Below are 268,376 nucleotides of genomic sequence, written 5' to 3' on the forward strand. Positions count from 1 at the left end.
GTTTCACTCTTCAACCAGACTTCAAGTTTCTTGAGGTAGAGAGAGTTGAATTAGTTTGTATTAGATGAAAATATAATTTGAGTAGGGTTTTTATATAAAGTATCATGATGTGAAACAACATTGTATTTTAGAAAATTCTACTTCGTTAATATGATTTAGTGAATTCAGTCCTTTCTAATGATCATTATATTGATTCATATTATTGTTAGCAAGAACAAAATTGTGAAAACAAGGAGCAGCTTCAAAAGGTTACAAGAAAAGTTGGGTATGATAACTGCCCCTGAAGAGAAAAGAAGTTCAAGCTATCATAGATATCCAAATAGCCAAGAACATAAAAGGAAAATAACACAAAGAGTGTACGATCAAGTGAAGGAAAAGGCCAGTTGACAAAGCCACTTGTATGCATGCTTTTGAGGTGGCTAAGCAAGGGATAATAGTTCCAAAATCTTTGTTACATGTCCATGAGTTTTAGACTAGGAACATTTTTATCTACATGGAGAGATTGCTTTAGGAGTACCCAACCCTTCCTTACATGTTGCTAGCTTCTATTTGCTCAGTTTTACATGTAGACTTTCTACTTTGTTATGTTACTTCGGTTTTGTTTGTGTTGTTTCAGGTGCTCGAGTTGGAGGTTATTCCTTTGACCTTTTGGTCTGCCTGGATGGAATGTCTTCTTTTTTGAACCCTTCTCATTAAGAATAATACAATGCAAGCATGGACAAGGAGTGGCAGTCCTGGAGCCCCATTATCAGTAGCAGTTAGTAGAATTAGCAAAAGTTAGTATACTTAGAAAATAAAGTATACTTAGCCTCTATTATTGAATTCTCTTCCCTATCACACTATTCATTTCCTTTGCTATTCATGCTTCACACGAGAGTATTTTTATATGATGATTTATTGTCAATCATGTCCATTCGCTACGAAACAATTCTTATTCTACAAATTCGAGATGCTGGAACTTTTGTGGATGTGCAGGCCATCAGAACATAATGTAGAGAGGATGACGAACTTAATCTCAAGTATTAGACTCAGGCAAGTGATGTTTTATTGTAGAATCTTAACATATGGATGTTCAAATATTGTATCTCCTAAATGATTTCCTTTTAGCGTATAAGTTGTTGTGCATAGTTGCCAAGTTTGGTTATTGTATCGGGCATATTAATGAAGAAGCATATTAGTTACTGTCGATGATTACGACAATTTGATTAGTTATTGTCGATATTTTTCAGGCATTTTATAAAACAGTTCGCATGCTTTCCCTATGATATGACATTTTGCATGCATCCTGCAGTGTCTCATCCGGCTGATGATGGATTACGGAGAGTGATATGAAACGATGACGCTAAAAAACATCACAATCAAATCCAAAATGAACTTGCATTACAAATGGATTGTGGAAATCTAATATTGTTGATTTTGCATGCATGTAAGGAGTTGAAGAAGCAAGTTCTGTTTCAGTGTAAATTCCATTATCACAAGGCTCATTCCCTTGCAGTTTGTGCCATCTAGTTAATTGATTCATCTGAGGAATACTAAGATAATCCATTATCCTATCACTGATATCATGCTCCACAATTCCTTCCTTAGGCAGCTCAATTAGTGCATGTGAGCTCAAGTTTGTAGATATTGCTGATAAAACCAAATGAAGAAGATTCCCAATGCTGCAACTGCTTTAGGTAAGAAAAGAGTCCAAATCCACAATAAGCCAAGTAACCCTTCAAAGTCTTTTCAATCTTTTCTAGATAACCCATACTCATCATTTCTGATCTCATTCACTTCCTCTATACTATAAAATTTTGGATACATCTTGAACTTGGCATAGGCCTCATAAGTACAGTGCCTGTAAAAAAAAATCTTTGGGCCTTCAAATGAATGAGGGTGTTCAAATGCAAGATCTCAAACCCCCTCAAAGTTACAACAGTGACTTCTTCATTCAATGCCACAGTAGCCTGTGATTTTGAAAGAAAGTTTTCATCAGACGCTTCTTCAAGAATTGTCTTAGTTTCATTTCCTACTTCTCCTCCAAGCTAGTTGGCTTGATGGAAGTCCTTCCCTGCGACCTCTCTTACACTAAGTTTGCAGATTGGACAACATTATTGAAAAATGAAACTGTTTCTTCTGATTATGATTCTGTAATCTTGCATGGCGATAATTTCTTAGATGACTGCTCGTACTACCCAACAATGATTGCCTCATATGTTATGGTGATTTCTCAGTAGGTACAAATGCAATCAATCAAATCACAAGAAAGATATTAATCAAGAGCTCCGGTTGATTTGATGCAAAGTTTATTACTTTATATCTCTCCTGGCAACCACCCAATCTACTCCAAATGATCAGTTGAGTCACATAGGTAGCATTCATATCGTGGCTGAGCTATCTATACCAAGCCACCATGAATCTTTATCTTCAATCTAGAGAAGTCAATTATTGCAGAGCTTTGTCATAGCATTGCACATCCACCCAACAAGCCCAATCCCCCAATAGCATATAGATCCATCAAACCCAACGATACATCTCCAGCTCAGCACTATCGTGTCATCCCTAAAGTCCATTCAACAAGTGCTTGGAAATATGAGTATTTCTCTTAAATTTGCATCATCTGCAAGCATCTACCGTGTTCATTGCAAATCCTCATCTTTAAATAGGGAGTGCTCAGTATATTCTACTGCGCCTTGAAAGAAATCATCTCAATGTTGATTGTACTAGACATTTGATGTGCAAAATGTTCCCAGAACATTGTATCAGCAGATTAAGCACATCATGTGACATTTCCTTGAAGCAACCATATTCAAGCATCATGTGATCCAAACTTTGATTAATCTGCAATGCCAGAACAAACATCAAACATCGACAGTGCCCACATTGGGTGCTGACTTGAGCACACCATTGGCATTCTAACATTCCCAAGTCGTGGTGCCCATGAGCATTGACATCGAACACTCTCCAATATCTCTTCTTGGCATTGTCCATCTTATCTCCCTCCGACGTTCAGCAACATTGAAGTGCAAACAAGAATGTTGAACATGTTTTGCATCTATCACAACATTGGTAATTGATTGCCTAACTCGCCTGAGTTTTGTAGTGTTCAACAACCTGAACATGGATTGGGAGCTACAAGTGGTCCCAAAATGTGCCACAGATGCTAAGACATCCATGCAAAGAGTGAAGAAGCATTGTATATACATTCATGAGTGACATAGACTTCTAATTCATCATTGAAGCTTTCCATCCTATACTATGACCTACACAAGTACACGTCCAAACATTGATCTCACAACACTGTGCAGGAGATCTGAAACTTGGGACATGTGCTCTCACTTCCTTGTCTCACCACCTGTGCTCCAAATATTCATAATAAGTTCAAGTTTATCAGCAATCCATTTTTTATTCAACTTTAGTCCTTCGAAAGACCCCTAAGATCGAGTGGCTCTAATATTGCAATTTTAAGAAGGTGTTGAAATACTTCCTCTAATGTTAACGCCCTTCTTCCATTATCGCTTCATGAAGTTATTTTCATATAGGACAACTAGAATCCTTTTCACCTACCAATTGACTATCCTATTGTAACTTTTATGTCTCCCAAATTTTGCTCTGATACTAGCTAAAATGAGATAGTTGATTAAGATGATAAGTATTGTTCTGCAAATATGATGATCTTCGAACTGTAGGAAGTATGTCACATTTATTGATTTCAATGTGTATCTTCCCATCAGGAAAGCATATATATATTATATTCAATAGCAACTTTAGGATCGGTCATGGCTCTTAATTGTGAAAGGTCACGATTAGTTGGTGTTCAGTAACTCACTGAATCCAATATAATTGATCCATATACAAGATATTGAATATATATATTATGCACATGATTCAACTTACTTAGAAATGAAGCTGGTATAGTTTCAGACTTGTTATGAAGATAATCTGACCGAAGCTGTCATATATCAACAGATATGAATATCACAACTAGCATAGATGTCACTTTCAACTTAATGTTCATAATTCTTCCTACATAAATGTCATTACAGTTTTTGTACTCACCCATTATGTTTCTTTATGAAATCAGTTTATTTGCATGCTTCTCAAGTCACCAATGCTGCTCATCAATAATTTATCGTGTAAGGCCAAATCCTATGAAATTTTACCCTTTGCCAAACTATATGATTGAAGATCAATGCTGGAGACAGCAACTTTTTAATAATTTCGTAGTATCAAAAGATTTCTACGCATCTACATGATTGTCAATTACACACTCCACTTCTTTATCAATGGTATAGTTAGTTGATTAGTTGCTTCATCATTAATTTCTCTAAAGTCTATATACATGGTGTAGGGAAAGGGCTCTGACGATATAGGATAAGTCAATGTTTTTGTTTAATATTGATGCTTGTCCAGTTTGAAAATCTCCTGCTTTGAATGGCATGGCTAATGATCATTGAATCGCCTTCCGCCTTTACATTGCATACACCAAGTTTTTAATATGCATTAAGACTGAGAAGGGGACATGTCCCTTTTTTGAGCTAAAAATATTATTATATTAGCAATTTAGTTAAGTTGATCAAAAGGTAACTATAATTGGAAAAACTATATTAAACCAGGTTGGCTTTCCTGCTTATCGGACTTACAAAGTAATGAAATGTGAAATTATGTCATATTTCTTGGCTTAAGTCTGATTGGGTTATATGTTCATTATACAATTTAATCTTTCATATTATTATTTTGTGTGCTTTATTGATTATTACAATAGCATTTGGGCGCTTTTCCAATATTTCTATTAGAAAAGTTGAGCACATAACAATTTGCTTGATGCATTGATGTCGTCTTTTCTTATTTTAGGAAGTTCAACCATCAACATCAGGAATTGGGCCATTTTTCAGTAGTGCCCTTAACTTTGCAAGTACAAAAAAAATTCCAGGCTATACACTTCCTTCAGTCAATGTAAAAGAAAAATCATTTGCAAAGCCTCTGATAGGTCAAGTCAATAGTCCACGCACAAGCTTTAGTTGGTATAAAAGTAACAAAGCTGGAACAATCAACTTGGTGACATGACTTGGTGGGCTTGGCGAGCCGACCTGGCGTGCGTACTTGAACAGTAGACTTGGTGAGTTGACTTAAAGAGTCAACTCGTTGAGGTGACTCGGTGGGGGTGACTTGGTGGGCTGACCTGGAGAGTTGACCTAGGGCGGACTTGGTGAGCAAACTTAAAGAGTTGACTTGGTGAGCATACTTGAATTGTCAGCTTGGCGAGCTGACTATGAGAGTCGGCTTGGCAAGCTGATATGGTGAGTCAACTTAAAGTGGCAACTTGGTGGTGCAAGTTGGTGAGCTGACTTATCGAGGCCACTTGGTGAGGCGACTTCGCGAAGCAACTTGGTGAGCTGACCTACTAAGTGTACTTAAAGACTAACCTTGATGAGGTGCTTTGGTGCGGTGACTTGATGACAAAATTTGGCGTGCCGACCAAGTGAGTTTACATGGTGAGCGAGCTTAGAGAAGCAACTGTATGGGGCAACTTCGTAAGCACACTAAGTGAGCCCACTTGGTGGGGCAAGGTGGTAAAACCATTGGGTGAGTCGACTTCGTGAGCTGACTTAATGAGTCAACTCGTTGAGGTGACTGGGTGGGGGTGACTTGGTGAGCTGACCTGGAGAGTTGGCCTAGGGGGCGGACTTGGTGAGCGAACTTAGAGAGTCGACTTGGTGAGCGTACTTCAATTGTCAGCTTGGTGAGCTGACTTGGCTGGGAGTCGGCCTGGCGATCTAACATGGTGAGTGGGCTTAAAGTGGCAACTTGGTGGGGCAAGTTGGCGAGCCGACTTAGCGAGGCCACTTAGAGATGTGACATGGCGAGCTGACTTGGTGAGTAAGCTCGATGAGCAGACCTAAAGATTGACCTTGTTGAGGCACTTTGGTGGGGTGACTTGATGACCAAACTCAAAGAGTCAACTTGGCTAGCATACTAGTGCATTTGGGTTCATTTTTCGACCTTCATTGATCAAATTTTCGACCAAATTTGACCAACCCATTGGTCAAAATTTATTTGGTCGAAATTTTGACCAACTCACTGGTAAATTTTTTTCAGGCATTCTATAAAACAGTCACATGTCTTGCGTATGATATGACATTTTGCATGTATCCTGCACTCTCTCTCATCCGGCTAATGATGGATTACGTAGAGTGATCTGAAACCATGATGCTAAAAAACACACAATCAAATCCAAAATGAACATGCACTACAAATGGATTGTGGAAATCTGATATTGGTAAAATTGCATGCATGTCTACCAGGACAATCACAACTTGAACATATATTTGTCCTGGTAGACATGCATGCAAAATTAACAATATCAGATTTCCACAATCCATTTGTAATGCAAGTTCATTTTGGATTTGATTGTGTGTGTTTTTTAGCATCATGATTTCAAATCACTCTCCGTAATCCATCATCAACTGGATGAGAGAGTGCAGGATGCATGCAAAATGTCATATCATACGCAAGACATGTGACTGTTTTATAGAATGCCTGAAAAAAAATTTACACCTTTCTGTTGGTAGAAATTTCTACCTTCGTTGGTCGAAATTTTTGACCTTTATTGGTCGAAATTTCTACCTTTTTTGGTTAAACTTTTTTGACCTTCGTTGGTCGAAATTTCTACCTTCATTGGTCGAAATTTTCGACCTTCACTGGTCAAAATTTTTGACCTTCATTGGTCGAAATTTCTACCATAATCCACGAAATTTTTAACCCTCGTTGGTCGAAATTTCTACCTTGCTTGGTTGAAAATTTCGACCTTCATTGGTGGAAATTTCTACCTTTATTGGTTGAAATTTCGACCAATTCCTGTTAGAACCTGCAAATGGCAATTGAGGTTTTTCGACCAAAGTATTGGTCGAAATTTCGACCAACATAAGGTTGGTCGAAATTTCGACCGGAAAAATTCCGACCAATGGGTTGGTTGAAGTTGGTCGAAGTTTGGTCGAAAATTGCGTCGAAATTTCGACCATTAATGGTCGAAAAATGGTCTCAAATGTATTAGTGAATGGACTTTGGATCATTGTGATAATCATCATTGGAAGCACTATGTAATCTCTTCAGCATATATGCAAGTAATAAAAGGAGTACTGTTGTGTTACATGTTCTCGTCTATTGATTGTATGCATTAAACTATTTACCCCATACGGTAAACATTTGGTGTTGTTGCCTATAAGGACTAGGTGCTATGAATGAAGATAGAAATAGGAATCCAAAAGATGATGGCATAAGAGTGGCACGAGAAGTATTAAACTACACAGTAAAGTGATCAGAGGCACAGACTCCAACAACTCGCTGAAGGGTATGGCAGTGGTGGCACAGGAGGTGAATACGGTACCATGGGAGCATTAAGGGAGTGTAGTTGCCAAGTCGATCAAGGGGAAGATTGATAAAATAAGCCCGAGAAAGGCGAAGGGTGATCGAAGGAACAAAGGAAGAATTGGCAAACTGGGATACGCCAAGGGGTAATCCAGACAGAAGGTAAAGGACCAGCGTGGCTCGAAGTGTCAAAGGAACTCGAGTGTGGGGTGAACTCTTCATCTTTGATACACCTGATGAACAAATACAATTTAGTCAAAACAACCAAGTGCTTGAGGAAGCCTTCATGCTTCTTGAGAACATAGGTGTCCATAACGCGGGTGTTCAGAACAGCGCGGGTGTGCAGAACAGCGCAGGTGTGCAGAACAACACGAGTGCAGAACAGTGCAAGCACACAATAAGTACCTCAAACTCGAATAGTAATGGCTAGACCAAAGAAAAAATTGCCAAAGTTTGATGGTGATGGAACGACCGATCCAATCAAACACTGTAAGATATGTGAAACAATTTGGATGGCGAATGGCGTAACCGACACAGATGAATGGGTCCGACAATTTCTAGCAACACTAAGGGGTGTAGCAATTGATTGGTTTGCCAATGCCGATCACCAAAAATTAACTTCTTGGGCAGCAGTTCAAAAGGAGTTTATCACCAAATTTCAATTGCTACGAGACAAAAATAAGATCGTAGCAGAAATATACACCACAAAGCAAAGGAAAAAAGAAATAGTTTGTGTATATGCTAGAAAACTAAAAGAATTAATAAATAAAATGGAAAGTAAGCCGACAAATGGGCTGAAAAAGAGATGGTTCATTAAAGGACTACGCCCCGAGTTAAGGAAGAAAATGAAGATTGTGCCACCATCATAATACACCGAAGCATACAATTGGGCGATGGACATAGAGTTAACAAAAAATGAAAAAGAAGAAGAATAGTAGCTCATCCGACTAAGATGACTCGTCTTCGGAAGAAGATAACAATGGTGGAGAAAAGCAAAGTAAGAACATCCGACCTCTCTAGAAGGATATGATCAGAATGATAAAGAAATTTTAGAATATGTAGAAAGAGACGAAGGAAAACGAGCTACAATGCACAGAATGCAAGACAAAAGGTCACACGAAAGGGTCTTGTCTAAAAAACCAATTTTGTGATATCTGTCAAACTATGGGACATTCCATAAAAGAATGCTCCTTTAATACGAAAACAAGAGGGCATCAACAAGTGCTTCTGACATAGGAGGCTTTCGCATTAGGAGGGAACAGAAACACAAGCAATAATGGTGCCACTTCGGGTGGGTACAGAAATAACAGAAGAGGATAAAACAACAATACCAACAATAATAATGGGGGCCACAGTCAAATTCAGTACAATGCGAACGGCCGCCCAATGGTTCAATATTGAGCATGCAATTTGTGGGGCCACTTTTCATGAAACTATACATCAACAAACACACCAAAGTTGTTATGCGAATGGTGCGGTCCTGGAGATAATGAAGATGTCAAATGCCTAAAATCAGGAGTCAATTTGATCAGCATTGGCACGGACGAAGAAATCTTGGTAATCACCTATAAACAAGCAAAATTGTACCCCGACCTAACGGAAGAAAAGAAGAGATTGGACGAAGTGTGGGCAAAAATTGAAAAAGCAACGCAAACAAAAAAATCACAATTGAAGGACACTACCGATACCTCAACAAAGAATTGCATAGAACAAAACATCATAAGGCAGATATTACAAACTAAAATACCAATCAAGTTAAATAATCTAATCCTCACAATGCCTCAACTACGAACAACACTCACGAACATAGCCTTGACCGCTAAACTACCAGGAGAACATGGAAGGGAAGAGGAAAGCGGAGCAGACCCAATGCTGCTAGCGCTCACATCCAGACAGCATCTAACGGTCGTAGAGATGGGTATATTAGGAACGATCCTCTCAGACACAATTGTGGACGAAGGTTCCGAGGTAAACATCCTACCAGAAGATACCTGAAGGAAGTTGGGACAGCCGACGTTGTGGCCACCTACGTTCCAATTACTAACAGCGGACCAATACAACATTAAACCTTTTGGGGTCCTAATGGCACAACTAGTGACTATTGGAACACAGTCATTCTTACTCGACTTCATCATCATCCTACTGAAGAGGAGAGGATATGACGCCATTCTGAGTTGAGGCTGGCTTGTACAAGCAAGGGTTAAGCATGACTGGAAGAAGAATACCCTATCAATGGAGCACGAAGGTAGAAGATTCATAATTGACCTGCACACACAAATGGTAGGTGAGGAGGTAGCGTCGTTAGATTTTGAAAGCGAAGGTGGGGGGGATGACGAGGGGAATAAGAAAATGGAACCTGATGAAGAGGGAGTATTGAGATTGGAAGAAGCGTCGAATGAGGATGATCTAGATTCAGTGAACAGACTATTTCATTGGCAGATAGAGGATTACGCACTCTTCTCAAGCTGCAACATGCTGGGCGTTGAAGAAGAAAAATGAAAAAATGAGTTCCCAGAGGAATATAGTTAACTAAATGAAGGAGAAGCACAGGTAGATGAAACACTAGCCCATATGTTCAATGAAGATAAGTCGATAAAATATGAAGAGGCCACAGTACAAACCATGAACCTCAGAGATGATATTGAACCAAAAAACATACTAGTAGGAAAAGAGAGAGCTTTGATCGATGCGGAGAAGAGAATAATACACCGTACGGCTGAAAATTTGCAAGAAGAGGCTTGGAGGTGCACCATACGACAAGCACGGGGCAAGAAAAAAATACCGTACAAATTGGAGGCTCCGTATGGACAAGTAGCTACCACCGTATGACCTTCTAGAAGCAGGCAAGGAAGTATTGTACGATGGCCTAGACAAAGCAACCGTACAGATTCAGGAAAGGATCGTACGAACTAGCTAGGGTACCATATAGTACCGTATGAACAAGAGTAGTACATCACCATATGGTACATGAACAAAACTGTACAGCCATAAAGGGGGATACACATTGCTAGACAACACCATATTGTCAAACAACGTAACTGTATAGTCGACCAAAAGAGGCTACCGTACGAACACACATGCACTGTCCGTGAAGGAGAAAGCACCATACGACCTCCTGTACGACAGAAGATAAACATAGGGTCGTACGAACATATAAGAGCATTATTGCGAGGAAAAAAGTACTTTACGTCGTACGAAGGAGCAATTAAAAAAACAAAAAGATATGAAAGCAGCCATATGAAGATATTTTGTACAACCGTACAACTCACGGAAAGAAAACATCAAGTACCATACATTATCAACATACATGAAAGTGAAAAGTGCAAAAGTCATACAACCAAGAAAGAGAAGTTTGGATCATATGTCTAGGAGTTGAAAGAAGTGGTTGTAAGGTCCTTGCAGGATTGGTGGGAGAATGAAGGAGGCATTGTCATACGATCACTCAAAGTTTTGCAAAAGATAGAATGACTAGTATTATAACAGGGGTATAGGTGACTGATAGAAAGGGACATGAAGTGTTCCCAAAAAAAAAATTATAGAAACAGTGTGGAATCAGAAGAAAATCACAAAACTGGTGTGTTCCATGGAGTTTTGTGTGGGTTTGAGAGTGCTAATTTGGTCTTGGCGGTGAAGGCGCTGCCTCTCGACCCCGCTGGGGGCGTTACCCCCTAGACCCCCAGTCACTTCAGTTATCAGTCGTGGGAAGTATGACCGGTTGATGAGACCTAGAGCTGTTGCAGGCATAGAGTGTCTATGTACCAGAGGTGGAAGGAACAATAGAGCAAGCCTTTCGAGAGGGGTGATACACTTTGAGGCACTTGGAGTAGGTGTTGGACATGAGGCTGTCTTGGTGGATGCATAGAGAGCTTGGAAGGAGTTGATCATCCAATTGAAGGCAGTACAATGACACTTGACTCAGTGTACCCAGAAGCAGAGAATGTGGCACGGGTGGATATTTTGTAATTGTCGTCTGGAGACAACTTTTCTTTTGGGGGGGATGATGTTGTCAGTAAAGTTATAAAATAGCCGACAGGTAGATTAGCATGTTGTCAGTAAAGTTATAAAATAGCTGACGGTTAGATTAGCATCCAAAAGGACGCGTGACGGTTGAGTCACCCCTTCGAAATAGTATATGTACATCGTTCAAAATGAACTTTGGATCATTGTGGTAATCATCATTGGAAGCACTATGTAATCTCTTCGGCATATATGCGAATAATAAAAGGAGTACTGCTGTGTTACATGTTCTTGTCTATTGTCTGTATGCATTAAATTATTTACCCCATACGGTAAACAGTTGAACTCTAAATTCAGAAGCTAGCAAGATTACCACATTTGGTACCACTTTAATGTACTCACCAGAATGCAATACAATTCTAATTTTAAACTTCCCACAAACAAATTATGCAAATAACAGCACTATAGACTCTAACATGCTGATATATTAGACAAACTAAAATTATTGCTTATGCTCACTAATATCATTACATTACATACAATGACAGAAATACCTCTCAATCTTCATATTATAATGAACAAACAAATGATAGTTGTGGTTCCAAATACTTTTCTTATTACAATAGAATCTGAAAATGAATGTAAAATAGAGTGCATCTTCAATAGATAAAACTGCACTGAAATACAATGGGCATATACCCATCATAAGCAACAATAACACCATTATAATGCACCTGGATATGTGAACAATGAAGCTTCAATGCACCATTTGAGTAAGATCATCCTTTGAGCACACTCTAACCTTCGAAATACCAAGTTTCATCCTCTTCTCTCAGACAAGAATTTTGCCGTGTTTGGCTTTTGCCACACGTACGTTTGTTATAATGTTTGGACAATGTTTCCTCTGATCTCAAATAAATACATGTGGAAAAAGTGAAACATGTGGAAAGGTAACTAGCTTCTAAAACAACTCACATGAAAAGGCCTATGAGGAAGAAATAAGACAATTTTCATAAAAGCAAGCACTGCTGGTAAACATTTATACTTTAGTTTGTCATGTCAGTCCTGATCTCAAGTAATGCTACAATGACTACAAAACGTTGTAGATTTGACAGACATTAGTTCAAGACACATCATTGTACTAGTGACCATAATTCATTAATACATGTGATTTTGTTTTTTCTCCCATTGATGTCATAATCCATGAGCTTTGTGCACCAAAAACCCTCGAGAATATTTATCCATTTGAAAACAGTGTTTCCTTAATTTAAAATCAATTTTTGAACTCATCTGAACAATGTATTCTTGTTTATGTAGTCAAAGTAACTTCTAATCGATTATTTTATTATGTTTCTAAAATTGATTTAGTGAAGAACGTATAAGAACACTTTGAATTCTAAAATAAAAACTTTTTCTCTTTTTCTCTTTGAGTTTAAATTCAAGTCAAAAATCTCGTGTGAGTCCAAGTCTTGAAACTGTTTAAAATGGGACAATCCAATATGTTGAGATATTCTCCAAATCAGACAATTATTTCTAGCCTATCTTGATTAAGAACCCAATGGAAAATTTACCACACGTGTGACAGAAATGATGCCTAGAAATCTAAGGGTCCGAGACAGTAATGAAAGAAACCCCGATCTAAGAGAATATCTTGAAGTTAGAAAGAGGAAGAAGGAAACAAAACGTTGTGGAATTGCTAGAATATGGCCAGCCTTAGAAAGACTTGTAGGTAGCCAGCCTCAGATCTATTCTCTGCAGCTAAGGAAAATAGTGAACCTAGCGATTATGTTATTCCTATAGCTTGTTAACTTTTGTAAATTCCCTGGTATGGCAGAAATAACTTCATATTTTGGTAAGTATGAGGTTATTTGACAGACTGATTATTATGAACTTCAAATGTTTTGTCATATTTTCTATATTATATAATTTCATATCATGATGTTTCCTCCCTTTGGCATAAACATTTGATTCCTCTCATGCAGCATATTTTCATTTGTAAGTAATTACATGTAATGAACATTATACTCTATGTTTAACATTGCTTATATGCAAAACATGGATGTCTTTCAAATTCAAGGGTTATCTATTATAGTATTAACAATAGCTGGCTAAAAGATGATGGTGTAGCTCCCTCAGTCTTGGTTGTTTCTTTAGGCAGCCCAAGTTGTAAATTCAACTTTTTCTTGCAGCAGTAACCTATGATATGTGGTGATTGCTGATGGGGTTCCTGCACACTACCTGAGAGGTTATTGAGAGGGTTCACCTTTGAGCTAACCTACCAATTCCTTCCAGTCAACAATAATAATAATATTAACTAGATATAAGATGAGGCAACAAAAAGCTTCCTATCCATGGACCACCACAACAAAATCTGCAAAGTCACCATTTTCTTGAGGTGAATATATGTATTTAGTAAAAAGGACATGAACACACTGACATAAGTCAACCTTTCATATAGATCAGCAATAATAACTCAAATTGTCACAGGGAGATACCCAACCAGATAAGAGAATTTTGCAACTGAAAGTCACTTTGCTAAAGCAATTTCTTACCATCTATTCTTTCCTTGGCCAATTTCTACAAGCAAGACAAACAAAGCTTCACACATTTGAGGTGCATGTGGGCCAGAAACATCAAATGTTGAGGAAGGAATTGAAATCCAAGCATGATCCAACTTCCTATTTAGCTTCACTACCAGAGAGCCAGGAACCTCAGCATCCTTCCTGATAACCATGCCATCACTTTTCTCTCCATATCTTAAGTCGAGGTATGACGCACATGCAGCCATGACTGTTGCAAGAGGAGCCATGATCGGTACCTTCACAGTTTGATTTGACACCAATGATGAAAATGGAGCAGAAAATGATGGAAATTCAATATGACTAATGTGGGATAATGTAGCCAAGGCTCGAGCATCAGTATTTGCTTCTGTATGGAATGAAATTACAGGAAGGTCTGCAGGTAAAGCATATTGGGAAAGGAACTGTTTTCTTTTGGAATAAGTCAAATCCTCCAATGCACTCATGTCACCCTGCCCAAAACGAAATTGAAATATAATTTAAGAAGCCAAGCAAATACAACTGTCAACTGTAATTAGAATATATTTATTTTTAATAGAATTGAATTCAAACTTATGATATAATTTATATGTAAATTGACATCAATATTGATCCCCGTGTTTTTCTCCTACATTGTTTAAATAAAAGAATGATGCTAACAAGTGACAAGATCAAGCACATGCAGAAGCTTAACATAAAGTATCCCAGTAACATGACTGAATTTGATTGAATCAGATTCAGATGATTCATGTGTTTCACCACAACTGTTAATCTGAGCTTAAATTCTTAGAAAGCGATCTGAAAAATTACTATTAAGAATTCAATAAATTATAATTTTTGTTCACTGCTAGTTAACATGCAAGTGAATTGTCATTTGTTTTGGGCATGTATTGAATTTAAAATAAGAACAATTAAAGGTGATGTACCATCACAATTCTTTAAAAAAATATCAGAGGCAAAGATGGAACATTTAAAACAGATTAAGAGACTCAGAAAAGATACAATTACTTTTTATTTATTTCAAAACTGAAACCAATTCTTTAGTATTTTACCACAGAATAGAAAACAACTTTTCCTTTTAAAAATCTTCTCGTTGAAGCATAAACTTGTGGAATCATTCTTTGTATGACTAGTGAAAGGTATAAAAAAGGAAGGCAAGAAAATAAATTTAGCCTTCAGATCAGAGGGCTTCCAAAGACCATTATCGTCTGGTTTTAATCCATAATCTATGCACCAAGAAGGCTAAGAAGTAGTTATTATCCTTTCCTAAAGAAGCCAGCAGTCTTGCCGAGAAATAAACATTTTAACTAAATAATTATTAGTTGGCACAGCAATGACATTTGCTTCCGAGTAGTTGGTAGTTATCAATGGTTTATATTACCAACCACAAGGTACTATATATGTACTTCATTGTTGTCTTGGAAGATAGCATTGATTGATTGTAAACATTGCATTATGGAATAGAAGGATACATTTTTCTGGCCATATTATGTTTTGTGTTTACTATGCTGCATTGTTATCTGCTATAATTAAGTTATTATTCTGTGTAATCAAAATAGTTCCCTTGGGAAGTAAACATTTTGGTGTCGTTTCCCTAGGAAGCCTGGAGATTAAAACCACACAGGAGTTTAGCAGTAGGCAATGTAATGGGCTGACCATACAAACAACCATAAGTTTCTGATTCCAAGGAAAAAATCACAGTAGAGGACGAGTTGATACTATATCATATATATTTGAGGGAATGCTTTCAAAGGGAAGCTCCCCATCAAGAGGTCCCTGAAAGTGACACCTGAGAGCAGTTGAGAGTGGATGATAAAGTCAGAAGTTTCTTGCTAAGGCTTCCAGGATTGTCCACACATAACCTAATAATCCTTTTTGACTTTCGGGAAAACAAAGACCAAAACCAACATTGGCAACAAATACAACAGTATGACAAAGGAACCAAAGGGTGGGGGAAGAGCATGACAGAAGAAGCTGCCATACTTTCGGCAATTAATGCCCCTTCTACCAAACAAAGACAGAAAAAGACATACTGTACACATTTGGGAAGTGAGAAAATCTCTTCGACTCAGGGAACAAAGTGAAAGACAGATAGCCCATTACAATGAATCTCAAAATCCATTACAAAGTTAAAGTGTTAGCTGAAGCCAAAGTCGAGAGAGAGAGAGAGAGAGAATTATTCGACAAAGAAGGCACATGTCATATGTGGCATGAGTGGAGTAAATTGCCAGAACCCTACCACTCCACAATGACGTAGTAGAAAATCTGGATAACAGACAAACAATCCTGTACAAGTAGTGTTGGATAAGAAAGACTCAGACACCCACTCCACGGAGAGTAGTCCATTAGTGCACTCTACAAATGACGAAGGCGACGAAGAGAGGACCTCAAGAACAAGGTTGCCTAGATATTTAAGAACAACCTGTAACGCATTGAGAACCATAATAGAAGAACCAAGAATAGGGGACCTAGGTTAAAGACCCCGAAAAGGAGAGAATTCAGGAATAAGGTAACCAGGGTATAAGCGAGGCTGACAATGGTTAGAGGGTTGACACGTGGCCGAGAGTGCGAAAGGAGAAAAGCAATCTAGTTAAGTTCTTAGTACATCGTACAAACCGTTTGAAAACAATGGTAACCCCCCAACAAGTCTTGGTCTTAATTGGTAGAAACTCCCTAAGTTCAATGAGAATGGATTGGAAGATCTTGTGCAAAATTGTAAGACATGTGAAACCATGTGGTTGGCAAGTAGTCAGATGAACAAGGATTATTGGTTGAGGACATTCATTGTCACATTATGAGGAATAGCCATTGATAAATTTACAGGGTTAGATGAGGAACACATAGAATCTTAGATTCCAAGAAGAATTTTAACTCCTAAGGATGAAAACGAAATTATGGCTGAGATTTATAACACCAAACAAGGGAGAAATGTATGATCTTACAGACTTAACCTAAAAGAGTTATTGGGCAAGATGGAGAACCAACCTGTTGATGTATTAAGAAAAGTTGGTTCATCAAAGCTTTGATTCCTTCATCAAGAAAAAGCATGCACCCATGTCCCCGTACATTGATCCTTACAATTAAGCGATGGACATTAAAAGTGAAAATAAAACATGAGGATTAAAAAAATGAGTGATGATGATAGTATGGAAGACAATGGCGATGATTGTGAATAAAAAACAGTACAAAACCTCAACAAGATATATGCATGATGGAACTGAAAGCACAAAACAAAAGATCAAACAAGTGAGGTGCATTCACTATAAAATAGGTTGCACAAAAACCACCAGTCTGAAGAAACTATTTAGTGACATTTGTCAAGTACCAGGACATTACATCAAGGAACACTTGTACAACCTTAAAACAAGTACACAAGTGCTCTTTACAAAAGGGGAACAAGCAACACCATTGTCCACATGACCAAAATTACCTGCCAACCCTAATGCATTGCTTAGCGGATACTATAGCAACAGGTAGAAAATGATCACATTAGTGGCACATGGAGCAGAATCCAATACAATGCAGAATGGAGAACAATTATCCAGTGGAAAAAGTGCAACAAATGGGTCAAATTGCCCATGAGTGCCAAAGCAACCAAAATAGCTTGCTATGAAAGTGCTATGGACCAAGTTACCATGAAGATGCCAATTGCCAAAAGAAAAAGGGGGTGAACATGCTGGTTGTGACTGGCAATCACCAAGATGCAAACAAAGAAAACACTATACTGAGATCACCATACAAAAGAAAGGCTTCTAGAAGCCAAGGCCAATGTGGAATAAACAATGGTGAATGAAAGAAAAGCCTCAAATGATGCTGCTAATACTCCATTATGGGAGGAGTCTAAAAAGAATAGAGTAATAGGTGTTGCAAACGACCAATCTTGTCAAGGTGACAAACTTTCTACAGACCATGACACGATAAAAAATACAAGTCACAAATATAGTCATTGATGACACACCAACCGAGAGCAACATATGCCAGAAAAAATGACAAAGAAACCACCATATGAGAGGAATGTGGCCAATGACCTAATGCTGCTGACAGTGAATATTATGAGGAAGCCAGCTGCCTATCAAGATGGAAATCATGGGGAAGGAAATTAAATAAAACCATTGTCAATGAAGGCTTGGAAGTCAACATGCTACTAGAAGAAACATGGAAATATCTTGGGAAGCCAACATGCTACTAGAAGAAACATGGAAATATCTTGGGAAGCCAACACTCTAGCTATTAACCTTCCACTTGTTGGGTGTTGATCAACATGCCATCAAGCCACTGGGGACATTAATGGCATAGAAAGTGACAATCAACACATAACACTTCTTTCCAGATTTCATAGTCATCTCACTATAAAAGAAGGCATGCAATGCTCTCCTTGACAGGGGTTGGTTGATAACCACCAAGGAAAATCAAGATTGGAAAAGAAACACATTATCCATTTAAAGTAACACGTGAAAGCATGTCATTGTTCTAAGTAGTCAAGCAATGAGTGAGAAGTCAACACCTCTGACTCAGAATCTAATGAGGGAGATTTTGAGATAGATGAATGAAAGCAAGCAATGGCATCAAATGCAAAAGGGGTGCTCAAATTGGAAGACTTCTCCAAGGATAAAACATGCTCTCTAAATGGGTTGTTCCATAGAAAAATGGAGGATAATGAAGTTCTTTAACATGTAGATCAGGGAGATAGAGGAAGTTGGCGAAGCGAGTTTCTATAATATTTCGTTCCTATACACGCACCAAAATAAAACCTTTCTCTAGCCACGTTTGGCAACCCAATGGACTTAGTACATATTTAGAAACTAGTAAGAATCTTGTGATGGCGCACGGAATGAATAGCAATCCTCTGGACCAAGGGAAGGCCGTACAAGACAGTCCGTATGGTATTGCAGGAGGGAAAAGAGTGTGTCATACGATCGCACAGAAGGGGCCGTACGGGAGTTGGCTGGTGTAAGGAGGGTGCTAAGTGGTGTGTGTCGTCAGCAGATTTTGTATTCTGTAGCCGACTGGGTTATGCCGTTGGAGATTGTGTATTTGGTAGCCGAAAGGTAGATTAGGATTGTTTTGTAGCCGACGGACCCCTTTGGGAAGGTTCGGCGGAAAGTATTTATACCCCGTCTGGGTACATTGTAAATCACCTTATCTTATCTTATGAAACATTATGTAATCTTTTGGCATATGCGAATAAAGGAATACTGTTGCTGCTGTTCTGTTCATTATCTGTGTGCATTACTTAATTAACATATGTGGTAAACATTTGGCGATGTTGCCCTACGAACCTAGAAGGAGGGAGGAATGAAGCTTAATGCCAAATCACCTTAACAAGGATCGAAAAAAGATAAAGGGGCAAGATGGCATACGTACTGCGCAAGAAAATTTAATATTGGCACAGCAAGCCGAACGGAGGAGGTTCCAGAAGATTGCCGACGAACACAGAAGTGCAGAAGAATTGTTGGAGGAGACTCAACAGCGGGTGGAATTGGTGGAGGAAGCAAGGGAGGAGTTTTTGAATTTGTATTCACCGAGGGAAGAGAGTCCAGATGAAAGAGAATCGACTCGCACTGCTCAGAGTGCCAAGGGAGGAAGAGCGTGGAGTGAACTCTTCGTCCAAGATACACTTCCGAAAGGGACAACTTTAGAAGATCCTTCTTCACCAAAGTTCGCAGCTGTTGAGGTCGTCGGTGTGAGAGAGCAGACCATCAGTGTGGGAGTGTAGACCGCCGATGTAGGAGTACAAATCGCCGGTGTGGGAGTGAATAGTGCTAGTGTTGCAAGATCAAGCAATGCCCATTCACAAAATCTAGTAGTGATGGCAGGACCGAAAGAAAAGCTGTCAAAGTTTGATAGCGATGGTACGGCCGACCCCATCCAACATTGCAAGACATGCGAGACAATTTGGAGGGCAAATGGCATAACCGATACAAACGAATGGGTTCGGCAGTTTCCAACCACCCTATGGGGTGTTGCAATCGACTGGTTTGCTGATGCAGATCCCTAGAACCTAACCACTTGGGATGACCTTAAGAAGGACTTTACGGTAGAATTTCAACAATTTCGCGACGACAACAAAATTGTAGCAAAAATATACAATACAAGACAAGGAAAAAATGAAACAGTCCGAATCTATGCCAGGAAGTTGAAGGATTTGATCAACAAAATGGAGAAAAAGCCAGCTGATGGATTACAAAAAAGGTGGTTCATTGAAGGCCTACACCCGAAATTGTGAAAGAAAATGAAGATCATGCCACTGTCATCACACTGAAGCATACAACCGAGCACTGAACCTGGAGAGTGAGCAAAAGACGAAAAAGAAGAAGAGTAGCTCCTCTGAGTCAGACGAGGATGCATCCTCGGAAGAAGAAAGTAGAAATGAAAAAAATAGCAGCAAAAAACTCCAAGCCCTCCAGAAGGATATGATCCGAATGATGAAGGAATTCAAGAACATGCAAAAAGAAACAAAGGGAAGCGAATTATGGTGCACGGAATGTAAGGCAGAAGGTCACACAAAGGGCTCCTGTCCAAAAAACCAGTTCTGCAATATTTGTCAGATCATGGGACATTCCACAAAGGAATGCCCCTTCAACATGAAAACCAGAGGCCCTCAACAGGTGTTCTTGGCACAGGAGGCTTCCGCGTCTGGAGGGAGTGGGAATACAAGCATGGAGGGCGCCACGTCTGGAGGATATAGGAATAATAGACGCAAGCAAAATAACAACAATGAGAACAATAAAAATAATAATTGCGGGAGGAGTCAAATTCAGTATGATATGAATGGACGTTCGATTGTTCAATGCCGAGCCTGTAATTTGTGGGGTCACTTTTCCCGGGAGTGCACAACAGCAACCATGCCAAAATTGTTATGTAGATGGTGCGGACCCGATGACCATGAAGATGCCAAGTGCCCAAAATCCGGAGTAAACTTGATCACTGTCGGGACGGATGAAGAAGAGGTTTTGGCAATTACGTGAAGGCAAGCAAAAGAGTACCCGGACCTGATGAAAGAAAAGAGAAAATTTGGGGAAGTGCGGGCGGAGATTGAAAAAGCATCGCAGGCGGAGACCTCTCAACTAAAAGACACCACCAGCACCTCGGCAAGGAATGCCGCGGAACAAAACATTCTACAGTAGATTTTACAAACGGAGGTACGAGTCAAGATAAATGATTTGCTTCTTACAATGCCTCAGTTTAGATCAACAGTCACAAATATTGCTCCAGCGACAAGAGAACTAGGAAGAGCGCAGGAAATTACCGAGAAGACCCAATGTTGTTGGCACTTGCATCCGAACGGCATCCAACAATCGTCGAGATGGGGATTCTCGGAAGTGTGCTGACGAACACAATTGTCGACAGTGGGTCCGGCCTAAACATCTTACTCGAGGATACCTGGAGGAAGTTGGGACAATTAACGCTGTGGCCACCTACATTTCAGTTGCTGACAGTAGACCAACATGGCATAAAACCTCTCGGCGTTCTAATGGCGCAACTGGTAACAACTGGCACACAGCCTTTCCTGCTTAACTTTGTCGTCATCCCGCTAGAGAGAAAAGGATATGATGCCATTCTGGGCCACAGATGGCTTATTCAAGCCAGCATTAAACACGACTGGAAGAGAAACACTTTATCACTAGAAAGAAAAGAGAGAAAGTTCGTCATTGATTTGCACACTCAGATGGTGGGAGAAGAAGCTTTGTCATCAGATTCTGAAGAGGAAGATGAAGGGAGGCAGCGTATGGAACCGGATCAAGAGGGAGTCCTGCGGTTGGAAGGTGGATCAACAGATGACGATTTGGATTAGATCAACGATCTCTACCATTGGCAAATAGAGGACTACGAACTATTCCAGAGCTACAATGTATTGACAATTGAGGAAGGTCTGAGGGGAGATGAATTTCCAAAAGAATTCACCGAGATAAAGGAGGGGGATGTCCCCCTAGATGTCACACCTGCCCATACATTCAATGAGGGGGAGACAATCAAGTATAATGAAGCCACACTGCAAACTATGAATTTGGGAGACGAAGTTGAACCAAGAAACATATTGGTGGCAGATAATTGGGATCCAGTATTGAAAGCAGCAACATTCAAGATATTCCTGGAATATAAGGATGTATTTGCATGGACATACAAGGATTTAAAGGGAATACCTCCGGAGTTGTGTGTGCACCGCATCCCACTAGTCGAAGGAGCAGTGTCGGTACGGAAGCGACCCTACAGAATGAATAAGAACTATGCGGCACGAGTTACAGAGGAAATCAATTGGATGCTAGAAGCCAGAATTATTTTCAAGGTACAGACAAGTGAATGAGTATCACTTATAGTTATCTCATTGAAGGACACCACCCAGATCCAAATTTGTGTAGACTTCAAATGTCTTAATGCAGTTACGATTAAGGATCCCTTTCCAATTCCATTTACAGACAACATCCTGGAGGTCGCCGGACATGAAATTTACTCTTTTATGGACAGGTTCTCCGGATACAATCAGATCTCTATAGCGGAGGAGGACAAGTTGAAGACAACGTTTGTCGTCGAAGATGGGGTGTATGCATACAATCAGATGCCATTTGGCTTGTGCAACGCGCCGGCCCCCTTTGAGCGGATTATACTGCACATCTTTGACAAGATGTCTGTGGGAAACTTCAAAGTGTTCCTCGATGATTGGTCTGTATTCAGTGCGGAGGACAAGCATCTGACGACACTCGGTGAATGTATGGAAAGATGTCGCAGGGTACGGCTAGCGTTGAACCCCAAGAAGTGTAGATTCATGGTTCTGCAGGAAAGACTGCTCGGACACATTGTTTGTAAGGAAGGTTTGAAGACTGACCCGGACAAAGTGAGAGTCATCTTGAAAATGCAGCTGTCCACTAATGTGACAGAGGTGAAGTCTTTCCTCGGACATATAGGCTATTACAGAAGATTTATCAAAAATTTTGCCAAGGTGTCATACTCGCTAGACAAGTTAACCTGTAAAGGAGAATCATTCAGATGGGACAAAGAGCATGATGAGGCGTTTGACAGGTTGAAGGTATGACTGGCTACGGCACCCATCTTGGCATATCCGGATTGGAATAAGGAGTTTCATGTTCATGTCGATGCCTCCAATTATGCGATCGGAGCAACCCTGGTGCAGATAGGTAGCCACGGGTTCGATCACCCGCTATACTTTACCAGCCGGTTGTTATCAAAAGCAGAGCAGAACTATAGTACAACCGAACGAGAAGCATTGAGAATGGTCTACGCCGTGCAAAAATTCCATCATTACTTGCTCGCCACACCATTTGTGTTCTATGTCGATCACCAGGCTCTATTGTACATGATCAACAAACCTGTCATTCAAGGAAGGATCAGCAGATGGCTACTTCTGTTGCAGGAGTTTACCTTCAAAATCATTGTACGACCGGGGAAGAAACATGTCAGCGTGGACCACCTGTCGTGGATCAAAACAAGGGAACCGGCGGAAGGTGTAAATGATGACTTTCCTGACGCACAACTGTTTCAAATTGAAGTACTGCCAGAATGGTACAAGAGTATTGGAGAATACCTGTCAACAGGACAGTTTCCCAATGAAATGCTAGCAAATGAAAGACGCAAGTTGATAATTAGGAGCCGTACCTTCCAGTTGATCAACGGATTGCTCTACAGGATGGGGCCAAATCACATCCTACGTTAGTGTGTGTTAGAGGAAGAGATACCACGGGTGTTAAAAGAAGCATATGAGGGTCCAGCCAGAGGACACATGAGACCTGAAACCATTGCGCAGAAGATATTGCTTGCAGGACTCTAGTGACCGACAATGTACAACAATGCACGAGAATGGGTCGTCAGGTGTGACACTTGCCAACGGGTCGAGAAGTTGTTGAAGAGAGACTTCATGCCACTTAACCCCTCCCACACGCAGGAACTCTTTGAACGGTGGGGATTGGATTTTATTGGACCCCTGAAGGTGAGCAAGACTAGATGGTGCCGGTACATTATTGTCGCAACGGAGTACCTCACCAAGTGGGCGGAGGCATGCACACTACCAGATAACTCAGCCGTCAGCACAGCAAGGTTCATTTATGAACAAATCATTACCAGGTATGGAATTCCATTACAGTTAACAAGTGAAAGGGGTGGACATTTTGTTAATCATGTCATCCGACTGCTCACCACCAAATTCAAGATTTGTCATTCATTGTCGAGTTCGTACTACACGAGAGCAAACGGGCAGCCCAAGGCTACAAATAAAATTTTGGTATCAATCATTTACAAATCTTGCGCGGTTGAAGGAGAAGATTGGGAGGACCACCTACCCTCAGCTCTTTGGGCTTACCACACAGCGTACAAGGTGACGACAGGGCACACACCATTCCAATTAATGTTCGGACAGGAGGCAGTTGTACCAGCGGAATTCATGATTCCGAGCCTGCGAATAGCACTAGAAAATAAGCTAGGTGACATGGAGAGCTTAAAGGAGCGGCTGCATAATTTGAATAAGCTAGAGAAGCGATTGTTGGCGCAGTAGGCCACAGAGGTGACTCAGAACAGACGAAAAGCGTGGCATGATAAGCATCTCAAGCTCAATAGGTTTCAAACGGGGTAGTTGATACTCAAGTACGACGGTCGAAATGAAATTAAACTAGGGAAGTTTAAGGTCAGATGGGTTGGACCATACCAGATCCGGGAGGTCGGTGACAATGGAGCAATCAAATTGTTAACCTTGGATGGGCAAGAGGTACCTCAGGCAGTCAATGGATCCAAATTGAAAATATATTGTGCCAAGAAGACTTTATCGTCATCGCCGACACAAAATGGCCAGATGACTTCGTCGTTGCACAACGGCAACACCTGGACGCAAAACTGAAGTGCTATAATTTCATGCTAAATTTTTTATTTTAAAAATAAATAAATAAAAATTATTAAGTGTGCCTGCGGGAAACAGGCTATCCGTGGACACCTGTCCCGCGGACCCTGCTCTTCCCGCAAATGGTTCTTGTAGACTCCATTTCTTTCCCACGCGTGAAGTTTTTTCTTGCCGCAGACTCCCTCACAACCTCGATTCCATCGCTCACTGATTCAAGTTCGGCCAAGAGAGAAACCTGCACATTTAGCATGACGTCCTCAAGGTAGAGCACAATTTTCACCTTGAAAGGTAAGTCTGCACATGTAGCATGACGACTTGAAGATCATTGTGAATGAATTGTTAATAGACTTGTCTAGCTTCTTGATTCTTTTTTTCTGCTCACGGACTTTGTCTCTTCTGCGGAGGTTTCCGCAACTTTTCCATTCGGTGTTCTTAATTCCGCAAGTTCCTGTGTTGATATCCAAACCCCACGCCAATTGACAGGTCATGAATAGGCTGGAATAGGCTAGAATTGCTTATCAGTTAATTGGAGTAGAAGACATGATTTACTCACCCCCTGTATCCCCAATGATGATGTACTTGAAAAGGTAGGCGTAAGACATTTTCAAGATCTGTTAAAAGTATTGGATAGGGCGCTGCTGCAGATTGATATTAGTTTTGCCGTCGTGCATAAAGATTCCGGCACCTGGTATCCCCACGGACTATTCTAATTTCCATGGCCTTTTGTTGCCCGCCATGGACCTCTCTATCTTCCCGCGTGTAGCTTCACCTTCCACGAAGTTGTTTTTTCTATTCTTCCGTGTCTTCAATACTCCTGTTGCATTGATGCCGTGATAGCTCCACAGTCTATTCCCACGGCTTTACCTTCATCTCCAAGAAAGCTTTCTATTTCCCTCTGATTGAAGCTCTCCTGCAGCTAGTTGTTTTTCTCTCCAACGGAAGGTATTGTGCAGAGTATTTTTAATTCTTTTGCGGATTGCTATGTAGCTCGCAGTTCATTTGTTTGGCCTCCATACATAGGGGGGAAACATATATTATATGAGGAAAGAAGCCGTTATGGAATTGGCACGGAAACGGAAGTGGAAGAACCAACTGAAGACTAGTATGGAGAAAAATGCTAGCGTTCTAGCTTCCAAAATCCGGGTAGCAGGGCCACCCTCTTCTAGTAAGAAGTAGAAAGTCAGGGAAGAACTCACTCATCTCACTGTCCAGTTTGAGGGACTCAATGGCAGCGAATGTCGGAAGTCGTGGCAGGAACCTCTCGACACCGACCTGGTCAAGCAAATTTTGATACGGGCACAAGTGCATCGGGCCATACAGCTTCCAGTTTTTTCTATCTGATTATTTGAATCAATTTTGCAGACCATGATAGAAGCATATAATTGACACAATAGAACAAGCACATTTTTGTACAAAAAGCATCGGATGACAGTTTCTTTTAAGCCTAGGGATTTCACGAGGGTTTTGGCATTCCTGGTCTTAGAGGTAAGAAGGTGGAAATCAAGAATCATAAGCTCTCTCAAGAACGGAAGGAGAACTGGATTCGATTAGCAGGCCGCGATCTTACACCCAACGAGATGGAGTCAGTTATCAAGGGGTCAAAATGCAGAGGACTTCGGCAAGATCTCATTCGGGAAGGCCATTGGAGGTGTATTATGGACATTATCAAGAGCAAGCTGACAAGGGCAACTCGAGCTTCAGATATAGCATTTCCGCAGATAGTATTCATGAATGGCATCATGAACGGCACGGTGTATGATTGGGCTACAATTCTGGCTAACAGGATGGAGTTCATGACACTCCAGCACCGCACATTCTTTATGCCACATCATGCAATTGGCCTATTTTTGGAAGCAGCCGTTAATCAAATACCCATGGATGATTTTGAGGTGCCACCTTGAGGGAAGTTGGCACAGGGAGAGCCTCCGATATTTTATTGGAGACATCTAGACATGGGTGGGACAGCAGCGGGACAAAAGAAGGTACTTTGGGGATTGTAGACAGCTCACAGGGACACTGACAGCGGACGGGAGGAGACTTCGGAGAGCAGCGGGGAGTACGAGGAAGAGAGTACTTTTGCGGAGGTTGGCAGCGAACCAGCAATTAGTGAGCCCACATTTTTCACCCCGCCACAGTTGTCAACTTCGGTGCACTTGTCCGCTCCCATGTCACACATTCCTCCTTTTGGTCAGCGTCATACACCGGTCGTGATGACCACATCAGTAGTAGCAGATGTCCCTCGGGCAGTAGCAGAGGGTGTTCCACCGGCGACAGCTATTGTTACACCAGTGATGGCCATAGTAGATGTTCCAGTTGCACCAGTGGAGCCAATATCGCAAAGGGTAGAGTTGCCAACACTGGAGCCTGAGCCCCAAGTTCGCTTGGATGTGATTGACTATGATGCAATCGTCACCGTTTCATCTTCCTTGTTAGCAACCACCGAGCCAGTACAGACAGTCCAGTCAACCCAGCCAGCACACCAGGAGGAGAGCATGGAGCCCGCACATTCAGAGCAGCCGGAGGTGATGGATAGAGCTAGTGCTTTCTTGAGACAACAGTTCCAACTCATCCCTACTAAGGTTGGTCCTTCCATTCAGTCCCCTAGGCACCTAGAAGTATCAGCTACGGTACCAAAGCCTCTGGAGGTGGGGGTGCCACAGGCCGAAGTTGCGCCAAGAGCAGAGGAGGCTGCACTGGATGTGGGCATGGTCCCCACAGATGAGGAAGAGAATAGTGATGCCAAGTGGACGATGCAGAGTGTTGCAAAGCAGGATTATGGATCGGATGAGGACAGGTGCAGGGAGTACCTCAGGGCTATGAAGGTTGTGCTCAAGAAGGGACACGATGTGGCATTGCAAGCTATGACTCGGTGAAGGGAGTGGCATTTGGTTCGAGCTTACATCAGGGGAATTTGTCCGCAGCGGTTCTATTCATGTTTTGAGAGGGGTTGGCGAGCACTTGAGACACCAGAGATGTTGGCAGATTGGGCCACTGAGCCAAAGTTGGGGCCCTACAACACTCCGCTAGAGAAGCTGGGAGGTTTATTATGCTCGCAGGCACGCGGAGGCGGACAGGGCAGTAGACAGGATTGTAGCGGAGAGATCTATGGCAGTTGAGAGGGAGGCTAGGGAGAAGTTAGCAGTAGACTTGGCCAGCCAATAGGCAACATGGGCAGTTGAGCGGGCAGCACTGTTGAGGGATAGGGAGGCAGTCGTGCGAGATAAGGAAGCAGCCGTGTGAGATAAGGAAGCAGCTGAACAAGAATTACAGTTGGCAAAGACACAAGCTATGGATGCAGCGCTTCTTCTGAAGGAGGCCATAGAGGTTAACACACAGATTCAGAAGGATTTGAGCATCTGGACAGAGCAGGTCTATGAGTTGTGTCGACAGCAGCATTCTTCAGGGGCACCACCTTCTCTTTAGTATTTTTTGTTTTGTTGTATTTGGGTTGTCTCCTATTTTGTTAGTCGTCAGGAGACGACTTTTCTTTTTGGGGGGATGATGTCGTCGGTAGATTTTGTATTCTGTAGCCGACTGGGTTATGCCGTCAGAGGTTGTGTATTTGGTAGCCGAAGGGTAGATTAGGATTGTTTTGTAGCCAACGGACCCCTTCGGGAAGGTTTGGCAGAAAGTATTTATACCCCCTTTGGGTACATTGTAAATCACCTTAATCTTATGAAGCATTATGTAATCTTTTGGCTTATGCGAATAAAGGAATACTGTTGCTGCTATTCTGTTCATTATCTGTGTGCATTACTTAATTAACCTATGTGGTAAACAGTGTGGTCGTATGGTGAGGCCGTACGAGAAGTGATGACAGGAGGGCCGTACGGTGGAGGGGCTAGCTTGGCCGTATAGTGTATGTGACGTACGCTAAATGCAAAGTGGTCGTACACAAGGATGATGGCATTTGGGCAAGCGGTACGGTGAGTGGGTGAAGGAAAAATAAGAGGGTACGGAATGTGGTGGAAATTGTGTGGGAGGGTGAAGGCGTTGCCAGAATGGGAGGCGGTACAGTGTACGGACTGGAGATGGATAGTCGGAATTCGTATGGTGATACGTAGAAATTTTGCAGACTAACAAATAGTTCGAGCAAGATTTAATACAGATAAACAAAAATTGGAAATAAATAGAACAAAAGAGTAGATCGAACCAACACTAGATATTCACAATGTAATGATGCTCCGATTTGCCAGATTCGAGCAAAGTGTTACAGGTGACGGAATAGGGTGAGGGTTGAATCCCACCGAAATCGGACAAGTCAAATAGGGAAGGTCTTTCACTTCCAAAATGGCGAACAACAAAGAACTCCAACAGGAATTCGCAGTACATAGAAATAATCAAAATTGCATACCTAAAGACAACCTACATGCCATGCTTAAATACTCATCGGGAATAACTTTTCGAGGGTGTACAAAGATAACCGACGGCAACACAACTATGGAAACAAAAAAAAAAATGGATCCAAGATACATTAAATCAATTGGCCCATTACAATAGTTTGATTTATGATTTATTTTACAACAGGAACATTACAGTCCTCCTGTCCCAAATTTTTCTTGTCCTCGAGCAAATGCAATGCGGAGTGCTAGAGAATGTGCTCGCCGTCCCAAGTCACATCATCCAATGGCAAGTGTTTCCAACGCACCAAAATATTCCTTCACAATGCGGTTCCACAGAGTCTTCTCACGAACTTCAATGATCTCGACCGAGTCCAATATGAGCTTGCCTTATTCATTGAGTGGTAGGAGGTCTGTGGCTACCGTGACATTCTGCCCGACGACCCTCTTCAAGAATGAAACATGAAAGATGTTATGAATATGAATTCCCTCTGGAAGTTCCAGCTCGTAAGCGACTTCACCAATGCGACGGATGATGCGATATGGACCATAAAAATGTGGCTTCAATTTTTCTTTTCCGTTCTCCTTCAATGAAGATTGTCAATATGGCTAGAGCCTGAGATAAACCAAGTCTCCTACTTCGAAACTCCTCTCCATTTGGTGTCTGTCAGTGTAAATCTTTTGTTAATTCTATGCCCATTGCAGGTTTTCCTTCAGGTGTTGTAGGATATCCTGTCCCTCCTAAAGCCAATTCCTTCGCCCTCGGTGCACAGCTGTCTCCCAGTACCGTGTCGATGAAGGATAGGGGTTCGTACCCGTATAGAGCTTTGAATGGTGCCATCCCGATGGACATGTGATACCTGGTATTGTAGTAATATTCTCCCAAGTGTATCCACTTGAACCATGCCCGTTGTCGTGCCGAGACATAATTTTGAAGGTAACCTTTGAGCCATTTGTTCACAATCTCCATTTGTCCGTTTGTTTGAGGGTGGTAACTAGTACTTGGTGACAATTCTGTCCCTGCCAATCAAAACAGTTTTGTCTAGAAGATACTGATGAACCGCCTGTCCCGATCATTGACAATGCTTCAAGGTAACCCATGCAGATGACAGACTTCTCTAAAGAACAATTCAGCAACTTGTGCGGCCTGAAAATCTGAAGGGATGGCGAAGAAATGTGTGTACTTTGTCAATCTGTCAACCACCACAAAAATACAATCCTTTCCATTCACCTTGTGAAGCCCTGTTATGAAATCCATCGAGATACTTTCCCACTTATGAATTGGCAGAGGTTGCAGTAACCCGACAAGTAGAGTATGTTCGGATTTGTTCTACTGGCAGACCACACACTCCCTTACATACTACAACACGTCCCCTTTATGTCTGTTCCATGAAAACCTCTCCCCGAGACTTTTGTAAGTTTTGAGGAAACCCAGATGTCCTGCCAAGGGTGAGTCGTGTACTTTCTTCAAGATTTTCTGCTTTAATTTGGATTCCGACACCAAAATTATCCAATTCTTATAGTAGATGATGTCATCCACCACCCTGTATCGATCATCCTGGGTGTTGTCATCCTTTAGCTCACAGGAAAATGTGTTTTTGGAGTATTCTACCAACAGATGTGCCTTCCAATCAGCTGAAATCTAGTTTAGTGAGCAGATGGCAAGTTTCCCTTGCTTCTTCCACCAAATCCAACCGCTATTGAGTTCAATCGGCAATCTACTGAAACCTTCGTCTGCATTCGGCTTATTGTTCAGCATTAGTCTTCATTCCTCTAACTTCGTTCCAGGTCCATTGGGGAACGACGCCAAATTTTTATTATATGGGGTAAATAGATTAATACACACAGACAATAGACAAGAACAACAGTACTCCTTTTATTATTCGCATATGCCAAAGAGATTACATAATGCTTATGATGACGATTACAATGATCTCGGATGGTGTATATATACTTTTTGAAGAACCTTCCTGAAGGGGTCCGTCGACTACATAACAATTATCAAAGGCCCCATTGGCTACTTAACAAGAACCTTTAGGAAGGGGCCCGTCGGCTGTTTTCTAATTTTACCGACAACACTTGGCCGCAATTTTTGCAAAGATGTAGGAGGAGAACTCAATATGGATGACTGAAGCTAGAATACTAGTTAAAGCTTTTATGCAGAAATTGTACTCTGAAAGAAAAACAAAGTATGTAAGTCTAATGACCAACATGCTCAAATTCTCTTTTAGTTAGCCGGAATGGATAACTATCACGTACATGCTGATGAAGTATCCGAATTTGCCAAAGGTTAGACTGATTCAGAAAGTTCTTCATTACTATCAGACATTGAAGGATTTGTTGATGCTGTTGAAACCATAGAAGATGTTATTCCTAAGGAAGGAATTATTCTTGAAGATGATCCTTTGGATTGTTTTAAGGAAGAAGAATTTTTTTCCGAAAGTGATTCCACTAATTCTCTTGAAGGGAAAATCATTCTTAATGATTATGGAGCAAGTTTTAGTAGTTCTACTACCATTTGGGTTATGGAATTTGATGGAAGTTGTGCTTCTATGGGATCCGGTGTTGGAGCTGTGCTTATTTCACTTGAAGGTGAATTTTTCCCTTTTTCTTACAAATTGCAATTTCCTAATAACAATAACACGATTGAATATGAAGCCTTGATATTGGGGTTGAACATGGCACAAGCTAAAGGAATTCAAAATTTGCATGTAAAGGGAGATGTTGAGTTGGTAGTATGTCAAGTCAAAGGTCAATATCAAGCAAGAAATGATCGACTTCAACATTAGATTTAGCTTGGGATTACATCAAGTCGTTTAATGCTTTAAATATTTCAGTAATTCCTAGTGAACTGAATGGCAGGGCTGATTCACTGGCTGTTTCAGCAACCTTTTTACTTCCTCACCAAGACTTCGAAGATAACATATATGAAATACAATTGGTTTATCGACCAAGTATTCCAGATAATTGTGAATATTGGAAAGTGTTCAACGATGATACTAAGATCATCAATTTTTTTGAAACAGAGGAGGGTTTTGATGAGATGTAATTTGAAGGAAGTGAAAATGCCTCGAATGATGTAAAACCTAAGATAGATTCTAAAACTGGTCATGAAGTTAATCAACTTAAAAGAAATAAGATTCTCAAGGGTTTGATTTCTTTGGAAAATCTTTTTGACAAGCACGATAGATATGTTGAGAAGCAAAAAAAGACAAGGACAAGATCTTTGGAACAGTATGAGAAATATAACATTGGACTGAAGATGACCCAAATCTGGTTAACATTGGCAATTGGTGCACGAAGGAGGAGAAGGAAAATTTCATCACCTTGCTTTGTGAATACAAAGATGTTTTAGCTTATTCTTATGAAGATCACATGTCTTTTCGCCTGAAAGAAGCACAACATGATATTCCTCTTTAAGTTTGGCACAGTTCCTTTCCACCAAAAGCAAAGGCAATACAATCCCAAGATTTCAAGTACCATTTTGGTTGAAATTCAAAAGATGCTTGAAGCAAGTATTATTTTTGCTATTCATCATTCATCCTGGGTTGCTAATATAGTTCCTATTAGAAAGAAGAATGGAGACATTAACATGTGTGGATTTTCATAATCTCAATTAGGCATCTCTTAAGGATAATTATCCACTACCAGTCATGGATGATGCGGGAGCATCCTGGGTTGCCTTGTTATCCTGCTCATTTTGTTCACTCTTCATTAACCTAGTTACCCAGTGTTTGCCAAGTGACTCTTCATTAACCTATTTACCCAGTGTTCACCAAGTAACTCTTCATTAACCTAGCTACCCAGTGTTCACCAAGTAACTCTTCATTAACCGAGTTACCCAGTGTTCGCCAAGTGACTCTTCATTAACCGAGTTACCCAATGTTCGCCAAGTGACTCTTCATTAACCGAGTTACCCAGTGTTCGCCAAGTGACTCTTCATTAACCGAGTTACCCAGTGTTCGCCAAGTGACTTCATTAACCAAGTTACCCAATGTTCGCCAAATGACTCTTCATTAACCGAGTTACCCAGTGTACGCCAAGTGATTCTTCATTCGCCAAGTTACCTAGTGTATGCCAAGTGACTCTTCATTAACCGAGTTACCCAGTGTACGCCAAGCGACTCTTCATTCGCCGAGTTACCCAGTGTACACCGAGCATCAACATTTGAACGTGATTTCTGCGAGCCAACTTGCGGGATTTATTTTGTTCGCGACATTTATGTTAAGATATTTTCTTGAGATGCATCCAGACCGTTGTTGGGTCAGCCTTCCTCTTATGTAATGTTCTAGAATAATTTGTAAGCCATTTTGGCAAGTATATATAGAGTGTTTAGGCTTAGAGTTAGGTAAGCTTTTGGGAAGAATATTAGAGAGCAAAACTAAAAGTGCGAATTTGCAGTTGGATCTTTGAATGTGAATGTATTTGTAATTGGCCGTAACCCAGAAGGCCTTACAGCTAGGCATGTATGAAGATATTTTGATGAATCAATAGAAGTAATTCACTCTTCTTCCTCCTTTGGTTGCTTTTCTTTGTGTTCGTTTCCGTTGTGTTAACTCTTGCAGGGTGGTTTGGATAGCTGGGTGAGCCTTTGGCCCTAGTTATTCACCCTCTTGCCTGCTTCAGTTGGTATTAGAGCTTGAGGTTCGTCCTTGTGGAGATTGGATAGTGTAGAACCTTGATTTGGATTTGGTTGTAGGGTGGTAGATCTGCGGATTTGACCTATAACTTGCAGAGGGTTGCGATCTTACAGGAACCAGATTTGTAAAGATGGTTCGTGGTAGAGGAAATAATGTTGATAATGCTATATTTGATCAGTTGAGACAAGTTACAGCCATATTAGATGCTGTGGAGACAGCCCAAAGGAGAGGAGCACATCTTGATGATGTAAGTGATGATGAAGCAGTAGCACCAAACCATAATCCAAAACCTAAAGAAGATCAAGATGAGGAAAGATTGTTGCAAATATTGTCTAGGGCAAATTCAAACCCTGCTGTAGAAGTTGATCCTTATGATGGAAAATTGGACACCAATGCTGTGTTGGATTGGATCTCTGATATGAAGAAGTTCTTTGAGTATGAAAACACTCTTGATAATAGAAAGGTGAAGATTGCAATCACTAGGTTGAAAGGTCATGCATCACTATGGTGGGAGCACTTGCAAACTGATAGACAAAGGAGAGGAAAGGAGAAGATCAGAACTTGGCCAAAGATGGTGAACAAGGTAAAGAACAAACTCCTTCTTGCTGATTACCAAGTTAGCTTGTTGAGAAAGATGCTCTAGAATAATTTGTAAGTCATTTTGGCAAGTATATATAGAGTGTTTAGGCTTAGAGTTAGGTAAGCTTTTGGGAAGAAGATTAGAGAGCAGAACTGAAAGTGCGAATTTGCAGTTGGATCTTTGCATGTGAATGTATTTGTAATTGGTCGTAACCCAAAAGGCCTTAGAGCTGGGCATGTATGAAGATATTTTGATGAATCAATAAAAGTAATTCACTCTTCTTCCTCCTTTGGTTGTTCTTTGTGTTCGTTTCCGTTGTGTTAACTCTTGCAGGATGGTTTGGATAGCTGGGTGAGCCTTTGGCCCTAGTTATTCATCCTCTTGCCTGTGTCAATGGACCAAGTATTACAAGTTCTTACTGGTTCTAAAATGTTATTTATGTTAGATGGCTTTTCAAGTTATAAACAGATTGAGGTTCATCAAGATGATCAGTATAAGACTGCATTTACTACCCGATAGGGAACTTTTGCATATAGGTGGATGCCTTTTGGTCTTATCAATGCTGGAGCAACTTTTCAAAAAGCAATGGATATTGCTTTTGATGGTTTGATCAATGATAGCATTGTTGTATACTTAGATGATTTGATTGTTTTCCAAAAAAAATCAAGATCATTTCTTTCATCTCCGACAAATCCCAGAAAGATGTAGACAACATGGCGTATCTTTGATTACCAAAAAATGAGTTTTTGGTCTGATGGAGGGTAAACTTCTAGGATATATTGTGTCGAAAGAAGGTATTAAGATTGATCCAGAAAGGGTACAAGCAATATAAAGTTTATCTTTGCCATCAAGTAAAACCGCAGTTCATTCTTTGGATGGATGGAGCTCTACCAAAAGGGTATTTTCCTAAGCCAAGAGAAATTATTTGCTCCTGAAGATTGAATTTCTTGTTTGAAAACCTCCAGTTGGGTTGTCGCAAGATGTTTCCGCTGAAAAATATGGGCAAAAGAGTCTTCAATCCATCAACAGATCTTCGATTTCACAAAGATAACTCCTTGGCTCATTTGAACATGCCAAACCCATCAAATTGACTTGTCACCTGTTAGAGTATGTAGATTGGTAGCATGAGGATTATTTGCATATGTTGCATTATTTAATCATGCACATGCTCAAGAATATTCTCATGCATATTATTTAAGCATAATTTAGTACATGTATGCAAATTCATGCTCTAGCTTAAGTTTACTTTGTTGAGCCTAAATTTAAAATAGTCGGGACTAGTTGGGCTTAACTTTGCATATTGTGCATATGATGCACTTCTAGTTTGCATATATGACTCTAGTTTACTATTTTTAGTTTGAGCTAGGTTTTGCATATTTTTAGGGTTATTGCTTTCGATGTAATCAATTAATATCTTCATTGTAATAGTGCAGTCTTGCAATTTTCTGATCTTTGCGTCTTGAATGTAAAAATTGTTTTGTTTTTTTCTCCTTGTGGAAGGTGTTTTCATTTGTTGTTTGATCCTAGGTGCTTGTGTTGCAAACTTCAAAACCACCAATCTTGGAATGTTGATTTCAGATTTAAGTAAAGACTCCACATTTTTTCAAATAAAAGGTCCTTGTCAAGTCAAGAAAAATAAGGACCCTATAAAGTCAAGAAAATAAGGACCTCGTCAAGTCTCACCTAAATAAGCACATCCCCTCCTCTCCTATTTGACCAAATGTATTTAGCTCCTCCAAGATCTAGATCAATATGTGCTTGATCATCAATAAAATCTATATATTCCATTTTTCTATGTAGGTCAAGTTAAGAATCTATATTTTATCATTAACCCTAAGACGGGCATTGAAATCTCCCATAACTAGCCCCATAGAGTTGGGATAAAAAATTATGAACAACTTGAGGTCTCTAGAAACAGGATTGATACCTGAGATGATCTAGCTTATCATCCAACTACGAAAACTTTGCAACCACATGGTTAGGACCTTACAGAAAAGCTTCCCCTATGATCAATCTCGAATTCTATAAGGTAGCTATAATGTCCCCTTTTTGGTTAACTTGAAAACTGGGACAATTACTTAACTTATCCTTCTTACTCTATCTAAATAAATGCAATTAAACCAAGTATGCATAATCAGCCTATATTTCTGATTTAAATGTATACAGTATGAATATACGCAAGATTGATATTGAACTAATAGCAATGTCTGATATACGACATGCTTATGAAATTGATATATAATGCTTTCAAAATGGACTGCTATGTCTGGTATGCCAATTTGATTATGCAATGTATAGAAGTCACCAACAGCAATATGTTGTTGCTTCAGATTTATTTATATACTTGCAACTCAATAATGGATGCTATTTCCAATTTACAACTTCAATATCTGCAATCCTTTGGTGTTGTGTAATAACCCCTACTGGTTGATGCTTAATCAAACATCAATTTCCCTCATAATTCAATAGTTTGACATTTCGTGAAACATTTTGCAAGCAAGCTTCAGTAGCACTGAATTGAATCAGACCAAACTCTATAGTAGATTGGAAATGCATATGCCTTCCCTTTGTTTATGTTCAACACTTGAGTTTGATACTTTTGAATATTTTGAATAATACTAATAATGATAATAAAAATGCAATGCTGAAGAAATGATTTGCAAGGAATAAAAATAATTTTATTTACTTAATTCTGTTTTTGCACAATTGCTAATACTGTAGAAGGAATTGCATAGAATAAAGATTGCTAACTTTGGAAACTGAATAGTAATGCAATAACCACCCAGCTGTGCTCCTTATGTGTCCACAACAATCATCCCAAACACCCATGTGAAGTTGCTACAATGCAAAGCATCCCTATCCTGACCAAACCGCAGGCCAATACCATAAAACACAGGGCCCCAATGAAGTTGTAGAGCTTGAACAATAATTCACAGGGCCTGAATATTGAAACGCAGGGCCAGAATGATGAACCACAGACCTGATAAGTAAATCACTGGGCCAGGATAGTGAATCACAGGGCCTGATAATTAATTTGCAGGGCCCAAATGAAGATTGCAGGCCTGTGGAAATCAACTCAGGTCCCAATTTGATACAATCTCTTCCACAGAAAGGACAGCAGCCTCCTGGAGCATGCACAGGCACCTTCAACCTAAAACGCAGACCTCAAGAAAAACACAAATTGCTGACCAGAATTTGCAGACCCGAACTCCAAAGATATGCACCCAGAATTGCAGTAACTTAGGCATTTGAAATCAGATACAGAAGAAGCCAAATGTGCAGGCTGTAATAACCCCCAGCCGGTTATCGTTTTATCAATCATCAATTTCCTTTACTATCAAGCAGTTTAGCATTTGGCAAACCGTTGGCAGGCTTTACTGTCACCACTGCAAACTTGATATTCTAAAATTCCTAACACCAAACTAGATAATTTAATTAAATGCCTATGATATTCAGATCAATTTGGTTGTAAGGAATTTGCAAAGATGAATGCCCAACATTGATTCACAATTATGTCCTATAAACTATGCAAATAACAAATTTTGGTATGACCAATTCTCTATTAGACCAGCTTGATTACATTTATTAATGCTGCAATTGAAATTGCATTTATTTAAATTGGAATCTGAATGTAGCAGTAAACCGATTTGCTCAAAATGCTCAAATTTCAGCTTGGAGTGAACAACCTCCCTCTTCTTATCAAAGCCCAACTCCCTTCATCATACAAGTTGATTAGTATATGAAACAATGATTGGAAATCCAGTTTGCAATCCTCCAAATATGCAAAGATCCCTTCAAAACGTCAAACGCAGGTGCCCAAGAATTAGCTGCAGGCCTCTACATTCAAAATGCAGGTCCTGCTGGTAATTAACGCAGGTCACAGATGAATAAATACTGGCCCCTGAATGTGTTTTCTGCTGCCTGAACAGTGATCGCAGGTCCTTGGGAATGAATCACAGGCTGTACAGTAAATTGCACCCTCAGTATGAAATCGCCTAGCCTCCCATAGGTGAAGTCTCAACCTCCAAAATTGCAAACGCAGATTGATGTGAAGGTCCCAATAAATTTCTTTAAAAATCCAAAACACAATCTCCAGCAGTAAGCTCCTCCTTATTGTCAGTAAAATTGTAAAACAGCCAATGGGCCCCTTCAGGAAGGTTCTTGTTATGTAGCCGACGGGCTCTTCAGTAATTGTTATGTAACCGACAGACCCCTTCGGGAAGCATATATAAACCATCCGAGATCATTGTAATTATCATCATAAGCATTATGTAATCTCTTTGGCATATGCAAATAATAAAAGGAGTACTGTTGTTCTTGTCTATTGTCTATGTACATTAATCTATTTACCCCATACGATAAACATTTGGCGCCATTGCCCAATGGACCTAGAACGCAGGCAACGAAATGAAGACTAATGCCGAATCAGCTTAACAAAAATAAGAATAAGCTAAAAGAAAAAGATGAAATACTCAACGCACAAGGGAATTTAAATTTGACACAACAAGCCGAATGCAGACGAAGGTTTCAGCAGATTGCCAATAGACACCGAAGCACCGAGGAATTGTTGAAAGAGACTCAATAGTGGTTGGATTTGGTGGAAGAAACAAGGGAGGAATTTCTTAACCTATATATGCCGAGGGGAGAGAAGCCAAACGAAAAGGAATCAACTCACATGGCTCGAAGTGTCGAGGGAGCACAAGCATGGAGTGAACCCTTCGTCCATGATACACTTCCGGAAGGAACAACTTTGCTTGACGAAAACCCTTCTTCACCAAATAGAACAGCTGTAAGAAATAAAAGAACTATGCGAAACAGCGCGGCTATTCAAAACAACACGGATGTTCAGAACAGCGCGGGTATGCAAAACAAAGCGGGTGTTCAAAACAATGTGGATGTGCAAAATAGCGCAAACAGCACAAGCACGCAAGAATTACCTTCAACTCGAATAGTAATGGTTGGACCAAAGGAAAAATTGCCCAAGTTTGATGGTAATGGAATGGTCGATCCAATCTGACAATCTAAAACATGCGAAACAATTTGGACGGCAAATGACATAACTGACATAGATGAATGGGTCTAACAATTTTCGGCAACCCTAAGAGGTGTAGCAATTGATTGGTTTGCCGACGCGGATCCCCTAAAGTTAACTAATTGGGTGGGAGTTAAAAAAGAGTTTATCACCGAATTTCAATTGCTGTGCGACGACAATGAGATTGTAGCAGAAATATACAATACAAAGCAAGGAAAGATGAAACAGCCTGTGTGTATGCCAAGAAACTAAAAGAGTTAACAAATAAAATGGAAAGTAAGCTGGCAGATGGGCTGCAAAAGAGATGGTTCATTGAAGGACTATGCCGGAAGATAAGAAAAAAAATGAAGATCATGCCGCCATCATCATACACCGAAGCATACAATCGGGCGATGAACTTAGAAAGTGAGCAGAAAACAAAAAAGAAGAAAAGTAGCTCATCCGACTCAGATGACGCGTCCTCGGAAGAAGATAGCAGTAATGACGGAAAGGGTAGCAAGAAGGTCCAAGCTCTGCAGAAGGATATGCTTCGAATGATGAAGGAATTTAAGAATATGCAGAAAGAGACGAAGGGAAACGAGCTATGTCATGTCCCCTTTTCAAATAATTAAAAATAATAATCTTTGCTAAGGCAGGCAGGCCCAAAAAGGTGAAGTTTTGGAAAAAGGGGATAATCTTTGGAAGCTAATGGAATAATAAATGAAGATTATTATTAAAATATGTTTTATTAACCCCTCTTGGACGTGAGTTAGGGTTATGCCCTCTTTTAAGGGGTTTGGAGGCATTTTGGGCTCATTCCAAAACTTGATTTTTGCTCATTTCTTTGTTATTCTTCAGAGGCTGCCAAACCTATGGAGAAGGAGACCCAAGAACAGGAGTTTGCAGGTTTCCAAGAAGGCTAAGGACGGGAGTTTAAAGCCATTCCATGTGCATGCTCATGCAGAGTTTGCCTTTGTGCTGAACAGTGCAAATTTGTGATTTTTCGAGTGTGTTTTTTGTAAGAGTTTGGTGTTTCCGGTTGAGTATTTCATATCAGTTTGGGTTGCTGCTATATTTCAAACTTTTAGATATTAAAATAGAGCTGAATATATGTATTTGGTCGTGATTATACTTCTGTGATAGATTATTAGTGTTTTTGTGATGTTTTCGGGCTATTCTATGTTGTTTTCGGGAGCTCGATGAGCATTGTTTTTATCCTCTGTTTGGGAGCTGTTGTATAAATGTTATACAGATCTGGAAATGTCATTTTGTAGGCTATTATGCTGCTGAAATTTCTTTAAAAAATGTCCACTTTCAGATTTATTAATAATATGTGAAGCCGTGAAGTTTTTGGCACTATTTCCGGCATACCTGATTTGGGGTTTATTGAGAAATTTGGTGGATCTTTGTGATATTGGTTGTTTGATTTTGAAAATCTGATTAGAGGCTTGAAATATCATGTAAAATCAGAAAAGGGACATCTCAGTGGTATCAGAGCTATGATCTTGCCAGCCTGAGGGTTTGTAGAAGTTTGCATGTCAGTTTTGACAACTACCCAAATCTTGCATGTCAAAATTTATGGTTGCATGCTACTTCTAATCATTTGCATGTTAGTTCTTGGTGAATTTGGTGGTTGCATGTTGCTTCTAATCAGCTGCATGTCAAAATCTATGGTTGCATGCTACTTCTAATCATTTGCATGTTAGTTCTTGATGAATTTGGTGGTTGCATGTTGCTTCTAATCAGTTGCATGTCAAAATCTATGGTTGCATGCTACTTCTAATCAATTGCATGTTAGTTCTTGGTGTTTGAAGAAGTTATAACCTATTGGGGTTGCACTCTACTTTATCCAGAATGGACAGGTATAGTACAGAGTCTCAGAGGACACGATCTTGGACAATTGATATCCAGAGTCAGAATAGTAGAAAGGATGGTTATTTAGGCATTCGAGATAAACTTAGGAAAATAAGCCATGACATGTCTGAACAGTTGGTTGAGCACCACCATATAATGAATGACATGTTGTCCGACCCAGCTAAGGTGGATAAGTTGACTGGATTTCTATTTGGCAGATTTTCTCATAGGGCAGATGACACAATTACCAAGAACTTGCATGAGGAATTTGAGAAACTAGCTTATAGCCAGGCTGAGGTCTCAGATTCTACTCCACCACAGGAGATAGTGAGAAAGGATATTACGCAGATTGATAGTAATGGTCAACTTGATAGTCAAATTGAAACAATTGTATACAGGTCGTCAAAGGGTGATGTCACAGGTATTCAGGATGGTATAGTTACAACAGGTAGTGACTACAACGTAATGGGTTCAGATGATGATTATGAGGATGTTGTTGTGCATGATGGTGAGATACCTAGTAGAGATGAGCAGACATTGAGCATTCATGACATTGCTGAGAAAGAGTACCAGGCACAGTTAGATGCTTCGACACATGAGGTTGAGGCTAGTAGTACTTCACATGATTTGTCCAGCCAGCTGAAAGTGAACAAAGAAAGTATTGTGACTTCATTATCTCATCATGACAGGTATGTGGAGTTAGTTGGTATTGGTCATATTACTCAGGTGAGGAGTTTTCTTGAGTTACCAGCTGATTCTAGTTTACAGATATGGACTTGAGATTGTTATATTGGCGTTTGGGATTCAGTTGACTGGAGATCTTTAACACTTTTTGGTAGCAGTGTTTGTTTGGGTGCTATCATGGATTTGATTAGCAGATTGATGGTGTTGTCTTTTCTTGTGCCAACAGCTTGTCCGATGTTGGTATTAGTTTTTATACACCGGTGTTGGGCTTTGTTCATATATCCAGTCGACCATACTTGCTGGAATGTGTTGATGATCTTTCATATTTGGCAATGTGTACAGATGAGTCCCAGGATCATATTGGCATTGATGACATACAAGAGGATGCAGTGGGTAGTTTTGAAGACTTAGTTTCCTTGGCAGTTTCTTTTGGTACAGAGGAGTTAGACATCAGTGCTACAGTTTTTGATAATCCATATGTTGATATGAGCTTTGGAGTTGATTCACAGGATATGGATGGTAATACTCTAGAGACTAGTAACTTTGAGGATACTCCTTTAGACAGTGCATCAGAGGAGGTTTGTAGGAGACAGTCTAGCCAGTGCCATCATGTGTCTAATCAGTTGAGAGTTAGTGAGCGAGACATTGCTATTGCTAGACAGCATTTTGATGCTGCTCGTCAGTTGTTAGCAGTTTATGGATGGAGTTCTCCTACTAGTGATGAGCAGGGAGGCAGTTATCTTTCCTTGACAGAGTACCACTCTTTATGGGAGGCTATCCAGATTCTGAGACAAGATTATATGCAGTTGGTAGCCGATAGAGATTATCTTATGGAGTGGGGCAGTACAGCATACGATGCATTGTTGGCCAAGGAAGATGAGGTGAGTGAGCTTACTGAGCAGCTTGAGGTGACTTCTAAGATTCTTGAGAGTACACAGTTGGCTTTCAAGGAGTCACAGTTTCATTTGGCTAAGGTGACCATGGAGTTAGAGCAACTACAGTCTTTACTAGATTCTGTACAGTCACAAGCTATGGTGTTTGATGATCCGAGGATGTCCATGGTCGAGATTGTCAAAGATAGTGGAGATGGGGATGCATCCATCCTTGATACTAACATTGGCATATCGGGTTCATCCCCACTAGAGTCAAGTTCAGTTGAGTTGGGTGCTGCAGCAAATTGTTGTGGTATGCTTGACATGGTGATGACCTCTAGCACTAATGGCACGAAGACTAGAGATGGTGTATCAAAGACCAAGTGTGATGTTGGTGAGCCGATAGTTGGCATGGTTCCTGCTAGTAATACTACTCCCTTGGCGATGTCTTTAGAGGTAGTAGTCAGTTCCAACTTGGTTAGTGATCAATTGCAGTTAGTTACATCTGGATTGCAGTCTGAGCCACTGACTGAGATTGGCGCATTCTATCAGCATTACATTGTGAGGTATGCTCATCAATTTACCTTTGATGACCATGTTGATAAGATGATGATACAGAGATGTACTTTGGTTCCTAGTGCTTATCATCAGTTATGGGATAGTTTGACGCCTCAGGATGAGAGTTGTGATGGGCACGACATGGCGATAGGTTTTGCAGTTGACAGCTTGATAACACATGACTTAGAGCAGGAGTTTCAAAGTGATGCTTCAGCGGGTGTTGTTATTGATTCTACTCCTTTGGCTATGACATCTCCCGACTTAGCTGGTGATCAGTCACAGTGGGTTGTATCACTTGTTCATGGTGAGCTGTTGACTGAGGTTGGTTTTTTTTATCAACATTATATTGCAAGGTATGTACATCAGTTAGCATTTGATCCTTGTGTTGAGGAGTTGATGGCAGGCAAATTTGGTTTGGGTTCCAATTCTTGCTGTTTATCTTGTGATGGCTTTTCACCATCAGGGGTGCATGGGAGTTATGGTTATGAGATAGTGGTCGGTGATCTATAGAGTTGTGTTGACTGCAGGAGTTGTATAGTGTGTGGATTCTCCATACTTGGTACAGTTTCATTCAGGAGCATTCACCATTGTTGCAGAGTTGGATTGTACATTCCGTATAGGCCAGTGGAATGCGTTGATGGTATTTACTGTGTTGGTAGTTTGATTTGTCCACTTTACTTGAGTTTTGATGTTCTAAGAGTTTGTGTCTCGTGGGTTTCTGACTGTGGCAGTGGTGATTTTGGAGTTTCGTTGAGCTGTAATTGTCAGTTTGATTATGGATTCCTCTTGGTCATATTGCAGAGGATATTGCAGGAGCCTGTGTTAATTGGCAGTAGTATAGTTCATGACTACATTTGGGATCCACGTGGATTGATTGGTTTATTGTTCAGCCATTGGTTGAGGACAAGCAATATTTGGGAGGGGAGGACTTGTCATGTCCCCTTTTCAAATAATTAAAAATAATAATCTTTGCTAAGGCAGGCAGGCCCAAAAAGGTGAAGTTTTGGAAAAAGGGGATAATCTTTGGAAACTAATGGAATAATTAATGAAGATTATTATTAAAATATGTTTTATTAACCCCTCTTGGACGTGAGTTAGGGTTATGCCCTCTTTTAAGGGGTTTGGAGGCATTTTGGGCTCATTCCAGAACTTGATTTTTGTTTATTTCTTTGTTATTCTTCAGAGGCTGTCAAACTTGTGAAGGAGACCCAAGAACGAGAGTTTGCAGGTTTCCAGGAAGGCTAAGGACGAGAGTTTGAAGCCATTCCATGTGCATGCTCATGCAGAGTTTGCCTTTGTGCTGAACAGTGCAGATTTGTAATTTTTCGGGTGTGTTTTTTGTAAGAGTTTGGTGTTTCCGGTTGAGTATTTCATATCAATTTGGGTTGCTGCTGTATTTCAGACTTTTAGATGTTAAAATAGAGCTGAATATATGTATTTGGTCGTGATTATACTTCTGTGATAGATTATTAGTGTTTTTTGTGGTGTTTTCGGGCTATTCTATGTTGTTTTCGGGAGCCCGATGAGCATTGTTTTTATCCTCTGTTTGGGAGTTGTTGTGTAAATGTTATACAGATCTGGAAATGTCATTTTGTAGGCTGTTATGCTGCTGAAATTTTTTTTTTAAATGTCCACTTTCAGATTTATTAATAATATGTGAAGCCGTGAAGTTTTTGGCACTATTTCCACCATACCCGATTTGGGGTTTATTAAGAAATTTGGTGGATCTTTGTAATATTGGTTGTTTGATTTTGAAAATCTGATTAGAGGCTTGAAATATCATGTCAAATCAGAAAAGGGACATTTCAAGCTATGGTGCATAGAATGTAAGACAGAAGGTCACACAAAGGGATCCTGTCCGAAGAACCAGTTCTGTGAGATCTGCCAAATTATAAGACATTCCTTAAAAGAATGCCCCTTCAATATTAAAACAAGAGGGCCTCAACAGGTGTTCCTGACACAAGAGGCTTCCGCGTCAAGAGCGAGCAGAAACATTAGCAATGATGGTGCCACTTCGGGTGGGTATAGAAATAATAGAAGAGGGCAAAACACCAATACCAACAACAATACCAATAATAATAATGGGAGCCACAACCAAATTTAGTATGATGCGAACGGCCACCTAATGGTTCAATACCGAGCATGCAATTTGTGAGACCACTTTGCCCGAAACTGTACATCGGCAAACGCACCAAAGTTGTTATGTAGATGGTGCGGTCTGGGAGATCATGAAGATGCCAAGTGCCTGAAATCATAATTGAATTTGATCACCATCGGGACGGACGAAGAGGAGGTTTTGGCAATCCACGGAAATAAGCAAAACTATAACCCGACCTAACGAAAGAAAAGAAGAGATTGGAAGAAGCGCGGGCGAAATTTGAGAAAGCAACGCAGGTGGAGAAAGCACACTTGAAGGACACTATTGGCACCTCAACAAGGAACTGCACGGAACAAAACATCATACGGTAGATATTACAAACTAAAGTACCGGTCAAAATAAACAATCTACCACTCACAATGCCGCAACTCCGATTGGTACTCACAAACATCGCTCCAATTGCCAAAGCACCGAGAGAACATGGAAGGGAGAAGGAAAGTGGAGCAAGTGCAAAGGACCCAATGCTACTAGCCCTAACATCTGGCAGTCATTGAGATGGGAATTCTAGGAACTGTTCTGACAAACACAATTGTGGACGGAGGGTCAGGCATGAATGTGTTACCAGAGGATACCTAGAAGAGGTTGGGACAGCTGATGTTGTGGCCACCTACATTCCAATTACTAACGGCGGATCAACACAGCATTAAACCTCTCGGCGTCTTGATGGCACAACCAGTGACTATCGGAACACAACATTTCTACTTGACTTCGTCGTCATCCCGCTGAAGAGGAGGGGATACGATGCCATTCTGGGCCGAGGATGGCTCATACAAGCAAAGGTTAAGCATGACTAGAAGAACACACTATCACTGGAAAGTAAAGGACGAAAATTCATCATTGATTTACACATGCAAATGGTGGGTGAAGTGTTTACCGTACTGAGGTAAATGAATCAACGCATACAGACAATAGATAAGAATAGCAGAACTCCTTGTATTATTCGCATATGACAAAGACATTACATTATGCTTACGATGATGATTACAATGATCCCGGAGTGTGTATAAATACTTCCCGAAGGGGTCCGTCATCCACATACAACATGTCGGCTACATAACAAGAACCTTCTCGAAGGGGCCTATACCGACGACATACATCCTGACACACCCTGTCGGCTACACAATATTTACCGACGACATCATTCCCCCCCCCAGAAAGAAAAGTCGTCTCCGGACAGCACAACAAAACTCAAAACAACTAATCACATTTATTCATAACATAGACATCATGAACCAAAAGGCTGTGTCTCAGACTGTGAAGACCGGTTGCGTCAAAGCTAATACGCTTGATCCGTCCGGACCTTCAAATCAGCTCTGATCTGAGATTTCTCCTCTACTACTTTCAGCATCAATGTGACTTCCTGGCACTCAGCTTCTTTCAGATCATGAGCCTGCTTCGCTGAGTCCTTCTCCTATAGTGTTGCTGCCAAATGTTGTTCCACTGCTGCTAGTTATTGTTCTGCCTGCTGCTTCTCTCGTGCACTTTCCTCAACTTGCGCTAACAGGGCAGTCCGCTCTGCTTCCCATGCAATCTGCTGGGTGGCAAGTCGGTCGGCCATCTCCTCCCAAGCCTTCTCCGCCGTCTCCTGAGCTTCCTGCCCAGCCTCTACCCGTCTTCTCTCTGTGAGCACTAACTCTACCAGGGACTTGCTTCACTCTATGATATCAACAAGGCATGAACGAACATCCTTATCCTTCTCCTCGGCTAGTGGTAGAGGCCTGTCACCTGCACCCCTCCATCTACTGTCTCTACTGCTGCTGCTGCACTCTGATCCTCTGCCCCCAGTGATGTTGGTACCTCGCTGTTTGACCAAATGGCCTCCAACTACAAGTCCTCTCATAGGAGACTGGATGGAAGGACCTCTAGCAATAGGGGCAAGTAGTCGTCGCCTCAGGTACTCACTCGCCTGACTTGCTAAGCTCATTGGTTCCACTATTGGCACCTGGGGTTCTGCTTCTGGTATGCTCAAATTAGCATCCTGATCCGTCACCTCATCTAACAGAGCTGGCTATCGTGACTATTGCATCTGTCCCAATCAACTCTAGATGGACCTCCTCCTGTGCACCTCCCTGACTGACTCGTCTCTCTGTGGTTATCAGCTTTGCTACAGGAGATGGCTGTGGTAAACTTACTGCTACTGACTGAAGTGATCCCTACTCCGAAGGTACAGGGGTCGGTTCCTGAACCGTTGGCTGAGGTTGTGTTCTCGCAAGTTGCGTACCCATAGGCGTGTCTACTGGTGATGTCCTCCGGCTTACTAAAGGTTGGACAGGCGTTGAAAGTGGGAGTGATCCTGCTACTGTTGTCTGTGATCTAGGATTTAGAGTGACTGGGGTCATCACCACTAGATGTCGAAACTGTCCGAAACCTAGGATGTGAACATCTGCCATAGTGTGCATATGCGGAGCTGAAAATGATGGAACTGATAGCGTAGCACTCACTAGCGCAGCCAGCAACTCCTACGGAAAGCAAAGTGGGGTCGCTGAAATCACCCCAACTTCCTCATCATCTTCCTCCTCATCCTGCTCCACCTCCTCCATATCCTCTGAGTCGTCCTCCTCACAAGATGTATCTTGGCATCCACTATCTGTGTTTCCTGATTCCTCCATCTCTTGCCGTACCCTCTTCTGGACAACGCCCTTCTGCCCTCCAAGTGAGTCTAAATGCCTCCATTGCATTATTGAAGGCTCACCAGGTACTGCTAGACTTGGCTGTATCTCCAACTTTTCTTGGGGTATCGTCCTCGTAGTTGCCTCCAAAAAGAGTCCGATGGCATAGTGCAGCATGTTAAATGTTTAATGCTGCAATGTCATGAACTCATCCATGCACGTGGCCAAAAGAGAAGCCCAGTCGTACACCTTCCCATTCATGAGTCTGTTTATCATATTGACCAACGGAAAGGAAATGGCTAACACTCTACTTGATCCTATAAGTCTACTCTTTACCACGTCCATGAGGCACTTCCAATGGCCTTCTCTGATGTCAAATTTTCACAACCCTCTTCCCCTCGAAGTGCCGACAAGGGCATCTTTCTGCTGCTGTACCTGGTCGTTGCACACTAACTCTACCAACTGCAACTTCCTCTCCTTGTCCACCTTTTGTGGCTTACTGTCAATTTTCTTGCCTCCTTGCATCGTTCCTAGTATGCCGAATACCCTGGTAAAGTCAGCTGGTCGGAATGAAATCACCACATTGTACCCCAAATATGGAACTGAACTCTTCCAGGAGTGCCCGTCATATGCCTCAATCATGGGACACAATACACCTTCGAAGTCTCAAATACAGAAAATTGGCATCCGGATTGCCCACTCCACCTGTGCCTTTCGGATGCTTGCTTTGACGAGGTGGGTATCCAGGTTTTCATTCCACCATTTCCTGCAGTCCAACCCATTCAACCCTTTGAATGCTACATTCAGCGGTGTTGTCTGCACATCCGACTAGTTCTGAACTTTGGTTCGATCCTCGGCAACAGGGCCAAATGTTTACCGTACTGGGGTAAATGAATCAACGCATACAGACAACAGATAAGAATAGCAGAACTCCTTGTATTATTTGCATATGCCAAAGACATTACATTATGCTTACAATGATGATTACAATGATCCCAGAGGGTGTATAAATATTTCCCGAAGGGGTCCGTCGGCCACATACATGTCGGCTACATAACAAGAACCTTCCCGAAGGGGAATATACCGACGACATACATCCTGACACACACCCTGTCGGCTACACAATATTTACTGACGACACGAAAAAGTTCTATCATCTGATTCTGAAAACGAGGATGAAGGGAAGCAGCGAATGGAACCAAATCAGAAGGTAGTCCTATGGTTGGAAGGTCGATCGACGGACGATGATTTAGACTCGGTGAACAGATTATTTCACTGGCAAATGGAGGATTTATAGCTATTCCCGAGCTGCAACATACTAACGATAGAGGAAGGGCACAGTGGAGATGAATTTCCAAAGGAGTTCAGGGAAATAAAATAAGGGGACGTACCGCTGGATGGAACACCCGCCCATGTATTCGGTGAGGGGAAGCCAATCAAATATAACGAAGCCATAGTGCAAACCATGAATTTGAGAGATGAGGCTGAACCAAAAGCATACTGGTGGGGGATAACTAGGATCTAGTACTGAAAGCAGCGACATTTAAAATATTTTTCGAATACAAAGATGTATTCGCGTGGACATATAAAGATTTGAAGGGAGTTTCGCCAGAGCTGTGTGTTCACCGCATTCCACTGGTCGAAGGTGCGGTGCCTGTACGAAAGAGGCCTTACAAGATGAATAGGAACTACGCAGCGCGGTTTACAAAAAAAATTAACCAAATGCTGGAGGCTAGTATTATTTTTAAGGTTCAAACCAGTGAATGGGTGTCATCCATAGTCATATCCATGAAGAAGGATACCGCCCAAATCAGGGTATGTGTCGATTTCAAATGCCTCAATGCGGTAACAATCAAGGACCCCTTCTCGATACCATTCACGGACAACATATTGGAGAAGGTAGCTGGACATGAGATTTATTCATTTATGGATGGGTTTTCGGGATACAATCAGATTTGCATAACTGAAGAAGACAAACTGAAAATGACATTTGAGGTAAAAGGCGCGGTGTACGCATACAACCAAATGCCATTCAGCTTGTGCAATGCGCCGACGACGTTCCAAAGAATCATACTGCACATATTCGACAAAATGTTCTTCAAGAATTTCAAAGCATACCTAGACGATTGGTCCGTATTCAACACCGAAGACAAACATCTAGCGGCGTTGGGCAAATGCATGGAAAGACGTCAAAGGGCGCGCCTCACTTTAAATCCAAAGATATGCAAATTCATGGTCCTGCAGGGAAAATTACTCGAACATATAATCTGCAAGGAGGGGTTGAAAACAGATCCAGACAAAGTCAAAGTGATAATGGAAATGCAATCGTCTACAAACGTAACAGAAGTAAAGTCATTCCTAGGACATATAGGCTATTATAGAAGATTCATCAAAAACTTTGCCAAAGTATCATACCCACTGGAGAGGTTAACATGCAAAGGGGAACTATTCAAATGGGAGAAACAACAAGATGAGTCATTCGAAGGGTTGCAGGTACGGTCGGCCACAGCACCTATATTGGCATACCCAGATTGGAACAAGGAATTTCATGTTCATGTGGACGCATCCAACTATGCAATTGGAGCAACTTTGGCGCAAACAGACAACCATGGACTAGATCACCCAATATATTTTGCCAGCCGACTACTATCAAAAGCATAATCGAACTATAGCACAACAAAACGAGAAGCCTTAGGAATGGTCTATGCAGTGCAAAAGTTCTAACTTTACTTGCTAGCGACACTGTTCGTGTTTTATGTCGACCATCAAGCTCTATTGTACTTGGTGAATAAACCTATCATCCAAGGAAGAATCAACCGGTGACTACTTTTGTTGCAAGAATTCACCTTCAAGATCATTGTACGGCCCGAGAAGCATCTTGTCAATGCAAACCATCTGTCATGAATTAAAACAAGTTAACCAGCGGAAGAAGTGAACAATGATTTCCCTATTGCACAGTTATTCCAACTTGCAGTACTGCCAAAATAGTACACGAGTATTGGGGAATATCTTTCCATGGGACAGCAACTAAAGGAGATGCCACAAAATGAAAGGCGAAAGTTAGTAATCAGGAGCCTTACATTTCAATTGATTAATGGATTACTGCACAAAATGGGGCCTGATCACATCCTGCAACGGTGTGTGTTAAGAGGAGGAAATACTGAGAGTATTGAAGGAAGCACATGAGGGTCCAGCAGGAGGGCATATGGGACTTGATACCACAGCGTGGAAAATATTGCTAGCAAAACTGTGGTGGCCGACAGTGTACAACGACGCACGCAAATGGGTCGTTGGGTGTGACACTTGCCAAAAGGCCGGAAAACCACTGAGGAGACTTTATGCCACTTCACCCCTCACACGCGCAGGAATTATTCGAACTATGGGGATTGGATTTCGTGGAACCCCTACGAGCAAGCTGAAGGCACCAATGCCAATATATAGTGGTAGAAACAAAATACTTAACAGAGTGGGTGGAAGCACGGACCCTACCTGATAACTCAACAGTCAATACAGCAAAATTCATATATGAACAAATAATCACTCGGTATGTGATTCCACTTCAGATAACGAGTGATCAAGGAGGGCATTTTGTCAATCACATCATTAAACTGTTAATGACAGAATTCAAAATATATCATTCTCTATCAAGCTCGTACTACCCACAAGCAAACGAACAGGTTGAGGCTACAAACAAGATCCTGGTAGCAATCATCTACAAGTCATGTGTGGTCAAAGGTGAGACTGGGAGGAAAAACTACTCTCTGCCCTATGGGCATACTGCACAACATACAAGGTGACAACGGGGCACACACCATTCTAATTGATGTTTGGACAGGAGGCAATGGTACCAGCAAAATTTATGATACTGAGTTTGAGGATCACACTGGAGAATAAGTTAGGCGATATGGAAAGCCTGAGGGAAAGGTTGCATAACCTGAACAAACTCGAGGAAAAGCTGCTATTGGCACAATGGGCCACAGAGGTGACGCAAAATAGGCACAAAGCATGGCATGATAAACACCTGAAACTAAATAAGTTCCAACCAGGACAGCTGGTGTTGAGGTATGACGGCCGGAACGAAATCAAACTGGGCAAGTTTAAAGTCAAATGGGTCGGGCCATACCAATTCCAAGAAGTAGGCGATAACAAAGCGATAGTTATGGACATTAGACGGGCAGGAAATTCCAAAAGTGGTGAATGGTTCGAAGTTGAAAATGTATCATGCGCGACTTGTTCCATCGTCGACGAATATTGAAGACTAGTAAATTTCGGCGAAGAACAAAAAAAAAAGAAAAAAAGACAAAAAAGAGGAAGATAGTCACCGTACGGTAACTTAAGTGGGTTGGAAGGCACCGTACGAGAGTTTCAAATCGCTGTACGGCCTTTTTAAAGAACCTCATACTCATACAGAAAAGCTGCGGAGGTTGTATTTTTTGCCGTACGGACTTGTAAAAAAAAAAAAAGAAACAGTGCTTAATTTATGCACCATACGGATGTTGCCTTGGAGAGTTTTTCAATTGTCCACACAATATTTTCTCAGGTAGACACCGCATGAAACTTTAACATAGACACCGTACGGCCTCAGTTCAGAAGCAGAGAAGCCACTGTACGGTTTTTGACCCATGTCCACCGTACGGATTTTAATTTCACTACATTTTTTCCTAGTCCTTAATGACCATATGGCGGCAAGATAAATGCACACAAGGTGTATGGTGATAGAAGCCCGTACGGCTTTTGAAGCAGGGATCTCGTTTCTGGTTGAATAGTGTGTGCAATTTTTGTGAAAAGCAACCAAGTCGGGCTGTTGTCTTTAGGCTTCATCTTATTTGTCAACAAGAGAATGGGATTTTGATTTTGCAAAGGCGGCTTTGTAAGGCCCTATTTCTCTATGAATGCTCTAGTTAGGAGAAGTTTCATGGTGTATAAGTTAACAACAATAATTGCTTTAAAATCCTTGTGAAGAGTGGAAACAACGGTTTAGTGCGCCCTGGGAAAAGATCTCACTATTTATCACATCCGTGGTGCTATATCGTGGGTGTAATAGCCTAAGTGTTAAATCTTTATTTACTTCTTTGCATGTTCTAATCCATACCATAGCTAGTTAATCTATCATATCTCGTGGTGTGCATTTGAGACGTATGTTGGGGTGATAATAGTGAGGTGTGTTTGGCCACAACTTGATTGTACGGAAGTCCTCCAAGCAAGAGTTTGATGGGCCGAAGATCTGGTTGGCAAGACAGGAGGAAATTGTTTTTTTTCCACACAACATACTTCTTTCTCTTAACCGTACAGCCATATAGTGTATGGGAGTAGTTCAAAAATAAATATAAGAAGCCGAACCAACCATGCCTTTGGTATCCAGAAATATTCACAAATTCGCAAGGCTTTGAAGGAAAGGGCCATATGGATCAATACGGACCCCAGGGAAGGAAAAGAATTTGTGTCGAGAACTGACCAAAGAATAAATGGAGTCTGCAGGCAAGAGAAAGTGGAAAAGCGAGTTGGAAGAATCGACAGCAGGGAAGGGCATGAAAATGTCAACAACTAACCAAAGTGAAGGCACCAATAGCAACACCAAGCAGAAGCATAAGGCACAGGCACCTGCAACCACTGAGATCACACCTCAGAATATAGCATTTGAAGGATTGAGCGATATGGACTGTAGAAAGTGGTGGTAGGAAACTCAGGACAGTCATCTAATAAAAGCCAGCATCAAAAGGGCACAAGTGGAATGAGTGATTTGGATGCCTTTTTTTGTATCCGAGAATACGAGGGTTTCCTACGCATTATGATTGAGACTTATGGCAGGGGCTCTCAAAAGAGCACATTTCAGTACTTGGGAAGAGACCTGGTAGTTTCATTCAAAGCAATGAATTTCACGTGGGTGTTTGGCATACTAGGGCCACAGGGCAAGAAGGTATAGCCTAAAAAGATTTCCAAGGAGGTAAAAATGTTTTTGATCAAACTGGTATGCAGAGACATGGCTGAAGCAGAACAGGAAGCGTTGGCTGAGACATCAAAAGGTAGGGGATTAAAGAAAACAAACATCCAGGAGGGACCATGGTGATGCCTGATGGGTTTAGTCAAGAGTAGACTTACGGGGTCAAGTAGGGCATCCGATATCTCCTTTCCACAGGCATCCATGATGAACGGCATAATGAATGGGAAGGTGTATGATTGGGCATCTGTACTGGCTGAACGTATGCATGAATTTATGACACTTCAACATAAGACATTTTATATGCCACATTTTGCCATAGGTCTCTTCCTCAATGCTACAACGTAGATGATTCCAGAAGATAGGTTGGAGGCAAGACCTATGTAATGTCCCCATTATAAAATAAATTAAACTTTGTAATGGGCCAATTGATTTAATTTATCTCAAACCCATTTTTATTTGTGTTTGAAGTTTGTGTCGCCGTCGGCTATCTTTGTACACCCTCGTAATGGTTTCCCGACGGGTATTTAAGCACGGCTTGTAGGAAATCTTAGGTATGCTTTTAGATTATTTTCTCTATATTGCAAATTCCTATTGGAGTTCTGAATTGTTCTCCATTTCAGAAGTGAAAGATCTTCCCTATTTGGCTCGTGCAGTTTTGGTGGGATTCAACCCTTACCTATTTCGTCTGTGTATCTTGGCCCGATTTTGGCAAATATTATCATATCTATTGTGGAGTGATTTTATGGGGCAATTATTATTCACATCTAAGTCTCTGTTATTGTGGATTTTATCAAGTTCTATTGTGTTTTGTAGGAACCACGATTATATTCTGTGTTAGATTTGGATTTCTACCCCTTCTTACTATTCCTTCCTCACGGCTTCACCCTCCATACACCACGCCATACCCATCATTCCGTACTAAGTCACATCATTTGCACCTCTGTACAGCCCTGCTAAAGTCACCGTACAGTCTATTTCAAGACACTATACAACCTACTCTAATCCACCGTATGGCCTTCCTTACATGTCGTACGGCCTTCTAAATACCCATACAGTTCTCTAGCATCCGTACAAACTGGCTAGTCTTGTGTACAACCACCTCTTTTGGCACCCCATACGGAGCACTATCTCTAACATGCGGCCAACAATTATCAGTCGTACAACTCTGTTTCACTCCTCCAATTCAGTCTGTACCTCCTGTACTCTTGGCCACATCCGTACGGCTATTCAACTTGCTCAGGTGAAGTCGTCGGGATCATTACAATGGTATCAGAGCGCTTCAATCCAGCTAGCCTATGGACAATGAATGAGAGTTTATAGCCGGAAGAGGACACATTTTGTTGATCGAATGGCTGACGAATAGGAACGCTGCCAAACTTGTGGCTCTTTTGAGGGAACTTGCTAGGAATCAGGCACAGATCACCGATACGCAGCGACTTATGGAAGAAACTCTCAAGAAGTTGGTAGAGAACAAAATATTTGGAGAACAAAATGGTCACAACGCAGACTCGGTGTTGAGGAAATCAAGCCCTCAGCCAACATGCTCCTGACCTTCCATGCCGACTTTTCCACCACGGATGAAAGCACAATACAGAGGGAGACAACCAACTTTCGAAGAGATGAGAGAAGACTGGAAGAATGCAAACCTTGAAGAAGATATATCCTAGAAAGATTACGCAAATCTGAGAATGAGATATTCGGAAGGTGGAAACAGAGGATACTTTAACAATGATCTCAGGAGAAAGTTGAGTAAGGTAAATCTGTCTCCATTTGATGGATCGGGTTCCCTATCAACGCAAGCGTAGGTTATGAAAGCCGATACCTACTTCCAGCTGAATCCTATGCCAGAAGAAGAAGCAATCAAATTTGTCGCATTACACTTGGAGGGAGTTGTGCACGATGGTGGCACCATGGCACCATCACATTAGGGCATGATCAAATAAAGACTTATGCGGAATTCACGGAGAGATTGATAGAACAATTTGATGGTAAAGATCCAAAGCTGAATTTCAAAGATTTGGCGCAACTAAGACAAACTGGATCAGTAGATCAGTTCATTGCAGAATTTCAGAAACTCTTTGTTTTGGTCACGGACATTTCCGAAAGAAGGCGAGTAGTGCTCTTCATGGATGAACTGACTAAACCTCTAAAAGGTTGGGTGAAGGGATTCAATCCGGCTACCCTGTGTGAAGCTTGTAGGAAATCTTAGGTATGCTTTTGGATTATTTTCTCTGTACTGCGAATTCCTGTTGGAGTTTTGGATTGTTCGCCATTTCGGAAGTGAAAGATCTTCCCTATTTGGCTCGTGCAGTTTTGGTGGGAATCAACCCTCACCCTATTTCGTCTGTGTATCTTGACTCGATTTTGGCAAATATTATCATATCTATTGTGGAGCAATTTTACGGGGCAATTATTATTCACATCTAAGTCTCTATTATTGTGGATTTTATCAAGTTCTATGGTGTTCTCTAGGAACCACGATTATATTTTGTGTTGGATTCGGATTTCTAACCCTTCTCCGTAATGTTCCTTCCTCACAGCTTCACCCTCCATACACCTCGCCATACCCATCATCCCGTACTAAGTCACATCATTTGCACCTTTGTACGGCCCTGCTGAAGTCATCGTGCAATCTGTTTCAAGACACCGTACGGCCTACTCTACTCCACCATACAGCCTTCCCTACATGTCATATGGCCTTCTAAATACCCATACGGTTCTCTAGCATCCATACGGACTGGCTAGTCTTGTGTATGGCCACCTCTTTTGGCACCCTATACGAAACACTATCTCTAACGTACGGCCAGCAATTATCAGTTGTACGGCTCTGTTTCACTCCTCCAATTCAGTATGTACTTGCTGCACTCTTGGCCACATCCGTACGACTATTCAACTTGCTCAAGTGAAGTCGTCGAGATCATTACAACCTAGACCATTAGCTCCCGAGGAACCTCCTATCATGCAGTGGAGACACTTAGACTCAACCACTGAGCAAAAGGGCTTTGCATGGCAAAAAAGACCTCGGCTTGATACAAGAGGTGATACGAATAGTGGCCGATAGGAGACATCTTCCGAGGAGAACAGCATGGGAGAGGAGGAAGGGGAAGACGATGACGAAGTGGTTGAGATTGTCACCACTCCCTTGTTATTTCCACGCCCTACACTATTCGCCACTTCCTGTCTGGTCCCAACGGGTCTGCACATGGCTCATATACCAGGGTTTGGACAGACACGGCAGCCGATAGTGATAACTGTAGCACCCCAACAGGAAGTTACAGTAGCAGCACCCTGGCAGCACGGGGTAAGACCTCCCCCAATCCGCCTAGTAGTTGGGTTTGCAGTGGGGTTTGCACGGGTGGATGCAGTAGTTATGGTGGATGCAACACTCTTAGCATCACCCAAGCGTGATAGGGAGAGTAGAGCGCAGAGGTTGAGTACTTACTTGAGTACGCGGTTTCACCGTACGCCAGTACCTCAGATGGCCTACATGCAGCACCTACGCGGGACAAAATTCCATAGGGAGACACTCAGCAAGAACAGGTAGCGTAGCCAGTATAGGATATGGGACTATCGCATAGCGCTGTGGAGTGTATGGCGGAAGCAGTAGAGAGGGCTATGGGTGTGCAGCAAGAACATCTACTAACACAAGGGATAGGGATGAGAGAGGCATTTCGTGCTGATGTAGCAATTCTAGCGACGCGGGCTCACCAGGTGTTAGCTTAGACAAAGACTCAATCGTTGGACTCAGTAGTGAAGGAGCTGGAGGGAGTCATATCTTTTATGAGATTAGGATGCCCAGCTGCATTTACAGTCTATTTTGAGAAGCAGGGATGGCCAGATGTGGAAACTGCAGAGATGCGCCAGGACTGGGCCACGACGAGAGATCTTGGGGCAGAGAGCCGAGTAGAGGCTTTGACTCACGAGATAGAAAAGTTATACAGGGAGGCATATTACACGCTTCGAAGAAGTCAAGTAGATCAAGTAGTAGATGAGAGGGCTTGGGAGGAGTTTACTGCAACGTTAGCATCAGAGAAGACCGCCTGGGAATCGAAGAGGACAGCCCTGTTAGACAGATAGAGTCAGCTACAAAAGTTGACAACGGAAAAGGAACAAGTGGCAGTAGGAAAGGAGAAAGAATTGGGAGAAATTGTGAAGATGATGCAGTCAGCTCTAGAGCTTCAGATGGAGGCAGAAGCAGAATTGAAGGTTAGGAAAGAGCAAGTCTACAAGGTACGGGCGGAGTTGAACGAGTTGAGAGCGCGGACGACCACTACACCAGGAACGCATCTCTCTGTTTATATTTATGTATTGATATACTTTGGTTATTTTGAGTTTTGTTGTATTGTCATTCGGAGACGACTTTTCTTTTTGGGGGGATGATGTTGTTGATAAAATTGTAAAACAGCCTACGAGCCCCTTCGAGAAGGTTCTTGTTATGTAGCCAACGGGCCCTTCGGTAATTGTTATGTAGCCGACGAACCCCTTCGGGAAGGTTCTTCAGGAAGTATATATATACCATCCGAGATCATTGTAATTATCATCATAAGCATTATGTAATCTCTTTGGCATATGCGAATGATAAAAGGAGTACTGTTGTTCTTGTCTATTGTCTATGTACATTAATCTATTTACCCCATATGGTAAATACTCCTCAGCCACATTAAATACAGTAGGAGAAACATATAATTCAAATTAGACGATTCACAAGACCTCAGCTGTGAATTGCCAGGCACTTCTCGGAATCTCAAGCTTAACCCTTTTACTTCAACAAGGGCATCAAATATCAGAACCTCAAGAATGTCGTGAAGACAATAAGCAAATAAATAATCAAATAATTGGATGACTTTCCTTTCACAATGAGCCCATATTTATAATCTCCAAAAACCACTTGTTTCCCAAACGAAACTCCACTCAAGAAATTTCACCAACACAACATTAATTAGAAGCTTCCATTTGATTTTTTTACTGAATAACAATTCCTTGCCCTTTTGTATTTAATATTTGGCTTATAACTAACTAAATAATTGGCCCCTTCCAATGATGACTCAACCCTCAACTTAAGTGAAATTATAAAGTTAAATTATAACTTTATAATTAGCCATTTAATGATTTAATAATAATTTTGCCACTAAAAATATAATAACTCCCAAAGTACTCATCATTTAAATATGTAGTTTGAAATAGGAATGACACCTATTATTTCTCTATGTAACCAAATGCACTTTACAAAAATAGAAAGGGTCCATCTCAATCAACACCCGACTTACAACAACTAGTAAGTACACAAAACTAATCCCAAACAAAGTCCAATCTGAGCCAAACAAAGACCAACCTGTAACTTACTGAATTGTGGAGAAGAAAAGACCCTCCCAAGCCAAGCCACTGCCTCAAAAGACCGTCTACCCACAATAATTAGCCTACGAGGATCAAAATAATAGGCTAATCCCTCAAACCTTCATGTTAGCAAAAAATGAGAACATTACACAAGTAATGATGACTCCAAAGTAGTGATACAAAGCGCCCAGGTATTTATTAAATTGCCCAACTATGAATACTTAATTGCAGCAATTAAAATCACACCACCCATAGGGATCATGTGAGCTTTCAATTTCCAAAATTATCCTCACACCAATACTCACCACAAACTCTTCCCAATTCACAACTTGAAATGTATTTAAGTCCCCACACAATAATGTCTTCCAGCTATAGTCGTTATAGAAGGAAGATCAAATGTAATAATCAAAATATAGTGGAATCATTTTACCTCAGAAGTGATCCAAAAACACTTCTCATCTTTTAAACCCTTATACTTCAAAAAGGACACAAAAATCAATAACCTTGGATAATCTCACCAAATCAACAAAACCAAATAATAATCGGATGTTTTTCCATCAAAATGAGCTCACATTTATAACCCCCAATGGCACAAAGTTTCCCTAATGCAACTTCACTTAAGAAGCTTCACCAACACCATCATTTTATAACATTATTATAATAAAGTGCTATTATAATAATGAAACTTTAACGATTAATTAATAAATAGGAGCCCATGCAATTAATAGCCCAACCCACTGTAGGGGATAAGCAACTGCCAGCGCCACCATCTGCACTGCCAAATATGGCAACTGCCTGAATTAGACTTACTAAAAATAGTAAGTCCATAAGTGAGACCTCCAACTCTCCCTATTAGCTCACGAGGATCACTATAATGAACTGACTCAATCATCTACAGAAGCTTGTCAAAAATGGGGACATTACATGTTGTCTCTGATCTGCATTACTATTGCTTGCAATCAATAATGCTGTAAGGGACTTTTCTTTTACAAATTAGATTCAAATCTGGATTAGATAAAAGAGGTAAATATCCAATGATCATCCAATTGAATGTGGAAGAGTGCCTTCTTATATCTTGTTGCTGAATTGAAAAGCCATGTTGTATAAGACATGCCCCATGTCTTGTAAATGATACAGCATAATCAGTCTGTTATGATATAGCATAATTCACAAACTCAGTCTAAGAGAATACTTGGCAAGCCCAAAATTTTGAACTTTTCAAATATTGAAAAAAAAATTGGCAACTTAGAAAGTCCTAAAAATTAAAATTTCTTTAAAGAAACATATTGTTTCTGTAAAATTCAATTACAAAATCATTAAATAAAAAATTGACATCTCGATAGAGAAAATGCAAGCTTTTTATAGAAAAAACACGTAAAAAATGCATTTGAGCCAGCGTTTTACACCCGTCAACATTTTTACTCATGCTCTTTTGTATCTAGAAAAATGCGAGAGCTAAACTTGACAAAACTTGCCCAGCGAAAAAATAGGGTGTTCGGCAACTCGCAGAGTTCGCAAACTGTGGATAATAGCATCTTTAACATGATAAGTATTGCACCTGTACATATTAATTAGTTATCCTTTGTAATTAATTGTTGTTAAACATACAACATTATAAATTGTTGTATGAATATCATGCCTTTTGGTTAATTGACTTGTCAAAAAAAAATTATTTGATTTAGTCAAGTCAATGCCACCATAAATCAAATCATAGTAGCTGTCTTGTAAATCATTATCGATGACTAATCATTACTCTTCCATCGATATTGATTATTATAATTGCTACTTTTATATCAAGTATCAACTGCTTCCTTCACCCGTACTCATGTATCTTCTTGTTTCCATTGTATAAGTCATTGTAGAGGTTGTCTAAACTTCGATGTCTTAAGAGTGATTGATTATATGTCATCGCAGTTTGAACACTATTAATCAATGGTCTTCACTCACGATAATCTCCATTTGTAGAGATACTATGACACTAAGAATTCACAGCATTCATCAAATATGATTATTTATTTCATCATGTTCCATGGTTGGCAATAGAGATGACACACAAATAAGATATTGTCTATGTTGTGGTATTCTTTAACTTGTTGGGACACCAATAAAAGGCTCGCTGAGTTTTTCTTCTTCAAAATGAGCTCTCTGTATATAAGATCAATCTATAGACTCCTTAAAGGTGTGGAGATGATTGTTGTCCTTTGATAATTATCGACTTCTTCCTATGGATCTTTGATAGTGGTTAGCTGCATAACAAAAACTTGTTTACTCCACAGCTCATGATGGTATTTTTGATATTTAATCTTTATCCACTGGGATATTTATTTCTTCTCATGTAGATCACATCAAAGACTTCTCCCATCACAAAAGTGTTTTTCTTTAGCCCATAAAATGACTTTGAGAAATTTATACATATTTAGTGGCGATGGGTACATAGTGAATATTTTTGCTCAAATCTTAGACAATATCAACTTAATATGTCAATACTTCTTTATAGTTGCGAAGAAAGAATATATTGTGGCATCCTTATGCTCATATAAGTTTTAATCTTTAATTAAACTTATAGAATCTTATATCGACTTGTAGGTCTTGAGTTGGAGACATTACAATAGCAACTCTGTTGGAAGCTCCATTAACACTAAAACCATGGAAACCATAATCTTTAGATAATGTACTCTTCAGAAGGCTTAATTTCTCAACCAACATCTTTGTTTCTTCGATAAGAATAATATATGGTTTATGTTCACTAGAAAAAGTGAGAGAAAGGATCATGCTTATGAGCATTTTTGAGTCCCCTAATATTCCAAGCTAATCTTCATTTAATGCAAGGGGTGTGATCTTTGAGCCCATACCCATGGTCTTTTGTACCCCTTTTGCTATATCTTTCTCTTTAGGACTTAATGGAATATATTCCTAGGGGTTTGGGTTCCACTCAATAGTCTGCAATCTTTTTGCATCAAGTATGGACCCTAGTTGGTAGGGAAGTAGAACAAAGATCCCCCTTATGCTCCTTATAGTTTAATTGGATATTCATTGTGTCAACTTTAGGTATAAGTGAAACATTGACGTGAATATCAAAAGGGACCTCATCTGAATTCAAAGAGGATTGACAAGGTTCTTGGGGAGAAGAGGCAACAAAGCCATGTTGGGCCTACATTTCCTTGTGTCAGACAAGCAAAGGGGACCCCATAGAAGTTGATGAGACAAGTTTTGTTTTCTAGGCACCCCCAATATCCTCCTTATTAAAAACAACATAAAGACGATGAGGGGGATTAACCTCCCTTTCAATTACATAGTCCCCTAAACCTCCAAAAGCTCCATTATCTTGGGAGGGCACTATTGAATCCTCCCTTTAATTGGTCACAAGGTTTTCCTTGGAGAATAGAAACCAAACAATCTTTCAATATGAGTAAGTCATCAAAAATAGGAGGTTCAAGTCCTTGACCAATTTCTTTCAAAGCTACGACATCAAAGAATAGAGGCTTGGCAAAAATAGAGGAAGGGACCTCACCTGCCTTTTATGAAAAAAACACATGTTTTGGAGAGGTCAAAAAAGAGTCCTCTAAAACATAAGGTGGGTACCCAAGAGCCTACTATTCAACTTGCTTCTCCAATTCATCTTCTTTCTCCTTCCACCCTCAGTGGTTTCGAGGCAAGGGAGGGAAATCATTTGGAACAGTGCCTAAGTTTTTTGCAATTGAAGAATGTATAGGTTATAGATTCACATTCCGACACTTGTTTTCAACCACCCAATCTGGAAAGGGCATTGACAAAGGAGGGAGTTCAGCTTCTTGTTCCACATAGAAACAAATATGAGCACTTCCTTAAAATAGTCATGGAATCAATGATGAGCAATAGGTCAAATACATTAGCTATCCTCTTAATAGCCTTTTGACAAAGAAGCTATTTCAAGGTGACCTTTAATATACCATTCCTTCGCCACCCAAGCCCTCACAAACTCAATGTTGGGTGTGGACCCCAAGAACTTGCCCGTCAAGTTCATCTCCCTTTTTGCCAAATTCTTGTCAACTATGCCACTTGGAATGGATAAAGAACATTCACCTAAGATAGGGTTTGCAGATACCTTAACTGGGGACTGAGAACTTTTTTACCTTTTGGTTTGGGCCCCAATAAAGAAGCGCCCACAACCTGGGAAAAGACTAGGAATTTGAAGTCAGGCAGCGACATAAAGATTCTTCGGAGCCCACTCAAAGGGAGCTCCCAAACTGGGGAATCATACATCCATGAACATGGCTCATGGGGGGGCCATCAGTAAGCTTGTCACCACTAACACAAGTAAGCTGAGAGATAGAAAAGTCAGGAGGCCTACCGAGAGAGCCATCAAACTTTCCATCCATAGAGCTATCTGTCCCATTAGTAGGCTATCATCCTCAACCAAACCAATAGAAAGCAACCATAGAGGAAGATGACATCTATCAACCAAAATTCCCTCCACCTACTGACTACCACCAAGAGCACCATAAGTATTGCCCAAATCACCAGGAGCAAATTCCATTTTCCTTATATAATTAAATGTGAATTCAAAAAACAAATATGTTGGTATGATCATTTTTATGTTTTTTGCATGTGCTCTTAGTGTTTAGGAACATATGTTCCTCCTTTTAATTACAGTCCCACTACATGACATAATCAATATATGGATGAAAAAATAGAATAAAAAATTCCAATGCATTGTAACTCATGATAAAGACAAACAACAAACAGGCATATATATTGTATTAATAGATCCCACCTAGTTAAGAGGTACTTCCAGATAGGCATAGACCCTTGATGGAGTAGAATTTCGTTAGCAATTTACTTGAAAAAAATCATCACAAAACTCATGATAACTAATGGATCCTATAGAGAAGTTACTTTAAATTGGGCAATTAATAAATGTATGTCTATCTCTTCTGTTTGAAATTACTGCAATAGACATACCTTAATGAATTTGCAGATTAGAAGCTCCAAAATTATCCGTTTCACACTTTCTGCAATTTGTCCTTCCCCTAGAATGTCTGAAGCAATTGGAGTTCCACCATATGGACATTGCACCAATGCCAATCCTGCAACTTTATCCTTCAGGTTAGTCCAATGCATAGCCATTGCTGCTGCTGCATCCACCCCTCCTTTGCTGTGACCAAGAACTAATACTTTTTTTCCATGGTACAAATACAGATTTTCAATTTGTTTTGTTAATTCCTGGGCATTGGTTTTCACTGAAACCTGTGCTATCAAAACTATATGTAACTATATTCTCTTTTCTTTTAACCAAAAAATATTTTTCAAATGAACTTGGAATGAATGGCTTGAATGAAAGCACTCACCTCACTATGAATCCGAGCAATATGGCATGTCAAACCCAACCTCGACAATAAATTTTTGGTATCAATAAGACAGAGAGGGAAATGGTTGCTAAAAAGACCTGTCATAACAAAGAAAGATGGAAAAAATATTCACCTGGCTCAGGGCACTTGAAAAACCAGGGCATTTATCATAATAGGTCACAAAGAACTTACCAGGAACCAAAAAATACACAAATTTGTCAGGCAATATGTGTGCACCATTTCTGAAGTGAAAATGAACAATAGTAATGGTCAAATAAGGTCATAGCTGAAGCAAGAAATATACACAGCCTGTTCAAGAATGGAAACAGGTTTATTACTTCTTGAATGTTATAACAAATGACCATGAGAGATGAAAGCTACCTTGTCACTGCAAGCAGCTCCATAAATCTATTTGTACCATCCTGAACAGGATTAGTAGGATAGGTGCTTTGCAGCCAACCTATGTCATGAGCAGAACCATGTAAAGTTGTTTCCATTCTCCCAACCAACCTGGTCAACAAAATTAACCCAAAAATTGAGAATGAAAGCATACATTTTGCATTCTAATGTCTTCTTTGCAAACTTTCATTATCTTAAGTGTAAGGAAATATATTCTTAAATTCTTTAAGCAAGTAATCCATCATTAATCTTCAGAATATTCACAGGCAATTCTGAATCTGAGTCAAAACTAAGTTTATGATGCAGAATTAGCTCAAAAATGAGCATGACTCCCCTCAAGCATACCCTAAATCTTTGAATAATTTGGGAAAATGCAAATCTTCCATAAAAAACTTCAAATTTGCAATGAAAAAATGAGGTTTTGAATAAAAATCCGAAAAATCCAAATATTTTATAGGCATATTAAAAATTGAAAAAAACATGTTTAATCTTGAATAAACTGCTCTTTTTTCTAAAATTGATGTAGGAGCATCCGGCGGTGTAAGGGAAATACCATATCACCCAGATTCTTAGTTATAGTTTTTGTTTGATGTGTTTGCATTTCCGGATACCTATTTGGGCAAAATAGAGATTCCAACTCTCATATTACCATTGTTAGTTTTCTGAGTTAGTATTTTTGCATATCTCGAGATGCATGCAAATGCAGAAAATGGGTTATTCTGTTATAGAGCCATAATAATTAAGAATTAGAGGGTGTAAGTTGGAGGAAAGGTTGTAATTGAAATTTCAGTGCTCCAGAGAAAGAATCAAGTCAAAAGGTTTCACAATTTGAGAGTTATTGCTGTTTTAAGTTGCCCAGAGACCTAGAAATGCTTTGGAGTCCAATTTGAGGCACTAAACAGCCTTGTACAGCCCCAAAAAATAAGGGTGTTTGTAGGCAACCCATAAGACTATAGAGCACTCAATGAGCTTCCCGAAATGTAAACAGTCCATCAATTGGAGCCCCGGATCAAAAGTTATACCTCTAGGAAGTTGGACTGCCTTTTCTGGAACTTCTTATTTTTGCACTGACTTCTAATTTGACTTCTAGAAGCTTTGTTTTGGCGTCATCCGCCAAATGTTAAAATGTAAAATGTATTCCTAACCCTAAACTTAAGGCAAGTTACTCAAGGCTCATTCTTGAGTTGTAAAGGCAGTTATCGGTGGAATTTGGGAGAAGGTACTATAAGAAAGGTTTTTCTCTAGAATCCGATAATATTGTAGCCCATACGGCATATAGTTGGGTTAGTTTTTGCTGTAATGTGTGTCGTAGCTTCTCATTTCAGATAATATAAGTTTTCTTCTCTATTGTGTTCATTTTGTCTCAAGTTGCACCCTCATCAAAAATTGTAGTTCTAACTGAAATATGTTCATAATTGAAGTAGCGTCTGGAATTATGCTGGTACCTAGGGAAAAATTGTAGTAGATATAATATAATAGAGACAATGTTATACTTTGTAAGAATGATGTAAATACCACATTAGTTATGCCCAAAGCATAACACAATCTACAAATTCCCTATATTTTTCTCGTTTGGTAATAGACACAAACCAGGTTCATTGAAGTGTCAGAGACGCCATCCATGATTTCTTCTTCTATTTTGTTTATGTAGTTTGGCTTTGAATGGATCTCATTGGAAATCATAAGGGAAATTGGAGACCATTCATTTTTTGACCAGATTAATTCTTGGTTAAAGAATCTAGAAGTAAGTGAAGGTGCCATTCGAGACATACCATTACAAATACACATGTTCAATGAAGTGTCAGAGGCACAAACCATGACTTTTTCATAGTTTCTAATTGTATTTTGTTTATGTATTTTTTCTTTGAACAAATCTCATGAAAAATCAAAAGGGAAATTAGGGACCATACCACTAGCACCACAACAAGCAAAGACGTGAGCAAAGTGGCTTTAACCACTAAGGAAACTCTGTAGTTAAATGCACTCAAGCTGGAGTAGTACTGGGATGAGTGACCTCCCGGGAAGTCCCGATGCTTCACTGCTGTCAGCATCACCTAGATCCAATGAGTACTAAGTGTTCCATTTATTCTCATGAGAGATGGGTTGGTGTGGACCACTACTCATGAAACATGAGTCAATGAGTTTGACTCAGGAACTACACAGTTAAATCCTAATAGCAATATCACAATTTGGCTTATCGTGGAAAATATCTCCTACTTATCAATTGATGAGCTTAAGGAGCTTTCTAATGAATGGTTCATAAGGCACAACATTTAGTGAAGGTTTCGCAAATGGGGTTGTAAGTAGAGTGGGTTTAACCATGGAGGAAACTTTGTAGCTAAGCGCGCTTGAGCTAGAGTAGTACTTGTAATGTTCCCGTTATAAAATAAATCATTAATCGAACTAGTGTTAATGGGCCGATTGATTTAATATATCTCGGACCCATTTTTGTTTTGTTTCCGTAGTTTGTGTTGCCGTCGGCTATCTTTGTACACCCTCAGAGAGTTTTCCCCGAAGGGTATTTAAGCACAGCATGTAAGTACTCATTAGGTATGCAATTTGGATTATTTTCTCTGTACTACGAATTCCTGTTAGAGTTCCCAGTTGTTCGCCGTTTCGGAAGTGAAAGACCTTCCCTATTTAGTTTATCTGATTTCGGTGGGATTTTCCCCTCACCCTATTCCGTCACCTGTAATACTTCGCTCGAAATCTAGCAAACTGGATCATCATCTTTCGGCTTATATCAATGGAAGGATTATTCGTATTCAAGTCTCTATTATTGTGTCTCGATTTCATCTAAACCTATCGTGTTTATGTATGAGCAAAATTGCATTCATAGTTGATGTTTTATCACTTCCGAATCAAGCACTTACTAAAAAATTTCCTTTTCAAACATATCCGTATTACACTTCCATGTACCGTACGGCCTACAAAATCCACCATACAGCCTGAAGACATACCTTGTCATGCGGCTATCTGGCCTACCGTACCATCATCCTTCAATTTGTCTCCACTATACGGAAGACACCCTAATACACCCACCATACGGCTCTTTTGTGTACTACCCTTTCACCATACGACCTTCCTATTGACACCGTACGGTCTTTCCTATGCCCTTGCTCTAGCACTATACGGCCTTCTTGGACAACAATCCATACTTCCCCTCCTTTCATCAACGTATGGACTCCCTCATTGCACTGTACGGTTGGTCTTTCTACACCATACAGGTTTCCTGATCTCATCTTCGTCCATTATTCAGCCCCTCCGTACTTAGGAACATTACAATGGTATTAGAGCGTCGATCCTACCAACCTATGGACAACGAATGAGAGTTTATAGCCGGAAAAGAAGAACCCATTCCATTGATATAATGGCTGCCCAACCGGAACCCACAGCTGCCGAACTTGTGGAACTACTAAGAGAACTTGCAAGGAATCAGGCACAGATCAATGATACTCAGCATCAAGAAGTTGGTAGAGAATAAAATATCCAAAGAACAAAACGGTCACAGCGCGGACTCGACGTCGAGTAAAGCAAACCCTCATCCAACATGCTCTTGACCTTCCATGCCATCTTTTCCCCCACAGACGGAGACACCACCTGGAGGGAAGCAACCGACCTTTGAGGAAATGCAAGAACAATTGAGAGAAGACTAGAAGAATGCAAATTTTGAGGAAGATATATCCTACAAAGATTATGCAGATCTGAGAACGAGATATTCGGGAGGCAAAAACAAAGGATATTTTAACGATGATCTCAGAAGGAAGTTGAGTAAAGTAAATTTGTCTCCATTTGAAGGATCCAGATCCATATCTGCGCAAGCGTGGGTAATAAAGGTCGATACTTACTTCCAACTTAATCCCACAGAAGAAGAAGCAATTAAATTTGCGGCATTAAACTTGGAGGGAGTAGCACATGAATGGTGGCATCACGGCACCATCACACTGGCACATGATCAAATAAATACTTATGCAGAATTCACTGAGAGACTAATAGATCGATTTGATGGTAAAGATCCAGAACTCAATTTCAAAGATTTGGCACAACTGAGGCAAATTGGATCGGTCAACCAATACATTGTATGACAGAAATATTGTACCTGAGGCATGTTGTCAGTAAATATGGCGTTCAAGTTCATCAGGAGAAGATTCAAGCTATCCTTGATTGGCCTCCCCAAAAATCACTCACGAAGTTGCGAAGATTATTTGGACTATGCAATTATTACCGAAGGTTTGTCAAGGGGTTCTCTCAGCTCAGCGCACCACTAACAAATCTGACAAGACAGGTGCCCTTCTAGTGGAATGAAAAAGAGCTACTCACTTTTGATAAGCTAAACGAGGCAATGAGCACTTGTCACGTGTTTGCTTTACCTGATTTCACTCGACCGTTCATTATGGAGTGTGATGCATCTGGAGAAGGCATTGGCGCAGTACTGGTGCAAGATAGACACCCCATAGCCAATGACAGCAGGAAGCTTGCGCAAACAGAACGCTTATATTCCACCTACGACAAAGAGATGTTGGCCATCATACATACACTAACCAAGTTCCGACACTATCTGGTGGGTGCCAAGTTTGTCGTTCGTACGGATCACAATAGTTTGAGATATTTTCTAGAGCAACAGGACTTGAACAAGAGGCAACAAAAACGGGCAAGCAAGGTTCAAGATTTTGATTTTGACATTGAATATGTGAAAGGAAAGAACAATGTGGTTGCAGATGCTTTATCCAAGAAACTTGCCATTTGCTTACTAACCCAAATTTCAGCTGACTGGAAAGCACATTTGTTGGTAGAATATTCCAAAATTACATTTGCCTATGAGCTAATGGATGGCAACACCCAAGATGATCAGTGCAAAGTGGTGGATGACATCATTTACTATAAAAATCAGATATTTTTAGTGTCGGAATCCAAATTGAAGCAGAAAATCTTGAAGGAGGTACACGACTCACCCTTGGCAAGACACCCGGGCTTCCTCAAAACTTAGACGTCTCAAGGAGACGTTTTCATGGAAGGTCTAAAAGGAGATGTATTACAGTATGTAAGAGAGTGTGCGGTCTGCCAGCGTAAAAAATCCGAACATATTCTACCTGCCAGGTTACTGCAACCTCTGCCAATTTCAAAACAGAAGTGGGAAAGTATCTCAATGGATTTCATTACGGGACTTCCCAAGGTGAACGAAAAGAATTGTATTTTCATGGTGATTGATAGACTGACAAAGTATGCACATTTCTTCACAATTCCCTCAGACTTTCAAGCCACACAGGTAGCCAATCTATTTTTCAGAGTAGTTTTTCGTCTACACAGGGTTACCTCAAAACATTGTCAATGATCGGGATGAATGTTTTATTAGTATCTTCTGTATAGAACTGTTTCAATTGAGAGAGACAGAATTGTCACCAAGTACTAGTTACCACCCTCAAACAGATGGACAAACGGAGATTGTGAATAAGTGGCTCGAAGGTTACCTTTGGCACTATGTTTCAGCACAACAACGGGCGTGGGTAAAATGGATACACCTAACGGAATATTGTTACAATACCACATACCACATGTTCATTGGGATGGCACCATTCAAAGCTCTATAGTGGTACAAACCACTTTCCTTCATCGACACAGTTCTAAGTGACAGTTGCGCACTAGGGGCAAGGGACTGGCTTCAACAGGAATAGGACATCCTAAGATGCCTGAAGGAAAACTTAGAACAAGCACAGAATCAATAGAAGATGTACGTCAACAGACACCGAATAGAGAGGAGTTTCGAAGTAGGCGACTTGGTCGATCTCAAGCTCCAGCCATATCGACCATCCTCATTGAAGCAAGAGGGAAAAGAAAAACTAAAGTCACAATTTTATGGCCCCTATTGTGTAGTTCATCAAATCGGTGAAGTCTCTTATGAGCTAGAACTTCCGGAGAGAAGCTGTATTCATAACATATTTCATGTTTCATGCTTGAAGAAAGCCGTGGGACCAAAAGCCTTGGTAGCTACAGACCTTCCACTGCTCATGTTGGAACCAGTAGAGATCATCAAAGTACGTGATAAGACCCTGAGAAACCACACAGTGAAAGAATATTTGGTACGTTGGAAACACTTGCCGTTGGATGGCGCGACGTGGGAGGGAAAACACATTCTTCAACATCCAACATTGCAATTGCTTAAGGACAAGCAAAATTTGGGACAGAAGGACTGTAATGTTCCTGTTATAAAATAAATCATTAATCGAACTAGTGTTAATGGGCCAATTGATTTAATATATCTCAGACCCATTTTTGTTTTGTTTCCGTAGTTTGTGTTGTCATGGGCTATCTTTGAACACCCTCGGAAAGTTTTCCCCGACAGCTATTTAAGCATGGCTTGTAAGTAGTCATTAGGTATGCAATTTGGATTATTTTCTCTGTATTGCAAATTCCTATTGGAGTTCCTAGTTGTTCGCCATTTTGGAAGTGAAAGACCTTTCCTATTTGGTTTATCCGGTTCCGGTGGGATTTAACCCTCACCCTATTCCGTTGCCTGTAATACTTCGCTCGGATCTCGCAAATTGGAGCATCATCTTTTGGGTTATATTAATTGAAGGATTATTCGCATTCAAGTCTATTATTGTGTCCAGATTTCATCTAAATCTATTGTCTTTATGTATGAGAGAGATTGCATTCATAGTTGATGTTTTATCACTTCCGACTCAAGCACTTACTAAACGATTTCCTTTTCAAATATATCCATACTACAGTTCCATGTACCGTACGGCCTACAAACTCCACCGTATGGCCTGAAGACATACCTTGTCATATGGCCATCTAGCCTACCGTACCATCATCCTTCCACTTATCTCTTCCGTACAGAAGACACCCTCATACACCCACCATATGTGATGTTCCCACAGTCTAATTAAGCCTCACTCAAATGTTTTGCACTAAATCACAATGGATGTACAAAATTACCTAGAGAAGGATGGTTGAGACAAGGGTAGTGTACGGAGTGATTGGGTCATACGGATGGATGTTTGGAGGTTGTACGGCAACTATATGAGGGTTGTACACTGTGAGAAGAGAAGCAATCCGTACAGTGAACTATAGATAGTTGTATGGTCACACAGATGCAGTTGTACAATGGAAGGAGGATGGTGTTCGGTGGTGGTGGAGTTATAGCCGTACAGAGAAGATGAGGTCGTACGATGGGAAGGACAAGCTAGGTCGTATGGTGCTGAGATGGTCGCATGCTATACTATGGTGGGTCGTACAGTGGAGGAGATCAAATGGGTTGTACAGTGAATGCGAAGGGTGTTGGAAGATGTGAATGAGGTTGTACGGTGGTAAAACACAAGCCGTACAATGGAGTATGGATGAAGGAGGATAGTACGGTCAAGGAATGAGCAAAATAGGAAATGATAGGAGGCCACACAATTAGATATCTGGGTCTAATACGGAATGCAATCTTGTTCATACACCAAACACAATAGATCTTGATAAAATCCACACAATAATAGAGACTTGAATGTGAATAATAATTGCCGAAAGATGGTGCTCCGATTTGCCAGGTCTGAGTGAAGAATTACATGCAACAACGGAATAGAGTGAGGGATGAATCCCACCAAAACCGCAAGGCCAAATAGGGAAGATGTTTCACTTCTGAAATGGCGAACAATCTAGAACTCCAACAGGAATTCACAGTACATAAAAAATAATCCAAAAGTATGATTAAAGACTACCTACAAGCCGTGCTTAAATACCCGTCGAGAAACTTTTCGAGGGTGTACAAAGATAGCCAACAACAATACAAACTACAGAAACAAAAATAAGAATGGGTCCGAGATACATTAAATCAATCGGCCCGTGACAATAGTTTGACAAATGATTTATTTTATTTTATAACAGGAACATTACAGTCCTCCTATCCCAAATTTTGCTTGTCTTCAAGCAAATGCAATGTTGGGTGCTGGAGAATGTGCTCGCCCTCCCATGTTGCGTCATCTAATGGGAAGTTTTTCCAATGCACCAAATATTCCTTCACAGTATAGTTTCGCAAAGTCTTCTCACGAACTTCGATGATCTCGATCAGTTCCAATATGAGCTTGCCTTCTTCATTGAGTGGTGGGAGGTTTGTGGCTACTGTGACATTCTGCCCTACGGCCTTCTTCAAGCATGAAACATGAAAGATGTTATGAATACAGCTTCCCTCCGAAAGTTCCAGAGCGTAAGTGACTTCTCCAATGCGGCCGATGATGTGATGGGGGCTATAAAAATGTGGCTTCAATTTTTCTTTTCCCTTCTCCTTCAATGAAGATTGTCAATACGGTTGGAGCCTAAGATGAACCAAGTCTCCTACTTCGAAATGCCTCTCCATTCGGCATCTATCGGCATACATCTTTTGTTGATTCTGTGCCCGTTGCACGTTTTCCTTCAGGTGACGTCAAATGTCCTGTCAGTCCTAAAGCCAATCCTTTGCCCTCGACAGCTATCTCCCAATACTGTGTCGATGAAGGATAAGGGTTCGTACCCATACAGAGTTTTGAATGGTGCCATCCCAATGGACAAGTGATACGTGGTATTGTAGAAATAATCTCTCAGGTGTATCAACTTGACCCATGTTCGTTGTTGTGCTGAGACATAGCTTCGAAGGTAACCTTCGAGCCACTTGTTCAAAATCTCCATTTGTCCATCTGTCTGAGGGTGGTAACTAGTACTTGGTGACAATTATGTCCCTGCCAATCGAAACAATTCTATCCAAAAGATATTGATGAACCGCCTAGCCCGATCACTAACAATGTTTCAAGGTAACGCATGCAGACAAAAGGCTTCTCTAAAGAACAGTTCGGCAACTTGTGCGGCCTGAAAAGCTGAGGGGATGGCAAAGAAATGTGCGTACTTTGTCAATCTGTCAACCACGACGAAAATACAATCCTTTCCGTTCACCTTGGGAAGTCCTATTATGAAATCCATCAAGATACTTTCCCACTTATGTTCTGGAATTAGCAGAGGTTGCAGTAACCCAATAGGTAGAGTATGTTCGGATTTGTTCTGCTGGCAGACCGCACACTCCCTTACATATTGCAACACACCCCTTTGAGTCCTTTCCATGAAAACCTCTCCCGGAGACTTCTGTAAGTTTTGAGGAAACCCAGATGTCCTACCAAGGGTGAGTCATGTACTTCCTTCAAGATTTTTTGCTTTAATTTGGATTCCAGCACCAAAAATATCCGATTCTTATAGTAGATGATGTCATCCACCACCCTGTATCGATCATCCTAGGTGTTGCCATCCATTAGTTCACAAGCAAATGTGTTTTTGGAGTATTCTACTGACAAATGTGTCTTTCATTCAACTGAAATCTGGTTTAGTGAGCAGATGGCAAGTTTCCCGGACAAGGCATTTGGAACCACATTGTTCTTCCCTTTCACATATTCAATGTCAAAATCAAAAGCCTAAACCTTGCTTACCCATTTTTGTTGCCTTTCATTCAAGTCTCATTGCTCCAGAAAATATCTTAAACTATTGTGATCTGTACAGACGACAAACATAGCACCCACTAGATACTATCAAAACTCGGTTAGTGCATGTACGATGGCCAACATTTCTTTGTTGCAAATGGAATATAAGCGTTCCGTTTGTGTAAGCTTCCTGCTCTCATAAGCTATGGGGTGTCTATCCTGCATCAGTAACGCGCCAATGCCTTCTCCAGACGCGTTGCACTCCAAAATGAACAGTCAAGTGAAATCAAGTAATGCAAGTACAGGACAAGTGCTCATTGCCTCTTTCAATTTATTGAAAGTGAGTTGTGCCTTTTTGTTCCACTGGAAAGACCCCTTCTTTGTCAGATTAAGGTTGTGTTGAGCTGAGAGAAACCCTTCACGAACCTCCAGTAATAACTGCACAATCTGAAAAATCCTCGCAAATCCGTGAGTGATTTTGGGGGAGGCCAATCAAGGATAGCTTGAATCTTCTCCTGGTGTACTTGAACTCCGTATTTATTGACAACATGCCCCAGGTACAATATTTCTATCATACCAAATTCACATTTGGACTGCTTAGCGAACAAGGACTGCTCCTCCATGATACTTAGGACTTCATTCAAATCCTTCAAGTGCTCTTCCCATGTCCTTCTATAAATAAGATCATTAAAAAATACCAATAAGTACTTACGCAATTGTTTGTTGAAGATGCGGTTCATGCACGACTAGAATGTAGCAGGTGCATTTGTCAATCCCAACGGCAAGACCAGAAACTCATAATGTCCATAGTGACAACGGAAGGCCATCTTTTCTACATCTTCCTCCCTCATGTGAATCTGATGGTATCTGGAACGGAGATCTATTTTCGAAAAATAGACTACGTCATGCAATTCATCCAACAACTCATCTATCCTTGGAATGGGATATCTATTCTTTATTGTTTTTTTGTTCAAGGCACGGTAGTCCACACACATGTGCATCATCCCGTCCTTTTTGTTCAACACCACAGATGATGCGAAAGGGCTAGAACTGGGACAAATCCAACCTTTCTCTAGCAATTCCTGAATCGTCTTTTCGATCTCATCTTTGAATTTCTAGGAATGGTATGGTGTGGTTATGACCGGCTTGGCTCCTGCTTCCAACTCGATAGTGTGTTCAAACCCTCGATGAGGCGGTATGCCAGGAGGAATGTCAATGAAAACTTTATCATGTTTACTCAAATATCCTAGAGTTCATCATCCTGTGGAGGTGTCTGTTGTCCTTTTATAGGTTCTGCCGAGATTAAACAATGTGCAGCCCATGCAACGTCATCATGCCAAAAAATTGCCTCCATCCGATGTACCGAAACTTCCTTCGGACCCTCATTTGCCATTTCGCAGAGAACAACCTTCTTTCTATCGACAACAAAAGTAAAATCCATCTGTTTGAAGCTTTGAGTGTATTCATCAAGTGTCTCCATCCACTGTATGCCCAAAATAACCTCCATGTCATTAAGGTCCACTATGAAGAAATCCTCGGTCACTGTGTGATTCGGCATTCTGATACTTAGCTAAGGAACAAGGTGTGTGCAGGGCAGAAGAGTTCCTCCAGCAACCTTGACCTAAAATCTTGTGTGTCTCCGTAGGTAGACCCCTTCGCTTCACCAGAGATGAGTTTATGAAATTTAGATTAGCTCTGCTATCCCGCATCATCGTAACCTGTTGTCCTTGGAGGGCTCCCTATACACGAAAAACTGTGCACCTTGGGCTACCGGCTAAGGCAATGGTTCCTTCGCACTATACCGAAGCTGCAATTCGTTCCATAAGGTTTAAACTGACCATGTTGGTGTCTTCGGCAGGCATTTCTTCCTGTTCGTCCTCATCATCAGACATGACCTCAATGTAATGCATCTTCCCTTTTCCGAGCCATCTGTGGCCAAGCTCCCAAGGTCCCTTGCAATTGAAACACAGTTTCTTCCTTCGAAGTTCCTATCTGGTAGCTTCATCCAAAGCCGGCTTCCTAGGCGAAGGTTTATTTTCCCTCGGAAACACCGATGGTTTGGCATGTGAGTAACTTCGAGAGGATGATGCAGATGATGATGCCATACTCTGTGCCTTAAAGATAGCCTTCGACAGGGTGGCAAGGTTGAACCCCTTTACCCAACCTTTCAGAGGTTCTGTCAGTTCATCCATGAAGAGTACTACCCGTCTTCTTTCGGAAATGTCCGTGACCAAAACAGAGTTTTTGAAATTCTGCAATGTACTGAATCACTGATCAACCGATCCAGTTTGCCTTAGCTGTGCCAAATCTTTGAAATTGAGTTTCAGACCTTTACCATAAAATCGATCTATCAATCTCTCAGTGAATTTTGCATAAGTATTTATCTGATCATGCCCCAGTGTGACAGTGTCATGATGCCACCATTCATGCATGACTCCCTCTAGGTGCAACACTGCAAATTTGATTGCTTCTTCTGGCATAGGATTCAACTGGAAGTATCGACCTTCATTACTCATACTTGCGCAAATATGGATCCGGATCCATCAAATGGAGATAGATTTACTTAACTTTCTTCAAAGATTATCGTTAAAATATCCTCTGTTTCCGCCTCCCGAATATCTCATTCTCAGATCCGCATAACCTTTGTAGGATACATCCTTCTCAAAATTTGCATTCTTTCAGTCTTCCCTCAGTTGTTCTTGCATCTCTTCAAAGGTTGGTTGTTTCCCTCTATGTTGTGCCTCTGTCCGTAAAGGAAAAGTCAGATTGGAAGGTCGAGAGCGTGTTGGATGAGGGTTTGATTTGCCCGACACCAAGTCCGCGCTGTGACCATTTTGTTCTCTGGATATTTTATTGTTCACCAACTTCTTGAGAGTCTCTTCCATGAGACGTTGCATACCTGTGATCTATGCTTGGTTCCTAGCAAATTCCCTCAGTAGTGCCACGAGTTCGGCAACTGTCAATTCCGATTCGGCAGCCATTCGATCAACGAAATGTGTCATTCTTCTCTTTCGGCTATAAACTCTCATTTACTGTCCACAGACTGGCAAGATCGAAGAGCTCTGATACCACTGTGATGTTCCCATAGTCTACCTAACCCCCACTCAAACGTTTTGCACTGAATCACAATGGATGTACAGAATTACCTGAAGAAGGATGGTTGAGACAAGGGTGGTGTACAAAGTGCTTGGGCCATACGGATCGATGTTTGGAGGTTGTACGGCAACTATATGAGGGTCATACGTGGTGAGAAGAGAAGCAGTCTGTACAGTGAACTGTAGATAGTTGTACAATCACATGGATGCAGTTGTACGATGGAAGGAGGATGGTGTACGATGGTGATGGAGTTATAGTTGTACGAAGAAGATGAGGCTGTATGGTGGGAAGGACTAGCTAGGTCATACAGTGTTGAGATGGTCGTATGGTGTATTATGGTGGGCTGTACGGTGGAGAAGATCAAATGGGTCGTACAGCAAGTTGTACGGTGAGTGCGGGGGGTGTTGGAAGATGTGAATGAGGCTATACAGTGGCAAAACACAAGCCGTACAATGGAGTATGGATGGACGGATGGAGGAGAGCTGTACGATCAAGGAATGAGCAGAACAGGAAACAACATGAGGCCACACAATTAGATATCTAGGTCTAATATGGAATGCAATCTTGTTCATACACCAAACACAATAGATCTTGATAGAATCCACACAATAATAGAGACTTGAATGCGAATAATAATTGCCGAAAGATGGTGCTCCGATTTCCTACGTCCGAGTGAAGAATTACATGCAACGAAATAGGGTGAGGGATGAATCCCACCGAAACCGCAAGGCCAAATAGGTAAAATGTTTCATTTCCGAAACGGCGAACAATCTAAAACTCCAACAGGAATTCACAGTACATAGAAAATAATCCAAAAGCATGATTAAAGACTACCTACAAGCCAGGCTTAAATACCCATCAGGAAACTTTCCGAGGGTGTACAAAGATAGCCAACAACAACACAAACTATGGAAACAAAAACAAAAATGGGTCCAAGATATATTAAATCAATCGGCCCACAATAGTTTGATAAATGATTTATTTTATAACGGGAACATTACACCGTACGGCCTTCCTGTTGACACCATATGGTCTTTCCTGTGCCCTTGCTCTAGCACTGTACGACCTTCTTGGACAGCAATCCATACTTCCCCTCCTTTCATCACCGTACGGACTCTGTCATTGCATTGTACGGCTGGTCTTTTCACACCGTACAAGTTTCCTGATCTCATCTCCGTCCATTATTCAGCCCCTTCGTACTTAGGAACATTACAGTACTGGGATGGGTGACCTCTCAAGAAGTCTTGGTGCTTCACCTCTATGAGCATCACCTAGATCCAATGAGTGGTAATTGTTGTTTACCGTATGGATTAATTAAGCAACGCACACAAACAAAGAATACGAACATGAACAGCAACCAGCAGAACTCTTATTATTATTCGCATATGCCAACAGTACATTATGCTTTTCTCATATGATATGATAATGATAAGATATGCCCCTTACAATGCTTCCCGAAGGGGTTATAAATACTTTCCGACGAACCTTCCCAAAGGTATCCGTCGGCCAGATACATCATGTCCGCTACAAACTATTTACCGTCGGCTACATAACAAGAACTTTCCCGAAGGAACCCGTCGGCCGATACACAATTTCCTTTCCGAAGGGACCCGTCGGCCGATACACAATTTCTACCGACAACAATTGTTTCATTTATTCTCATGAGAGATGGGTTTGTGTGAACCACTACTCATGAAACATGAGTCAATGAGTTTGACTCAAGAACTACACAATTAAATCCTGGTAGTAATGTCACAATTTTACTTGCTGTGGAAAATATCTCCTACTTATCAATTGATGAGCTTAAAGGGTTTTCTAATTAATGTTTCATAATACACAACACTTGGTGAATGTTTCGCAAATGGGGTTGCAAGAAGAGTGGGTTTAACCATGGAGGAAACTTCGTAGTTAAGCTCACTCAAGCTGGAGTAGTATTGGGATGGGTGACCACCCGGGAAGTCCTAGTGCTTCACCTCTGTGAGCATAACCTAGATCCAATGAGTGCTAAGTGTTCCATTTATTCTCATGAGAGATGGGTTTGTGTGAACCACTACTCATGAAACATACGTCAATGAGTTTGACTCGAGAATTACACGGTTAAATCCTAATAGCAATATCACAATTTGACTTGCTGTGGAAAATATCTCCTACTTATCAAGGAATTTTGTATTCTAGAAAAAAAAAATAGAAGTTTCACCCTCCATTTACAAACAAGGCTCTGAAGGAGCAAACTTAAATTATCACCCAAGGCTATTTTTCGAATCCCAGATGAATGTAATCAGACCAGAGGAGTCTATTTTACCAATTTCATCAAGGAATCAAATTGTAATTGTTCTAAATTGATCAGAGATTTTTGTATCAATAGTTATGTGTTTACAAAAGGAGCAAAGGCAATTTATAATTGTACCTTGCATTGTTCCTACACTAGGATAAAGAGCAATAAGTCAAAGAATTGGCTAGATCCATATTTTCCAACAAAAGAGCCCATTAAATTGTATGTTTCAATTTTCAGCTGAAGTTTTACTTTTTAAAATTAAGCAATCTTCAGCAATTTCACAACAATGCTGCAGATTGAAAGTGATTTGTGTAAAATGGAAATGGCAGTTGTTCTTGATCCCAAAAGGGAGTTTCTGCAAATCCAGGTTATTATTACCCTTCATCATACTAAAAATGTATAAAACTTGTACCGTCAACCTTATATATTTTCTTTTATGTTTGAAATGATGGTATTTTACAATATTGATGCCTCATAATACACTGCAAAGTATGATGCATTGCTGTGAATTACATTACATAATATGATATCCTTAAGAGAACAAGTTATGTTGTATGGTACCAACTTATAACAAACCCTGAACAGATTATCATTTGAGCCTATGATCAAGGAGACAGAGGATGCTATGCATGTATTTGTATGATAAATAATGCATAGAAGTTATTTGGCTCATGTCATTTGTACAATTCACCTTAACATGTAATTATGCAAAAATACATACCTTTGGTATAGATATCCCTTTTGACCTTTATGTTATTGGTGCCACATGGTTCAAGCTAGCCTCCATGTGTCTTTCCCTGCTATGTTAGAGAGCCACATCTACATGTCATCCTTCTAAGGTAGGTTCCTATTTGCCTCGTTAAGATTAAAGCATGATGGTGGTTCGTGAATAGTAGTTTTCTTCTCAATGATTAAGGCAAGTGGACATCACGCATCCAGTAAGGATGTAATGTCCCCTTTTTGGCTACGAGGGAATGCTGGCACAATTACTTCAATACCTTTTTCTTATGTTAACTGAATATGAATTAAGCAAGTAATGGAAGAAAAATTAACAATAAATGTGATCTCTGATATTTTCAATAGAAATATATGCAATGATGACAGTTACATGGCACTAGTAACATCTGATGTGCAAATGGATATATACAATGTGAAAGATGAGTTCTATCACTGATTGATTATGCAATTTCTGATTTACAATTGAAGTGTCCAATCAATATTTATTGCTTGTAGCAATGATGAAGTGTCTGATCTATCATCATAATTTTAAAGGAAATTGCTTGAATGCGATTTGTGCTGTATCTGGTTATCGATTTATGCTTGCCCTTATAATGGATGCTATCTTTGATACATGATCTAGATTGTGTTAAACCTTAGATGCTGTCTCTGATATCTGTTGTTCACACTTGCACCAGTGAAAGCTGATTATGTTATTGCTCTAAACTGAGCATATCCAATTGGATAAGTAAAAGAAAAATAACATGTATCTGATGCCTTTCAAAGTGCCTTTCAATTTGGGATAGAGATGCGTCCTGTCATAAGTGCAATCAATGTTTGTTGGCCTTAACTAATGCATCATTAGTCGGCTAAGTTGATATTAATTGACTCTGTCGATAACAACATGTATGCATATTATTCCAGCAGGGATTGCAAATATGAATTGTCTAATACGGATGTATACATGATGGCAGTGAATGAAAATGTGGCACAGTGCAATCACTGTTGAGAAAAACACAGATATACCACCAATACCACAGTATATCACACACCTTTAATCGCCATTCAACTTGGCACTGAGAATTTCTAATATCTTGCTGGGAAAAATACTATACATCTTGCAAGTAAATGCGAGTTTAATGAGATTATATCAGTGTACGAAAGCTAACGCATTTTTTAGGTTTAACGTCAGTGCGGTTTAAGTTGTTACGGCTTGGTCGACGGAGATTTTTAAGGCTTGGCTGACTTCTGCTGCCATTGTGTTCAACTTCTGCTGCCGCCAGGAGGCAGATCGACCATATTAGGAGCAGCCATACTCTGCAAATATTCCTATGTGTGTCTTCTACACATTGAACATTCCTACATGTAACTTCTGTACATTCCTACTTGTATCTTCCCTCTTTTAGAACATTCCTAAATACATAGCAAACATTGCTGGTTACTTGGAGCTCGGTCGACCACCAGGTATTTTTAATTTTTAATATATTTAATACTGTAGAATGAATATTTTGTTATTGTTATATATATATATATATATATATATATATATATATATATATATATATATATATATATATATATATATATATATAGTTTACCGCATAGATTAATTAAGAAACGCACACAGATAGTGAACACGAACACGAACAGCAGAACTCTTCTTATTATTATTCGCATATGCCAACCAGTAAATTATAGTATGCTTCAATGATAAGATCATTACAATGCTTCCCCAAGGGGGTATGAATACTTTCCGAGGAACCTTCCCGAAGGTATCTGTCGGCCACATACCATATGTCGGCTACATAACAAAAACCTTTCCGAAGGGACCCGTCAGCTACATAACAAGAACCTTTCCAAAAGGACCCGTCAGCTGATACACAATTTCCTTTCCAAAGGGACCCGTCCACTGATACACAATTTCTACCGCCAACATGTGTGTGTGTGTGTGTGTGTGTGTGTGTATGTATATGTGTGTGTATAGTTTTTTTTTTTTTTTTTTTTTTTTTTTTTATTGATTGTTATCTATATTCAACAATAAACATATAATATACATTATATGTATATTATTGATTATCCAGTTGAAGATATATTTTATTTAGAGTTTATCTATATATTATTTTTTTTTTTATACATATGTACAAAGAAAATATTTATACATACATACATTATCCAAATTCCAGTTGAATATAGATAAACTATAATTAGATAATTAGCCTATTTTTCACTAAACTGTTATCTGTATTCAGTAATAAATTTTATATTACAGTTTATTTAACAATTTATTATTTGGAATTTGTGTTTATTATTCAAAATTTCCAATTTATAAATATAATATATAATATATATACCAAATTTCAATAAACATAGATTCAATTCTTTAATTTTTTAAGGTTTTTAACTGTACTATAGTGTTAAATATTATATGTATTCTAATTATTAATTGTCTATTCTTTGCTAGCTACCTATTTCTTTACGAGATAGTTGGTGGGAGAAAGAGAGACCCTTTATGGAAACATGGGATCCAAGGACAAAATCAAGGAGATGTCGCATGTATCCATTGCCTTAAGCAAATGACTTCAAGCATAAGTAGGCTGATATATCATCTTGCAAAGATTCCATGCAATGATATTACATCATGGGATGAATGTCCGGAAGATGTTACAAGAGAGGCTTTGGCAAGCCTTGAAGCATGGTCACAAAAGAAGGCAGCTAAAAAGAGGATAGCAGAAGCCATGGCAGCTCCAATGGGAGGTTTTAGTTCTACAAGTCACAAACAAGTGCAGAGGCTTCTTCTTGCATTGAGCCACAGATACAAGGATTGAGAAATGTGGGTGAGTTTATATCAAACTTTTGGGTTTCACATAACACTCCTAGTGCTCAACCCAAATTTCTAGGCACTACATGGAATAAAGAGATGCATGCAAAGACAAGGTTGGCAATTGCAAGATTTTGGTACTGCACTCTTGGTTTATATCAATTGGTCACTTTGATTTCCATGTCTGGTAAGGGGTTCAAGCCCCTAACTTGTTATGAGGTGAGTGGACCGTTGTTACATGATGAGGTACAAAGCATTCATTAACGTATGGAAGAGAAAAGAAAAGTTTGGAAATAGAGAAGCTGCACTATTATATCAGATGGATGGACTGATGGAAGGAATAGGACATTTATCAACTTTCTAGTTGCTTTAGGGTGACAATATTTCTAAAATCAGTCGATGCCTCTGATCAAGAGAAAAATGCAAAGACTTTGTGCAACATGTTGGATGAGATGGTGGTGGAAGTGGGAGAGGATAATGTCATCCAGGTTGTGATTGATAATGCAACTACATATGTGGCAACTAGTGGATTTTTGATGGATAGGCATCCCACATTATTTTGGAGCCCTTGTTCTGTCCATTGTCTTGACTTGCTCCTTGAGGACCTAGGGAAACTGAGTTGGGTGGACAAGTTGGTTGAAGATGGAAGGAATATCACAAAGTACATCTATAATCACACATGGGGATGAGCCTTATGAGAGAGCAAACCAATGGTAAGGATCCTGTGAAAGTGGGGATAACATGCTTTGCTACTAATTTTCTTAACTTGCAAAACGTATTCACTATATTGAATGACCTAAGGTGTATGTTTGTGTGTGAAATGATGATGTAGATGCTCATGTGGACAATCCTTTATTGACTGATGAGAAGCAAACTAAGTTTGAGATGGAGATAGATGACTAGGATGTAGAAATGGCAACACGTGAGGAGGAGCATGACCTCGATAACCCATCTGAGGCTTTTGTTTCACTTGTTCAGGCACCCATTAAGGATGTTGCACCTGCAATTACTTCAACACCACCCACAAAGCAGCAGCGATCTCTTTTGAACTTTACTTGTAGATGCAATTTATGATTTTTACTTCTAGTTTTCATTGATACTTGAACTTAATATGTATTCACAAGTTGTAGTTTTATGGGTTTGACTTCTATATGAATTGAACTTATTTTTGTTTAGATAACATACTTGTTTTTTTGTATATGATTGATGATTCTATCACTATGTTAATCTATTTAGTTTTAATTGCTATGAATTACTATTTAACTCAAAACTTTGATTAATGTTTGGTGGATATCTCAAATCAGTATATGTTCTACAAATTTGGTGTATGTTTTTTTAGAATATTTTACAAAATTGCCTATTTTCAAATGTTCGATCAAAGTGCTGATTTATTGCCAAATTTTTTGCCGAGCTTTTCAAAAAAATTGGGCCGGCCAAGATATTGCCAAAACCGAGTTTTTCGACTTTGAGTGCAATCATGAGGTAATACCATATGATAGTGGATGGCTCAAAATATGAATTATGGATGTACAATGCAGAAAAGAAATATGAGATATTGCTATAGGATAAGATAAGATTAGATAATGATATTAATGTCCAACAAAAGGTCTATGGACTGAAGGATTAAACAATGAGGCTGATAGTAGTAGGAGAACACAAAGGTGTTTGAAATAAATACAAACAACAAGGGAAAGCAAACAAAGAGACAAAGAGGAGGCAAAGAGAGAGACTAGGAGTCCTTTCTAGGAGAAAAGAAATTAGTCACTGAATGATATGCTTGCCGATGAGTAGAGGCCCTACTCTATCTCTAGCCACTCTTAGAGGAGTGTTGCTGGTGCAAATAGATGGTACGGGATCTGACGCATCTAGAATATTTGGTAGATCTAGTGGAGCTAGAAAGCCTTTTCACACCACGCAGAGGAGATAATGGTATGAAGAAGGCAGTAATGAGTTGAGTAGACGAGTGTCGGTGCGGAAGCAGTGACTGGATCGTGCTATCATGAAGCATAGTGGCCTCTTGAAGATAAAGTGCAAGACAACATTGATCATAGTAGCTAAAAAAATCATAGAGAGAAAAGCACTCCCGGAATAGATAGAAAAATCTCCCTCTGATCTCATAATATATAAGGCTACGGAAAATGAAGTGAGTCTCAGTCTCCACCTCACCTAAAGTACAAAGCATACAGATTCGCTCTCCACTGACAATATGATGGTCAGTCTGAACCCGAAGACATTGAGAACCAACTCTGAAAGATCCCAAAGACATACGCGGGGCATGAGACCACTGCCGGGAAAGGTAGCTAGGATGAACAATAATACCATCAAACATCTTCGAAAAGTGTTTCGCGTAAAACGAAATCTGTGGACGTAACCCACCAAGAGGGTTAACCCAGGTAGTGGCAATGTACTGTCTATAAATGTCAAGTCTGACATGCTCATTCAACTCCTGCCGAGAGTGGAGAAGATGTGTCGAGGCATCCAACAAGAACTGAAAAGGGGGGAGGCAATCAATATCAATCCCAATCGAACCAAGTAGAGAAGAGGCCTGTGCATACCAACATTGTGCATGAGAACCAGACTCTACACTTGCAATAGAAGCAGACAAACAATAAGCCAAATATAAGTACTGATCACAATCACCAACACGATCTGCAAAACCACGAAGGCGATGGAGGAACCAAGCCAACTCAAAAATAGCCGCGAGATTGAAAGGATGAGTGCAAAACTCAGCAAGAATAACACTATGAGGAGTGAACCTATGACGTCTAATGATGCGCCTCAAAAATAAAGTCTAAACCCACTCGATCGAGGCCCAATCAGAACCAAGAAAAGATGGGCCCCAAACCACAAACCCAAAAAAGAATAGTTTGCCTCACAAAAGAGTCCAAGAGAGATAACTTGGACGAGGTATCCTGGAAGTGATGCCTGAAACACTGTTTCTCAAGAAAAGCAAGAGAACCCATACCCTTATTAAATCTAGGCTGAATAGTTGGTCTCATACTAAACCGTGGTCTGGAAAACTTAACCCCCAGATAAGTATAAGATGTAGCGATCTCAATCTCCTGACCTTGAAAAAGAAGTGAAGATGGGAAGTCTTTAAACAATTGAAGATCATGAGCCGAGTCTTACCCAAGTTAACCACAAGTTGTCATTGATTACAAAAGGAAGCCAAGCCATCTAGAAGCCCCTGGAGAGGAAGCTAGGAGAACCACATCATCAGCAAAAAGGATGGAGATCAGAACCTGGTGAAGACAGCAACCGTCTCCAGGGAGAGAAGACATCAGGAGGAAGTCCTCAAGCTCATCAATATATAACCAAACAACGTAGGGGAGCGCGGACATCCCTACTTAATCCCAATGGTGCTATGGATCGGATCCAAGAAGCCCTCAGGAGTCCTAAATCTGCCAACCACAGTCTCATATAGTCTCATAATAGCGGTATGTAACATCTCAGAGGTACTAATCTCCCTAAGCCTCTCAAACAGAGCCACCCTAGGGACAGAATCAAAAGATTTGCGAAAATCAACAAAGCAACAATAGACTTTCTCTGATTTGTGTCTAGCCTCCTCAATAACAGCCCGTAAAGTGAAGATGTGATCCATAGTCTGATAGTCTTCTCGAAAACTAGCCTGCCCTCTAGCCCTACAACCTTTCCTGTCCAGCTCACTAGATAACATAGCATTAAGGGTTTTCACATACAGTTTGGCAAACGTGTGCCTAGTCATGATGGTTTTGTAGTTCCCCAAATCGTAGACAGGGTCGGTCTTATGAATAGGATAAATTAGATGCCTAGGCCAAGAAGTCGAAAACCTAGTGTGAATCACTCTATTAAAAAGAATAAAGAGATAGGGGCTCAGAACCAAGGCACTGAACTTAAAAAGCTCAGCCTGAAAACCCTTCTCATCAGTAGCTCTACTACACTTCATGGATCTGATGGCCTCAAAAATGTGGGAAGGGGTGAACAAGCGGTCAAAAGGAGGCCAAATGGGATGGATAGAAGGCTGCCCTGGAATGTCATAAAGAGCCATGGTGTGCAAGGTAAGGGAGTGAAAGTCGAGGGTGGAGGGTAGAGGATAATCGCGAGGGAAAAGAGTGCGCCAGAAAAGCTGGGGATTGCGGATCAGCGTAGAGCAGAGGGATTTGCACTTGGAAGCAGCCAAGGAACATTTCTTACTACGAAGAAAATGAAGATAAGATGAGCGAAGGTGGACAAAGTTAGTGGAGTGAACCTTAAAAGCAGAACACATAGAACGATGGAAAGATTTGCAGTCTGTATCAAACCACTGGTTCATAGGACAAGTATTACAGCATTTGTTGCGAAGGGGCAAAGGAGGGCAATGAGGAATGGAAAGGATGGCAAACTTCTAGGTAGTCGTCGCAAGCAAGTCAAACATAGAGGCAGCCTTGCACAAGTTAGAAAAGCATGAAGGGTTGAGGAGTCTTGAAAGATGAGCGGAAAAGAGCTCACAATCACCTTCGAGAAAACGGACGCGAATGGGTGAACGAGCAGTGACAGATGAAAGATGAGGTGCTAAGAGAGGGGGTGAAAGAAGAGGGGAGAGGTGAAAGTGAATACTAAGGAGAGCATGGTCCGCAAGAGGAAGGTGCATGATGGTGAAACTATGAATGCAAGAAATGAATGAGGGACAAGCGAGGACATATTCAACGACACTAGCACCACCACAGGAAGGCCAACAAGTGAAGAACTCAGATCTAGGAAAGCAGGAAAGGTCGTTCAAGATCACCAAACCAGAAGACTCACAAAGCTGCAGCAAATGTCTACCATACATGGATAACGGCCCAAGAGCATCCTCAGAATGCCACTGAAGCCCAAAAGAAGTCGGATCAATCTCAATGGAGCAAATGGGATCTGAACTATGATCATAAAACGGAGTCTGAAGTTCTCTAGTTCTCGCATTGAAATCCGCGAGAATAATAATGTCCCCTAGAGCAGCAAACTAAGAAATAGTCTCACAAAGGTCAATAAATGGGTCTCCGTCCTTGGTACCATGAATAGCATAATGGGAGGAAGCTAGTGGAAATAGCAAGCACCAAATAGAGATCTCTCTGACGATGACACTTACAGTCAATGTGGACCCACATAAATCGAGCAAACGTATTTGAGTGTACAATAGAAGTGCCACTGAAAAATATCCTCCTTAATCAAACAAGCCACACCGCCCGAGCCACGTACCCCACTAGAAGCACGAACCTCCTCTCTACATATAGATAACCATTGATAACCAATAACACCTGGAAGAGGACGTACAAGGCTCTCATGAGTCTTAGTAATGACAAGAATATCTACAAATCCCATAGCATCACATAAAAGACTAGGCAATGACCATAAAGACCCATTACCATTCCAATAGTTAACAAGAAGAGAGCAAGTGGGGGTCTCCCTCTTGTCCGACTGCTGATGGGACCGTCATTTGGAGGATGCAAATATGAATTATGGCATATAGACACAGACATGAGACATTGCCACATGATGCAAATATGAAATATTTGTCCAGTGTTAAGAAGGATTTCTTATCAAAATTTCCTTATTGCTGTAAAATATTTTACGATAGCGTAGAAGTGTCTCATGCCGTGGTATCCATTACTGTTAATATGTATCATGTCTAACATTAATGTTGGATTAGGGGACATTATTGGAAGTGAAAATTCTTAGTTCTCCTTCAAGAATTGTATTTAACAATCCATGGATTAATCTCATAATAGAAAGGAGTTTTCGGCACTAAGCACATTTGCATGTGTAGTGTTGCAGTAGGTGGTGGAAGCAGAAGGTTAGATGTTCTCATGGAAGTGTAAACAATTATAAGATACCACAAGCCATAGGGATATTAGGGCTTTTGTGGAACATTTGTATCAAATTGAGGTAAGAGATATAAGGTAATTGGACATCAAACATTCACTAAGGAAGTGAGCATTCTTGATTCCCCTTCAAGAACTGTTCTTACCAATACACAAATTAATCTCATCCTATAAAGGAGGGTTTTTGGCACTAAGGACACTTGACTGTGCAGTGTTGTTGTAGGTGGTGGAAGGATAAAACCAGATCTTCCCTTAAATGTGTCAATGATCATAAAATACCACAAACCATGAGGATATTGGGGCTCTTGTGGAACAATTGAATTGACCATATCGACCTCCTTACATCTTCAATTGTATGCAAGGTCATTTATTTAATTGATCTTGGTCATTGCATACCATAAGTCCTTAGACGGGTTGCAAAACTTAGGTAATTGCCATTTAATATAGTTTTCTATATTTGTTTCTCTTGGGCTTGTATCTTCCAAGCACAAATCTAAGCATTATAATAAAACAAGTAAATCAATAGCATCCACAGAAGTAAAATTAAAAAATAAGTTTTTAAAAAATTTCATCAAATAGGTATTGTAAGTTTGCAAAAACACAGAAAAAAGAAAAATTATAAATTTATCTGAAAGAACATACCCTCCCAAAAAATCTAGTGGAGGGCTCAACAAACTCTCATGTGCTTTCTTCAAAGCTGAACTCGTTGAATTGAATACTGATGCCAAAGTTGAGGTATTCATTATTCTATTTCCTCTCACTAAGATTCTACTTTGTCTGCCATTTAATAATCCTGGTTGATATAAACTGACGTTCTGAGAACATAAAGTGCGGTGAGCACTAGCTTGATAAGAAAGCTTGGATGACATTGTCCCACTACTCAAATTTTGAATAGCAACTTCTTCTGCACAACCAACCATCAGATATGCTTAGACGATCATAATTATAGATTAAGCACTTATTGATGCCAGAGTGAACATCCCATGCTTACCAATACAACTGTACAACAATAAACATTTAGAAGTTTGAAATTCACAATGGTGAGAAATGTAATTACTCACCCAAAGATAAGTATTGCACTTATAGAAGTATAAAGTCCATTATCCAGTTTTCATAAAATTAAATTGCAACAAAGACAAAATGTGTAATTATCTCGGTCATGCTTATACTAATGAAATATCAAATATGTTAAGAATTCATATTCCCAAAATAGTGAAGCTCATAAAAGCCAACTCAAGGAAACACGAAATTCTTATACCAGTCAATCTCACATGTTTAGCATTTGTGTAAGGGATCAAAAGATGTGCCACAAAATTCTTCCACCTTAGGTAACATATCATGATTATTAATAATATGCAATTTTAAATGCTTTTTCTTTTATTTTTAAGTTCCAAAAGATGATGCATAATTGTTCTGCTGAAAATGTTAAACTCAAACTAGTAGCGTGTCAATGTTTTCAAATTTTGAAAATTTCAAACAATGATGAAATATGTGACACCAAAATTAAGAACTGCACTAGAACTTTAAAGGTATGACATTGGATTCAGTGTTTAAAACTTATTGTAGGATTCTTGAGATTCCCCTAAAATTAAACCACATGTCCTGTCTCAAGCTTGCTTACACCATTATCCTTAATGGAACATGTAAATTTGATCTTATAAATAGTTCTTCTCCAAAAAGGAAAGCACAGAATTATAACTTTATTAATATGCATCCATGAAAACTGGTAGAAACGACCAAAATGCTAAGGTCTATTACCAAGGAGCAGATTTATGCTCGATTTTCACCATTTATAGTGCCATTGATCTTTTTCTTGTAACTTGTAATCCTAAAAAGTGAATGCAATAATTAAGGGAACCACCAAATGAAATCAAAGTATAGGCTGGTTCTCTTTAAGAATGATAAGTAAAGAGTGCATTCTTTTCTATATTTTCTGTGCTGTCCATCAAAAGTAGCAGAGACATCCATACTGTTAGAGGTCCATAAAGTGATATTCTGCTCTTTTACTACTTTTGATTGTTGTAATGTCACCATTTTGGGGATCATTGGAAGTTTGAGCGATTAGCCTATTAATTGACCCTCGTAGGATAGCATGGTGGTTTAGAGGATCCAGTTTGGAAGTATTGGAGTTCATCAAATGAACGTGTTGTAAGGGTTTATCTCACCAGATGCTTCATCTGTTATGGGGAATTACATTCAGAGGTTTCTGGTAACATTTTGAGGGACGTACTATTTATAGGAAGCCTCTGGATGTTAGAGAGGTTCCCCTATTATTTTTACAAGGAAGATGGATCTTTAGTGCATGCAATGGTTGACTCCCTAGTTCAGACGGCTCGTCAAAATAATAAGTATTTAATGAGATATTAATATCTTAATGGCCTTAATGATGTTTGATTATTTAAGTTATATTATTAAGCTATAAATTGACTTTATAATGAAGTGGGGTTATGTTGAGGGTAATGAGTAATTTAAACTCATTGATAGATAAAAAGTACACTTTATTAATGATATATTATAATGTCAACAAATTCAAATGTTATATTCATTAAAGAGCCTTGCTAGTGAATATTCATGGTGAAATATATAAAAGGCTTTGAAAAGAAATCAAATTCATCCACATGTGCATTTGAGAATTTGGGGATTTTGTGTATTGAGTTTGGCACTAACGGTTTCAGAATTTAAGGACCTGAAGAATTGGTAATTCTCGGAGTTCCAACACTTTCAATTGGTTCGAAATAAACAGTGAATTGTGCAACTAAGGATGGCTTCAACATGGATTCATTATTGAGCTTTAAATTATTTGAATTTGGTGACAGATTGTTTGACTTTGCAAGGATCTGCATCTTGTAGCCACTGTTGGAAACAACATGGTTGGAGGAGTTGTATCGTGCATCATTATTACATGTCATGTCAAATTTATGCCAGTCAAGGTTCATATTTGTTCATTATTGCCTGCCATGTCATATTCATGCCAGCCAAGGTTCATATTTGTTCCTTAATACCTACTGTGTCATGTTATGCCAGCCGAGGTTCATATTTGTTCCCACATAAGTCATACTGGAGGTAGTGTCAGATATCTATATAATATCCCTTTCTAAGCTGCCCTTAACTTGCTGATTTAAGGCTCAAGGAATATTGTCAGACGTGTCATGAAACCTCAAATTTTCTATTAATTGTTTTTAGGTTTACTTTTGATAACTTCAAATGGTTCAAAATGGAGTTAAAATGCTTGCAAATTAACACTACAATGTCTCAACAAGAAACTAGATGCAAATGCAACTTCTTTTGGTGTTTTTAAATGCATTTATAAGAAATTCTACATGTAAAATGTGCATCTACAGCCAACTGTCATTTTCACAAACACTTAGAATGCAAGCTATGTACTTTCATTATGAGCATTGCAAAAACATGAGGCATGCAACTTATAAATTCATTAAATGAATGCATTCCTAAGAACATGGCAATGATGATATGCCAAGACTCTCGGCTTACATTATAGCTCTATATTAGGCCAAGTCTGATGGTGAAAGTTCTTCTACAGCAGCAACAAAACTAAGCCAACGCAACTACAAATGACTGAAAATTGCAGAGCTTCAAATGCTGATTTAGTGCCAAGCTAACTGAAATGTAATAACTGATATGAAAAACCTGGCAATGGAGGCTGCCTGGACAAATTGATTTGATTCCCTTGTGCATAATGAATTTACCCTCAAAGAGGTAGTGTGCAGCCTCATAGACCACTACCAATGCTTCCAGAAATTTCTTGGAATTTCTTTGGCCTTGAAACCACTGTCAATATGCCCAGAAATTCAAAGGCATTTATGCAGCAAGTAATCTGATATGGTGTGGAAATAAAGCCCTTGAAGAATCCTTAAGAAAATTCAAATAATAAGCAAGATACTGTAGCATTTATTGTTTACGCTATTGTAGCATCTCATACAAATGACTAATCTTTTAGTATTCTATCTGCAAATAGATATGCATCAAACCCTTGTGTTCATGGTAATTATTTTCCAGTTCAGCACAAATAGAACCTCTCTATGAAGCTCTCCTGGATGCCAAGTTCAATAGTTATTTCACTACCTCAAATGGCTGCAACCCTGAAGAACTAATGCTCTCTAATGGCTGAATGAAATCATAAACCCCTGGCTTTTTCCCCTAAATTCATAAAATAGATGCACCAAAGAATGAATCAATTTCCTCATGTAAAGGCGTTTCATAACTCACCAAATACGAATTGAGCCTGAAACTTCATGTTTACACCTCGTATAACTTAAAGCATATATGTGCTTTTGTTATGAAGTTTGAAATATAATAATTTATTATATTGCCCTCCATTTGATGCACAACAAAATAATATAAAGTATATCTTAATAAACACTTGTCTCCCTTTAAATTGTCACTTTTCGTTATTCCTCATGCACTTTATACTTTGACTTTATAATCATTAAATAATCCCTTTTTATAATAAAGTCAAATGACATTCATTTTAGTTCATATTTAATGTCAGTATCCATGCCAAGTGTTCGTAGAAATGCTTATTGTCTGTAGGGATCAGCTACATTTATTTTCTGTCTTCAAAATCCATCAGAAATACAAAAATGAAGTCTTGAATTGCACTTTCATTTCACATCAGACTTCTGCATACATTTATTTCAGCCCTTTGAATCCATATTTATTGAAAACGCCAAAAACATCAAATGGGAACTATAACAACAAGCATAGACTGTGCATGACAAGTGTTTGACAGAACCTGAGAATTCCTAAGAGCCCAAAACTAAAAATTCAAATCAGATTTAGTAAGGAAATTCAATAAAATTCATATAAAAATCGGATTCCAAGGCAAACATGTCATTTGCTTAGAAAATAAGTGGTTTGACAGAGTTAGAACCTATAGGGGTTCTTACAGTGGTATCAAAGGGGTTTCTTGTCATCCTGTTGGGGAAGCTTCTTACATTTAGGACAGGGGATTAGTGATGTGAACTTTTAATTTATTATTAATAAAGTATTACTTTATTAATAATTAAAATGTCATAACTCCAACATTACTCATTATTTTGACGAACCGTCTGAACCAGGGAGTCAACCACTACATCCTTCATTCGTATGAATTCCTTACTACAAATAGAAAGGGTCATTCTCGATCAACCTCAGACTTACTATAATTAGTAAGTATATGAAACTGAGCATTTGGGACTAACAATCCAATCAGATTTGAGCATTGGATGACAGCAGTATTGTGGAGTCAATTATTGATGCTTGTTGGTGTTTCTAATCTATTGTGTATGTTACTAGGTTTTCTATATTATGTATCTAGTAGTTTTCATATTTCAATATTTGCAAATAGTTCTGTAAGTAGTTTGTAATCAAATAAATTAGTTACAAGGTTGCACCCCAACTGTTTCTTGAAATGATTTTCCTATAGCTATTCATTTTACTTCATATTTAATGTCTAGTATGCATGCCAAGCATTGTGGCAATGCTTACTGTCTATACAAATCAGCTACATTTATTTTTCAATCTTCATAATCCTTTGGGAATACAACTAGCACTTGCACCTTTAAATGGTGCAAGGATTAAGCCGATAGTTATACATATATTAGCTGATGATTTGAAGAACTTGGAAACCCCAATATGCTTAACAAGAAAAAAGGGAAATTGCCTAATACAATATGCACCACTAAAACCAGCATTCTGTATTAGTGAAAATAGGCATTCCCATTACTCCTCTATATCATGCAGCCTGTTTGATATGAAATAGACGTTAAACATAGAAAACAAGGGTTTTGAATTTTTTTTGAAAAATTTATATTGTAAATGGGACATTCATCAAATTTATGAAACTTGATATTAAGTGATTAAATTACATGCATAAGGTACAAATCAGGATGCACAACAAGTTGAAATATGGAAGAGAATAACAGAACACACGGATGAGTGACAAACCAATGCCGCCTCCAAACATTCAAAGAAGCCAACCAAAATGAGCATCCACCCTGCAACCTCCAAGTAACCAATTTTTAGTCTGAAACAATGACATCAGGGAAGCTCCACGTGGTCCAAGAATGTTTTGCAGAGAGCTCTCTTTTCTGGTACTGCAAATCTTTTTATTGGCGTAAGACTGCCGGGAAATCCAAACAATCTGGCCAATGTTCTTCAAGGAGAGAAGCCTATCGGCTTATATATGAAGTCTTGCATTGCACTTTCATTTCACATCAGACATCTGCATATATTTGTTTCGGCCTTTGAATGCATATTTATTGACAACACCAAAAACATCAAAAGGGAACGACATCAAGCAGCATAGACATAGCATGACAAGAGTTTGAGTCGACAGAATTCCTAACAGCCCAAAACTAAAAACTCAAGTCAGATTTAATAAGAAAATTCATATAATTATTGTATTCCAAGGCAAACCTATCATTTGTTTAGAAAATAAGTGGTCTGACAGAGTTAGAACCTACAAGGGTTCTTACAAAGGTATCAAAGGGGTTTCCTTCCATCCTGTTGGGGAAGCTTCTTACATTTAGAACAGGGGATTAGTAGTGAATTATGGGTAAAACGGAGTCTATACAGGATCTCATGCCAAAGTTCATGCAAGCCTTTCAAAACTATGATAAGAATTTATCAAGATTTCTACAAACTCTGGAGATTTTGGATCCTTTGTTTGCAAAGAAAAAGGAGGCCCAGACTTACACAAATAATCCTATTAGTCACAATAAAACTTCTGATTTTTATGACAACAAACTTAGTATTGAGCCTATTAATGTGATAGCGATCATTTCATGGATGGAAGATGGTTGTATAGAGTCCTCTTGCACAGACGCTCAAGATTTGAGTGTTAGAGATTAGCTATGTGATGTTGATGCAAGGCACAATAAGTCTATTGGTAATACGTCCAAGGATCCTGACTTGCAGTTACATTGGAAGCGGAAGTGTGCAAAGAGATAGTGAAAAAATAACAACTTCCAATTTATCAATTAAGCCATTTTTTGAGGTTTAGAGCAACAGTACTGTGATTGCTGATGTGTGCACTGATGATAGCAAACATGATGTTACTGATCATGAGGTGAGCATTACAGATATAGCTTCGTATCACAGTGCAAATTATAGCCGATGGGATTAGTATTAGTGTCTGAAAGGTTGCATGACGGTTGAGTCACCCCTTCGAGAGATGTATGTACATCATTCGAATGGAATTATGAATCATCATTGTACTCTCGATTGCATATCTACTTTTATGAATAACGTATCTTGTTCTCAGCTACATTCTAGTCTCTTAATGCTATAACTATCTGTTTACCCTGTAAGGTAAACAAATATTTATCTTGATCAGGTATCAGCTATAATCATTAGATTCATGCCACAAAGTAAACAAATAAGATTGAAATATAAGATAATCATAAAATGAAGTATTATATATGATGCTCTAATGAATGCCTTAATTTGTGAAATTTTAAGGCTCCGTCACTAGCTATAGATATAGTAGACTTTTACAATGGTAGTTGGTGATGATTTTATATCCACGGTATGTAGTGAGGGTGTGGCTACATCCATCGCTGATATGGATGCACTAATTTCAAAGGTGATGAGTACTTTAGTTGATAGCAATAGTGAACCACTTGTTGCATCGAGTTCTCCCAAGGTCACTACTATGTTAGATGATGTGAAACCATAGTCCCCAAACTAGCCACAAGTCCGGTGAGTTGGTGAGTAGGGTTGACTCTGCTCGAATCGTCAACCTTTGACCCTTGACTGACCTAGCTTGACAAGTGGGCAAAACTCGCCCAACTCAACGAGTCCATGCTGAAAAACTCAACCAGTGGCAGTCAAGACTTTGTCACTCAAAAACAAAAACAAAACATTTTTTTAATAGTTTTTTTTTTTTAACATTTCCTTTTATTATATCCCTAATAGGTCTCCTAATTGCTTGGTATGGCAAGAAGAGAGGAAAAGCATGTGTGTGTGTGTGTGTGTGAGAGAGAGAGAGAGGATGAAAAAAGATAAGTCATAGGATTGCAACCAACAAGGAAGAAGAGCATCAAGGAGACCACTAATCACTTTGGGGGAGCTATAAAATTGCATTGGAAGCATTAAGGACTCAATAACAACACTTTTCAACTCATTTGCAAGAGTTAAGTCTTAAATTTTGTAGATTTTGTATGTTAATGTATTTTTCATTATTTGTTAAATTTTTTTAGTTTTAATTTCTAAATCTTGAATGCCTTTTATTAAATTGCATAAGAGTAGTATAATAGCAAAGTCCAAACCCTACAATTTTTTAGAAAAAATTTGCAAACATGTATCTACAATTTTTTCTCAAGAAAATGTATGGTTTGCTGGTTTTTTTTGTAATGTCCCCTTTTTCCGCTTATGTCCAAATGTTGTAACCTGCAACCATTGTCAGTACAATATCGAAAATTATATGTAAAATACATTAGCAATATTGGACTTAAGTAAATACTAATCTAAATGCTACCCAAGCTACCCTTCCTAATCCTTTGAGAGGAATCCTTTCTCCAATCACCTAACCCTCTGGTGAGAATTATATCTTGATTGGGTAATTGTCATAGAAAGAGCTTCTCCCTTAGGCTTCTTTTGGGATCTCTAGTAACACTACTTGGTAGAGATCCCACCTCTACCAAGTCTCTATCTCTGACATATGCATATGTTTGTCCACTACAATATATATTGCCTCTAAGAGATTCTCTAAAATCTCTCTGAATTCCAATTAGGAATCTCTACATTCACAAGGAATGCCCTCTAATCTTTGTGAGTTCTATTAAGAGAATCACGACATTCTTACCGAATGCCCTCTACCAAGAACTACTTGGTCTATATGGGAGTTATAAGGCTTTCTCTTATGCAATTATCAAGGATGTATACCTCTGATAAATCTGCAACTGTGTGTTCTTCTCAATATAATTACTTAATTCTCTATTTCCTCTTATATAAAATAATTGTGCAACAATAGTTTGTTTTGTGTTCGTCCCAACTACTAAACACTGCCTTGGGTGATTGATATCTTTATTATTTATTTTATTCTCTATTTGAGTTCTTTATATTCCCTTCACTATTTTCTTTTCTCTTATATTGTTATCTTCTAATGTATTTCTTTGTCTTCACTAATCCTCAATTCTATTTGTTGTCCACTTCCTTCTACACTCCTAACACTACTGGATTATCTTTTAATCAACATACAGACTTGATTGCTTCTGCATTTCACCCCTCCTTTGATATTAAAGATTTTAATTATATATGGAGTGTTGCCTTCCTTATCATTCCACTGTCACGTGGCTTTTAATAATACTGAATACTCTACCATAACTTCTTATTATTATTTTCTATGTTCTAGTTATTCTTCCTCTGGCTCTCCTCCCTCCAAATCCTTTTATGTTGTTTGCTATGTGGTTTGTGGCTCCCCTTTTCGAATACGATTCTTCTGTAGTATCCATTGGTATGCTCAAGTCCATTTCCTTTGAACATTGGTTGTGTAATGATTGCCACGTTAGTTTTGTGGACTCCCAGACATATATTATCCCTCTATTTTGCCCTACTATATGCCTCTATTTTGCCTTATTATATGTTGTTTGCCATGTGGTTTGTGCCTCCCCTTTTTGAATACGGTTCTTCTGTAGTATCCATTGGTATGCTCAAGTCCATTTCCTTTGATCATTGATTGTGTAGAGATTGCCACATTAGTTTTGTGGACTCCCAAACAAATATTATCTCTACACATTTCTAATGAACATGTTTATTGTTAAAATGTCGTGGGCTTCCTTCTTTCCAACATGAAAGACGGTCCTTGTAATCTATCTATATCCTTGTCACCACGTCTTACTTGTTTCTGACTGTGATTGTAGTGTCACTCTCTTCTACATTTATAGAGTTCATATAATAACCTCCGATGCTTATTCCTATCAGTATTGACTCTCCTTGTTTCGTTATTGCCTTCTTCTTATTGGTCTCTGTAGATGATGTTTGTATTTGCCGTCCTATGCATCGCTCTCACTAGTATGTGGTGATCTATCCACGTCCTCCAAACAACCTATTTTACTGATGCAATTAAATCCATTCCTTCCGTCAGAGGTAAACATAGTCTTGTTTGTCTTCTACTTGTCGCTGCCTTGTCTTCCAATTGTTGACACCTGTATGTAGTTTATCTTTGTATCGATATTAATATGTGAATGATGCCTTACTCTATGACTTTCCCCCTTTTTAGTTTCAATATGACTCCCTTCAAATACATACGTCAAGATCTAGTTGTGACTATTAGTCACACTCTTTCAATTTGCTTAATCACTATTACTAAATAATTAAATTGTAATGTATTATTTTATATTTCAATTATATGTATTATGATGATTTTATGTATAACAATTTTATATATATCTTACATGGATAATGTCTCTATCTCTAACTTTTAACATGTTATGTATGCATTAAAATAGATTTATTTGTATGTAATTTTTGGGTCATGACATTTTAATAAGTTTATAACTATGTAAAATTTTGAATTTTCTTATTTTTCACAATGCCTAAAAAGGATAAGGCTTGGAAATATACCAAGAAAATTTTTGGCAATAAAAACAGTCAAACAAAATGTTTTTTTGTAAAGAAATAAATTATGGTGGCATCAAACTTGCCATGAGTTGGGTGAGTCCGATGAGTTGGCGAGCAAAGTCAACTCTGTCAATTTTAAAAACTCGGCTCATCGGATTTTGACCCATCACTCGCCTGACTCAGTGAGTGAGCAAAACTCACCTAGCTCGCTGAGTTTGAGCATGCATAACTCAGTCAATGTGATGTCACCCTTTTGAGAGCAAAACTTAATACAAATTAAAACATAAGTTTAAATAATTAAATGATATAAAATTATAATTATAATTATAATCACATAAATAAAATTAAATAAATAATAATAAATAATTATCTAATAATATTACATAATATTATTAGTAATAATTGAATATAATGATAGCATAAATAAATAAAATATATAAAAATAATACATATAATAAAATACCATAATAAATATGTTTATCAATGTTAAAAATGAAAGATAACTAATGACATGTACTAAACCATAAGATTATAATCTTAGACATAGGATGCAGGAGCATCCTGGTTTGCATTGCTATCCTGCATGTTTACCTTGTTTCTTTGTTGTTGCCGAGTTCCATGTGTTTGTTGAGTTCATAATGGTTGCTGAGTTTGTAACGGTTGTCAAGTTCCTGGTGTTTACTGAGTTCGCAATGTTTGCCGAGTTCATGGTGTTTTCCGAGTTCACAATGTTTGCCGAGTTCGTGTATGAACCAAGCACTGTCGAGTGCCAATTTTGTTTTGGGTCTTATTTGACCGAGTTATCTGTGTCTAGTTCTAGTTTGGGCCGACCTTGCTTATTTAATTTCATGATGTGTATTTGTTGAGAGCCAGCTTGTGGCTTGGTTTGCATTTAATGTAAGGGTTTATTTAGATGGTAATTTGTAATAGGCTGACTTGTGGCCATGCAAGTATTTAAAGGGGTCTTGAGTAGAGTCTTAAGGGGTAGATCACGAAGAGCAGAAGAAAAGTTGGAATACGAAGTTTATCATTGAAGATTTAAGTCTGAATTGTAATGTTGGCCATAACCCGGAAGGCCTTATAGCTGAGCATGTATGTTGATGATTTGATGAATCTATAAAGCACTTTGACTCTTCTATCTCCTTTGGTTGTTGTTCTTTGTGTTGTTTTCCACTGTGTTTACTCTTGCAAGTGGCTTTGATAGCTGGGTGTACCTTTGGCCCTAGTTATCTCATGTCCTTCCCTACCTCAACATAAAAGATGCAACAGATAATAATATCATTAAAATAAATAACAAGGATGGGCAATAATAATATCTTAGTTTGTATACAGGAGATTGATACTGCTGCCTTTAAATTATTACACATTTCCTGTTATCATCATTGTGCTAGAGGACAGCAGATAGCAGTTATAGTCTCTATTTCGATTCAGATATATGCCCGGAATAAATTGATTAAATGAAAGCATATTACCAATTGACAAGGATGATTAACATTTCTCAGTACGGTGCGATATGCAGATCAAACAGTAAGATAGTAACATGAATTAGTTTAAAGAGTATCAGCTAAGGTAAAAACAAAATATGGGATTGAAATAACAACAATTAATCATAATGAAAGTGGTGATGCTAATTGGTATAATCTGTAACAAATCCAACTAGTATGAAGAAGACCGCTTAGCAAGAGTTGTGTCTGGCCAAATATGAAGAGGTGCATTCCCTTATATTTGTAAGATATAAGAGAGAGATGTATCCCATTGGAGCAATCATCAAGGAAGGAAAAAAAAAGATACAGTAAGCAATTTGGAACATAGTCACCTGAAAAAGACCAGTCAGCGATTAAGAAATAAGGAGGGAGATATTCATCACTAATTCAGAGTGGGTATTGTTTGTGAAAGCATCCACCATTCATTCATCATAGTCTGCCAACAAGCTGGAGCCACAACACTATTATCGCTGAGAAGTTGTGTCTAAAACATTAGAGTATTGCAAGAAAATAATAATACATTTAACTAAAAAATTAGATTGCTATACTTTACTATTGTCAGCACATCCATTGCACACATTGAAGGCCTGTATCAAAGAACAACAATCAATTGCTTGAAGCAACTACAAGACAACATTATAAAATATTATTTTCATTATCAAATCAGAGGAATCTATTAAGTATCAAGAGCATGTAGCATACTTTAATCAATCTTATCAAATGAAGAAGAGATCTTAAGTGCAGTCATAAGATATCCATTTAGCGTACATATAATTGTTCCATTAATGATGGTAATGATATTAATATTAATTGTATAGTACAACTATTCTACAAGACATCTAGGATTTTCTATTGAGATATTATTGTCACCACCCATGAATCATCTAGTACAAAGGCTTTGAGGAGTATCCGAGAGTGTAATCCATAGTAAGGGTAGAGAATTTGTATTTATTGACTCAAATTTCTAAGACACCTTACAAGGGGACATTACAGTGGTATCTGAGCATAATCCTGCCATCCTGTGAGTAGAAACTTATGCAAACTTGCAAGGGAAGAAGAAAGAGAACCACCATGAATGACTTAGCACATGAAATGAAATCCTTTATGGAACAAACGAACCAAACTCTGATTACTCAAACAGAAAAATCAAATCAAGTGCTTCTCCAAGCATTCCAAGATATGGGAAATTCGATCAAATAATTTAAAAGGTCATCCTAACCCAGCAAGAGACACTAGCTCAAACCACTAAGAAAATAATAATGTATCTTTCGCGGCTGGGATACCCCAACCCCTATTCTTACCTAGAGCAGAGATACCAAGAGAAGAAAAAGCAATATAACAACCAGTGACTAGAATTGAAGACATTGCAAGATCTTATGCAGCTCTAGAACCTCACATTAGGGAAGTGGTATAATTTAGAGAATTTTGCGAAAGATAAAAGAAGAGAGACATCCAAGAGGCATATGAATGAAGAACTCAAACAGAAAGTGAGAAAGGTTACGATTCCAAATTTTGATGGACCGGGGAAGATTACAGCCCATGCATGGTTAGAAAAATTAAACACTTTTTTTATTCTAAGTCCCATGACGAAAGAAGACACCCTCCAACTTGCAATACTCTATCTAGAAGGAGAGTCACATGATTGGTGGCACCATTGGACGTATATCATTAGGTCGTCAGAATATAAGTTCCTACAGAGAATTCTCCCACGACTCATGAGCAGATTTGATGATAAGAACCCCGAATGGTATTTTCAAGAACTAGTTCAACTCAAACAAACTGGAACAATGGAAGAATTTAACTTGCAAATTCCAAGGGTTATTAGTTATGATCCCGGATCATCCCAAAAAAGACCTACTCCTATGTTTATAGGACATAAAGACTCCACCAAAATCCTCGTAAAACCACTTGAACCTCAAAACTTGGAAGAAGCCATCAGAAAAGCAAGGAAGGTTGAATCTAATCCTTCAAAACAAAGGTCTAAGAATTTTTCAGCCAAGACAAAACATAGACATGAAGATCGAGAATAGATTATAAAGGGAAAGAGTGTTATTTTTGCAAGGGATTGTGGAATCTTGGGCATCAATGCTAGGGCAAAGATGCTCTCAAGCAAAAAGAGGATGTAATAAAGAGAGGCTTATGTTTTAAGTACAAAGAACCGTGAGCTTCAAAACACAAGTGTGGCAAAAGGAGCCAAATCCATAGGAAGCAATATCTGACAAGAAAATAGAAGAGTCACCTAAGGAAGCAAGGCATGATACAAGAGATCCCAATAGCATCCAATCACAAAATGAAGGGGAAATGTTATGGGCTTTTGAAGAAATTCAACCCGATGTACAAATTTGAGAATGAAATTAGCAACCAATATTAGAAAAAAGATAAGATAAGATAATAGTATTAATATCCAACGAAAAAACCACATGGGTTTATGGGACTGAGCATACAAACAAAAGAGTCGACCAAAGTAGGAGCACCAAATGGTGACTCAAAAGAAAAACAAGACAAGACAATAAGCCAAAAAAACCAAGGTAAGGACTAAGGGTCCTTCCTTGGTACAAAGAAACCAGTCACAGAAGGGTATAACCGTAAATGATCCAAAGACTTAGAACCACGTCGAGAACCATAGGATGAGTATTGCTATCTAGAAAGGTTGGTGCGGTGTCGAACTGATCTGGAGTGTGTGGTATCAGATGGCCTTTTCACTCCCCATGGTGGAGACAAAGGGGAGAAAAAGGCAGTGATGAGCTGATCTAAAGTATGGCCCTAGGGTATGAGTGACTGCAAAGTATGTTCAAGGAGCTATGTGGCCTCCCGTAAGTAAAGTGCAAGGCATCTCTAGTCGCTATAGCTGAAGAACGCTGAAAGAGAAAAGCAATCTCTGAATAGGCTATAAAATCTCCCTCTGATCTCATAGTAGACAGGGCAACAAAATCTAAAGTGAGTCTCAATCTCCACCTTCGCCAAAGTACATAGTCGACAAATACGGTTCTCTCTATCAATATGGTGATCAATCTGGGCCCGAAGATGGTGGGAGCCAACTCTAAAGGAGCCCAAAGAGAATCTCAAAGTATGACTCCAACGCCGATAAAGATAAGCAAGGCGAACAATAATACCATTTTGAATCTCAAGAAAATGCTCAGTATAAAATGCCATCTTCGGACGTAATCTGCCAAGAGGATTATGCCAAGTAATAATAATGTACTATCTATAGATATCCTGTCTGACATGCTCATTCAACTCCTGTCATGTGGGGAGGTGAGCAAGAGCATCAAGTGAGAACTATTAAGGAGGGAGACGATCAATCTCAATGTAGATCGAGCTCAGTAGAGATGTGGCCTAGGCATACCAACTGCGAGATCTAGTGCTAGTGTCAGATCTCATAACCGTAACAGAAGAACAATATGCCAAATGAGAATATCTGTGCCGGTGGACAGCCGAATCCAAAAAGCCTCAAAGCCGATGGAGAAGCCAAATCAAATAAAAAATGGCTGCAAGTTTGAAAGATGAGCTCCAAACTCGACCAAAATAATGTTGTGAGGGGTGCGTCTATGACATCTAACAATACATCGTAAAAGCAACACCTGAACATGCTCAATAAAGGTCCAATCAGAAGCAAGAAGAGAAGGCCCCCAAACCACCAAGCCATAGAGAACAGTTGGTTGAATGGAGTCTAAGTGGGACAACTTAGACGAAATGTCCTTAAAATGGTGTTTGAAGCATTATCTCTCAAGCTTGGTTAGAGAACCCATGCCCTTACTAACTCTAGACTGAATAGTCGATCTCAAGCTGAAGCAGGATCCTAAGAACTTCACTCCGAGATACATGTAAAAAGAAGTAATCTCAATCTCCTGCCCCTGAAAGAAGAAATGTAGGTGAGATGTCTTTAAGCAATTAAAGATCATAACCTGAGTCTTGGTCAAGTTGACCACAAGTTGATGCTGATCACAAAACGAAGCCAAACCATCAAGGAGTCATTGTAGACTGTCACGGGAAGAGGCCAATAGAACAACATCATCAACAAAAAGGAGAATGGAGATCAAAACCTGATGTAAATAGCACCCGTCACCAGGTTGCGAGAATTTTGCAAGGAAATCCTCAAGCTCATTGATATATAACCCGAAAAGAGTGGGAGAATGGGGGCAACCCTATTTCAACCCAATAGTACTCTGAATCGGAATAGAAAAGCCCGCCGGAGTCCTAAATCGACCAATCACCTTTTCATACAGTCTCGTAGTAGTAGTCAACATCATATCTGATATCCCAATCTCGCTAAGTTTCTAAAATAAGGCCATCCGAGGAACAGAGTCAAAAGCCTTAAGGAAGTCCACAAAGCAGTAGTAGACTTTCTCAGACTAGTGTCTAGCCTCCTCAATAATAGCCTGCACCGTGAAGACATGATCCATAGTCTAGTAGTTCGCTCGAAAACCAACCTGGCCTCTTGCTCTACAACCTTTCCTGTCAAGCTCTCTCGATAGCATAGTGTTCAAAGCAGTGGCTTAGAAATTGGCAAAAGTATGCCCGATCATGATAGTCTTGTAGTTACCTGGATCAGAAGCAGGCACAGACTTGTGAATAGGATAAATCACATGTCGCAACCAAGACTCAGGAAATCCAATACAAACCACTCTATTAAAGAGAGTAGGAAGGTAGGATCCGAAGACCAAAGCACCAAGTTTGAAAAGTTCTGCTTAAAAACCTTCCTCATCTGCCGCTCTACTGCATCTCATGGATCTGATGGCCTCAAAAATACTGGAAGAGGTGAGCAGATGGCAAAAAGGGGGTGGAGTGGAATGAAGAGGTGGCTGCCATGGAATGTCATAGAACGTAATGGTGTGGGAGGTGAGGGAGTGAAAGTCAAGAATGGATGGCAGGGCGGGCAACAAGGGAAAAGGGTACGCCAAAAGACCTAGGGATTCTAAATAAGTGTGGAGCAAAGGGATCTACACTGCAAAGAGGCAAAAGAACGTTTCTTGTGGCGAAGAAAACGGAGGTAAGAATAATGCAAGTGGATGAAAGCAAGAGACTGAGAGTCAAAGGCAAAGCGAATAGAGCGATGGAAAGCTTTATAATCAACGTCAAACCATTGGTTCACAAGAAAAGTACTATGACGCTTAGATCGAAGAGAGGGGGGAGGGGTGGGGAATGGAAAGGAGAGCGAACTCCCAAATAGCGTAAGCCAGTGAATCAAACATAGCGGAGGCCTTAAACGAATCACCAAAACTAGCAGGTATCAACAATCTCCTAAGATGGTAAGAAAAGAGTTCACCATCCCCCTCAGAGTAGCGGAAGCGAGTACAGGTGCAGGCAGTGTCAGACGGGATGTGGGGGGGCAGAGGAGAGGGCAATAAACAGGGGGAGAAGTAGAGGGTAATGCTGAGAAAAGCATGGCCAGCAAAGGGTAGACAAGAAATCGTGAAGTTATGAATGGAGGGAATGAATGAAGATGAGGTGATGACATAGTCCACAACACTCGCACCACCACAACAAGGCCAGCAAGTAAAGAGGTTAGAGCCAAGGAAAGATGATAAACCATTCAAGATCAACAAACCAAAAGCCTCACAGAGCTGGAGGAGGTGACGATCGTAGCAAGACAACGGCCCAAGAACATCCTCAAAAGTGTGTTGAAGTCCCAGAGTAGTCGGATCAATCTCAGAGGTGCAAATCGAATCAAAGCCACAATCATGTATGTCTGGAGATTCCTGGTCCATGCATTGAAATCACCAAGAATAATGATGTCACCCAAAGCAGCAAACTAAGATATTCTCTCCTGAAGGTCGCAAAATGGATCCCCGTTCTCGGCCTCATGAATGGCATATGGGGAAGAGGTCGATGGAATTGTAACAAACTGCAAGAAAGATGTCTCTCTGTTGGTGATTTCGACAGCCAATATGGACCCACATAAATCTGGCAAATGTGTCGAAATGAACCATTGATGTATAGCTGAAAATATGATCCCTAATCAAACAAGCAACACCCACGTACCCCTCTAGAAGTACGGACCTCTCTGCACATTGACAACCACTGGTATCCAAGATAACCTGGAAGAGGGCGCATGGGACTCATGGGTTTCCATGACAGCCAAAATATTGGCGAACCCCACTGCATCATGAAAGAGAATAGGTAATGACCATAAAGAACCATTACCATTCCAGCAATTGACAAGAAGAGATGGAGTGGAAGGCTTCTTCTTCTTGTCAGCCTGCTGTTGAAACCGTCATGCGGTTTTTGAGGGCTACCTTGCCTCCCAACTAGCAGGAGGTGAATCACGAACAACTGCTCTATGATTCCTAATAACAGCCCATTTTCCAGCCCATCTAGCCTCTACAACAATTCCCCGTGCATGTTTCAACTCTGTAACCTATGCCTTCGTGAATCTTCATCAAGATAAATCTTAGAGGGAAGACAGAACAACATTCTCTTTGCTCTAAGAGCACGAAGCCTGTCAAAAAAAGTAAAAAACCTAATGAAAAGGGCATCTCCTGGTCCAAACCAACTCTTATCCAAAGTAATATCAGAGATGCCAAGCTGGTCAATGAGGAAAGAGTGTCCCACAGAGAGAGGATTAGAAGTAGATGAGAGGCCATGAACACACAAGTTTAGCTCTCGTGCCCGTCGTACGCGCTCATCCTCAATCTTGCCCTGCACAATCTTGTAGTAGTCGTGTTTGTGTTGGTGCAAAGAGAAGCCCATGATTTCACCTTTTGTTCAATTTCAGCAATTAGAGAAGAGTGTATGGTGGCCATTTCAGTTGTTCTTTGATTTTATCCAACCCAACTAGTTGTTCAATAACAGATACTAGATTGCATTTCAAGCTTGTCGTTTCAGAGATGAAAGTATCAGAAAAACATTTGATACTCAAGGTATTTAATCATGTAGCTTGTTTGAGTTTTGCGATTTCATCCATCAAAGTAGTGACCTGATCTCTGAGCAAATCATTATCCGTCTCAAGCTTGTTGACACGTTTACAAAGTCCCCAGTAGGTTATAGGTTTATGTTGTAGCAAAAAACTATCAGCACTAGTCATTTTGTGAGTTTGGTCGGTTGTCTGTACACTGCAGACAAAACGGGAGTTGTCTGAGCATGAGAGACAGAATGGCAAAATTCCACACCAGCAAGCAAACCTGAATATGTACCAATAGGATCGACCAAGGGCAAAGAGACTCACTGTGGAACCTGTGTAAGAAAGAAAGAAGTCTGAGATCTATAAAAAGTACGTAAGAAACCACCCGTGGAAGGAAGCAGCACCAGCAACCACGAAAACAAAGAAGTGAAGGGCCGGCAGAAGGAGATAAATCCATGGGCAATGCTGTAACAATAGAAAATGCCCCACACTAAACACTGAAAACCGCAAAAGGCAGCCATCAGGATTCACAACCCAGTATCCACGAGAACGCAGAAGTGAAGGGTCAATTGAAGTTCGTGGAAGCCGCAACAACAGAAAACACCTAAAAAAATCACATCACAAGCACCCCAAAACAAAACGCGCATGGAGGGACGAACAACTCATGAAGGAGAAAGCAACCAAAAGCAACCCGAACTCTAGATGCAATAGAAAGTGACAGCAGAAATCAACCTAGCAGGAAAGACGACCCGTGCCATGGACATCGAGGAGAAGAGGAGAAACAGTTGCGAGAGAAGGTTTCCAGGAGAAACGATCGCAAGAGATGGACGAAGGACTCATTGTGGAAACTGGAGAAAGTTGTTAGTTAAGAGAAAGTCAATTATCATAAAAATATGTGATTAAAGGGCTGCGACTTTTATGAAATACACGGACATCTTAAAAATGCAATAGTAATCTGCAAATGCATCATAAGTATCAAATTATATAGAAGAATAGAACATTAGAATTGTGTTCTTGATCAGAAACGACAAGTCTCGTGAGGAAAACTTCCCTATCCCTTCTTGCCAAAACTACCTTCCACTACTTTTACCATAAAAAACACTCCCTTCCAAAGTGTGAATCAAGCAATGGTCTCTTCCTAGCCTTCATTACTTTTTGCTCTCCATTTTCCATCCCTCCTGATTCCCATCTTTTCCTCTAAATTTCTAAAGGAAAAGAGAAGAAAGGAAACAAAATGTAATCATAAATTAAATATTTATTCACTTCGAATTAGTGGAAACTATCCATACTTATTTTATCAAGATCATCAAGTAAGATATGTGAGCAAATAAACCAAATCCGAATGAGAATTTGTAATGAAATAAGACTCTACAAACATATTAATGTGAATGTTCACTTGCATTTACTCACACTCAAAATTCTTCCATGAAACTCAAGAGAGATCATACGCTTCTAGAGGCCTAGAAAGGGATAAAGTCTCTCTCCCAGAATTAAAGACATGGATAGTCCTAAAGGGATATCCATAGAGGCCTAGAACAAGATAATAATTAGAGATGAATATTCCTAAAGGGGTATCCATAGAGGTCTAAGGTGAGATAAGTCTCTCCTAAGGATTATAAATAGTGAAAGTCCTAAAAATGACATCCATAAAGGCCTGGGACGAGATAAAGTCTCTCCTAAGGATTACAAAGATGAATAATCCTATAGGCATATCCACAGAGGTTTGGGGCACGATAAAGTCTATGTCAAGGATAGATAACCCTAAGGGTATCCATAGAGGTCTAGGGTGGGGTAAAGTCTCCCCTAAGGACTATGAATGCATATTGAGAGGGTATCCATAAGATTTGGAAGAGATAAAGTCCCTACCAAAGCTTATAAGGATTACTCAACAAAACTCTTCAGAGGTCAAGTCAATGCACAACTATGAGTACAAATATGTTGCAATGCATCAAGATAAGTCTCTTCGAATTGTTCTTAGTAATTTAATTTAATATTCGATCTTTTAATTTGACACACTTATAATTGTAAATTTATCAGAGTTATAACTTCAATATGAGTTTTTTGTTTCAGGATCATTGGGTTGGATATGAAGATAGCAACACATCCCTCACATTGAGATTTTAATTGCTTGAGGACGAGCAATTTTGGGAGGGGAAGATTGTAATTTCCCCCTTTTCAGAGTGTGTAATGTCCCCATAAAATAAGATTTACTAACTTATGTAATTAAATAATACCGAAGAATCAATTACAAATTTATAATAGTATAATAATATATTATTAACAGAATAATGACAATATATAATATAATATTAATATATTAAATATTAAAAGAATATTACAATTTATATAGTATAATTCATTATTAAACATAATAATATAACATATTAAAAATAAATAATGGAATTAATCAATTATAAGAAATAAGGTAATAATCAAACAAATAAATAATATAATACATTCTCAAATACCATCATTCTAAATATCATTAGTTGAATATAAAAATATGAATTAAACATCAATGATAAACAAAGAGAAATGAACATGACTCTTCATATTTAAGATGCAAACATTCATTGATAGGGAACATATATAAGGAAGTTTCTTATCTGTTTTGGAAGGGAATAATATAGAAGAATATGGAATGAAATACAAAGCAGATGCAAAAATAGAAAATACATATCAAAGACTCTCAGAATCTCCTATCATCTGCTATACACTGCAATTCAAATTAAAATAGAGAAATTGAAAGTGTGGCGCGCTGGAGCATCACATTTGGAGCGACAAAAACAATACATAAATAAAAGACTAAGCTACAACAACAGACTGGAAATGAATATACAGTCAGCAAAGAACATAGGAGGAAGACTAAGGAGGGATTCAGAACATTCTATGGAGGATAGTGCAAACACATTTATATTTTATTACACTTCGATAATAAAATAAAGTGGGGATCAATAATTAAGGAGCAAAGTGTATGACTCTGGAGGGCGGCTTTACCATTGAACTCAACAATTTAGGCAATGGAAGGCTAACGAAATTCTAAAACTTCAAATATAAAGGATTTCAAACACAGGATTATATTTGATACATGAGATTCTTAAACTCAATACATACACAATATTCCATTGAAAACCATTCTACAACGTGCAATATTGGATTCGTTTAAGGAAATTATGTTGAGAAGCACAAACGGAGAATCGCAGTTTGGAGATGTACAGATATCACATTCACACAAATGGAGATTTCATGTATCGGGAACAATACACATAGTGCGGGTACATTACATGGAGACTTCTTCATTGAATAACAATGATATTGATAGGACAATTATGAATCCTCATTGAAGAGAACATACAAAACTAAATAGATTGGGAAAATCATCTACCAAGCAACCAATAGATTCAGATCGGTAATTAACATCCAAATCAGTATTTAACAGATAGATCACAGTCAGTATCAAAACCAATCATTATCTATTCAGATATTGTTATCTGATCAGTTTATGATTAATACAGCAAAACACAACACAGAATGAGGAAGTTCTTACGCTGCTCTAAACTCAGAGAGTTAACCACTTCATGAAAAGAGATAGTGACCAGTGATTGAAGATTAAAAAATCGAAGGGTCATGATAATAACTATTATGAATGAGTGGAGTGCCAACACACAGCCCCAAGGCTCTTGGGGAGTATACATAACCAATGCAAGAGACATATGACTGTAACTGACTATATATTCAAGTCATAGTGTCAGCAGACTTAGGCATTTTAGTGGGGAGCAACCTCATCACATCCACTTGAGAAAAAGAGTTTATAATCTACCATTCGACACTATGTTAGTCCTTTGAAGAGGAAGCCACTCATTACGAGAAGAGCATCAATACACTCTCAAGAAGGTGGAAGTTATCCTAAAGAGACTATATTTCTGTCAAATAAAATACTTGGTGATAACATTGAGAATATTAATTAGTATCCCAAAGACTGTGGACCATAAAGTTATGGCCAAATTAATATATCCTAAACTCACTAATGGAAACGTATGGAGGACTTGTGAGAAATCCAAGTATCAACACTTTCAAGTGTTTCACTACCGATAGAGGATATCCTTTTAGAATCATATTTGGTGAATTTTGGAGCTAAATAAGAGTTCAAAGAGATAAAGTAGAGTAAAATCCAAATGGGGTCTTCACAATAGTACCCAAATATTACAAAGTTGATTTTAAAAAAATGAGTGGTCTTACAAGGGACATTACAAGTGGTATCAGAGCATGATCTTGCCATCTTGTAGGTAAGAACATGATAAGGAGTTGTGAAGGTTTTTGTTGAGAGTAGAAACATGACAGTGATGGACAAGAACAAGATAGTGATACATTTTTATGGAATTGGAAAAGAAATGAAGTTCAATGTTCACCATAGCAATTCCAACAATCTTAGAATTTGGTAATCTATAGATGTATATACTTATAAATTTATTTTGATTATTATTAGATCTTCAAAGATATAAATGAAGGGAAAGAGTGGCAATTAACTGAGAACCGCTAAAAGCACCCTATTGTTAGCACCTTCCCAAGGGTGCAATTAAGGGATAATTGCAAAGGCACCCTATTATAGTAGTATGCTAGGGAGAACTGTGACAAGGGTACCCTTCTGCTCTATGATTTAGGGAGAACCACTAGGGCCCCCTATTGCAGAAGAGAGAGACACAGGCTGCAATAAAGGGAGAATTGTGAAGGGCACTCCATTATAGCGACAGTTAAGGGACAACTGTGGTAAAAGGGCACCCTACTTTGTGGTAGGTGAGGGAAAACCGCTAAGGGTGCCCTATTGTAGAAGTAGTTGAGGGCCTGTTACAGTAGCATTCAAGGGAGAATTGCAAGTTGGGCACCCTATTATGCTGTGATTATGGGAGAACTGCTAAGGCACCCCACTACAAAGTAGAGATTATAACTTAAGAGGCCTAGGACAAGATAAAGTCTCTTCTAAGGATTATGGAGATGTATACATCCTAAAGGGATATCCATAAGGGTCGAGGCAGGGATAAAGTCTCTCCTATGGACTAAAAGAGATATATACAACTAAAATATGATATCCATAAAGTTTGGGAAGAGATAAAGTCTCTACGAGAGATTATAAGGATTACACATCAAGTCTTGTCATCGGTCAAGACAATGCACAACTGGGAGAGTAAATGTATTGCCACATATCAAGATAAGTGTCTTTGAAATGTTCTTTGTAATTTAAATTTAATATTTGATCTTTAGATTTGATATGCTTATAATTGTAAATTTTTAAGATTTCTAAATAAAAAAATTTTGTTTAGAGATTGTTGGAATCATATCAGAATTAAAAGAGAGAAACTAATTTCATTGAATCAAAGTTGCTTGAGGGCAAGCAACTTGAGGAAAGGCGGACTGTAATGTCCCCATAAAATAAGATTTAATAACTCACAGTAATTAAATAATACCGAAGAATCAATTACAAATATATAATAGTATAATAATATAGTATTAATAAAATAATGATAATATATAATATAATATTAAAATATTAAATATTAAATGAATATTATAATTTATATAATATAATTCATCACTAAACATTATAATATAACATACTAAAAATAAATAATGGAATTAATAAATTATAACAAATAAGGTGATAATCAGATTAAAAAATATATAATTCATTCTCAAATACCATCATTCTAAATATCATTGATTGAATATAAAAATATCAATTAAACATAAATGATAAACAAAGAGAAATGAACATGACTTCATATTTAAGATGCAAACATTCATTGATAGGGAACATGTATATAAGGAAGTTTCTTATCTATTTTGGAAGGGAATAATATAGAAGAATATGGAATGAAATACAAAGCAAATGCAAAAATAGAAAACACATATCAAATACCATCAAAATCTCCTATCAGCTGCTATACACGGCAATTCAAATTAAAATGGAGAAATTAAAACAATCGCACACTGGAGCATCATGTTTGGAGCAAGGAAACCAATACATAAATAAACGACTAAGCTACAACAACAGACTGGAAATGAATATACAGTCAACAAAGAACATAGGAGGAAGAATAAGGAGGGATTCAAAACATTCTACGAAGGATTGTACAAACACATTTATATTTTATTACACTCAGATAATAAAACAAGTGGAGATTAATAATTAAGGAGCAAAGCGTATGATTCTAGAGGACAGGTTTACCATCAAATTCAACAATTTAGGCAATGGAAGGCCAATGAAATTCTAAACTTCAAATATAAAGGATTTCAAACGCAGGATTATATTTGATACATGAGATTCTTAAACTCAAAACATACACAATAATCCATTGAAAACCATTCTACAACATGCAATATTGGAAGAGATTCGTGTAAGGAAATTATGTTGCAAAGCACAAACAGAGAGTCACAGTTTGGAGATGTACAGACATCGCATTCACAAAGAGTACATTTACAAAAGGAGATTTCATGTATCGAGAGCAATATGCATAGTGCAGGTACATTACATGGAGACTTCTTCATTGAATAACAATGATATTGATAGCACAATGAAAAATCCTCATCGAAGATCACATACAAAAGTAAGAATAGATTGGGAAAATCATTTGCCAAGCAACCAATAAATTTAGATCAGTAATTAACATCCAAATGAGTATTTAACAGATAGACCACAGTCAGTATCAAAACCAATCATTATTATCTGTCCAGATTTTGTTATCTGATCAGTTTGTAGAATGGTTATTAATACACAATATACAAAATAATATAACGTGGATCCAATAGTACCAATATAACATTCATTACCAGAATACCAAATGGAGAGGAAATATTATTACTTTATTGATTATGAAAAGCATGAGTACATCCTCCATATTCCAAAGTTCTTATATATGGTCAGTTGGTTCAGAAAACCAACGGACGCATCCCCTCACTTCCTAACTACCCAACCCAACAAAGCCTAACTAGCTCTAATTTCAATATTAACGTTATTATGTACTACATATATCCCCCCAAAAAAGAAGTCGTCTTCCAAACAACTACCCAACAAAACAAAAAGAAAATCAGATTTCAAGAAGAAGGTTGTGAAGACATCCCTCGACTTAGGGCTCCACGGAGGCATAGAAGATCTCGTTCAGCCGCCTTCTATTTGGCACAAACTCCCTACAGTGCACACAATGCGTCCATCTATTTTGCCTCTGTTGTTGTGAATTTCTCTTCCAAGGAAGCTTTCTCTATCCTCCATTTTTCTTCCAGGGCAGCTATTTCTACCTTCCACGTTTCTTCTAGAGCATCTTTTTCAACCTCCCATTCTCTTGCCAATCATCCTACTGAAGTTCCAAGTATGTCCTAAAGGATACTTCCATTTCTGCAAGTGCATGTAGAAGAGGTGGTTATTCCTTAGCTAGAGGTATGGTGTATCGAGTTGTCCAGTCTACAGCTATTTCGTCCTGCCTGTACCCACCCTGCTGAAGTAACCTCCAATTTGTATCGCAATCCTTCTTCATGAATGCTACCAAGGATTCAACTGCTCGCACTATGGCCCCCAAATTCTGATTTTTAACCCACTATATAATTTCCTTGGTGGTATGTTTCATATCTTGTAATTCTTTGAGAAATCTTTCTGCTTTGTCCTCTAACAAGAACACCTCCACAGGACCCCCGCTCTCACTTTGTATTTATGTTTTATCTTCTTTTCTCTCCAGGGGGGTTGGTGAAGATGGAGATACCATCCCCTCTTCTTCAAGCAATTTATCAGCCTCCTCTAATACTGTGTCCTCAATCGGTATGTACTATGTCCTCTCCAATTTTGGTTTCTTTCGCCTGCTTCTCATTCTGTGCATCTATTTTTCTTGTAGGTTGCACCTCCAAAGCAACGAGGTGGACCACTTCCATACCCTGTAGTGTTTGCAGCCTCACCTTGTGCCCACCTTTTTCTACCACCTAAGATCTATCACCTTAGTACGATTATGTTGATCTGTAGGAACCAAATTTGCCACTCCTGGTAATGGAAATCTTGTTCCCCCCATTGAGGAATCTCTTGTTGTTATCTACTCTAGTTCTCTGCCACGGTACAGACCTCTGTACCTTCCTCTGTGCTAGGTATAGTACGGACACCTTTCTTCGTACTAGTGGTGGTACATCACTCCAACGTACTAGGCATAGTGCGGACGTCTTCCACCGTACTGTAAACTTCACCATTCCTAGTCTATGATTGGTGAATCTAGGCATACTCAAGTACCCCCTTTAGCAATGGTCCTTCCACTATTGGTTAAAAGGTGATATCTCCCGGCATGCCCTTCAAGTGGCTCAGATAAATTTCTGCCTCCTGAGAGTCTAAAGATGTGTCTGTGCTAGTCTCATCCTCTTCTGAACTATCATCTCCAATCTCCTCATGACTTGAACTCTCGATAGATAATGCTATTTCTTGTACCTGTGCGGTTGCCTATTTTAGTTTCTTTTTCCATGGCTCTCCTCCACCTGCTCCAAAGGTGTCAATGTGAACCTAATATTTCATTGTTGGTTTGTAGGGTACTACTCTATTTGTAGGAACCGATTCCCCTATATGCTCAATGGCGACCTAAGTACAAGCTACTTCCAGAAATAAGGATATGGCATGGTGTGGCATGTAGAATGCCTTACGCTTCAGCTCCATAAAATCTTGTAATCTCTCTAAGAGAAATCGAGCCCAATTATACACCTATCCCTTATGCAACCCATCAACCACAAGTAACATCCATAGAGCAATATCTGATGTGCGGCTTCCGACAATAAGTTTTCTTTTAACCAAGTCTACAATGCACCGCCATTCTTCATTAGCTAAGAAGATTTTTTTTAATCCCCGACTTTTTTTTTTGCTGAGAATGCTCTCTCACTCCTGTGTCATGAGATCTTTTCTGCACATTAACCCTAGCCACTTCTTTTTCTCCTCCATTGTCATCAAGTTTTTTGCCATTTCTTGTCCTCGGTTGGGAATGTTGAAAAACTTGTTTATCTCCTTAGCCAAGTAAGAGATTGTCTGAGTTTGTCAAGAATATTGCACTACGAATTTATGAGCTTTTTATCATAGCTTGCCACCATGGTTCGTAATGTAGATTCAAACTCCTTCAAATAAAAAATGGGCATAAAAACTATTTTACCTACCTTTGTCTTAGGCAGGGCCTCCTTTAGAGAGTGATTGTCTCATGTATTCTCCCACCAAGTGCAACATTCACTTCTCATTACACTTTCGAAAGTGACATTAGCTGCAATAGTTTTTCTACGGTTTTGTCTTTGTTCTTTTTAGTGGGCATCTTCTTTACCACCTCCCTCATCTGCAAGACTAATTTTTTCTTGGAATCAATAATCTTCCCTCCGCTTGGATTTCCAATGCTTATCTTCACCATATTATGGTTGTATACCACACGCCTTGTGGCTTTACTTGTTTGTATGTTCCAACCGTTTTTTCCCCCACGTGTCACTCTGTGATCCCCTTTTGAAACCGTTTCTGTATGACGCCCTCCTTGTGCTAGTCCAACCTGTTGTGTTCCTATTGCCAACCTCTTTTATTGTACCCCAGTGACCTGTACGGCTACCCTCTCTTCCCCTTCTAGGCGCATGCGTGCTGATGCTTGGATTGCTTCATTGTTATATGTGTATGCCTCTTCTTCTTGTGGTTTTCTCGTACACCTCTAATCCCTCCAACTCACTTTTCGGTCCCTTTGAACTCGTAAGGTGTGGTATTTGTTTTCGAGTTCTCATACTTGGGCCCCCACCCTACGTACGCCTACTTCCTCCCTTCGAGTGTCAATCTATACTCTTCTTCGTAAGTCGTCCCTTGCTAAGACTCCTACGCCAATGTTGTGTTCTCCCACTTAGCTCATATGTGCTCTTCTCCTCCATACGCCTGTTATGCCTCATACGTTGGTGCTTTCCTCTCCCCCTCTGCTCGTACATGGCTCACACGCAGGTTGAGATATGATTGTATGTGGCCTGTGTAGTATGACACCAACCCTTCCACGGTGAGCTCATTCCTTAAAATGTCAATTCTTATTTAAGCTCCTTCTACTGCCTGTTATTTGTCCACCTATTTCTTGGACAGGTGTGACTCCAAATTTAGTCCCCCCTCTAGGTCGTCGATTGTTGCCTTATAAGGAGGTCTTGTTGGCTTTTGTTTTTATTATCTCTCCCTTGATAGTTTCTTTTATCGCTTCCTTGGAGTCTCCCTTTATTTTTTTGGACTTCTCCCTTTCCACTTTTTCCATTTCTTTTATTTCATCACCTTCTCTTTTTATTCCTAAGGAATAGATGAAAAATGATTCCCCTCTTTTCTTGTAGGGTTTCAATTTAGACCCATTAACAAGGTCTTTTAGAAGATTATTATCTAAAGTTGACAAGCTTATTGCACCATTTTCCTTTACTTCTACTATTTTATATGGCCCAAACCAATGTATTTTGAACTTGCCAAGCCTTGTTTCATTCTTACCATATACTTGAGTACCAATTGGCTTGGTTTAAAATTCATCTTCTTTAAATGCTTATCATGCCAGAATTTCCACCTCTTTTGTGCCACTTCAGTTGTCCATTGTGCTAGTGTCCTTTCATCCAGTTTTATTAGAGTGTTGAGTCTTTCCCTTAAACTCTCCTCATCTCCTAGCCTGTGTTGAACTACTATCCTTAGGTAGAGTATTGCATATTCCATTAGCATTATTGCCTCCTATCCGTACATTAAATGAAAGGGGGTTTGTGCAGTGGTGGCTTTGTAGCTAGTCTGATATGCCAATAGAATTGCTAGAAGTCTGTCCTCCCAATCTCTTTCAACTCCACAAGTTAGGCAGGGTATTGTATATTCCATTGGCATTATTGCCTCCTATCCGTACATTAAATGAAAGGGGGTTTGTGCAGTGGTGGACTTGTAAGTAGTCTGATATGCCCATAGACTACTAGAAGTCTTTCCTCCCAATCTCCTTCTTCAACTCCACAAGTCTTGCACAAAATTGTGACCAATATTTTATTTGTAGATTTTGCTTGACCATTTTCCCTTGGATAGCATGAAATAGAAAAAGAATGGAAAATTTTTTACTCACTCGATTGCATGATTGATAAAGTGTACCCCTCTATCACTCGTCAACTACAATGGTATATCGAATCTTGTTACTATCTACTCATAGAGAAATTTGGCCATACAAACAGTCGTGTTGTTCGAGAGTGCTCATGTACCCCTCTGTCACTCGTCAACTACAATGGTATATCGAATCTTGTTACTATCTGCACATAGAGAAATTTGGCCATACAAACAGTCGTGTTGTTTGGGAGTGCCCGTAACTCTTCCCATTTAGTAAGATATTTCGTTGCCACCACTATGTATTTGCATCTATGCTTATTGCTAGTAGGCAAAGGGCCTACAAAATCCAATCCACAACGTTCAAATAAATCTTAGGTCTGTGATGGAAATAGCGGCATGAAATCTCTTTTTAGGGGTTTGCCTACCCTCTGGCACATATCACAACTTAAGACCCATTCTCAACCATTTGCATACACTATGGGCCACCATAGTCCAACAAATAATACTTTTTGCATCCGGTCCCATATGGCCTCCTGCAAGCCCTTCATGGGATTCTCTCAAAACTCTCGAAATTTCTTCTTCCATGATGCATCTCCTTAATACCTCGTCTAGCCCCATCTTATACAAAAATCCCTCGGTCAACTGAAATGTCCTGCTTTTGAGTGCAATTTTTCTCCTCTCTATTGTTGGCATTTCCCTCAGAAATGTAGCAGTTGACAGGTACTGCCTGATCCCTTCATACCACCGAGGTGGTACAACAGTTTGAAATAAATGGGCATATGGGAAAAATCCCCATTCCCTCCACTTCTCAAGGCTTCCCCTAACTTGATTCTTGATAATTGATCTGCAATTACATGACATTTCCCTAGCCAAACTATGATTTTAAAAGTAAATTCTTGTGGCAAAATTAGCCACCTCCTCACTCTTCCTTGAATCACAGGCTTGTTCACCAGATACATAAGTACTTGACGATCAACAAAAACTATAAAGGGAGTAGCTAATAAGTAATGTCTAAATTTATGCACTACATAAAACCATACCTAATGCTTCTCTTTCAATAGTACTGTAAATCTGTTCTGCTTTTGATAGTAGCCTACTCACAAAGTACACTGGACGGTCTAGTCCTTCCTTCCCAGTTTGTGCCAGAGTGGCACCTATTGCATAGTTAGAGGCATCCACATGGATATGAAATTCTTTGCTCTAATCAAGGAATATGAGAATTGGAGCACCTACTAGTCTCTTCTTTAGCTCTTGGAAAGCCCCTCTTATTCTTCCTCCCAACAAAATAGTTCTCCTTTTCTAGTTAGTTTTTCTAAAGGTAAAGAATCCAGATACTTCAACGAATCCTTTTATAAATCTCCTATAGCACCCATGTCTAAAATGACCATGATCTTGTCTGGATCTATTTTCAACCCTTCCTTGCATACTATATAGCCAAGAAGTCTTCCCTATGGAACCATGAATCTGCATTTCTTGGGATTCAAAGCCAACCTTGCCCTTCTACATCGATCCATGCATTCACCAATGACCTTGAGATGTTGCCCCTTCCTACTATAGATTGACCAATCATCAAGGAAGGCCTTAAAGTTCCCTACAGACATCTTGTGGAAGATATGCAATATGATTCTTTGGAAGGTGGTTGGTGCATTACACAACCCAAATGACATCCTGTTGTAGGCATACACCCCATCTTCAACTACAAATGTGGTTTTCAGCTTATCCTCCTCAACAATGCTGATTTGGTTATATTTGTAATGTCCCCACTACCACGAGCTAGGAAATCTGCAAAAATGAACAATTGTGAGGATAATTTCATAATGCTATCCTACCCATTACCTTAATCCCAAACCTTAAAGACGTCTCTAGATCGGATTTTCTATCTTAAGTTATTCAACTATCTTTTCTAGAGTGCACCCTTTAAGGTTCACATATGCATATGTTGACACCATTTTTCCATTATATCTCCTCAGGCATGTTGGTCAGATGGAGACAATTCTCGAATACCAACATTATAGAGGTTATATTCCTTTGATACTTGTTTGGCCAAACAGGTATTATACCCATCTCTTATACCAACACTATATACTTCCATATGATGTCAACCAAATGGACCATTGTATCCATCTCTGATATTGACATTCTAGTTTATTCCATTGTAATAGAATTATTCCCATAGAGTTGGGGTCTTCCCTTTTATTTATAAATATTTTCTTACTAGGCCACCTTTAGAAATGAAATCATTATATTCCTAGCATTTTCCTTAGTAATCATTTTAATTCCTTAATTCACCAAATATTACATTCTATTTACCTTATTTAAATCTAGTGTGCCACTCGGTGAATGATAGATAAATAATCGCTTAAGAATGGATAACCTCAATATATTTCCATGAGCATATCATATTTGTACTTACCTTGTCTTGGTCTGCGAGCCTTCTAATGCGTGTGACCTAATTGGGGTTCATCGCCGTCGAGTAGAGTCGTGGATTTATGTTGTTGCTGCTATGAGTACATGGATGTTGTCACGATGTCCCAGTACCTCTGCATTGGGAGTACGTGGTATCCAGATTGTTTGGAATATACTTGCATGGTGATAGCTGATTGGATGTTGTGGTGATCCGAATCAGTCCTCTATGTGTCCTTTCTTCCTTCATCTTGGCTGGTTTATATGTTTTGTCCTTGAATCGATGTGACCCCTGGCTATGGTGTTTGGCCGGAATTTATTATTATTCCTTTACCATTTAGTTCGGTCTTTTTAATGAGTGTTTGTTTAGAGTAAGATTAAATTCTTAAATTATATTAAGAATATATAATAAAAATTGTATCATTCTTTCTTATAACATTATTAAAGTCGCAAAATAGAAATTATTATTCTTTACATCCATTACAAAATTGAAATTATTATTCTTTACATACATATAGTTTACATATTTCATTAGTAATTTATAAGTCAATTCAGCTCCATTGCAGTCCTTCTATCTTGAATTTGCTTGTCCTCAAGCGATCTCACAGTTTCTTCTTTCTCGCAAGTAGCATCTACCTCTGGTAAATCCTTCCATTTGATTAAGAATTTTGTAATAGACTTATTCCTCAATTTCATTTCTCAAGTATCCAAGATAATCTCCAGTATTAGAGTGAGATGTCCGTCACCATCTAGGTGGGGTAAATCGGTACAAGGAGTTACTTCTTGTCCTAGAACCTTCTTGAGTCTAGAGACATGGAACACATTATGAGTCTTACTATCCTTGGGAAGTTCGAGCTCATAAGTTACCTCTCCCATCTTTTTCAATATCTTATACGGTCCATAGAATTGAGGCTTGAGTTTTTTTGCACCATTCCTTTTAAACGAGGATTGTTTATATGGTTGGAGTCGTAAAAATACTAAATCTCCAACTATAAAGGACCTTTCAGTGCACCTCTTGTCTGCATACAGCTTTTGTTGCTTTTGTGCTTGGCATATATTCTCTTTTAATGTTTTGATAATATTTGTACTTTGCTAAACAAAATCTTGTGCACCTGGTAGTCTACTTTCTTGAGAGATTAGACTTCCAAAAGAGGTGGGTTCATATCCATAGAGTGCCTTAAATGGACTCATCCCTATTGATGTTTGATGAGTGGTATTATAGTAATATTCTCCTAAGTGTAATCATTTAATCTAAGCCTTTTTTTGCCTTGTAACATAGTTCCTCAGGTATCCTTTTAACCATTTATTGACCACTTATGTTTGCCCGTCTGTTTGTGGGTGATAACTTGTGCTAGGAGTCAAGCTTGTTCCTGCTAGGCGGAAGATTTCTTGCCAAAACTTGCTAAGGAATTAGCTGTCTCTATCACTTATAATGTTCTACACTAGTCCATGAAGTCGAAAGATTTCCTTAAAAAATAACTCTGCTACTTGATGCGTTGTATATTCTGTGAAGATGGAAAAGAAGTGAGCATATTTTGTAAATCTGTCTACTGCCACAAATATACTGTCCTTCCCTTGAACCGTTGGAAATCTTGTTATGAAATTCATCAATATACTTTTCCATTTTTGTCTCGCAATGAGTAAGGGTTGTAGTAATCCTACTGGGTGTGTTAGTTCAGTTTTATTTTGTTGACAAGTCATGCATTCTCTTACATATTTAAGTACATCTATCTTTAAGCCTTTCCAAGAGTATTTTTCTCTAATGTCCTTATATGTCTTATAGTATCCTTCATGTCCTACTAGTGGGTTATCATCATACTCTTTAAGAACTTTTTCCTTAATCTTTGATTGAGAAGTTAAGCACACCTTCCCTTTATAAAGGATGATATTTTCCGAGACTCTAAACTCTTCATTAGGTAGATTTCCTTCCAATATTTCCTTCGTTTTGGGATCTTGGATGTATTCTGTTGTGATTTCTTCTTTCCAATCCTTTGAGATGTTTGTGATGGTATTAATGTGGGGCCTCCTTGAGAGAGCATCAACAACTCCATTATTAATTCCTTTTACATCTTCTATATCAAAGTTGTATGCTTGGACTTGACTAACCCATTTTTGGTTCTTGAACGTTAGGATCCTTTTGATTTAGGAAAAACTGTAAACTATTATGATCTATCTTTACAACAAATTTCCCACAAACCAAGTATTGTCAAAATTTGACTAAGGCATGCATTATAGCCAACATTTCCTTATCATAAATAGAATAGTATTTTTCTACAACTATTAGTTTGCGACTTTCAAAAGCTATTGGGTGCTTCCCTTACATAAATACCACTCCAATCCCTTCCCCTAATGCATCACATTGTAATTCAAATGGCTTGGTGAAATCTGGAATAGCTAAAAGCGGACAAGAACACATAGTTTCTTTGAGTTTTTCGAAAGCTTGTTGTGCTAAATCATTCCATGTAAAGGCTCCTTTCTTTGTTAAATCTGTCAGTGGGGAAGCAATTTTGGAGAATCCTCTGACAAAGCATCGATAGTAGCTACATAGGCCCACAAATCCCCTAAGGTGGGTAAGTGTCCTCGACTTTGGCCGTTCTTTAATGGCTTTGATTTTTTCTTTATCCAGACTTACCCCTTTGGCATTAATTTTGTGTCCTAAGTATATGATTTCTTCTAGACCAAATACACATTTTGAGAGTTTTGCATACAGTGATTTTGTTTCTAAGATCTTCAGGACTTCTTTGACATGTTGGAGGCATTCTTCCCAGGATTTTCTATACATAAGTATGTCATCGAAGAATATAAGTAAAAAATTCCTTAATTGTTGTCGAAATATATGATTCATACATGATTGGAACATTGCCAGTGCATTCGTGAGACCAAAAGGAAGAACCAAGAATTCAAAATGTCCATAATGACACCTAAAAGCAGTTTTGGGTACATCTTCCTTCCTCATTTTTATTTGTTGATATCCAAATCATAAATCAATTTTTGAGAAGTAGCATGTTCCATGTAATTCATCCATTAGTTCACCAATCCGAGGAATAGGATATCTATTTTGTTTCTTTTTTTAATGCTCGGTAGTCAATGCACATTTTCATAGTACCATCTTTGTTCTTGATCAAGACCACTGATGATGCAAACGGGCTGCTACTAGGTTGAATATGACCCATCTCTAGTAACTCTTTGATTGTTTTTTCTATTTCTTCTTTGAATTTATGGGGATGTCTATAAGGGGTGGTTATTACCGGTTTTGCTCCTGCTTCCAATTCTATAGTGTTCAAATCCTCTTTTGGGGGAATTTCTTCAAAGACCCTTTTGTATTTCTTTAATATAGGTTGAAGGTCTACATAGATGGTTTCTTCCTTTGAATTTGTTTTATCTAATATCATACACTATTCAATCCATCTCCCTTGGTCATGATTGAGAATTTTTGTCATTTTTTTACAAAAGACCACTTTAGGTAAGCCATTGGGTATTCCTTTTAATGTGATTTCATTCCCTTAATGTTTGAAACAGATCTCTGAATTGGGACCATCCATTATGAATCACCCAAGGGAATTTACCCAAGGCATTCCTAGGATGATATCATTTTGAATTTCTGTGACATAGAAGTTCCTCTTAATGGTGTGCCCTCCTAGGGTGACTTCTAAATGAGGTACTATCTTTGTACAATTATTAATGGATCCATTTCCAAAAGCCACCTTGAAGCCCTTGAATTCTTGCATTTTAAGTTTCCTTCTTGCTACCAAATGCTTTCCAATGAAATCATGCGTAGCTCTTGAGTCCACCAATGCAATTATTCTTTGACCTTTAATTGTCCCCTTGAGTCGGAAGGCCCGATTTTCATTTTCTTGGGTGATGACAGCCACTATCCCATGTTCTTGTTCTTCATTTTTTGCCCTTTTCCTTGGGGTATCTTCTTCACTTATCTCTTCTATTCTATTCATTTTCCCTCTTTTACATTGATGACTAGGTTTCCATGGCTCTTTGCATTTAAAACATAGATTTTATTTGAAATAATTCTTCTTTCTTTTGACATCGGTGTTCCTTATTCCATGGTTCTTTGTAAATATAGCAAGGCCTTTCTTGGCGATCTTTCCTAGGTCCCTCATTTCTATAGGAAGTCTTGGACCCAAAACTTTTAGGTCTTTCTCTAGGGTTATTAGAATCAATTTTCCTTGTCTTTCTAATGGCTTCCTCTAAGTTCTAGGGTTCAAGGGGTTTTACATGTGTTTTAACAGAGCCTTTGAGAACCTCTATAAACAGATGGGTAAGTTGGCTCTGGGATAGATTTGGAACCATTACTGATAAATCTTGGAACTGATTTGCAAAATCTTCTACTGATCCTAATAGTTTTAGGTGAGTAAGTTCTTGGAAGTACCATTCAAGATCTCTTTGATCAAATCTATTCATTAACCTTTGAATGAATTCGCTAAGGTGGTAACTTTATTATGCCCTAAGGAAGGTTTTCCATAGTGCCACCATTTGTGGGCTGACCCTCTTAAATGAAGTATGGCGAATTTAATAGCACCCTCTTCAGTCATAGGGCTATATGATAGATATGTGTCTAATTTTTGCATCCAAGATTGAGCAATTTCTTCTCCTGATCCATCAAAACATGGGAGTTTTACTTTGTTTACTTTCTCTTGAACTTCTCTATCTATGTAACCTTTCTTACTATTTTCCATGGTTTTAGTTTTGTAGTATTCTTCAAAGGAAACATGTTGACGGATGTTTGGTTCCAAGTTTGCATATAATTATGCAATTTCTTCCACATTTTTTGTGGTTGTTTCTTCTTCTACAACATGTTCTCCTCTTGGAATAAATGAGGGGAAGGTATCTCGAGGAGCTGAATTTTGAGATGACGGTTCATTTTCCTCATGATTAGAATGATAATCCCTTTGTGGGTAACTCTAATTGTTGTTGTTGCTTATTTTTGTATAGCTTCTAGTAGTACTTTATTGAAATTTTTGATTCTTTCATTAGTTTGTTCCATAAATTTTCTTAGTTCTTATGCTAGTTGTTTGGCCATTGTTAAGAAGTTAATCCTAGTTCCACAAGATGGCAGGATTATGCTCTGATACCACTGTAATGTCCTTGATACCACGAGCTAGGAAATCTGCATAAATAAACAATTGTGACGATAATTTCATGATGCTATCCTACCCATTACCTTGATCCTAAACCTTAAAGACATCTCTAGATCGGATTTTCTAACTTAAGTTATTCAATCGTCTTTTCTAGAGTGCACCCTTTAAGGTTCACATATGCACATGTTGACACCATTTTTCCATTATATCTCCTCAGGCATGTTGGTCAGATGGAGACAAGTCTCGAATACCAACATTATAGAGGTTATATTCCTTTAGTACGTGTTTGGCCAAACGGGTGTTATACCCATCTCTGATACCAACACTATATACTTCCATATGATGTCAGCCAAATGGATCATTGTATCCATCTCTAATATTGACATTCCAATTTATTCCGTTGTAATAGAATTATTCCAATAGAGTTGGTGTCTTCCCTTTTAATTATAAATATTTTCTTGCTAGGCCAACTTTATAAATGAAATCATTATATTCCTAGCATTTTCCTTAATAATCATTTTAATTCCTTAATTCACCAAATATTACATTCTATTTACCTTATTTAAATCTAGTGTTCCACTTGGTGAATAATACATAAATAATACTTAAGAATGGATAACCTTAATATATTTCCATGAGCATATCATATTCATACTTACCTTGTCTTTGTCTGCGAGCCTTCTAATGCATGTGACCTGATTGTGGTTAACCACCATCGAGTACAACCGTGGATTTCTGTTGTTGCTGCTACATATACATGGATGTTGTTACAGTGTCCCAGTACCTCTATCTTGGGAGTATGTGGTATCCAGATTGTTTGGAATATACTTGCATAGTGATAGCTGATTGGATGTCATGGTGATCCGAATCTGTCCTTCTCTCTGTGTCCTTTCTTCCTTCATCTTGGCCGATTTATATGTCTTGTCCTTGAATCGATGTGACCTCTGGCTGTGGTGTTTGGTCGGGTTTATTATTATTCAGTTTGGCCTTTTTAATGAGTGTTTGTTTAGAGTAAGATTAAATTCTTGAATTATATTGAGGAAATTATAATAAAAAATTGTATCATTCTTTCTTATAACATTATTAAAGTCACAAAATAAAAATTATTATTCTTTACATACATATAGTTTATATATTTTATTAGTAATTTACAACTCAATTAAGCTCCATTGCAATATCCTGAAAACCCGTCCATGGAGTATATTTCACAGCCGGCCAACTCTTCTAGGATGCTATCAGTTGAAGGAATTGGATAGGATCTTTTATAATTATCGAATTCAAGCATATGAAGTCGACACATATCCAAATTTGATTCTTGTCCTTCTTTAGTGATATGACTATAGGGGATACCCACTCACTGGTTTGTACTTTGAATGTTATCCCGGCCTCAAACATTTTCGTGATTTCTTCTTGAACCTTGGCTGCATAGTTCTTATTCATTCAGTACGGTAGTTTGTGCACTAGTCTTGCTCCTAGTATCAATGGTATCCAATGGACACAATTCCGAGGGCACTCCTTTCAAATCCTTCTACGTCCATGCCAAGACGTTCTTATATTCTAGAAAAAATTTAAAAGTTGTCATGTTCAACACCAGATCCCTGTCATCCCCTATGAAAATCTCCTTGGGTTGGTCCTTCTCACCTAGGTTTATTGTCTGCAACATAGCCTCCTTGTATTCTACTTTATTCTCAAATATATGTGTTGGTTTATTATCGAGAGTTACCATACCCTCCATGTATTCCTTATAGCCTTCCGCGTACCTTTCTTCTTATTTGGCTTCTTGGATTCACAACATATTACATTATGGTCAGAATACTTCATAGTCTCCCATTTGTCAGTGACGTAGGCTATTGAGGGAGCTTATTTCATCTTCTAAGCACTCCTCCATCTAGTTCCACTCCTCCATCCTCTCCCTCTACCTCTGAATCGGATGCCAAGTCCTAACTTACAGACTGGTTCCTTAGATCTATTGTGTATTTTCCTTCGTCTACCTCTATGGATAGGGTATTTCTCATCCAATTATGGGTGGCCTTTGCTGTAACTAGCCATCCTCTCCCCAACAACGCATCATACCCTTTCTTCTCCAAGGTAATCACAAGGTCCAAGATAAGTTGTTGTGTACCAATTACTACTTTTTGCCCCATCAAAGTTCCTGTTGGCTTAATTCCATGCTGGTATGCACCCACTAATTGGAATGTGGGTGGCCATAGTGTAGGTTTTACTATTGCCTTCCAAGTCTCCTCAAGTAGGACGTTCACACCGGAACCTCCATCGACGATAGTATTTGATTCCTATGGTGAACAGGGTGTTGGTTTCTTTTCCTGCTTGCACCTCCTCTTTCTTCTCTTCCTTCGAGAGTACTCCTTGTGTTATTACTACTCGCAACTAAGGTAGCATTTCTAATATATCCACAATTTTCACGGGGATGGTGGTCTCCAATACTTGTTTCATGATGTTTGGTATTGATCAGGTGTTTGGGAGTTTAGCCGTACTTGCTTTCCCTTCCTCTATCATTTTATCCCTAATGTCCTTTCTGGCTTCCTGAAATCTTTTTTTTTCTATAGCTACATCCGGATATTCAAGTTTCCTCACCTACATTCTTGTGATAGCTAATACTTTGCTTTTTGGTTCCATAATATCAAGCATGTTCACCCTCTTTTGTCTAGGGCAATTGGCATCCTCATGATTACTCAGTCCGCACCATTTACACAACATTCCTCCATTCTGTCGTCCACCGTTCTAGCAGTCCTGTGCAAAATGCCCCCATTCATTGCATCACGTAAATTGAATCATGGGTCTTCCTTTAGGATCATACTGGATTGCTCACCTTGGTGTGTTGTTATTGTTGTTCTTATTGCTTCCCCACCTATTGTTTCTATACCCTCCAGGTGAGGCTCTATATTTGTGTTTCGTGGAGGGTGGAAAGTGGTGTGGATTGTTCTCCTTGGGTGAAGAATACTTTCGCATTCCGTGCCTTTAGATTGTAGGGAAAATCTGATACAGGAGCATCCAGTGGTGTAAGGGCAATCCTGTATCACCCAAAAATATGCTTAGAGATAGTTTCTGTTTAATGTGTTTTCATTTTTGGATACCCATTTGGGTCAAATAAAGGTTACAACTCTCACATTTCCACTATTAGTTTTCTGGGTTAGAGTTTTATTGTTTTTTAAGCACCTTGGGATACGTGTAAATGTAGAAAATGAGTTATTTTGTAATTGAGCCAAAATTATGATGAGTTAGAGGGTGTAATTTGGAGGGATGATTGTACTTGTAATTTAAAACACTCCAAAAAAAGAATCAAGTCAAAAGGCTTTACGGTTAGAAAGTTATTGCAGTTTTAACTTTCTTGGAGACCTCCTAAGAGTGCTTCAAAGTCAGATATGGAGCACTAAACAGCCTCATATGGGGCCAAAAAATGGGGGACGAGCGAAGCTGGTCCATATGGTTGTAGAGCGCTTCGAGAGCTTTCCGAAAATGTAAACAGTTCATCAATCGAAGTTACGGTTCAAAAGTTATGCCTCCCGGAAGCTGGACTACCGTTTCTGAATTCTTCTAATTTTACACCGACTTCTAACGTGATTTTTGGAACCTTCTGTTTTGGCGGTGGATGCCAACTGGCATATTCTAGAATATATTCCTAACCCTAAACCATTTGGGGCTTATTTAAGAACATTTCTAGCATTGTAAAGGCAGCTCTTAGTGGAGTTAGAGAGAAGGTACTATGTGGAGGATTTCTTTCTCCAGAATCCTACTATTGTAAGCCCATAGGGCATTTTTCATTGATAATAATATTTCCCTTTTCCTGTGTATTCATTCTGGTCTTTGGCTCTGTCTCTATCAAGTGGTATCAGAGCAGGAGTTCTTGAGTGTATAAGCAGATCGCCGAACGTGAGGCAGTTTGCACTAGGACTGTGTGGTTGTGGGTTTGAGACAAGAAGATGCTTCCACGAAGGGAATGTGGTGGAAGGGCCGAAGTTGTTACTCCTAAGGTTAGAGCCCTCTAGAGACAAGTTCAAGCATTGCAGGAGGAGATCCATAGAGGACTAAATGTTGCCACAGGCAACGAAAGTGAGGAAGAAAATGAAGAAGAAAATATTGGACAGGAAGGAGAAGATGAAGGGGAAGTCCTAAATCAGGCAGAGGAGAGACTTTTTAGGGCCATTTCTAAGCTTGGAAAAAGACCTAAAATTGATGTGGATATGTTTTCAGGAAATCTAAACCCAAATGAGTTGATCGACTAGATCAATGAACTAGAGGAGTATTTTGAGTATGAGGATATTAGGGATCTAGATAGGGTTAAGTTTGCGAAGGCCAAAATGAAAGGCCACGCCAAAATCTGGTGGCAAGAGATTCAGTTGGAAAGAAATAGAAGAGAAAAGGAGAAAATCTCAAAATGGGATCGCATGGTGGACAAACTAAAAAAGCAGTTCATTCTTGTTAACTACCAGCTTGATTTGTTCAAGAAAATCAAGGAAGGATTAAAGCAAGCAAGAAAATCTGTCCAGGAATATACGAAGGAATTTTACTGACTTCTTATTAGGGCAGGGCGTGCAGAAGCAAATAAGAAGGAGGTTGCCCGTTACCTCAGTGGGTTACGACCTAGCATTCAGGAGGAGTTAAGTCTGGTTAGAATGACTAGCATTGAAGAGGCATACCAGTTTGCCCTACAAGTCAAAGAGAAGCTAAATAAAAGGTTTGAAGGAAGGCAAAGAGGGCGTGGTCAAGGAGGAAGGAGCAGCAGTAGGTCATCTAGAGGCCGAAATGAGACCCAAAAGAAAAATGAAGATGTGGGTACTAGCAGAAACCAGAAAAATAAGGGTTTCAACTGCTCCCGTAATCAAAACTTTGGAGATCAAAGAGGAAGATATAGATGACGTGGACAAGGATTAGGAAGAGAAGGCTTTCGTAGTACCTGTTTTCATTGCAATGAAGAAGGTCATCGTGCCTTTGAATGCCCTCAACAATAAGGAAGGATAGATAGGAGAGCTGATGGTCAAGCAAGGGTTGCTCATGTGGATGAGGATGCACAGTCATCACATTCTAAGGATGCAGAAAGAGGAGAGGTTCTTGTAAATGAAAGGGTCTTACTAAGCGGTGAGACTAAACCTGGACAAAAGAGGAGTTTATTTCGTACCAAGTGCAAGTGCGAGGATAAGTGTTGTGATGTGATTGTTGATGGTGGCAGCACTGACAACTTGGTGTCTGAGGAGATGGTCACTAAGCTAAAGCTCAAGAGGGAGAAACACCCCCAACCCTATTGGATTGCTTGGGTGAAGGATGATCATAAGGTCCTGGTCAGTGAACAGTGTTTGGTGAAGTTCAAGATTGGGAGTTACCATGATGAAGTTCTTTGTGACATTATTCCAATGGATGTCTGACATTTATTGTTGGGAAGACTGTGGCAATTTGATAGGCATTTTGTACATGATGGTCATGCAAATACATACTCTCTGACAAAGGATGGAGTTCGCCACAAACTAAAGCCCTTGGTAAAGGAAGGTGAAAAGGTATGCAATAGTGCTAGGATATGTCTTGTTGATGGAAGAAAATTTTTAAATGGTATGAAACATCAGCGTATGTGTTATGCTTTGATTCCTAGAAAAGATAAGGAAGGTAATAGTGAAATTCCACCTGAAGTTTCAAGCCTATTAAGTGAGTATGGAGACGTCATCTCTGATAATGTTCCAGAAGGGTTGCCACCAGCAAGGCAAATCAGTCATTAGATAGATTTAATCCCTGGAGCTAGTTTTCCTAACAAGGCTGCTCATAGGATGACTCCTACTGAAACTGAGGAGCTAAACAGACAAGTTCAAGAGCTATTGAGAAAGGGGTTGATTCGAGAGAACCTGAGTCCATGTGCAGTACCTGCAATACTAGCACCAAAGAAGGATGGAGAGTGGAGAATGTGCACAGAATCTCGAGCTATAAACAAAATAACCATCAAGTATCGGTTCCCTTTGCCAAGAATGGATGATCTTATGGACTGCTTGAGTGGGGCTCAGTACTTCACAAAGATAGATCTCAAGTGTGGCTATCGCCAGATACGGATACAAGAGGGAGATGAGTGGAAGACTGCATTCAAGACCAAGGAGGGTCTATATGAGTGGTTAGTCATGCCTTTTGGACTGACCAACAAGCCAAGCACCTTCATGTGGCTTATGAATGAGGTACTAAAAAAATTCTTGGAAAATTTTCTTATTGTCTATTTGGACGATATTTTAATTTTCAGCAAGACTTTGGATGAACATTTATTGCACATTCATAGAGTCCTTGAAAGGTTGAGGGAAGAGAAAATGTTGATTAATTTGAAGAAGTGTAGCTTTGTAAAAAAGGAGTTAGTCTACTTGGGGTTTGTTGTATCATCTGAGGGTCTCAAAATGGATCCAGAGAAGGTAAAAGCCATCCTGGAATGGCCTACTCCAAGGTCTGCTACTGAGGTGAGATCATTTCATGGTCTGGTTAGTTTTTACAGAAATTTCATTAAGAATTTCAGTGGCATATGTGCACCCCTGATTGAAACAATAACGGGAGATAGGAAAGAGTTCAAGTGGACTACAGCAGCTGCAAGGAGTTTTGAATTTTTGAAGAAGAAGGTGACAGAACAACCAGTGTTGGCACTTCCTAATTTCAGTAAAGTGTTCCAAGTAGATTATGATGCTAGTGGCAATGCTATTGGGGCCGTATTGAGCCAAGAAGGTAAGCCTATTGCATATTTTAGTGAAAAATTGAATGATACAAACAAGAAGTATTATGTTTATGATCAAGAGTTCTACACAATCGTTCAGGCCTTAAAGAAATGGAGGCATTATTTATTGCCAAAAGAATTTGTCTTGTATATTGATCACCAGGCATTGCAGTACCTAAATAGCCAAGGTAAATTGAACCAGAGACATTTGAAGTGGGTAGAGTTCATGCAGAGCTATACATTTGTGTTGAAACACAAAAGTGGAAGGTCTAATAGGGTTGCGGATGCACTGAGTAGGAGACAGTTGTTGCTGGCAGTAATGCAAGTTGAAGTGGTTGGGTTTGATGAACTCAAGAATATGTACTCTGAGGATCCTGATTTTGCTGAAGCATGGAAGGCTTGTAAAGAACCTGTTACTGTAGATAGGACCAAGTGGCTAGATTATTTGATTAAGGATGGTATGTTGTTCAAGGGCAATTAGTTATGCATTCCAAGGAGTTCCATGAGGGAAAATTTGATCAAGGAGAAGCACAGTGGGGGGGATGCAGGACACTTTGGTCGAGATGAGACCCTTTCCATTCTTAGAGAACATTATTTTTGGCCTCAAATGTCAAAAGATGTGAAGAAGTTTGTACAAAGTTGTCAAGTATGTCAAGCAGCCAAGGGATTTAGTCAGAATACTAGACTCAATCAGCCATTGCTTGTTCCATTGAAGCCATGGGAGGACATAAGTATGGATTTTGTTCTCGGACTTGGATTTGACTCAGTATTTGTGGTGGTTGATAGGTTCTCCAAAATGACACATTTTATTCCATGCCACAAGACTCATGATGTTGTGCATATTGCAGATTTGTTTTTTCAGAGAGGTGGTGAGACTACATGGTCTCCCAAAGAGTATTGTTTCCCACAGAGATACTAAATTTGTGGGGTATTTCTGGAGGACTTTATGGAGGAAGTTGAGGACAGAATTGAAGTTCAGTTCTACACATCATCCGCAGACTGATGGACAGACAAAAGTGGTAAATAGAAGTCTAGGCAATTTGTTGAGGTGTTTAATGGGAGATAAGCCTAAGGGATGGGATTTGATTCTACCACAGGCAGAATTTTCTTACAATAATTCTGTAAATTGGAGTACTGGTAGATCACCATTCCAAATTGTATATGGCAGTAGCCCAAGGACTGCACCAGAATTAAGGAAGGTGGAGCAAGGGAAGAGGACAAGTGCCGAGGCAGAAGAATTTGCTGAACATGTCAAGAGCCTACATGAGGAGGTCCATGCACACATTACCAAGATGAATCAATAGTATAAAGCTAGGGAAGATCAAAGGAGGAGACATAAGGAGATAGAAGAGATTCTGGATAGTCGTGTGGGTAGGAATACCAGAAATAGGCAATATGAAGAGTACCTGGTGAAGTGGAAAGGACGACCAATAAAGGACTCAACTTGGATATCAACAACAGAGGTTACCCATTTGGGTTTTCCTCTACCATAAAGTGACAGGGTCACTTTTCAATCTACCCTGGGTATCTGATGCAGGAGCATCCAATGGTGTAAGGGCAATCCTGTATCATCCAAAAATATGCTTAGAGATAGTTTCTGTTTAATGTGTTTTCATTTTTGGATACCCATTTGGGTCAAATAAAGGTTCCAAGATAATTTCTGTTTAATGTGTTTTCATTTATGGATACCCGTTTGTTTCAAATAAAGGTTCCAACTCTCACAGTTCCACTATTAGTTTTCTGGGTTAGAGTTTTATTGGTTTTTAAGCACCTTGGCATAAGTGTAAATGTAGAAAATGAGTTATTTTGTAATTGAGCCAAAATTATGATGAGTTAGAGGGTGTAATTTGGAGGGATGATTGTACTTGTAATTTAAAACACTCCAAAAAAAGAATCAGGTCAAAAGGCTTTACGGTTAGAAAGTTATTGCAGTTTTAATTTTCTTGGATACCTCCTAAGAGCGCTTCAAAGTCAGATATGGAGCACTAAACAACCTCGTACGGGTCTGAAAAATGGGGGACGAGAAAAGCTGGTCCATAGGGCTGTAGAGCACTTTGAGAGCTTTCTAGAAATGTAAACGGTTCGTCAATCGGAGTTACAGTTCAAAAGTTATGCCTCCTAAAAGTTGAACTACCATTTCTGGATTCTTCTAATTTTACACCAACTTCTAACGTGATTTCTGGAACCTTTTGTTTTGGCAGTGGATGTCAACTTGCATATTTTAGAATGTATTCCTAACCCTAAACCATTTGGGGCTTATTAAGAACATTTCTGGCATTGTAAAGGTAGCTCTTAGTGGCGTTAGAGAGAAGGTACTGTGTGGAGGATTTCTTTCTCCAGAATCCTACTATTGTAAGCCCATAGGGCATTTTTCATTGATAGTAATATTTCCTTTTTCCTGTGTGTTCATTCTGGTCTTTGGTTCTGTCTCCATCACAATCCTTGATTGTGTGGCCTAACACCTGACAGATGTCACAGAAGACTTTGCACGGACATGTTCCTTTTGTGTGTCCCTCTTTTTCGCAGTCAGTACACCATAATTCCCTCCCTTCTCTTTTCCCTCCCTTCTCTTTTCTCCTCCTTACTTCCTGTTACTTCATTAGCCACATCACTTCTTTCCTTAGGGCTTTGATAGTCTTAGATTCATCCCCGGTTTCTTCTAAACTTTCACTCCCGCTTCCATGTCTCTTGGCTTTGGAAGTTTTGTTCTCACTTTCTATATCCATTGTGCGAGTACAAGCATTGGCAAAGGATGATGGTGGTACGATTTTCATTTCCCTTCTCAAGAACGAGGTTAATCCTTCGATGAACCACCTCTTCTTCAATCCATCAGCAGGTTTATTGTCCAGCTTTCCTATCAATTCCTTGAGTCTCCTGCTATACGCTCTGGCAAATTCGTTTTTCACTTGCTATGTATTGTAGATCTTTGTGACTATCTCATCACGTCATGTAGAAGTCTAAATTCCTCCTCAAAGGCGGTACGAAGGTCCTTCCAAGTGGTCTTCTTTACAACCTCCAAGTCTGTCTGCCAGTCAATGGCTATTCCTCTCAGCGTGAATGGAAATGCTTTCAACCATTCATCAGCATCATTTTCTCCATTGGCCTGCCATATAGTTATACATATTTTACAATGACATACGGAATCCTCTAATCCTTCCACACTAAATCTAGGGAGTTTTTGTTTGTCTAACGCCATTTTCCTACCACCCTTCTCTCCTACTAGGGTGTTCCCTCCTTTCGGGACTCTTCCTCCTACCCGGATGCCCCCTCCTGCAGAGATGTCCTTTCCTGATTCCTGGGTTCTTGGTCCAGTAATATCTCCTTGTGATTCTCCTTCCCCTTTTGTGTGGCTTAAGCTTTGTTCCTATCAATGATCTCTTCGTGCAGGGATTTCAGGATTCTTCCACCCTTCCTTCCTTCACAGTGCTTCCGAAATAGCCAAGTTGGCTATACCTTCTATTGTGTTTTCAATCAACCTTTCTTCAATTTGGTTTGTAATCTAGGAGTGGTTCACCAGTCCCCTCAAGTTGGAATGTCTTTCCTCCTACTGGTGGAGGCAGATATTTCGCAAGATGGCTTCCTCAGTTTCTTCTTCTGGCACTTGCCTGGGATATTTATTTGGAAGCAAGGGCATGAATTGTTTAGTGCGTAGTTCTCTTCCTTGGATTGTTAGGCTCCTCCAATTCCTATGTCCTTCCCTCGACGAACTGTTGGGGCACTTGTCTTCTTCGTTCTCTTTCCACTTTTGCTCCTTTTTCCTCCACACGTACCAAATTTCCAATCAATAGTCGATGGATTTGTCCAAGTAGATCATACACCGTTGGTGGTACTGAAAGTTCGTCTCGTACCATGCTCTCTAGAATCACTCTCTCGGGCTTCCCTTTGCATGTACTAGTCAACAGAAACTTCCCAGCCCACAATCGAATCTCGTGTCACATGATCTTCTCTAGTTATTTCCTCCTCTTCTCTATCACTGTTCGTTACTTGTTACATGGTAGGAAGGGTCTTCCCATTACTCCATCCTACCTAGCCGACAACCTCCAAGTTTGGACTTAGGCAACGACACCAAAATGTAGGATGGTTATCAATACACAATATATAGAATAATACAACATGGATTCAATAGTACCAATAGAACATTCATTACCAGAATACCAAATGGCGAGGAAATATTATTACTTTATTGATTACCAAAAAATGAGTATATCCTGCATATTCCAAAATTCTTATATAATGGTCAATTTGTTGGGAAGACCAACGGACACATCCCCTAGCTTCCTAACTACCCAACCCAACAAAGCTCAACTAGCTCTAATTACAACATTACTTTATTATGTACTACACAGTTAATGATGAATACAATAAAACACAATACGGAATGATGAAGTTCTTATGCTAACAAAAACTCAAAGGGTCAGCTACTTCATGAAAAGAGATAGTGAATAGTGATTGAAGATTAAAAAGTTGAAGGGCCATGATAATAACTATTATGAATGAGTGGAGTGCCAACATACACCCTCGAGGCTCTAGGGAAGTATACATAACCAATGCAAGAGATGTATTACAGTAATTGACTATATAATCAAGCCATATTGTCAGCAGACTTAGGCATTTTAGTGGGTAGCAACCTCATCACATCCACTTGATAAAAAGAGTCTATAATCTACCATTCAACACTACATTGGTCCTTTGAAGAGGAAGCCACTCATTATGAGAAGAGCATCAATACACTCTCAGAAAGAAGGTGGAAGTTATCCTAAAGAGACTATATTTCTGTCAAATAAAATGCTTGGTGATAACATTGAGAATATTAATTAGTATTCCAACAACTATGAACCATAAAGTCATTGCCAAATTAATATATCCCAAAGTCACTAATGGAAACGTATGGAGGACTCGGGAGAAACCCAAATCTCAACACTTTCAAGTGTTCCACTACTGATATAGGATATCCTTATTAGAATCATATTTGGTGGATTTTGGAGGTAATTAAGAGTTCAAAGAGATAAAGTAGACTATAATCCAAATGGGGTCTTCACAATAATACCAAAATATTACAAAGTTGATTTTTAAAAATGACTTACTCTTACAAGGGACATTACAAAGTGAAATTTAATACAAATTAAAACATAAGTTTAAATAATTAAATGATATAGAATTATAATTATAATTATAATCACATTGATAAATTAAATAAATAATAATACATGATTATCTAATAATATTACATAATATTATTAGTAACAATTGAATATAATAATAGCATAAATAAATATAATATATAAAAATAATACATATAATAAAATGATATGATAAATAAATCATAAATATATTTATCAATGTTAAAAATGAAAGATAACTAATGAAATGTACTAATCCATAAGATTATAATCTTAGATATAGGAGATACAACAAATAATAATATCATTAAAATAAATAACAAATCATTCAAGGATGACAATAGTAATATCTTAGTTTGCATACGGGAGATTGATAATGTTCCCTTCCGACTATTACACATTTCCTATTATCATCATTGTGCTAAAGGACAGCAGATAGCAGTTAGAGTCTCTATTTCGATTCGGATATATGTCCGGAATAAATCGATTAAATGAAAGCATATTACCAGTCAACAAGGATGATTAGGGTTTCTTAGTAAGGTGCGATATGCAGATCAACAGTAAGATAGTAACATGAATTAGTTTTAAAAGTATCAACTAAGGAAAAAATTAAAAATGTGATTGGAATAACAGCGATCCTCACAATGGCAGCGGTGATGCTAATTGGTATAATTTCTAACAAATCCAACTAGTTATGAACAAGACCGCTTAGTGAGATGAGCCTATCTATTAAGGTTACTCAAAACAATGCTTAATCTACAATTCGTCAAACCTTGCCTTGTAGACTGAACTATGTTTATGGGAAAATATTATGTTTGAAAACTAGCATGCAACTGAAAATAAACAATCCATAAAATTGATAAACCCTTGAATAAAAAACTGAAGGTAACACTGTATCGAAACAAAAATGATTTTTCAGATCTGTTACCCTTATTACAAGCAACATCGTCCAAAAATATATTCGCTATCAAATTAACATGAAATGGACCTGGGTCGACGCTTCATCTGGCAATCTTACATGTGAGTTGGAATAACCCCCGTGCCTTGTTTATCCTTCAACTTCACTCGACTTGGACGGATTTTTGAAAAGGAATGACCCCTGACGGATCCTGCAACTTGTCACCGTGACCGGTCTTCAACAGTTCGCGTCCTGTCCTCACCCGCGGTATCAGTTCGCATCCCGTCTTCCCCCCCCGCGGTTTCTACTCCTGCGACTTCAATGGCCCGTCAGCTATTTGCTTTCTTTCCTCCGCGTCTCAGTCGAGTGCCGAAAAATATATATAAGATGGAGCTCGAAATACCAAAGACCTGACTAATCACGAATTCCGGATTGCTACGCAAGTTAACTGTATCCGCCGGCAGTACTGGTCTGAGCCCGATCTGAAAGTAAATAAGAAAGACTCTATTCCGTTCCTACTGCAGATTGTAAGACTGGTACGATCTTGTCTTATCAGCTTGCAAACAATAGGGTTGAATTGTCTGGAAACTAAGGTAATATAATAATAATCAACATGAAGACGGAATGGGTATGAGGAGTTAATATCTTCTCTGCTTCCTTTTAAGTTCACCAATTCTCAGAACTCCAAGAAATTGTAACCCTTCAAATAAACTGGATATGCAAATAAGCCCAACATGAAATGGCTGAAGACCACCTCCAATGTGCAACCCTTCGGAAGATATTTCACCTCCTCAGTTATGCAGATCCGTGGGAGTTTTTCGTTCCTAAAGACCTAATGGAAATTTGCAGACCAATGACTACAAATTGCTCCAATTGAAAGAGAGATCGAATCCACAAAACCGCTTGTCCCAAATGGGAGCCTTATGTCCTCTATTTATTCACTTCGCTGAGAAGTTACTGGAAGTTTTCCGGATTCATCTTTTATGATGTACTTTAATTATTAAACTTTATAAAATTAAATAAATAACTTTATAAAGTTAGAGTACAACCTTAATTTAATATTAGAACGAGTAGGCCCCACTTACTGAATTATTATTCTCCGAGAGCAAAATGTAATCATCGGGAGACAAAAATGACCCTCTTCCCATAATCATTTGCCTACGAGAGTCGATGATAGGCAAATTCCCTGTTAAAGTTATGTCGCTAGAAAGGGGACATGACAGTCCGCCCTTCCTGAAAGTGCTTGCCCTCAAGCAATCTCAAAGCTGGATGCTGCAAAATTGTTTCATTTTCCCAAGTAGCATCTTCGACTGGTAGATCCTTCCATTTAACCAAATATTCTCTGATTACCCTTCTACGGAGCTGTTTTTCTCTGCTTTCTAAAATGAATTCCGACACTAGGATCAATTTCCCTTCATCATCCAAGGGTGGTAATACTGCAGAAGGTATCACATTCTGTCCCAACGCATTTTTGAGGCGTGATACATGAAACACATTATATACTTTGCTATCTGTTGGAAGCTCAAGCTCATAAGCCAATTCCCCTATTCGCCTGATCATCCTGAAAGGTCCATAATACCTAGGCTTAAGCTTTTCTGACCCACTCTTTTTGAGAGTAGATTGTCGAAATGGCTGAAGCATTAAGTAAACCATGTCACCTACCACAAAGCTCCTCTCCGTCCTCTTTTGATCTGCATATTGCTTATACTGATTATGTGCCCGAGCTATGTTATCCCGTAGAGAGCTAATAATGTCTCTACTTTCTTGCATCAAATCCCCGGCACGTGGAACCCGAACATCACCCATTAACAAGTCGATGAAACTCGGTGTATCATAGCCATATAATGCTCGGAAAGGTGTCATCTGGATAGACATGTGGAAAGTTGTGTTATAGCAATACTCACACAAATAAATCCATCTTACCCAAGCCTTCTGCTGATCAGCCATGTAATTCCTCAAGTAGCCTTCCACCCATTTGTTTACTATCTCTGTCTGTCCATCGGTTTGCGGATGATAACTGGTACTGGGTGTGAGCTCAGTGCCACATAATCGGAACACCTCTCGCCAAAAATGACTCAAGAATCTACTATCCCTGTCACTGACAACACTGCGGGGTATCCCATGAAACTTGAAAACCTCTCTGAAGAATACCTCGGCTACCTGTACTGCAGTATAAGTAGTAGTGATGGGAAAGAAATGAGCATATTTCGTTAGTCTATCTACCACTACATAAATGCAATCTCGACCCTGAGCCTTGGGCAACCCGGTAATGAAATCCATGGATATGCATTCCCACTTCTGACGCGGAATGGGGAGTGGTTGTAGGAGTCCCGCTGGAAAGGTGTGCTCCTGTTTATTCTGTTGACAAACAGAACACTCACGAACATACTGCAAAACATCCTTCTTGAGTCCCTTCCATGTAAACCGTTCTCGCACCTGTCTATATGTTTTAAAGTATCCGAGGTGACCAGCTATAGGTGAATCATGAAGAGCTCGCATAATAAACTGCTTCACCTTCGATCCTGGGACTAAAAATATCCTGTTCTTGTAAACAATCAACTCATCCACAAGTGTATACCTGGTATCAACAATTGTCCCGTCAGCTATCCCAGATGCCCATGAGTCTCTAGCATATTCTGCAATAATCAAATGCTTCCAGTCCTCAGAGATCTCAATCATCGAACTAAGATGTGGTCTGCGTGACAAGGCATCCGCTACCACATTCTGCGTGCCCTTAACATAAGATATATCAAAGTCATATGCCTGTAACTTACTGACCCATTTCTGCTGCCTATCATTGAGATCCCTCTGCCCAAGGAAATGTTTTAAACTATTGTGGTCAGTTTTTATGCAAAACTTGCCACCCACTAAGTACTGCCTGAACTTAGCTAATGCATGCATGATAGCTAACATCTCCTTGTCGTAAATGCTGAATGTTTTCTCTGGCCCACGGAGTTTTCTGCTTTCATATGCAATTGGGTGTTTATCCTGCATCAAAACAGCCCCAATACCATCTCTTGAAGCATCACACTGGAGTTCAAATGGCTTTGAGAAATCAAGCAATGCTAGTACCGGACATGAAGTCATGATCTCCTTAAATCTATCAAAACAAGCCTGTGCCTTTGCTGTCCAAACGAAAGCTCCCTTTTTAAGCAAATTTGTCATAGGAGCCGCATGTCGCAAATATCCGCAAACAAATCTGCGGTAGAAGCCACATAAACCAAGGAACCCTCTCAGCTATGTCAGGTTCTCAGGAGTAGGCCACTCCATAATAGCGCGAATCTTATCAGGGTCCATCTGTACTTCTTTACTGATAATATGTCCCAAGTATAATAATTCGATCATGCCTAAATCACATTTAGACTCTTTTGCATACAAGGACTCTGCTTGCAAGGTCTTCAGTACTGTCTCTAAATGCTCCATATGCTCATGCCATGTTCGGCTGTATACCAAGATATCATCAAAGAAAACTAATACAAACTTCCTCAGTTGATGATGGAAAACCTTATTCATGGTGGATTGGAAAGTAGCGGGTGCATTGGTCAATCCGAATGGCATTACTACAAACTCAAAATGGCCACAGTGACACCTGAATGCAATCTTCTCAATGTCCTGTTCTCTGACTCTAATCTGGTGGTAACCTGATCTCAAATCAATCTTACTAAAGTAGCATGCCCCATGTAGTTCATCTATTAGCTCATCAATCCGTGGAATAGGATATCTATTCTTAATGGTTTTTTTATTCAGCATCCTGTAATCTATACACATCCGCAACGAACCATCTTTCTTCTTAACCAAGACTACTGAAGAAGCAAAAGGAGACTTACTAGGTCTGATGTGTCCCATCGCCAGAAGCTCCTTGATGGTTTTCTCTATTTCATCTTTGAGCCTTTTTGGATGTCTGTATGGAGTGATCATAACTGGTTTAGCACCTTCTTCTAATTCGATGATGTGCTCAATCCCTCTATCAGGTGGTGTACCAGGTGGAATATCACTAAATACCTTACTATATTTTTCCCTCAATGTTCGTATGTCAGGATGATATTATGTCTTTTGTTGTTCCTCCTGTGTAGGCATGAGAGTACACATGGCTGCCCATTCAATTTCCTCATGTCTAACCAATCTTTCTAATCGTCTGAGAGAAATTGTTCGGATGTCGCTATTCCAGATAGCTCTCAACACATGCTGTTTCCCATCCACTTCAAACTTGATCTCCATGTCCTGGAGTCGAAAAGTGACCTCACCTAATAAACGTAACCATGTCATCCCCAAAACGATATCCAAGTCGCCCATATTGACCACATGGTAATCAGCCTTGAACTCATAATTGTTCAGGCGTAACGACATGTCTTTAACCATCCTATTACACTTAAGAGTGTAACCATCAGCAACCTGTACTCGAAGACCTTCAAATTCTTCTGTCTTAATACCACGGCGCTCGACCAATCGTGCATCGATGAAATTGTGTGTAGCTCCTGTATCAACCAATGTGATCACCTTCTGTCCTGCTAGAACACCACGTAATCTAAAAGATCCTTCCTGCTGAATGCTAGACAAACGCCCTTGCTGTAAATGCAATTCAGGTTCTTTTTGTTCTGAATTTCCTGTTTCTTCCTCAGACTCTGAACCACGAGCACTGTGTTCATCCTCTTTTGCTGCACTGTCGGAATCTGATCCTTCGTAATATGCCCACATAACCCTATTGGCTTTTCCTTTAGGCCTCAAAGGACAATCATGATCCCTGTTACTAAGTCACAAGGTTCGAATTCGAATTCGAGTTCGTCGATCATAAAATTCGAATGAAATCCGGCAAGGGTAAAAGTTCGGAAAAAAATTCGACAATAAAATTTAGTTATATATATTTATATATTTTTAAATATTACTAATATATCCACAGAGTTGTTAAAATAGTTGAACATTGTTAAATAGTTTAACTAAATAACTCAATATCAATTTAAAATTAAATAATATTATATTAAATTACAGTATTATGTTAAAATTCATAAAATTCGGATGACATTCGGAAAGAGTTGAAATTCGCTGAAATTCGAATCAAAAGGATGAAATTCGGCAAATCCTGTGACTTAGCCCTGTTATATGGACCTTTGCAATAGAAGCATAATTTCTTCCTACGCAAGTCGTTTAATGCTTCTGCATCCAGGGGTGTAGTAGATTTTCCTTTGGTTTCAATGCTCTTCCCTTTATTCTTATCAAACTTCCTATTGTCTCATCTCTGAACGAGGTAGTACTCCTGGAAGTGAACCTACTAGAAGGTGCTGTAAGCTCCATACTCTGTGCTTTCCTCATGGCTTCTTGCAATGTTGGTGGATCAAATGCCTTAATCCATCCCTTGAGAGGTTCAGACAATCCTTCTGTAAATAAGATAACTAACCTCATTTCCGATACATCTTGTACCATGACTGACAACCTTTGAAATTCACTAATATAAACCTCTAAATTGCCAGACTGTCTTAACTGTGCAAGGTCACGAAAATAAATTTTTGGATCCTTCTTATCAAAACGTTCAACCAATCTATCCACAAAGTCCTGGTACAATGTTACCTGATTGTGCTGCAAAGTAACCATTCCATGTGACCACCAATCATGAGCTGCGCCTTCCAGATGCAAGGTGGCATACCTGATGGCATCTATTTCAGACATAGGCCTTAATGCTAGGAAGGTGTCCAACTTATGAATCCAAGCTTGTGTTGTCATCTGACCACTACTGTCGAAAAATGGTAAAGTGAGTTTGCTAACAGCTCGCTGTAACTCACTATCATATCCTCCTCTAGGCCTCCTATTCTGGCGGCTGCTCCTCATATGTTCTCTTCTTTGGTTTAAATAGCGATCAAAGTTCAATAGTTCACGCACATGCGGTGGTAATGCCTGCCATTCTGCAGTAGCAGCCCTAAGATCATCCTGGAAATCATCCGGTACATCATCTTCTCCCATCTCCTGAGCCTCTTCCCTTAGGAAAGTGGGATGAGTAGGCCTATTTGCTGTCTATGATCTGCGCCTAGGAGCACCCTGTGATCCTGCCACACTTCTATTATCATGATCAGATGTGCCTCTTCCTTGTTCCTGAATCCTAGGCTGAACAACTCTTTCCATTATGGTAGTCAAAGCCTGTAGTGACTGGGCTATTTCTTGCTGTCCGGTAGTCATGATTCTGTAAAACTCTCTGGTTTCATCATCATCGATTTTGGGAAATCTGGGTGGACTCTGTGATTGTCTTTCACCCATATCTCTGTCCTTAAGTATTGTTTTCCTGCAAATATAGTACTTGGAATATGGTTGCATAAAATATTTCTACCCGACAGGATGGCAGGACTACTGCTCTGATACCACTGAGATGAGCCTATCTATTAAGGTTACTCAAAACAATGCTTAATCTACAATTTGTCAAACCTTGCCTTGTAGACTGAACTATGTTTATGGGAAAATATTATGTTTGAAAACTAGCATGCAACTGAAAATAAACAATCCATAAAATTGATAAACCCTTGAATAAAAAACTGAAGGTAACACCGTATCGAAACAAAAATGGTTTTTCAGATCTGTTACCCTTATTACAAGCAACGTCGTCCAAAAATATATTCGCTATCAAATTAACATGAAATGGACCTGGGTCAACGCTTCATCTGGCAGTCTTACATATGAGTCGGAATAACCCCTGTGCCTTGTTTATCCTTCAACTTCACTTGACTTGGACGGATTTTTGATAAGGAATGACCCCTGACGGATCCTGCAACTTGTCACCGTGACCGGTCTTCAACAGTTCGCGTCCTGTCCTCACCCGCGGTATCAGTTCGCGTCCCGTCTTCCCCCTCGCAGTTTCTACTCCTGCAACTTCAATGGCCCGTCAGCTGTTTGCTTTCTTTCCTCTGCGTCTCAGTCGAGTGCCGAAAAATATATATAAGACGGAGCTCGAAATACCAAAGACTTGACTAATCGCGAATTACGGATTGCTGCGCAGGTTAACTGTATCCGCTGGCAGTACTGGTCTAAGCCCGATCTGAAAGTAAATAAGAAAGACTCTATTCCGTTCCTACTGCAGATTGTAAGACTGGTACGATCTTGTCTTATCAGCTTGCAAACAGTGGGGTTGAATTGTCTGGAAACTAAGGTAATATAATAATAATCAACATGAAGACGGAATGGGTATGAGGAGTTAATATCTTCTCTGCTTCCTTTTAAGTTCACCAATTCTCAGAACTCCAAGAAATTGTAACCCTTCAAATAAACTGGATATGCAAATAAGCCCAACATGAAATGGCTGAAGACCACCTCCAATGTGCAACCCTTCGGAAGATATTTCACCTCCTCAGTTATGCAGATCCATGGGAGTTCTTCGTTCCCAAAGACCTAATGGAAATTTGCAGACCAATGACTACAAATTGCTCCAATTGAAAGAGAGATCGAATCCACAAAACCGCTTGTCCCAAATGGGAGCCTTATGTCCTCTATTTATTCACTTCGCTGAGAAGTTACTGGAAGTTTTCCGGAATCATCTTTTATGATGTACTTTAATTATTAAACTTTATAAAATTAAATAAATAACTTTATAAAGTTAGAGTACAACCTTAATTTAATATTAGAACGAGTAAGCCCCACTTACTGAATTATTATTCTTCGAGAGCAAAATGTAATCATCGGGAGACAAAAATGACCCTCTTCCCATAATCATTTGCCTACGAGAGTCGATGATAGGCAAATTCCCTGTTAAAGTTATGTTGCTAGAAAGGGGACATGACACTTAGCAAGAGTTGTGTCCAATCAAATACGAAGAGGTACATTCCCTTATATTTGCAAGGTATAAGAGATAGATCTATCTCATTGGAGCAACCATCAAGGAAGGAAAAAAGAAGATATGGTCAACAATTTGGAACATACGATCACCTGAAAAAGGCCAGTAAGCAGTTAAGAACTGAGGAAGGAGATATTCATCGCTAATTCAGAGAGAGTATTGTTTGTGAAAGCATCCACCATTCATTCATCATAGTCTGCCAACACGCTCGAGAAACAACAATATTATTGCTGAGAAGTTGCATCTAAAACATTACAAAGTATTGCAAGAAAATAATAATACATTTAACTAGAAAATTAGATTGTTATACTATGCTATTGTCTAAACATTTGTTGCACACATTGTAAGGCCTATATCAAGGAATAAAAATCAATTTCTTGAAGCAACTATAAGACCACATTATATTATTTTCATTGTCAAATAAGAGGAAGCTATCAACTATCAAGAGCACCTAGCATACTTGAATCAATCTTATCAAATGAAGAAGAGATCATAAGTGCAGTTATAAGATATCCATTTAGCATACATAAATTGTTCCATTAATGATGGTAATGATATTCATATTAATTGTATAGTACAACTATTCTACGAGACATGGCGAATGATGAAAGTTAAAGGAAGGAGAATGGCGAGCGGGAGCGGGGAGAAGGGAGTAGGTAGGAACTTGATTTTAAATTACTCTGGCGGAATTGTGACTGCTCCCTCTAAGCCGGGAGTGCGATCTCAGTCAGTTGGAGATTCCTCTACTAAAACTAGTGATCCTAATGATGACGAGACTTTGGAGGACTCAAGGGGGGGCCAAGCAGATTAAAAAATGGTCTAGTTTGTTTGGGGTACGACCTACTGGCAAATCTGTCTTCTCGTCGGTTAAGGATATCTCTTTGAAGGATAAAGGTATTATTCCATTGAAATCCTAGATCAAATCATTGATAAAAACATCTCTTGTATGGATTCGACGTTGGTTGGAAGGTTTCTAGGTGCCAGACCCAACATTGAAGTTGTGAGGGCCTTTGTCCGTAAGAAATGGAAATTGAAAGGTCCAGTGGACATTACAGCGATGGCCAAAGGGTGTCTTTCATTTTGTTTTTCTTGTGATGAAAACAAGCAAGATATCCTCTATTGTAGTCCTTGGGTTATGGGGAAGCATACCTTGCTATTACAAAAATGGACTCCAAATTTTTACTCTTTGGAAGATTCGTCTATCCAAGCCCCTGTCTAGGTTAGGCTGGCTGGCCTCCCACTTGAGTTTTGGATGGAGGGTGTGTTTCAGGGCATTGCTAATACCTTTGGGGAGCTCCTTTCATTGGATTCTGTGACTGTATCTTGGAGGAGATTGAACTACACCAGATTTTGTGTTGCAGTATCTCAAGGTGTTGATTTTCCTGAAGCTATCTTGTTAAAATCTAAACTGGGGACCTGGGACCAATGCATTGAGTATGAATCTATTCCTTTCACATGCTTTCATTGTAAAAAAGCTGGTCACTAGGCCAAGAAATGCCCTTCTTGGAAGGGAATACCTAAGAAGGTCAAGAAAGTGTGGGTGAGAAAGGCACAAAACAGTATTTCAAAGAACTTAACGGGAGGAGAGGTGGCTTTGGGTGAGAATGCCCCCCCACAAGATCAGATCAAAAGTTCAGTTATTGGTGAGCCCCTAGGTGTGGAGGTTCCTGATGCAGAGTATGACGGATCTACCCACAAACTTGCAAATTCAAACACAATATGGACCCAAACCACTATGTTTCAATGGTGTTCCCAAATGCACACAATGCCACCAAAGACTCCAAACTTGGATTTACCTTCACCAAGTGTTTCCTCCACCTCTACACACCTTAAACAACTTCAACCAAAATGTTTCTAAGGTTTCCAAACCCACAAATCGTCAGTAGATGCAAAAAAAAGACCAGTTTTGCCCTTTACTAGGCTATTCTCTTCTTTGGATCAACAGACCCTGTTTTCTTGATTTTTCTCTGAAACTTTCCAAAACACCAAGAAAATAAGCAGGCTTTTTAAATACCCTTTTGGGAGTTCTATAACATACTCAAAACTTTATATGGACTCCTTTGGAAAAATATGCCAAAAATCATGACTCTCACTGTTTTTCAAGGGTAAAACATGAGGTTTTACAAAGCAACTATGCAAAATACTTATCCCAACTCCACCAAATTCATAGATTCATCATATTTTGTGCCTCATTACACAAATCCATCATCAATTTCATCCTATGAGGACATTTGATATGAAACCCCCAAATTCAAGCCTTAAAATCCTCAAAATCAAGGGTATCACCAATCTAGGTCAAGCACACACTTCCAGGATCTAAAACTTAGGATTCACCATCCACTCATCATGTCTTCAAAGAATATCAAATAAAAAAGTATACCTTGTTAAGCCAGATGTACGGCTGCATAACACCTAGCACTCATTTGGGTACCCAAATTAGTCCTTCCAGCACTCAACTTTGCATTTCTTTCACAATAACCTGCAAATCTTCACTTTTCTTGCATATTAGAGGTTAGTTGGGCATGTTAGTGCTATGGGTTCCATCCCAAAAAGCAGTTAAGAGTACAAATTGGATGGAACCCTCATTTCTTCATGTTAAACAAGGCAAAACTGTGACTTTCAGCGTGACAGCAGCAATAAAGATTTAAACCTGTTAAGAAATGTATTAAATCTGATTCAAAGTCTCTTAATAACACTTTCCCAACATGAATGAAAGATTACACCACCAAAATATGCTTCAAATGTGTAAGAAAACTCAGACATTTTATTCAATTATTGGCTGTCCGTACAATTTCTGTACTATTCCGTACATACCAATGTTTCTTGCCTTTCATATGGCTGAGACATCTTAAATAGACCTTAGAATACCTGCCCAGCTGACCAAGTTGGTTGGAAATGTTTATTTAATCAAACAAATAACAAGTTACTATTTTCCCTCCAAAACACTATGTGACCGTTTGGATTTAAAATTCAAATTGCGAACTATGGTTTCTATGCATTTTCTAACCTTCTAACTTATGCTACTGACTTGGAATTGGTCCTATGACCTTATTAAATGTCTAAAACAAGAAACTACTCCCAACTATCACTTATGGCTCATTTGGCCATTTTATTACATTATGTTGCCCATAGGGCTTTATCAGGACCTTCGACCTTCAATGTACTTTGTCCATTACAATATGCCATTATTGGCCTTAGAATGTTCCAATTAATCTTCAAAGAGGTCCTTTCTCCATTGTCTTTATATGGTACCAAGGTCTTCTTCGTTGTCTTGATAGGTGCTCCTGCACCAGTTCCTCAACCTAGATCTTTGGGTGAGAATGCTCCTTCTCAGGAGCAGACCAAAAGTATAGATAGTGGTGAGCCCCTGGGTGTGGAGGTTCCTCAACCTAGATTGGATTTAGCTAAAAAGCATGAGATAGGTTCTCAGGCTTCTGCTCAGGACAGTCTAATGAATCCTAAAAGTGTTTGCTTGGACAAGACCCCAAAAGATATAGAGATCAACCCAAGGAGGGGGGGATAGCGACAAAGGGGTGACACATAAGGATTCAATTACGTCTACAGATCACTTGGCCCAGGATGTTGTGTCGGCAGGCAACTTTGTTAGAGGTGAAATTGAGGACCTCCTAACTGTTTCACAAGATGAGGAAGCAGTGTGGGGGGAGAAGACTTCAGATGCTAACTAGATCCCAATTGGCAAACCTTCTAAAGGCAGGAAGAAAGCCAACCTTAAAAAGGATGTGGAGACTACTTCAACCAAAAACAATAATAAGAAAGGGTCCAAATCTAAATCGAAAAAAGGGGATTCTAAAGCTAATAATGGTAGAGATTGTTGTCCTTCTTCAATGCCCACTGGGACTATTCTCAAGAATGGGGATGTTAGATCCTCCCCTTCCCCAGTGGGAAGACCCTCCAATTTGCAAAAAAGAATTGTTGAGGCAAAAAGAGGCATTGCAGATGGTAGTCAGAGGACCATCCTTGAATCAAAACATTTTCATAAATTATGAAGATAATTTCATGGATTATTTGAGGGTTAAATAATCCTCACAAAAATGACATTTTGAAAAATATGATTACGGATAACAGGCCGGATATTTTTGTTATTCAAGAAACCAAGATGATGAAAGATAAGGTGGAAGGTCTTCCAATTTTTTGGGGTGGGAAGATTATAGGAAATGATTCTGAGGAGCTTCAAGAGATATGGCAGTTTTTTGGATAAATAGGTGGATTCAAGGGGAGCTTATTTCTCAAAATAGAAACATGATGAATGTTAGATTTTCTAATTCAAAGGATGGCTTTACTTGGGTTCTAACTAATGTCTATGCCCCCAATTCCAAGTGGGGAAGAAAAGCTTTGTGGGAAGAAATTTCTAACCAGAGAAAGCTTTTTGCTAATGAAAATTGAATTGTTATGAGAGGCATCAATACCCCTCTAAGAGAAGCTAAAAAATGGGGAGGCAATAAAACTAATCTAGATAATAGATTAGATTTAATGGACTTTAGTGATAGTCATCTTCTTCATGATCTTGACTTGCATGGGATTAAGTACAAATGGACTAACAAAAGAACCGGAAAGAATCTCATTCAAGTAAGGTTGGATCGAGCACTTATTAGTAATGATTGGTTCCTAAATTACAAATGTTCTCTCAATGCTCAAGTCCATGTGGGATCGGACCATTACCCAATTTTTCTAGTGGCTGATAAGCTTAACTATCAGAGAAATTTCCCCTTTAGATTTGAAAAAATGTGGACTCTTCATCCGGACTTGGAGATCCTCACAAAGGAGTGGTGGGGTATTAAAGTGAAAGGTACAGCAATGTTTAAAGTTGCAGCTAAATTGAAAAATGTCAAGAAAAATGTTTTAAAATGGAATAAAGACACCTTTGACAACATCTTTGAGAATAAAAAAAAAGATCTTGGAGGAACTTAAGGATATTCAGGATAGGATTCAGATGGATGGTTATGAGGTTGTCTCAAGGGAGGAGGAAAGTGTCGAATTGGGCGAATTTCATAACATTATCACTAAGGAGGAGATGTTTGGAGGTAGCATTCTAGAAAGGTTTTTCTGAAGGAAGGTGACTGTAATACTAAGTTCTTTCATATGACTACTCTAAAGCATAGGATGGCAAATAGAATCTCAAGACTTAAAACGGAAGAGGGATAAACTAAAAATGAGGAGGTTATTAAAAGGGAGGTTGTGGAGTTTTTTAGTAACTTGCTTCAAGGTGACCCCGATTTGGATTTGGAAAAGCAGAATTTGTTTCTTGATTGCATCCCTTCTTGTGTCTCTGAGGATCAGAATAATTTTCTCACTTCTATCCCTTCCTCGGATGAGATTTCCAAGGTTGTTTTCTCTTTCGAGGGAGATAAAGCCCCTGGTCCTGATGGGTTCCCATTTGTGTTCTTTCATCAGTACTGGAACATAATCATTCTAATGTTTGTAATGGGGTTAAGGAATTCTTTGGTTCTAGGAATATCCTTAAAGAAGTGAATGGTACTTTCATTGCTCTTATCCCGAAAAAGCTAGAAGCGGATAGCTTAGATCAGTTTAGGCCTACTAGCTTGTGTAATTCTTTTCATATGATTATTTCCAAAGTGCTGACCCTTAGAATTGTCTCTTCTTCCAGTTGTCATTTCTAGACAGCAAAACGGGTTTGTTCCTGGCAAGCAGATTTTGGATTCCATTTTATTGTTCATGAAAATATTCACTCCCTTTCGGTGTCCAAAAAAGAAGGGTTTCTTCTTAAGCTTGACCTTTCCAAAGCGTATAACAGAGTGGACTGGAACTTCCTTCTCCGAGGCCTCGAAGCGTTTGGGTTTAATAAGAGATTTCGGGATTTGATCTTCATGTTGGTTTCATCGACTTCCTTCTCAGTGCTTGTTAATGGATCTCCTACTTCCTTCTTTAAGGCTTCTAGGGATCTTAGACAAGGAGACCCAATCTCTCCTATTCTTTTCGTTCTTTTGGCTGAATGTTTGGGGAGATTTGCAAAAAATATGGTGATGAAGGGAGACTTTGTGGGCCTTAATCCTTCCTCTTCTGCTGTGATATGTTCTCATCAACAATTTGTTGATGACTATTGTTATGGGGGAGGCCTCGGTCAGAAATGCTAGGAATATTAAAAAAGCTTTGGTTGACTATGATGCTTCTGGCCAAATCATTAATTGGAGCAAAAGTGTGATGTACTTCATTAATGTTAGTGAGGCCAGGCAAAATAAAATCAAAAAGATTATTGGCTGTGAGATTGGCTCTCTTCCTAGATCCTATCTGGGGTTACCTTTGGGTTTAAACACTCTTGATAACTTTTGGAATTGTTGGTCTAAATACATATTTACTATTTACACTTACTTAAGTTTACTTAGGTTAATGCATTATTTTATTATTTATTTTGTGAGACACTTAGGAGTTTGTGTACCTTTTTGAGTTGTCATATTGACAACACAGAAATACGCAACTCTATTTCAGCACATGGTGTCTACAACAATGGAGTTTGCATCATTCACTGAGTTGTCATGTAGACAACACAGTTATTCGCACTCCCTTTTTAGTACATGTTGTCTACAACACTGATTTGCATATTACACAATTGTAGGCTTATCCTCTCATCATTGCGCTTACTTCCGTGCTTAATGGAAGATAACCCATATCTAGTGGACATGTGCCTGGTTGTATGACTTATCATGTAGCTGATTCCGAGGCATTCTAGATGCATCTCAGAGGCCTTTATATATAGGCACTCCTAGTGTACTCTAATGCATATTGAATTGAATACATTGTTATTCTGATCATACTTCTTTCTGCTCTACAGTTGTGCTTGTGTTTGAGTTCTTAGTTCTTGGGTGAATTTTGCCCTAAGACAAATTCTTACAGGAATTCATTGATTGATGAAATTCACTTGAAACTTTTTGGTTGGAAAGGCTACCTCCTTAGCCAGGCTAGAAAGGTAATTGTGTTGAAGTCCATCTTGCAAAGTGTTCCGCTTTATGCTTTGAGTGTTTTTAAAATTCTGATAAAGTTTGCTCTTGCTATTGAGAAAATCCAGAAGGTCTTCTTATGGACTGGAACGGAGATTAAAAAAAGATTACAACTCATTGCTTGGGAAAATGTTTGTATGCCCCTTTATAAGGGTGGGCTTGGTTTGAGAAGAATTACTACAATGAATGAATTTTTATTGGCTAAACTATTATGGAGATGGTCCAAAGAGGAAGGGGAATGGAAGAACATCTGGGTTGATAAATATAATAGGGATAACTATGATTTTAATCATTTCCTTAATATTGATTTGGAACAAGGGGGATCCATGATTTGGAAAAATGCTCAGAAATTTAAAAACATTATAAGGAAAGGGGTTAGATGGAAGGTGGGAAACGAAAGAACAATTCTCTTTTGGTAAGATATTTGGATCTTGGACCACCCACTTTGTGATGACCCAAGGTGGAACACTTATATGGAGCGATGTAAGATTCTTATTGGTACTCAGGTGGCGGATTATTCGAAGAATGATATGTGGTTGGACCTTAAAAGGGTGAATGATAACTTGATGGATCTTAATAAGTGTCTGAATGTTGTCTTTTTAAGTCAAAAGGAGTATGATTTGATATGGAAGTCAAATCCCAGTGGAATGTTTTCTATATCCTCAACCTATGCTAATTCTTTTGACTTTATGAAGAACCTTGCTGGGCTAAGGCTTGGGTGAAAGGCTTGACACCTAAAATTAATATCTTCTTTTGGATTCTTCTGCAGAATAAGATATTGACTCTTGACAATTTAATGAAGAGAGGCTTCATCATAATCAATAGGTGTGTTCTCTGCAAGAATGATTGTGAATCGGTCAACCACATTACTTTGCATTGCCCCTTTACCAAAAAGCTTTGGGATAAGGTTTGTAACTTATTGAATATGGATTGGGTTTTCCCTTCTACTATTCAATTGTTCTTTACTAGTTGGAAACCTCCCTCCAAGAATGCTTTGATATTAAAACTGTGGGACTTCATTCTTCCTTACCTTTGCTAGGGTATTTGGAAGGAGCGCAATGATAGGGTCTTTAGAGGAGTGGAATCTAGTTCAGATCAAGTTTTTTTGTAAAATTAAGGCCCTTATAATAGAGAATATTAAAACTAATGGTTCAGGACAGCAACCTCATAATGACTGGGAAGACTGGGTGTTCCATAAATGGAACCTAAGAAGCTTGTGTAAGGATAAACAGGAACCTAATCCAAGGGATAGTGCTAGATGGGACAGCCCTCCAGCGAATTGGTTCAACAAAAACTTTGATGGGGCTTCTAAAGGGACCTCGAGCATTGTTGGGTGTGGAGTTGTTATCAAGAATTCTTATGGTGATAAAGTGGGTTGCATGGCTATTCCTATTGGCAGTCAAACTAATCACATGGTTGAAGCCTGTGCTGCTCTTCATAGTCTTATTTATGCAAAGAGTTTTAATTTGACGAAGGTTTGGATGGAAGGAGACTCTCTCAACATCATAAATTGTCTTAATAAAATTACTCAGCCTTCATGAACTATTAGTAATATTATTTTTCAGGCTATTCATATTATCAATTTTTTTGATATATGCATTTTCACCCACAACTTCAGGGAAGCTAACCATGCTGCTGATTGGGCAGCTAACATGGCCTGCTTATGTGAGCATAAAGTTATTTGGGATAATAATGAGCCTTTGCCTGCTGATGGTCGCCAATTTATTGATTATGATAAATTGAGGTGTAAGCAAAAATGTTTTAATAATGACGATGTCAAAGTTTTGTAATTATGTGTTGATCACTCTCAGGGTGCGTTGGGTTATGATTTTTAGAAAGCTGAGCTTTATTTCGCACGGATTATGGGTTGTTGTTACCATTTTGTCCTTTGAATGCGGCATTGTTTTTGGTAGCAGTGTGTATCGGGTGTTTCAAAGAGAGAAATCCAATGACATCGAAGGGGGGAATATGGGAGGAAAAAGGAAAAGAGTGAAACCTGCAAGTTACAAGGAGTGGATGAAGAAAACGAAGGTCTGGGATATTTTAAGGCACGGGAATTTTACAAGTTATATGGAAAGGCTAAAAGGTAATAATCCTAGCATTACTCAGCAATTCATTAAAACTTGGAGGGATGGCTCTATCATGGTTGGAAACAAGCGTATGGAAGTGACTAAAGAGGTGATAGCGGAGGCTACGGGGTTGGATATGGACGGCATCAACTTTTATTGGGATAGGAAGCTGTCGGACAGGGACATTGACAAATTTGTGGAGTCGGAGAATGAGAAAAGCCGACTAGTGAAAATAGGTAATTCTTATTTCAACCCGGCATCTGTTTCTCGACCTTGGAGATTCGTGTTGTTTGTCATTATGGAGTACTTTACTTTGAATGGTAGGTATACAAAGCTATATGGGTATCATTTTATATTAGCGAATCACTTTAGGCATGATCTGAGGATTAATTTCCCCTTTTATTTGAGGCAATCTCTGAGCATCTCCATCTAGGCAATTCAAAATGATCTGAATGGAGAACATGTGTGTCATGAGGGCCTTATGGTTCTTATTATGAATGTGTTAAAATCCAAAAAGGCTATGAAACCTAGGGGCAACTTGAAGGCAGTGGAATACAACACGGAGGGCAATCTCCCGAGGAAAGGTTATGACTCGGATACTCAAGATGATGCAAAGGGGGGTAACAAGAGTCTGAAAAGAGATTCTGGGTGTAGCTCTCAAAAGAAGAAGATTGTTGAAGGGAGTGACTTTGATCGCGAAAGTGATTTTGTGGAGGAAATGGTGAGAGATTACTAGAAGAAGAGGAGTGGTGGTAAAGGAAAGGGTTTCAAGGGTCACAATGATGTCAGGGCTTCTACCCCATCTGATGATGAACCTCTTGCTCACAGATTGGAGAGGAAGCAAAAATCTTTGAGGCTTCAGGAGGAGAAGATTCAGAATACTACGAAGAATGTGGAGCCGGAGAAAGAGGATGAGAGGGATCAAGAACAAAATCCCGATTCTAATGATAAAACAAAGGGTGTGATTGGTTCTTCCAGAGGTCTGTTAGGCCCTAGGACCATTCTAAAGGAGATTGGTATCCTGAAGCAACAAATGCAATTTATTGGTAAGGAAGTAGAGCAGGTTACCAAACTAGCTAGAGGAGAGCGTACCTTAGGACAACATATTGACCAGCTCTCGGAGGTAATTGGAAATACTGAAGAGGTTAAAAACCTTACGCACAAGATTCCATAGCTCAAAGTTAAAAATAGGGTGTTGGAAAAGGCTAATAGTGATAATTAGGGGAAGGTTACTAGACTGGAAGCCAAACTGAATAATATTGAAAAGATGATCAAGCATATGGCTGACAATAATAGCAAATCTCTAAAGGCTATGATAGATAATGTGGGCAATCTTTTGAAAAAGTATGAGCAAGACAAAGGACAGGATTCCCCTTCAGTAGTTGAGAACCAAGGTCCTAGTAAACGCACTCAGGCTCACTCTAAGAAGAATGAGGAAGTGAACAAGATAGAAGAGGTGAAGGCCACTGCAGAGAATATGCACATCCTGGCAAACCAAGTTGCTGACCTGATAAAGACTATCTAGCTGGTCAGGTGCTGGTCTTTTGCTGTCTTTTGATGTCCTTTACAACTTGGTTTTTCGTTGGCCTACTATTTGCTCTTTTTGGAGGCCTGTCTTATGTTGATCTGTGCTTTTATACTCTGATGTTAGCTTTTTGCTTATCTTTTTAGACTTCTATTTTTATGTAAAAGGTTTCAGGTCCTTTAAAACCTGTTTTTACTTAATCAAAACTATTCTACAAGACATCTAGAATTTTCTATTGAGATATTATCGTCACCACCCATAAATCATCTAGTACAAAAGCTATAAGGAGTATTTGAGAGTGTAATCCATAGTAAGGGTAGAGAATTCATGTTTATCGACTCAAATCTCTAAGACACCTTACAAAGGGACATTATAGTCGAGTTCGAGCATATGCTTGCTAGTTTACTCTGCAATTCAACACTTGGCTTAGGGGACGAGGATTTATACAACAATCAACTATAACATTTAAGTATAAGTTATATTTGTACAGTATAGGATGTTTGAGATAGGTTTCAGCTTCATTGGAGTAAAGATGCAAAATCTAGATTTTGGGGTTTTCCAAAAAATTCTAGACTCGGCCAAATTCCAAGATTCAGCACACCTTCAACACTATAACCCCCTATAACCTATCCTGGCTTTCTAAGGTCAAAATCAAACTAAAAAAAGGATTGTCTAAAGATTTTAATTCGTTAACTCATTTCATCCAAAATCCCTTTGGTTTCAATTCCATATTTCTGACAAACTTAGCTACAATTTACATTTTACGTGTATGATGGATTTAGCATTTATGTTACTTGTTTATGTATGTGATGACATTAGTTTCTATTTGATGATGTTATAGTCTCTTTAAGTTATATTCAATAAAGGGTGCATGAAACAAGTTTTAAATTGGTAAAAATCTATAAATTTCAATGGCTTTTTTATTTTGGCAAGTCACGAGTTGAGTCGGCCTTGTCAAGTCATAGCTGAGTCTAACTCTGGGAACTATGATTTAACTACCATGTTGCTGGCATACTTGGGCAAAATTACTGTGTGTGATACACAAACTGTTGAGGCAAAATGTCATTGATATGTCCTCTTAGAAAAACATGAACAAGAAAAGATAAATAGGAAGAGGTTATTGGAAGAGTTAAGAGTTATTGGCTCCCATGCTCCCACATCCACATCCGCAAGTTGTGTTGGAAAGGGTTCTACTAAGTCTAACTTTCATCCTAGTGCTAGTGGTAGTTAAGTGCTTCTACTCCTTATAGTGGCACTATTATATTCCGTCCTAGAGTGTGGAAGTTGAAATTGGATAGCTATTTTGTGCCACACACTACTCTAGGTGCACAACCCTCGCTTGAGAGCATAGGTTGGAACAAGGAGATTCAAGATGCTACTAAAAACATATTTGCAAATTTTGGTACTTTTGCAACATTCTATTTATTGCAACCAAGTAATTCTTTTTTATTTGTTTGTTTTAAGTTTAAAATTAAATTTTTTAATTTATAGTTTGAATTTGAGACTTTGAAGTTGAAGTGTACTTTGTCTAATCATAATCTATTTGTGATAGGTCTCTCCTTATTGGCAAGGCATGGTAGATGTCGTAACTATTTGTGGTCAAGGGTTCAAAGCCCCCATTGATGCTAATTTGAGTGGCCCCCTCTCATTAGAAATGATTAAGGATATGAAACTTGAGCTAGAGGCACTGAAAGTTATGGAACCAAAACGATTGCACCATCATGACATATGGTTGGACAGATAGGAGGAATAGAAAACTCCTAAATTTTCTTGTTTTCTGTGGAGGTGATTGATCATTCTACTTCCCTACATGCATTAAATAATTTAAATTTTGATTTGTTGATTGATCCATGATTATTTATTATTTTTCTCTATTCAGATTTTGTAGGATCCACCATGTTCTTAAAATCTATTAATGCTTCCTCAAATGTTAAAATAGTCACATACTTATGTGAGGCTATTAAGGAAGTCATACAAGAGGTGAGAGAATAAAATGTGGTACAAGCAATGATAGATAATGTAGCAAGTTATGTTGTTGCAGGTCAACTTTTCAAGTTTCAAAAATTTGATGGAGAGACATCTATAAATTTGATTGAAATTTTTTTGACATATCAAAAAATTTAATTACTTTAAAATTGCTGCAAGTAAACTTTTGATTGACAGGCATCCCAAAAAAATTTGGTCTTCATGTATGACCCATTGCCTTGACCTTGTGTTGGAGGATGTTGATAAGCTTGAATGGGTCAAATCATGCATTGAAAGGGTCAAGAGTATCTGCAAGTTTATTTATAATCATGCATTGGTCCTGAGCATAATGAGGCAATACACAAACCAAAAGGAGTTGGCTCATCCTGGTATCACGAGGTTTGCCTCAAAATTTCCTCACTAAAATCCTTATTGATGTCAAGGGGAGATTTGAGGCACATATCTGCTAAGGGTGGAGTGGACTTCCTCAACATATGCTATGACCACTACATGGATAGATGTGGCAAATGGCGTTTATGATGCGGCGGGCTTTTGGACCCCTTCTCAAGAAATTTTGGAGGTAAATTTATGACAATTTAACATTTAGTATTAAGTTATTGAATCATAATTTTACTCTTAATTTATATGCATATCTTTATTTGTTTTGCAACTTTGCAATTTTGCCTATTTTTATTTAATTTGTGACTTAACTATTTTTCGTTTACATTATATGTAGGTCATTGAATCCCTCGTAGTTCTCCTACAAGTTGTTGATGGCGAGAAGCCCTCTAAGGGCTACATATATGAGGGCATGGAGAGGGCCAAGGAGGCCATTAGATCTAGGTTTGTAAGAGTGGAGGATAAGTATGGCCCCATTTGGGAGATCATTGATAGGAGATGGCAGTATGGCCCCATTTGGGAGATCATTGATAGGAGATGGCAAAACCAGCTTCGCAGCCTCATCCATGCATCATCTCATAACCTCAATCTGGCATTTCGTTTCTATCCTAACTTCAAGGCGGATGAGGAGGTTCTTGGTGACCTATATATGGTGGTGTAGAAGATGTGTAGTGAGGGCACAGCCTCAACTACAACCATTGTGCTAGATAAATATTATAATGAAGAAGGGGTGATTTTCTCAAGCAAGATGTGCATAGATGCTCAAACAGAAATACAGCCAGGTAAAAATATATTCTTAAGTTAAAGGATCTATAGCTCCCTGCAAGCATCCCAAAAGGTTAAAGGATTAAATTGAGAAAAATCATAATGGATTTACCAGCTATGGGACACATTATGCCTAGTAAGTCACATTTTATTCATCAAATGTGTTGGTAAAGAAAAAAGATGGAACTCTTAGGATGCGCATTGACTACTAGGTGTTGAACAAAAGGACAATTAAAAACATGTATCTGAATTCTCTCAAAGATGAGTTGATTGATGAGTTACAAGGAGCTCACTTCTTCACAAAAATTGATTTGAGGACAGGTCACCACTAGATAAGAGTTAGAGAACTAGACATGGAGAAGAACATCGTCAAATGTCATTGTGGGCACTTCAAGTTCCTAGTTATACCATTTGGCTTAATTGATGCACCAGCTACTTTCCAGTCCACTATGAATAGGATCTTCTAGTCACAATTGCGGAGGTTTGTCCTTGCATTTTTTGACAATATATTGATTCACAATAAAATATAGGAGGATCATTTGGAATAAATTTTGAGTATAATTGATACAGAAACTTTTTATGCCAAGGATCACAAATATGCTTCAGGTATGACTAGGTTATTGTATTTAGGAGATATCATCAATTCGGAGGATTTCCATATGGATCCCGAATAGATTTGTGTTGTCATTGAGTGGCCTACGCCAGATAATTTGACACATCTTCGAGGCTTTGAGATTGTGTCTTTTATTGATGGTTAGTGAATGCATTTTTACATCACCTTGCTCCACTTGCAGATTTGACCTAGAAGGGGGCCTTTATATGGACTTCTCTATGATGACCCCGAAAAATAGAGTCCATAATTGTTTAATAAAATAATTATGATCTTTTTTTTCCAAATCAATAAAATTATGAAATGAATAAATAATAAATCCATTCCTTATAATCTCTTAGTTCTAGATTCAATTATATGAGCTAAAGATCTAAATAGACTAATAATAAATTATAAAAGGAATTATATAATAAATGATATAAGAAATTGTTATTATCTTTGTTCAAAGTAATCATAATGCTTTATAAATAATCTCATTATCACCAAAAATTATTTAATCATCACAACTAATTATCATAATCTATAGAATTACAATATCAAATAATCAAGACTACAGTCACAACCAAATACTTTGGTCATGACTCTTGAGAAATTCCATATTTATGGCACAGGTACGGGGAGGAAAAACATCTATAGAACATTCTGGATTCAACGCAGGACATTAAGCCAATATGACTAGGGTAGAAAGAAAATAAGAACCTTGGACAAATCGGAGTTGGACCAATCAAGCAAATTGAATCTGAAATCACCCGAGGAGGAGTTAGCGTTTTCCGTCTCAGCCAACAAGTCATGAGTCTCAGCTTCATTCAGCCACCAAATAGTGTTTGCCACAAGACTGAATATCTCTCAATTGTTTCTTCTACAAATTAGTAAGGATTGAACCATCTCAAATCTGGCGGGTCTAATAGCGAAGGAAATATTTGGAAAGATTATCTCCAAGAAAGAACACAGATATTGGATCATTGTCCACTAAGGGGAGGATTTGATACCCATGCAGAGTCAAAACTCCAACCAGCACATACTCATATTGATCGGTGGAGAACATTTGAGACATTAACATATTTGATGCATTGCAGCATGAACTAAACACATATTATATAGCACAATGGACCAATTATCCCAGAAGTCTAACTGAAAACAGGCCAATAGGTAAGCATATCAAATATCCTGTCAAATAAAACTTTCCCTAGAAACCTAATATATCACACAGATTTACATTACACAATAGACAAGCCACAACGAATATATCAGATAAGAGTAAGGAAAGACAAAATAAATTGTAATAAGAAACCTCTCGAATCTAAGAGGAATTTAGGCAGAGGACCCCTTCCTCGCTGAAGGAATTACAAATCAGAGGCAAAGGACATTCAGTAAATGTCATTAAGTATTATTCAAGGATTAATGGTAAAGATCAAACATCTCTCAAGGTCAGTATACTGAAAGCCTTTAACATATCTATATAGAAGGGTGAATATACCTATGGTTATTCATAAGGCTTGGGATGAGTAGAATCTCTCCTAAGAAGGATGGATAATCAAAATGATTATCCATAAGGTCTTATCGAGGGGTGGAATTGTGAAGGGATGACACTTAGTGGAGCGTTGTTCTAATACAAGAGCCCCAGGAAGCACTCCCCCAAGAACTAAGTGTTTGATCACAGCCTCTCTTTAAGAAGGGTATTAAATGGGAATTGGGATTTTATCTCTTAATTTTGCATGTAAATTAGTAATATATTATTTCTTAATCCTTGGGTACTAACTTATGTGTGTAGGTACACTAGCCAGGAGCTTAAGGATTTCGGACCAAGAACAAGTGCCATTACATTCTCAAGCACAAGAGTGTTCCAAGAATTTCAAACAAGTCATGACTTCTTGCTAGTGTTAGTTTTTCCCTTATTTTGTGATAGTTATGGGAAGGGCATTGGTGTCATTCTCATGTAGGACCACCACCCTATTGCTTATGAGGGTAGGAAGTTTTGGGTTCCTAAGAGAGCTTTTAAGGTGTATGACATAGAGATGTTGGCCATTATGCATGCTTTGGCCAAGTTTAGGCAATACTTAGTGGTAAGTAAATTCAATATTAAAATAGACCGCAATAACCTGAAACATTTCCTTGGGCAAGGAGACCTAAACAAGCAGTCGCAAAAGTGCATCGATAAATTACAGTCTTATGATTTTGACATATCTTATGTCATAGGGACCCAGAACATTGTGGCTTATGCAGCTTCGTGGCGCCCTCTTTTGTGCTCTATGACTAAGATATCAGAGGACTAGAGGCATTTGATCATTACAAAGTATGTTAGGAAATGATGGGCTTATGGCATTGTAGATGGGACTATTCAAGACAACAAATACTCTCTTGTGAGTTGGATCCTTTACAAGGGAAGGATATTTTTTTCTCCCAGTATCAAGTGTTAGACAAATGGCACTCAGGACCTTTATGATTCTCCACTAACTACTCATCTCAAATTCTTCAAAACCTACAGACAAGTTCAAGAGAGGTTGACATGGAAAGGTCTTAAGTCCAACACATTTGAGAGTGCTTTGTTTGTTAGCAGAACAAACAAGAGCATACCTCTCTTGTTGGGTCGTACAGCTACTTCTCGTTCCTGAGAGGAAGTAGGAATGTTCGACCATGGATTTCATTGTAGGGACTATATGTTATAGTAGATCAATTGACAAAATATGGCCATTTCTTCCAAATTACCACAACATTTTCAGCCACTTAGGTAGCAGAATTATTCTTTTGGGAGGTATCTTGGTTGCACGAATTACCTCGGAGTATTGTCAGTGAAACAAATAGCCAAATTTTTAGTCACTTTTGGCAAGATCATTTTAGGTTATGTGGGACCGTGTTAACTCCAAGTACTAGTTACCACCCTCACACCGATGCTCTAATTGAGATAGTTGATAAATGGATGGATGGATACCTCTAAAACTATGTGGTAGGGCAGCAACGTGCTTGGGTGAAGTTGATTCATCTCTGTGAATTTTGCCATGATTCCACTCACCCTACGTCTATCCAAATGTCCCCCTTCAAAGAATTATATGGCTGTGATCTGCCGAGTTTCTTGGATTTGTTGTTTAATGAAAGCAGGATGCCTAGTGCAAGAGATTTATTGCAAGATAGTCAGTACATCATGAGGATCTTGCAGGATATTTACAAAGCACAAAATCAACATAAGCAATGTGTTGATCAATGGAGAGTTGTGTGTTCATTTTAAGTTGGTGACATGGTATACTTGATGTTGCAGCTCTATAGACAGTCTATTCTCTAGACCCTCACTACTATGGTTCTTTCTAGGTTATCAAATGGTAAGGGGAGGTTGCTTATGAGCTTGATCTATTGGCATATTGCAGAGTGCATAATATTTTCCATGTTTCTGGCCTCAAGAAGGCGGTGGGGAGACATCTTATTCCCTCTACCACTTTACCACTCCTTGATGATGACGGGAAGTTAGAGTTGATACCTGAGGCCATTCTTGAGACCAAAAAGAGACATCTTCAAAGGTTGATCATCAGAGAGTTCAGGAAGGACCTATAGGTGGAGATGCTATGTGGGAGTTAGAGGACATTTTCTAGCATCCAGCATTGCAATTGCTTGGCAAGAAGAAATCTTGGGGAGGGCAGACCATAATGTCCCCGTTTAGCAGGAGTTAGAGATTGTGGTTGTTATCTCATCATTGCAACCCTTGTGAGCTAATGGATTGATTTGAGGATTTTCGGTTGGTTTGTTGATCTTAGTGATGGGGGCACACTGCTTTGCATATTTATCTCATTTTGGGATTCTACTTATATCCTCGGCATCAGCGTAATTTTTGAGTACTTACTATTTATAGTAAGACTATTCTTAGTTACTATTTATGGCAGGGCATTGTTGGTGTGGGTCATCAAATGTTTTTGTAAATTGGCTCGGTGATTGGGCATTTGGAAATTATTAATGAAGTATTTATCATTGGGCATTTAGAGATTATAAATGTAATGTCCCCGTTTTTGGCTAGTCTATGCAGTTGATAGAGATAGCTCATCATAGCGACCCTCGTGAGCTGACAAGGCATTTTGGGGGTCTCAGCTATGGATTCACTATTTTTAGTAGTTGCTAATTTTGGCAGTGCAGTGGGTGGCTTGGTAGTTGGTCATCACTTGCAATAAATCAAGTTAAGAATTGCATGAACTCTTAATTGTTTATTATTCATTGAGTTTCATTATTATAATAATGTTTATATTATTATAATGATGACTTTAAGAGATATTTCTAAAAAGCAAGTTGGAAAGTTTTTAGTGTTGAGTTCTTTTAGGAAACTTCCACGATTTTTGAAGTGGAGTTTTAAGGAAACTTTGGCCAACGAAAAGCTTATAAAAAAAAGCTCATTCATTGGGAAAGGCACGCTTGAAAATATATTTGGTTTTGTGCCTTTGTGGCTTTTTCCTAGGTTCTTAACTGTATGCCCTTGCTGATGTATAAGGGTTTGGAAATACTTTGCAATTTAGCTGCTGAAGTATAGCTAAATTTGCCCAACTTCTCTACTATTCATCACTGTATCTCAGAAGTGTTTTCATTCCATTGTTGAAGTATAGTGGATCTGATATTTGTTAGATAATCTCCAGCTATGTTCACTATGGCTAAGGAGACGAACATCTTGGAGGTTATTCAATTTACTACTATTTGGCAATTGAAGAGTTATCAATTTAGTTATTGCGACAGCTGAAAGTGCATTCTGGAAGTGTGAAGTTTATTGTTTCTACTCGGAGCTTGTATTAGAGATTGAACTTGATATTGAGAGTTTATATATTAATTGATGCTAACAGCCAGGTGTGAAACGAAGGTGATTACTCTCAAGAGGTCAGGCGTCACCATTTCTTAGAAACCGCATATCATTCACAGACCGTGCTTGAAGTGAAATGGGTATCAAGCAAGCCATGAGGCATTACAATTGGAGCTGGCATCAAAGTCTGTAGTCATACCAAGGAAATTGGGAAGCCACATGGATAATCCGGCTCCCTCGCTTGCCATCTTCTACACAACTTTTTGCATTACCATGAGCAACCCAAGGATGGCTATCATCTGCAGTGGGTTGGGCATTATGGAGTCACCGTGATTTATAAGGGAGCTGTTGCCTTTCACAGCTTGACACAATTATTTGCAATACGGGTGCCATGTTCATTTTATATGATTTACTTTTACGTTCTCCAAAGAAACTTGCATAAATAAAGAGTTAAGGGAGCTATCCATTTGTCATTCGTTATCATTTCAAATTTCTTGAACTTGTTGATTCTAGTTTTCATAGAAAATTCAGCAAATACATTATAAAACTATTAAAGTTGCAAAAACAACAAGTTGTGATAAATATCCAAGTTGGAAGACAGTTTGGGTCTTTACAATAAATGGTAAAGTATTTTTTCATTAATTTCAACTTAATTAATAATATACATATATAACGTAAGACTTATCTATATGACCAAGGCCTTTATTATCAATTTAGTGAAATCTTTGTATCGGCGTCAACATAAGGAAGGAGTGATTATTTAATATTATTTCGAACATTTGAATGTTTATAGGCTTTGTGACACCAACCTAATGACCATTTCATACGAAGAGTCTCCGCAAAGCCTCAAGTTTATCGAATAATATGAAATTGCAGCTAGTGTTTCGTGTTAAACTTGGACGCCAATATTTATAATAGAGTTGGAGGATATATTGCTTTCATTTTGGGAAATCAAAGCCATCAATGAAGACATAGTCTTTTCCTATGGAACTGGCAATAGGAGTTATCAGCATAGAGAATTGTGAATTCTTTGTTGTTTGGTGACACCTAGAACTGGTGAAGCATTCCAATGATTTGTGCAAACGAGTTTGGCAACAAACAGGTGCCAACATTGGATTCATCGCTAGCACATTTGTCTTAATTTCCTTAGACGGTTGGAGAGAATTGCGTTGGGTGTGCTACAATCTACCTTCTTGTGAGAAGCAATAATCATATATCTGTTGTGTCTATTTAAAGGGCCTGATAATAACAAACAGTGGCTTTCATATCATTTGTTGGGATCATGTGTAAAGGAAAGGAAACATTTTTCTTCTTATGCCAAATATCTATTCCCAGGCTTCAATGTCGAAGTATATCATCCTCTCTGCAGCTGCAACATATACATACATACACATACACACAAACATACATATATATAAAACAATATATATTAAGTGGAGTGCAAACTTTGATTCCAGGTGCATTATTGATTTTCATAAATGAAGTTGCATTGTAATTGCATCATGAATATCTCAAAGCATAGTAGAAAGTGATATGTTACATTACAATTGTTAATTTCTTTGCATTGTCTTTAATTTCCAATATTTGTTCAAAAACCCCAAAAAAAGCATATATAACAAAAACACAAAAAAAAAACATTGAAAACATGCAGAGACTAGTCATCAATGAAGCAAGGAGCCTAGCAAGGGCTCTTAGACAACTCTTCTGAATGCTTGGTCTTAACCCATTGATGTAATGAGCTATTTTCTCCTTGTTTGCTTCAGAATGGCCTTTCTGATTAGAATTTTGTGAAATTCCTCCATGCACTCCCTCACCATCCCACTTCCTTGTTTCAGGATTTTCATTTTCCTCAACAGATCCAGCTCATAATCAATAAGAATAAATTGTCCCTTCATCATTTTCACCATTTTATCCCATTTACAAATCTTACTTTTCCCTCTTCTTCCTCTTCCAATCTTTACCTCCTTCCACCAAATTTTAGCATGTCTTTTTTGTTTTGTTTCAGCAAACCTCGCTTTGTTTGGATCCTCTATTTCTTCATACTCAAAGTACTCTTCCATATCATATATCCAATCTATTGTTTCTTCTGGATCAAGGTTCCCATTGAAGAAAGGAGATTCCACCTTTGGCCTTTTCCTGATCTTCACCAATGCTTTAACAAGAACATCATTTAGCGCTGCTCTTTCTGCTTCATCTTCAGCATTTTCTTCTTCTTCTAAAGTTTCTCCAGTCTTGTCATATTCTTCAGGTGCTCACCTCTGAGAAAACCCTCTTCTGATTTCTTTTTGTATGGCTTCTACTTTCATACTGAGGGCTCTAAAATTATCAATACTGGTAAGATTTGGAGGATTTCTTCCTCCACTTCTAGCTCCAACTCTACCCCGACCACATGGGGCTCTTCTTGCATCCATGTTCACAACACCCACAGGCTCCATTCTTGTGCAAACTACCTCCCTCTGGTGCATCTGTCTACACACTCAGAATCTTATAACTCTGATACCATGGATGCATTGAGCAACAAACCACATAAACCTGTCACAACGAGCACTCCAAGCACACAGAAATCTAGAATAAAGTAACAAATTAGATGGATTGAAACATCAAATTAAACAAACAAAATCATTTGAAGTCTTATTACTGAAATAATTTTTACAAATCAGTGAGCCAAAACTTGCCTTCTCAACACAAAACTGATTATAGGGTCTCATTTTAGAGAACACATGCATCCATCTCTATCAAAAAAGCATTACTTTGAATTAGGATTGACTTGACAAACCAAATGAAATTCAATTAAAGATGAGACTATAAACCAATGAAAAGTAGGGTTGAAAAAAAAAATTTGTTATTCCAAAGCAGCTCAAGGGAAAGCCTCTGTTTTGTGTTCTAGCATAGCAAAAACTCATTTTTTGTGAGTTGCTTTTCAAAGTCAATGCCTGGGTCTAAAACTGTAGAGACTGCAGCCCTCGGCAGGATCATGGGGCATTACCCCTCACACAGTCCAAGGGAAGTACCCCAGGCAAATTCCCTGTCACAATACATGCAAGGTCGAGGGGCAGAGCCCCCATCAGTAGGCCCAAAATAAGGCCACTAGGACTTCAATAGCACGTGTCATTTTCATATTGTTTCTAAGCTTTAGACCACTAATTGATAAACCCTTACAATCACTCTATAAACGATTCATGTCACTGAATTCCTAAACTCTGAAGACAAAAACGAAAAAGGAACAAGGTTTTTCAAGGATTCCTACATTCTTTTGGGTGGCCACGTCTGCAGAGAAAACTCATGGCTTCAAACGAGTTCCACTGAAAAAATTGTGAATTTCATTGCAGATCTCTGTGACTTTCCAGTAGGTGACTTGGCAGGTAGAAAAACTCGCGAATTCTTGTGAATTAGGCAAGAACTCGCCAATTCTGCAAGTTATAAGATCTTTCCTGAAAGAAATAATACGGAAGAGTTAACAGAACCTTTGTCACCGGTTAGCGATTTTAACAGATGAATTTCCTAAAAAACTCATTCATAGATTCCTATTATAAGTTGCACATTTGAGCACCAATGCTAGTTCATGTACTTCAATAAATGTTTAAGGGATCCAGGTGGCGACTTTTAATCACTAATTTACTGGCGATACAGACCCACCCATATCACTCAAGAGATAGTGATGTACTACTCTTGTAACCCTACGATTACGTATCATTGCAAACCTTCGATTTCTTTACACATCACCTCTGTAATCATTGCACCGGTTTCAAGCTGAAAGAGTAGAAAGATATCTTTCATCGTGCCTAATTCAAAGCTTTTAGGCAACGAACCAAATCCCATATTTGTAGAAGAATCCCAATGAATGTCCTAAAAATCATACAAACAAATTCAGCTACTTTTAAAAATTCAAACATGAGAATAATGGGCTCATTTTACGCATGTATCTCGAAAACCATAATTTCCCCTAGTTGAAATATACCTCAAACTATACAAATAATTCTAACTGTTTGATTTCAAACGGAACGAACAAATAAGCTGCCCAATTTACCGAAACAAAACAAGCAGACCTGGATTTACAGTGTATGAAGTTGCTGAGGCCCTTCGACTGTTAAAAGGAACAAATAATGTGGAGAAGGAAATCAAGAAAACTGTGTATCAGCATGGTATCAGGGTGTGAGTTGCTAAAAATTAAAGCAACCAGAGCAATCAATGCCAACTTTTTGTTTCGTGTAAGAAACATGGAGACTGACTGATGGGAATTGTTATCAACCACCTTAGATTTAAGATGGATTCGGGTTGGCGGAGATCGACAAGATAAAGCCACATTTGGGAAGAGTACGGAGGAGTTTTTAAAATGACGTATTTCAAAAAACAGTATTCTCATAGTTGCACCTAAGGTTTGAATGAAAAGGAAGATTTTTTGCACGGTGATAGCAATATAGAGTAATAATAATAATATACATACGTGATATATATGACGTACTCAAACTCTGTATTATATACAGAAAATTAGTTTAGATATCTATTGAAATGTTTTTCTATATTATTAGTTCTTGTCATGGTAGGAATACTTATTCATTCATGTCAGTGCTAATATGACATTAAACGCTAATATGACATTAAATTGATCAATCAAATCAAAGAATTTTAAAAGTTATATGAAACTTCAAATAATTTTTATATTTTTATTTTATTTTCTAATTTTTTATTATTTTATAAATCACAGTTTTCATTCATTTTATTGGTCCATACTATTTTTGGTGGGGGAGAAAATTAATTTTCTTCAACAAAAATACAAATATTTTTAACAACTTCATCATGCATTAATGAAGGCATTTATTACAACTCTATCTTTTCCACATTTGTGACAAGTTGATAAGATTTTTTTTTTCAATCATTTTATCTTCCACCTCACACAACATGTCTAATCAATATTAATTTTCAATAGCAATATAATTTTTTGATGAATAGTCTTTTTTTATTAATAAAAATATACTAAGAATACAATTCACAAAAAAAGGGTTGGGGGATACAAGATCACCCCACGAAAGAGTTCACACGGTCGAAATCGAACTTAAAGACACGACCTCAGCCAAAAATAGCAACTATTCATCAAAAAAAAAAACATAATAAGCATCCTCAAGCTGCCAAAGCAGTGCCAACTAAGGGAGGAGGATCATCTTTGTCAGGAAAACCCCACGCATCAGTGGGATTGTGAGGCGGGCTAAGAACAGACCAACCGTCATTAGCAGCAACAGGATCAGTGGCAGTCTCTGCATCTTTAACCTCGAGCTACAGAGGAGAAATTGCCAAGGCCAGGTGAGGATACTTTCCAGAATGCATCCGCCAAGGACCAAGAGGAGGAGTCGAGGACCAGCCAGAACCCCCATGGGGTGGTAAAGCAGAGCGGCACCTCCATCTGCCATCACCACCACTAGGAGAGCAGTGGCGAGAAGCCTGGGAGCGGGGCGTGTGTAAGTGGCGGCCTAAGGACTAGCGCCGAGAACAGCAGCCACGAGGCATTGAGACATCAGTTGAAGCATCAGGAGGCACTCCGGCAATAGTGCAGGGAGCATTGCCCCAGTGATTTAACAACTCCTGCAAGTGAGCAACTTCTAGGGCAACCTTGTTAGCTTGCACCTAGATCTGCATAATAACATTGTTACAAAATGCATGCCTTAGTGTACATAACAATGTTAACATTCAAAAAACTATGAGTGAACAGAACAACATTCCTATCTTTCCATAGAGAAAATAAAATTTCCATCCTGAAGGTATGCCAAATCTGGGTGAACTTCCGAGGAATTCTAGGGGAATCACCCAGCAGGATCATGTGCCATGAAAATGGTTCAGGCCTAAAAGGCTTGAAAAAATCATGAATCTAGTGCCAATAATTTTGAGCATGCTTACAAAACTAGAATATATGCAAAAAGGACTCTGGTTGACCACAGAAAGGGCATCTGGGATTAGGAACCCAATGTGCTTGAGCTGAGGCCCCAGGGGAAGACCTTGGAAGGCAAGGCACCAAGCAAAGTGGGCAATCTTGGGTGCTATAATAACACTCCAAATGGTGTCAAAACATTTTCTCAATTGAGAAAGCAAAGATTGCAAATGCCAACACTAGTTAAGCGTGTCCACCATCGAAAGATGGGGGGAAAGCCATCTATACCCCATATTGGGCTTGTAATTGGAAAATTGAGTGGCAGGATACCACTTCCAATCATGCCACCAAGGACGGACAGTCTGAATCTCCACTTTATGAACTAAGTGCACAGGGATGGAAGACAGCAGGAGATCAAAAGTCATCTGATCTGTACGGACAAGGCGGTACTAGACTTGCAAATCTTCCCATGACCCGAAACTCATGGTGACTCTTGAGAAGAGATCCTTAGGAGTTCGGATGCCACGTTTAAAAAAACGTAGAGCACTGGCACCTTGAGTCTTGGCGAGAGGAGTACCCTGAATGGAAAATAGGGGAGACCACCAAATGTTCTGTTGATTCAAGGAAATCCCATTGTGAAACTCATCTCCAGCCCAACGAAACCAAAGCTTAATAGCTTCCCAGGCTTTCCAGATGCTCTTAATAACAAATGAGCCTTGTATGGCCACAGGTTCACGCATGATGAGAAGGGTTTGAAAATCAATCCCCTTCCAAGCAAGCCTGTTAACAGGGAAGCTAGAAGAAATGTAGTGCTAAACCATAATCTTCCAGGCTTCATCTCTAGAAATAGCTTGAATAATCCATTTAGCATAGAGAGAAAGGCCCTATTTTCGAGTGGAGAGAAGGCCAAGACCACCAGACTCTCTTGGGAGACAAAAAAAAATCCCAAGCAACTCTGTCAAAACCATGATGATCAGAACTAGAAGCCCAAAGAAAGTCTCGGAGCAAATGTTCCAGCTTAAGATAGGAAGCTTTGGAGGGAGCCCAATAGGAAGAATAGTACACATGAGTGGCTGCCAAAATCTTTGAATAAATCTAAAATTTACCAACAAGAGAAAGCGGCTTGGTGATCCAACATTCGAGCTTTTTGCTAATCTTGGTAAGCACAACATTCCAAAGCTCCATAGGAGAAGCCTGGAAGACAAAGGGAATACTAAGAAAGCGAAAAATTTACCCGTGAGAAACCCATTTCCATTGAAACTGGTTGAACCAAGGTGGAGCTAGCAAGAATGATTGTCGATAGTAGAGCGTTTTATGTCATTGAATGGCAGAGCCAGAGGCTTGACAAAAGGTGTCCAGACAATTTAAAGCATTTTGGATGTTTTCTTCATCCTCAAGAAGAGTAAGAAAGGAATCATCAGCAAACTAACCATTGACTAACTGGGAGGCAAATCTAGGCAAGGAGATGCCACGAGCCAGCCCTGAAGACACGGAATTAGCTAGCAAATAGCCAAAACCTTCAGTAGCAAGTACATAAAGTGTTGGAGCTAAAGAGCAACCTTTCCTAATTGAACGAAAAAGTCCAAAAGCCTTAGATTGAGAATTATTGATGGTAATGCAAGCATTAGCATCACCAAAGAGCATCTCCACGGACTGAAAGAAATTGGGATAAAAACCTAGAGCCTAAAGCATAGCCAAGATAAAGGGTCATTCAATGCGATCATAGGCTTTAGCAAAATCTATCTTTAAAAAGATAGCCTGATGTGTGGACTTGCGAGCTCATTCCATACCTTCCTAGACAAAAATGATGTTGTCAATAATATATTTGGACTTGATGAAGCCAATTTTCTTAGGCCGCACAATTAAAGGCAACATGTGCCTGACTTTGAGAGAGAGTGCCTTCGCAATGATCTTATAAGACACATTCAAAAGGGTAATGGGCCTCTAATTGCATATGTCCTCAGGATCACCAGCTTTAGGTATGAATTTGATATTCCCTTTATTTATATTCCCTTAAGCTTTTAGAATGATATGCTTCGAGATAGACTTTGTGCAGATTAGGACCTATTTGCTCCCAGAGGTGTTTGTAAAATTCACAAGGAAATCCATCACACCCAGGGGACTTGTCATCCGCCATGGAGTAAACTGCCTCTCTAAGGTCACTAAGGGAAAGAGGTTGCTCACAGAAAGCTCGTTGCTCAACTACCAGGTGATTTGGAGTAACAAAGATACACATTTTGAGAGCTTCCTCCTAAGCAACTGAAGTTCCCTGCAAAGCAAAGACATTTTCATAGTGATGAACGAATGCTTGTAGGATGTTGGGGAGACTAGACAAAATAGCTGATCCCTGTTTGATCTTTTTAATCCCAACATTGGTATGATGAGCTCAAAGAGCTTGAAAGAACTTCTTCGAGGCCTTATCACCAATCCAACCAGTGGAGACGAGCCTTGATTTGGGCTCCTCAGGCAACATAGTTGTCAGCAATTTGCTTGTCATGGCAAAGCTTGGCAAGTTGAATTTGCAGATCCACATCAAAGGGGTTGAAGGTGAGAGCCTCAGAGGCTTTTTTAAGGGCAAGGGTGTTGGCCTCGTAAGAACGTTTTCTAAATATAGCTAGCTGACGCCCATAGATGCGTAGGAACTAAGTAGTTCTGGTAATGGCATCATTCGACCATCGAATCCATCCCCTTGGGGAATGTGGATGTGGCTCCAAGTTCCAGACATGTTGGATGTGTGAGAGGGTGGAAGCATGCAACAGAACAAACGTGTTGAGGAAGAACTGAGACTAGGCCACCTTGGGGACAACAGTTTGCCAAGAAATGACAAAAAATATGGGGGAGTGGTCAGATAACGTCACATCTAGCAAGGGAATGATAGGAAAATCTCGATCCTCAGAAAAAGAGAAAAAATATTGTGTAGTGATCATAGCATGATCAAGACGTTTTAATATGCGATTGGAGCCAACTAGAAAGTTGGACCAAGTGTGCGAAACCCCACTATCCTGGCGGTGGTTGGTATTGGGATAAAAAAGGCTCAATTTATTGTGCATGTAATATCAGGCTTGTCTTTCCCCAGCTGTCTAGCGAAAGGGTAGAATGTCATCTTTGTCAAAGGCCACTACAACCATATTAAAGTCCCCACACATAACCCAAGTAGCTAGAGGCAAATTGTTAGCCAGCTAGGCCCACGACTAGGATCTTTCCACAGCATCATTGGAAGTATAAACATTAATGACTCCAAAGGAATGATTGTTAATGGAAAGCAAAAGCCAAATAATTCTATGTGTGGGGTCAGAACCGTGTGAAATAATAGCAGAATGAAGGCGAGGTGATAGGAGAGTAACTACACCACCTCGGCTAGCTTCATGCTAGGAAGAAAACATCACGCCATCCTACCAAATTACGCGGCATGCCAAAACAAGCATGAAACCAAAACTTTTAACTTCTTGCAGACAGAGAAAATCTAAATTACCAAGTCTATGACAGACATCCCGAACATAGTACTTTCTGGGGAGGTCTATGAGACCTCGAACATTCCATAAATGGAAGTTCATGAGAACTCTTCCATATCGTCTTCGTCCTCAAGAGAGGAGTAGCTATTCTACAAGAAGGTAGAATCATGGTTGAAGTCAAACGGAAAACCCTCTGGACTTACAGCCTGACACTTCACATATGGCATCTCTGCAATTCCAGGAGGACTGCGAGAATGTTGCATCGCTGATGGTGCTATGGAAGAGGTAGCAAGAGGAGTATGCCAAGGCAGAAACCCTGGCAGCTGCCTTAATCCCCTACAAGCCAGCAGGGTTTGAAACCTGCAAAATTTTGGGCGCCATTCCTTTGTTTGCCGCTTGTGTCCTTACGCTAGCTGGAATTGATTCTCTTGTAGGGAAAGGAGGAATTGCAACAACCGCAACATAGGACTACTTGGGGAGCAAGGGATTCGAAGGAGCCTTGCCCTTGTGCCCAACTGTAACCCATTCTTCCTTTTTCCTATCGGCCTATTTGACAGGCGCCTCTTTAGGCGTGGGCTTGACCCTAGGCGTAGCCAAAGGGCAGTCCTTGATCTTGTGTTCCACAAACTGGCACCTATAATAGGTGTTGGGGAGGTTCAAGTAAAGAACCTTCTATGAGAAGGTTGTAGTCTCAATTTGAATTTCCACATACTCCTTGAGATCCTTAGAAAGATCCACCTCTACGCAAATGCGTCATTGCAGGTGGACATTGAAAAATTTCTCAGGCTCCTTGGTGACAACTTTGCCAAGGGCTTTGGCAATGGACTCAATGAAAGGCCAACAAAGCAGGGGTAAACCTAGGAACTCAACCCAAACAGGAACCCTAAGCTTTTTGTCATTCGAGATTGTGAAGTCTCATGACCATTTTTGGAAAACAAGCAAGGAAGAACGCACAGACCATGGTCCGTTGTTAAAGACCGCATCTACCTGCGAGGGGTTAGCGAAGCGAAATTAAAAAAAATCTTTGGTAAGGTTTTGTACAACATCAAGGTGGACTCCATGAGGAGTCCAGCTCTTGTTAACCCATTCTCGGAGCATAGCTTTAGGGGGAGTCCTACCCACAAAATAACCTATCAAGGTGTGTTGTTCTAACCAATCACATACAGCATCAAATTCTTGCAAAGGAAGGATAATGTTAGGATTACCTCGTGAAAAACCTTTGGGACAAACTTGCACGGACGTTTGTTCAGAGGAGGCGCCATGGCAATCCAAAGCAACAGCGTGAACACTAGAAACAATCGGTTCACCACTGGTCAGAGCCATTATAACCTAGCCTAAAAACTCCTGTAGTAAATGTAGCTTGACAAGTGGAGCTAACAGAGGGAAAGTTCAAACAAAAATCCATACACAAAAAACTAAAAGATCGCATGAAGCAAGAAACCCTAGCAGAGCAAGCCTCTCTACCGAATTTTCAGTTTGCTCTATAGCAATATAGTTTCAATATGTTATATCTTTGTATTTGACTTTCTAATTTTTTTTAGAGCTTTGATTTTTTAATAAAAGTAGTTAAATTATTACTATTATTTTATTTTTATAAAAATAAATTAAAATATATTATTTTTTAATTATATTTTATAATAGTGTTTGTAATATGTATAATTGATAAGTGTTACAATTTATAAATTATATCATTATTAATATTATTATTTAAACAATTTATCATTTAGTTTAAATATATTTAAAACTATATATTTTAATATTAAATTAATAACTATAGTTTACATCAAATAAACATACTAAAGGAAATAACCACAAAAAAGAAATAATTCAATTCTAAAAGATATATAAATTATTATTAAGTTTCTATAAACTATGTATTAAAATTAAATATTTATATTCTATTTCTTATGTATTACATCATATTTATTCATCAACATCAAATTTATACGTATTACTTCTATTTATTATTTAGAAATGTACATATTAAATTATATAGATATTATTTCATAATTTAAAATTACTTAATTTTATGAAAATTTTGGAAATATAAAACATTAAATAGTAAACCTTCTCTAATTGTGTAAAATTAAACAATTAGTTTTACTTATAAAATATTTTTATATTTCAATACATTTCATTTTTTCTTATACAATTGTGAGGTTTAATAATAAAAATTAAATTCTTAGTTTCATTAATTAAAATATAATATATTTTAATTTGGTATTATAATCATGATTTCATTTTGACTATTTTTTTTATTAAAAAAATAAATTATATTTAATTATCTCTCACACACACAACTTATGTTGGTATCACTCTATCTTAGTATGATATTAAGTACTTAGTGTCATATTGGGGACTTTGGCCTCTTATTCTTGAGCTTAAATGCCCAAAGATATAATAATATAACATGAGAACTTAACAACAAAATATGAACCATCCTATCAAATCACAAGTGCATTTCTAAGACGAGAATTTAATAACAAAATATGAGCCATCCTATTAGATCACAAGTGCATTTTTAGGCAAAAATTAATGCATTAACAATGTTAATTTAGAACTATTTAACCTTATTCTCACTCATCTACACCTCTCCAACCATTATGCCTTAAGCAAGAACTATGACGCATTGTGTATCTTGTTTTATATATGTGTGTGTGTGTGTGTGTGTGTGTGTGTGTGTGTGTGTATGTATATGTATATATATGTACATACATATATATACATATATATATACATATATATATATATATACATATACATATGTACATACATATGTATATATATGTACGTACATATATATACATATATATACATATACATATATATATATATATATACATATATATACATATACATATATATACATATACATATATATATATATACACATATACACATATATATATACACATATATATACATATACACATATATATATATATATACACATATACATATACATACGTATACATACATATACATACATATATATATACATATGTATATGTATATATGTATATGTGTGTGTGTGTATACATACATATATGTATATGTATATATATACATATGTATATGTATATGTATGTGTATGTATATGTATATATATGTATATGTATATATATATGTATATATGTATGTATATGTATATATATGTATATGTATATGTATATATATATATATATATGTATGTATATACATGTATATGTATATATACATATACATGTACATATACATATACATATACATATATATGTATATATATGTATATATGTATGTATATACATGTATACACACACACACACACACACACACACATATGAAAACATTTCAAAAGGTGTTTAGGCTAATTTTGTCTATCTAGAATTTTTAAATTTTAAGTTATATTTTGGTGTACTTTCATAGGTGACTGAAGAGCTTAAAGCTAATGTTTCAGCTTTTAGGGATAATGTAGTGTGAAGTGGTTCAAAAGAGTCATTTTAAAACGTCCATCCAGAACATACTATGTTTGTGCACCAATAGTTGCTAACTCAAAAAATACCAATACTTGTGGTTAAATGTCTCAATAGTCTTTATGAAATCTCTCAATAGTGGTGCACAAATTTATCAATAGCCAACCAAAAAAGTCAAACAAAACTTAAAAATGATCACCTAATAGTACATGTATTATCACATTTTTGGGGCTCTTTTAAGAATGGTAATTGGGAAGCATTTATGACAAAACTATCACGATTATTGGACCCATGTTAGTTATTGTGTCTCTTCCCATAGAACGATTTCATATTTTTTGTGGAAGATATATATGTAGGCAAACATATCCAATTTTTAGTGAGATCAAAGTTGTGACCTCTCTTTAAAGAGAGACCAACTCAGTGTGAATGCATATTTTTAATAATGTCTTTGAGACTAAATGGTATGTGAGATAAAGTAAATGAAGCTAGATCTAGAAAATTAAAATTGCCAAAGAATATTGAAGTGTTGGTCACACAAAGCATTAAAAGTAGTAAATGTTGTTTAAATTTGTATTTTAGATTTTTAAATTATTAAATATGAGAAAACTTATTTAAGAATGATGTTTTGCAATTTTATTTGTATATTTAGTATCTAATTTCTAAATAGATGAGATTTGTAATATAATTATACTAGATGAATATATATAAGAAAACACACTTTTATATGTTGATAGTTTCTACCAAAGAAGCCAATACTTATGCATTCATTGTCTCCACTTTTCTCATTAGTTAAACCAATTATATCATATAATTGAAAAAAAAACAAAGATTATTTTATCATTGTAATTAATATTTTATTTTAAATATTAAAAAAAAAAAAGAATATATGATAAATTAATTTTAGAATAGAACTCAAATGTATTAAATGCTTGATTGAAATATTCACTATTATACATGTCATTGAAGCTTTACTTTATTATATATTTTATCCACATTTGCACTTTAAGCTTTAAAATAGTGAAAAATATCACCATCATGTATTAGACTAATGGTGGGCCCCCTTCCCTTTCAAGAGGTTAAATTGTCCTTTGACAAATAAATATATTTATTTATTTATTTATGTTAAATAATAATTTAATCATTTTTAAAAAATAATTATTTATTAAATAATTATTATTAATGTATTTAAGTATTTGTACTAATTTAAATATTAATTTATGAAATATAAATAATATTTCATTTTCTTTTTATTTTGTCAAAGTAATTTTGAATTCAGTTTAGACTTGTATTTTCTAATTAATTGAAAATAGTATTATATTTAATATAAAATATATTTCAAGTCATTTTATTTCTCATAATAGTGTATTTTTAATGTAAAGAAATGAGTTTTCTATAATAAAAATATCATTCTAAATTTTTTTTCCCTACTATAAAATAGCCACTATTGGCATAAATTTGACTCATTGTGTATCTAGTTATTGAATCGCATGGTTGTAATACAATTATATTTTGTTCTGACTTCTTTTATATTTTGTAAGTGTTGAGACAACATTTACTAAAATTGTGTCTAATGATGTTGGTATGGCCATAAGAAATAATATAAATGAAAATATCATAAGGGTGCCTTCGATATTGAAGACAACTTCATTGAGGAAAACAATTTTCAACTAAACATTTATTCTAGCAAATGGTAATAAGTTAATTGAAAGACAATTTTGTTAAAATATAGTGAAAAATACACATAGAAAAGTGAGTTTGTATTTTGATGTCACATTTTCAAAAGTTTATACCAACAATAACTATATAAGAGTTAATAGATGTAGATACTCAAATTCAATAAGATAACACATCTCCATCAAATTTTGTCATATTAGAATCAACATCCAAATACTAATGACACTTCACAAAATATATGAACAAGATTGACTCAGGGTAGTGCTTTCGAGCTTGTATATATTCAAGTAGGAAATGCATTTATTTAAGTGTTTCCCACCAAGGGAAAACCTATCAACGTGATCAAAACATTTTAAATAATAAATACTTTAGTACAAAACATTTAATGTATACAAATTGTAATGGTAAAAAATGTATACTCATGCTCTTTTTTCTTGTGGTTGGAGTTTGTTTTGAAATATTGTTTCAGTAGACTATTTATGTGTAAGTTAATTTTTTTTAATCAAAGTTCCAAAATAACCTTATTTTAGCCTCATAATATTAGAGTTATCAAGTAACCACCTAAGTAAATAATTAATCATTAATTACCTAGGTCCCTTATTACTTCATTATTTTTAAGTTGAATTCAGGAACACTTTTCTATATTTAGGTTGAGTTATATTTAGGTCATCTTGTCTCAATTTAGCAAATAAATACACTTTTCATTTTCTAACTTAATCCTCACTGAGGGTTTCATCAACAATTTTTTTATAAACATTCATCATGTTCAATATAATCTATCTAGTTGAATCCAATCCATTATAGATTAATCTCAATATTAAATTTTTAAAAAAAATCTCTTTGAAGGTTGCATCAAATTTTGGGAGTCGTGGGAATCACTATCAACTCCAATATGGTTAAAGCATTGATTTTATAATTTCTTGTCCAAACTTTTAAAAAGGAAAAAAACATTGACTAATAGATCCAAAATTGTCAAGAAAAATAAAGGATTGCATGCCTAAGCATTAAAACTTTGAAGAAAGTTGAAAAAGGCATTTTTCTAGCTATAAAGAATCTTGTACAATGACTTATACAATTCTATACAAATCCATACACCATTATTTATTCATGGAGTGCATCTTTGAATACATGGTTTTTTTTTGGTGTGTGTGTGTGTGTGTGTGTGTGTGTGTGTGTGTGTGTGTGTGTGTGAGAGAGAGAGAGAGAGAGAGAGAGAGAGAATGTGTATGTATATAAATACATATATGTATGTGTATACATATATATATATACACACACACACACACACACACACACACACACACACACACACACACATTCATATATGTATTATATGTATGTATATATACATATATGTCTATATGTATGTATCTATATATGTATATGCATAAATATATATAATAGAAAATGGGAAGAAATGCAATAATTTAAATTACTTCCCACTTTGCAATTTGTACATTAGAAAGAAAAAATGTCCACACTAGGCATGCGAGTTGACTCAAGCTCTTAATGAGAATAATATTTGACATTTCTTATATATGTAAATGATAGAAGTGCTAGTATGATTAAGTGATGCGATCGATCTATTAGGTACATCACAAAAAAATGATAGATGCACTCTAATAGGAATAGATAATGAGCCAAAATTGATGAAAATGGAAATTAGAAGATGAAATGAACATGTGATAGAAATTTCAATTCAAAATGGCAAGGAAGTGGTAAGAGTGGCAATGAGTCTTAGGTATACATTGAGTTTGATGATGTATCCCTATCATTTTCTGATAAAACTTTTACCAATCATGCGACTGCACTTGTTCTTTACATATATACTCTAGCATCTTTGTATCTTAGTCCTACACATATCAAAAGGGAAAGAAAGTTAAAATGGGGGTTTGCCTCAGTTAAACCCTTGTTTAAGAATCAACCTTGAAATGAAATGAAATGAAAGAAAGGAAAGTGTGATGACAAGTAGTAGGATCTAAAAAATGAAGCATGTCATACCTTGTAGATTGAAACACTTCTTTGAATATGATCAAACATGTTGATGCAATAGACTAAACAAAAAAATTAAATTAAATCATGCAAAAAAAAAAAAAAAACTTCATGGAATATGTGTTGTAATTAGCCACAATGTTTGATTGGGGAGAAGAGAGAGAAGAATAAAGCTTAATGGATGAATGTGGGCATCCTTCGTTGATAGAAAACTTATCTTGGCCTCCAATGGGGAAATAAACTAGATCTATGAAAGAAGACACCTTGACTGATTAAGAGGAGTGAATTCTTGTATGTTTGAACTCAATAACTCTTGATTACTTACTTTTATTCCTTTCCCTTGACACCTTGAATGCTAGATTATTGGAATAACTTTGAAATAATGGATGCTTGATAATTTAGATTTTTCTTGCTAATAATAGGTAATGGATACCAAATTGAGGAGAGATAAGGGTTTATATACATATCACATCATTCTAGAAAATAAGATTTGAGAAAGTTGATCGTGGGACCATTTTCAACCCCTAATCTTGTAGTGAGCCTCTAGGCCAAATTTGGACCCCGTCCTCCAAGGAGGTGTCATCAATATTGACATGTCCTAGGGATAGGTTGCCAATAGTGATGTGTTCCTAAAAGAATGGGCCCAAATTTGGTCTACATTCTAGGGAGGTAGAATGAGTGAGATTTTTATGACAATTCATTTGGGGTCAAAGAAAATCATGGAGGCCAAAAATAAGTAAATAGTTCCTAGGCAAGGAAATTAATTATTGGATTGGATGGAAAATAATAAAGTATACCCAAAAATAAGGGCCATCCTTGAGTTAGAGAAACTTTGAAAGGAATAGAACACTCATATTTGAATTTAGGTACCCTTTTAATGGCATATGAGGTCCTACCATAGAAAATACACTAAAGTAGGGACAAAATAATCATAAAATTGAGTAAAAGATATGTTATTATATTATATGATTATCCATTTAGGCCCCACTTTAGAAGGAGTGTGAGATAAAATCATGCTCATGGTAAAGGAAGAGAAAAATTGACCATGGATGAATTGAAAAGAAAAGGTATCACTTGGTTCAAGAATATAATCCCCCCAATAAAGGATCTCAATTCAACATCCATGCATAGTAGTACAAGAGAATAGAAACAAAGAAAAAAAAACATATAATAGGAGGATTAGTACTAAAATAACTAGTAAAAGATACCTTGGTTGTAAATATCCCATCCACTAATAAAATGTTTGAGAATTTATTTTAATAGCATAAGTAAATGCAGAGGAAGGGAACCAATTGCCAAAGATGATACACTACTCCATGATCTAACCTACTAGCATAGCAATGAGAACATGGAAATAAGAGAGAGGACATGAATGCAATGGGTCAGCAAGTTTTTATGCTAGTTGATTCATGGGAGAAAGAAGAGAAGGAGAAGGTTAGAAAGGCTAGAAAGTTGTGATATGCTAGTTCTACAAATCCCAAAGAGAGAAAGGATAATTGATAGTCTAGCAATAAATATTATGCTAGTCAATTCTACCTTGAAAATTTGCACATAAAGGTGGCTTAGGAAGTTTTTACACATACGGGTGGATTTATTATTATTTTGCATAGTATTGGCTTAGGAAGTCTTTGTACATAGAGGAATCTTAGAGATCAAACCCATGAAAAATATTATCTCCATGGGGGTCTATAAAAATAAAAAGTGATCAAGCCTCATGAAAGTATTATCTACTTAAGAGGGATCAATATATTAAAAGTTGCATATTATACAAGGAAGGCATCATGTGCCTCCTCCTTATGATGACAAACTATGTAACCTAATAAAGAAAAAGAACCAACACTGCCTACATGAAACAATGACAAGATATCTTTAAACAACAATGTGTGTCATAATCTTAGCAAAGAATGGCAACTCTTGTTCACTAAGAAAATAGATAATTATAAAAGGACAATCTACTTATGGGAAGTGACACTTTAAAGGAAGAGATCTTGGCTATAAGAGATCTATATTCAAGAGTAGCTATTGAATTAAGATGAAATCTTCACATGAAAAAGAGGAAAAGAGAACATGAATGCATTCTTTTATCCCTATATTGCTAGGTAAAAAATAAATTTTGATATAGGAAAATATACTTTGAACACAAAGTACAAGAATTTTCTTATGATGAACATAGCTTTACTAATAAAGAAGATGTTGTGATCAATGATACACATCTCTTTTATAAGATAATCTCAAATAAGAAATATTTACTTACAAGAAAATAATACATCACATAAAAAAAGAGAATACATAAACCTTTTGTGTCAAGTGTGAAAGAAATATATAATATATAATGCATTCTTAATGGCAGGCATTTTATAATAGATATAAAAATCCAAGAAAAATAAGTTGTAAACAAGAGAATAATTCTAATGTAGAAAAGACATCACATTATAAAGTAAGCAAGTCAACAACGAAAGGGATGAATCATAGAAAGTATATATAGTCCCTAATAAAAGATTAGTTAGTTATAGACATGCCCCTTAAGGCATGTAAATAACTAGTAAGAAAATATGTAAGTATCTTGCATGGAAAAAAGTGCATCAAGCATACAAGAAAGGATATACCATGATGAAATAATAAAAATCTAGAAAGAAGTGATGGAGCTATAAAAGAAAGGATGCAACATTATGCCAACATAGTAGTCAACTCGATTATACAAGATATGTACTTCTAGGTAAGGAAGAAATTATAAAAATGATAGCAATCTCATTACAGAGAAAGATATAGAACAAGAAGTCCATAAATTGGAGGACATCATTGTACAAAAAAAATATTAACAAAGAGTTGATAGATCTTTTTAAAGAAGGAAATAGGCAAATGATGAGACCTTGGCCCCTAAGTGAGAAAGTGAGTATGATTTCCTATTATGACGCCCTTAATGAACATTATGAAAAGAGCCTTGTATTATAATAAAGAGAAATACACTAGGGAAAAGGAAGATGCTAAGGTATATCTTTGATATCAAGGAAATGTAAAAGCTTTGTTGTTAAACAAAGAAGAGATCTATCAATAAACTATTGAACAAACTACCTAAACTCAACACAATTAGAAAAAGAGTGTATGTTACTATGATGAAATAAGCACAAAAAATCACCATCAATAGGTATTTGGTTCTTTATAAAATCCATATAAGGAAATCAGATTATAGAGTCATTTTCAACTCCCCAAAAGATCATTTTAGCTAAAGCCAAACAATCATCAAAAAGTGACATTGTAATGGATGGTGTTGGTAAAAGAGTATCAAAGGGGTATTTTGGTTGAGAAAAAAGATACATGAAAACCATATCACATTTAGTGACTAGTGTTGGAGGATCAATAGGATCCTTAATGTCTTGTTCATTAATATAAATATTTAATCCATCACAACCTTTTTGGGTAGAAATATCATATTCCACATTCTAATTAGCCTTTAGTGTAGAAGGTGAGGGATATTGTCCTTTGGGGATCCTAGTTATTATTCCTAGCATCCTTAGGTTGTGAAGAAGAAAGCTTATCAATATATTTTTGTCTGCTTGATATTCTCAAATAAAAATCATCAAGAAAATATTTAATGTATGCAAATTATGAATAATATCTTGATAAAAGGAAGATTTTGTAAGGTCACTAAAGGAATTACATAAAGTATCATCCTTAGAAATATTCATTACACTAGGTTGAGGAAGGGGAGATCAAGGTCTCACTGCAATGGAATCATTAGGAACTAGATATTTTATATCAAGATTAGCAAGCACTATAGGAGTGCAATTAGAAGGCTTACTATAATTTTAGGCTTGTCAAAATATTCCATACATTTTGTTAAAATTTGAATGAAGATAAAACATGAAATTTTGATAATGCTTTTGCATATGTGTTATAAGGGATAAAGATATTTGTTAACCTTATAATGTCAAATGCAAGAATACCATGAAGGAATACAAACACATTGAAATGAAAGAAAATTGATTCACTTTATATGCCTAATAAAGAGAAGTAAGAATAAATGTAACAACATGGGTTATCATACACAAATCCAACATATTAAACTCCACAACAAAGATGTTATATAAATCCAACAATTAATGCAATGCCTACAAGGTAGACCTAGAGACCAAATTAGAAGTATGTGAATCATGTTGGGCCCATCAAAATGTACAATAGGAAATAAGAAGCAATGTTATACTATAAATTACTCCCCACTTTGCAATTCACGAATTAAAAGGGAAGAATATCCCCACTAGGATCAAGAGTTAAGTCAAGCCATTAATGGGAATATGACTTGTCCTTTTTAAGATATGTAAATGATGGAAGTGTATAATGATTAAGCGATGTAATTGATCTATAAGGAAGGTCACTCAAAATGTGATAAATAAACTAACATAAATTGACAATGAGCCAAAATTAATGAAATTGAAGAAGGAAAAATAAACTTGTGACACAAATATCATCTCATAATGGCAAGTACATGGTGATATTGGCAACACGTCATCATGTACACGTTGAATTTGGCAACATGTCCCTAATATTTTCAAATAAAACTTTCATACTACCAAGACTTAATCTAATTGCCATGTATCCTACTCTTGCACATAAAATATGTGGAAGAAGGTCTTAATAGGGCTTTGCCTCAGTCAAACTCCTATTCAAAAATCAATCTTAAAATGAAATGAAATAAAAGAAAGCATGTTGCCATGTAGCAAAGGCTAGATCTAAAAAATGAAGCATATCATACCTTGTAGATACAAATGCTTCTTTAAATGTGATCAATGATATTAATGATGCAATAACATTGACTAAACACAAAAACTCAGAAGGAAATTAAGCAAGATAAAACCTCATGCAATAGTTATTGTAATTTGCCACTATGTTTGGTTGGAGAGACGAGAGTGAAGAATGAAGCTTAATAGTTTAAATTGGATCTCCTTCTTTAATAGAAATCCCCTTTGCTTGGACACCAATGGGGAAATAATCTATATTTATGGAAGAAGACACATAGATTGCTTGAGAGGAATGAATTCTTGGATCCTTGAACTTGATGGCTATTTATTACTTGATTGGCTTCCTTGTGCTTGATACCTTGAATGCTAGATCATTGGAGTAACTTAGCAATAGTGGATGCATGATAATATTTATTGTGATTGAAAATAATAGATGATGGATACCAAAATGAGGAGAGCTAGGGGGTTTATATGCATCTCACATCATTTCAGGGTCAAGAATGGAGAAGGTTGACAAAGAAACAATATTCCACCCCTAAATCCTAACATTGACCTCTACACCAAATTTGGGCCCCATTCTCTTCGAATATGTCATGAAAAGCTACATGTTCTAAGAATACATTGCCAACAACAATGTGTCCCTAGAATAATGGGCCCAAATTTGATCTAGGTGTCAAAGAGGTAAGGGAATCATGGTATTTTTTATGACAGCTCACTTCGTAGTCAGAGAAAATCATGAATGACAAAAATAATTGGATAGATCCTAAGCAAAGAAATTAATTATGGGATTGGATGGAAATAATAAAATATTTCTGGAAGTAAGGGTCAACCTCAAGTTAAATAAATATTGAGAGGAATGGAGGACCCATATTTAAATTTATGTATCATATTAATGCCATATGAGGTCCTACCATAGAAAATACACTAAGAAGGCACAAAATTATCCTAAAACTAAGAACAACTTAGGTGCTTACAATTTAGGACTCTACAATATATATAACCATGCATGTTCACATTGTGTGTGTACACACACACATATTTGTATATTATAGAAAGCAAAAAGGTTTTAAAAAATTAAAAGCTATTGAATAGGGTAGTGTACCCTATTATAGACTATTGTGCTATCAAATCCAAGTGTGGACATTATTTTGCAACTAATGATGGCTTTCTTACTAGTTAATACAATATATATAACCATACATGTGCATGTGTGTATGTACACACACAAACATATTTGTATATTGTAGAATACAAAAAAGGTTAAAAGAATTAAAAGGTATTTAATAGGGCAGTGTACCATATCATAAACTTCTCTACTATCAAATCCAAGAGTGAACATTATTTTGGGACATTATTCTGTATCATATCTTGTAGATACAAATTATTCTTTAAATGTGATCAATTATATTGATGCAATATATTTGACTAAACACAGAAACTGAAAAAGAAAATCATGCAAGATAAAACCTCATGGAATAGTTATTGTAATTTTCCACAATGTTTGATTGGAGAGAAGAGAGTGAAGAATGAAGCTTAATAGATGAAATTGGATCTCTTCTTTGATAGAAATCTCCTTTGCTTGACCAACAATGGGGAATGAAGCTAGATTTATGGAAGAAGACAACTAGTTTTCTTAAGAGGAATGAATTATTGGATGCTTGGACTTGATGGCTCTTCATTACTTGATTGGTTTTCTTGTAATTGATACCTTGAATGCTAGATCATTGGACTAACTTAGCAACAATGGATGCATGATAATGTTGATTGAAAACAATAGATAAATACCAAAATGAGGAGAGATAGGGGGTTTATATACATCTCACATCATTTTGGGGTCAAGAATGGAGCATGATGACAACAAAACCATATTCCGCCCCTAAATCCTAGCATTGACCTCTACACCAAATTTGGGCCCCATTCTCTTAAAACATGTCATCAATAGTGATGTAACATCCCAAACTTGCTTCCAAACCCCAAGCTCTCTTAGGGCTACCTTAGGTCATTCACTAGACCCACTAAAGCTTCTTCACACCCTATTCTTACTAGGATCTTGCTCAAGAGATCCTAATCCTTCAGTTGGGGCACACCAACAAAGCAACATCAAAATTCTTACTAGCCGACTCCAGTCCACTACTAACCCTAAAGTCCATCTATAGCTCCAAGGGTGCTAGTTCTTCATCCAAGGTTTTTTAAAATTCCTTCTAATATCCATGACCTTGAACAATGCTGATTTTATAGGTGCATTCAATCTACTAGGGAAAATACACCAAATTGCTCCAAAAAGGCTACTAGGAATTAACCCTCCTAAATAGTTGGCAACAAGATTTCTTGGAAAACTTCTTAACAACCTTGAAAAAAAATTACATTTATGGATACCCTTTTTGGAGTACTTCAATATTTTGTGATTTTTCAACCCCCAAACTATCTGTACAATCAAATTACAATTTTAGGCCAAAAATTAGGGTTTCAAGTGCTTTATCATTGTTGTGATGGAACACCACCTTAGAAAATGTTTCAAGACCTCTCCTTTGGACTAATGCAAGGTTAGACCTTCTCCTTACTGTGTGGCCAAATTGAGGTATTTTCATGCTCAATCCCCTCCATAGCTCATTTTTCCAACTGTGATTCCTAGCCAAGTTGCATTTGGCTTGCCTAGGGCATCACTTTAAAAATTCTTGTTGATGCTTCCAAGGGCCCTACTTCCTAGCACATAATGTACATGGACCTTAGTTCCAAATCCAAAAATACTAGAGGTTTCCAATGGTGGGAAGTGGCCCTAAGATCCCATTTTCTAAGTGTAGCCATGTTCAGACTAGCAACCTGGCAAGAACAAAAAGATTTTCTAAACTAATGTAAATGAATTGAAATGATTAAACCAAGACTACAAAAAGATCAAAAACAATATTTTAAAACTTTTCCAACAAAAAATTAGGTCATTCAATCCTTCTCTATTAAAAATGCCTTCAAATGCATAAAACCAGCAACAAAACACTTGCACAATCTGTACAAATGCAAAACCAACTTGACCAATCCATGAAAATGGTTGTCCTTACATTTTTAAAGGCTTCTCCATCAGTTCTATAACTGTTCTAAACAGTTATGATGTTGCAAACTCAAAAAATGCATAAAGTTGTTTTTTTGCAAGAAAATGTTGTCATGTGACAACATGACAACATTTTAGCAACTTTTATTCTACATGGAGTTAGACCTCCAAATTTGGCACAAAGGACAAGTAGAAATATAATATGAATAAAATGACTTCAAATAAACTATTCAAAGCCATTGGAACCTTTCTAGACCATTTTAGCCTTTATAGGACCTTACTCACCTAGTTGACAATATTCAACAACTTCTAGCAACTTGGTCATGTTGGGTCTTGCCAAGTCTCCTAAACACACCTAAGGACCACATAGGACCTATTATTAAACTAGTGATGTGGCTGGCATCACTACAAACCAAAAAAAAGGAAATACCTAGGTTTCACACTTAGCCTTCCTAGGTGCTTTTGCACCAAATAGCTACGTGTCCTAAGGATAGGTTGCCAACAATGATGTGTCCCTAAATGAATGGGCCTATATTTAATCTAGGTGCCAGAGAGGTAAGGGAACCATGGTATTTTTTATGATAGCTCACTTTTTAGTCAAAGAAGATCATGAATGACAAAAATAAGTGGATAGATCTTAGGCAAAGAAATTAATTAGGGGACTGGATGGAAAATAATAAAACATTCCTAGAAGTAAGGGTCAACCTCAAGTTAAAGAAATATTGAGAGGAAGGGAGGCCCATATTTAAATTTAGGTGTCATATGAAGTCCTACCATAGAAAATACACTAAGAAGGCACAAAATTATCCTAAAATTGAGAACAAGTTAGGTGCTTGCAATTTAGGACTATGCAATATATAACCATACAAGTGAACGTGTCTGTGTGTACACACATAGATATATTTATATATTGTAGAACGCAAAAAAAGTTTTTTTTTTTTTAAAGTATTGAATAGGGTAGTATACCCTATCATAGACTTATCTGCTATCAAATCCAAGAGTGGACATTATTTGCGACTAATGATGGCTTTCCTACTAGTCTCATTCTCACTTTCATGGTTTTCTTATTTAATTTTAAATCAAAAATACTTTGGCACTTGCAAATTTCAATTACCTTGTAAAATTGATGATGGAATTTATTTCCTAATAACCAAAACCAAAAAATTTTGAGAACAAGGGATGCAAGTGTTAAATTGCATACCAATTGTGTAATACTTTTAGGGGTAAGTATGGTGAAATAAGAATGTGTTAAAGTTTTAACAGACAAACCATGTCAAAGTAATCATTCAAAAATAGGCTAGTTGTGAAGAGTGTTATATGAGGACTTTCTTGTAGGGTATGTTTGTAAGCAAATAATTGGTGAATTAGGTGGTAAAAAGTGTAGAACTTGCAAAGAATATCAACCATTTCATTGTGAAATTGGTGATATGTTTCTATAAGAACTTGCCCTTGAAGGCTATTAAATTGCCCACTTGGAATAATTGAAGAAATATTTTTTGCAAGACCATAGAAAATTCAACAACCAAGTAGAAAAATATAGATAAAATAATATTGGTAGGAAACTTAATTAGATGTAACTATCTGTGGGTCTAAAATGTCAAAAAACTAGATATCCTATTTCATATTAATTGGATGCATGTACATGTGAAATTATTTAATGAAAGCCCATAAAGCTTGACCAAATGCAAGATAATTATTTCATTTCTTGGATGGTGTGGTTGTGTAATAGAGTATGAAATACAATAGACAAATAAAAAACAATGAGAATTTTAAATTAAATAACAGTTTGAAATATGTATCTCATTGAAATATACACATTAGTAAAGTCATAACAAAAGATTTTATTTGTTGTATTCTGTCTCACCCTCTCTATATCTATCACAAGATTATTAATTGCTCCAAAATGTAATACCACATTTTACAAATTTAATGTGAGAGTACAAATATATTTTTTCATTTTACCCAAGTTTACCACATTTTACATAAAAGAAAAATCCATTAGAACTGATAAGATATATAAAAACACAACATATGCTTCCTATGGTCTAAATGAGATGGCAATCAAGGGTTTATATCCACTTCTTGGTCTCATTACATGCAACCTAAGCACAAAGGTGGTTTGGAGTTAATTGATCCAAAGACTCAAGGAGTTTGCTATTGAAGTTGATTAAAGAGCAACCCCACAACTCCTAAGAATCACCTACATACAAACACATGTCAATATTAGAAAATAATAGATTGCACAAAGAGAACACAAGACACCAAGATTTAACATGGTTCACCCAATCCCTGGGCTACATCCACCAACAACAAATCCAATATTATTATTATCTAGTGATTACAAGCCGCAATCCCTTATAGCTCAATACTATCGCAAGAAGCTACAATATCACCATTACATTATGAAATCCCTAACCCTGAGCCTTTTTATACAAGATTTTGCCGCTTACAAAATTAGGGCTAGAATAAGTCATCCAATGGGAAAAATAGCAGCCAATGCCTTTTGCAATATAAGGGTATTTTTGGCTTCAGGGGCATTGCCCTCAAAAACCCCCATGGGGGTGTTGACCCTTAACACCACCCTATACTATGATAGGGAGTGCACTTGGGTTGTTGCCCCTTGAACCCATCTTGGGGGTGCTGCCCCAAACCCCTGTAGAAATAATACAGGGAGAAAACCACGCCGAATAAACCTCTAAGTCTAATTGGGCTCCACATGACAACAATCTCCCATTTGGAGACTAATCAAACTCCACAACAATAACCTCCCACTTGGAGACTGATCATAGCACTACTAAACCTATAGCTCCCACTGGAATATCAAACCACCTTGGACTCTATTGTTCTTTAATTCTTTTTAGTCAAGAAGACCAACTGAAGCTGAAGAGGATTTCAACTTCTCCATTGTTACTACCTTGGTAAACATATCTGTTGGATTATCATCTGTATGTGTCTTGTCTAGCTTTAACTATCCATCATCTAGAATGGACCAAATGAAATGGTACCACAACTATATGTGTTTTGTCTTTACATGTAGAGCTGAATTTTTTGCAAGATGAATGACACTCTGACTATCTATAAACAAATAGTTATCCCTCTTTGGATGTCCCAACTCTTCCATGAAGAATTGAAGCCATATCAACTCATCGGCTTCCTTAACATACTCTGCCTCTGTAGTGGATAAAGCATTAACCTTCTGCAACTGAGAAACACAGCTTATTGCTGCTCCACCAATAGTAAATACATAACCTATAGTACTCTACCTACTACCAACATCTCTTGCCAAATCCAAGTCAACATAGCCCTATAAATTAGTAGTAGAGGTCCCAAAGTGTAAACACTTATTGGATGTACCTATCAAATATCTGAGAATCCATTTAACTGCATTCCAATGATCAATTATTGGATGACTCGTATACCTGCTAATGACTCCCACTACATGTACAATATCAAGCTTAGTACATACCATAACATACATCAAGCTTCCTATAATTGAAGCATAAGGTACTTGGGATATCTTATCCTACTCTTCTTGTGTCTTTGGACACATATCCTTAGTCAAATTCAAATGACCAGGTAAAGGTGTGCTAATAGCTTTAGCATTCTCTATAGAGAAACATCACAACACCTTCGCAATATAATCAGCTCGAGATAATGTCAATTTCCTGTTCTTCCTATCTCTACAAATCTTCATACTAAGGATTTGTTTTGCTACCCACAAATCCTTCATTGCAAATACATGTGCTAATTGTTTCTTTAACCCCTTAATGTGATCCATATTAGACCCAACTACAAGCATATCATCAACATATAAACATAAAATAATGTAGTTGCTATCATCCAACCTCTTAAAATAAACAAAATGATCTGAGTGACACCTGCTATAGCCATGCTCATGCATAAACCTGTCAAATTTTAGATACCATTACTGAGGTGCTTTCTTCAAGCCATATAAACTTTTTTTCAATCTGCACACTAAGCTCTCCTTACCTTTGACCTCAAATCCTTATGGCTATTCCATATATCTCTTCATCTGAATCACCACGAAGAAAAGTTTTTTTAACATCAAACTACTCCAAATGCAAATCTAATGCAAATAGAAGTCATTTTAACAATAGGAGAAAATATCTCATCAAAATCAATGCCCTTTTTCTGTGCAAATCCTTTGACCACTAACTTAGCTTTAAATATTTTCTTACCTCCATCATCTTCTCTCAACCTGTAAACCCATTTATGCTATAAAGTCCTTTTACCTAAAGGAAACTTGCATAAATCTCATGTCTTATTTTTTAGCAAAGAGTCCATCTCTTGTTTCATTGTAGACTCCCATTGAATCTTTGTATCCACCTTCACAGCTTCATCATAACATTCAAGTTCACCAACATCAGTAAGTAAAATAGAATACAAGGTAGGAGAAAATCTTTCTGGAGGTCTACTTAGCCTTGTTGATCATCTAACATACACTGGTGTGTGTTGCATTTGTTGTTGTGGTTGTTGCACATCACGAGGAATTTCTAGAACATCATCTTTTGGAGTAGCATCTAGCCCTACATAATCATTTTCTTTCTTCTCATGTTGCTGCAATAGATCTTTGTACAATACTTTCTCATTGAATATGACATCCATGCTTCTTACAATTTTACACTTTTCAAAATCCCAAAGCCTATAACTAAATTCATTAAGGTCATATCCAACAAATAAATTTTTCTTTGACTTAGCTTCCAACTTGGTTCTATTTTTAGAATCTATATGAGAAAATGCTTCACAACCGAAGGTCTTGAGAAAAGAATAAGTCACCTTCTTACCAGTCCATGCTTCCTCTGGAATACCACAACCCAAAGGAGTAGAGGGACCTTCATTAATAAAATATACAATAGTATTGACAACCTCCACCCACATGTGTAAGGGCAACCCTCCATGCAACCTCATGCTCCTTGCATGCTCCATTATAATCTTGTTCATGTGTTCAGCCACTCCATTTTCCTGTGGAGTCCTTGGAATAGTTTTCTGTCTATGAATACCATTAGTGGAGCAATAATCTTAAAATTTATGACTACAATACTCACCACCATTATCAAATCTAAGACATTTTAATTTCTTACCAGTCTCATTTTTAATCAAGCATTTTCATTTCTTAAAAGTTTGAATTACATCATATTTCTGTCTAAGGAAATAAACCCATACTTTTCTAGTTGTATCATCAATAAATGTAACATAATAATGAGAGCCACCAAGAGAAGATTCCTGAGCTAGTCCCCATACATCTATATGCACAAGCTCTAATCTCTCAATTTTCTTTTCCTTCCCAATCTTCACAAAACTCACTCTCTTTTGTTTTTCATATACAGAACTTTCACAAAAATCCATATTAACACATTTCAGACCTGGTAAAACTTTCTTTGAATGAAGTACTTTCATACCTTTCTCACTCATGTGCCCAAGTCTGTGGTGCCACAATGTTGTATCAAATTCTATAGCAACTCTTTGTTCTACGTACTCAACTGCAACAATTATTCCTGAACATTCATTTTTCTTTGAAATAATCAAAGTAGAAGGAACAATATGACCTGCACAAAGATATAAGGTGCCTACTTTTACACCTTTTGCTACTACAAGGGAACCTTTTGAAGCCTTCCAATTTTTATCACTAAAATTAATTACACAACCCTCATCACCGAGTTGCCCTACTAGAATTAAATTCCTACCCAGCCTTGGAACATGTCTTACCTCATGAAGTAGCCAATGATTGTCATTCTGCAACTTAATCTTAACTTTTCCCTTTTCCAACAATTTGACATGGTTCATTATCCCCCAAATAAAGAAGCCAAAATCCCCTTGGACATAATCAATAAAATAACCTCTATGAGGTGTAGCATGAAATAAAGCACCAAAATCTAAAACCCATGAATCATCAATACTTTCTAAAGAAAGAAGCAAAGCATCCTCTTCGAATTTGGTACTTACCACATTTTCCTCCTTGTTCCCTTCTATCTTATCTTCTTCATTATTCTTTTGAGTCCAACAATCTTTCTTCTTATGCCTTGGTTTACCACAGTACCAACAATCTCTTGGTCCTCTAGATTGAGACCTCTTACCCTTTGACTTTCCTCTTGATTTCCCATGATTCCCAGAATTGTTTCCTGTCTCAGTCGTTCTGCCTCTACTTTGTGTGTTCAAAGCACTTCCTAATGTAGATCCACCTAAGGTTTTCCTAAAATTTTCCTCGCTTAGAATAACACCAATCACATCATCAAATTTTAGGGTATTAGATCCAGAAACATAATTGCTCACAACCATTACCAAGCCATTCCAACTTTTAGGCAAAGAACACAAAATCAAGAGAGCCCTAATTTCTTCATCAAAAATAATACCCACAAAAGATAACTAGCTAGTAATAGTATTAAACTCATTAATGATCCGCAACAGATCCACCTTCTGACATTTCATATTAAATAAACACTTCATGAGAAATACCTTGTTTGAAGCAAAGGGTTTTTCATACAATTTTGCTAGGGTTTGCATCAACTCTTCTATCATTTTCACTTTTGTAATGTTAAATGTCACTAATGGTGCCAAGCATAATCAAATGATTCCAAGTTTCTTTCTGTTTAAAATCTCCCATTCCTCATTTGACACAACTCCTTGTTTCTTGGATTTTCCTTCCAACGGCTTCCATAAGTCCTTCTAATAAAGATAGTCATCCATTTGCATCTTCTATTACTAAAAGTTTTTCCCATTAAACTTCTCCACATTTAGCTTACCCTCATCTTCCATTGCTCCCACTCAATCGTGAGACCTCCCTAAAGAGGATCACTAAAAAAAAATGACGACGGTTTGGCTAAAAAAAATGACAATAGTCTAAGCTAAAAAAATGATGACCATCTGGCTTTGATACCACTTGTTAGGATTAACCTTAGACATAAATAATAGTTACATGAAAATATAACCAATATCAAAAAATAATAGATTGCATAGAAGAGAACACAAGAAACTAAGATTTAACGTGGTTCACCCAATCCTTGGGCTATATCCACCAACAACAAGTCTAATATTATTATTATCCAATGATTACAGTCCACAATCCCTTATAGCTCAATACTGTCGTAAGAAGCTTCAATATCACCATTATGTTATGAAATCCTTAACCCTAAGCCTTTTTATACAAGCTTTTTCCACTTACAAAATTAGGACTACAATAAGTCATCCAATGGGAAAAATAAAAGCCGATGCCTTTTACAGTATAAGGGCATTTTTGGCTTCGGGGGTGTTGCCCTCGAAAACCCCTACAAGGGCATTGCCCCTTGACCCCACCCTATATTGCAATAGGGAGCACACTTGGGGCACTACCCCTTGACCCTGTCTTGGGGGCACTACCCCCAAATCCCCATAGAAATAATATGGGGAGAAAACCACACCAAATAAACCTTCGAGTCTAATTAGGCTCCACATCACAACACATCATATGCCTAAAGTTTAGCTTAAGTAAACTAGAGGTAATAAGTGACTTAATAATTAAATTACTATGATTTAATTAATAATAAAATAATTTATTACTCTAACACCCCCCCTTAAGATAAACTTAGGGAGTATCTTAAAACTTAGAAACTACCACTAACTAGAAATTTTGGGTTCTGACAACAAGGCCCGATGAGGTATCCAAGCCTAACCAAATCTCTAAAAAGAGGAGAAATAGAGAAAATCATATGGAAAAATCCCTACTCCAAAAAGAGATGGAAATAATGTTGAAAATAACTAATAAAGGAATGAAGAAGCCTCCAAACTAGGGAATGTCCCAGAAGATAGGACTAGATAAATAAGACTAATTCTGAAGTGCTGATCAATTGAAGATGGAAGGTATCTTCATGGCCTCCAAAAAATAGGAATGAAAGAATGTCTATATGGTAAATGATCCATCTCATTGAAATTCATAGGTATCTAGCCACTGCAATCGCCTATTACATAGGATAAAATACTAAATACATAGCTCACTCCATCAAACCAAGAAAGCAATAGAACCAACATAACCCCCCTATAATGCTAAGAGGTAAGACATGAACACTGAAACTGAATGTAATATCTCTTATAGAAAGAAGAATTAGGAACATCAAGAGTGCAAAAGAAGTACAAACACCTATATTGGCACATGTCATCGACACATCATGAGGCTAATGTCATGGAAGGAAAAATCATGTGACAAGGAGATGGAAAATATAGCCAACATGAAACCCCCCAAGGTACTTTATAATATAGTGCAAGTACAATAAAACACAAAGATATCCAAGATCCCAAAATGCAATAGAGTGGCACTTTATCTTAGTGCATTTGAGAAAATACTACAAAAGGATGTCAACAAAGATCGACAGAGACATAAGGCTGATAAAAGAGATAATACAACCCATGAAAAATCATCTAAAACAAAAAATTGATCTCCAGACTTTGAAACAACCAAGATATCCACCAGAATGGATAATAGGTGGGGTGGTGGATGTCAAGTGCATGGAAGTCGACTATTGAGGAGGAGTGAAAAGTGTTTTAGGTGGGGACCATGCATTTGCATTCCCAACCTCTGTCGAAGTACTATCTCCCTCTAAATCAGTCCCACCACTCTTTGTAGTATCCTCTAATCTACTATTCGTGTTACCATAAACATCTAAGCCTTGTAATACCCTCTTCTAGCCAACCACTGTGTCACCCATGTCTAAATGCCTCCAATAGAATATCGAGGGTTTTCCTGGCACCAATCTTCCTCTTAGTAGGGCTTCAAATTCATCTGCTGGAGTGTTGCTTCAAGAAATAACCTAATGGAATGGTGTGACATATACAATGTGCAATGTTGGAGTGTCATGAATTCCTCCATTCTATCCATGAGGATGATCATCAAATCATACACCATACCATTCATGAAGGTAATTTGACGCAAGGTGATATTTGAAGCCCTACTCACCCCAGTTAAGCTGCTTTTTATCACATCCATAATACATCTCCAATGGCCTTCCTAGATGAAGTCCCATTGCAGTCCTCAGCTCTTGGTACCTTTTATGATAGATTCAAATTCCTCTGGTGTAAGGTCACGTCCTACCAACTTCACCCAGTACTCCTTGTATTCTTGTGGAAGTTTGTGGTTTGTGGTAACCACTTTGTAGTCTCCTTGGCCAGGAATGCCAAGAACCTGACTGAAATCTCAAGATTTGAAGGAGATCGTGAGATGACACTTCTTGTATACAAATTTACTTATTCTGTTGTGCCTATTGTATGTTTTGATCATAGTTCTTAATATAGTCTCAAATAGTCGTATGAAAAATATCGAAAGTTGTATCACCCAATGTACTTGCACATGTATTAGAATTTGTTTGATGAGGTCTATGTTAGCCATTTCCTACTATCATCTATGACACTTACAATCATTTAGCCCTTCAAACTGTACTATGAGATGAGAAAGGTCGGCCTTTACCTTTTGTTTCTTACTGCTTGATTCTCTCGAACCTACAACATGGACTCTTGAGGCCAACACTCTCACATTTTTGTCCATCTCAACACTATTTTCCTTTAGTTGATCCTTCTATTATCTTCTTTTCCCTAGAGACTACATACTAATGGTCTCCATTTTTGTCTTTATTATAACAACAAAAGGTTAGGTTTTGTTTCTCCTTTCGCTTCCCCATGACAATGCTTCTCTAGATGACAATTGCTTCCCCTCATTACTTCTATCTTTCCCATGACTAACCCTTATCGACGGAGCTTTTTCCTTCTCCTCTCTATTGCTTTACTCTTCCTCTATGGAATGTCCCCCTACTCTTCTCTATGAAAACTATCTTATCTTTTTCTTATTTTTCTTCTCAGGTGACACACCCTTATTCTTGTTCTCTCCACAAAATGTTGTTTTCACTTCCCCATAGAATTTTTTTTCACTTCTCCTTTAGCTTTTAACTTTCTCCTTCTTTGCGGGCACTCACTTTCTTCTCTTCATGGAAGAGGTTCCTTTCTCCTCTCCATAGCGCTCTGATTTCCCTCCTCTATGGGTGCTCCTCTTATTTTTTTAATTTTCCATGCAAGTGCTTTCGCCTTTTATCTTCACATGGGGACATTGTTTGGGCCACATGTTCGCAACCACCAATCCAAGGCCACATGTCTGTGGCCACATGTCTATGACCACTAGCCTATGAAAACATGCTTGTGACCACCTTCCTTTGGGATAGTGTGTCTATGGCCAATTGACCACAACCAACTATCCATAGGGATAGCATCTACGGGACAACGTGTCCATGGGAAAGTTTTCATTTGTTCTTATAAATATTTAAGAGAAAGTGACAACTTTCCTATGGTCAATGATATATATATATATAATATTTTAAAAATATTATATATATATAAACTCACTAAGTCAAATTTTTAGCCAGTGTTATCGCTTGCCTTGCCTTCTTGCCGTTCATGACAAATTTTTAGCTTTGATCCATTAATGGCATCATGAATTCTCATCCATCCAATGTCCATAATTTTATAGAACCATTATCACCAACTTCTCTAATTTTATATGGTCCAAGCCATTTGACCTTGAATTTCCCTAGTTTTATCTCATTGCGCCCATTGTACTAAAGAACTAGTTGGCCTGGCTAGAACCTCATCCTTTTCAAATGTTTTGCCATGCTTTTCGACGAGTTTGTGCCACCTCCATTGCCCATTGCATCATTAATCTTTGTTCATCTAATTTGTTTAGTTGATATAAGCGCTCTCATAGACTTTTCATATCTCTGAGTCTATTTTCAATTGCAATTTGGAGGCTCGAAACCATGAATTTAGCTAGTACCATGGCTTCTTGCCAAAACATTAAATAGAATGAAGTCTATCCAGTTGTGACTTTGAATATTGTGCAGTAGGCCCATAGTGTCAAAGGCAACTTTTCCTCCCACTTTGGTTGTTCTATTGCGCATGATTTATATATGATAGCCATGAGGATTTTGTTTTTTATTTCTACTTGGCCATTGGCTTGTGGATAATATGAACTCGACAATGAATGAAAAAACTTGAATTCAACTGTCAATAATTTGATCATGTGATCACAAAGTGACCGCCTCTATAACTTGTCAACTAGATGGGTATGTTGTACCATGTGATGATTTTCTCATATATAAAAAATGTGATACTTATTGCAAAGTTGTTAGGAAGTACCTATTCCTCTACCCACTTTGTTCAATATTCAGTGGCCACTACCACATATCAACAATGTCAAGCTCTACTTGCCTTCAACAGACCTGCAAAGTCTAGTCCCTACCATTCAAACAATTCTTGGGCGTGGGAAGGGTTTAATGGCATGAAGTCCATCTTGAGTGGTTTGTTGGCTCTTTGACATGTATCACAGCTTAACACCCATTCCCATATGTCATTGTAAAGTGTGGGCCACCATAATCTAGCAAGTAGGATTGTGCTATTGTATCGGGTCCCATGTGGCCACCTTTCGGTCCTTCATGTGCTTCCCTCAATACACTCTACACTTTCTCTTCCATTACACATCACCTTAGTACTTGGTCTAGGTCTATCTTATATAGGAGACCATTTATCAATTGGAAAGTTTGACTCCGAACACTAGCTCTATCATTGGCTTGACGACATCTCCCTTAGAAATTGGGACATGAACAGATATTCCCCAATAGACTTATACCATCCTAGAAGGATGACAATCCTAAACAAGTGTGTGTCCAAGAAATCATCATTGACCCCTTCCGGCGAGTCTCCTAACTTGTTTTGGGAGAGCTGGTCAGCAATGAAATAACTTTTTCCTGGTCACATAATAATAGTGAAGGTGAACTCCTGCAGTAGTAACAACCATCTACTAACCTTTCCTTGGATGATTGGTTTGTTCACTGGGTACATCAACACTTAGTGGTCTACGTAAAAGGTGAATAATGTAGCGAAGAGGTAATGTCAAAAAATTTGCATATTGTATGCCATCTTGAGGGCCTCCCTTTCTGTGGTGTTGTAATTCTTCTTAACTTTCAAAAGTAATCAACTTGCAAAATACACTTGGTGATCAAGGCCATGATCGCTAGCTTGCACCAACGTTGCATCTATGGAAAAATTAAAAGCATCCACATGCACGTGGAACTCCTTGTCCTAGTTTGAGTATGCCAAGATGGGTGCTCCCAACAATCTATTCTTCAACTCTGTGAAGGAAATCTCCTACCGAAAGCTCTAGATGTACGGTTATCCCTTTTGTGTCAACTTGTCGAGGAGAAGAACAATACAGGCATAGTTCTTTATGAACTGTCTATAGTATCCAATGTGCCTGAGAAAAGATTTCACTCCAGTTACCTCTTTTGGGGCTTCCATTTCCACAATCACCCACACTTTGTCTGGGTCGATCTTTAACCCTGACTTGCAAACAATATGCCCAAGTACTTTTCCTTGAGGAACCATGAACTAACACTTTTTAGAGTTTAGTGCTAGCCTTTCTTACTAACACCTCTCCATACATTCCTAGAGTGCCTTCAAGTGGTTGTCTTGTCCACTAAAGATGGACCAATCATCCAAAAATGCTCGAAAGTTGCTTACTGGCATTTTGTCAAGGATGTGTAAAATGATTCTTTAAAATGTAGCAAGTGCATTACACAATTCGAAGGGCATCCAATTATAAGCATATACTCCATCCTCCACTTTTAGCAATGGAGATCTAGTTATAGCCATAGAATCCATCCATGAAGGAGTACATCTCGTGTCTTGCCACTTCTTCCAGAATTGTGTCCATGAATGAGATGGGGAAAGGGTTTTTTATTGTGACAATATTCAAGCATTGAAAGTCCACACATATCTGGATTTGGCTCCCATCTTTCTCATGGATATTACAATTGGTGACACCCACTCACTTGTTTGGACTTTAAATATTATGCCAACTTCTAGCATTCATTGTATTTCCTCATCTATGGATGTCGTGTAGTTCTTATTCATTATGTATGGTTGCTTCTACAAGGGTATGGCTCCGAGCACCAAAGGTATGCAGTGAATGCACATCTCTGACATGACCCCTTTTAAATCCTTATAAGTCTAGACAAATACATCTTTATACTTCATAAAGATTTTAAATGTTGCAACCTTCAGTACAGGGTTCCAGCCATCTCCTAAAAGTATTTTCCTCAAGTTTTTTGCTTTGCTAAGATTGGTGGCCTCCACTAAACGCTCTTTGTATCTAATGACTTCCCCTTCAAAGCAATAGGTAGGACTCTCATTGATCTCTATGTTGCCTTTTTTGTATTCCACAAACTCTAGTGGGAATACCTCCTTCTCGCCTTCTAGTTCCTCGATGCCAAGCATGTAAGAATGGAAGAGCTCATAGTCTTCCATCTACCAATGGAAAAGTCCATTCATTGAACTAGTCTCATCTCTTGAACATTCCTCCAATTTCAAAATGTCCTCATCGTTCAGATCCATGCAACCTCTTCCCTCATCCATCTGATGTTCCACGTCTGACTCCGACTCTGACGATGACACCATTTCTTCACTTACGATTTGTGTTTGGAAGTCAATTGAAAACTTCCACCCTCTACTTTCCATCAACAAAATATTCTTTTTCCAATTGTGATTCACCTTGGTTGCCACTAGCCATCATCTTCCTAGAATGGTGTTGTATCCCTTTTTCTTCAAAAGAATCACCATGAAATCAAGCATTAATGGTTGTATCCCAATGGTTACCTATTGAGCCACTAGGGTCCCTAGCGGCTTTATCCCCTACTAGTCGGTGCTGAGCAGGTTGAATGTGGGCAAATAGAGTGTAGGCTTGCCGAGTTTATTCTATGTCTCCTCAAGAAGAATGTTCACCCCAGACCCATCATCCACGATGGTGTCTATCATGATGGTTCTGAGGATCCCCACCTTGACCATAATTGGGTGATGGTCATTGCTTATTGTCAGCAACATGGGATCTATGGCCGACCCTCTTGGTAAAGTTGGTTGTTCATTCATCTTAGATAGGTTTTTGTAGGTATTCAATAATGTCGTCCTTAATTGTGGTATTGTTTGTAAGAGGTCTTGAAGTTTGATGTGCACCTCCATTTGTAACATTCGATTCAATAAGTTGTTCTCCCCCTCCATTCATCCAGGAGTACTTCCTTTGATATCTTTTATACCCTTCATTTCCCTTTCTATTTATTCTCATGCCTCTCATAGTCTCTTCTTATTGGTGTGGGGATTTGGATACATTGTCTACTTGGCCTAGTTGTGGGTGAGGACAAGGATTTTCTCTTTGTCAATGTTAAAAAGGTTCACTTGTTTTGGGTAGTTGGTGTCTTTCTGATTCCCTAGACCACACCATTGACACAATTTCTGAGGAGTTTCATTCTTTAGGCAATCTCTGGCAAAGTGGCCCAATTGGCTATCTGCATGACATTGGATTATAGGCCTTCCCTTGGAATCATACTATATTTGATTCTTGTTGTCAATTCCACCACATCCCCCTCTGTAGTTATTTCTATAGCTGTCAGATGTGGCATTCTTGTTGTTCCCCTACGACTCATTATTAGTGCCAGAGGTGGATGGTTGTTCTTGCATGAAGAGTATTTGTTGGCTTCATGTCTTCATGTTATAGGGGCACTCTTTTGTAGAATGACCCAAAACTTGACAAATATCACACATTGTCTTCTTAAGACAAGCTCACTTTGCGTGTCCTTTCTCTTTACAATTGGTACACCATATTTCTCCCTCCTCTGTAAGGCTATTGGTTTCCTTCATGGACTTGAACTCCTTCCTCATCCACTCCATGTCCTTTTGGAGGGCTTGTACCTTTTTGTTGGGTTCTTTGTCGCTGTCAACATTACTTTCCTCTTTAGAAGACTCATTGCTCCTAGAGGAGGATTAGGATTTACTCTTCTTCTTTTTCTTTGTCATCTTGCCTTCACTTTCCAAGTTTATGGCATGGTTTTAGGTGTCTATGTACGATGTCAACATAACTATCTTCATCTTGCTTCTCAGTGCCCTATGGAATCCTTTTACAAACCATTGTTTCTTTAATTCATTAGCAGGTTGAGTACCCATCTTGCTAACAAGATCCTTGAGCCTTTGATTGTAGGCTCATATGGTTTCCTTTTTCCCTTGTTTGTAATCGTATATCTCGGTGATGACCTCGCTGTCATCCCATAGTAGTTGAAGCTCTGCTTGAAATTCTTTCTTTAGATCATCCCATGTGGTGATCTTTTCCTTGTCAATATTAGAAAACCAATCCACTACTACTCCTCATAGGGTCGCTAGGAATTGTTGCAACCATTTTCCCATGTTCTTGATTGAGTTTGTGGTCCATATGGTTTCACATGTATGACAATGCCATAAGGGGTCTTCCTTCCCATTGCCTGTGAACTTTAAGAGTTTTTTATTTCTAAGACATTGTGTTTCTTTTCCTTTGATGACCACTTGATTGTGTGGAACTATTAGGAATTAGTCTTGGTGGGTTACTCTGACCACCGTGCAATGTCCCTCAGACACTTTCTTGTGCCCCAGTGTCCTCTATTGGCCTCACCTCCTTCCTTACTTCTTTATGAGTTCCCTCTTGTAGTGGTGTATGAGATAAATGTAGAAATTATTCCCTTGTCTCCTTGAGCACAGTTAATCTATGTCATGTTTCCTGGAGCAACTCCTCATTGCTCCATACTTGTCATTCTGAGGAACTATGGCACCCTTTAGTGGTTCCTACGCCCCCCACATGGTTTCCTTCTACCATGCAAGGTGATTCTTCTGACTGCCTCAGAGTCCATTCTTTGAAAAGTTGTCTTAGTCTCCACCTTCATTCAGCTTGGATTAAATGTCCATGCATAGATTGTAATTCATCAATATCCTCCCTCAAGTTCCTATTTTTATATAAGAGATTGGGCATTTGACATATACCATTATATCAAAAAACAAAACAAAACAATCTTTTATTTATTTAATCTGTATACATCATGTCATCAGCTCATGTGATAGTTACAGACTCTTGAGTGCTCCTTGTATGATGGCTCAAAAGTTCATGGTTCAATTTTGTGACACCATGTGTCTCTCTCCTCATAAAAATTATTGAGGGTTTGTTGACCACATTCCTCTTGTTTGACTTCTTCCCTGTGTCTCTTCTGCGATTGGTATGCTTGTGCAATTAAATGGGGAAGTTGGTCTAGTAATCTATTTTTCATTGGACTTGTGTGCATGGAATTCCACACAATATCATGTGTAACCTCATTATCTACAACTTCTCTCTAGACAAAGGTTTCAAGGCTTACACAGTACAAGATGTGGAAGTTCTGGGTTGCCTCATGCTCACCTTCCAGGAGTTCTATCTCATCCTCCTCATTAGTTTTTTTATTGTCTATTACAAGTATTCCCATTTATCCTCAACCTTCCATTCACTAACACTCTAGATTTGAATTGGCAATAGTGCCAAATGTTCAACCTGTAGGTGAACATGAAAGAAACATATAATAACTTAACAAAGTAAAGTACTATTCATTCATCAAATACTTTCATACATAACAATAATGTTCAATACAATGATGCAAAATACATAAGTGTAAGCCACATTTATAACATCTGACATGATGCTAATGAAACGACACAATTGTGCCCATACCGGTAACCATCTAACTACCCAGCTTGCTAGACAACATACCAAACTCTCTGCTTACATCTGGACGTCTAAGATTAATTTTGAAGTATAATTGATGGTGTGGAAAATACTTTATCACAAGTTGGCAATTGGTGGCAAGTTGAAATGTATTATGGTTTAGCCCATTGATTGTCCTTTTTGTCATAAACATGAAGATATGAAACAAAATATATTTTGGAGTTGCTAGATTGTCAAGAAGTTATGGAATTTTTGTTTTCCACTAGTTGTCTACTATTTTATGTCATAATCTAAATTGGAAATAATACTTACTTGGATTTTGGATTTAAAAAAAATGTTATTGCTAAAGGGGTTCGTCAAACAATCTTATTGCAATGTTGGAAAGCTCGATGTAAAATATTCTTTAACAAGTCTTATGATCCTCAAAAATTTGCATTTCTTAAACTTGTCTCTGATATATTTTATTTTCTTACGCCTCTTTTCTCTCAGCTCTAGGAAAACTCTAGGAAGAGTTTAAAGATGGCATACCAAATCCAATGTATCTAATGTCAAGTTTTTTAGCTTATTAGCAATCAACACTTTGGTATCTTTCAAGGTCTTTAACCTCTTATCTAGATTTTGTACAAAAATTGTTCTGGATTGTAATCTGTCTTTCATATGTATGTTCATCCCTTATCTATACATTCCCTTATATCTCTGGCTTTGGTTCACAACATAGTTGATGTTGATATTGTTCTATATGGTTATCTATTTTATGTATTTTAAATTCATTGTGTTCTCTCTTGCAATTCCCTTCGAACTTTTATTCTTCCTATTGTAATTTGTAATTTTTTAAAATAAAAAAAAGTAATTATTGAAATTAAAAAAATTGAATATTTTCCATAATAAAGTCTAGAACTAATCAACCATGTCTTTAAGTAGAGGAATGCATGATAAAGTGTGAAATTTTAAAAGAAAAAATGTGTCTTTTGAAATGAGCACATGTGGTGTTGAAGTTGATGAAAGATCAACCCCACAACTCCCAAGAATCACCTGCATGCAAACACCTGTCACAAAAGAGAGAAGTAAAAAGCTATGGAGGTTGGAAATCCCAGATCCATAGATGAGACATTCTTGATGAGCAAAAAAAGAGATTGCTATTATTAAAAGTGAATGAATAAATTACAAAGAGATCAATCCTTATAAATGGAGATCAAAACCCTAATAGGGTAAAACCTAGGTTTCATGATAATAATTAATAAAATAATTAATGATTATATGCCTAAAGTTTAGCTTAAGTAAACTAGAGATGATAAGTGACTTAATAATTAAATCAAAATGATTTAATTAATAAGGTAATATCTTATTACTCTAACACCCTCCCTTAAGATAAACTTAGGAGTAGCTAAAAATCTAGAAACTACTGTTGAAAAAAAATTGGGTCTCGACAACAAGGCCTGATGAGGTACCCAAGCACAACCAAATCTCTCTAAAGAGCAGAAATAAAGAAAACCACATGGGAAAAACCCTACTCCAAAAAGAGATGGAAAGAATGATCCATAAGATAGGAACAAAAGATGATCATGAAGAACACCACTGAAGCATGAAGCTGCAAACACTGCCAAATTGCTGATATGAAGAAGATCCACTATATAGAACATGACCAGGTGGAGAAGACTAAGTTTGAAGAGCTGGTCAATCGAAGATGGAAGGTATCTTCATGGCCTCCAAAAAATAAGAATGAAAGAATGCCTATATGGTAAATGATCCATCTCACCGAAATGCATAGGTATCCATCCATTATAATTGCCTAGTACATAGGATCAAATACTAAATACATAGCTCACTCCATCAAATCAAGAAAGAAATAGAACCAACATTACCCCCCATAATGCTGAGAGGTTAGACATGAACACTAAAAGTAAATGCAATATCTCCTACAAAAAGAAGAAACATGAACATCGAGAGTGCAAAAGAAGTACAAACACCTATAATGGCACATGTCATCGACACATCATGAGGTTAATGTCATGGAAGAAACACTCACTTGAAAAATGAAGATGGAAAATATGGCCAACATGAAACCCCCAAGGCACTTTATAATGTAGTGCAAATACAACAAAACATAAAGATGTCCAAGATCCTGAAATGCAATAGAGTGACACTTCATCTTAGTTTGTTTTCAAAAATACTACAAAAGGATGTCAACAAAGATCAAAAGAGACATAAGGCTGATACAATAGATAGTATAACCCATGAAAAATTATCTAAAACAAAAAATTGATCCTCAGACCTGAAACAACCAAGATATCCATCTGAATGCAGAAAAGCAAAAAATTGAATGGGATGTGCCTAGAGCAGAATCTAAAAAATGGAATGTCTCAAAATATGTCTCTTGGAATGAAAAATATAACTTTTGACTTTGATAGAAAAATTGGACCACCAAACAACATAAAAAATCTAAATAAATTGCACAATCATGATAGGCTCAGAATTAGCTTTCCAGTGCTTCTTTCGGATCAAAAAATGGAGTCTAGATGAGCAAGTTATGGCCAAAAACCACATGTAGGTAAAAAAGTGTTGAAAAAAGCATTTTATCGCCTCAGGATCTATGCTAAAATGTCTCAAAAAGTGTGTCCACTAGTACTAGAAATTACCTCAGAAAATGTGTCAGTTATGTACGAAAACTATCTCAATTTGCGTGCAAAAAATCTCATTTTTTGTGACTAAAATCACAAAATTGTCACCTCAGGAAACATGCAAAATATCGATTTTTGAAAAAATCATGATTTGTGTCCACCAAAATCTTGATTTTCGTGCCAAAAATTACAAAATTACTGCCTCAAGAAATGTGCCAAAAGTCTCGATTTTCAAAAATCTCAATTTGCATGCCAAAAATATGAAGATCATTGCCTCGAGAAAAGTGCTAAAAAATTAGAAAATCATCACCTCGAGAAATGTGTCCAATTTGGGAGCAAAATTTTTAGCCTCAAATTTCAACTATGTCCAAATTGGACAAATTTTATATGAAATAGAGGGTTTTTGGGCGCTTTGAGCTCAACGGTGATGTTTGTTTCGGCTCAAAGTGCACTAAAAAATGGTGACCCCCAAAATTCAATACAAGAAAAAACTCTAAAAAATGAAACCTTATGAACAAAAAGCACAGATCTGAAAGCCAAGGCAAACTTTTCATAAACAAATAGGGGCATGAAGATCTGAAGCTCTAATACCATGTTGAAGTTGATGAAAGATCACCACCACAACTCCCAAGAATCACTTGCATGCAAACACCTGTTACAAAAGAGAGAAGCAAAATGCTATGGAGGTTGGAAATCTTAGATCCACAGATGATACATTCTTGATGAGCAAAAAAAGAGATTGCTATTATCAAAAGTGAATGAATAAATTACAAAGAGGTCAATCCTTATAAAAGGAGATCAAATTATTATATGCCTAAAGTTTAGCTTAAGTAAACTAGAGATAATACGTAACTTAATAATTAAATCAAAATGATTTAATTAATAAGGTAATATCTTTTTACTCTAACATGTGACTATTGAGATGAGCACATAACATGCAAATTTATTTCACAACACCTTCCTGTAAATGGTCTATAGTTAAAATTATATAAGAACTTTGTACGACATATGATTCAACAACATAACATAAAAACTTTACTTAAAATATAATGCCAACTATAGATGAAAAATAAAGGTATAGCTATCTATCATTCAATCTACAAATACATGAGAAGCCATGAATCTAGAAAAAAACTAGAAGGATATATAATTATATCGATTAATAATAAGATATTTATGTTGGTTTTTGCACATTTGAATTGTTCCAATCCTTAAAGATTATTACAAAATACTATTATGAAATACTTTTTTCAGTGAGCTTTATATGTGCATAAGATAGTTAAAGTATTTGGTATAATTTTACAGAATGATATATACTACCTAGTAATTTTAGATTAACAATTTTTTTACATTTAATTTATTGAAATTCTACATTAATCTGACTATTAGAGAAATTGAAATGGTGGCTTACGTAGCTACTAAGAATTAGCATCAATAGATTCCTTGGTATCCTTACCTCCAAGAGACTAATATTAAAAATGGATAAAGTATCATTTGGATGAATGATTAACATCACACTATATATGAATTCTAGAGAATGGGTGGGAGCTCTAGAGGATAGAAGCGGGCTGCTAAGGTTTGTGGTGGAGCCCGACCCTTAGAGGAGGGCGATGTTGATGAGTCCTCAGATGATGTGGATTTTTCCTGGCGGGGGTCCTTGATGTTGGGTCTCCCAACTTTGGTGTTTTCTGCACTAGATTTGTGAGCTGTGAGGATGGACACTTTCCCCTCCCGTGGTAGCCATATCATTTTTTCTTTGGCTTGCCTAAAGACTTTTTATGGGGTTTTGTGCTCCTTGTTCTATTCAAACTACCCATGGTGGCTTTGTGGGGTGTCTCCATATTTTTGATGTTGCTGCAGATATCTTTTTGGGCTTTCTATAGTGGGGAAGGGTTTGGAGTTTGTGGGTGGAGGTGTTTTTTGCTAGCACCCCTATTCCCCACTTTGAGTGTTGGATCTATTGGTTTTTTTTTCCAGGTGTTTTGCTAGTCTCTACCTCTGGTGGGCTCTCTTGAATTTGGAGTTTGCTAGAGATGAAGATGCATATGGGTTTGGATTTTATGGCTATGTGCAGTGGCTTCAATGATAATACTTCTCCTTTAGGCCTCCTACGATTTCTAGGGTTTGCAGAGGCTTGGATGTTGATGCTCTGGTCTATAGGGGAAATGTTGTTTTTGCTAGATGGGTCTTCATTTTCATGAGTTTTCCTATTAATGGCCCCCCTTGGATGGGTACTTTTGTGGTGTGCAATTTTGTTCATCATTTGGGGATGCTCTTTAATCTTGGTGCTTGCTGCTTTGGGGTTTCCTATGATTGCTTATGCTCTAAGGTGAAGGCTTCCTCTATTTGGTGGTGGGATCCAGTCGAGGCAATAATTTTGGGGTTTTTGATGCCTATGTGATGGAGGTGTCCTTTCTTCCATCCTTTCACTTTCCTTCTTCCTATTGAGGTGGAGGACTCTATAGAGGTAGGGGCAAAGCTTATGGAGGTAGCCATTTGTTGGGAGAAACTGACAGTGAATTAGTTGATTGGGTACTCTCCTTCTTCTATTTGTAAGTATCTCTTTCTTATTGAAAGAGATCTAGTTAGACATATCATGCTTGTATAGTGCACTTCACATAATGAAGAAGGGATGACTTCGTAGCTAAAGGTTTTGGTACACAAATGTGTGTTAATTCCTTTGGGCATGGTTTGGGTCTTCTTATTTCTTTGTATGTTCACAACTCCTATGGAGGTGGAGCAATTTCCTATTGAGGTAGAGATCATATTTGGGTGTTGGGAAGTAGAGGAGACTCATATCAAGATGTTGTGTACTAGAGATACTTTTTAGTAGAAGAAGGGGGAGAAGCTCTTACCTCTGGGGTTTGGTCTTCCTCCTTCTTGCTCCTCCCATTGCTATTATGGTGATATGGGAGTTTATAGGGTGATGGAAGACTTTTGACTACATTTTCCAAGGCTGGAGGTATAGTCTTGTCTGGAACTATATTTTTGCTAAGAGTTCTAAGAGGTGTGGATGGCCTGAGTTTGTTCCCATGTTGTTATGATGATTTCCTATTTTAGTTTTTCATTTCCCTATGATCAAGTGATTGCTGGCAGTTTTAAAGGGCACACTCTATTCCTTTGTTTTTGTTTTTGGTTTAAATTTGCAACTATTGTGGGAGCTTGTCCCAAGTTATCCATTGACAACATTGACCATTATTAGCAGGTTAGTCTCTTGTGAACCTTTGTCTTTGATAGAGGGTGGTCTGAATTTTTGCATCTTTCATTACTAGGCACTGGGAATGTTCTATTATTGGTGTCTAGTGATTTGATTGTACTTTGGGTTAACACTCATTAATTGTTGCTTTTCTTATTCAAAACATCACACTATATAAAAGTTGTTTTTTGCTCACCAAAATTTGTATAACCAAAGCATGAAAAGTGTAGAGTGTCGATTGTAATTCTCCAAAAGCATTCAAGGATTCCCATGAAATCATTATTTTGTACTTCTAAACTCTAATATTTTTTCATTATCTCTAATACATACAATCCTTGCAATGTTGGAAAGGCATTTTAGAGAAATCAAACTCTATCCATCTTTAAAATTTGTTTAAAGTACATGTATCAACTCTATTCCATCATGCAAACTAAAGAGCTCAAAGAAGATAATCTTGTATATAACAGCAATGCTGTGGACATTAATCTGAGCACCAATTGCAATATCCCTTTTCTCCTCAATAGAAAAGGGGTTCACTTTAATATAAGCAACAAGTTGAATAAAAAATTCCAAGAATAAGGCATTAAACCTCCAACCAACAAAGTGATCAAAGTAGTAAGCCCAAAAAATCTCCATCTCATCAATAGGAGATCGATCAATCTAAAAATAGAAAGCCTCCCTCATCACAACACTGTTAAGAATGTAGGCTAGAGGGAGCTTGTCAAACACAAATAACCTCCAAGGTAGAGGACCAACACCAATTTAAGACTTGCCCAAGAGAGCCTTCCCATAAAATCTCCATCTTGATAGGATAATTCATCATCACCAACTCCACAAGAGTAGTCACTAAAAGGAGTCCATTCTAAGTTTTTGTAACTTCTAAGGCCTCATTTGGGCTCGTATGAACTCCTCTACATGTACAATATTTTTTGGAAGTGCATATTGTTTTTCTATAATTTTGAGATTTGGTATTAGTTTTCAGTTTTTGTGATAAAAAATTATACTTTCAAAATTTGGCTTAGTTTTGCAATTGTAATGCATATGCATTTTCTTGGTCCTTTGCATAATGATCAAAGTCTATTATAGCCTAATTGTGGGGTATAATCATTTGTTGATCTCATTTTATGATGGGAGAACTGTATCATTGATATAATCATGGGTTATGAAACACATCCAAAAATAGTACTTTTGACTAAGGATAACTACAAGTCATAGGAAAAAGGAATAATCACACATTATAGATGGCCTAACCTATTGCCTCATCTTTATGGACTCATTCTTGAGCCAAAGCCACTAGGGAAACAATATGTTTGGGGAGGAAAAAATGCTCATATTATAAATTTGACTAGTAGTAGCATTAGTTGGTGTCTCTTCAATGAAATCTACCCCAAACTGAGAGGTAACCAATACCCGTACATAATATGGACTATATATTATTTGGGAGTTTTTTGGAGATCTAATCATTCGATGATCCTACTTCATATTGTATCATTCCACTTGATGATGCAGATAATATTACCTATGATGATTACACATTAGAGGAGATTGATTAATTGACATATATTAAGAGAAAGGATGACCCAATGATTCCTATTGGAGCTCCTACTTTTCCAATTTAAATCACACATCCATCTCTTGTTGGTGATTTCAAAGATTCATTGTAAGAGATACATATTTTTCTTCCTAATTGGGATTCTTGCTTGCTAGATATTGACTCATTATTCTTAGAATCTCATTATGCAAATTTGGGAGACATGTTTGAGAGTGTTTCTCTATTCTTTCATGACAACATCATAGTTGGATATTCTTCACCTTCTTTAGAGACTGGACTTACTAACTCTTCAACTTCACATGGTTTTCCACATCTCATAGGTCATATTGATGGTGTCATGGAATATTTGAGCTTAGAGTTACCTATTTAGTCTTTAGAGATGCATACATGGAGAATTCCTTCCTCATTCTACCATTTTCACATGGATTGGATTCTTCATTATTTGATGTATTTTTGTCTTCCTAAGAGGAGACCTATTTCTTCTAGGTATTGGATTATCTTTTGTTTCCAAGTACACTTCATCAATATTGGATCTTCTTCATTATGTGGGAGATATCATGTATCTAATTATCATTATTCCTAAGGGTGGATTATTTTTTGTATAAATTGATGTGTGTAGTTCTTGGGGGATCTTGAGGGGTCCATCCATCTATGCATCTTGTATGTTTTTATATATCTTTTTGTGGGATGGTTTTTCCCATGAGGTTTCCTCTCTTTCTCTTCTTTGTGAGAGATTGCATTTCATGCATTAGATCCCAAATTAAAAATTACACATGGGTATCTAACATGGCCTAGTAGTTGGGACCCATCTTGAATTGCGAGCTTAAGTGCATTCCCCTAAGTTGTACTTAAGGAGGGTGTTGGTGTAATTAAGTATTCATTAATTATACTTAAGCTTACTTAGGATGATGCATTGCATAGTAGTTTGTCATTGAGACACCTAGGAGTTTGCACCTCAATTGAACACATAGTGTACGAGAATTACACTCTAGGTGGTCATAGTTGATATCTCAATCCAACTTTAGTGCACATATCACATTATAATCCTCATCATTATACATACTTCATTGCATAATGGAGGATGAACCACCTTTGATAAACATGTGATTCCATCTTATGTAGGTGATAGGTTCTCTTCTCCTTATCATTGTCTCTTATCATCTTTCCTATATAAGGAGGCCTATTATATAAATTTTAATAAATCTATTGAATTCATTGGACTCAATCGATCATGAAAATGTAATATATTACTGCTCATTATCAATAATATAATTCTTGTATATTAATGCAATTATCTTTCCAATTGATGCGGATGTTATGGGTTAAATGGTAGGTTACCTTTACAGTAGGTCCTTAGATCTATATGTTATTCAAGGGTCTTTGCACATTAACAAAGTTGATACACTCTTCCTAGAACTTGGAGATCCTCTTACCTTCACACCAACTTGTTTAACATGACATTGAAGTCATCAACAACTTCTCTAGAACTTAGATACAACATATTCAAATATAGAATTAGCTAAATCTTAAACTAAAATTTAAATCTTAGCAAGGGGGAAAATGAGTTTTGAAAAAAGAAAAACTAAGTATTCCCCTTGGTAAGTTTTACATCTTAGTTTAGGATTTAGGCATTTCCTCCATCTCAAAATTCTCTTATGTCCCATAGGGTAAACTTACTAGCATGCTAGGGATTTTCCCACCAAAACTTCACACCAACACTCCAACTCTTACTTATTCTTGTTAGGCCAAATGATCACACACTAAATTGGTTTCAAGGAGAAAAAGGTTTTCAAGCACCCAATTCCCACTAAAAGGCTCAATTAGGCCTAGTAGCCCAATTAGGTTGCTCTAATTAGAATTTTGATTGCCACTTTTGACTAGATGAGGATTCTCCAAAGAAATTTGAATTCAAGCACCTTTTTGGCTCTTCTAAAAAACTTCAAAGGTTTAGATCTTGGCTAGATCATTTGATTATGGTTTCTTTGTTAAGTCACCTTAAAAGGTCTAATTGCTTACCTTGTTGATTACAAAGGATTATAATGGCTTCCTCCTTGCAATCCAGTTTAATTGCCACTTCTAATAGATTTATTATATCCCACACAATGCATCTAATGTGTTCAAACTTGATCTAGATTATATAGAAGATATAATCTTTTTAAAAGTATTTTCCATATTTTTTTTATAGTTTTTCTATATCTTTTTGTTTGGTCTTTTCGGAGGTCTTCTGCTCAAAATTTCAAGTTGAAACTGTAATTGGGCCCTAAAATTAGCTAGTCATAGGTTGCCCAGTTTTAGGGACTAAACTAGATTTTTAGTTCTTCTTTCCAACGGTGTAAGTGATTTTGAATTCTGAGCTACGGGTCAAAAGTTATAACCTCGACAAGTTGGGGTAATTAGACACCTAGTTTTGAATAGTTTAGTTTAATTTGTTGTTTATTTTATTTTAGCCACATAAACATTTCAAATTCATGGTTATGGTGGCTTTTGATATTCCATCATTGTATATATTCTTTCAATCTCATGAATAAGATGGCTTTTGGTTTGCATACAACTCTTTTGAGTTTTGCAAGATTTTCTAGAACTTGAACATTGGTATCACAGGTAATTGATTCACCAGAAATCATATTTGCAGCCCACTTTATCAATTCAGATCAGTGGCATAAGAGTGAGAATGCTCCTGTATGCCAACTAATACAAGAAACTCTTATCAAAGACTAGGATTAGCTACAAGAAATCCATCAAAATACCTTCCTTTGTGGCACACAAAACCAAAGATGTTAGATACTTTGGCAAACTCTGTGAAGAACATGTTGGAAGAGGCTTTGGCCATGCAGTAAGAAGATATGATGAGTAAGTTTTTAGAAATTTTGAAGACCCAACAAGTGTTGAATTCAGTAGCATTGTTTCATGGGAATACCCCTTTTAAAGTATAGGTGTACTTTGATATCCCAAATTTTGAAGGAAAAGTCGATGCTGATGCTGTTGATAATTGGTTATCCAAGTTAGAATGATATTTCTCTATAAATATTTTTTTTGATGCGAGAAAAATAACATCTACCCTCTTGAAAGTTGGAATTCATGTCAAACTAGCATGGGATTTAATAGAGTATCAAATAAAGAAAGTGAGGCAAGAGAAGAGTTGGAAATACTCTTAGATAACAAACCCACTTGGGGGGAATTTTTGGAATACATAAAAGAAGCATACTTGCCTAAAGATGTATATGAATAGAAATATATATAATGAAAATTGCTTCAACAAGAGAGGGACCAATCTATGCAAGATTACACAAACACAATCCATGCACTTTCTGCAAAACTTGGTATAGAAGATTCATAGAAGCATTTAATTTTGAAATATTGTAGTGGGCTTCATATATACATTCAAACTAAAATGGAATTCTTGAATATTGAAACATTGGCAACTACTTACAAATATGCTACAAAAATTGATTTAAAATAGAAAGGAAAAAGGGATTACTTTTCAAATAATAAGCCAAGGGGTGAAAGCAGTAATAAATTTAGGGGAAAACTAGTGGGGAGGGACCCTCCCTCAAATCCACCCAAGAATACATGGTGGGCTACCAAAAAGATACAAACAAATACATACATGTGGTGTGAGATACATAAGAGTCCAACTCATAACACAAAGGATTGTCGAAGAATTAAGAATTTGATGACATAAATACAAGGAGAGGAAGTTGAGCCTAAATCCACACCAATGGTAACTCCTAAAAATGATTTAGTAATAGAAGCAAACCCATATGCCATTGTTGCAACAAAAAAAGTAGTTCCACAAGAAGATGAGGAGAGATTGTTCCATTTACAAATGTGGGTTGATGGAAAGTATCTCCATTTTATTATTGATAGTGGGAGCCAAAAGAACTTAATTTCTATGCAGGCAACCAAGAGATTAAGTTTAAAAATGAGAAGAAACCCACAACCATACTCTATGGGATGGGTTAGTGAAGGAAAATATATCCAGATAAATCAGTAGTGTAGCTTATCAAACTCAATCAAACTATTCAAGGATGAAATAATCTATGATGTAGCACCTTTAGATATATGTGATGTTTTTCTAGGACAACCATACATGTATCAAAGGCATGGGGTGTGTGAATCTAGACCACGCAGTGTCACAATCAAGCTTGGTGAAAAGAGATATCGAATACCAAAGGTATGCCCAACTCAAGCTACTTCTTTAATTATTGCTAAACAATGTAAATGTTTAATTGCTCAAACTAGAAATTTTGTACTCCTCATGATTTGTTTTGAGAAAAAAAAGTCAGTTGTCCTTAACGCACATATTAAGGAGGCCACCACAATAGACCAGAAAAAGGAGATGGATAAAATCTTAGAAGAATACCATAGTGTGTTTAAATCACTAGCATGGGTCCCAACACACTACCAAGTCAAACATTCTATTGATCTAATTCAGAGAACACCATTACCCCATGAACCAATATATAGGAGATCAGTTTTGGAAAATGATGAAATTAAGAGGCAGATTTAGGAATTGATTGAAAAGGGACATATCAGGCCAAGTTCTTCACCTTGTGGCAGTCCTATAGTTTTGGCAAGAAAGAAAGATGGGACATAGAGACTTTGTATTAATTATAGGGCACTGAACAAAATTAATACTAAAAATAGATGTCCAATTCCTTGAATTAATGACCTTTTGGATCAACTTAAGGGGGCTAAGCTCTTTATAAAAATTGACTTGAAATCTAGGTATCACCAAGTATCAATTAACCTAGCGGATGTATGGGAGACTGCATTCAAGTCCAAGGAAGGTTTGTTTGAATGGTTGGTTATGGCTTTTGGCCTAACAAATGCACTGACCACATTTATGAGGTTGATGAATGATGTGCTTAGACCCTTCATTGATTCTTTTGTAGTTGTTTATTTTTATGATATCCTCATATTTAGTAAAAACTTGGTTTTAACACTTGCAACATGTTGAACAAGTACTCTTCAGTTTGCATAAACATAAACTCTATGCCAACATAAACAAGTGATCTTTTGGTATGCAAACCATCTAGTACTTAGGGTACATTATTGATCATGAGGGTGTTCATGTGAACCCTACAAAGATACAAATAATCAGAGATTGGCCACCTCCACTAAATTTTACAAAACTTCATAGTTTCTTAGGTCTAGCTAACTTCTATCATAGATTTGTATTTGGTTTTTCACATTTAGCATGGCCTCTTAATTAGTCACTCAAAGCTGGAACACAAGAAAAAAATTGGTGGATAGAGGAAAAACAAAAAGCATTTGAGGACTTAAAAATTAGACTATGTTTAGCTCTAATTTTGCTTCTTCCATATTTGCAATAGTCATTTGAACTAAAAATAGATGTATCAGATTGTGCTCTTGGCATTGTACTCATGCAACACAGGCATCCTATTGCATATCATAGTGAGACATTTTCTGAAATAGTTCGCAAGTACCCCACCTATGACAAGGAGTTGTATGCCATTGTTTAGGCCCGTAAATAGCGGAAGAACTATATTTTGAGAAAAGAAACTATGATACATATAGATCATAAACCTTTGCAATTCCTACAAACACAAGGGAAGTTGCAGAACGATAGACATCAATGTTGGTCAACTTATTTGTAGCAATTTTACCTCAACATTCGTCATAAAAAGGGAAACACTAATAAAGTAGAAAATTTTTTGAGTAGGCCTCCAATCATTGGTTTGACAATGGTGTTGGATTCATGTGACCATCAAACAAAAACTTGGGCTCAACTATATGGTAAGGATCTTGTTTTTTGTAATATTTACAATGCAACATTAGAAGGGGAAAATGTTCTTGATTTCTATATAAATGATGGGTTACTTTGTCATATTGGTCATGTATGTGTCCCCAATGAAGAAAAAAAGAAATTGATATGGGAAGCACACTATAGCCAGGTAGCAGGACATTTTGGTATTGGTAAGACTATTGCAATCCTTCAAAAGTATTTCTATTGGCAAAAAATGAAACATGATATCATTTCATATATAAAATCTTGTTTTTCTTATGCAATTGTAAAGCCTTCAAATCATAAATTGGAACTCTATCTACCATTACCTATTCTTGAGAAACCATGGCATTCTATTTCAATGGACTTTATGTCTAGGCTCCCAAGTACAGAAGGGGAAATGACTGTATATATGTGGTAGTAGATCAATTTTCTAAAATGGCTATCATGGTGGCTTGTAAAAAAATGATTTTAGTAGAGGAGACCGCTAAGCTATTTTTTGAACATGTTTGGGTTCACTTTGGGTTGCTAAAAAGCATTATTTCAAACAGGGATAACAGGTTCCCCAACAATTTTTGGTCCTCATTATGGGCTAGAATGGACACCAAGTTGACAAAGTCTACAACATTTCATCCTCAAACAGATGGCCAAATAGAGGTGGTCAACAGAATTATTATTCATATCCTTCGAATGTACCACTCCAAACACCCACATACATGGGATGAGAGCTTGCCTTATGTCCAATATAGCTACAATCATGCACTCCACACTACTATAGGACATAGTCCATTTGAGGTTTGTCTTGGGTATCAACCATTGGCACCCATAGATGTAGCACTACCCATCTTTCAATCTAGTTAGTCACTCAATACTGAAAAGGAGGTAGATAAAGGTAGATAAAGTAGACAAATTTATTAAGAAGATCAAATAGTTACAAAAAAAAGTTCATTATATTTTAGATTAGAGCAACAAGAACTATAAGGAAAGACATGATCAGCATAAAACTCCCCATCATTTCCAGGTTGGTGACAAGGTATAGCTACATCTTCGAAAGGAGCACTTCCAAGGACCTCATCAAGAGCTTCATCATATTTAATATGGGCCATATACCATTAAGAAACAAGTTGGCGAGAATGTTTTTGAACTTGATTTGCCACAGTTTTTGGGAATATGTCCAATTTTTAATGTGGAACTATTGTGACCCTATTTTCCTCCATTATTGGACATCTCTCAAGCTGTTGAACATATTCATGTGATAGAATTGAATCCATCCACTACTACGCCATTATAGTCTAATCATGTCACTGAAGTCATGCTGAAATCTTTGAGAAATCAAAAAATTCCGCTATATAAGGCGGTTCAAGTTGGTCAATTCTCTCACCAAGGCAAATGGTTAACATGGAATAGGTTGCAGCACAATTCCCTCATCTATTATAGAAGATTGATGCAATGGGGCCCATTGCCTCTTAAGGGGGGAGGAATGATCAAGATTATATAGAAGTCTAATCTTTTTGAAAGTATTTTTCATTTTTTTTAATAGTTTTTCTATATCTTTTTGTTTGGCCTTTTCAGAGGTCTTCTACTCAAAATTTCAAGCTGAAACTATAATCAGTTCCTAAAATTGGGTAGTTGTAGGCTCTTTTTTTTAGGGACTAAACTAGATTTTTAGTTCTTCTTTCCAACAGCATAAGCGGTTTTGAATTCTAAGCTATGGGTCAAAAGTTATGACCTCAACAAGTTGGGGTAATTAGACACCTAGTTTTGAATAGTTTAGTTTAATTTGTTGTTTATTTTATTTTAGCCTCATAAACATTTCAAATTCATGGTTATGGTGGCTTTTGATATTTCGTCATTATATATATTCTTTCAATCTCAATAAATAAGATGGCTTTTGGTTTGCATACAAGTCCTTCAATTTTTGCAAGATTTTCCAGAACTTGAACATTGGTATCATAGGTAATTGATTCACCAGATATCGTGTTTGCAGCCCACTTTATTAATTCAGATCAGAACCCCCTCTACTCTTCAGTTTGATCTCTTAATAAATATTTCTCACACAATTCTAGCATGTAACATAAGAGATGTTAGACCTAGGGCTTCCTTCCAAAAATGACCATTTGTTGGACAAAAAAATGACTCCAAAATCTTAATGTACATCCTTGTACCTTACAAACCCCTAGTTTTGGGAATTTTTGATCAGTGTTTGCAAGCCCAAATTTCATGGTTTGTCTCTAAACCCTAAGTTTTAGAGGGTTTCAAGAAAGTAGAAAAATGGTTACCAAATCCTTCAACAACCACTTCAAACTCTCAAATGAAGTGCATTAGAAGACTAATTTATCATGTAGTATGTGGATCTATTAGTTAATTTGACTTACCAATCTAGTTTCAAATAGTTCTATAATCTAATACATAAAAAATGTTATAAAATCATTTATTATTATCTCCAAAATCTTGCCAAATCCACTACAACAATTGTCAAAATTTTATCATTCAACTCTTGGACCATACCTAGGACCTCAAACACATCAAGTCCACTTAATTCATCATGAATCAACACCATCTTCTTGGCCAAGGGGTTATTTTATTAATTTGACTACATTTGACTTTGCATAGCCAATTGTCCCTAATTAGTCCTAAGTTAGATTTTCATGTCAACTTTGGCTTGGGTTATTTTATATCCAGTACATAATTGGACCAAACAATCTATGGGGCCTTATTACACACATCCTACTGCACTTGGTGCATAATTGGTTTGGGTCCTTATTACAATAATTGGGTGCTCCCACACCACCAATATCTTGTGGAAGTTATCTTGGTCTTTAATTTGATCCTATGGGTATGTAGAGTAAGCTAAAACTCTAAAAATATCAAATATTGAATATTCCACACAATTTGGACTCAAATTTGGGAGACCCATGTAGGCTCACATTAACCTTATGTTTCTTGAGGACCCTACTATAAATTAGTGTATTCCTCTTATAGATGCAAATTACACATTCTTATGGTTTAAAGACTTGCCTCTTTATTACTACCACTTGGATTGAGACCGAATCTCCATCTTATATTTTCCTTAATCATCTTCACATTGCAACATCTATGGACAATATTGATAGATACGATTGAAAGAATATATATAAGAGAAAAAGATAAAAAGAAATCCAAGTAAGTTTATTGATTGAAGTAATGTTACCATGCAATATGAAAACCTTGAGAAAGAAATATCACTTAAATGAGATTGGAGATGCAAGAGATTTTGAAAGGGGAAAAATAAATAAAAACCCCTTTTGTATTATAAATGAAAGAAAATCTAGAGAGAGAGAGAGAGAGAGAGAGAGAGAGAGAGAGAGAGAGAGAGAGAGAGAGAGAGAGAGATTACAATAACATCATCGAGAAGAAATGAGAGGAGAAGTTCACAAATCTATGAATGATGCCATTTCTAATATGTGTATGCAACGTGTCAAAATCATCTTAGGGAGGATACACTAATATTCCTTAATAAAGAAAAAATAAAGAAATTAAATGTCCTCACACATGTACAAGAGGAAAAATAACATGTGAGTGTTCCAAAGGAATATTTCAAATCAAATACAAATAAAGAATCTAAACCAAGTGAAAATTAAATATTCTAACACCTCACCTTAAGCTTAACTTGGAGATTTTACATCAAACCCTTCAATGTGTTTCAAACCAATACTTTTACAAAGAATGAATCTTTATACAATTTTAAAGTTGATATTTTTATTTATAACATGAAAGATTGATTTGATTATCTTCAATCAAGGTAATCCTAAATCTTCATGTAGCATTCCTAACCATAGGCATCTTAACATGCAATGATACAACATTTATATTCTAATATTATAGAGCCAAGACAAGTGAATTGATGCTTTTGAGTGCTCCATGATATTTCACCTTGGTTGGCACAGAGAAAAAAATCCACACGTAGATTTCTCATTATTAAGATATTTCTCTAGATATGAATTAGTGTATCCTTTTAAAATAAACTCACAAACTACATCATACAAATAAACTGAGAGAATGTATAACATGTTTAAAATTCTTTTTGCACCTTTAAAATAAGATTGATGAGGTTTAAACATGAATTTGAAACTAAAAAACATTAAGATAAACTTTAATTGAAGCACTATGCTTCCTTTCAATTACTATTATGTTGACATGCAATGGAATATATAGCTTACTCTTAATACCAAATGATTTAATCAAGTATTGATAATATTTTTGACATATGCTATATCATAATCAATTCTAAGAATTATGAGCATTACAATTATATTGTCTGCTAAAGATATAATAAAACCCAAAAAATTTGAAGAGCTTCATCCTTATTAAGAGAGAATGGACCAAGTCAATAAACATGAGTTGAAATAAGTGCATACCAAATCATTGGATGGAGGGATTCTCCATGGGTCCCAAAATGGTTATTATAAATTAGGTACAACTGAAGTGCTAACCTTGTAAACAAGGATCCCTACACAACTTATCAAAAAATGTAATTATGTGCATACAAATAAATGATATAAAACCATACTAAAATTGAAAGAGATTCATGTTAATAAACAAGAAAAAATAATTTTCACGAAGGCGATATTGTAAAATGACTCATAATATGTAAATAAAATTATAAGTTAACATTTTCTTTAGATAAACTATGACACATGTCTTTGTTCTCCTTAAAAACAACTTAGATCAAATGATTCATCATCTTTTTTTTTAAGAAAAATGACATGATTACAAAAGCTTGAACAAAAACCAAGCTTAGAATTTGTTTTTATTCCAAATGAGTGAATGAAGTGAAATAAAACATTGTATTAAATATAATAATAGAAAGATATTAAATAAGAACATAAAATCATATGCGAGATAATATTAAGCTTGAAACACTTTAAACTTAAAACCAAAACATTTTAAATGCCAATTTTTAAAATATAAATATCATTGATCTTTAACAAAACTTAATGAATAAAATCTATAATGATTAAATAAAAATAAACTAATGAGCAACTATTAGAAAAAATATGATTAAAATTTAAAATAAACTTTAAAGAAAATGGAGAAAGCTATGCAAAGTAAGGAGAAGAAACATTAAAAAATAAAAATGAATGAAGTATGGCTAATAATTAAAGGAGGACTTTGATAATGAAGGCAAACATATATATAAATGATGATTATGAATATGCTTGATCTAATAAGGCAAAGGTAGGAAAAACGAAACACAATATTAATGACATGCAATAATTCTCACAACCTTGAAAAAAGAAAGAGCAAGGACTAAACTACAAAGATTAAAAGCACTAAAAAAGAGAAAAACTTTGAAAATGATTACAATTAAATTGTCATTTGATAATAATAATACACACAAACACACACCTATACATATACACATACATGTGTATATTACATATACATATATACATATATATGTATATGTATATGTATGTTTATATATATATATATATATATATATATATATATATATATATATATATATATATATATATATATATTTGTGTGTGTGTGTGTGTGTGTGTGTGTGTACACACACATATATTTATGAAAGAGATTTATTATTATCAATTTTAAATTTTTTTTTTTTTGAAGATTAAGTTATAATCTTGTAGTTGAACACACACACACATGTATATTTATGAAAGGGATTTGTTATTTGATGTGTATAGATTTGAAAGCCAAGTTAGAAAAGTATGCACAAAAAGGTTAGCAAAATAGGTTTTTTTTGGTGTTACTCTAAATTTGAAAAACAACCAATTTTAAAACTTTGAAGCTCCATTAGTAGCACATCAATAATGATTGACCTCTACATATAGATATTGACTTCTTCCAATGCTTTTCATTTGTAATCCTTAAGTCAGATAGTTCATTTTCCTATACAGGTCTAGTACAAGTGTGTCATATATGTTTGCATACAATTTCAACTCTGGGTTTTCCTACTAAAATGGTTTGAGCATTTAGAATAAGAGGTTGATAATGGTTCACGAATTATTTGAAAAATAAAGGCTATAGAATGTTTGGAGATAATTTTCTAAACCAAGGTGGGTCCCTCAACCAATTCCAAAAATATGAAAACATTCCATTTGGTTCAACCTCATCGCCTTTACAAACAAGCACCCAGAAATTTGAAGTTCACTGTATGGTTAGGATATCAAGATTCATTTGAGTTCCATAGTTCTAATGTCATGTGATTTGCTAACAACTAAAAAATCTTATCGAGATTTGGACCTTTCTAGCTCCAAAAGTTCAAAAACCACCCAACTATTTGATATGCTTAAAAGTGACTTATATTGATAAGTAGGAGATAATTTCCACAGCAAGTCAAATTGTGATATTGCTATTAGGATTAAACTGTGTGATTTTTGAGTCAAACTCATTGACCCATGTTTCATGAGTAGTGATTCAACATGAATCCATCTCTCATGAGAATAAGCAAGCTTTGGGTTTAACCATGGAGGAAACTCCGTAGTTAAGTGCGCTCAGGCTGGAGTAGTACTGGGATGGGTGACCTCTCGGGAAGTCCCGGTGCTTCACCCCTGTGAGCATCACCTAGATCCAATGAGTGCTAAGTGTTCCATTTATTCTCATGAGAGATGGATTCATGTTGAATCACTACTCATGGAACATGGGTCAATGAGTTTGACTCAAAAATCACACAGTTAAATCCTGATAGCAATATCACAATTTGACTTATATTCCCCTGACTAAATTAAAAGGTTCAACTTTCCATTAAAAATTCCTATGAATATCATGAAGTATACCTCTCAAATAGTGAATTGCAGTGGAAGGAAACTATTGAGGCGATAACACATTTTATGGATTTTGAAACTTGTTTACAAATAAAATTAGGGGCATTTTTCAGTTTAGTTCCTTATGTAGTAATAACTAAAGAGTATTTTCCACAATGGGACTTTGTATGAGTAACACAGAATGGGAGGATGAGCCTACACCCATGTTGCAACTGGACTTGAATTGGCATGAGTTGGACCAATTTGACATCATTTTTAGTATTTGCCCATAGGCATATACTATTGTAATCAGTTTGCTTTAACTAGTTATTAATAAAACCGGTTTCAACCAATTAAAACTTATTATTTTTTAGTTTTAAAAAGTTTTGAAATATTTCCAAAAGTAACATGTACAAATTTTAAATAGTAAAATGATGAAATTGATCCATCTTCATTCTTATTAGATAAATGATTTGAGATCTTATACACAGATTTCACAGAAAAACTCAAATTTTAAGCAATTTGTTCGCATCCACTACCTCTAACTTAAGAAAAGTACAAAAATATTATATGTCATTTATTGATTTAATATTATCAATCAATTAATATAAAACTTTATTGTTGAGATTTTCAATTTCAATTTTTTAATATTAAGATGAGATTTTTATGTAAATAAACCAACATATACATTAAAAATTTTCTACACTATTCTTATAATTTAAAATACATATAGTTTTATAGTATTACTAAAAAATTAATTTTTTAATTTATCATTTACACTTAAGTTAATAATAAATAAATAGTTTTATTTTAAAATTAGATTAATAAATTTAATATAGTTAAATTATATGTAACCGAATATTATAACAATAGTTATAATAAATATTTTAATTATAAATATATTGGTTAAATTATATGTAATTGAATATTATAACAATAGTTATAATGAATATTTTAATTATAAATATATTAATTATTCTAACTATAATCAATTATTCGACAAATACTAGCCACTACGTGGCACTTGTTTAACTATGTTATGTGGCATGGAAGGAAACGACCAGCTATGCATGATACCATAGAGTCATCTTGGAAGAAGAAGAATAAGAACATGATGAGATTCAACAACTTTTCATAGAATTGCCATTGAAAGATTATAGAAATCCTAGCAATTTAAGTTGTTTATTATCCTATTTTATCATGCACAAATTCTTGGCAATTAGTAATTTTTGGGTTGATGAAATTGTTTACATTTTTAAATTCCTTTTTTTATATTAGTCAATTTCAAGACCATTAAATTCGTAATTAAAACAAGGTTTATGTTCTTTTTATATATAAGCCTTATAAAGGCCAGTAAAAGCAACTTTTTTGGGGAACAACCTTATTGGTTAAAGGAAATAGGGGATAAAGAATCAAATCTTGTAATGTAGTCATTTTTTTGATAGTAAAATAATTTGAGCTTTGTGTCATGGATTTCTTTTTCAGTATCATTAGATGGAAATATAAGTATTCAAAGTTGTGTATTTGTCATATATTTCCTTTTGTGTGAATTAAACTCTATATTACAACAATGTTTTATGATATTTTCTTACCAAAAAATGCTATTAAATGTGTTAGACAAAATGGAAAAGCTATGATACCAGTTACAAAATATAAGAGCAACAAAATGTAGCAAGAGAGAAAATAGAACATACCAAATAAACATACAACCACAACAAATTGAGAATACACACATAACCCACTTACAAACTGGTTAAGTTTTATTAATCAATCAACAACAATTCTCTATAGCTTCAATAGAACATTACATTCCATTAACTTCATTGTCAATAATACCTTAAATGTATAGAATACGTGAGCAATAGAAACATGGCACCAAAATCCAAATTGAAAGGCCAAATTGGGCGACAACATTTGGAAGCTTCCCAAAGTCAATCTTCCTAATAAATGCTACAGTTACTTGTAGACAAACTTTCCATGTACAGTTAACACAACATATTGGATGTGTTGATCTCATTTAAGATCAATGGTCTAGATTGGTTTTAGGGTAAGTATTAAAAAGAAAGTCATGTGAGGTTGCGGGAACCCAAAATGTTGCCACGTGGTAGGGGTTAAACTTATGTGTTATCCCATCTCGATAACTTATTTATGCTTATGACTTCATTTACTTCACACATATAAAATTCTCCCACTTGAAATAAATGAAGTAGGATTAAACAAGATAGTCATGATCAAATCACCCTAGGCCTATTAAATCTTTGCAACCTCATGTTTTTCTCTTGGCAAGATTTTGTGAGCATATCAACAGGATTCTCATCTATACGAATCTTTTCCAAATGTAGTTGTGATTCCTCCAACACCTACCTAATCCAACGTTACCTAAAGTCAATATGCTTGGTTCATGAATGAAATCCTATAATTTTTGCCAAATGAATGGTGCTCTGGCTGTCTTAATACAAGACATATTTGCCTTGTTTTACTCCCAACTCTCCAAGGAATTGTTGTTGAGAGAGTTATGATTTTATATATATTTGATGTCCAAGATACTGCAATACCTATGAAAGTGTATAAATAACCAGTGGTGGACTTTTTACTGTCCACATCTCCAGCCATATCCAAGTCTGTGTAACCTTTAAGCACACCATAATTTTTACCAAAACATAAACAATAATGACTGGTACCCTTAATATACCTCAAAATCCATTTTACTCTTCCCAATGTTGTTTGCTTGGGTTTGCAAGGAACTTGCTCACAACTCCCACTGAATGTGCAATGTTTGGTCAAGTACATGTCATAGCATATGATAGGCTGCCAACAACTAAATCATAATGAATTTTACTCATTTCAATCCCTTCTGTGTCATCTTTGGGACACAATTATTTACAAAAAAAAAAATTGGTTGTTGGAGCTTCTAGGGTTTTGTTAGTTGTTGGAGCTTCACTTCTCTAGGTTGGTGATGATAACTATATACACACTTTTTCTAATGTGTATCTAAAATTTGTAATCACAAAAACTAATGACATTTATTCTCAATTTTCAACTCTGTCAATGTCTCATTATACAATCTATTTTACTTAGTATAGATTTTTTAGCATGTGCAACTTCAATATTAAATTTAAAAGTGCAATCAAATGTTAACATAACATTTATCTAGTAAATTACATGCATATCCAATACTACGTAGTCACTCATAATTATACATCAAAAATATATTCCAAGATGATAATAATGCATTTGAGACTACATTAGTATCCTCATTTACTATTAAAATAAATCACATGTACAAAGTTATTCGATTAATCAACTCCAAAAACAAAGTACAATAGATAAAGATAGCACTGAGAAAATATTACTAACATCTTAAAAGAAGACAATAATACATTATGGACATCCACAAAGTACTTAATAAAAGTGGTTATGTACTCTACTTTATATAACTTGAATATTTGAGGTTTTAATTAGTTGATAGGCTATTATAAGTTTGGGATTTCACCCTGAACCTATCCAAAACTCGAAACTACTTACCATTCAATGTTGGAAACTTCATGTCCATCAACAAATTGTCTAATTTATCTATCTAACAGTTCTTATGATGAGTCAGGATATTCAAATCAAATCAAATATGACCACTTGTTAGCAAATCAAATATTTATTAATACACAGATTAAATTAGATTTTTGTGATCAAAATACATTGGCTTGTCACCTATGCTTTGAGGTTTGTTGTTTTCCTCAACTCGTTGAAGACATAAATTGGGAGATTAATTTCTTTAATTTTTTGCACTTGTTCTAGATATAGGCAAATGAGTTTCTACCATGTTGGATGCACCAAGATCTTACTTGTTTGTTTTATATTCAAATTTTATGGGTGTTTTATATTTTCTTCAATATCTTGCTTGTGTCCAACACTTCAACCATGAATTCCTTAAAGAGTTGTTAAAATTTGTGCAAAACAATCAATACAACCTCTCATATCATCACATTGATACCATTATCTAAAGTTTGAGGATGATATATGTTTCAATATACTCCTATCTTATGTACTTGTATTTTCGAATAATCTTAATAAAGAAACCAAGAGCTTGAAACTGGTAAGATGTATAGGTTTTCTCTCATCTTTAGAGGGGAAATTAGTGAAAATGGGCGTTGTTGTCCTTCCTAGAAATTGCACCATTGACTAAATTTCAAAAAAATGAAAATATCTTCATGATCTGTGTATTTTGTGATCGAAAACAACAATTTTTTTGAGAAAACTTCACTGTGTTTTGGTGAATTTGAAAAAGAATCATGTTTGACTCTTTTTTCTTTTTTTTTCTTTGGTGCATTTTGTCTAGATATTAGCTAGCACCATCTAAAAACTAGAGATTATTTCATAGCATTTTTTCTACTTTGAATAAATGTAATTAGTTTCCTTTAGGAATTTTCACTATTGACGAAGAATGGAGCCAAGAAATAATTAGCAAATTGGTAAGAAAAGTTGAAGATACAATCAAAAGGATGAATACAGATACAAATCCCAAAAGCCAAGATTAGATATTCAATGGCACATTAATATGGATCTAGCTATGCACTACTTGTGGTGAACGAAAAAGATTCAAGACATTTTGTAGCACTCATTTTACAGTTTTGATCTATAATTTGTAGATGAAATGGGAATTAATTCCTTAGGATATATATTGTATTAGAATAAAAGAACTTTCCATTTGAAGTGGTAGGCAATGATGTGAGATCCATATAGACTCGCCAAGACTTTTTTTTTAAATATCTTTGGTGCATTTTTTCTGGAGATTAGCTAGCACCATCTAAAAACTAAAGATTATTTCATAGCATTTTTTCTTCTTTGAATAAATGTAATTATTTTCCTTTAGGAATTTTCACTATTGACGAAGAATGGAGCCAAGAAATACTTAGCAGATTGGTAAGCAGAGTTGAAGATATAGTCAAAAGGCTGAATATAGATACAAATCCCAAAAGCCAAAATTGGATATTCGATGGCACGTTAATATGGATCTAACTATGCACAACTTGTGGTGAACAAAAAAGATTCAAGACATTTTGTAGCACTCATTTTACAATTTTGATCTATAATTCGTAGATGAAATGGGAATTAATTCCTTAGGATATATATTGTATTAGAATAAAAGAACTTTTCATTTGAAGTAGTAGGCAATGATGTAAGATCCATACAGACTCGCCAAGACTTATTATTATTATTATTATTTCTTTGGTGCATTTTGTCTAGAGATTAGCTAGCACCATTTGAAAACTAGAGATTAAAAAATAGCATTTTTTCTTCTTTGAATAAATGTAATTAGTTTCCAAGAAATACTTAGCGGATTCGTAAGAAGAGTTGAAGATACAGTCAAAAGGCTAAATACAAATACAAATCCCAAAAGACGAGATCAAATATTTGATGGCATGTTAATATGGATCTAACTATGCACTACTTGTGGCGAACAAAAAAGATTCAAGACATTTTGTAGCACTCATTTTACAATTTTTTATCTATGATTCATAGATGAAATGGGAATTAATTATGGATGTGGCCATCCTCCATTCAAAGTGTATAGTTGACCAATTTTCAAAAAATTGAAAACATCATGGATTTTTGTGAAAATTTCAGTGTTCTGCATAGTTTGTAGTCGAAAACAACAAAAAAATTGGAAAAAAATCACTACTTTTTTGTGAATCTAGTAAAAAAGAAAGTTTGACTTTGTTTTGTCCTTAGTGCATTTTGGATGGAGATTAGCCTGTCCCATTAATTCCTTAGGATATATATTGTATTAGAATAAAAGAACTTTCCATTTGAATTTTGAGATCTCATGCGACCGCTTCATCTGCTCTTGCTACTATCTTCAATGGTGATGCCCTTGCTGGGTTTGAACATCTGTCTTCTCCCGCCCATTCTTAGGTGGTTAGTGGGGCATGGTTTTGTCCTTTGGCCCTAGCAAGGGGTGGCCCCTCTACTACTTTTTGAGATGGGGCTTCTACTCTTGTGGCTCTCTGTTCCCCTGGTGTTGTGGGAAGATCCACCATTTCTTATGCTCATGTGGTTGCCTATGAGGCTGGTATTGGAGGTCAGGTTGTGCGTTTGGGGCTCTGTGCTGCTGTGCCTATTGATGTAAGTAACCCAATTATGATTAATCTAGAGTCTAATGTTGTTGATGAGATTTCCATATATGAGGCGAACTTCTCCTCTATTGATGCTATTTTTTGTTTTAGGGGATTTTGGCCCTCTCTGTCAGATCTGCATGCTTGGATATCCAAATTTTGGTAGCCTATCATATCAGATTTAGTCCAAATTTACTGTGTGGAAAGGGACTTTTTTATTGTGAAATTTGCAACTACTAAAGATAGAAATGCCATCCTGCATCATGGTTTCTCTTGGGAGGAGAGGCTCCCCTTGATGGCCAAACCTTGGTATAAGGTTTTTGACCCTTCAACTAAATCCCTTAATAAGATTCCTTTATGGGTAAGCTGATCTTCCCTTTCACTTATGGCTAGATTCTATCTTGGAGGCTATGGGGGAGGCCCTTGGTGACTTCTTGTTGGATGATACTACATCTTCCAATGTGTTTCATATGACACATGCTCACATTCTTATGGAGATAGACATCTCCAAGGGGCTCCCTAAAATGATTAAGTTGGCCTCTCCTAATAGCTTTTGGATTCAACTTCTTGACTATGAGGGTATTCCCTTCAGATGCAAGAAATGCCATAAGACTGGCCACCTCACTACGTAATGCTCCTCTGAAAAGGTTAGATCAAAGAAGTCACCTTCTTGGTGGATGGGGGTTTTAGATGATCATTACACAGTTCATAAAATTTCCTCTATTGGGGATAGTGTGGTTGATTCTTCTCAAGATTATTTGGTGACAGATTTTGTTGCTATTTTTGATGGTTTAAATGTAGCTGCTATGGCAGTGACCAATACGATCGCCCCTCCTTTGGAAGCTGAAATTATTGATTTAACTGTTGCCCCTCTTGTGGCTCTATCCTAGGATGGTGTTGCTGCCCCATTCTACTACCATGGTCTAGATTTCATGTGGTGGGGTTGTTTCTTCTCCCATTGCGAGGGTGTTGGGGGCTAGTTGTGTGTCATTGACTTTGAGTGGCAATAGGCTACTGGGAAGGTAGAGGATGGATGGACAACAACAAAAGGTAAAAAGGTCAAGCCCTCCAATCCATTGTTTGATATGTCTTTACATTCTAAAAAGACGGGACCAAAATGTAAATCTTGAGGCTCAATTTTCTTAACCTACAGCTTGCCTATTCTTTATGAGGTTGTCCCTTTTTGTTTGGTTCTCCTGGGCTTTTTGGCCTATTGTTTGTAGTTGGACATGGTTATGGACTAATGGTTTGTTTCTTTTGCAACCATGGGGTTTCAAGATCTTGTTTCAAAACCTGTTTGGGTGGTAGAAGTGTATGTGTTATTTGTGAGGCCACCTTGGTCACCTTATTTTTGGCTGGCGACTTGCTTCACCCTAAGGCTATTGTATATCTTGTTAGGGTTTCATAGATTTTTTTTTGTTGATTTGTAAAGGGTTTCAAGCACCCTTCAAAACCTATTTTCCTTAATCAAAAAATTTCCATTTGAAGTTATTGTAGGGTAGTGATGTGAGATCCATACTAACTCACCAAGACTCTGCAAGTCCTAGTAGTTTGAACTCAAGCTTGGCTAAGTCAGTGACATACTTTGTTAGCCTCACTGAATTTGGGAAAATCTTGTCACGTGGACTTGGTTGACACTAACCAAGTGTTTTAAAATTCATCCATTTTTACTTTGAACTCCTAAAATATCAATATTTTGGTTTATGACATGCCCCCAAGATATACAAGGAATATATATTTAACTCAAGTCAATCTCATTCTCTTCACACACACACACACACACACACACACACACACACACACACACACACACACACACACACACACACACACACACACACACACACACACACACACACACACACACACACACACACACACACACACACACACACACACACATGCACGCACGCACACACACACACCACACACACACACACACATGACATTTAAGTCCATAAGCTTAAGTCAAGGTGTGAGATGTTATGTTCATGCTCTATCGTATTTTTGGTTAGACCTCTTATTACTAATGTTTGTAGATTCTGAAACCATGAAATTATAATGCACCTAGAATTTGGACATTTCAAATATCAATAGAAATATTTGTATTAATCTTTTTTCTTTTCAATGTGGGGGTAAATATCCATAACTCTACTCACCATTTTGATGGAGAGAATTTTATATTATATAAATGAATTTTTTTGTTATCTGTATGGAGGTTGGCTAATCTTCCAAGATAATTACATCCATGTTTATGGGTTTTCCCTAATAAAATACTTGCACTTGGATGTTTTTTTTGATAATGTAGGATGACATGCATACTTCTACCTATGTTTATTTCCTTTGACTACAAGATCTTTTAAGATCTTTACACCATTTTGGCATGCTACTAATACACCTTTTTAATATTGATGATTAAATGCATCTATTCATCCTTGATGCCATATACGCTTTCTTTTGCAGAATGTTTTATCGGTTGGAACATAAGTACAAGCTATTATAATAGAGATGGTTGAAGAAATCCGAGCCACACATGCTATATTGAAAACACTTACATTAGTGAAGCCCAATTATGAACATTTTTTGTTTGGTTGAGCTTAATTGGCTATGTTCCTCATATAGTTTGTGTTGTTCATGATATCAAAATTGTGACACATTTAAAAGCATTTATTTATTGGGTTTTTTATATGCATTTTTAATGCTATTAGGTTTGGACCATTCATATCAATATTGTAAAAGAAGTTTTTGAATGTAATGTATTGTCTTGCTTGGATAAAAATCTCCCATGAAATCCTCTATTTCTCAATACTTTTTCCTATGTTGCATGAGATTGTTAACTCAATTCAATTGAAATTCCTTTTTTAAGGACAACAAAGCATTTATTCTTAGAGTTTATTCAAATATAATGTCATGTTTAGAAATGTGATTTGATTGATTTTAGAAGTAATAGTTTGAATAGTATAATCTATTTATAATTGTTTTAGAAGTATTTTGATCTAACACCCTAACTAAATCTCTTAATTCTTGGTTTTGCGTTTGACAATATTGTGTATTTTGTTTAAAAATTCATTTTGAGATGAATTTAAATTAATTATTCTTGACCTATTAAACCCCCAAAATTCTCTTAAATAAAAGTTGAATATCTAGTTGAAACATCTCTCTTGGTCTATTTAATTTAGTTTTGTTCTATTTGCTCTTTGTTTAAGATGATGGAGAAGTATTAGTAGTCCTAGATGATGTTGGAGTATCTCTTTGATTATTGTCACTTAAATTCATCTTTTTCAACACTTTTATTAAGAATTTTCTACGTTGTAAGCTTCTAGTCCCATATACCCACATTATGGTCCCTTGTTGGACATTAATACATTTATGTTATCTTATGTGTATACATCATAAGTATTATAGTTCAAATTGTTCAAACATATGTTTTAAAAGTAAATTCAAAAGTGGAGATTATTTCCAACAAGATTGTCAATTTTTGAACATTTATAAATTAGATCAATGATAATGTTGCACGAGTAACATATAACTTTTTTTTGCGAATGTAAGAAAGAACAAAAATTTATTGCTCATTGGTCCTGCTCGCTACTCCCTCCATCACCTGGGCCGAGAATGGTTGTTGGGGCCATGTTTGCCCAATCTATTTCTTCCATTGGTCGATCAGAGGTTAGATTTCCTACCTTGGCTACTGGTAGCAACGCTGCTTCCTTTGCTGATGTGGCTGCTTTTGAAGCTAATGTATATGGATTGGGGGTTTCGATTATGGATCGTTTGATTTTTTCCTGAGTTGTGACCCCTATCACGATTTTCAATCCTATCCGGTTGGATTTGGAGGATGACGTTACCTAAGAAATTGCTCATAAGATTGAGGACTTCTCTAAGAGGGCAGCTATTTTTAGATTTTCAGGCTTTTGGCCTTCCCTTTAGGCTCTTCATGCTTGGATTTCTAAGCACTAGGACCCGTCAATTTCTGAATCTGTCTAGATTTACCCTATGGCTATGGGTTTTCTCATAGTAAAATTTGATGTTACTGAAGATAGGAGGGTTATTTTGTGTAGTCACTTCAGCTGGGAGGATCATTACCCTTTTTTGGTCAAACCCTGGCACGAAGGTTTTGACCCTACATCTGAATCTTTTTCTCGTATACCTCTTTGGGTCAGGCTCCCAAATCTTCCCCTTCACCTATTACTGGATTCGGTTCTTGAAGCTGTGGGAGATGCCATTGGAGACTTCCAAATGATGGATTCTAAATCTTTGAATATTCTTCATACTACTTACACTCGCATTCTCATGGTGGTTGAGATTTTGAAGGGCCTCCTTGAGAAGATCAAACTTGAGGTCCCTAATGGTTCTTGGATTCAGACTCTAGACTATGAAGGAATTCCTTTTTGTTGTAGAGTCTTCTCTGGAACTGGACATATTGCGGTGCATTGTCCAGTGAAATTGAGGAAATCAAAGAAAATACCTTCTTGGTGGTCTGGGGCTTTGGATCAACATTACTCTGTCCTTAATGACTCTGCTCCTATGGTTTCCCCATGATTGTGGTTGTTGCGGGTGCCTATAGGTCTTCCCTGTCTAACCAGGCTACTATTCCATTATTGGATGTGGATGTCATGGTTGCCCCTCCTTCTGTGGGTCAAGATTTTGTGGGCAATTTTTTTGGTATGGTTTTGCCTGTTTCTCTGGTTGGGTCTGATGTTAATGCTTTGGTTTAGGAGAAGGAGGCTTCTCTGGTGGAGGAAGGTTGGACAAAGGTTCAAGAAAAAAAATTAGAAATGTTCCCAACAGTTCTTTGATTGGCTTCTTATATCTCACTCCTTTGGGATTAAAGGGTCCTAAATGGTTTTTATTGAGTTTTAATTTGGTGGCAGAAGTGTATTGTGTTATCTGTGAGGCCACCCTGGTCACATTATTTTGGTTGGTGACCTATTTCACCTCTAGTCTATTGTATCTTTTATTTGAGCTCCATTGAAAATATTTTGATGTGTAAAGGGTTTCAGGCACCCTTCAAACTTGTTTTCCTTAATAAAAAACATATAATCTTTTTTATGCATATAGAGGTTGTAGATATTTGTGCTAATATTATGTATGGATAAATAAAAATACTTCACTAGTGTTCCCTCATGGAAAAACCATCAAACACAACAATAATACTTGTTGGATGCATGTGCAACTTGGTCGTACAATGATTTTTAGAACAACCTTAGAAAGTAAATGAAGATAACTTGGATAAAAATAAAATTGAATCTGACCATTCCTAGTATATTTGGAATGATCTAACAAAATTTTGTAATATAAGAATGACTAATAATTTCAAGTACAATAAGAGGAATATGTAACCATGATATGATGAAATAAGAACATGGAAGGCTCTAAAAAATAATTTCCCATTCCTAAGAAGTACAAGGCTTATTTTTCATTATTTTTACAAACTTTGATGTGAAGAAGAGAAAATAAAAAATTAAAGGAATTATTGGTTGGGTCGAAAATCATATATCATATATTCTGAACAAAAATTATAGAGATGTCCTCTCTATGACAAGAAGCTTCACTGGTAAGATAGCTCAATGGCATAAGAACGTGCAACGTTAATAATAAATCAACTAGGAGAGATAAGAAATTTTGGATGAATTTGTAGGAGATGTTTGTAACTATAAAGAAATAGCTCCTCTATAACTTTATGAATATTTCTAGGGAACAATCGACAAGTACCATTATAGATGGCTTGGTTGAGCACCATACATAATTCATGCTCCACAAAACAACAATTGTTACAGGAAAAATAGAAAGAAAAGGGCTAACAATTATGACTATATCAAGGGTTACATCAATAAATGAATAACAATCCATACACAATTATGGGTGAAAAAGAAAATTCTTGACTACAACATCTCTCATTATAATGATAATAGTACACAATTTTTGGCTTCACCTTATGCACAATGAATTTTAATTTTTCTTTTTTGGTTGCTTGTTTACATGCACTCATCCATCCATTCAACTAAGATGTCCCTGTACTATACAATATTGGCAATTATACACACAAATAACAATATACATTCAACTTTAAAATAAATACAAATAATTTCCTATCAGCTTACCCCTTGCACCTCCTTCGGGTGCAAGTGCTAGTTTTAGTTTAGTTACTAGGAACTATACACAATATAATTTTAAAGGTTGTTTCTTCACTTGTAAAGTTGGACGTGTCCTTATGCTTGCTTCAAATATTATTAACTCATAAATATCTTATGCTTAGATGTGAGATAGATATTGGAACATATGAATTATGGATGCACAATGTAACCTTTGTTGAACTTAAGATAAACCAAGATGTTAATTTTAAATACAAATAATAAGAGCCGGTCTAAGGAAGATCATATGTGGTCATATTGTAAAGATAATTAGATTTATAATAATAAATTAAATATTATCTTATCAAGACTTGGAAAAATAACAAACTATCATTACATTCTAGAATTTATATAATCCATACACCAATATCATTCTAAATTTAAATCACTCTTTGATTCACAAATCTAACTATCATTATTTTCTAATAATAAAATAAATAAAAAATCATAAATCGATTACCTATAAATTTTCACTATTTTCTGAATTAAATATATATTTTTCAAACTAACATAAACTAAGTTCTCTTTTGTTCACACTTGGGAATACCTTAATGTGCTTTTGAATCCTAGTAGAACTAAAGATTAAACTTATGTCACCAAATTGATTAAAATTTGTTGAGGTTATGTTTAGAAGGAAGAATTGACATTTAATTTCATTATCTATATGTGACTGAAGTTTGAAGCATGGTAACAAGAACTTCATACTAAAGTCAATCAATGTATCTTATGTTTCATATCCTTTTTGAGTACTCCATCTTCTTTTATAGATAGCAGGATTTAAACAAAATTAGATACTTTCATACTACCTTGACCCTTGTCACTACAATGGTGTTGCATGAAGATGAATCTACAAGATTAATTTAAGTATATTTCACTTCAATGTGTATGATTTTCTACATCCACTATAAGCTCTCATTAATTAAATACCAAATTCTTCCATGCATGTAATGTTGAATTTACTTGCCATATGAAATATGAACATAATATTGAGCTCGAGGGAGGACGATGTGTATAGAAAAGTGATTGGGACAGAAAGGCTTCGAAGCTATTGAAAAGGTTCTAAGCCCAAATGTACATGGGAGTTTTTGGGAAGGTTCAAAATTTAAGTACTAAATTATTATAACAATCTATTGTAAACAGATGTAAAGTAACTTGCAATCACATCCAAGAATTGTTTAATATAAGATATATTTTTACAAAACAAAAGTCCATAATTGAATAATAAATAATATGTATATTGTTCATTTCAGAAAAAAGGCTAATCTATCGAGTCAATTTATGATATTGCTTAAAAATGCTGATAGATAAACATTGGAGCACCTGGTTAATATAGGATTTGGAAATATAAAATGAATTTTAAACATGAGAAGATTTAATAATTGAGTTCTAATGTCAAGTGTTGTTGCACATTTCTTCAAAGAGTTGGTTAACCCATTTTGTAGTGGTTTACCTTTTTATCTTAAGAAAAATAGGTTAAAATTAAAAGAATTTATACTTAAAGTTTTGTATAATTTTAGTATATTTTAAAAGTAGATTATTAATGTTATTTAAATCAAATAATCCTTTACTACAACATTTATGTCAAAAAAATATTAATTATTTATTCTTATTTTATTAAAATAATCAAATAAGAGAACATTTGAAATATTAATTTCAACCATTAATAAAAAAAGCTATAATATAAAAATAAATTAATATATATTTCCAAATTACAAAGAGATTGATATCTCAAACAAATAAATAGAGGATCGGTTACAAGCCTTTATTCATGGGCAAGAAGCACTTCAAGAGGACATGCTTCATATGCACAAAATTGCATGCCTTAGCGATATGAAACCGCATAGCTCGTAGAATGAAATGCACGAGTTTGGCTAGGACACTCTCAAGTGTATGTTGTACCCTGAATTGAACACAAATTGTATGCCCCTTCTCCAGTGTCCAATGCCCAACCAGAGAACTTAACTATGCTTTTGTGTGTTCCCTATATAATTATTCATCCTCCTTACATTATTCTTTCATGATTAATCTCCATGCTCCTTCCAGGTCTCACATAAATGATTTATGTAACATTTTAAGGGTAAGTTTCTAAACCATTACAATCTTTTAAAAAGGTCACATTTATTTACCTTTTCAAAATATAGTTATAACCCTTTTAAAAAGAGTTCTCATTAACACTGATAAATATTTTCTTAAACAAAAAGGTTTATCCCTTTTAATTTTAAAAATTTTACCTCATAAATTTATCTTTTCTGAGGAGATAAAGACACATAACAACTTCATAAAAAACTAATGATGTAATATTTAAAGAAAATAAATATATAAATTTCCAATGTTATTAATTTCTCACATGCCTTCATCCTATGAAGGCTTTGGATCATCAAGTTTTGAATTTTCTTCATGGGAATTCAACTATTCATTCAAGCATCCAAGGAATCTAAAATTTGTTCATGATCATAAGAACACTTTGTTGAATACTATGCTAACTTGAAAAAAATTGAGTTCCATACTAAACACTGATGTTTCCACTAGAATGAGATAGTCTTCAAAGTTCCCTACCATTGTGTTTCTTTATGTCCAAACAATCTTTCCTTGAAACTTTGACTTAAGCTACCTATTCCAATGAATTTGCAGAGACTTCCCAATGGTAACTATTTAGTGTTTGTCTTTCTAGCAAGATGGATTGATGAAACTATTACCAACCATTAAACTAAACTCATCAAAATTCTCAACTTGTGTGTGCTTTGTTGTTGGAAATATTATGACAAGCTAATTTACTGAGAGGGAAGGGGTGAATCAGTAGCTTCCAATTTTTTTATCTCATTTAGAAATTAATCCTTTATATGAATTCTAATCTAACTTCATACATGAGAAACTAAAAGATGAAAGCATACATAACACTTTGACACATAGATTTGGTGACCCAAAAACCTTCCAAATAGAAAGTAAAACTGGGTGGGGATGATACCCACAAGCTTTAATACCATAGTATAAATTTGGCATGTTAAGGATTACATTGATCACTTCTGATGATCTTCCCTTTTAGGAGCAATAAGGACTGCTAGGTCTACCTTGTGAAAGGATTTAAAAACATACAATAAAGTATGCACTCAATAAAGAGATTTACGTAAGATTGTTAGGTCTATCTTGTTAAAGCATTTGATGGATCCACCTATTAGGATGAAACAATAGCTGATCTCTGATTTGCAACTTGGTTTGCTGAATAAGATTCCTCTAAGTGTACAAATCACCTTGCTGTAATAGATGGATCTTTGCCGCTCCTTATATTGTTGTAGCCTTTGTAATTCACACTTTTTCTCTTTTATAATGATTACATTACTTCCTTTTTTATTCCATACATATATTAGATGTGATACAATACATTACATATATATCAATCCAATTACACAATTACAAAGCCAACCACAATACAAGTTTTTACATATATTACAAAGTCGGCTCAAATGTAGACACTCAGGTTTTGAGGATTGACTTAGTGAGGTTCTGATACTTGGCATCCTCTATCAATGTTTGGCATTGTCATGCACTCACTAGACATAGAGGCTCGGTCCATACTGATCACTTCCAAGTAGTCTTGAACTCAGTCTGCACTGGTGACTCGGTGAATACTGTGAAACTCGACATCTAAACTGAATCACTTGATTCACACTACCTCACTCAATCATTGCTTCCATTATGAGCTTGATATAAACTGAATCATTTGGTTAACATTGAGTAGCTCAATTAACACTGGACTCTATAAGCACTACACAACTTGGTTTGCACTGGTAAACTCAGCATACACTAAGATGTTTGATTTACACTGTTGATCTTCACAATAGTTGTAACTGCTTGGCATACACTAGAATTTGTCCAAAGGACTTAGTAGCAACTGTAGAACTCAATAACAATTGAAATGCTTGGTTAGCATTGTTAATTATACAATAAGCTCAATAGATACTTACAATCTAAATAAGTGTATGTCACTAATAACAAACTTGACTGTTATGTCAACAATCTCCCCCTTTGGCATTAGTGAAAAAAACACTTATCAGTCAAAATTGAATTCAAAAAGTTCCTAAGTACCTTTATCCATCACCTTGTGTCTCCAACTCGGTAAAGTATACTATTTTTGAGATTTTTCAAAATTGTTTTTGTAAGATATATTACTATTCATGGTAAGGCTCCTCCATAGTATAATATACAATATACTATGCATATAAATACATCTCCTTTCTATATACTTGTTGTACACTCTTCTTTTCATATTTACATTTTTTTTTTCACATCTATCTCCTCCATTTGTTATTATTTTCTATACATGGTAAGGCTTTTTACATTTTTCTACAATACATTTCGCCCCCATAACTTTTACATCTTTCTCCTCCTTTACATATTTTTACATCTTTCTCCCCCTTTTGACATTAATGCCAAAGATTTATTCTATATATATATATATATATATATATAGTGATGCCAAAATGAGACAAGAAGTCTGAATGTACCTTCAATATGAGCACCAAATTCTTGTCCCAGTCCTCTTGCAAGACCTTGCATGTGTGTATTGCAATTTGCACTTCTACTGACAACTCAATCATGTGGCCTGCGATAGAGAAATTAATATCATGGATGAGGGCTTTTGAATGTGCAATGTTCTTTTTTAGTGCATCCATGTTGGGGAGTATCATATTTTGAATATCTACCAATGTAGACCTAATTCTTGCTTCTTCTCTAAGCAATTCGGTCTACATATCTGTCAAAAATATGATCTTCTTGAAATGTGTAGAGCTTGAACTTGGGTCAAGTTGCAATTGTTGAGCACTTTCTTTGAGATATTCATCAATCTTGGACAATTTGTCCTTTTTTCCATAGTAAATGTTGGAATATCACATAGTTTACCAAAAAGTCAAGTTACATTTGTACAAGAAGTTTCTAGAGAACCCAAAATAGTAGATAATTCTACTTGGTAAATGGCAATTTGTTGAGCAATGTGCTCTAACACTTTATTTTCAGAATTTTTCTCTACTTTCTATAATAATTTATCTCGTCCATCTAGATTTTCATTATACTTCTAGACTGCTTTTGTCAATTGAAACAAAATTGGCTGAGAAGAATCAATTTCTATAGTTATAGCCTCTGCCAAAATATTCTTGGCATCCTCATTGATTTTAAATTCTTTATCTCTTTCTTCTCTTAGTCTTTGCTACTTGGCTTTCTCTTGCAGTAATTCTCCAAAGATTTGCATTTGATCAGGAGTAAGTTTTGAAATATCCCAATTTGGAATCACAATTTTCTCATCAAGATCAACATCCTCCTTTTCTTTTCCTTTTTACCCAAAAATTTTGTGCTTGGTTGAGGCTTGGTCTCAATTTTCCTTACACTTATTGCTTGTGTACTTGGAATGGAAACAATAGTAGAAATAGTGGGGCTTGCTGCAAAAATTGATACTGCACTTATTGTAGAAATACTAGTAGAAGTACCTATTAAAGCCAAAATTGATGTATCCAAAATTGTTGAAGAGGGAAGAGTCTGCAACTTGGTAGATGAAGTACTTGGTACTTCAATCAATGATGTGTTGAGCTGAATTAGTGCAAGGATTGATTGGATGGTTGTGCTTGGAGTGCTAGACACAATCAATCTTGCAAAGGCTGTCTCTGTGCTTGATGTTGTCAATACTTTGCTTGGAGAATGAGGAAGTGAGGCTAACCATTGTAGCAATCTTAATTGGGTCAATTTCCTCTGTATCCTGAGTTTCTTCCTCGGTAGCCTCTTGCTCCTATTCCTCTTCATTATCAATGTTATCAAAATGTGATGTCTCTTCATCATTTTCCTCTTCATCTTTTTCTTCTTTATCATCATCATCATCATCATCTTTGTCATTTATGCTGACTGGAAAATCACTCGATTTATGAAGAAGATATACATTCTTCCATGTATTTGTTGCATTCTTCACAACATGATCCATGTATTTCATCAATACAAGGCAAGTTTTGAATTTCAAGGTTAGTTTTTCTTCATTCTTCTTCATAGATTTCTTCACCTCCTTGTCAATTAGGCTTGGCATAAGCTACCTCAGGGTTTTCTCATATATATCTTTAGCAATTTGCTTTGCAAATTCCCATCTTGGCTTGATCTTATCTATCAAAGCACTAGGAATCTGAAGTGTAAGTTGATCAGGTGAGTATTTCCACTTACCCATTTTATCCATCACCAGGTCTTCAATCTGCTTCTATTCTACTTTAGTCCTGATCTCATACTTCAATGCCTTGAAGTTGGTTATGCCAACCCCTAACTGCAAATCCTTCAATCTATCTTGGAAGGTGGGTGGAGGTTTCTTGAATATTATGTCTTCTCCTTCCTTGTTTGATTTCTTCCTAGAGGATCTCTTGGTGAACATTGTAGTGGATGGCTTAGTAGGCTTGGTAATGATTACCTTGCCCTTTTTCTTTAGTGGCTCTTCCTCCTTTGATTTTTCCTCATCCTCTACTTCTTCATCCTCATCTTTTCCCTTGGTTAACAAAAGAGTTGAACTTGTTTTTAACTTGGCAATCCTTTTCTTGCCTTTGCTAACCACCTGAGGGAGTTTGATCTCCAATTCTATCCTGACCTTGGCTTCATCATATGTACCAAAATAAGTTGCCTTAGGATCAACTGGTTCATTAATCAGTGCCTCAATAATATCTTTCATTTCATCAATATTAACCTCATATCCAAGAGGTTTCACCCATGCAATTCTAGGCCTAACTTCCTAAATGTATACTTTATCACTATCTACCATAAAACATCTATCATCCTTGTAATCCTCAACTAGTTTCTTGGGGATTCCAAATCTATTATTCATTTTCTCCTTGAATGCATCAAAATAATAATTCATAATACTATTATAATTTTTACCCATCTCAGCAATGTATTCATCAATTTGATAGAGTACAGGCACATCTTTTCTCCGTACAATAGTGCCTTTTAAAGGAAAAAATTCCTAAATATAAAAGAATAAGCATGTCAATAGAGAGCCAAACTTACATGGATTGTTCTTTGATGTTTTGATGTTCTCCATGTTCTTGTTGACTTGTTTCAACAGTAGCTCGACAAGGTCAAAAGAAAGGTTGTTCTTGACAATCTTGTATGCCAAGTCTACTATCTCGCACGACACACTATTCAACTTGCTTGAATTGTAGATCTCGTGTGCAATGATATGAATGCCAAACTTCAATTCCATATCAGTTATGTTGCTTATTTTTATACCTCTTCCATCCCACTCTACTGGGGTTTTCTACTCCAATTCAGCCTGACCTAGGGTTTTGGTCATCTTAGCTTTTTCTAGCATGGGGATAGGGGTGATCCTATAAATCATCTTCTTTGTGATAAAAATTGGTTGCTCCAACCATAGCTATCCATTTTGCATCTAACTGAGAATAAACCTAATCCATTTCACTTAGAATTTATGGGGCATGTGAGGAATATGGGTTAATCCTTTAGCCTCAAGATATTGATGTTCAAGTTTTAAAACACCATTCATACATAACCTTTGTAAGGTTTCGTCCATTTCTAGTGTTCCAATTTCTTGAATCACACACATAAAATGAGAACATATGTCATTGATTAATAGTACCTTGGAAGGGATTTGAGACTACACTCCACTCGAGTCTAGGGTTTCAGGGATTGCAAGAGTGAGCTTGAAGTCTGGTGCCTTCCATTCTACACCACGAACTAGCATATCTAAACCTCGCTTTTCCTTGTTGTTGTTGGATGCCATCTTCACTTGGTAGGGCTTGAGAGAATTCAAAAACTTTAGTAACAATTCGCTCAAATTGCTTGAATGCTCTTGAAGTTTGCACTGCGCAATAGCTCTTGAAATTTCACGATAAAAATGACTTTGATTTCATTCCTTTTATCAAATTTCATCATAATTGCTTGGTATGAATGTTAGATCAAATTGACAGACTATAATACACTTCCTTTTATTGAACATTTGGGAAAGTCTTCATGACTCAATAACCATATGCATCTTAATTACTCTTGACCTTTCTCGATAGAGTCTATAACCCATCCTTGCTCGGTAAGATAGTAACCTAACCTTACTTAGTAATAACTTTCATTTGTTACTCGATGATCCCTTTTGCATCTTGAAGGCTAGTTGGGATCTTTTGTCTTGCTAACTGGAATTGATATCTGATCTCTCATTTAGTATCACAATTCCAACACTCCTTTGAGAGATCAAGTAGAAATGGTCAAGTCACTCAATTCTTGAGTGACTTGTTCATCATCGCTTGGATTTGCATTGTTGGTAGACTTTGGAACCCATTGTTGTCTTATTTTTTTTCTAATGTTATTAGCCTTTTCCTTCTTTTCATCTTCAATTCTTTTAGTATTAATATAGTTCTTGGCAAGCTGACCAAGTTCTGTACAAATGAAAAATCTTTTCTTAGTATCTCTTTTCCTCATGTGATTTTTTACATAGTTCATACCAACATGTCCAAATTCTCCACAATAATGACATCTACACCAAGTGTTGTAGTCCCAACCAAATATAGCTTTTACAATCTATTCTGTTGGATTCAATAACTTGGTTTTGTATTCTGATGACTTGTGTCCATATTTTTTACATTTATGACATTTTCCTTCAAATCTTGGTTTTTCTTTGCATTCATTAGCCTTATGACCATGCTGATTGCAATTGTAGCACTTTCCATTGAATTTTGCCTTCCCATTGCTCCAACATTTGTTTGATGTATGACCTATCTTACCACAATGATCTCAAGTAGGTCTTTGATTCTTTTGAGCTCCTTGCTTGGATGTTTCACCTTCTTCTATATATCCAATTCTTGCTTTTCCTTTTTGTCTATAGAGATTTTTCTCATACAACTGATTCATGTATGCTTGGGATTTCATCATTCTTTCATTGGTTTGCCTTTCAGAGTGTAGATTATTCTGAAATCTTTCATTTTCTAACCTTAGATGTAAGATTTATTCATTTGTATTGGTAAGTTGATTTATGAAGTCAGCTTGTTGAAGGGATAAATATCAAATCTCATTGTCTTTTCCTTCTATTTCTTCTTTTATCTTGTTTTTTCTTTTCCATAACTTCACATAGTCTTATTGACTGAATTTCTTGTTCTCTTCTTAGTTTGCTTACTTCTTCTTGTAGTGAACCATTATTTTCTAGGAGTTCCTTAATTGCTTCATTGGCTTCATCTGGGCTACTTGAATGAAGGTTTTCAATTCTTTTTTCAATGTAGAGATGATCATTCATTTGAATTGCAAGATATTTTCTTCTTTTTAGGGATTGAGAGAGTTGCTCCTTTGCTTTCTTGAGTTGGGCAATAACCATGTCCAAATCTAGCTTCTCATTGTCAATATCCTTGTCAAATCTGAACATCTACATGGCCTTTGATCTTTGCTCAAGCTATTAAACTTTTCTCTGAGAACCACAATGCTCTAACCCCAATTGTTGGAAATATTATGACAAGCTAAGTTACTAAGAGGGGAGAGGTGAATCGGTAACTTCTAAAACTTTTATCTCAATTAGCAATTAATCCTTTATATTAATTTTGATCTAACTTCATACATGAGAAACTAAAACATGAAAGCATACATAACACTTTGACACATAGATTTGGTGACCCATAAACCTTTTAAATAGAAAGTAAAACTAGGGTGGGGATGATACCCACAAGCTTTAGTATTGTAGTATAAAGCTAGCCTATTAAAGCTTATGTTGATCACTTCTGATGATCTACCCTATTAGGAGCAATAAGGACTGCTAGGTCCACCTTGTGAAAAGATTTACAAACATACAATAAAGTATACACTCGGTAAAGAGATTTACATAAGACTGTTAAGTCTACCTTGTTAAAGAATTTGACTGATCCACCTGTTAGGATGAAATAGTAGCTATTCTTTGATCTGTAACTTGGTTTACTAAATGAGATTCCTCTGAGTGTACAAGTCACCTTGTTTTGATAGATGAATCTTTGTTGCTCCTTATGCTGTTGTAGCCTTTGTAATTTACACTTCTACTCTTTTATAATGATTACATTACTTCCTTTTTGATTCCATACATATATTCGATGTGATACAATACATTACCTATATATCAATCCAATTACACAATTACAAAGTTGGCCACAGTACAAGTTTTCACAAATATTACAAAGTCAGCTCAAATGTAGACACTTAGGTTTTAAAGACTGACTCAATGAGGTTTTGATACTTGACATCCACTGTCAATATTTTGATATAAGAGATGTAGAGGCTCGATCCATACTGATCACTTCCAAGTAGTCTTGAACTCAGTCTGCATTGGTGACTTGACGAATACTGTGAAACTCAGCATATAAACTAAATCACTTGATTCACACTACCTCTCTCAGTCATTGCTTCCACTACAAGCTCAGTAAAACTAAATCACTGGGTTAACACTGAGTAGCTCATTTAACACTAGACTCACATCACATCAACTGCAAATTGGGTAAGCATTGCACAACTTGGTTTGCATTGGTAAACTCGACATATATTAAGATGCTTAGTTTACACTACTAATAAACTCGGCATAAACTCAGCATATACTAATTATTTAATTATATTAAAATAATCTATTTACATCACTCACGTTCGCATAAAGCATAACAACACGGGAATGAAGTAAATAACCATAGCATTAAATCCATCACATAACATTATTAGAGGTATGTCCAAATACTAGATAACCAGATATCATCATAAAACACATTGTCATCTCAAAATGGCATCGTCATGCAATATGATCAACTGAATAGCATAGTAGTCTAACATATATGATACTGGAATCAAGGTGTAACATCTAACCCTCAGGTCCTCTCAAATATAAAGCATCACATAAGTATAGATATCTCTCATATCAAAATAACAAGGTAAATGTCCGCAATACATAACCAAAGAATCCAACATGAAAAATCCATTTAATTGCTTAAGCATTTAATAATGATTGATTACTCCACATTAAAAAGACATTTAAAACACATAAACAACCACAGTCATAAACATGACTAACCACTGCTATAGGAAGCTAGTCCAGTGTAGCATGGTAATAGTACATAGTGTAAGCTTTGCACACATATCAAGGTAATCACATAACAACCTCATGATATCACATCGATCTTGGTAACCACTAGCACAAACCTCAATGAACCATAAATCACATCATAATCTCATAGAATAGTCAAAAGCATAATCAAAGCAACTAATACAGAAACATAAATCCAAACACCTCGATGGTGTAGACCACTCAGGGTCACAATCATGATCCATCACAACAAAAGATCAACAATGTTGCATCCATCAAGATGACTTACAGAAGTCAAATGGGAGAGGCACTACATATTATAAAATGATATTAACTTTTATAGATGCATGGTGCAGAATACAGAAATAATGATCAACTAGGAGAACATGAAAGAAGTATAATAGCTACTACAGACAATAATAAAATCTTCACTTATAAGTTGATGCTAAAGCCTATTGTAAATGGTGTCTCCCTAGGAATATAAAAATCATGCTAATGATATCATATGAGCAAAGGCTACGCAGTCAAGAAAAATTAATAGATATCAATAGTCTATTTGAAATGAATGCTGGAATATGTACATACCAATTCACAAGCTTTGGTTATTAGTGCATGTGAATCAAAAAAATTATTAAAGATAATAGAAACCTTGACATGGAAAGACTATGGTCCAATTATTTTTAGGAATTCGAAAAAGATTTTCAAGATTGATGTTGTTAAATAAAAACTTCAATAACTTTTCCACATATCACACTAAGTATAAAGGAAAATGTACTCTCTATTTGTCAATATAGTTTAACGAAGACAACAAAAATAAACCAATCATCTAAAATCAAAGGATTCATAAATTATTTTGTGATTATATGCACATTCATATCTTGTATTACAATTCAAAAGGAAACTTCCCTATTAGGGACATAAAAAATCAGCATAGGGTTTAAATCTTAATACTTCACTATTGAGCATAATAGCATGTTTGAAGAAATCATGAATAGAATTTGTGTGCTATGCTTGCACAATGCACAATGCACTTGTTGCACATACATTCTAAGCAATGAGATATTTTCTTAGTGAAAAAGGCCCTTGAATGATCCTAGTTCATTCACTACACTAAGGTATCACATTCCTTTGACATTAACTTATCTACTTGTTGTCACAAAAGTTTGCACCCTTGTCCAAATTTTTTAGCTAAGGAAAACCTTGTGAAACATGGAAACAACCTCCAAGTTGTGGGACTTGAACTATGAGGTTGAATTTTCGGAGAAGGTCAACTTCCTTTGCTATCAGGATGGACCTAACTACTCTTGGAGAGAAAAAGGGAGAAGGGATGCATGAAAGCAAATCTACCTATTCTAACCTAGGAGTGATGCACCAAAATAGAGTGCTCAAACCAATCTCAACCCATACATGCACACTTGAACCATCATGACACCAAAAGATATACACATCCAAACTTGTTTTAATCTAACAACCACATGTATATGCAGATTAGAAAACCCAAATAAATGACACAAGAAAGAAGAGAATTCACTTATATATCATTCATAGGTCAAAAGGAGATACAATCATGCAAGATTGTAGATATCCACAATACACTAATGAGAGGCAAATAGGTCTTGCACAATACATCAATGTCTAGAGGAGATAAAGTAGAATGTCATATAGGTTCAAAGGCAAAGAGAATTTATAGTGAACTTGCAAGTTCAATATCAAGAAAATGAAGAAGAGTTGACCTCAAACAAAATTTACAAAAACTTCCTTTATAACTTTGGCATCACTAAGATATTTTCTATCCTAAACCAAACTCAACCACTACCATTTAAGATTATAGAGAATAATCATACAGATCTGGAGAAAATCTAATCTTGACACAAATTCAAATGCAATGAAATCCTCATTTTTCCAAAATAGAGCCTTGAGTAGATAGAAATGGTGCCATTAAATCACTTTGACCAAAGTAAATGGATAAAACCAGAGATGGTGGAGTGTTTCCTTCATTTTCCATGCATGTCATTCATTAGAGAGTTGTTGGAATCAATCATGAAGATCAAATCATGCAAGAAAACATCTCTTCACTTCATTTTTGGCTCATGAGTCAGCAAGGTCAGCAAGTTAATCGAGTTGTAAAACTAGAAAGCACCATGTGGACCAATATTATTTTATCTTTCTACCACCTTTCTAGGTCATCATGTGTTTGATGATGTAACCTACTAACTATGTCAACCTTCCAACTTAACTGCGATGCCACATAATGATTAGCCTTAACTGTAACTGTCTTTCTTTCAAACTAGGTCCATACGAACACATGTCCTTTGGGTACTTCCCCACGATGTCTAAAGTTCTCACAATTTCTTAAAGTGGGGATCTGACGGCCATTGATCTGGGAAGATTTGACAACACAGATAGAACTGAAGACATGTGGTCCCTATTAGTATATGCAACCAACTAGGAACCACTTGTATGCCAACTCGCCAGACACATTAGCACAATCACACTATGGACCACAAAATAAAACTTGACCCCACCAATCCACATGACACAATGTCACTTGCTCGTATTGTCAGAAGGTTTGATGAAAGATGAAATGCGAGAAAGTGACTACCAATAGAAATCCAGTCGTATGCCAACTCACCTGACAGCTCATCCACCTTGCCTGAGGCAACCCACAAACAAGAAGCAAGGCCCCACCTAGGACATGTGGAGGAAGCTTTCTTCCCTGCATTCATTAAAAAAATTTCATCTCCATCTTGTAGGAAAGTTCCTGCTATAGATCATCTTCGATCTAACGGCAGGTGAAATACGACCCATAAGATGAAAAAGTGCAGCCAAACAATATAACATAAAGTTTTAATATAAAGTATTTTCTTCCCCATGTATTTGAATTTTCAAATATGTGAATGTTACTATGTTTGAATTCAAATATGGCAATTTTGGTGGGCAGGTGAAAATGACCAAAAATTATAGCGACTCAGGGAGGATGTCAGCCTGCTATGCATAGACTAGTGACCGTATGCATCCATTGGGCTACAGAGTCATAAAACATGAATATCTATACACAGTCAAACCCATAGCCCTACCCATACTTCTCTGCAACTACAAAACAAGAACTAAATCCTCTGCAACCTTCAAAACTTCAAAATCTCAAAAGAAACCCAACCATCCCACAAAGAGACAACCTATGCTCGTGCACTTCTTGGAAAGAAAGAAAATTATTCTAATATTTACAAAAAAACCTTTAACCTCCTCTAAAAGCAAGGTTTAAGGTGAATCCCATTGAATGAGATTGGGAGAACTTCACCATCAGGCCTAGATAGCTGAAAAGTGTTGGCCTCTTTGCAGTTGGTGATAACATATGGGCCACTCCACATAGCATAAAATTTGGACTGCCTCCCTAGTTTTTCCTTGTCTACATCCCATTTTAATACTAGATCACCCTCCCTAAATATTTTGACCCTAGCCTTCCCATCAAAACTCTTTTTTACCTATTGCTGATGTGTTTCTAGGGTCTGCATGGCCTACTATCTTTTTTCTTCCAGTTCCATTATTTAAGGTAGCCTGACTGTCATAGCATCATCCTTAGCTAGCTCCAATTGATGAGCTAGTTCAAGAGAGGGAAACTCAAGTGAAATAGGAAGCCTTGCTTCCCTTCCATATACTAGCATAAAGGGTGAGTTCTTAAATGCTCTCTTGGGTGTGATTCTATTAACCCAAAGGGCAGTCTCCAACTTAGCATGCCAACACCTCTGATTGTCTTCAATTGTCCTCTTCATTATTCTAATGAGGTTCTTATTAGAAGATTCTACCAAGCCATTCCCTTGGGGATAATAATTTGGGGAAGTGCTCAAATATATTCCATATTCTAAAGCTCATGAGTATATATGATTTCCAATAAAAGATTTGGCATTATTTGATATGTTGGTTGATGGAATGCCAAATCTGGTCACTATTCCATCAAGGAACTCAACCACTGAAGCTTCTATTGCATCTCTCGGAGCTACTACCTCTATCCATCTTGTGAAATAATCTATGGCTACCAAGATCCATTTGTGACTAGCATTAGAGAGTGAGTTTATTGGAACAATAAAATACAAACCCTATTGAGCAAAGGGTTAGTTTGCTTGGATGGGATGGAGAGGAAGAGCAGCCAATCTTTACTTTCCTGAGTAGAAAGAACATTTCTCACATTTCTCACATGTTTGTGGCAATCATTGAAAAGAGTTGGTCAATAATAACCAACCTCATTATCTTCATTATTGTCACCCTAGCTAACAAATGACCACTAGGAGGCCCACCATGGAACTCTTTTAATTACTTGTTGATCTGATCTATTTTGATACACCTTAATAAGACCCCATTAGAATCTTTCCTGAATAGTATTCTATCCACCAAGACACAAGGGATAGACTACAATCTGAATTGTCTTCTCTTAGCTCTATTCAGGCCATGTGGATATCGTCCCTCTACCAAGAAAGTAGTCATATCATACAACCAATCCTTTTAATTTTCATTCTCTGTTAGTTGCTCATCCTATATTAAGAGGGAAACTTCCTTGGGTGTCTCAAATGGAGAGACCATTTTCTCACACAATCCCTTGCCTCTCACATGTTTGGCAATCCTGATATCAATGTCATATTCCATGATTTTTGTGATCCATCTAACCCTTTTTTAATCGATATCTTTGTTTAGCAGGAACTCCTTTTACACTTGCATGCGGAACCAATAGTTGAATCTTGTTATGAGACAAAAGATGTTTGAATTTTTTGAGAGCCCTTACAATAGCAAGGACTTGTAGAGTTGTGTCCTCCTTCATAATCCTTAAGCCCCTCACTAAAGAAAGCAATGGGCTGCTCCAAATTCTCATCATTCAGTTGTGTTAGAACAACTGATATACTTGATTTTCCTCCAAGGGAATAAAAGACGAAATCTCTATCAAACTTGGGATTGACAAGAGTGGGAGTTGATGCAATTGATTTCTTGATCTCTTCAAAAATAGATTTCCCCTCCTTGGTCCAAGTAAACATCATATTCTTTTTCAGAATAGTTGTGAGAGGCTTCACCATGGAGGCAAGATTAGGGATGAACCTTCTTATGAAGTTGATCCTACCAAGAAAGCTCTATAATCCTTTCTTATGACTGGGAAGTGGGAGAGAGAGAATTGCTTCTACTCTCTCTAGATCTATTGTTAGCCCATTTCTTGACATAATATGTCCTAGGAGCTTTCCTTGGTTAGTGGTAAACACACACTTCTTGGGATTTAGGGACACACCATACTATCTACATCTTTCAAATACCTATCTGAAATGACCAAAATGATCTACTACATGTTTTGAGAAGACAATTATATCATCAAGATAGACTAATAAAAAAAATTCTAGCACACCCTTGAAGGCCATCTCCATTGCCTTCTGAAATGTGGCACCTACACTGGTTAGTCCAAATGACATCTTACAATAAGCATAGGTACCCCATTTGGTAGTGATTTTTATCTCATATCTATCTGACTCTTGGATTGTCACCTGATTATAGCCTAAAAAACCATCTAAGAAAGAAAACCTTTTTGAGCCACTAACCTTGGACAAAATCTGCTTCATAGAAGGAAGGGGATGGTGATCTTTAAGAAAAGCCTTATTAAGATCCCTAAAATCTACACACAATCTGATTTCTCCATTCTTCTTTCTAACATGAACAAGATTGGCTACCCATGAAGAGTGCTTAATAAGAAAGATGATAATTCCTTTCTCATTAAAGGTTCAATCTTTGGTTTGACTGGCCTTTGCTTTTGTCTAATAGGCTTAGCACCATGGTTTAAATCTATAGTATGTTGAATTAAACTTGGGTCAAAATCCTTGAAGTCTTCATATGTCCAAGCAATAACATATTAAATTCTTGATAGAAATTAATGAAAACTTCTTGTTCAACATCAATGCATACCTTCCCCAAGTTAAGAGTCTTTCCATCAACAATAGTGATAGGTGTGTAGCCATCCCTCTTTGTGACCAGCTTTGAACCTTTTCCTTTTGCTTGATCATCAGAGTTGAAAATTCCCTCTAAGGTGACTAGACCTTTAGGAATTTTTTTGGAGTTTAGGTTCATAATCTGGTCCCCATACTAACTTTGTAGCTTAGACTAATTTCTAGTAGAGAACTTTGCTTCATTTTGCAAGAAATTAACAATCTGTAAATCAGAATCAAATACTTGCCAATTTGTGCAATTATGGGATGACAGGTCTTACAACAATTTTGATTTGTTTCTTATTTTCATTAGTAACATGCTCTGGTATATCATAATGAGCACCAATGGCTACAAGCCTATCAACATGTTTTATTTTGTTTCTTGGGATGCTCTGAATATTGAAAGCATGAAAGCCTTCAAGTAGATCCCAAACTCTATGTTTGTATGATTTGAGAAGGTTGTTCTTCGTGAAATTATGATTTTTATTTTGATTAGCAACCAACTCACTATCCCCAAATACCTTTAAGAGTTTGATGGCTCTTCTTTGTGCCTGTTGGAGACCTTGGATCAGAGCTTCATATTCTGCCACATTATTAGTGCAGCTAAATTGGAGCCTATATGAAAAGTAGTACCTTACTTGTGCAAGAGAAATTAACATTACACCAGCCCCTGATCCATTATTATTTCTTGATCCATCAAAATACATACTCCATATCCCACTTATATCTTCTTGTGCCTTCATAAGGTTAGGGATAAGAGCATCCTTTTCTGACATGCAGCATGTGCTAAGACCTGTCTCAAGGGTTTTTGATATGGGATCAAATTGATATGCATTAGCCCATTCATCTAAGAGAAAATTAGGTATCTCTACTAAAGAAGTGGCAGGTTCATTCACTATGTCATTCTCATCCATTTCTAGGATAGTGCGATTCATATTGATAATATTAGGGGTGTAGGGTTCAATATGATGGAGGGCTACAGGCTCTACTCTGATTGAATCCTTGGTCCAATATCTTGTTCTAAAAAACATATATGACCAATCAGATGATATGTAACCACCTATTTGGGCAGTACAGTCTCTTGATAGAGAAATGACAAAATGTGGCCTAACTTCAGCAACTGATATATCTTGAGTTACAGTACAACCAGGGCATGCATGTAGAGCCATTTCCATATTCCCAAGGATCCCTACAGTCTTGACAGTACTACCATCCAACTATAATACATCCCTAACAATGGGCTTATATTTTATTTCTAAAGCATCAACAACACACTTAGGTATCACTGAACTACTAGTTGTTGAATCAATCATGCAATTGTAGACTAGTTTATCCCCTATAATCCAAGAAACATAAAATGGAGGAGGTCTAACCTTTTTATTTGTTTCAACCTCCCTTGATGGTTGTACTAGACTTGTCGCACTCTCCATGCTAGGTGGCTAATCCTTTGGTTCAATAATTTCCAACTCCTGTTGTAGCAACTTCTTTTGCATGGGTATAGTAGCAATAGCATCCCACATGGAAATATTCACATTTGTCTTCTTCATCTAATCTACCACACTAAATAAAGCATTAGATGCTCTGGTAGAAGCCTTAGGAGCTAGATGTGTAGGGGGTTGATTTGGAATAGCTTGGGGGTCATTCACATCCCCTCTAGAACTACTCTATTTTTGTTGTAGAGGAACATTGGGTTGGTCATTTGCTACCTGTATATGAGGCACTGCATTTGATGTTGAAGCTTGATTAGGAGGAGGGGTAGCATCTTCAATAGCTCTTCTTTTTCTCCTAGTGTTGAGTGTAATGGAATCTTGGTTTACATTACAATGTTCCTCCACTTGATGATTCATAAAGGAGCAATCACCCTATCTTGCATATATGAGGTGTCTTTGGATTGGTTCTCCTTGTATGATTGTCATGTTGTAGGCTCTTGAATGGTCAAATCCAAATAAAATTCAGTAATTTTGACACATGCAATAGGCATAGGAGTAGTAGCAGGAAGGACAAAAATCTTGATCCGAAGCCATATTGTTTTGAGGGACTATGGCCCTACTTTGATTTGAATTTGAAGTAGAGGCATTACTATTCTACCTACTCTGATCAAAAGGATTATTCCCATAATTATAATTTGGAGGCCTACCATTTTTTGCAGTTTGATACTGCAATTGATGTGCCTTACTACCTTGAGCTTGATGCCTTTCCAAACTCACCACTTTGTTCCACTTTTTTCATCATAGAGAAGTTATCTTCCAATTTCTTCTCTTGGCCTTGCAATCTTTTATCAGTGGTCAACAGCATAGACTGCATCATCTCCTTGATTTCATCTATTCCATTTGAAGATGTGGAAGCTTGAGGGACTAGAGCAATGGATTGTGATGTGGAAGTTGTGGGAATAGGGGCCATTACTCATTGGTGATTTGGGACATCAAGGCAGAAGGGCATAGGAGGCCTTGGAGCTAACTTCCCTCCTTGTATCAATATATTTTTTGCCCTTATTTCTTTTCATAAGCATTAGGTAAAGTGTCTCCTCCCATGGTTTGGATTGTAGTGGCAATGCCACTATTAAAAGCTCTGAGGTAATGTAAGAAGGCACTACCAGGGGTAGGTTTTACTGAAGTAGGTATTATGTCTATGTCTCATATTTTCTTAAATCTATAATTTAAATTAGTCATGCATTCATGGGGGGCTCTTTCTATGGTAGTTAGTTGTTCCAAAGTGACAAGTAGTCACTTTTGTCCTCAAAGTATTTACATAGTCCTGCTCCTAATCCATCCCAATCTGTTATAGAGTTATGAGGCAACCCTTTGTACCATTGAAGTGCTTTCCGTTTTAAAGATGAAGCTATAAGCCTAACTATGACGTCATCCTCAGATATACCATGAATATTACAAATATTTGCAACCTCTTGAATACGTTCTAAGGGAGAGATAGAAGTTACTCTAGTGAAATCTGGTATACTTTTGAGAGCTGATATTGGTAGGTCATGTCTTTGAGCTAGAAATAGGGGACTTCCACCATTAAAAGTAGTAAAAGCATGAGCTCTAGGCTATGCCATATAAGAAAGTGATCTATTGATATGAGCTGATGGTATTCTAGATTGAGGTCTAACAACAAGAGGAGTGGAAATGGATCTTGTCAGGGTATGTATTTCCTCTATACTTCTAACTCGTGATAAAGAGAATCTAGTCTTCTTCCTTCTAGGATTTGAAAATGAAAGCTCTTGATACTATAATTTACCTCTATAAAATGTCTTTGTTTCATTTTTAGGCATGAATCACTACAACTTTGGTCTAGAAACCAAATATGAAGGGTGTAGAGTCGCCAAGTGCTTTGTAGAAATGAGCCTCTTGAAGGCTTGGAATACTGAGAGCAGCATTGTTTCCTCAACATCAACTTGATATTTTTCTCTTTTGACACCAATAGATTTAAAATCTTCTAGAATATTGTCCCACCGGGCATGCCAAAAATTGTTGTCACAAAATTTTTCACCTTTGTCCAAAGTTTTTACCTAAGGACAACTTTGTGAAACATGGAAACAACCTCCAAGATATTGGACTTGAACTGTGAGGTTGAGTCTTCAGAGAAGGCAGGCTTCCTTTGCTATCAGGATGCACCTAACTACTCTTAAAGAGGAAAAGGGAGAAGGGATGCATGAAAGAAAATCTACCTATTCTAACCTAAGGGGTGATGCACCAAAATAGAGTGTTCAAACCAATCTAGGCCCATACATGCACACTTGAACCATCATGACACCAAAAGATACACACATCTAGACTTGTTTTAATCTAACAACCACATGCAAATGCATATCAAAAAACCCAAATAAATGACACAAGGAAGAAGAGAATTCACTTATATATCATTCATAGGTCAAAAGGAGATATAGTCATGCAAGATTGTAGATATCCACAATACACTAATGAGAGGCAAATAAGTCTTCCACAATACATCAATGTCCAGAGGAGATAAAGTAGAATGCCATATAGGTTCAGAGGAAAATGGAATTTATAGTGAACTTGCAAAGCAATATCAAGAAAATAGAGAAGAGTCGACCTCAACAAAATTTACAAAAGTTTCCATTATAGCTTAGGCATCACTGAGATATTTTCTATCCTATACCAAACTCAACCACTACCATTTAAGATAGCAGAGAACAATCATATGTATCTAGAGAAAATTTGATCTCAGAACAGATTTACATGCAATAAAATCCACATTTTTCTAAAATAGATCCTTGAGAAGATAGAAATGGTGCCATTAAATCACTCATACCAAGTAGATGGATAAAACCAGAGATGGTGGAGTGTTTCCTTCATTTACCAGGCATGGCATTCATTTGAGACTAGTTGGAATCAATCATGAAGATTAGATTGTGCAAGAAAACATCTCTTCCCTTTGTTTCCGGTTCATGAGTCAGCAAGGTCAGTAGGTCAACCGAGTTCTACAACCAGAAAGCACCACGTGGACCAATATTCTTTTATCTTTCTACCACCTTTCTAGGTATTCATGCATTTGACCACTTAATCTACTAACCACACCAACCTTCCAACTTAACCACGATGTCACATAATGGTTAGCTTTAACTGTGACTGCCTTTCTTTCAAACTGGGTCCACGAGGACACATGTCCTTTAGGCACTTCCTTGCAATGTCTAAAGTTCTTGCAATTTCATAAAGTAGGGATGCGACAACCGTTGATCTAGGAAGATCTGACGGCATAGATAGAACTGAAAACATGTGGTCCTTGTTAGTACTTGCAACCAACTACGAACCACCCGTACGTTAGCTCACCATACACATCAACAAAATCACACTACAACCCACAAAAGAAAAATTGACCCCACCAATCCACATGGCACAATGCCACTTGCTCACATTGCCAAAAGGTCTAATGAAAGATGGAATGCGGAAAAGTGACTACCAATAGAAATCCAATTGTATGCCAACTCAACTAATAGCTCGTCCACCTTGGCTATGATGGCCCACAAACAAGAAGCAAGGCAACACCTAGGATGCATGGAAGGTTGCTTCCTCACATTCATTAAAAAAATTTCATCTCTATATTGCAGGAAAGCACCTACCATAGATCATCTTTGATCTGACAGTGGGTGAAATACGACCTATAAGATAAAAAAGAGCAGACAAACAATATAACATAAGGTTTTAATATAAAGTATTTTTTGCCCCATTTATTTAAATTTTCAAATATGTGAAAGTTACTATGTTTGAATACAAATATGGCAATTTTGGCGGATAGGCAAAATGACCAACACTACTCACAAGTAATTTACATAATCCTAACTAATGTTTGGTAGATGTCGCATATCATTGAATAAATAGATAACTAAAACTCAAGGAAACTACAAAAAGCCAAAAAATACTGTTAAAATTTGCCAATTTTTTATTGTTGTGTGAAAACCAAGGCCACTTGCAAGTGTGGAGTTGTAGCTCATATCGACACATGATATATAGATCAAAAGAATAAGTCTATGACCTACAATTTAATGGAAACATATTTTAGAATCTTCCTGCTAACAAAATCATGTTTTGATGTCTAAACCCTTACATGGAATTAATCATTAGACAACTGCATATATGATTTTTACATCCATTACAATTAGCAAATAATTAATATCATATCAATGAATTTGTGGAGGTGACAAGCATGACTTGGATATTTGAGCACCCTTGAAGCGAACTTCAAGAATCTTGTTCTCATCTCTTTCCTTTGATAGATCTATGATAGTTTGATGCTCTAGAAAATGAATGTATTAACTACTTCATCCAATAGGTTTGCTAGTGAATGCTTTCCCTACAAAAATGATTTCCTTAAGGTAAGTATAGCTAAGATATACTTATTAGTATTTAATTTTGTTTTCATATGTTAGATGAAATTCTTATATCAATAATAGTAATAGACACATTGTGTGTGTGTGTGTGTGTGTGTGTGTGTGTGTGTGTGTGTGTGTGTGTGTGTGTGTGTGTGTGTGTGTAAGGATGATGCTAGAATTTAACAAGGGGTGCAAGCACCAAAGTTCATGCTTTTAGTATGGGTGAATTTTGGAGTAAGAATTGAGTTAATAACCTGAAACTAAGCACAACAAAATCAAATTTACTTATGTTTCTAGATATTTTCTTGATTTGGGATGTTTTAACATATTGGAAGGTGTTACTAGACATGTAACCATTCTACTCGTAATCAATGTGATTTGCATCCCATAAACTCTCAATGACATGAGCTCCATGTATCATTTAAGGAATGATTGGAATTACAAGCTCCAATGATTTTACATTGTGTATCTAGTTTCTAGGATTTTAGATTGGAACATGTTTTCAACTAGGTACTAATTTTGTATCAAAGGTAAATTGGTAAGTTTTTTATATTAATATAAATTAAAAGTTTTTTTAAAAAACATTAATCTCTTCTTTTACATGGTGTAGTGTATTAGAAAATCTATTATCTAATAATTATAAATGTCATACGAAAATTAGGTTGATTCTATTGTTTGCCTCATCAATCTTATTGCTATCTTTGAGCATACGAACTTGAATCTAAAAGTTTTGTAGAACATCTCTAACTTTAACATATCTTAGTACATTACTTCCATGATAATTGCATCCATTATACACATATTTAGCTCAAGTAACTCTATCATTTATTATTTGTAAAATAATTAAATAATAATATTGAATATTGAATCTATCTATATACATGAGAAATGATACAATAGAAAAACATACGTCAATAGTGGTTATAATAGGCATACTTATTTATTCATTTCAAAATATCATTGCTTCTTTAAGATGTTTAAGATATATAACAATACTCTTAAATAATTTATTATCCATTATTAAATTTTTTATTTAATCAAAATTTATAATCCAAGAATATTATTTAAATTTTTAACAAATAATTGTTAAAAATGATAATCACCTATTAACTAAATTTACTTATATTTTAATTCGTTTGCCTTGTTGCTTTCTTTGACCCAGAGTAAAGAGAAAGTTATTGCTCATTACTTGGTGAATTCTCTATATTTTGAAGTTGCTAGTCATATGTAATTTGAACTTTGCTAGCAATAAATGGGTAAAGCATATCCACTTCTATAATTCCCCTTTTTAGTCCACTTCAAAGTAAAATCAAATATTTTTTATTTGTTTCATTCTTTCAGCTTTCCCAGCATTTGAGGAAGCTTCAAGAATGAGGGTAATGAACTTTTAACTTGTTTTAATTATTCACTTTTGTTACAAATTGCCTATTTTTATTATAAGAAATTATTTTTCTCATTGCTTCAACCAATTAAAAATGAGAAAAATATTATTTTGAAATTATTAAAAATAAGTATTAATAATCAACTATAACATTTCCAATAAAAAGGTGTTTAATTCTTTATTTCTATTGTATATTGACAAGTCAAATGAAAAATTGTGGAGTGAACTGAAAAAATAGTTTCACAGGAACTAATAATGCAATTTGTTGAATCAATACTATTAAATATAGCATTATTAAGGAGATAGTAATATTATGTTTGGTAGATCTAAGTAGTTAACTATAATATTAAAAGTGTCAGTCTAGAGACTAGGCCCCCTTCTATATAAATGGCTATGTGCTAGTATAGAGTTGAGATTGTGTCTATTTGAATGACTAAGATGGAAGCTCATAGTACTAGTGTAGTTTGTGAGATCCTCATATAAATGGCTATTGTGTTAGTACGAGAGATGAGTCACTCTGTATGAATGCTTAGATGAGAAATGGATAATATTGTGTCAGTTTATGGGACTAACACCATGGAGATCAGTGAGACTCAAAGCATGAAGTATGTGAGATATTAAGATCTCCATTGTCAGCAATGGCCAAGACTCAATGTGTCAGAATATTCTGATGATGTCAGCATATGCATATGTGATTGACCTTGGATAGAGGATGCCCATCTAAGAAGAATCTTAAGGGGTGCACTCTCGGGAAGATGATGAGGTAGCTATGATCTAGGAAGCTCGATCTGGAGATGTCCTTAAGATTGGGGTTAAATTAAAGGCTAGAATAATATAATTAATTTTATTATTATTATTGTGATTCTAACCATTAACTTGCAAGAATTACTTATCCCTAACTAACCCAGATAGTGGGGATGTTATAGTATGACCCACCAATAAGATGTTGCACAAAAAGGATAAAGATAAGTCAAGCCCATCATCTACCAAGCTAAGAAAAGAGGCTGAAAACAATAGGGAACAGGGTAATCTCCATCCAAAATGCACTAAAGACAAAAAAAAGTCATAACTTTTTCTTTTTTTCCAAATTCACGAAAATGTAGTAATCTTTTTCCAATTTTTTTGTTGTTTTCAAGTACAAACTACGCATATAATGAAGATCAAACACTAAAATTTTCAAAAAAATCTATGATGTTTTTGATTTTTTGAAAATTAGTCAACTGTACAGTTTGGATGGAGGATAGCTGTGTCAAAACAATAGGGAGAGCCCCACCAAACTGTACAAAGGACCTGCAAAAGAAAAGCCACACAATCCCTGCAAAAACCCCCCTTACCTCCACCTTTAATATCCTCCATAAGCTCAAGCAATAGAAAAAATAATCTGGGAGAAATAAAAGAACCCAACAAAAATCCACAGCCCTACACAACAAATTCCAAAGGAAACAATGTAGAGCAGACCAAAGGTAGTAGCATGAGCACCATCACCCAGAACATTTGCTCCAAAAAAAAATCTCTCAAAATGAAGAAATGAAGTGGCAAGGAAATTCAAGATATCTATTATAGTACTAACAATATCTAGCTAAAAGATGATGGGGTTAGCTCATTCAGTCTCAGTTGTTACTTTAGGCAGTCCAAGTAAAAAATTCAACTTCTGTTTGCAGTGTTCAGGCCCATCCACAGTAATTAACAATGCGAGTCATTAATGGACACAAAAGGTAAGCTCAAATGCCTATCAGAGAAATGGCATAAGGTAAGGGCCCGTTTGGCTATGGGAATAGGAATAGCTATTTTGGAATAGAAAATGGGTCTACGTATTCCTATTCTCTATTTGGTTCAAACAATATTTGATGGGGAATTTGCGGACCCCAAAATTTATGTTTTCTAAAATAAATAAAAGTGGAATAATATACGTATTCCAATAACACCTATTTGGGTGGAATTGCAAAACACCATTTTTGGGCTAAAATTGGAATACGCATTCCTATTTTACTTCGTATTCCAATTCTGATTTGGTGCATCCAAATGAAGAATTCAAAATTTTAAGAATTTAAATATGCCTATTTTTCTTGTATTCCTATTGCCAAATGGGCCCTAAGCTCATTTACATATCTTTCATTTCTGCCTTCAGATGCCTATATATGGTATGAGATTTCCTAGTGGTGAACTGTCATAGGTTTTAAGCACTTTCATATATTTCATATTGACCTTTGTGTCTACTTTAGGACTGGTTTTACGTGTTAGGCTTAGATTTCTGCATTGGCATTACTTTGATCCTACCAAAATGTCTCCAAATTTGCTAAAAAGGCACTACTTTGTTAAAGGTAAAATCATCCAAATCATGCTTCAATAATCTTATTTTTTTGCAAGAAAATAATCCAAGTTAACTAAAGTAATTTGTGGTCTTGAACTCCTCAATAATCAATTTCATTAAGTTATAATAGAAATCCTTTTCTATATGCAAGGTAAAAAAAAACATGTAGGCAAGAGCAATTTTGGTCTTAGATGTCCAAAATAACCAATTTCTTTACCACAATGCATTAAGAATCTAATGAATTTTACCTTTCATTTATCAATCACATTATTTGTAAAGTTTTCACAAATTCTTCTATAAATCAGACTGAGATAATACCTTTATAGTGTTGAAGATGGTTTTCAATGTACATACTTGTATATGGAGTTTAATCAATAGTATAATTACTATTTTGAAATGTTCTTATCTCTGTAATAAATTATAGAAGGAAGCAATGTAGAGGAGAAAACTTAATTCTATCTTTTGTGTTTCCTCTAACCTCATCCTTACCTCATCTATATAGTGCATTCAACAGGCATGTCCTTATAAAGGACATGTCTCCTCCCAAGTTGGCCAATATAACATAATAAATATCTTTTCCAAGATCAACATTCTTAAACGAAACATATTAGTTAGTAAAGGTACTAACTAGTTACACAACACATAAATGCATTATAATATCTTCCACATTTAGACACCGATTACGTTAGATAAAATAAGAGGCCAATCCCTATAAAGGAACTTTATGATTCATTAGAACTGTACGATCTGTACAACCAGATGAGTATGAGATCGAAGTTATAGAATTAACACTCCCCCTTAACTTGATAATCCTACTAAGAGATAACATATCTAGCATCATCAATTAAGATGAATACACATAGATTGATACCCTATATCTATCTGAATCTTCTAAGAATGTGGTATTATAGAACACATGATACTATGTCATATTACTATGCCTATGATATGAATTATCACTTATACTTGTGATAATAATATTGCATGTAATGCAATATACAAGATAAAATCTAGAGAACAATTAAATTCTTCCTTTATCCAAATTGTGACTCATAGGTACTGGCAAACCTATATCACAATATGATCCTGAGTTAAGATCTACTAGTTCATAGGATAAACTTTGAAGAATGATTAAATTCTTCCTTTATCCTAGTTGTGACTCATAGGCATAGAAATGTCTACATCACAATGTGATCTTGAACTCATCTAGATCTGATAGTAAATCTCTATCATTCATCGCATTATCTAAGAGATCGTCATCTCTCATAATGTCTTTTACACAAGTGTTCATTATCTCAGAGATTGTCACCACTTAGATAATGAATACAAATGGTGAAGCCCATAACAATCAATAGCCTGACAATAATAATTTTAATTCAAAATTATTAATAATTGCAGACTACAAATGTATTACAATTCAACCATACCAAGTCTTTTCTTGATGTGATCTATCTTCACTCGAGAGAGAGGTTTGGTAAGAATATATGTTGTTTGATTTGCAGTGCAAATGTATTCTAATTTTACAGTATTCCTATCTACCATATCTCTTACATAATGGTAAGGAATTTCAATATGCTTGGACCTGTCATGAAAAAATGGATTTATAGAAAGCTTGATAGAACTCTAATTGTAACAACCAGTTTTCTTCTAACTAACATCAACATTGAACTAACTGAATTATATTTCATATTCACATGACACATGATTCAATAATGGTTTAAAAATTGAATATGTAAGTCTACATTGCTTTTTCTAATCTATCAAGATTATCATTCACTAATAATTTATATAATCATCTGAAAATAAATACTAAACTAATTATAGTTGATTGAAATGAAAATGTAGATTTAAATGCTCATGATCAACTAACTATTTTTAAGAAAATATCTAACTTTACAGCAAAGATTCTTAAAGCTTGAAAAGAAAATACTAAGCTTGCAGGTTAAATAGAACATACAGTCTTTATTTAGGAATCTTCCATAATTGGTTGTCCAAGCTTTGGCATTGGTGAGAGGAGAAGCATTATCATAGACTTAACCTCCCAGTTGCGAACCTTTTTACTAATCCTCACAGATTCTAAATTAATAGAATGGCCCTCCCTACCCCGAGGTCAAGCTTGGGACATTCATTGATCCAACCATCAGAGTAATCAGGTGGGTTGAGGTCCCAGCAACTATTCGAAGGAATAACTGAAGCGTTTGGACAACAACATGATCAATTTGTTGTGGCAAGTCTACCTATTACCACCCTAGCCAGGGATTTCAAAATGTGGGTTTATAACCCGATCTCCACCACTCAGCTTGACAACTAATTTCAAAAGTGGAACTTGCATGAGCTTAACATATATTAATTTGTTTATGAATGATTGAATTGGTTACTAATTTCATTGTTGTATTTCTTTTTAACAAGTTCATCTACACCTCATCACCATAATTAGGCCATCAGGCCGGTGACTCCTTGGTGCTTGAACAATTAACTCTTACTAATATATCTTGTACCTCTTCACAAGATTCTGACTCTTCAGCCTATGAATTCCTTGGTACATGGATTCATCTAATATTTGATCATTATTCAAAATTGTATATCATCATTTATCAAGAAGTAAAAAGAAACATTCAAGAAGGCTTGGTAGAGTAAAGACATATTCAAATATTATGAATTTGACATTCTTTATATTATCAAACTAATGTTGTAACAGTCGATTAAACTTGAAGATTTATTATACTGGATAGTTGACTGCAATCGGCTTTATCTATGAAATACAAACATTTATGTGATGACTGAA

General features: G+C 37.2%; 1 protein-coding gene across 13 annotated transcripts; it reads right to left on the reverse strand.

Annotated features, from left to right (window-relative positions):
- Window positions 1-13,679: 13,679 nt before the first annotated feature.
- LOC149575059 (uncharacterized) lies at window positions 13,680-170,559 on the reverse strand. Of its 13 annotated transcripts, XM_089814926.1 has the most exons (12): window positions 170,237-170,559; window positions 169,914-170,036; window positions 169,438-169,621; window positions 101,758-101,796; window positions 101,542-101,656; window positions 95,109-95,353; window positions 89,805-90,066; window positions 64,998-65,126; window positions 64,809-64,858; window positions 64,617-64,714; window positions 64,231-64,515; window positions 13,680-14,338 (listed from the first exon to the last, which is right to left on the reverse strand). In XM_089814926.1, the coding sequence occupies exons 6-12, from the start codon at window positions 95,125-95,127 to the stop codon at window positions 13,856-13,858; spliced, it is 1,326 nt and encodes a 441-aa protein (XP_089671052.1). In that variant the 5' UTR covers window positions 95,128-95,353; window positions 101,542-101,656; window positions 101,758-101,796; window positions 169,438-169,621; window positions 169,914-170,036; window positions 170,237-170,559; the 3' UTR covers window positions 13,680-13,855. The 13 variants fall into 13 exon arrangements, with proteins under 13 accessions (XP_089671052.1, XP_089671051.1, XP_089671053.1 ...); XM_089814925.1 differs by lacking the exons at window positions 169,438-169,621; window positions 169,914-170,036; XM_089814927.1 differs by lacking the exons at window positions 169,914-170,036; window positions 170,237-170,559 and having other exon boundaries at window positions 169,438-169,885.
- Between the last annotated feature and the right edge of the window lie 97,817 nt (window positions 170,560-268,376).

Source organism: Cupressus sempervirens, chromosome 2 (genome assembly GCF_028749045.1).
Source record: "Cupressus sempervirens isolate cs-2001-9-10 chromosome 2, ASM2874904v1, whole genome shotgun sequence".
In the NCBI taxonomy this organism is placed as follows: domain Eukaryota; kingdom Viridiplantae; phylum Streptophyta; class Pinopsida; order Cupressales; family Cupressaceae; genus Cupressus; species Cupressus sempervirens.

Coding starts and splice junctions, on each gene's coding strand:
- LOC149575059 (XM_089814928.1), bottom strand. Junction 64,516..64,616: donor TTGCTCGGATTCATAGTGAG/GTGAGTGCTTTC, acceptor TTGATAGCACAG/GTTTCAGTGAAAACCAATGC. Junction 14,339..64,230: donor TAATCTGCAAATTCATTAAG/GTATGTCTATTG, acceptor CGTTTTGGGCAG/GGTGACATGAGTGCATTGGA.